This window comes from Rattus norvegicus, chromosome 9, assembly GCF_021556685.1.
Source record: "Rattus norvegicus strain SHRSP/BbbUtx chromosome 9, alternate assembly SHRSP_T2T, whole genome shotgun sequence".
Lineage (NCBI taxonomy): Eukaryota > Metazoa > Chordata > Mammalia > Rodentia > Muridae > Rattus > Rattus norvegicus.
The window spans coordinates 83762762-84051119 of NC_141542.1; the positions used below are offsets into that span (position 1 = coordinate 83762762).

Here is a 288358-nt window from a genome sequence, read left to right on the forward strand (position 1 = left end):
AGATAACTCTTTGCCCATTGCCTGGAGGGATTCAATAGTGTTTGAATAATTTCATTAAAACTTGTTTTATTCTACATTTTTATTTTAAGTAGTTTCTGTTGCTTTCTAAAATGAGTTGAACTCATTGATTGGTTTTCTTTTTTCTTTTCTTTTCTTTCTTTCTTTTGTGTGTGTGTGTGTGTGTGTGTGTGTGTGTGTGTGTGTGTGTGTGTGTGCTGTAATAGAACCCAGGGTCGACAGTAATATTCTACCACTGAGTTAAATCCCCAACCTCTCGAGCTCATTGGTATTCTATTCTGTGACACCCAATTTGTTGTTCATCTTAAACATTGGGTATTATAAGTTTCAACTTCAAAAGTTTGAACACACACACACACACACACACACACACACACACACACACGTATGTATATGGCATTGCTATGCCTCTACTTAGTTTCCTGAACTTAAATTGGTTATAACATCTTTAACTTCCTTATAGAGCAATTCTATTATCTGTGTCAGTTTTTGATTGATAGGATTTTCTGTTTCTCAGCATGCCTGATGTATTAGTTACCTTTAAGAACTTGTGAATAGCCAGGAAATAGAAACAATGTAAATGTTGTACAACTGATGAATGGATAATGCAAACATGGCACACAGACACTGTGGGACACTGTTAAGTAGAAAAGAAAATGGAAATTATGGAATTTGTAGGTAAATGGATGGAACTAGGAATGATCATATTGAGGGAAGTATTTCAGAACCAAAAAGACAAGCCTAGCATCTTCTTTCTTATTGGAGGCTCTTAACACCACATCTTCAGATGTGAATAACTATGGAAACCGGGAGAGTAAAATGGATCCATTGCAAGGATTTGGGGGGCAGCTGTTGGGAGCAATAGAGAGGGAATATCAGGGTATAAGTAATCTGATCAGGGAAATTGGAAAGGGGGTTCTTAGGCAGGGAGGGAGATACATATGGAAGATGTGGGAAGAGGGCAGAGGGGAATAGCAGGATGTAAGAGATCTGACAAGGAGACTGAAAATGTATGTTCCTTAGGCAGGGCAGAGAGGCTAAGGCAGAAGAAAGTCGGAGATGGTAAAGGGGAATAGCAGGAGGCAATTGCTCTGATTGGGGGAGTGAGAAGAGAGGGAGGCCCCTTAAAGAAAGGGAGGAAAGTAAATTCAGGAGGACGTAGGTAGGTAAATAATATAGATTGTTGAAAAGCTACAAGGAAACATAGTATTACCTATTTCCTTTCAAAAACTCACAATGTCAACAATTTAGTATATAAGTATATGTATAAAATTATAACATACATTTTACATTTCATTTACATTCGAAATATAACAAGTATATAATACATTATGTATAAAATATGCATAAATATAATATATAAATATAATTTTAATAAACTTTTCTCATCTGGTCTTTTGGTGATTCTTCCGAGAGTCAAAGACGTCCTAACAAAAGCTCCAATTCAGGACATGAGAAATTCTCTTTTGTGTGTTGGTCAGCACTGCCTAAGAGACTTCTGAAAACATAAAGCCTTTTGCTGTTGCCCTTATGTACCCCCTGAGAAGAGGAAGGCAAGTCCCTATTGCTGAAGTCATCACATACTTCAGAAACAAGGCCTTGAGCCTACTCAGTTGGAACTGACATGAATGCCTCCTCCCTGAGTAATAGGTTTCACGGTACCAGAAAGAGTGGCATATGAGCTTCTGAAGGAGGGAGGCAAACAATAATCCTACCCACCAGCTATGACACCTATGACCCACAACAACAGACAGCATCACATGACAACCCTATGTGTCAGTAGTGGCATGCATATCTTAGCAGTCACCACCTGCTCTATAACTGAACTTAAGACCAACTCAACAAGAAGAATACCATGGTACTGGAAATCTAGCTAACTAGTCAGTGGTAGTGAAGTCGTGGTTATTGGAGAGGAATCAACAACTGCTAATTTACTAACTGAGCATAATCCCTGACGGCATTCTATCAACATTTATCTTTATGCTGGCAGATAAGTGCAGCAGTCACTCCGCATCAAGTATACTTACCTTAGCAACAGAGGACGACCACTACAGAAAACCACAACCAGTCAAAATGCAGAGTTGTGGAGTGTAGCTCAGTTCCAAAAGATATAACTGCAAAATATCCCAGTGTCTGGGGCTCAGTAAATATTGTGGGAGAGGGGAAGGAAAGACCACAAGATCCAGAGGATGAGGAATTTGCTGTGAGATTATGCCTCCCAGTACCATCATAAGCTATACATAACGTTTCATCAGTATGAACAAGTGTCACATGAGAAAACTGCCAGACTGGATGGAGAAACGCCCACAAGGCCTCAGCCCTACACAACCAACTGTAAGCAGCTGGGTAAAGCTGGGAGTGGGAGAGGCTGTCATCCCCAGGGAGGAGTGTACCATTTGGTTGTCCAGTGCCAAATGGTCAGCCCTGAGACATGTATACAGGTAATGTTACATGGACTGAACAAATACCTGTGTTATTTAGGGACGTATATGGATATACAAATACTTATATGCATGCAATAAAGTTAATAAAAAAAAGAAGTCATGAATTTGAAAGAGAGCAGGGAGGGGGAAATAGAAGGCTTGAGAGAGAAGGAGAAGGGAGAAAATGCAATTAAGTTACAATCTCAAAAATAAACAAGAGTGTTGTAGAAAAAGCATTAATAGAAGCAACTTAGAGGAAGAAAAATTAAATTTGTCTTATTGTTTAAGAAAGTGAGGCAGTCCACCATGGCAGAAAGGCAAGGCAGCAGGAGTGTGAGGGGCTGGCCATATTGCTTCTGAAATCAAGAAGCAGAGACAGCGATGGATGCTGTGTTACTATTTACTCCATTTAGTTTTCAGGCTAATTACAACCTCAGGACATGGGGTTGTGTCCCCTACATTTGGAATGAGTCATCTCTTCTCCACTGAATATCCCAGAAACACCCTTACAGACACACCCAGAGGAGTCTCTCCTAGGTGATTTCTAATCCAGTGAATAATGAGAATCAACCATCACACCTGGTGATTTCTGACTGGATCCCAGACGTTTCCATTTAGTGCTGGAGCTTGTGTATGCACACAAATATACTTGGGTTTTGTTCTAGGACATTTCTAATTTACTTGATAAAAGCTTGGTATTTCTGCCTTTTATTCTGTGATTTTTTTTTGGTCAAATTATAACTGTGTTTAATCTAAGATGATTTCCTACTGTTGAGGCGAGATTCTCATGACTGTACTCATGACTGTATCCAACTCACGGTGTGTGAGCTGCTTAATCTGGCTATTCTTGTTGATCTTTTCAAGTTGTTCTCCTGACCTTGTATAACGTCCTTGTATACATGCGCTCATGACTTGAGGAAAACCTGTGTAGACCTCCCAATTACTCTTGGAGTGGCTCACTCTACTATGACATTCTGAAAATTCAAATGCCTTTGGTTTTTGTGCCTTCGGCTCCCCCAGCTGAGACTCAGAGAGTCCAGTGAACTGTGTCTTAGTTTCTTCTCTCTGAGACAGAGGTTGAAAGTCAAGACACTAAGATGAGATGAGCACAGGATTTCCTCTTTGTATCAGGTCTGTGATGTCAGATCCACCAACAAAAGAGCACAACCGGCAAATTCTCATCTTTGCACAACCATCACCACTGAGTTTCGGGTATCCCCATCAATCCCCAAAGACCATATGCTCCTATGCAGACAACCTCTGCTCTCACTTGCAACCTGGATAGGTTACAAATTCACAGTCTACATGGAATTGCCATTCTAAACTTAATAAAAATGTATACAAATATTTTGCTTGCATTTCTTTTTGTCTGTGCACCACTTGCATGCCTGATGAGTGGTAGGAAGCAAACCCAGGTCCTCTGGAAAAGTAACCAGTGCTCTTAACTGAATTAACTCTTTAGCCTCCATTCTAAACTGGACTGAACTGGAATCAGGTAATATGTAGGCCTTTTACATCTTGTTTCATTAAATCAGGATAGGTTTTGGCTCCCAGGTTTAACCATTTGTTCTTTTTATTATGACTATGAACTCATGGCCTTCTGTATTAATCTTCTATATTTTGTTTATCTATGTTCCTATTATAAACATTTGGCTTACTTCTATCTTGAATCTACTAATGTTTCTGTGATATACACATATAGATCTTTGTAAGAACATAATTTGTGAATTTCATTTTTCAAGTAAATGTCTAGGGGTAGAATTTTGAATCATGTGAGAAATTTATATTTATACTTTACGAAACTGGCAAACAGATTTTAAAGAATCTGCACTGTTTCCATCTCACTAGTAATGTATACTGTTTCCAATTTCTCTCCATCTTCATCAATGCTTCTTATTATCAATTTTTATTATAGTTCTTTTGTCAAAAATAATGATTTTTGTTTAAATTACACACACACACCAAACACTATGCACCTTACCACATACCATATACCCCTCCCCTTTTCCTCTGAGAAGGGGGGAGCCCTCCCTTGAGTATCACCCCAACCTGGGACATCAATTCACTGCAAGACTGGGAGCATCCTCTCTGCTGAGGCCAGACAAGGTGGCCCAGTAAGGTAATAGGCAGACCGGCAGGCAACAGAGTCAGGGATAGTGCCCTCTCCAGTTGTTGAAGGACTCACATGAAGCTACACATGTGCTACATATATGCTGGGGTGGTGGTGCTAGGTCCAGCCCATGCTTGCTCTTTGGTTGGTGGTTCAGTCTCTGGGAGCCCCCAAGGGTCCACGTTAGTCTGTCAGTCTTCTTGTGGAGTTCCTATCCTCTTCAGGTCCCTCAATTCTTCTCCCAACTCTTCCACAAGACTCCCTAAGCTCAGTCTAATGCTTGGCTGTGGGTCTCTTCATCTGGTTCATTGGCTGTTGGTGGAGCCTCTCAGAGGACAGTTATGCTAGGCCCCTGTCTGCAAGCACAACTGAGCATCACTAACAGTGCCAGGGATTTGCTGTTGCCCACGGGATGGGTAACAGGTAAAATACTGAGCCCTCTCCCTATCCTCATGGTTACAACTCCTACAATGGGCACTAGGAAGCTTCATGTTGCAGCTTTAATGTGCAATTCTATAGCGATTTCTAGTGTCAGGAATTCTCTTCTTTTATGATTTTTTAGTTTTCAGTCTATCTTCTTTTGTGCGAAAGCTATCAAACATTGTATATTTTAGGATACTTTAAATATTTTATTCTATTTTATTTGTATTTGTGGCAGTGGTGTCATTGTACCTGTGTGTGTGTGTGTGTGTGTGTGTGTGTGTGTGTGTGTGTGTGGTGTGTGTGTGTGTAGGCCAATTGTCGATGTTGGGTGTTTTCCTCCATTAACAGAAGCTCTCAGTCAAACTAGTTGAATCTGAGGAAACCTCAGCTATTCTCAAGTCCCCCACCCCCACCTGCTGTCCCAGTGCTGGAATTAGAGGTCTATGCTCCACAGTAGCTTGTATAGGGGTGTTGGGTCTCTGAGGTCAGAGCCTCATGTTTGCATAGCAAGCATTTCCCCACTGAGATCCTATTTTCCCTATTTTAAGTTGGGTTATTCGTCTTGCTATCTACTTCTAACAGCTCTTGATCTGGCCTGGATATAACTTCTTACCTATTATATAATATGTGAACATTTGCTTATAAGTCTCTGCTTTAGTTTTCACATTACTTTTTACCTTATAGTGTCTTTGGGTGGAGCATCTTAAAATTCCGATGGAATGTAATTCATTCTTTAAATCTTCTGGTTAATATTTTTGATGCTTTCCAGAACATTTTTTTCAACCTAATGATTCACAAGAAATACACTCAAAATAGTTAATAGAGTGCAATTATGTAAATAATGTTTTGATATTATTAGCGATGCTACTATTTAAAGAAAGCCAAGTGATTCTATTTTTGAACCCTGAGTAACAGAGTAGTTAAAAGAGTAGTAAAAAGAATCATCTTCTCACTTCAGGGACCTTGAATCCAGATGAGGAGTAAGAGGCTCTGAAATCATCGCCATTTATTGTGACTTTGCTTTTGCTAACCTGAGGGTGCTGTTGGCTCAGTGACCAAGGTACATTCATGTCTGTGTGGACAGAGCTGGACTGATGTAAAAATAAAATCCTCAGAGACCAGAGCAGACATTAGATGGTGCTTCTCGAATACAGAGACCTTATTATAATGCTTTATAATTAGAAAGAACATTCCATCAAGCTGGTTTATGAGTTCTCAACCAGCAAAAATAAAGAGCATTTTGAGTTAAAACTACTTAAAACACTTTGGTTTTGGTCTCTGGGCTTTTGTAGAGAACGTAAAGCAAGCACGGATCTGAGCAAACACTGCTGACTGAGAAAAGAACTGAAGCAGAAATGGAAGACCGGGGTTAAAGAGCAGGTCCAGGACTAACACGTGTGAGGGATTGAGCAACTTTTTTATTTAAATTTGAATTTTTCTTTCGTTAACTGTAAAATAAGCCTGGGCTCTTTCTAGATTTAAATATATATAAAGAAAACTCCAAAAAACATTTCATATTCTACACCAAGAATTTTAGGAACCAGTGTGCTGGATTCCATTCTCGTTAGAAGCCAGTAGAGAGGGAAGTTCTTTCAAGGCTAGCTGGTTGTCATGTCTACACAAGTGAGCGAGAATGCTCAGTTAGGCACACATAAAGTGTTTGTCAGGACTTGCTGTGGGTGTGTTTGAAGGTGGGGCAGTGAGGGGCATGAGAGATTGTTGTTTCTGATTAGCAATGTTGACACTGCTGTTTGCCAGAGCCAATGACCCCATTGTGCAAATCAAATGTGTATTTAGTGGAGGGTACCTCAGGTCAAGGGCCTGTTGTAACATGATTATGAAGCAAAAGAAGTCCATATTCTGTGATAATCATTACTTTTTATATATTTCTCGGAGTTTTGGCACACCATTTTAATGAGACAGCAGATGCAAAAGTGCTTACAACAGCTGCCCTAAGGTAGACATTTTATCATCCCTCACAACAGCCTTCCTGTGCCTTCTGCATGGCTGTTTAACACTTGTACGTCTCTAGAACCACTCCATTGGCATTCTGTTCAGTTAATGTTTTCCATTAGAGTCTGCTTCAGACTTTGATTCTTTTGTAACTTTTTTTTTTTACATAAAATTTACTGACTGCCTATTTTTCCTTGTTGGGATTTCACATGTCTATTGTAACCACACTGACTTTATTTGGAGACAAAGCAATAAGTTAACTAAAATTTATTTACTTATTCATTATGGTGTTAAGGGATCAACTTACTGTCTCACACAGACTAAGCAACTGTCCTATCACTGAGCTGACTCCTAGCCCTTCTAATGTTTGATGGTTATTATAAGCTGCGAGAAATTCTAAGGGTATGGTAAGGAACCACACAAACTTTCTGCCTCCACTGAACTTGTATTGTAAATGTTATCATGAAAAGTAGGGACTGTGAATGAGTAATGGATATGGCATCTCCAAATCTTATGCACCTTCATTTTCTAATTGCTATACCCTGATAATTTTGTGGGAAACTTGCTACTCTGTTTGACTGAGGTCTTGGTGGGACAGTCTTTGATCTTATTCCAATCTCATTCTCTTTGCCAATTTGTAGACACCTGACCAGGCTTGTCCAATCAGACTCTCAGGAAAACTGAATATAATTGGATTGGGTTCAACACAGAGATGGCTCTTTGGCAAAGGCCACTGACTCCTGCCATCTAGATCCTCGGGGACTCATCTGTCCTTACTTGTTCCAAAGGCCTCTTTCCTTGGCTGCTCCTTGAGGGCAAAACATTCACTATTTCTCACAGGTTATTTTAAGTGTAATTTTGTGTTGGTTAGAATCCAGTTATTCTGACACATTAAATTTGGCAAAGGAAAAAGCATAATAGCATTTCTCTAAATCAATTCTTAGCCTTTTCTCCACTGGGCTGGTAAGACATTAAATTGAACCTTTAGTGGGGATTCCCCTCTATGATTAGGTGGCTGAGAACCAGTAGCCAGTTTCTGAGGTGTCCGCTGTTGCAGCTTTTGTTTTACGCCAGGGATAAAATCGTTAGAGAGGCTGGTTATCAGGGAGCTAAGGTTCAGCTTTTACAGGTGCAACGTGCGAAGCTTACGGTATGTAGGTCTCTATCATGCCTTGGAGACTTTGTACCATCGGGCTGATTACTCTGAGGCAAAGCCTCCCTCAGACAGTTAACTTATCTGTTAAGCCTCTGTTATCGTCCATGAACTGAGGGCAAACTCATGTTCATTCTGTCTTGTTCACCCACCTGTCTCTAAGTTGCCCTGGATTGCTACATTCAACTCCGGGGAACAATGAACCCATTCTTTCATTTAGTGTGAATTTAGTGAGTGTTTGATCTCTTCCAAATTCTCTACGAGCCTCTAAAGTGACAAAGGGAAACTCCATTTAGTCATTGTCCCACGGTAGCACATTTTGGTTGGAGAAAGGGAAGATTAAGTAAGGTAGTGACTAAGTGATATGGCAGTGATGAACTCAGCAAGAACGATGTAAAAATAGACAACGTAAGAATAGAAAAGGAGCTCTGAGTCTACTTGGGATGTCATGTCAGGCATAGACTAGAGGAGGAGAGGATGGCTGGGTTGGACCTTAGGGAGGATGTGGAGATTTGCTTAAAATATGCAGGTGACTAGTAATGGCATGTCCCAGACTATAGAGAAAGAAAGAGAAAGGAAGGAATTGAGTGGGTTAGGGAGGAGAAAAAGGAGGAAGAAACAATGTCGGAGAAAAACAGGGTCAGAGAAGAGGCAAGAATAAGAACAAGAGAGAAGGAAGGAGAATGGAGGGGAAGAGGAAAGGAAGAAGGAAAAGAAGACATAGAAGGCTGGAGGGAGGAGGTTGGCCTGTATCAAGTAGCACACGATAGCTGACAAGACTTGGGTGTGAGTCCACTAAGAGACTTGTGTGAGACAGACATAGGAAGCAGGTAGATGGCAAAACCCAGTGGGTGAAGAAGAAACATCGCCATTTTCCTATCCTGTGTGAAAACGGAAGCTGTGCCTCTGTGAATTCAAGGAAGAGACTTATCCCTTTGGGTCCTGGGAGCCTCTCGTTTCCCTGGCCTCTGGGACTGTCCTGCGGCCATCTCTAGTTTCTCATCCTCCACTGCTACATATTTTTATTCGATGTCCTGACCCTCTGTACTTCTCTCCTGTCATCCCCTCAAGTACTTGATATTGTTCCCTTTATTTCTTCCCCCTCCTCTCTTCTTCCCAAGTCCCCACTCCCTCCACCTCCAGCAATCATCCTGTTCCCACCTCAATGTAGGACTGAAGCATCTGCTTGCTAACAGGAACGTGGTACGGCTGTTCCTTGGGAGATTCAACCAGCAACTGACCAATGCAGATGTGGAATCTTGGAGCCAACCATTAGACCGAAGCTCAGGGACCCCGGTGGGGAGAGCTGATAGAAGGAACCCGGAAGGGGATTAGAACCCCATAGGAAGAACAACATCGGCTGGCGGGACCAACCAGTGCTCCCAGGGACTAGACCACCAACCAAGGAGTGTACAGGGAGGGATTCATGGCTCCAGATACATATGTAGCAGAGGATGGCCTTGCCTGACATCAATGGGAAGAGAAGCCCTTGGTCCTGGGAAGGTTTGGTGCCCCAGCATAGGGGGATGCTGGAGCGGTATGGTGGGAGAGGGTGGGTGGGGGAACACCCTCATAGAGGTAAAGGGAAGGAGGGAAAGGGCAGATATGGGATTAGGGGTTGGGAGGAGTAACCGGAAAGTGGGATATCATGTAAACAAATGGAATGATTAATAAAAAATAAAATAAAATAAAGAGAAAAAGACTTACCTCTGTTTTTATCTACACAAAAGAGAAGGTGGCAGAAATCTTATCTTACTATCACTGAGAAGACTAAATGGACTTATGAATCAAAAGTACTTCGCACAGTACCTACCACACAGCAAAAATCAAGAGCTTTTACCTTTCCTCCTTCTCCCATGCCCTATACCCTGAAAAATCCATCACAATCCTCAGGAAACTGAAAGTTCCTTACAAAATGTACATGCATATGGGGTGTTCATGGAAGAGAGAAGTTATATAATGATAAAGATTCTTTGAAACTGGGAAGCGGAATTGTTCCCAAATCAGTACAAAAATTAGATGGTACCTAATTGCAAGCATGATATTAAAATAAGAATAAATATCAATAGTGCAAATTATTGTTATCTTGTCACATAGTTGATCAAGACTGTTGCTTATCTGTGATATTTCTATGTGGAGAAGACCAAGATATTGTTTTCAATTTTTATTGATTTTCAGTTAGATCAGGTTTGCACACCTGAACTTTTGCTTAAGCCCTGCCGTTCTTCAGTTACTTTCAGCCGCTTGTGTTCTCTGTTGCTTTCTGCCTTGTTCTTCCCTCAAGAAACTACTCCCAACACTTTGGAGTTTTCCCCAATGCATATCCCTCTCTGTGCACAAAACTCTATATAAACAAAAACACCTGGACTACTTTGCTGTTTATCTTCCTTAAAATAGAGCAACATATTCTTTATAACTTGTTTTCTTACATGAAGATGTATCAGGGACATCCAATCAGTTGTAGAACTCCAGTAAGATTGAACACACTGAAGAATAGCAAAGGCTTAAGTCTCACAGGCCGAGAGATTACCTAGTCAGCAGTGCCTATAGGTAAGTCTCTGAGCTTAACTACTCTGCTTCTAGTGGAGATTTCAGACATGGAGGTGTTGAGGTTCTACTAAACATTAGTCTTCAATGGTAAGAAAGGTTTGTAGCATGTCACTGAGGGCTACCTCTCATGTTTAGCTTTAGTAGAGTTTCCCCAGGGAAGTAAGCTCTGACATCCCTGCCTGCGGTAAGCGCCATTCTCACACACCATTGGAAAAACTTTCATTGTTTCAGGAACACCAAGTAACCTTCAGCAAGATTATCAGCCCTGAGCTAGTCTCTGCCCTCTTGTTATAGGCTGATTTAACATATTTTAGTCTTAATCCTATTTACTTCCATTAAGGCTCTTTTGACTCTAAGCAATGGTAATCAATAAAGAAAGAAATTTATTGGAAACACACCATAGTCTTTCAAAGAAGAAAAGGCCAAGTTAAACGGACAGGTAGGGGCAGCGCTACCTGAGACATGAATGGTGAGCCGGGAGCTTGTGAACTAGGCGGGGCTGAGGTGGCGCATTTCTAGGAATGGCTGTGGGTGAGGTAAGTCTCTGCCACTCTGTTTACTGCTGCTGATAAAGGCAATATGAAACACGATGTGGTTAGAGGTAGGACTTGAGGGAAAACTATTTTTTCATTAATTAATTTATTTATTCACTTACATCCTGATTGTAGCATCCTTTCTTCTGGTACCCATCCCCCCAAGTCCCATGCATCCTCCCCCCTTCTCCTCAGAGAAGGTGGACACCCCCCCTCAGGGTATCCCCCTACTAGGGCACATCAAGTCTCAACAGGACTAGACACATCCTCTCCCAATGAGGCCAGGCTACGTAAAACAGTTAGGGAATTGTGACTCACCGGCAGACAAAAGCTTTAGGAATAGCCCCCACTCCAGTTGTTGAGGGACACGCAGGACGCCCGAGCTGCGCGTCTGCTACATATATGCGGGAGGTGGGGGGGCTAAGTCAGCCCTTGTATGCTCTTTGGTCGGTGGTTCAGTCTCTGAGAGCCCCCAAGAGTCTAGGTTAGTTGATTCTGTTTTCCTGTGGAGTTCCTATGAAGAGAAACTATTTTTATGTAGTAAACTCCTCAGGGAAATTTGGTAGGATTCAATAGCTAATTGAGGAAGGCCAAGAAGTAGAAGAGTTGAATGAAAGAAATATTAATCGGAGCTTTGAGAGATTGGGAAAGTAGAGGTTCCCCAAGTACATCTGGACTATGATATATATATATATATATATATATATATATATATATATATATATATATATATATATATATGGATGTGAGATCATTTTGTGTTTGGCTTGTATGTATGTGGATTTACCATGATGGGGGCATGTGTACGCAAAACTTCTTAAGGAATGTCACAGTTTCTTGTTGCTGTGACCAAAATCCTCTGACAAAAGCAACTTAAGCGAAAATGAGTTTGTTCTCGCTCACAGTTCTGAGCAAGTGCAGTTTACCATGGCAGAGAAGACAGAGAATTAGGCAGGGAAGGCATGGTGGCAGGAACAGGAGGCTGTCTTGTCACATGTCACATACACTCAGGAAGCAGAGGGAGAAGACAGGAAGTGGGGCCAGGCTCAAAAAACAAAAAATTCTCAAGGCCTGGACCCAGTAATGTTCATCTTCCTCCATCCAGGCTCAACTTCCTAAAGGGTCCATAACTTTCCCAAACAGCTAGGGGCTGACTGTTCAAACACATGAACCTAGTGTGGGGAGCTGGGGGCGGGGGGCGTTCATCCTTAGGTCACAAGGGAGTTAGGTTTTAGAGGAATGCACTGCTAAGATGACATTAGGACATCCTAGAATATTAAGGTGGGATTGGGGCAGTCAATGGGATAGAATAACTGTAGTTAATGTAATTCTAACTCCTCAATTCTTTAAACATAGCAATCATGTCTTGACCATTTTTTCAGCCTTTTAAGATTTAGCGCTTAGTAGTTATAAAAATGGTCAATGTAGCATTAGGTTGAATTGAGCCTAGAGGAGAAAGAATGCTAAAAACAAACCCAGCTTTCCTCAGGAACTGATTCAAGCATTTGCCTTTGTTTAAGGCTCTGTCAGAACAAACCTGGTGTAGAAGCCTTTCCTTTCAATAATGAGAGAGTCTTCCTGCACTGTTTCCTTTTCCCAGGTAGATTTGTGCTCTTAGAAAAGTGTCTTTCCATTTGCTTCCCTTGGTGATAAAACTGACTGCTTTTTAGGTACTTAAACCTCAACATTATGATCTTGAGAGAACACACACACACACACACACACACACACACACACACACACACACACAGATGTTTTTTGTCTGAGTTTTCCTTTGACTGTAGACAAAAAAAAAAAAAAAAAAGAAAAACAAAACTCTCGACTGACAGCATTCCAGAATATTCTTGCTTACTCTCCACTGCTTAATCAATACTTAACCAGCAGCCGTGCGCTGACTGTCTTCTTCATATTTCAGGTAGGAACTAGGTTAGACATCCTGATAAGAAGAGGCAGCATTGTGGATAAAATATAGATTCTATTTGTTTTCATCTTAAATGCATTTATTTTTCTCCATTTTATTGCTCATTCATTTCTCTGTGTTGGCTCAGTTCTATTCTATTTCAGCCCGAGATATACACGTAATACTTAATGCTGTACCAGACACTTTCTGTCAAAAATATTTTCAGATCTTGTCATCGGCTAAGTCTTTTCTTCTTAGGCATCTACAGTTCGGTGAATTTAAATGACTTGTTATCTTCAACTTTAAGCATTTCACGGAAAGAGTAATATTGGAATATCTCGGTAAGGCTTACTACAGTATATTATAATTATTTTCATTGATAGGAAGGGTGTTTCCTGAAGGCAATTTAGTGACCTGCATCAGGGCATGAAAAGGCTTAGCTAAAAGTTGGGCAACAATGATGAAATTTATGAACAAAATGGGCTGTTGTGCTATTAAATGCGATCTGATTTTTACTATCTAGTGTTACTGCATTCTTCACATAGATGAGGGGTCATATTTGTGATAAGTTGCAACACTTGTTTCCCTAAAATTTCATTGATCTTTATTAATGTTAAAACTTCTATGTTCAAATACAAAATGAAGTTATTCACTCTTCTCCACAAAATCTAGGTGTGTATGTAGTAATAACAGATCTAGGACACTGTTGCCTATTTCATGGAAACTACATATATTATTTTGCTTAATATTTATTTATGGTTTTTTGAGACAAGGTTTCTTTGTGTAGGTCAGGCTGTTCTGGAACTCACTCTGTAGATCAGGCTGGCCCCAAGCTCAGAGATCTGCCTGCCTCTGCCTCCCGAGTGCTGGGACTACAAGGATACACCCCCACCCCCACCCAGCACCTTGCTTAATTTATAAAGGAGGGAAACAAATGACATGAACTTCAGTTAATTTTATCAAATACATGGTGGCATTGGAATTTAAATTGAAATTCCTCAACTCTGAATCTGCCATCTCCCTTTGAAAACCAGAATTGACTCTCATTTCTAAAGTAGTTGTGCTGGGTTTGCAGACAGAAGACAGGAAGATAGACATCATTGCTTTTGTCGCGCAATAAGTCGTTTTGTTTTGACCTGCTGTCAAGGGTGTTCCTTCAGGAGGTGGCAGGTTATGGTAGCTGCCTTCTGTTGAGTTTTCAGAATCTAAACTTCCCATAAAACAGTTATTCCATACCAAGGACCATTGCATGAGTTAACCTAAGATAGGGGCTGTGAGTGGTACAGTCAGCTGTTAATGCACGTTCTGAAAACATCCAGCAGGACCACAAATGTTAACAACAAGATGATTGAGTGATAATTGTTAAAGCACAGTGAGAAAGGCTGTGTTACTGACCATTGAGCTATTGGGACCATCTCAAAGAGATTTACAGTGGAAGACAAAGATAGGGCTCAACTTTAACACCACCATGAACAAGTAGGAATTTATAGGTGGGGAGCCCCGTGGGATACCGAGTCTAGAAAATCAATAGGGAAATCTCAGGAGTATGAGGAGTTTGTTGTATAGAGACCTAGAGGAATCTTCTAAGTAAAATCTTCTAAGGTAAGTCAGCATCACACAATGGCACCCAGGGTTGGGGGAGAATGGCCAAGATGATCAGACAGCAAGGGAGACTGAGGATGCAGGATTTTGGCTAAACTGACTTAGCCAGGCTCTTTTTAAAGCTGGATTTTGTAAGAAAGTGCACAGACAGGGCTAGTTTGCAGAAGCTTCACATAGGAATTCATGATGGGTCCCAAACACCATCTCTCTGTTGGTAGTCTAACCTCTATTTGGTTTCTAGCTCTGTTGAATACGAAGTTGACAGCTACCTCTTTTGGGATCAAAACTGGATTTGTTTGCTAAAAATTTAGAGTCCCAAGTCAGCGTTCGTGTCATATGCCTCTAATCTGAGAATGAGATAGGAGATCTCTAATTCAAGACCAGGCTGGGTTCTGCCATGAAATCCTGTCTCAAACAAACAACAGAAAAAAGGAGATTCCTGGGGAGTCGTTGCAGCTTAGAATAGTCAAGTCAGTGTGTGGTCCAATTTCTAACAAGCATTCCTTGTAGCTATTATGTAGAGTAAGTTTTTGAACTAGAGTTGCCATCGTTAATATCAGAAAAATATGAGGAAGTCTGGCATGTACGTTTAAAAACAAAACTGATAAAGTTGTCCCATAAATGCTTCTCATGTCAACCAAGTAACAAAACTATAAGGCCCAGAAACTCTCTGGAATGTGATTTCCATTTTCAGGTTTCTGATTCAGAAGGACAGATGACAAAAGGAATAAGTTATTTGCAGGTTGAAAGATCATGGCCTTGGGGCTGAAAGTCCTGGGGAATCAATTTTAGCCACAGTGGGAAAAGACAGAGTAGGGGAAAAGAAAAACCAAAACTACAAACTCTGCAAAACAGATAGTTCTCTGATCAGTTTATAAAGTTGAACGCCACTCTTCTGCCAGCCATCAGCGCCCACAGTTGCTATTTAGCATTGTGAAATGGTCTCTCAATTGTCAAGTGATTTCCTAGTTATTTTAGGATTCCTATTTCTTTGGTACTTATCATTCTGTGCCTACTTAAAGTGTGAACAATAAAACTAATCGATTGGGGACATTTTAATGAGGTGATCCAACCTAAAGCTTTGCTTTCATTACTTGTTCAAATTTGAGGAGGCTCTGCCTATAAGCGCTATTTCACATGGCCTACCCAGAGAGGAAAGATACAAAAAAGGGAATTTCTCGTAACAAAATTTTTTTTTTGGTAATGGTTGGGCATTGAATCTAGGACTTTGTATACCCCAAGCAAGTGTTTTCTTACCAGACTACACCCCCAGCACAGAAAACAGGTTGCTTGTGGGGTAGAAGTCTGTCCTACAACAGTCCTTGAACAGGTAAGTTTCTTATGTTGTTCATAATTCAGCAGCAAAAATAATTTGGGAACAATGTGGTAGCATGTTTGCAAAAGTGAAAGATCACCCAAACATTAGATTTATGCAGAATCAGATAGTTGAGACCTACTTTTCCCTTCCCTTGCATGGCATGTGGCTTTCTAAAGTTCCTATGAAAGGGACACACCGGGTTTAATCTTTTTCTTTTTAAACTGGAAAGTGTGCACCTCCTCGTCGAGTTCGAAGTTTTAAGTTCATAAGGTAGTGAAAAGACGGTTTCTTAGGTGCTTCACAAGGAACTCATCCCAAAGGCAGTGTGGTTCTCTGAACACTGTACATCCCACAAGCCTTTAGGTGTCTTACTTAGCTAAGCCTCACGTTGTATCGACATCTCTGTTTTGTTCCTTCCATGGAGAACCTCTTAGATTAAAGCTCCAGCATTTCACCAATAGTGTCTTGGTCACAAAGAACTGTAAGGCAATTTAGTGAGTGTTGAAATAATCTTAGTGAATGATAAAAGACAGCTTCAGACTTAAATGTGAGGTGACAATATCTGTATTATTGCCCAAGTTCAAGTGAAAAAGTTAGTTATTATTCTTATATTTTTGACTTGGGAGTCATTCAGAAGGCAAGATGTTACTTGAAAGTATTGTGGAGAATAAGGAGACATCTGGATAAAATTCTAAGTAAAACCCTTTACATGTAGTGTTTTTTGGTTCTGCGTTAGTTTCTGATTCTGAAATAATTATGAAGTATGGGTAGACTTTTCTGACTTCCTTCACTATTTCCTCTTAAAACTAAGGTGATGACTTGAAGGGATGCTTGAGCACAGCGATTGGTGGTTATGTTTGCCTTTTTAGGATTGAAGTTTGCTAGGTAAAATGTCAAATGCTTAAGATTCTATTTTTTCTTTCATTAATTTATTTATTCACTTTATAATTCAAGTGGTGGCATGCTAATAATTCTGATGCTTACCATGTTGTATTGTTCTATAGAATAAAACTGCTTGAGGCTGAATACAACTACGTAAAAGTTTGGTTTAGAAAATAACACTGCACTGGCTGGTTTTGTGTGCCAACTTGACACAAGCTGGAGTTATCACAGAGAAAGGAGCCTCCCTTGAGGAAATGCCTCCATGAGACCCAGCTGTAAGGCATTTTCTCAATTAGAGATCAAGGGTGGGAGGGCCCATTGTGGGTGGCCCTGGGTTGATGGTCTTCATTTCTATAAGAAAGCAAGTTGAGCAAGCCAGGGGAAGCAAGCCAGTAAGTAGCATCCCTACATGGCCTCTGCATGCTAGCGACAAGATGCCTAGCAGACAAGCCCCAATAATTCTCCTGTCTCTACTTTCCTAACTCTGGGATTACAAGTGTGTGTCGCAATTTCTGGCATTTTTACCTAGGTTTTGGAGGGGAGGGTGAAGTTCAGGTCTTCACACTTGCAAGACAAGTGAATTCCAGGCAGAACAATCCCTCTGTCCCCAGGACATATCTTTAAAGAACCCCTTTTCTGGTGGTGATTTATAAGTCTTTGGCCTAAGAACAGCCTTTGCTATCATTGAGCTAACATGCAGAACAGGGAAAGAGCGAGTGGCCAATTGAATTGAGAAAACCTGGAAGAGCAATGCAAAGAGAAGAAAGTCACTTACTGTTGTCAGGCTTCCTTGGAGAGCTACTAATCATGAAAGACAGAGACCTGACCTCTGGCTCTCACATCACTGCCATTTTCCTTACAGTATCTTGTATGGATGGGGTACCTCGAAGAACTCCGTAAGTCGTGGAAAAGTATTCAGTTTTCCAAATGCTGAGAGTTACAAAGGGATTTGAAAATGGAAAGAGTAAAAATAGTAATGCTAAAGAGAGGCTAAGGTGTCCATGGAATTTCCTGTGAGGTAGGCCGAGCCTTGTCACGCTGTACAGATGTCACTCACCCATCTTCACTGAGACCCTGATGTCAATAAGTTCTTACTTTAGTTATATAGACCAGGTATACTGAAGACCATTAGCCAAATTTCCTAGGTTCACATATTTAATAAGTGGGTGAACCAGAATACAGACTAGATAAGCTCTCTCTCATTGTGCCTAATGTGGTTTGTGTGTACATACATGACGATGTGCTCGCATAGGCATGTGGAGGCCAGATATTGATGCCAAGCATCTGTCTTGCTGCCTTCGTTAGGGTTACTATTGCTATGATAAAACACCATGACCAAAGCAACTTGGGGAGGAAAGTGTTTATTCAGTTTCCACTTCCACATTACTGTTCATAAAGGAAGGGAGTTAGGACTGGACCTCAGACCGGGCAGGAACCCAGAGGCAGGAACTAACACAGAGTTAGGCCATGGTGGGGTGCTGCTTACTGGCTTACTCACCCTGGCTTGCTCGACCTGGTTTCTCATAGAATCCAGGACCATGTGCTCAGGGGGTACCCAATACATATTGGACCAAGTCCTCTCACATCAATCACTAATTAAGAAAATACCCTACAGGTTTGCTTGCAGCCCGGTTGTATGAAGGCAAATTCCTCAATTGAGGCTCCCTCTTCTCCAGTTACCATGAAACTGACTAGCATGCTCAACTCTCCTCACTTTACCTTTTAGCGTTTCTCACTGATTCTGGAGCTTGCTGTCAGCTAGGCTATTTAGCCAGTAATCCTGAGGGATCCTTCTATATCTGCCTCCTGAACACTGAGATTATAGGCATGTGTCACCATGATCGACTTTTGTATGAAGATTCAAATTCAGAACCACCTCCAGTTCATGCGGCAAGTGCTTTTTTTTTTTTTTTTTTTTTTCTGACAGCCACCTCCCCAGATTGAGTTTCTTAACTATGGATCAATTAACATTTTGAACTTCCACATTCAGAGCTGTGGACTTGGTAGAACAGGTTTTATATCAACTCTCGATAAAATAAGTGCTGGTCTAAAAAAAAAATGACTTTTCTAGCTTGAAATGCGGGAGGTCGTGGGATGCTCTTTATGTGTTTACTTCTAGGAAGAAAGTTGAGGGGCTTTGGGACAGATAAGGGCTTGGTCAGGGATATCTGTGAAGTGATTATTAATAAACAGGGAAGCTATCTTCTTTCAGGAAGCAAACATTCATCCCTCTTATTCATCAAGCAGAGCTATTGAAGAACAGGTAAGTATCCCTTTTCTTTCTTTCTTTCTTTTTTTAACTTGCTCCCCCTGGTTTGATCAGATGGTGACTGTTCAATTCATTTTGTGTCCTCTGCTGTCCTTTCCAAGCAGCTCCTTGATCAGTCAAAGTGTAATTGGAGTGGGCGAGCCGTGCTGGATGTTGCTGCCACATGTTCTGATGAGTTAGCATGTCGATGTTGCCACATAGCCTCTTAAAGGGAGCATCATGATCTCCGGTGGGGAAATAAGCCATGCTTTTATTGCAAATAGACTGCTCGTGGAGGGGCTGCCTGCCGTCACACATGTTGCTTAGGCACGCATCCAGCCTGGGAGTGATTGATGGGCACTCGGCTCCCTCCAGGTGTACTTTCACTTGTGCTGGGAGAGGAACGAAGGGCACCTTTGGAAGGGGGAGAGCTGTAGTCATCATTGCACCTCTCCTCTGTTCAATGCATACTCGTTCTTGAAGGATACATGAGTGCCCACTCCTGTAGCCACCGTCTTAGACCATCACTCCATCCTGTAGGTTGAATTTATATATTTCTAGCACTATTTCACAAAGGCAATTAATTATGGACACTGGTATATGGCCCGACTACATTCTTTTATTCACCTACGATTATCTAAGGAGGATCAGATAGTAAGGCTGTAGTGGACGATGCTACCTGGGAATACTAGGAAGATGTCATACTGGCTTTTGAATCTACAGTTCTAACTCATTGGTATGTAAGAGAAACTATCATTAAACTTTGCTCATTTTCCTCTTTGCCTGGTGGGCTGGAAATAGTCACTCTTGCCAGTGTGACTTGATTTAGTTATTTTCAATTTGTCCAGGCACATGCTAAGGTCTCTTTTCTGTTCTTTGACAGTCTTTAGAGGAGACACATTATAGGTTCCAGGCCACACCACGAGAGTGCTGTTCTTTCTGTCTCCTCTGGCTCTTTTCTTTCTTTCTTTTTTTACTTTATCGAACCACAGGACATCCTTTGAGCTTTTTAGGCAGCATCTGGTGGTGTTTTGTGCATGATCTTGGCTAGGTCTCTGGGCTAGATGTCTATCACCTCATGCCTAAACTCTGGCTGTCTTTCGTGGACTCACCCTCTGAAGACCCTCTTGTTTTTTCTTAAGGGGACTCAGGAATATGTGGTTGCTTTTGGTGTAGAAAGTGAACTCTGGATCTCCAAGTAGCATCTCCTAGCTCAGGGGTTCAAGACGTTCTCAACACCATGATGGTGTTCTCCTTACACTGCTCTGAAGCCAAGCTGAGTCAGCAGTTTTCCTAGGAGTCTCAGTGCTTTCTGGGCTATAATGAGATAAAAAGGGGAAGGGAAAAATGCACGTACAGTGTACAGTAGTCAGTACCTGGCCACGTTAGCGTACTCCAATATACCTAACCTCTTTAACTCTCTTACACCCACTTTCTACTGGCTCTCAATGCAAAAACTTAGACAGTTTTAAGGGTTGGACTAAACTCGTTTTTCTTCTTGCTTCAAGTTTAATGCATAAAAATACCACACTAAGTCATCTGAGTTCTGGCCAATCGGAATTTATAAACCCATTCGTTCATAATGCGGGAGGGTCTTGCATTCTATACTTTTATCTTAGTTACTGGCTTTAAAGTGTCAGATGTTAATGTCAAGCTGTGACATGACAGTGTGACTCTCTGCTACATTTTCTCTCTCTAGGAAATAAGCATTGTTGCCATTTCATTCAATGGGTAGATTATGAAACAGGGCCCTAACTGGGTCTAAAGCACATTTGTAATGATTTCAAAAATAGCATTCAGCTATGAGGAATTTATTATTATTTTTTTACTGCATACACTTAATAAAAAGAGTTGAGTCTTTTCCCTTTCTCTCTCTCTCTGTCTCTCTGTCTCTCTCATTGTGTGGTGTGTGTGTGTGTGTGTGTGTGTGTGTGTGTTTGTGTGTGTGTGTACAGAGGAGATCTTGAATATCTTCTATAGCTTTCCATCTGACTCCTTTGAGACAGAGTTCCTCAGTGAATGTGGAGTCCATCATCTTTTGATTAAACGAGCAGCCAGTAAGTTCCAGTAATCCTTCTTTACCTGGGTGCCAAGCACTGGGGTTACAGAAATGCTCACAGCTTTTCCAAGACTTTTTTTTAAACATGGGAACTGGGGGCCCAAATTCAGTGTTTCATGCTTGAGTGGTAAGTGCTCTTGCCCACTGAACTCAAGGTCCATTTTTCATTTCTTAATGACATTGATACTTCTTCATTATTGGCTTAGCTCTGCTCTGCTATAGATCATCTAGGGTAGGCTGTTATGATCTCTACTTCATAGAGAAGTAGAGAAAGCTGATTCAGCTGAGGTTTTCTTACCTGCTGAAACTGCGTTGTCATCCCCATTGTAATTCTGTGTCCTTTATGAATGGAGTTAACTATTGAATTTATCCCCCAAAGGACAGGTTCCCACACAAGGGTTTTATAAGCAGAGTTTTTAAAACTGCATATACATTTCAGATTTGAAAAGAAAATTTATTTTTTAGTACTAAGAATCTATCTATCTATCTATCTATCTATCTATCTATCTATCTATCTATCTATCTAATTATCTATATTCTGGGTTAAATAGTGATTTGATATAAGTTCATTAAGTGAATTAGCAATCCCCTTAGAGTACTGGAAACCAAGCATGAATATCTTCTGCCATAATACTTTTGTAGCAAATAAATTAATTTACTGAGTAGATCTTATATCCATCAAGAGAGAAATGAGAGTAAAGGAGAAAGAAACAAAAACGGATTACGGGCTAGGGCCTTGACTGACTTTTGGATTGCTTTGTAAACTAAAGCCAAATAGCCCAAGGCAAATGAACACAGGAGGAGAGGCATTCACAAGACAAGCTCTCTGTTTCATCATTTAATGGAAAAATAATGGCGGTCAAAAAGTATGTGATAAATTTGAATTATATTGATGAACATGCTAGAAAATCCAGCATTCACTATTTTCGCTAATCATACCAGAAGCATTTTGATGAGAATTTCTTCAGCTTTTGACCTTTGAGATTCTGATAAGTTGCCAAGGGGTATTAGCTGTTATCTAAAGGGGATTTATCAGTTTTGGATTTTTATTTCCTCAAGTCGCCAAAAGGTTCAATTGTAGTACTTTGCTAAGGGGTTAATTTTCAAACCAATGAGTGGCAAGAAGGACTTGTGTTAAAAGGGGGGGGAAAGCAATTCTAACTGGTAAAAGTCTTTTCATGTGAATAATTTTTCTTTTACATTTTCTATGTATTCTGGAGGGATGGCAATTTCCTAGTTCAGTCCGGATGGACTGATAAGTAACAGTTGGATGTTCGGGCTGCTGAGGCTCTTGTAAAAGGAACTGTCATGCTCCACCAGTGCTGTCTGCTATACATCAGGGACAGAAATAACACCTGCCAAAGCAGCACCCGGAAGCCCGGAGTGTTGGCACAACAAAATTCTCTCTAGGTGGTACAGCATCAGTGTTCAATCGCTGCTCAACTGCAGTCTTAAAATATGGAACCCGATTTAAAGGTGTGGGCCAATGTCTCCAATTTGTGGCAAGTTGCCCCACTTCCCTAAATAGTGTGGCATTTTGTATGAAAATTGTTAGACAGTTGTGATTATTTTAGAGACAGAATTGATGTGATTGACCAGCTACTGTTTGCAGATGATGTACTTATGCCGACTCTGGCCTTGCATGGGGACTAAAGCAATTTACTCGTCAATCAAACAACTGCTGCTGCTTCTTCTGCACTGCTCTCCAGAACCACTCATCTTTTCTGGCTGAAAGAGTAACACCCCAGAACTCCCGGGAACTAAACCCACCCACCAAAGAGTGCACACGGAGGGACCCATGGCTCCAGCCACATATGTAACAGAGGACGGCATTGTCTGGCATCAATAGGAGGAGAAGCCCTTGGTTCTGTGAAGGCTCCTCTCCTCAGTGTAGAGGAATGCCAGGGTGTTGAGGTGGGAGTGGGTGAGTGGGAGGGGGAGCAGCCTCACAGAAGCAGGAGGAGGAGGGAATGGGGATTGGAGGGGGAAAGGGGATAGCATTCGAAATGTAAATACATAAAATAGCCAATTTAAAAATGAAAAAAAGAAAGAGAAGAGTAACACTCATATCTCTGTATCTATCTCTGTATCTATCTATCTCTGTATCTATCTTCTATCTATCATCTATCTATCTATCTATCTATCTATCTAATTCTATCATCTACATATCTTGTCTATCATCTATCTATCTACTATCTATCTATCATCTATCTATCTATCTATCTATCTATCTATCTATCTATCTATCTATCTATCTATCTATCTATCCATCATCTATCTGTATCATCTTGATATATAGACCAGGTGCAATATAAAAATGCAAATGTATTCATCGTCTACCTGATATATTTTCTGGTAACGAGCAATGTGTTCTTTTCCCACTTCATCTGAGCTGGTTTTCCCGATCTGAGAGATGGTGCTGTCATTCATCTTCTTTCGTCTATTATCCATTTGTTTTGTTTCTGACAGGACTTAAAACAGTAATAAAGATAATGTAATTATATAACAAAATTAGTTTCACAATTAATAAGGTGACATTTTTAGGTTTCTTTCTTGTCCTAATATATCATTCACATATTACAGGACATTATGAATTTTGTAAGAACTTACATTTAATTTTATAATAAAGGTTATCTTCTTTTTTCCATTTTACTTATAAGTTCACAATAATAATATCATTTATTCTGTTTTGTATACTAAAGATTGCATAATAGAACCCATATAGGATGAGGGTTAAATTGCTCTTTTTCAGAAATCAGAACTGCTGCTTTGAGACAGGGTCTCTGTGAAGTTCGGGTTAGCTCCAAACTCATGATTCTCTTGGTTTAGCTTCCCAACTGCTGGGATTACAGATGTTTGCCTCTGTTCTTCATGATAATTTAGGAAAATATAATTCTACTAATAGAAAACTTACCCAATTTACTGAAGTGAGTTATCTTTCTGCATTTAATTTAAGAGATCAACTTCCCACTCTTTTATCTTTCAATAGAAATTATCTTGTCTATAATAATTATTTCTGTTAGTGTTCTTTAGAATGTCATTGGTGCCTATTTAAATCCTATTCTATAATTAGAAAGTAGTTCTTTGACAACTACTGGGAAAGTTAGGGCAACAATGCTGCACTGTTTTTCAACATCATCTAACATACTTCTCCATGTTTACTTATGTTTCTGTAATATAACCATATTTCAAATGAAGTGCAAACTATCACTAATGTCACCATGCCATCATTTTTAGCATCATTAATTTTACCCAATATTAATAAAGTAAACAGTGCATAGCTATATTCTCAAAGTGAAATAATTACATTATCAGAGCTAAGGTAAAAAACAAAACCCCCTATGAAATGTTAATATTTCCAAGCACAGAGGAAAGCATCATGATGAACCTTATGAATCTCTTAAGATATTGTCCTAGTCATTTGCCGATAAAATTATGAAATGCTGGCATGTGTCTGCATGCATTACTTATGTTTTATGGGACGCATCGCTCCGTATAATTGATTTAAAAAAATCATTCATGTGCCTTAGAATTTGTTCAATTCAAGCCCCATCATAAATAAATAGGGAAATTTGAGAAGACAACTTAACCGACTCTCTGCTTCAGTTCTCTTAGATGTGTAACAGAAACAGCGATAGCGTCTATCTTGTATCAAGCATGATAACAGTTAATGCCTATGAAACCCTTGGAACAGAGCTGTTATGCAGTGATGCTGCGCCAGTGTTTAAATCCACTCTGATCTTGTGAGATGTGCAGCACATGGTCCTACTTTTTTTTTTTTTTTGAAATGGTTTCTCTGTGTAGCTCTGGCTGTCCCGGAACACACTCTGTAGAGCAGGCTGGCCTCACACTCAGCGTTCCACTTGCCTCCTGACTGCTGGGATTAAAGGCGTGTGCCACCGCTCTTGCCAACCTACTATTTTTTTTTTTTTTACCTAGAAATATCTCTATTGATTTCTTTGCAGCAAGGCTTAGAATTCCCTACAGTCGGCTCAAATGTGCAATTAAGTTGAAGGTTTTTAAATAATTAATCTGATCTATTTCATTGACTGGAAACACACCTTTCGTTTAACGTGCTAAATTCTCTTCTTAGGTGCAGGCTCTGCGGTCCGAGTACTCCATTTAGTGAACTGGCTCGCCATTCCAATTCAAGACGCTAGTTTAGCTCATGTGGTTGATTGAGTGTTAGAGAACCGAAAGGTGCTCGGGACCGGTGGTGTGCTCTGGACCATCCACGATGCTGGATACTGGCTCAGCAGTGTGAAGTTGTGTGTTTGGGCTGATCTGCCTCTCGGAGTCTTTTCGCCTGGACTCCAGGCCTCACACTTCCTCTGATTCTTTTAGAACCTCTAGGTTATGACACTAAAGTCTTGGATAATTCTGGGACCCTGTCTGTTTCTAGGCCTGAGGATGCCACCGGCATCAATATCCATTGTTACTTTGAAGAATCGCCCCTGTTTGGGGCTGGGTTCAGGAGTGTAAATAAAGAAACTGATCTGACACTCGTGTTTCCGTCTTCATTTCCCTTCACTACCCAGAAGCGGTGAATTTGGGCCATGGCTTCCATCGCTTCCTTTAAGCCACATCTCCTCCTACCTTTTACTGTAATGCCTTGCAATGGTGACAGGAAGAAAGCATCTAGCCTCATAGCAATATAAAAGAATTTTATGTCATCTGAATTTTCTAGGCTGTATCATGAGAAACTAACACTTGGGGAACAAAAGTCCTTTCTCCCTGGACATGTCAGATTATTTATAACTATTGCCTTCTTGGTAAAATACCATTAGTAAACTACAAGAGAAACACAAACGGTTTTACTCTTCTTTTCCAATGGAAACAATCCTAAACTGGTTCAGATAAATAAGCAAGCAAGGCCAGTCAGACGAATTCCAAAACAGAAAAGAACACTAATACATTAGCATGTTACTTGACTGGATTCATTGATGTCACAATGCATATATATCATTATTGTAAATACATATATAATATTTGCACATATTTTTGTCTCTTTAAGTTACATATTGAGGAGTGTAATCACTATAGGATATACATAATTGATATTTTACTACATAATGACAAATTACACTGGGACATACTTTATTACATCTTATTTTTTTTAATGTGTGTGTGTATGTGTGTGTGTGTGTGTGTGTGTGTGTGTGTGTGTGTGTGTGTGTGTGTGTGTGTAGTGGTGGTCAGAGAACAACTGTGGGCATCTTTACTCTCCTTCCATTTTGTGGATCCCGAGGATGAAATCGGAGTCTTCAGGTTTGGTGACAGGAATCTTGACTGGCTCAGCCAGCTCAGTCTAGACATCAGACTAGGCATGTCTAGTCATCTCTGCTAGACAACTTTAGAGTATTCCTTGCTCAAGTTAGACATTTCACATAACTTACTCTGTCAGACGTCTCTGGACAACCCTCCACAGCTGTGAGGGTTATTCCCATTCTCCACATGAACAAACAGAGGTCTGAAGAGTCAAAACAGCTTGCTAGAGAATAACTAGCATGGGAGCCTTTTCAAAGCAATCACAAGAATTACCTTAATTCTGGTTTATGCTGGAAACATGTTTTGGTTTGGACCCAATCCTTTATACTGTTGACCATTAATTGTTTTCCTCATGTCTTAATAATCTAGGATAAAAGTAGAAGATCCCATTGTAAATAATGGACGGCGATGCTCTGTTCCCTGTCAGCTCAGTTTAGAGGGCAGTTTAATGGTAGCTACTTAACGGTTAAGGGCGGATCATTGGCTGCGTGTCTTTTTTGGCACGCAGCCCTTAAGTACACAGCGAAGAGGCACAAAACTCAGTTGAGTTGAGCGTGAGATCGGTTTCAGCACTAAGGACTCTGCAGCCTCAGGCATTGCCCCCAGACTGGAATCATCAGGTGTACGCTCTGTCCAGAGGGACCCGGATGGTTCCAAGTCAGCCTCATGTACTACTACAGGCATCTTTATTGAGACTGACATAAGCCAATTCTTCAGGTCAGAAACAGAGGAAAACTCTTTGAGCTGAGTAGTGATATTTAAAATTCTCTCCTTTTGAGTCTGTTGCCAATCACGCTTCTCCAGGAGTAAAGTGGCAGCTAATGAAATGCATGTACTGTAGCCCGGAGTGTGTCCTATTTGCAGAGCTGGCTACAGCCCGAGGCACATCTCTGGCTGCTCTGTTCTATCTATAAGTTACAGCCGTGGCCTCGGCAAGCGGTACACCCTGTTCAGCAGCTGCAACTCGTTATCGGCTTTATCCAGAATAACAAACAGAACAAACACGTTTTGCAAGGGTTTCTCTCCTCTTATGGGGAGAAGGAGGGATGAAGCAATCAGTGACATGCTGATTGATCAGTTGTGCTGGCTGAGAGAAGTTCAAGGTCGCATGAGTGCTGTTAACCCTGTAAAATGAAAAAAAAAGCCCACCAAAGATTGCTCTTAGAACTTTATTTTAACTAATATTTCTGTGACATTCAGTTTTGCCAAAAGAGGAAGTTGCTGTGTTTATTATAATTTATGCATGTAGAGTACCTTGTAATAACTTGATGGTTATGTTTTATAAACAAAATTCATAGTATTTGGATAGTATTTGGCCAGTGCTGGTTGATCATAGAGAGGTGGATTGGTGTGAAACAAACTGTACAATGAAAAGAGATTGTCAGTGTAACAACTTAATTATGTCCCCCGAACTCCCACAGGCAGACACAGACTGTCTTTACCAGAAACAAAGCCACCTTTAAAACTCAAATATCTTAATTTTTCCATCCTTTCCCTTATTTCTTGAATTCATGTACTCACTGTACAGATCTTTCAGAATTTGTCTTCTTTGAGCTGTGTGTGTGTGTGTGTGTGTGTGTGTGTGTGTATGTGTGTGTGTGTGTATGTGTTTGTGTATGTAGTATGTGTTGTCTCTGTGCTTGTGTGTGTGCTGTGTATGTGGTATGTGTGTGTGTATGTGTGTGCATGTGTGTGTGTGTTTGTGTGGTGTGTGTGTGGTATGTGTGTGGTATGTGTGTGGTATGTGTGTGTATGTTGTATGTGTTGTCTCTGTGCTTGTGTGTGTGTGTGCTGTGTGTGTGGTATGTGTGTGTGGTATGTGTGCATGTGGTGTATGTGTGTGTAGTGTTTGCGTATGTGTATGTGTGTTTGTGTGTGTGCACAAACATGTAGAAGCCAAAGGTTGATGCTGAGTTTCTTCCTCTGTTGGATTCCATTTCATGCTTCGACACAGGGTCTCTCATCAGTTTTTGAGATCACCTCTTAGGCAAGACTAACAGTTCAGTAATCTCCAGGGAGCCTCCTGCTCCTTTCCAGTGCTGAGATTTCAGCCGAGCACCTCTGCCTTACTTGTGTGTGTGCTGTGCACGCACGTGCACCTGTGCACCCATGCATGTGTCAGGGTTTCTGTGTGGAGTCTTGGCTGTTCCAGAATTTGCTCTGCACACTAGTCTGTCCTTGAACTCAGAGATTCACCCACCTATAGAGTGCTGGGATTAACGGCATGTGCTGTCACTGACTGAGACATCTCCTCGCCTTTGAGCAATCTTTTCATTTGTCTTAGAATTTAGGTTCTACTCTTGTGGTTACTCTTTTCCAGATTCTCTCATATTTCACACACCATTTCTTCCCAAATTGCCAGGTAATGCTTGAAGTCTGGGGCAGCAATACGCCACCTGCTAGGCTGCACACATGCCTTTGGAAATAGCTGATGAAAGCCATGCTCACGGACATTCTGATGTCATATGAATTCACCATTGCCATCGAAGATGAAAATCTGATACTACTAAGGATTTTACTTTAAGGAGAACTCGCCCCTCGTTCCCTAAGGACTTTGCTTTTGTTATTGTTTGGTCACATCCTTCAAAGGGGTTTTCTTAAACCTTGTAACCTTCGATGGAAAACTATGCCCCTCACAGCATTAAAAGTGGAAGCTGTGAGCTGGCCATGCTCTACTCTCTACACTACTGAATTTATCAACTTGCAGGAAGGAAGGGTTGTCTAGTCCTTTTGCCTTCCAGTTATACTAGTGGAAATATGTCCGGTGGATCAGAAATGACTTACTTTCCATGTCCTTCATATCCCCCTTGGACACCCTTTGAGTTTATACTCCTTGGTTATATAATTTCTATCATAAAAACTTACAACTTCACTTTCAGAGTAAATATCCGGATATGTGCTTATTGTCTCCCATCTCAAAACACAGCCCCAAGCCCCAAACCCAAGGAGAGCAAACCAGCAATGACAAGGAATAACGCCAGCTCGACTCTATTCCCACCCAGTGTCTAATTTTTAACTGCCTTTTCCCCCAAGACATCTTTGAGTGTGTATGCATGGTTGTGTATGTCTGTATGCGTATGTACATGTGTCTATATGTGTGTACGTGTGTGTTGTATGTGTATGTGTGTGTTGTGTGTATATGGTGAGTAGTGTGTACATGTGTGTATATCTGTATATATGCATGTATATGTGTGTATATGTGCATATATGTGTGTATATATGTATATGTATGCATGTGCTGTGTGTGTATGTACATGTAGGTGTAATGTGTGTGATGCATGGTATGTGGTGTATATGTGGTGTTGTATATATGCATGTGTGTGTGGTATATGTGTTGTATGTATGGTGTGTGTATGTGTATATGTATGTACATATGTATGTATGTGTGTGGTGTGTGTATGTGTGTATATGTATATGTGTATGTATATCTGTGTATGTGAGTGGTATTTGTGGTTTGTGTAGTATGTGAGTATGCACATGTATGTGTATGTGGCAGTGGTGTGTGCATGTGTGTGTGGTGTGTATGCATATGTGTGTGTTTACTCTTTTATATGCTTGGATAAGACATCTACCTTCATCACGTAACCTGGTTTTGTGACAGTCACAAGGTAAGTCTGGCCTTAACATAGTCTACAGAGGATAGATCTTGAGCACAGGGAAGGGTTGCCAAATGGTAGAGGAGTTCAGCCTTTCTTGCCTTTGGGATGGGAGAAGAAAACACTTTTCTAGGAGCAGGTGTCATGGATGAGTATTTAGCAGCTAGTATTTGTGGTGGCTTATAGATGAGTTTATTGGTTCAGTAAAGAGATCTGTGCCGAGCACCCACGGGTCTACCGTAGTTACCTTCTTTCATGAATTCAGTTGACATCAGGCAACAAGCAAACTAGCAAAATGACTAGCAACAGGCAAACAGGCAAAATAGCAGCCATTGTTAACCCTTTCTATAATTTCACAATATAAACAGAATAATTTCACTTTCCAAGCTAAAATCCTTTGTATCTTCTTACTATACTGTGAATGGCATATCGACCTCTTAACTATATCCCAGCAATCCCTCTAGTACCTGGAATTGACCCTCTCAGAGATATCCTGATAGCATTGCCTGCTTGTTTGACATCTTCTGTCTCACCGAACAGTTCCTAGAAGGTGCCATCAATTTTGTTTGAACCCTTTGCACACGATTCTCCTTCTAGCTGGAATGACTCCCTTTCCACAATACCTACTTAATTAATATGTGCCACCCATTTCATATGCCACTAGCTACTCATAGAAGTTTTGTTCCCACTACTATACTCTTTCCCTTGCAGTGTTGATAATCACACATAAACTCTCTTAATACACCGAAATCCTCATGTGACACTGTTTTCTGTTCCTGTAACAAAATAGCAGAGGTCGTTTATAAAGAAAAGAAATTACTTCCCTAACGGTTCAGGATGTTCCAGAACACAGCATCAATGCTGGTTCTGCTGCAGATTTCTGAAATGCACTGGAGGCCTTTTCAGTCTCACTCGAGGTTATCTAAAGACTCCCCTCTATTCTGTGCTAATTTCTTTGGCACACAGGTCACTGAGATGACCACAGTTTCAGTCTCCAGAATATGCCCGCTTCCCCCCTTTCTCTAGACAGGCTGGGAAATTTTCAAATGTTTCTCCTCTGTTTTCTCTTGCTCCTGGAGCTCACTACTAGTCTAACTAAGCATGGTCAATAATAACAATGTTCATACTCAAGTGCTTTGCTGCTAATTCTGTTGGTAAAAGTCCTTTATTGCTTTTAAGTTTGGCTTTCTACCGAATCTTTGGGCATGGGTACAATGCAGTGAAGTTATTTTGGAGTGGGGCTAATAAGGCCAGCCTTTTCTTCAATTTCCTATAGGATCCTCCTTTTGATGAGCCTCCTCAGTTTCCAGGTCTCCATTTTTCTGGTCTTCCACCCAGAATCCCTATCTTGCTTTTTCTAGTCTTCTCTTCTAGATTTGTCTAACTACTGCCCACCATATAGCTCACAGCTGAGTCCAGACTTTTGAGGTATAGACACAGTAAAGACGTCACTGTTTGGTGCCTATTTTCTATATAACTTGGTTTTCTGTTACTATAATGAAATACCCAAGAGTGAATATTATAAAAGAACTTTATTTGGCTCATAGTTCTAGTGCTTGAAGGACATGGTACAGGCTTTGGTGATATTTCTACAGTGGTTGGCAGTATGGAGGGATCCAGAGTGGGAATAAATAATAAGACAGGAAACCAGAGATGAGGTGGGGCTGTGAGTGCCTCTCCTCAGTGTCACTCGTTAAAGGCCTCACTGCTTCCTAACGCTGCCCTTTCAAGGACAAGTGTCCAGCATGTGTACCTTTGGGGAATCACTTGAAACAGGTCTGGCCTTAGCATCCTAATCCACTTGTGTTTGTTAATACCCATGAGGTGGGAGGTGGGAAAGCAGGTCAGTGTTTCACCTTTGATTATAGTGAAGGCCACTCAACTTCCTGATTGAATAAATGAATGGATGAATGGAAGATGAGAATAACGAGAAGGACAAATGCAATAAGGGACCAAATATATTTGTCTTCACTGATTATTCCTTAACAAGTCTGTGAAGGAATTCTACACAGGTTGCTGCAGTTGAGATTTTGCTCAATTGGTCTTTCTCGGGATGGGTAAAGCACCGACCTAGCATGGGCAAGTTGCTATATTCAATTCTTAAAACTCAAAGAGTTGGTGTTCTTTGGTGTTTTCTCCTTAGATTACGGAATGTGATAGACATTATCGCCGCAGCTTATGTACAACTGCCATGCTCCTGTCATTGATTTGCTCAGCTTTTAGAAAAGCTAGACTCTACTCTGTGCTGACTAATTGACTTTGCTAAGAGTAGAATGAAACTACGAGAGAGTTAGCAGGAGAGCTAATCTAGTTTTTGATTAGTATAATATGTTTGCTTACTTACTATTAATCCAAAAAGCATCTATGGACTGACTTTATATTAGATCTGTGATACTGGTTGCTCCATCCTGAAATGTGCAACTGTAGCTGTTCCTCCTTTATATACACAGATCTGGTGAGATCACTGTTAGGCCACAGTTCTCAGTTTTCTGTCTGCCTGTCTGCCTGTCTATCTATCTATCTATCTATCTATCTATCTATCTATCTATCTATCTATCTATCTATCTATCTATCTATCTATCATCTGTCACCATAATCACCATTATCTATCTATCTATCTATCTATCTATCTATCTATCTATCTATCTATCTATCTATCTATCTATGTTAAATAACTCAAGTTAAATAGCTGCAAGGGAATGAATTCCTACAAAAGCTCAGGTTTAAGATATATGGTTGACTTGTGTAAGTACATGGTTATACTTTTAACACTCATTTTAAACATTTGCTCTTAAAAATCTCCTAACTTTACTGATCACCAAGATTAAAAGATATCAAAAGGAGATGAATACAAACCAGGATGCCTTGCTTCCTGTAAAAGGAACATTTATGTGACATTTTACTTAACTTTGTATCACTTATATTTGTAAATGTTACTTAAAACAGTTTTAGGACTATAAGTTATTTTCAACTATGTTTAATTAGAATTAAATAGTGTGAGAATGTAGATATTCCTTAAGGTGAAAATTTTTACCAGGTTTGAGATGAAGTTGCAAATTGTAGCATATTTCTGCAGGTTAAGTCACCCTGAAGCATACTTAATGTGCAAGGCAATCATTGTCACTTAATAGTGACATTCTGTGAGACATTTGTGACCACTTTTGCTAAGTGAAAATGCTAATTTTGGATTTTTAAAAAGTTGAAGTGTTTAGTACATTCCTTCCTATAGTAATTCTAAGTCAGGTGATCCAACAAGGCCTCTGATACTACTGGCACTGCTGCATGCTTTGTCTCCTGGACTTTGAAGCCATTTTCTTTTTCCAGAGGAGATAAAGAAAGGTGCCTTATCTTAGGTCTGGGAGAAACGGAGTCCAGTATCAAGGTAGCGGAGTAGTTATTTTCCTAGACACAGCACAGAGTTTGCAAGTCTGAAGAAAAGATTAAAAAAGGGCTGTCCTGACGTGGGCCTGGACATGGAAGTCTTGTTTCCAGCCGTCCTGAGTCTAAGCTTGGACGGTCAGAAATGTGCTTGCTTTGATTCTGATGAGGCCCACCTTTCCTTAGCTGCTCACGGTCAAGATTTGGAGAAGAAGCAACAGTGGTGAGCTGAGTAATTCATTGGATTTCGATGAGGAGTTCTTGAGAAAACTGATTACAGATCCTTATAACTTTAATATAATTTGGTATGAACTTTTACTTTTCTCTCTGTCAATTAGTAATTATGCTATGGTATATTTGTTGGGTGGGACAAGAGCTAAATATTTGTTGTTTTATGAGCATTTGGGGTTTTAATTTAAGATTTGTTGATTTATTAAAAAAATGTTTGACTCATGTTTCTACCCCTGACTATTAATCTAAGCCCATGCTGATGTACACTTGATCAAGGACTTTTCTTTTACATACTTTTAGAAAACATCTGTTTTTAAAAATTACTCATTTGATTTTCATTTTACAGTTTATCTTTTAGTACTGAATATGCTAAAAGTTTAGTTAATTTGCTCAGTAGTAATAACTCAACTTCCAGCCACAATTGTCTGCTTAAAAATATCTGATTCTTTTTGTTTTCGAGAACTTGTAGGATCTGAGGGACTTCCTAGGGTGTGGGTCAACTCCGTTGGGATATGACAGCTGATGCGGGGGACTTTGTATTTTATGAGGTGTACAGACATGTATGAACACACTTCATGGCCGTGTGGCTGCCTGAGAGGAATATTGATTTGGTTGTACTTGGGTTTTGAGGTCTTGAGCTTCTTAGGTTTAGAGTTCCCTTTGTCTTTCTTTATTGTTTAGTCTTGAGACTAGAAAAGATGTGACTTTTTCTGAGGATAAACTGTAAAGGCTCTCTGAGAGTGAGTTTGCAGAGAGAGAGAGAGAGAGAGAGAGAGAGAGAGAGAGAGAGTCATCTGTGCTTTTTTATTTTCAGACCCTTTAGCAGCACTCTTGGCATGTAAAAGACTTTTAGTCAACATTGAAGGAAAGAGAGATTATAAGAAGTAATGCTTGCTACTACTACCTATTTGTTGATGCTAAACAGAGGCAAGGAAAAGATTAATTTAGGATCATACAACCAAAATGTGGAAGAAATGAGACTAAAGCCTTGGGAAACTAAGGCATTGCATGGTTTAGATTGGCACTGTAGTTAGAAAGCATCGAGGAGATACATAACAGTTTTATTCAGAAGAGTAGCATTAGTGTAGGAAACAAGGTTGCAATGTGGTGGTTGATCCAAACAAGATGCTTATAAAGAATTTGTCTGGTCTCAGAGAAAAAGAACAGGATTCTGTAGGAATTCAAAGATTCTGTAGAATATAGGCAAGCAGAGAAAGTTCATGTCATTCAGCTTCAGATGTCGTCACAGGGCAAAGTGTTGCATTAATTTATGTTGGCTGATCGAGTCACAGTCTGCTCTATTTATTTTTCCTCTGCCAACTCCATTTTGTACAGAGAAGACTTCAGTAAACAAAAGGCGGACGGTTTTTGACACAGGGAGTGTCAAGCCACTTGAAGAATCAGTTATGTATCTTAGCTGTATTATTTTATAATCATGCACTTTTTTTTCTTGGGATTTTTTTTCTTCTTCTTTGCCCCTGCTCTGTCATGAACTAAGTATGGTTAGAGGAGAAAAATATCGCCTGGGGTTTTGAGTGCTTGAACAGTCTGGAGTCCAGCCAGCTGCTCTAGTGAGGCGAGTGAAAGAATTCACAGAACTGGACCTTCCCCTCCCCTAGTCTCTGCCAGAAATCTGTCTTAACGGTAATGCTCAAGAACCATTTTAAGAGTGTCACCGTCCCTGCCCACACCTAGAATATGATCTCAAAATTCTACTTACAAATTTAAGGGCTGAATAATAACCATGCAAATGAAGCAATACTGCTAAATTAATAGATTTTCTAGTTTTGTATTATAGAAGCATTTACTTCATTTAAACCTTATTTAGGGAAGTGCTTCCTCTTTACAACATAACTCTCATGGTAGTTATTCTGACACCAATGTGAAGGAGCTGCAAAGGCAGTTTGTACACATAGACAACTCAGAACATAATTTTGAAATATTAAAACTTCTTAACCATATATGCATTCTTAGTCCTCAGGTCATTATAATATTTTAATTTTTTTATTATCGAGATAAGTTGGATTGTATCTTCACAATCAATAAATACATTTTCTTTCCTTGTCTAGCAAAAAGGAAACTAAAATGAAAGGCTTTTTCCTCCCAACCTAATGGACACCAAATCTTTTGTGCTGTGTTCAAAGAGCAACCAAGGTGTTGTGATTCACTTGTGAGTAAAAATTACAGTGCCGAAAAGTGTCTGGGTGAAGGCATGGAGCTTTTGCGACAGTCAAGTGTTCCAGCCTTATCCTCTGGAGAGGGAAAGAATAAAATGATAACGTGCCAACAAAAGTCTTTATTGAAAGTGTTTTGTCTTTTATTTAAAGGTTTGCCTGGGGATCAATCTGTCTCTAGGTTGTACAGTTGTATGTGTTTGAGATTTGGAGATGAGTTGGACCCACTTCTTAGTTTCTATGATAGTGTTAACATTTTATATCCTAGCCTTTGCATTCCTAGGTTACGAGCCTACTCCCTTAGAGTCCTTTATTTCCCTTTGATTTAAAGGTAGATGGATTGCGATAAGTGTTGTTGAGTCAGTCAACTACGAATCAATTGAGTAGACAACGGTAGAAAACCAGACATGGGCAAGTGACTTTTTGAGTCAGAATATGTAATAATTTGAAGGATGCATTCACTATTTTAGGCATAATTATTATTCACATTTGAGAAACTCTTCTTTTTTTAAGCAACACATTAACCTACCATCTTGACAAACACAGTGCTTTGATTATGTTGATTATGTCATTTCTCTTTCTCTTTAAACATGTGTAATCATCCTTTTTGTCAGATTCCTAGAACACTACTTCAGTCTCAGCTTCTCACCTCAGTCAATTACATTTATTTATTTATTTATTTATTTATTTATTTATTTATTTATTTATTTAGTTTTTGAGGCAAGGCACAAGCTAGCCTTAAACTTCCTATGTGGCAGAGACTGGCCTTGAACTCCTGGCCTTCCCCTCTCCCAAGTGTTGAGATTTTACAGGCTTATCTCCAAATGCCCAGTTAGTCAGGTAACTTTTAAATACAACATTTTGATATCTTTTCACAGTTTTTCACTTAAAAAAATTGATTGCTTTGCTTTTGAATTTCCTGACGTTTCTAAGAACACCTTTTATTTTCTAACCCAGAATCAAATGATGCGAACATATATATTTTTTTTCTCCCTGAGCTGTGAATAATCTTAGTGAAGGCAAGAACAGGTGAAGGACGAATGACAGCAATGAACAACACAGAAAAGAAATCCCAGTTCTTCAATACTCAAAGCCATAGCAGGAATTTGAGATCCAAGGCGGTACTTTGACTAATAGTTAGCAGTCAGTAGAGTTCAAAGATCAGTAAGCTGCCCTCTTTTCTTCTCCTTTTGCTGTCCTTCCTCTCTATCTGTTCTTTTTCCTTTCATAGCATTGATTCTCTAAAAAAGTCTCTATAAACAACAGTAGCATCACCACCACCACCTCCACTACCACGACCACCTCCACAGCTACAACAGCAGCAGCAACAACTGGAACAACAGCAGCACTCATGCTTACTATAATGCCATTCTTAACCTACGACATTGGAGGGAGAAATAATTGTGCATTCCTTTCCTGGCGAGCTGCAATAGCATTTTAGGAAAGTAGAACTTAAAGTTGGTGAAAGCATTATTCCAGTTTCCGAGAACCTGAAACCCATCTTCCTAGATCAAATTCCCTTGGAAATAGGAGGCCACAGAGGGTGTCTGGTTTATTATATCAGATATCCTGTTAAAGGGACTGGACTAAGAATGTGCGTAGATGGCCTGTTTAATAAGTCCTCAACGTCATTCTAAAGTAAACGGCTCTCTCTTGCTTCACTAGGTCGGCACCTTCAAGCCCATTACACAACATACTTCGAAACTGTGACCATCACACATGTTGAATTTAAAAGGGTCCAGTAGTGTCCTGGCACATGACCCGGATCACCACCTCTCCTCACAGCGAAGGTTGCTCTTTCGAGTCTTGCAAAATCATCAGTGTTTGCTCTTGACAAGTTGAAAAAACAAGTTCATCAGAGCAGTTTGTTCTGTTCAGCACATTATAAGATGGGAGGGTTTTGGCAGTAATAATCGTTGTGCAAAGAAGGGCTGCTGATGAATTCGGTATTTAAAAAAAAAACGTTTTCGTAGAAATATTTTACTAGTTAGAATGGGCACGTATCCGATCATTTAGTCATCGTACCCGGTGAAATTTACATTGTAAGCATGTTTTTGGTCAAGTTTTAAGAAAATGCTTTGACTAGGATGAGCTAAATGGACGCAGTTGTTAGCATCTTTCTAATTGTTTTATCTTTCATGAAAGCACTCTTATTTAAAATGTGTCAATTATTTGGAACTCAGGTGTAGATCAACTCCTTTTTTTTCCTTTTAAAGAAAGACTAAACTAAATGCTTTTACTGAAGGCTATTCAGTACTGAATAGCTCATGAATATGAGATGACTATATATTTACTCAGATGCCAGATTTTCATATACATAAAACGAAAGAACCAGAAAATGATTTTAAAGGGTTATTTTCTAGCTATCTAAAACTATATAATTTATACTATTTTACTTATAAAATGTAGGTGAGACACTTAAATGTTGTCAGTGTTCTTGAAATAATTTTTAGCTATTTCCTGATGTACATTGATGGATAGATAAGCTTAGCATTTCTTAGTAAATACTTCCTGAATCGGTTATTCTTTTAGTTATTCTAGATCATATTTTCAAGCAAATATGAAAACTCAATGGCTTTGGAATGACAAGTTGCGAACAATAAGATATAAGGTAGAAAACTGTGAGAACATGATTTGCTATTGTGGTTAAATCTGGCCAAGTCTCAGTCCAATTTGCCTGATCTGAATTACGAAAACAAAAGATTGCCAGTGTGATTCTCCTACTATTTTAATATCTTTGTTATTTTTAAATTTATATATAATGGCAAAAGTAAAGTCACAATTTCTTCTGTCTTTCATTTTTGACACTAAGTTGTACTCTCCTCATTTCACATGATGGCATAAATGCTTCTGAGCTCTGAAATCTGTTCTTTGTCCTTCCACTCTCGGACGTGCTTTCTGTCAGGCTGGTTTTTGCCCAGCCCACTCTCTCCACCCCACTCTCCACCATCAGACCTGCTTTTTGCAAGTATGACTAATATGCAGGAAGAGGCTGGACATTGGCTAGGCGCTGAGTTCAGATCCTGACCTCCACTCTGTCAGTGTGGTGCTAGACAAGCTAGTTACAGTGCTAGGGCACACTATCAGCTACACAACGGGAGCTGCAGTTGACAACCAGGAATTGCTTCTAAGCTTAACGGAGAGGGCAAGCAGGCACCTCACAATGAGAATAAATGGCAACTTGCTTAACTTTATGCATGACTAGAACTACTAAAACAAGTTTATTTAAATATGTATTTATTCATATATATCTTTTAATATGAATATGTAATATGCTAAAATATTGTAATCATACACTAGTGTCTTAGCTTCTTATGTAATATTTTAAAATTTATTATTGAATAATTTCCATTTTCATCATTAAAGGTTATGCTTGCTTATTAACCCTACATGTCATGATTTTAAATTTTAGTGGTCACCAAAGTGGTACTTTTTACATCTTTATTCAATATTTAACTTTCCAAAAAGTGTTCAGTTTATTTTCTTAATTTCTATTCTAGATTCTGTGCTCTAAATATACTTTATGTAAGTATTGTCAGCTATGACTAACTTAGGACTTCTTGCTATTAGTATTAACACTACATCTGTCTTTTTTTTAAAAAAATTCTCTATAGCTTTTTTTTGGCAGACATTTTTCCTCCATCTTTTGGACTGACTTACATCTGACCCACTTGGATTTCATTCCACTGTGTTTCTGTTTGACCGTGTCTTCATTTTTCCAAGGTCACTTGAATTCTGAATCAGCTTTCTAAGGAACTCTCTATTTTCTTTTCATTTCACCTGCCCTCAACATACTTGGCTAATTCACTTGCAACTGCCCACTTCTATCCATTCTCTGCAAATTGTATGTGCACCAACGTCAGCCTGGAGTACATGCAAACCTCTTGTAGTAAGGTAGGTCGTGCCTGCTACTTTTTTTCAACTATCAACAATGTTTTTTTGTCTTTTTTTTTTTCCGGGAGCTGGGGACTGAACCCAGGGCCTTGCGCTTGCTAGGCAAGCGCTCTACCACTGAGCTAAATCCCCAACCCCTCAACAATGTTTAAACACAGCAATGAGCACAACAAAATATACTACTGTTGAATAAAAGTACATGTTATATATACTAGTGGGCTTGTTCTCTTTAAGGTGTTTTCAAACACTTGGGGGTTTATAAGTGATTGCTGTTTTATTATCATAGGTTATAAATCACATGTACCTTGGGGTCTTATTGAGTGAATCCAATTTTACAAGGTCTCTTCTCTCGGTTCATTTTTCAGCTTCTTTTACATCACTTCAACGTTTAAGTTATCAAATGTTAGATTGATAACCACATTAATCATAATTGTTACCTTACTTTCTAGGCCTCAGAACGGCAATGGGATTCTTAATGGGCATGTCTTACTTGATCGGGTTTCCAAAGACACTGGTTATCATTAGAAAAAACCTTCCTCAGACCACTTAATATCTGTCTGTTGCCATTATCAACATCTGACATGTTAGTAAGCAACGGAAGCGAGTTGAAATCTTTATATTTAAACTTGAAGGAACTTTCTGTCAGCGTACCCTCGCTTTTGAGCAAAGAAAATGAGTGCAATTAATGTGGGTATAATCTTTATCTTTTCCTTTCAAAGTACAGTCACCCTTGTCCACGTCCTTTCTGTGACAATGGCCCTGTTATATTCTTCGACTAGTAGAACCATATAATTGAACTTGGCTCCTTTCTACTTGTGTATTTTATTGTAACACATCCCTATGTAACACAAGAGTGGGGTTTTCTTCAGGGAGTTTTTGAGTTTCCTTTATTCTGAGTTTTTTGCCTTCCAGTCATGCTTTACTTGTAACTTAGATTTTTCTTTCTTTTTTTCCAGAGCTGAGGACTGAACCCAGGGCCTTGCACTTGCTAGCTTAGTTTTTTTCTAACAAGACTTTTGTAGTAATAGTACTTCCCCCCCTGATTCCTAGGTATCATTCTATCCTCTTGGGTTTATTGACATAATTTTGTTTGTTACTTCTTAAATAATTATCACAGACTAGGAATTCAGTACATATAAACTTAGTCATCCATCCATCCATCCATCCATCCATCCATCCATCCATCCATTCTTTCCATAATGCTTTTATTGCATACTTGCTATGTAATTGGGTCTTTGAAAGAGGCTCAATTTCTTAGCATTGTTTCATATTCATTCCTTGGCAAGTCAGAAGTTTGGTGGTTTCTGCACACTTGAAGAGGAATTGCTAATGCTATTATTTATTCTGAATCTGTGGCCTTTATTTTCTACAATGAGTTGTTCTCAACTTTTCACATTTGGTAGGAGGCCTCCTTAGTGTTGCTTTGTGTGAACTTGTTTCAAAAATGATTGCCATGAGTGGATTAATGGGAACAAAGGTGGTGCGAACAGTGTTTAGTCTCAGTGTTTAGTCGCAGTGGTAACCTACATGTTAAGTGAAACCAAACGCTATTTACTGCCCTGATGGAAAGTTAGGGAAGATACCAGGGAAGGTGGTGCCTGTGTTCATTGAAAGGGGTTGGTTGTCCCTTGATTAAGTTGTAATCAGTGGGTAAATGGACACATATTTTTGAAAAGAAACTTAACTATTGACCAAAATGGAAACATTAATATGTAACACAATAGCAATAGGAAGAAAGGAAAGTGGAATCGTTGCAGGTTTTTCAAGACATATAAAGGGTTTTGTAACAATGGTAAATCTTTTTGATATGCTTTTACTTCACAAAACCCTATACAAGTCCACTGAAGTTTTTAGAGCTATGAAATTTACATAGACATAGATATAGAAGTAAATATACAAAATGTTGACTGAGGTTATATTTGGGAGTGAAACAATTGTTTCAACTTTTTAAATATAAAAATGAGAATAAATTCACCATCATATGCAATATAATACTATTACAATAACAGATATTATAGTTGCAAATTTCTAAACTTAAATACTTTGGAAAGCTGAAAGCTATTACTTTTTTCAAAGGATGATTAGTAATTGTATTAGTCAATGATTATATATACACATATATATTACACATATACTCATATACTCATATACACATATATTTATTTGTGTGTGTGTCTCTGTGTATAAGTGAAGGTACGTGTATGCACAGTATATGAATAGAGGTCAGAAGATAATCTTATGTGTTGGTCTTCACCTTCTGCCTAGTTTGAAACATGCTCTCACCCTCTCACCCTATTTTTCACATTCCAAGCTACTGGGATCCATGAGCTTCCTAAGATTCTCGTGGCTCTGTCTTCCATCTTATCATTGGAGCAATGTGACTGTAGATGGAAGCTTCCTGTCTGGCTTTAGATAGGCCCTGGGGATCTGGACTCAAGTACCCACTCATGTGTGCACAGCAAACGCTAGCCATTGAACCATCTCCCCAGCAAGAGGGTGGGGGGTGGGGAGAGAGAGAGAGAGAGAAAGAGAGAGAGAGAGAATGGATTTTCATTTTAATTTATGGGAAAGAATAAAATGCTTTTTTAGCATTAAATTAAAAGGTACTAGAATGTTCCTAACTCTTCCAAATGTAGTGAGTGTCTTGATTTTATTTCTCTATGTGGGATTACATACAAGAAAATAAAGTGACAGCTATGGTAAGAACATGAGTAACAGAGGGAAAGTCTGCATTAAATAATTTTATTTCCCCAGACAAATGACTTATATAAACTTAGAGACCCACAATGGCCTGGCTTCTAGGCAGTACATTTTCTAAAACAATTCCCATCACTGGTGTCCATGATGCATTCCCCCTTAGCTGAATGTAGGCAGCTTATCTAAGGAAAGAATCATAGCAATGCAGAAAAATTCAAAATATCATGACGTGTACTATTCTTTTAAATTTTTGTTGCCTGGCTTTTGTGATCCCTACCCATCATGTCCTAGGCCCCACCCCTTTGCCCTGCCCAAATGTCAGTTTCCTCCTTTGTGTAGTGATGTCTGACAGTTTGGTTGTAGAGTCTGGTCTATCTGGGCCCTTAATTCCAAAGACCTTCACCATGTTATTCACTACCCATTATATATGGGCTTTCCAATCTCGAGGTCGATTATGGAATCCCAGTGTATGAATCTTCTATCTTGAGTTTAAAACTTTTAGCCATTTTTCCAAATAGCTTGACCCCAGAGAATGTTTCTACACTAATGCATCAAGACAGAGGAGATACACTCTGCTTTGATACTTATTTATTTATAGGCTCACATTCCCCCTTCCAGCATTGATAATATTAACATTATCATATCTTTGAGTCATCCCTTTCATTATGGAAATCCTAAGGAAGATGTCTCCACTGCTTACATTTCTGGCCATTGAGGCTATCTGGCAATGATGTTGTGGGGCTTTCTTCTCTTTATATGCCTTGGCTTAAATGAGATACCCTGCCAGCCAATGTGACCCTTTGGCTAAAGGATGAACTGAGTAATTTTATTTAGGTCAAAACACAAATGTCCAAATCTTGGATTATCTTAGGTGACACTTAAATCACTAAGTAACTAAGATTATTGTTTTTATTAAGTCATTTCTTATTGTTTTATTCACATTTACAGGCTTAAGAGACTTAGAGGTACATAATAACTTCCTTTGCTCTCTTGTGTTTTGATTAGTGTTACCAATAGCTTTAAAATCTGGAATGTAGAGTAATGTTGTAATAAAGCTGTAGTATACTGCTTCATTAGTAATCCTCTTCCCAAATAATTCAGATGTTTTCTGTTTATTTGTGAAGGAAAGTTCCAGTTTCTTTACTGGATGTGGTTTCCATCATCTTTTCCCAAGCAGAACGTGTCCAGGTTTGGGTTTTCTTGAAATCCAAATATCTTCTGAAGTAAACGAAGCATCATTTCCAACTCAGTAAAGCGTGTGACCTTTTGTATTATTAGAGAGGTACTGTCCTTCAAATAAGCAGTACACCTAAGGCTGTTTACCACGCCTGGGTCATGTTATTCAGCTACACAAGCAACTCTTTTGATGGCTAGCTTGCTTGCTGCAGCAGTAACATGATTTCCACAGGAGAAGGTGCCATTTGTTATGTTGCAACTTGTATGACATGTCCATTGGAACATCTCTGGACATCAGCTTGGGAGGAGGGGCTGAGGAGGGGAGGAGCTGTAGACGGGCTATTTAATGGCAGAATGAATGGGGAGTCAAAGATCGCTGTGCAGTCAGCCTTCAGCCCCAACTGCACTGTCTCCACACAGCTTTCCTTCCCACTGGTTACAAGCAAATTGGACAACAAAATCTCATGAGATATTTGTGATTTAATTTTAGTCACAAAACATCTTCAAAATGACGAGGATTTTGACAGCATGCAAAGTGGTGAAGACACTGAAGAGTGGCTTTGGTTTGGCCAATGTGACTTCGAAGCGACAGTGGGACTTCTCTAGACCTGGCATCAGGCTCCTTTCTGTGAAGGTAACACCCCTGTTTCTTATTTTTGATGATAATACATAGGGCACAGTTTAGCAGTGAAGCCAAGAGGGTGCTGACAGAGCAAATACAGCTTTGAATACAATTCCAAAGTGTTATTAAAAAGTGCTTTACCACAGAATCCATTGATAGAGCAAATGACTATTTTTAATCTTCTCTGAGTAAACCTAAAGTGATCTTTACCCAATATGAAGAATGACCCTAGTTCCTTTGAACAAATAAAATATAAGTATACTACTAGAAAAAAGAAACACTTTAAAAAATGTTATTATAGTTTAGTTTATGCCTTGATTTTATTGCTAATAATGTGAGTCAAAGGAAAGAAGCAGGTTCTAAGCACATAAGGTAATGCCCTCCCTCCACCCGACACAGTGTGTTAAGCATTTGTTATATAATGGCTTGACTGAAAAGGTTTCTTTTTAGACATATAAGATTATAAAAGTTTAGAAGGAAAACATCTATGAATTTTTAATATTGGAGGTCCCTGTACATAGAGAAATACAGCATTTCCATGATCTCTTAACCTTCTTATCAGAGGAAAAAAATTATGATCCTCAGTTTTGCAGAATCAGATTTTGAGGCACACAGCAGCTGAAAATCTGTCTGTCCAGGTTTATCTGTAGCTGAGAGGACAAGTGCACAGTGGAACAACTTCCCTCCTACCCCCACCTCTGGTTATGAAATTCATACAGGAATCTCTACCCTTTCTTGTCACTTTATCAAGATATTTCTTACTGGAGAAGTCTAAATTACATCATGGGAACTTGGTCAATGAAGCTCTTTTCTTTTTTCCATTTCTTTTCTGTTTTTATGGGTTATTTTATTTATTTACAGTTCAAATGTTATCCCCTTTCCCAGTTCCCCCTCCACAAACCCTCTAGCCCATCCCCCTTCCCCTGCTTCTATGAAAGTACTCCCTTCCCCCCACCCATCCTCCACTCCAACCTCACTTCCTTAGCATTCCCCTACATTGGGTCATTGAGTCACAGGACCAAGGGAAGCTCTTCTTTTCTGAATACAAAGCTTAAGAAATCATGGTAGCTTTAATATACTGTTTCTTTAGTGTAAAGAGCTATAAAAATGTAGAAAAAATTCCTCTTTAAATGTTGTGTAAAAATAGGTAGAGTAGCATTGGGAATTCTGTTTATAGTTTGTGTGCATAGTGGGCTGACAAGTGGGGCTCCTTAAGTTCTTTTGCTTATGTTGTTGCTTTGGTCAGGATTTGGATTCAGGTATGTGTGGGAACAACCGCTTTCTTTAGGTTCTTATAGTTTCCAGGGATAGGAGTTGGACAGAAAAAGAAATAAAATGAAAGAGAAGAGAGGGACATAAGAAGACAGGTGGGAGAGAAAAAGAGGAAGGGAGGGATGGAGAGAGGGAAAGGGGGTGGGCGAGGGAAGAGGGGTTGGGAGGAAGACAACTATACTTACATCGATGGGATGATATCAGTTTTATTCTGCCACCCTGAGAACTTCTTACGAAGCCTAAGAGAGCCATCTTGGATTCATTTTAATTACAAGATGGAAGTTAGAAAGGAGAACGGATATTCTTTTTTTTACTACCTTCTATTTATGTGCAAACAATTTGGACAATTTACTTTTTTTTTCTTTTTTTATTTATTAACTTGAGTATTTCTTATTTACATTTCGAATGTTATTCCCTTTCCCGGTTTCCAGGCCAACATCCTCCTAACCCCTCCCCCTCCCCTCCTATATGGTTGTTCCCCTCCCCATCCTCTCCCCATTACCGCCCTCCCCCCAACAATCAGAGAACTGATATTCTAAACTATCAACAAGAACACAGTACCTTGATATAGATGGAGAATGGTGGTTTGGCTTTAGTTAAGTGTTTTCAATGCCTTGAAGATAGTCACATGCTAAGAGAAGAAACTGTAATGACAACAGTATCATCTACAGTTTAAGTGCTTTGTCATATTTTTGTATTGGGTCATCTGGAACATTTTTTTTATGTTGTTGTTGTTCTTGTTCTCATAGAAGTGGGTAGCTAAGGACGAGCATGTCTCTGTTAAATGCTAAAACCAGAGCAATGAACTGACTAGTTAAACTAGTAGAGGCCACAATAATTAGAAGTCATCTCCCCAGACTCAGCAAGCACTCTACAGAGCAATTACCACACAACGACAAGAGCTAATTATGTGGACCGACCCTTGGGAAAGCAGTTCTTGCTCATGATGGTAGATCTGCTTCAAGGGTCTTCCATAGTTCATAGCTAAAGAATGACAAATTTTCAGGAGGAATAAGCCATCATTTCAAGGTGTACAAGCCATTACTCACACACAGTCATTACTGGCCAGAACTTTGGAGGAATGCCAGGCATGAAAAATGGAAGTTCTTAAGCTTCATGGTAGTGAATTAAAGTCCCACAGAGTTGAAGGGGGACCTGTGTCCTTATTCACTTATTTTGAAATAGTCCTTTATGCTTGCTTTTTTCCCTTGCCTTCTCTTTGAAAACTCAAATTTCTAAGAAATGCATATCCAAATTAATTCTTTTTGAGGTGGGCACAGTATTTTAAAGATAGTTAAAAGTCATTAGGGTGTATTTACATAATTGTCATTGAACAGCATAGGAGCAGCTTTGAAAGGTTAGTAACAGTACAGCTAGTTACAGATAGTAAGTGGGTTGTGAAAGACACTGAGATCCAAAAGCACTGCCCTGTAAGCCAGGTTGCACTTTCAATGTCAGAAGAGGTCACTTTTTTCTCCCTGGAATGAGAGAGGGAGGTGGGACCAACTGTGACACACCGTGTTTTTCTGCGACACTTCCTTGCATATTTGCTTGTGGCTAATATTTACAGAGTGTGTGTTGCCAGTGGATACAATTGCGTTTCACTCATGGGGAAGAAGAAAGAACTTCAAGGTGCTCCTTGTTGTAAAAGAAGTTGGTACCAAGGGTATAAATGATCAACAACCATAACATATGAAAGTTTTAGAGACCATAATCTTTTTTCTATTAGTATTGAAAATGCCCAGTGTGCATTATTATACTCAGCCAGTCGGAACAGTTCTGTTGAAGACACTGAGGCTGAGAAATAAAATAAAATATGGATTCTTGCCTCGGTTATACATTTCATATTATTCTGACCTTGGCAGCTCACATAGTCTCTGAACTTAGACTTTGCCATAAGTAGTGGGGAGAGAGAGAATGTATAATCACTATTCAATACTGAAGCTTAGAAGGCAATTTAAAATGAAAGATGAATACTTAAAAAACTGTGTTCCATTCACTTCAGAAGAAAGACTTCTAGAGGGTTAGATGGGGTTTTTATGGTTTTTCACAAACCACAGATTGTTTCAATGAGAAGAACCCTGATAAGAACTCTTAAACATTTACGGTGATACTTTTACTTTGCTTAAATACTTTAATTAAATAAGGTATCTTTTATATCAAATATGACTCAAGCACCAAAATGAATGATACTTGTGGTAAGGATTGAGATAGGAGTAATCTTATGACACATATTCAATGCCTCAGTTATTAGTCAAAAGCAGGTAGTATATCAAAATGTTCAATTTTATCCATCAACTTATCTAGTTATTCATTATTGGACAGATCAGCACATTGTGGAAGAATATAGAAGAGGAATGGGCAAAACTAGGTGGTATTGTATGCATAGTCTCTGACTTGAATAAGCTTCAAGGTTTATGAATTCTAAATTCACAAGTCTTCAAGACAGCAGGACTGAAGGACAGTTGTCCTTGTACTTATAAACTTGAAAAGCAAAGGTATTCAACTGAAAAGGTTGAGTTCCCTGTGATTAGAAAAAAAAAAAAACCTCTAACTTCTAATATTAATCTAGTCACACTTAATAGGAACCTGTGTTCAATTAAGCCAGGCAACATCCAAGTTTTCTCTCTGGCAATCTGCATGTGACAGAGTCCTCTGAAAAGTTGTATTTTGTAAGACTATTCTGATCCCAATAAGGCAGCGTCTCTAGCTTAATCTCAAGGAGCTACCTTTACTTCAGTAGGAACTGATGACTACAAAATCCTACAAGAAGAATCCTTTAGCTATCGCCTCAAGAATCATTCACGAAAAATAAAATATGTTAGCATATTGGAGTCTTTCTGTAGAATACTTGGGGGTAAGGATTAGGATGAGATAAGCTCGTCATACATATTCAAGGTTTGCTGCTTTATTAGATTTTTAGTACATGCATGTTAGGGGTGGATTTCATCCATGGTAGTGCAAATATTTCAATAAAAATTATGTTCAAGTCCCAAGTGGTTATTGTCTAATTGGTTCAGAGAAGAGATAAATGTATATGTTTTTGGTGCAGTTTTCCTGTAGTTGGGAGGGGGCTTCTCTTTTGCATTCTTGTGTATGTTATTCATACTCCGTCTCTTTCTGGAAGCCCAGATCTTTTAGCTTACAACTGACAGTGCCTTGAACATTTGCACATCTTTGCATAGCACTTTTGGAAAAGCTGGGAGAGAGGGTAGTGGGCGAGATTCCAGGGGGCAGAATTTCTGGAAGCAGGGGCTCTGTGTTCAAATCATGGTTCACTTTCCCTAAGGCTGAGCCCTACCTCCTTGCCTTATCATCGTTCTGACCTGGGTCTTAGGGTCTAGCCTGGTCTGGATTCATATTTCCTTGGCTTCTCCTCAAGGCCTCCTTTGCCCAATCCTTGAAAATGCTTTTTAATGGTTTAGAAGTGAAATGAGGTTCAGCTGCTGAGGAAATGGGGATCATTCCTTTGCCCGGTGTCTCCATTAGAGCATCTCGGTCTCTCTGACTTGTTAGGAATAAGAGCGGCAGTATGGCGTCCATGTCCCTTTTGCAATGAGAAGCTGGAGGTCTCTGTCAATCTCCAGATGGAGACCGACAGACCTTGACATCACCGGTATTTCCCAAAGTCTTTACAATGATTGGGCCCCAGAGAAGGCTACATGGGCCAGCGTCAAACGTTCTGTGACGTCATAGCATAGAAATCCCTGGCCTACACTTTCTTGTTTTCTTGAGTACAAAGTCAAAACATGAACATACTTTGGAGGTCACTCTCCTTTATTTAGTCTTTTAAACTTATTAAACACCATCTGAAAAGCTTTTAAATTTCTTAAGGTAGTTGTTGGGTAGTGAAACGTCATTAGTTAATAAATAGGTTTGATACATGGGAACAGAATTTGATGGTTTCACCAATGCCAGACCATACTAATTTATAAATATAACGTAAAAATTAGCTAATACCATTTGGTCACTCCCAAATACAGAACCATTTGTTCTATACCATATGCATAGTCAGAACTTGTTAAAAAAAACATATACTTAGGAAGACTTGTAATGGAATCTTCATGAATACCATACTTTATAAGAAATTTAATTAGAACAAAATTATTCATGAATCTGGCTCTTTGCTCATCTATGCCCAGGACGTGGGGCTGTTCAAAATTAACCTGCGATTTTTATCTCCTACACTAGCTTATGTTTAACCAAAACCAGGGGACTTTGGTGCTGTAAGGCTTAATCGATTGCTACAGTCACGATGTTCACACATCCCAAAATGTTAAGCATCCATAAATACAAAGAAATACACCAACTATTCTAAAGATAAACAAATTGTGCTGTAAGTAGAAATGTACGGACCCATATTTTGAAAGCATAGCTCCAAAAACAAAAAGATAAGATTTCACTTACTGTATGATTTACATAATAAATATCTGAAAAAAAATCTGTCCTGAGGCTTCCTATTTTCCATAGTTTAGTTCAGATATACGTTTTAAGAGGCTGAGTACCGAAGTGAACTAATAGCTATGAGACATCAGTTAGTCCAGAAATCAAATAAATTATATAGCTCGAGGCTGTGGTGAAAATGAAAACAGCACACCAAGCCTCTATTTTCTCTGATATGCATATAGTTCACTTAGATAAATGACTCTACCTCGGTATAACAGATTCCCGGAGTAAATCATTTTTATTCCTCCTACTGGCTTAAGGGGATTCTTACCTTTATAATGCTTTATATCCAAACCTCTGTGACTTGTGTTGCTCAGTCAGCTTAAAGAGTTACACACACACAGCATTTTATTTGCAAATACTAACACGTCTGGTTAAAAGTGTCATCACTCTGCCCATTTCACAGATGTGTAAATACCAAAATTAACAAGGCCATTCTTGTTTACATACGGAGACGTTTATCAGGAAATGTGGTTAGAACTTTAAGCAGACCTCCAATATCAGCTATTTTTTTCTTTTTTTATTATCTCTTTTATTCTGTAGCCTATAATACAATTATACAAATTTCTTCCTCCCTTTTCACACCCCAGATAGATATTTTAAAATTTCTTTTTTAATTTATTCTCTCAGATTATATCCCTACCGCATCTGCCCCTGACTCCTTTTCTTCCAGTCCCAGCCGCCCCCAATTCTTTCCTCCTCCTTTGTTTCCCTTCAGAAAAGGGCCGGCCTCCCCGGCACTGCAACCAAACATGGCACATCAAACTGGAGTAAAGACTAGGCACCTCCTCTCAGTTTAAGGTTGTGGAAACTTGTAGGAGGAAAAGGATCCCCAAAGCAGCCATAAGCAACAGGGATAGTCCCTGCTCCCATCGTTAGTGTCCTGCAGGAAGTCAGGGCTACACAAACTTAACATATATGCAGATGGCCTAAATCAGACCCATGCTGGCTCCCTGACTGTAGATTCAGTCTTTATGAGCCTCTATGAGCCAAATTTAGTCGATTCTGTGGGTTTTCTTGTGGTGTCCTTGACCCATCTGGCTCCTACAATTCTTCCATCCCCTCTTCCATAACATTCCATGAAAGTTTCACCTAATGTTTGGCTGTAGGCCTCTGCACCAGACTCTGCTGAATCTATTTTCTCGCTGAGATTTCCTTGTTTGTGCTAGAGCCCCCATCTACCTGAATTTTATCTCAATGGCACCCCTTGTGCTTTCCTCTCTTTTATTTTCTTGCACTTTTAGAAGAGGCTCAGATCAAAGAGTCAACAAGGATTCCTTCTAGGTATGGGTGACAGAAAGTATACAAATAGAGTATTTCAGCACAATGCTGTTGAGATATTTCCCTCCCCCCTTCAACGAAGTCATTGTTGTGTGGCTGTAACAAGAGGTGCTGCTTTTTAGTTTTTACCCTGTCCGGTGTGCTTCTGTATTCAAAAGTCCAAGTCTATTTCCAAATACAAGCAAAGACTCATTTCACTTGTTTCCTGTGTCTTGAAATAAAGGGTTAAAAACACCACAAACCCACAAAATACCTGATTCAAAGCAAAGGACCAATATCCTCAAAGTCAGTGGAATGACACTGGGATGTAGATCCTTAAACGGGCATCAATGGACGGTTATAAACAGCATCATAATGAATGCAAAGAAATGCCCAGCAGTGATAAACAAGAAACTGATTTGAAATTTTACAGGCTAATTATAAATTCTGTTTCAATTTTGAATACACTTTCTAGGACTAAACTCTCTCAGTTAGCTTAGTCTAACCCCAGGGACACTTTTGAAGAGCTTCTTGAGGGGAAATTTAGCTGTGTGACTTCCATTATTACTTGTCACATTGTTCTAATTCTGGAACGTTCTTTGAAGCATTGACTCTTTTAAATGTGATCTCAAATCGAGAAGTCTTAAAATGTAGAGAATTCTGGTCATTTGTAGCCCTCTGAAGCTATCCAGTCACCGCATGCAAAAATGAAAATAAACCTGTACATGTAGTTTCAATGTGAATTTAAATTTTCAAACCAAATTAAAATCCTTGAAGAGTGGTTTGGGCAATGATCTTTGTATATTCATACTTTAGAAAATGTCATTAAAAGATTAAAACACTTTACAATACAGTGGAACCACAATGCCGAGATCCATATAGGCAAGCCACAAAGAATGTCAAAAATTTATTGGATTTATAATGAAATATATAGGTAAATCACAAAATTATGTTTTCATAAAAATTACTTTTAATTGGTGAAGGAATTCCAAGTTTCATAATACTAGAAGACACATTATTGAACTTAGTTTAGAATGTTCATCCTAAAGGCAACGTAAGAATGGGCATCATATGGATATTGAAGTTTAATAGAGATTAATTACATAAAGCAGAGGATTAAAATGGTTTAAAGTTTTAAATATTTGTGTGGTAAAACATCTATAGCCTCACAGACATTCCTGTAATAGTTTGTTGTTAAAACTAGCATTTAATATTATTAGTCCATAGGGAATTTTGTATTTCTTCTTTATAAAGTCTTTAGATTTCTATCAAGTAACACTCGAATGCAGGTTTACTTTTGTGTATGTCTACCTATCTGCATTCATGTGGCCAGAGATCAACAACTAGTGTCTCTCTCTACTGCTTTCCACCGTGTTGTTTGAGACAAGTCTTTCACTCAGCCTGGAACCTCCTGCCTGGCCAGTGAGCCTCCAGGACTTATCTGTCTGCACACTCGTGTGATGGAGTTTCGGATGTATACTGTCATACTCTAGGCTTCTGAGGAGCTGAACTCCAGCCTTCATGCTTGCACAGCCTGTGTGTTACCTGCTGAGCCATCTCCCCAGAACCTTGAGTGCACCCTTACAGAACTTATTCACAACCTCATTGGCTCCCAGATTCATAGTATCTATAACGGTTAGACTAAACGAGGTTAAATTAGCTTAAATAAATTTTCCTTGAGATCCATATTGGCCAAAATTCTTGATCTTTTTTTCCAGGTTCTGTGCATACAATAATTTGGGTAGATGAATACAAATGTGGCCTTGAAAAGGGAGAGATAATATTAATTACAGATATAATTTGAACATTGGTTTAAGGTCAATCATGAAAATTTCCTCTCTTTGTGTGTGCATATAAACTTTGTTTCAACGCATGCTCAGTTACATGCTGTACTTCTGTTTAGTGATACAAATAAAATAGATACCTACGTTTCCTCTATTATTTCCTTTTCTTCTTTTTGTCTTATGTGATATGTTTTCTATATAGTCCATTCTGGAATTGAACTCGTTGTCACTCTGCACCTGTCTCTCAGAGTCTATGAGTTCATGTGTGCATCACCACATCCAGCTGCATGCCGATTGTGTCCAATTGTGTGTCTACTCTTAAATACAGGCCAGCTTGAGACTAATATTAGCCTGGATGGGTGATCTGGTTAAAATGCCTCTTGTCAGTTAGGTTTGTTTGGAAAGTCATTGGGATAATACCAGGGAGGCTGCTGTTGACTTAGAATTGCTTCCATGAATAAAAGTTTCCAGAAGTAGCATTGTTAAGAGATCTATTGGGAGACAAGTTTGACAAAATTGTAGTCAAGCCAATTGGAAGCTGTGATCTGTCAGTTTCCCTTGCTGAGCTTACTTCTTGGTTCTCAGTCTCCAGATGTAAAAATCTTTAGGAAGAAGATTGGGACACAAAGAAGAGTGGGACACAATCCCCTCACCTTGTTTCTCACAGTAGGGCAACAAGTCCTTACTGGAAGAAAGGCAGAGTGACAAAATATCTGACCTCCCTTGGTTTCTATGGTCCTAGCTTTCTTCAGAACTTGAAAATTCAGGGTGTGAAATCAGTGTGACTAATTGTCAACACCCGTTGCATTCTCAGATTATAGGATGAAGTCAATGACTGACCATTTTTCACTCTGACAAGTGACGATTCATAGGAATTTGAACTAAATTTTCTTATACTTAGATAAGACTTCATTATATAATTACTTCTTTTTTATTTATTTTTTTAATGTCTCTCTTTTTTTCCATCTCTATTAAATTGGGTATTTCTTATTTACATTTCAAATGTTATTCCCTTTCCCGGTTTCCGTTTCCAGGCCAACATCCCTATAGCCCCTACCCCTCCCCTTCTTTTTGGGTGTTGCCCTCCCCAACCTCCCACATTACTGCCCTCCTCCCAAGAAATCTGTTCACTGGGGGTCCAGCCTTGGCAGGACCAAGGGCTTCCCCTTCCACTGGTGCCCTTACTAGGCTATTCATTGCTACCTATGCAGTTGGAGCCCAGGGTCAGTCCATGTAGAGTCCTTGGGTAGTGGCTTAGTCCCTGGAAGCTCTGGTTGGTTGGCATTGTTGTTCATATGGGGTCTCAAGCCCCTTCAAGGCCTTCCAGTCCTTTCTAAGATTCCTTCAACGGGGGTCCCGTTCTCAGTTCAGTGGTTTAATGCTGGCATTCGCCTATGTATTTGCCATATTCTGGCTGTGTCTCTCAGGAGAAATCTACATCCACTTCTTGTCAGCCTGCATTTCTTTGCTTCATCCATCTTATCTAGTTTGGTGACTGTATATGTAAGGGCCACATGTGGGGCAGGTTCTGAATGTGTGTTCCTTCAGCCTCTTTTCTAAACTTTGCCTCCCTATTCCCTGCCAAGGGTATTCTTGTCCCCCTTTTAAAGAAGGAATGAAGCATCTGCAGTTTGATCATCCTTCTTGAGTTTCATGTGTTCTGTGCATCTAGGGTAATTAGAGCATTTGGGCTAATATCCACTTATCAATGGGTGCATACAATGTGTGTTTTTCTGTGATTGGGTTACCTCACTCAGGATGATATTTTTCAGTTCCATCCATTTGTCTATGAATTTCATAAAGTCGTTGTTTTTGATAGCTGAGTAATATTCCATTGTGTAGATGTACCACATTTTCTGTATCCGTTCCTCTGTTGAAGGGCATCTGGGTTCTTTCCAGTTTCTGGCTATTATAAATAATGCTGCTTTGAATAATGGAGCATGTGCCTTTGTTATATGTTGGGGCATCTTTTGGGTATATGCCCAAGAGAGGTATAGCTGGGTCCTTAGGTAGTTCAATGTCCAATTTTCTGAGGAACCACTAGACTGATTTCCAGAATGGTTGTACCAGTCTGCAATCCCACCAACAATGGAGGAGTGTTCCTCTTTCTCCACATCCTCGACAGCATCTGCTGTCACCTGAGTTTTTGATCTTAGCCATTCTGACTGGTGTGAGGGGGAATCTCAAGGTTGTTTTGATTTGCATTTCTCTTATGACTAAAGATGTTGAACATTTCTTTAGGTGCTTCTCAGCCATTCAACATTCCTCAGCTGTGAATTCTTTGTTTGACTCTGAGCCCCATTTTTAATAGGGTTATTTGTCTCCCTGCAGTCTAACTTCGTGAGTTCTTTGTATATTTTGGATATAAGCCCTCTATCAGTTGTAGGATTGGTAAAGATCTTTTCCCAATCTGTTGGTTGCCATTTTGTCCTAACAACAGTGTCCTTTGCCTTACAGAAGCTTTGCAGTTTTATGAGATCCCATTTATCGATTCTTGATCTTAGAGCATAAGGCATTGGTGTTTTGGTCAGGAAATTTTCTCCAGTGCTCATGTGTTCGAGATTCTTCCCCATTTTTTCTTCTACTAGTTTGAGTATATCTGGTTTGATGTGGAGGTCCTTGATCCACTTGGACTTTAGCTTTGTACAGGGTGATAAGAATGGATCGATCTGCATTCTTCTACATGTTGACCTCCAGTTGAACCAGCACCATTTGCTGAAAATGCTATCTTTTTTCCATTGGATGGTTTTGGCTCCTTTGTCAAAAATCAAGTGACCATGGGTGTGTGGGTTCATTTCTGGGTCTTCAATTCTATTCCACTGGTCTATCTGTCTGTTTCTGTACCAATACCATACAGTTTTTATCACTATTGCTCTGTAATACTGCTTGAGTTCAGGGATAGTGATTCCCCTGGAAGTCCTTTTATTGTTTTGGATAGTTTCAGCTATCCTGGGTTTTTTGTTATTCCAGATGAATTTGCAAATTGTTCTGTCTAACTTTATGAAGAGTTGGGTTGGAATTTTGATGGGGATTGCATTGAATCTGTAGATCACTTTTGGTAAAATGGCCAGTTTTACTACATTAATCCTGCCAATCCATGAGCATGGGAGATCTTTCCATCTTACTTCTAATCTCTTCTTTAAAACTCTAAAGCAGAAAGGAGAAGGATATAATAAGTAAGACAGACTTGGATAAGAAAAAACAAAAAACCTGACAACCACCAGGAAAGACTGTTGCTTCAATTACTCCTGTGACGATCTCTGTTTTCCGTAGGCTCTGTCAACTGAAGTGTAAAACAGAGATTTTAATGCCACCAACCTCATTGTTTTTCTCTGAGGAATAGATGAGGAAATCCACCAGCTATAGAAATGTCCCTTGCACATTCGTGTTAACCACCACTGTAGAGAGGCTGTCTCAGGAGCCATCAAGATGGAGTTCTGAGTGACACAAAATGCTCTCAGGCATAGTCATTCCAACAGGACTTCATGACTATTTGAATTTTTGTACCTTGACCTGAACAGAAGACACTTCTTTTTCTCTAGCCAATTTGTTTGTGCGACTGCACATAGCCTTTGGTTAAGACAGACAATTACATTCAGTAGGTTTATGTTCTTCTAGTTTCTCATTAAGTCTGTGTCAAAGGTAGGCATCTAATAACAGTGATAGTTCAGTTACCTTTAAAAGACAATCTTAGTAAATGGTGATCCTTCCCTTTCACAAGTGTTAAGAGGCATCTCGCTAAATGGAGTCACATTAGAGAAAATTTCAAGTATATGTTTCTTTCAGTAAATATTTTAAAAACTTAATTATGCCAATATTTATCAGTGGCAAGGATGTATCAGCATTCTCCATAAACCTTGACAACAATAAAGATAGAGCAACATATATTCAATTTTAAATGGAATGAGAAAAATGAACCAATTATTTGGTATTTAGAAATTTGGTATTGAAACACAACATTTCAAGTAGGAGACCTTTTTAGTGAATTAAGACAAAGAATCATTCTCTATAGTATCTTGTTCAACCTCATTAGCCTATTTCTTGTGTCCTGGCTACTGCCAACCCTCCCATTACATATGAATGTTTAATAATTAGATGCTGGCAAGCATTTCACATAAAAAGTAAATAAAAGAGTTTGGGTTATGTATACCAAATCTAATTTTATTCCTTTTTGCTAATGATGGAGGATTTGATTCCTAGGTGGCATAGGTAGTTATTAATATTTCCAGTGGACTCAAGTCACGGGAAAATATGAAAATAAGATTGAGAAGTCTTTTAGAACTTTCTGACAGCTTTACCTACACCACGGAATGGTGTGTAAAGCTGGTGCTGCTTGCAGCCAAGAGTTATCACCAGTCTCATTCGATTCTCCTCTCCCTTCCTTCCTTTAGTATTGGCCTAAGTAGCATGTGTGTCCTCATTCAGGTAAGGTAAAGATGGATAAGATGACCAGAATCCAGTGGGCATCAAAACCACTTCACAATCTCATCTGGTAGTGTTCAAACATTGTAACATGAAACTCCAGTTTCTATGCATCCCTAAGGTTGACTGACTGCAACTTTATGTGATCACAGCCAGCTCTTTCTGAAGGGTTACAGTGTTGGGTTAGGCTTGAGGTTTTCTGTTAAGGTCACTAGGAGGTAGAGAGCATACATTAAACAGTCATAACTTATAACACACACGCACACACACACACACACACACACACACACACACACACACACGTACATATGCATATCACCATCATCAACACACACTGAGAGAATGCTAGGAACCGGATCACAAGGCAATCAGCATTAATTCTGACTTGTCCAATCATTGAAGGCCTAGCCTGTACACTAGGAAAGAAAACCAGGATGTAAGTGGGACACAAGCAAGGTATTTACTCGTAAAGAGTAAGAACTGATGTATTGCATGTAGAAAATGTCCTAAGAAAAGGAACCTACATGCAAACTGATTAATATGAAGACTAGTGTCCTTCATTAAGAAAGCCCCAACTGTACTGCTGAGGATAGGAAGAAGCAGGGAGACATCGGCGGTAGCTTTTCTGATGGGACACAATAGCAAATGGAAAGTCTTTTCTCTTGGGTAGCAGCATGATTTTATGTAATGTAGAGTTAAATAAAGAAGCAAATGGGTGACTATTCATTTGCTTTTCATCATCATTATTAATTTTTGTATATTAGGGGCTAAGATGGAGCTGTTTCTAATTGGTGTACTATTTAGATAACTTTATTATTGAGCCTATAGGACCAGATGCTAATCAAAAGTGGCTCCTTCTGGAATGCTATGAGAAGATGATGAAGGCAGAGACTTGCAACTCTAAGAAGTTTAATATCTTTGAGTTTGAAATACTAGCAACAATAACCACTTCTGGAGAACTTATAGCATTAGATATTTATTTCCCTTTGAAAGACTTCAGTCAAAAATTGGACAAATTAAGAATGTGAAATGCTCAAAATGAAGACTATCATATGAAAAAATATAATATTTTCAGTAATAAAATAGATGATCTGGGGACACACGAGGGAGTAAAACAGATGTTACACTTTGCTCAAATGAAGCTTGCTTCCTAGCGGGATAAGATAAGATAGCAAAGGAGTTACTTCATGCATGGGCTTTTGGAAAGTGAGAGAAAGTATGACAAAAGTCCTGGCCAAGGTCCTGGAGGTTTGAGAGGAAAGCTGTAGTCTTAAAAACAGGGACCAGGGGAGACCTACAGGAAATGTCACATTCAAGCACAGCACTTGAAGGACTCTTCATATTTGGAACTTAAAATACAAAATTTGCTAAACATTCTTTGTTGAAGTTGGCTTTAATCTTAAGCATGGGGAGGAATACATGAATTCTTTTATGAAAAGAATCTGCCAAAGAAAAGGATGCCATTTTTTCATTATCTTATTTATTCATTTAATTCATTTACTTTATATCCCTATCATAGCTCTCCCTTCTTCCAATTCCACCCTTGCAAATCCCTGTCCCCATTTCTCCCTCCCCTTCTCTTCAGAGAAAGGGACACTTCCCTTGGGTACCACCCTGCCCTGGGACATCAAGTCACAGCAGGACTAGAAAAGAATGCTATTTTAGGCAACTTTATATTCCCAGGCATTTCAGTCACACTTTCACCTTACGTTTCTCAAGGTTTTCTTCGTTTTACAATTTAGGAAACTATCTAGTTCTTTTACTGCACGGATAGTCTAGGGACACTCAGTATGCTTCTCCAGAGGCACAAGTGCTTAGCATGTGGGAGAGGCTCAGTGATGTTTGCGACAAGACTGTTTTAATTGTCCTATCAGCATATACTTTTTTTATTAAGCACAAAGGGACCATATCATTAAAAAGGTCCTTGATTTCTCTTAACCTTTCATGACATTCTGCAAGTATACACGCTTCTTTTAATTAAGACTTTCTCCATATTTTCAGCTTTTAAGGGACTAACCTGCCCTGGCAGTGGGCATTTAAATTATAAGTTAATAATAGAAATCTAATTCCTAGGTTATCCTAGGTTTGACAGAATGGAGGCTCCAAAAATATCTTATGATGGTGAAAGGTGAATTCTTATGGAGTCTCTAGAAGGAAACAGCATTCGGGGGAGACTGTTATCCAGGAGAGAGGACTCTAAATAATAGCTCCTTGCTCAGAGTTCCTCATCAATTCATAGAGAAGTCAATTGGCACTCATCATTTTGGTCATCGGAGGCTAGTATAGTTAAGAGGAATATAAAGTGTACTACAGGCAATAAACAGAAGTCTTGTAACAATGTAATGAGTAGTGGGAACGAGAATTGGAAGATCTATAAAAACTGCCAAAAAGCACAAAAAAATATAATTAAGGGAGCAAAAGACATATTGAACACATTCTCTGGGACTATTTCAGACAGCAGTAAATGTCTCTTCAAATGTATCTCAGAAAAAGGAAAGCAGCGTAGGAAACTAGTTTCATGAAGAGAACAGAGAGAGAGAAAAAATTACCGAATGGAATTGTAGGAAAAGGTAATAAGAGATGAATTTGCTGATGTGAATTCTTACTTTTCTTTAAAATAGTGTCATCTAACCCAGAGATCAGACAATAATCAGAAAGCTCTAGTTGGGAGTAGGTCAGAGGAGGGAAGAGGAAAACGTAAACAAAGGTGACATTTTAGGCAGACAAGCTCAGGGTAAGTCTGATAAATTGGAATACAGATAATAGTTGGATTTGGAGTTCACAGCCAAGCTTGCCTAAGTACAATTATTTTAAGTTACATATTATTTAAGACCATACTCTCTTTCTTCCATTTTCTGGAGGCATGTCAGTTACACACGATTTCCTCACCATCAGAAAATAACATTTCTAGCAGAAAATTTTTTGTGACAGTAAATTTTCATTACTCGGACCAAAGGATTTCATCTAGTGAAACACGTCCCAGTTATCTGGGGAGTTTTGCCAATAAACACACCCCTGTTGAGACCCATCTCTGTGGAATGTCTTTTTCCACTCTTTGGAAATACAATGAACGTTAGCCCTCAAACTTCCTAAAATCATTAACCTCTGTCTTGAATTGTAATTACACAAAAGTAACTGAAAAATCAAAATGAATTATGGGCTAACGATAAGGTGTTATTAGATGTGACAAGCAGAGCTGATTTTTCTAGGCACCGAGTGAGGTTAGATGTGTACTACGCCAGTCCCTGACAGGAATCTCATCACCACTGATATCAGACGATGCCAATCACTGGGGTTATTTTTGTGATGGAAAAAATTTCAAACTTTTCTTAACATAGTGTCCAGAAAAACAAAGTATAACTAATCAAAGGGACCATTGAGCTTGTGACTCCCACTCCCCTCTACACACATTTCCATATACCAACATCTTTCCAATGAGTAGAAGAGAACTTCTTTTGTCTTTCTCAAGAAATGAATGTGAAATCCATGTGTTATATTTTTAATTTAAAACAAAATGAATAAATTACCCATTCTAAAGGATGTGATTCAAACAGGAAATACTAAAATAGTCCTATGTATAAGTATACTGTATATACACAATCATACATAATTGAGATTTAGGAATGTAGTGTTTGACGAAAGGCAATCAAAATATCATTTTACATGTAAGAACAATCATTCTAATGGCAAGAGATTTGAGTACCTTGGGTGTAAAGGAAGCATCGTACTTCTGCAGACATTATTATTGAAAAGTAACAATCTTCTGCATTTTTAACACTTGAAAAGCTGAGAGTGCTACCAAGCTAGAGGCATATAGAAACAAAGTTCATTAGACTCAATATTAAATGGTTTTAAATATGTGTGTGTGTGTGTGTGTGTGTTTGTTAGTGGGACAGCAAGATACAGAGAGATTAGACACTATGACCCCAGCCCTAAAATGGTTAAGAGTCAGAAAGTAGAGAATTGGTGCATTTCTCCCTCTTATGACCTCATTTAACCTCACAGTAGCCTTTCTCCAACAACTTCAGTGTGTGGCCAAACTGGTTTCATATATAATCGTATCAACTTCTCTGACTTATAATTATTTGAGGCAAATTTCAGATATAGTATGCTATGATTTAGTATCTCAGTATGCATTTATTAAAAAGATACAGAAACTTAACTGCATAACCTAATACTGTCGTTAATCCTAACAGATTATATCTAGTATAATCAAGTACCAATTTGTCATTCTGATTTCCTCAGTAGCTATGGAGTATTTTATGACCACATATTACAATGAGCTACAGTGTCCCCTACAGATTTTGCCCCCTGAGCTGTGGTTTAACACATTTTTTCTTCTCCCTTGACCTCTATGGAAATTGAGATGTAAATTGTTTCAAGAATAGAATTATAGTACTTACGAGGAACGGCTGATCTTTGCTTGCCTCTTAGATAGCTCTCTCTAATTGTTCCTTCTTTTAGCCAAGAATTTTATAGAAGCTAGTTCAAAGATTAAGACAACAAAGTAATCGAATTTGGGATGCCCATAGCCAAAACCCAAGAACCAGACATGGATATAATTAACTCTAATAAAAGGCAAAATACAATACTGCTTTTAGAATATTCCACACTGCTTGCTGCTGTATTAGTATTAACAGAGTGATACAACTCCAGCTTTCCCATGTCTGTACCACCGTATGGAGAGGGCAGCCCCGGGGACAACTCCATCAAATACCATAAGTCCGTGGAGCATAATTTAATAGGTAATCTTGAGGACTCCTTCTAGCTCTAAACCTCTGGGTGAACATGAGCGGTACAGTATAATTCCCGATGCCTTTGTGAGCTCACGAAGATCCCTTAAAGGTATACTGGAGCAACGCTAGGGAACGTTAAGAAGGGAAAGTTACCAACTGTAGCTTTGCAGCCACCTTGAACTATTTCTTGCCTGTAACCAACTCTACAAGTAGAGTTAGAATAGGCAACCCGTTGACATGCTTCCGTTACCCTTCGAAGCAAAGCAAGACAAAACACCTACCAGCGACAGTACCACCCACTTGCGGAAAAGTCACTGATAACACAGAACAACTCCACACCTGGGTGGGAAGGTTTCAGGAAATCTGCCGCGCGTTTATTTATGCTTGGGTATTTTTATTGTCAGATTTTTTTCGTTGTGTGTCTGGTGTTTCGTATTTTGCTCTTAAGACTCTTGTAACTGCTTCTCTAGGCACAGACAGCACACATTGTTCTGGAAGATGGAACTAAGATGAAGGGCTACTCCTTTGGCCATCCCTCCTCGGTTGCTGGCGAAGTGGTTTTTAATACTGGCTTAGGAGGGTGAGTATGCTCCTGCCCAAACACTTTATTATCCCTCTACGTGGAAGGATGCGTGGGTCACGGTAACAGGTTGAAATTAGCGCATCATTGAATTGTATATTGTAGTTATGTGGGGCTTTGTGCATAGCCTACTGTAGCCAGCCTGCACGGCAGGTGTAGATGCGTGCTTCCTGTTCCTGAAAAAGAAATACAATATGGAAGCTTAGGTGGCCCTCCGACAAAACAAAACCAATCCTAGGAAGACATCAGTATGGGAAGTGTTGATCTGATGAAGGTGAGACTTGAAGCTTGGGGAGGTGGAACATCACAATATAGGGCCATTCTGTCAGTGAAGTTAAGCCCCGTTTTTTGCACAGCAAGAGACACTTGAGCAGTTTGTATAATTTTGCCTTTGAACAAAAAATGAACTGGTAAGATAAAGGAGCTAAGTGGCACACATGTTTAATTTTCTTTTAAAAATTTGTCTTTATTATGTGTGTGTTTCTATGTCTGTGTGTGCGTGTATGTGTGTATGTGTGTGTTTGTGTGTTTGTGTGTGTGTTTGTGTGTGTGTGACCCATGGCAACCAGAGGCAATGGATCCTTCTGGAGTTGGAGTTACAGGCAATTCTGAGTTGCTTAACATGGCTGCTGGGAACGGAACTTAGATTCTTGACCAGAGCAGTAAGTGCTCCTAACCTCTGAGCTGTCATGCCTAGCATTTTTAAAAGTCATCAATTTTGACACAATTTAGTATCTAAGTTTTACTAATGGGTAACAATGAGTATGAGAATTCATAGATAGTTCAGGTGGCTGTCTCTTACCCAGACCACAAACATTTGTTCATCTGGGGACTAGGCTGGATTTCTGGTTTCGGGATGTAACTGCTGACAATACTGAGATATTGCTTAATCTTTTGGAGTTTCAGTTTTCCTATTTAAAAAGTGAGGGGGCTATATTACAAAATAATTGACAGCTGGAGACTTAAACCACGTGCGTCTTAGGAAAAATATGACTTGATTATCTTAAAAGGTTTCCTTTAGAGGGTCAGTCGACTGCCCTTCCACGAGATAGTTGATGAACACTTTGGGGAAATTCACATTAGCCTTGAAAGGAGAAAGGAACATTGGGTTAACTGATACTGAGTATATTGATAAATCAAGCCTGTCGTGTTATTAATGTGCATCTTCTCTATAATCCTCACCTCTCTGGGTAAAATGAAGAATATTAGGTCGTTTAAAAAATCAGCCCCAGTGGTGAGGACATTAAATTACAGTGTATAAAATCTGCTTGCACAGTTTTGCTTTGCCTGGCAATTACTTAAGCTTCTCGACAGCACTAATTACTAGCTGTGTTAATATACCTGCCAGCAAACAACTGTTTAATATAGATCAGAATGATGGAGGGCACTCGAGTTTTCTTCCTGGTGATGGATTACAGGTGATAAATCTTGTCACATCACAAAAGTCAAACAGGACCCTGATGGATTAATTTGCTTCCAACACTGCAGCGCTGCGGCACATGCTACATTTATGGACCCACTAGAGAGTACCATAAGCTCGTGTTTAAGGGAAAGGTCAGGTCCTTTAAAGAAACAAAGAAGTCTAGGAAGATAAAATTAGCTTAAAGCCTCTTTTGATGTGGAAAGGCATTTGAACTGGGTCAGTCCACAGACCTTATGTTTTGTTGAGATATGTAGATTTCAACCATTGTCTGCTCACTCAATAAGGTGGTTGATAATTAAAAATTTTTTCATCTTCAAGAAACACATCTATATTGTGTAGAAGCCTTGGTTAAAAATTATCAGTTGTTGACAGGTGAGAGGCATCTGAGAAATAAGCTGGGAGAGGCTGTGAGCGCCATATCCCCCTGGGGATGGTGGAGCTGGAAGACAAAGTGTTCTGTTGACGAAGCTAGCTCTGGTAGGACTTAGTTTGGATGGGGTTGAGGAATTTATGTTGACTGCTATCTGCGCTGGATTGGATTGGTTTCAAGGTTGTCGATTCCATCCTGCTCAGCACCTAAATTCACTTTCAGTCGTAATCCACAAGAAAGATTTGGTTGAACTCTGTCTGCAGGAAGACAAAATGTAAGAGGTCAGGAAAGAAGAAATCAGTTAGAATGTCTTCAAGTGCATGGAGTTAAGTGTTGCTAGTTCCTAGAATTTGTGGTAAAATGTTCCCCTCCTGGCATTATGTGCCCCCCCTCCCATCTCTCCAACTTTAAAATTCTGCATTCCCTTCCAGTTCTATTTTTAGGACTCTAAAATATCCTTTTTGAATTTTAATTTTTAAGTCAGTAATGCTTCAGGTGAGCAACATTTTTCCACTTTGTAATAGCTGGCAATGTTGTATGCTTCATTTTGTATGCTCAAGCTAAATAACTTAAAACCAATATCCTTGAGTTATTCTTTTATGCGCATTAACTACTATCACACATAACAGTTTAATTATTTACTAAGTTCTAATATGAATATGTACTCACACTTTTATTAGTTGGCTATTCTTCAGGGTCATAACGTATATTGAAAAGTTATTTTCACCTTTTTGATGGCTGGTATGTTTGTGAAACGTTCAGCCGTCGACAGGAAGTATAAGATCTTGACTCAATGTCTATAGAGTAGGCTAGAGAAGTTTTTATGATATTTGCAATTATCAAATTGGTAGCAGCATACAAAAATTAAAATATTATTTGAGAAAATTAAGTTCTTTTTAATGAAACAATAACAACTTAAAAATTACCTTCGTATCAGAATGAGCTTTACTGTTCATATTAGTTATATTATGGATACAATTTGGCATTCTCATGAAATTTCTTTAGGATTGCTAAAGTCCAGAGACAGATTTTAGGAGTTTAACCCTAACATATTTTTTATTGAAGGGTTCAATGGCTCAGCATATGTATATAGATAATAAGTTTGCACTTATAAATGTGCTTTCATGATAATACTCTGGCCTGTCTACCCAGGTACTCGGAAGCACTTACTGATCCTGCCTACAAGGGGCAGATCCTCACCATGGCCAACCCTATCATTGGGAATGGTGGGGCCCCTGATACAACGGCACGTGATGAACTGGGACTGAATAAGTACATGGAGTCTGATGGAATCAAGGTAGCACCCGCTATGATGCGCTAAGAGTCTCTCTCCGAAAATGTGTAATTGACTGATTTTTAAGGCTATAAGAAAGGCGAAGCTTCTCTCACAATACTATGTATTAAGTCCATGTTTTAAATCTTTTTCCCAAGTACCATATGTCAATCTTTAACTTGACAAGTTAAAGTTTTATTTATTAGGACAGTTTGGATTTTAATGCCTTGGCGGAAACTTATTTTAATACATAAAATATTGTTACAAGTTCAAATAATGAGGCAAGAGAAGATGAAGACTCATCTTTCGAGACAAGTTTGATAATCAACTGTGTGTTATTTATTGCCTTTTAAGTATTAGCAAAAGATAATTTATATGATGAATAGGAAGTTAACACATTTAGATTACATAGTCAAGGATATTCGGATAGGATCTTGAAATATGGAGCATATAAACGATTTAAAACGTACATGGCTACTTCACTCTCTTTATATTCTGTTTCAGAGGACATTGCGTCTCATGTTTAGTCCTCACAACTAAACTATTTATCACAATGTTTTCAGTCTTTTCTGTGTTGTATATTAAGAAAATTATTTTATCAATTATCTGCATCAAATAAGTAATCGTGAACAACATCATTGATAAATGGTTGAAAAGCACAGCGTGCCTAGAAGAGACAGTTTCTCCATTTGGGGATTTGCCTGCAAGGTAAACCCACTTTCCAAAAGTACCAGCAAGGAAACAATGGTGTACTTAAATACAAGTGTTGACGACCTTTTTTTATAACATGCTTCCAAAATTTGAATGTCTTATCAGTGCTAAAAAAACCAGTTTAGATATGCAAAATTAACCTTCAAGATGAGTCGCAAGAAGCACATACTGTTTGGTGAATCACCCTTCAAATGCCTGGCTGTCTTCCTAGGTGGCGGGTCTGCTGGTGCTGAATTACAGTCATGACTACAACCACTGGCTGGCCACCAAGAGTCTGGGTCAGTGGCTGCAGGAGGAGAAGGTGAGTTGTCAAATAGATCTATGGGTACCTGGGAGCTTACGGATTTCTGGATATCGCTGCTGTAGATAGGGGTTTTCTTCTCTTTTCTTTTTAAGCAACAGCACCAAAACGAACAACAAACCTGCATCCTATTCAAGTTTTCCAGAATTCATTTTCTGAATACATAGACCTAGATATTTTCAGTTCATCCACTAGGTGGCGCCCACACACGAATGGTAGCGTGTCTTATTTTGAAAAGGCAATAGCGAACATTTTAGAAATTTGCCTTCTCTTGGGCAATACCATTCACCTCCACTTTTTCATCGACAATTTAGCTCCATGTCTATGTCCTAGTAAAGGTCTGCTGTGAGCTCTGTGCGCGGGGCACATAATCATTCCATTCAATAGGGTTTATTTTATTTTGTCATCTTTAATTCTTTACAAGTATAATATAGATTCTCAAGTATTTTGTGCCTTAAATATTATGACAAATTATGTGGCTATCATTTTGTTTGAAGTAATGTGGGAAACAGGTTGAACCTTGCATCCTTTCCACAGTTTAAGTGTCAATTTCTTATCAGAGTATTCACCTTAAGTGTTAGGAATTCTTAATATTAACACACCTGCTGTGTTTAGTCTCATCTTTACTGTTGCTGTAGCTGCTTTTGTTTAACTGTGACTGATCCTGTAATGTAGAATACTATCAATTACAATACTGTCAAGTACCCAGAAAGGTCTGCTTTCCAATGAGTGTCTACCTATTGGCTTCCATGTTATCCCTTTGTGACAAAATAAAAATAAAAATGAAGATCTTGGTTATTGGTTCCTAGGTCCTAGTTTTCCTAAAACACAAAGGTAGGATGGCACTTCATTGTGGCCTGGGTCACCACTGAAGAACCTCAACCATTAAAACCAGTTATCTTTATTTGGCAGACAGCTAGTTTCTGTAATGGTTTTTTAGCACTTGATGTCCCTCTCTCCATCTCTCTGTGTCTATCTCACTCCCTGTCTTTGTTTCTGTCTTCTCCTTTATCTCTCTCCTTTTACTCCTTTCTCTGTCTCTGTTTTGCTCCTTTTTTGCTTCCCTCTTTTGCCTCTCCCACACTGATATATTCTCTCTCTCTCTCTCTCTCTCTCTCTCTCTCTCTCTCTCTCTCTCTCTGTCTCTCTGTCTCTCTCCCCCTGTTATTTAGTGTACCTTGTTTTCTTATATTAGAATTAATAATTTCAGTTTCAAACTGCCTCATGGCTTGTTAGAATGTGCTTTCGATATATATATATATATATATATATATATATATATATATATATATATATATACTGAGTCTGTCTTTATTCAACCCAGTAAAAAAAGAAAAGAAAACCAGTGGAGTATTGCCTCATTGATGAATAAGATGAACAAATATTAAAAAAACCCACAATACAGCACAAGCCTTCAGAAAAGATATGTGGAGTACCTACTGAGTGCCAGGAATATTTGGCTCAAAAAATTTGCATATTATTTCTTATTAGGTTCACCGATTGACTTTTTATAATGCAGATGAAATAAAATGTATGTTTTACATAAAACCATAAACATATTTCTCAAATATATATGCACGTGCACATATCTCATTATTTCAAAATGAATATTTGTATAGAATGTGACTTACTTAATATCTGAGGTTAAGCAGAAAAGCTGCTGTAAGGGATTAATACACGGAGTTCCTTGTTCTTTATTCCTAGGATGCTTTTCCCAGTAGGAGTTTTGTGCTTAAGTAGAGTAGCAATCTCCCTGCAACTGACAACACTGTCACCCTGGGTCAGGGCAGAGAAGGAATGGGGGAGTTATTTACTGTTCAAGAAGATAGATGAGGCTAAGCGTGCAACTTGAAAACAGTATGCTGGCTCTAATCTCCTCTCCTTTCACTGTCACTGCGACTTTTTTCTTACAGGTCCCTGCAATTTATGGAGTGGATACAAGAATGCTGACTAAAATAATTCGGGATAAGGTATGATCATCATCTTTAGCTGAATCCACGTCTCTTCTCATTTCCCTCTAGAGCATGAAGGACTCACTAGCACACGAGGAAAATCTGGTCAGCTCTCTCTGTTCAGTTCTACAACACAGTCCTTTACTTTTCTGACTGCATAGTTGATTATGATGTTTGTATCTGGGTGGGCCTGAGATCAACTTACCTGGCAGGAATGTATTGAGTGCCTACTATGTATTGATCTGACAACAAGGCAAGGTGTCAACTCTGAGAGAGGGGGGAGAGAGAGAGAGAGAGAGAGAGAGAGAGAGAGAGAGAGAGAGAGAGAGAGAGAGAGAGAGAGAGGTTAAGCTAGTGGAATAAATCGAAGAAGTATTTACAACGCATTTAACAGATGCACGCAAATCAGAAACTTCACAGCACTGGTGCGCTTGTTTACTTGGGTATCCTGGAAGAATTAGTGGTCTGTTTTATACCAGGAGTGTGGACTACCTCACCTACAGAGCATTTTCTAAGACTGTATTAATAAACAAAAAGAAGCTATGATCGCTGTCCTGTCTGATGGCTACAGCATCTGACCTCCCATCTGAGATTATCATCACCACCTGCCTCCTTCCTTGTGCTAATATCTGCTCCATGCATCTTCATAGGCCAGACCGGAAAGAAACACTTCCTCACCGGTGTTTAACAATTTCCCCAAGGGCAACTAAGTTTTCTCACCAGATTTTAATACATTAAAAAGGAAACAATGCCATTCTGTAGCCAAACTTACACAGATCCTTCCAGAAAACCAGTTGGGAATTCCTTGTTAGAATATGTTAGTCCTCTGCCCCTATATGTTTTGCACAAACTATTGTGAAGGTGCTTAAAATGTTTTAAAACATTTTTTTGTTTCTCCCCCCCAATACAGGGTAGTGGCTCCTCACATTGTACTCGTATTATAGTAACTACTGTAAGCTACCTAGATATGATTCAAAGACATAGATAGATAGAGATTTGACAGACATATGATACCATTTTATAGGAGGGATGTGAGAGCCAGGGGTTAGAGTATTCAAGGGGCTTCCTGGAACAAGTACCCCAAGGATATTAAAGGCAAGTGTATTGACACAGGGTGTGTGCATACAGAAAGGAGGGATGGTTTGCGACAGGAGAGCATGGCTGCATCAGTGGCTACAAGGCAGTTAGAGCTCATGCTGCCATAATTCTGCTTACATTATCTTGTCTGTGATTTTCCTGGGAAGAGACTTTAGTGAGAGATTGTGCATTGGAGGTGGATTCTTGTGTTTCCTTAGCCAAACAGAGTATGGGGATGATAAAGGATGATGTAGCCTCTGTGACCAGGAGTATAAGTGAAGTATGCAGGCTGGATAGAATGTAGCCAGGCACGATGACTTGTGAAAACTCTTTCCAAGTCTGCACCGTGCCTTCTCTGTCATGTGCTGGTCTCAGATGAACTCTGCTTTTGTCATACGGACTTCGGTTTTTAAATAAAAATCTGGATTAATAGTATAGGCACCTAGCGGCACGACCTGTTATATCTACTTATGGCTGATACTGGCTCGTGATAAAAATGTGTATTTTGGCTTTTGCTTCTGTTACTCATAGATCGAAAACTGAAATTGCATCTCACACAGCGCGTCTTAACAGAAAGGAGAAAAACAAGTTTCAAAATTTGGGATGAATAAATACAGGACCATGTAATTTGGATTTTAAACACAGGCAGAAACCAGCACATACTCCAGTGTGAAGCAAATGGTGGTTTTGTTTAATCAGGCTTTGGTTCAGCGCCCTGGTTTTAACAATAGCCTGAAACCCACCCTACTTCCATGGTGGGCTGGCATTTTCCATCCCCATTCACATAGTGACTTCTCCCAGGAATCAGTTTAAAAGGGAAATAAATCTTTTGTTTCCTTCAGTACAATAATACTCCTGATAACTAGGTATAGCATGCCATTTTTCAAGACAGTTCAAAGCAGACTTCCTGGCAAACACTACAGCTAATAAAAGAAGACAATGTTGCCACATTCTGTCTAGCAGGGCTTATTGTGAAAACAATACAGAGGGTTGAACACTCCCAATAGATCAGGCAGTTTGGGATACCTGCATATTAACATGTCTACCAGAGTGAAATACTTTCATTGTGATGTCTACAAATTTCTGACATATGAAATTTCATTTTCTTTACTCTTTTTGAGGCCCAAATTTACTATCAAGCTATATGGGTTCTTTTGCTTTCTTTGCAGTTTTTTTTAGATTTCACATATTCTTTTCAACAGATTGTTTTGTCTACTTCCTCTGTGCAATAGTTTTAGGTCCCATGAACTAAGGATATAGGTCTCTGGGTCTCTGACTAATCTACACCAGTTTGGAACCAGGTGACCTGAATTCTGATGCCATTTAAAGTTGCTCATCCAAGACAATGGCCTTTGCTCCAAAATATCTCCCTGTGGGACTGGGGAGATAGCTCAGTTGGTAAAATGCTTTCCTTGTATCTTTGAGGAACTGAGTTTGATTCCCAGAACCAATGTAAAGAATCCTGGATCCGGTTAAACACACTTGCAATCATAATGGCGGTGAAAGGAGGACAGGCAGATCCTATGGCTGAATAACCAGATAGCCTGGTTTAACCGGCAAGCTCCAGGGCAAGGAAAGACCTGTTTCCAAGGGAGATAGCACCTGAGGAATGACACCTTAAGGTGACAGCTAGCCTTCGTTTGTACATGAATGCATGCACGTACTGATGTGAACACGTATGTGCCTGCCTACCTCCTTCCTCCACTCACATGAAAAAGAACTAATTGTATTTCCTCAAGCGCTTCTTGGAATGGAGCTGCCAGCTTCTTTGCAGCTCCATTTGAGAAGACAAAAACTGGTGGTGATTATGAGTTGTTATAAAGATGTCCAAATGACAGAACAGCTGTACATCGTCTCAGAGGCTTTCTCCTGTCAACACAACATTCTTACGTTCCGTTTTATAAATATTTTCATTCAATAGGGTACCATGCTTGGGAAGATTGAGTTTGAGGGCCAGTCTGTGGACTTTGTGGATCCTAATAAGCAGAATTTGATTGCCGAGGTTTCAACCAAGGTGAGAAATTTCCTTCTTCCTTTATAGTTTTGTTTCATCCACTTTTATAATCAAATCTTTATCTTGGTAGAGGTCATGTTCCCCCAGCTCCAGTCTTAAAGGGGCAAAATGGCCCCACGGAAGCAAATGTTATCAAGTCTTTGCGTGCAGAGTCAGCAGCCTTCTCTTGTAGACGTTCTTGGAGAGCTCATACCACTGTTTAGAGACTTTCCCTTATAATTTTAGTGCCCCTCTTCTCTTTTACTTGTTTAAGGTTTAGAGCCCATCAAGTAGAAAATGCCCAGATCTGTTAGAGGTAGATGTGGCACTGAGCAGGACTCAGAGCTAAAATCTCCAAAGGGAGATAGAATTAGATAAAAGTGCTAGGGTCATTTGTGCAAGAAAAGTATCCCTCTACTTGAAGACTTACTGTATTATATTTGAACAAAATAATTAATGTCCACAACGATGTCTAAGCAACTCCAAAGTGGAGCACACTTAGGTTTTATGTGGCAGAAGAGAACTTGTTTCAGATTCATGCCTCTTGGTCTTGATTGAATGTCTTTTAAACAAAGGTATAAATGAATCCTATGTGCTACCCCTTCTGACCTCAGAGACCATGGGAGTCTGGTGAGAGAGGCAGACAAGCAAGCCAGCCAGCATGTACAGAATCCTGTGTTAAAGGCTATCCTTGGAGTGCTCACAGGTCAAGGCAAGGCCATGCACGGGGCAGTAGCAAAATGAGACAGGTGTATCATTGACGGCCTAGTGGAGGTGCTCAGGTTGCCAACAGACACAAAGAGCCAGCTCCTATAGATAAGAGAAACAGAAACAGAGCTGTTGTTTCTGTCAGAATAATGCCATGTGTTCAGAGGCAGAGACTTGGGGCAGCTAGGTATGTTTGATGAGTTACACATAATTTGATATGTAGAAGCAAAGGAGTCACTTATATGAATAATAAATTTGGTGGATGTCGAGTGGATACGTATGAGCTCTAGAGAGGTTCATCCATCAACATAGTATTGTCTGAAGCAGTACTGGGAAATATGGGAAATTCATCCGGCATGTTTGGAACAGATTTTCAAGTATCTTGAAAATAAAATCATGGTTCTTTTCCAAATGTCAGGGACACTGGCTTAGAGAAATTCATTATAAAGAATTCTGAAGTCAGTTGAAAGCACTATATGATCTGTTCATTATCAGCATCCTAGGGCCAATCCACACATCCAGGTACCTGTGATGTTTTGTATAGCATCTGCCATTTGTTATGGGAAAATCATATAATTGACCCTTCCTATATGTGCAGGCTCCAGATTTGTGCCTCTAACAAAATATGAATCAAAACTATTGAAAAAGTTGTGATATACTAAACGTGTACCTCTTTTTCTCCTTGCCATTTTCTTAACAATTTTCTGCAGTGCAATGACTATTTACATGAAATTTATGTCTTATTAGTTGCTGTGAGTAAGCAAGCCAGAGATCATTTAGAGTGTGCAAGTTCTGTGAGAATTTCACATGGTCTTAGAAAAGGGGCTTTCAGCATCTGTGGGTTTCGGTACTCAGAGTGTCTGATACTATTTGCAATGATAACGGCTAGATAAATGTAAAGTCTGTTTAAGTGGAGAATAATACAAATGAGCATTTAAATTAATAATTCTTCCTGTGTGTGTGTGTGATGATTGTATGTGGAGGCCAGAAGACAGCTATGTAGATTTTGTTCTCTCCTTTCACCTTTATATAGGGGTCCAGATATTGAACCCAGTTCTTTAGGGGTTTACAGCAAGGGCTGCATCATCTCACCATCTCTATATTTTAATCCATGTCAAACGAAGGGGAAAATCATAGTGACAACAGCTGGTTCTGTTAATGCCTTGTAATTGAATAATGTCATCACAGCTGTGATAAAATGTGCATTTGTGCCAGGAAGTTATATAAGTTTTGTGAGTTTTGTTTGATTATATGCCTTGGAAATGTTGATCCTTTAACTCATTATCATCTCAGTGCAATGTGATGTAGTCACAAGTAGATGGTAACATTGTTGTACTTTATAGCAGGAGCCCAAGGTTATGACTAAATAAGTACTTCTCCAAGTTGTCTGAGGAGAGGCTTTACCTTCAGCATAAATGGATCAGTTCAGCAATAATTCCCTAGATTCAGTGTTTTCTCCAGCAAAGCCACAGAAGGGGAAAAGTAAATGGCCAGCATCCTTTTTATAGCTTTTCCTCAAGCATACTATCAGGATTATGAATGCATGTTTTATATAGACTTTGTGGAGAGATAGACATTCCATTTAAAGTGAATGTTCTTTCAAATATCCAGGTTGCATCTTTCATTTAATACCGTTGGCAAGCCATGGAGTCATTCTAAATTCAGAGCATTCTAGCTAATTCTTGAAGCCAGGACCAGGGTGGCCACCAAATGCTCTAGGCTTCTTTCTCTCTCTTTTGTTCCCTTTTTCTTTTATGACTGGAGAATTGCTTCTTCTGTAGATGCCTATGAAAATCGATCTGCCTCCAAGCAGTACTTAAGATGTAGATAATGATTATGACATGCTCTGGGTTCTTTTCTTATGAAATCTACCATTTAAATGCAAACGACTTTATGGTAATCTAAAAGGACCAGTTGGTCTACACTAGCGGATGAGTTCTCATGACTCTTACTGATTTTGCCCATTCAGCCTCTCTGCATAAGCTTAATATACAGTGACTCAGGGCTACCCAATCTGATCTGCACTGCAATTCGGCGATCAAGTGGCGTTTAAGGCATGATGTATCTATTACCTCGTCTGCCTCCAACTGAATCGGGCAATAATACTACTTGAAACTTTCATTGCTAACGAGGCAAAACACGAGGATGGTGAAGCAGCCAACTTCTTAAAGATTTTTCTCATCACTGTAATGAACAGTTTATATAAAACGGCAAAGTACTTTTTCTTTTCTCATTAAAAGGATGCAGTCTGTGGTATTTGCTGTGCTTTTCTTACACAAATTGATTTTTAACTGCCAGTCACTCCCAAGCAGTTAACAATCAATCTGTTACCCATCTAAGTACCAAACACCCTCAGTGAATTTACTGTCCAGGCCTGGCACTTACTGCTGGAATCTCCTCTCAGTGTCTGCTTTCTTTAAATGGCAGGATGTCAAGGTGTTTGGCAAAGGAAACCCCACGAAAGTGGTAGCCGTGGACTGTGGGATAAAAAACAATGTCATCCGCCTGCTAGTTAAGGTAAGTGATCCTTTCCCTGGAGAAGCGGAAGTTTGTAGGGCTGATGATGTATTGTTTGATTCCCTTTGTTTAGGAGAGAGAAGGCTTGTTTGGGAATGTAGATCTCCTCTCTTCTTGCTGCCTTTGAGCCACAAGACAACACATATTGTTCAAATAAAGGGTACAGACAACACAACAAGAACAAAAAACAAAACAAAAAACCCCCAACAACAACAACAACAACAACACCTCCCAAGAACCAAAAACCCATGGAAAAAGGGAAGTTTCTTACCGTTTATTTGTTATGATTTTAATTTATCTATTTTTTTATCCTTTTAGTTAGCAAAGAATGGGGTTTTCCTAAGGCCTTTTGGTGCATGCTCAGTTTTTGCTGTCCCTTCCTCCCTGTTCTTTTCCACTTGTTCCTTCCTACTCTAGTACCCTCCTTCCTCCTTTATAACACATATGCTCTAATCTCTCCATATTCCTCCTGTAAAGCCTCCCATTTCCTCCTCATTGGCCTCTCTCTCTCTCTCTCTCTCTCTCTCTCTCTCTCTCTCTCTCTCATATTTTCCAACCTCTACTCATGTGAATTCCAGCACAAAACACATACATATGCATATATGTATATATACACATGTGTGCACACATAATCTACATCTATATCATCTACATCTGCACACACTTACACACACATACATACACACACACACACACAGGGAGGAGTTAAGAGTCACACATGATAGAGAGCATATGCTATTCTTTTTTTTTCCTTTTCTTTTCTTTTTTTTTCAGAGCTGGGGACCGAACCCAGGGCCTTGCACTTGCTAGGCAAGCGCTCTACCACTGAGCTAAATCCCCAACCCATATGCTATTCTTTTGAGCCTGGATTGACTGTTTTATTCTGAGACAGTCCACATTTACTTTCACTGAAGTTTGGAAATTGAAGAAAGCCAGGATTTGTCTGACAGTTCCTGTGTTAGACTACTTTTATTATGAACTATGTGAGGATTATGTCCTGATATTGTTTAAGACTTCTATAGAGCTTTATGTAAACTCTTAGAAAACAAAGTAAAATTGAACTTTAAAATCCTTAAGGAGAATTTAACAACATCATAGCAGCATTTTAATAAGTATCATTTTGCTAGAGTTTCTCCTTATAACTCTCCCACTTTTAGTTTCTCTCTTTCTCCCTCTCTCCGTCTCTCTCTGTCTGTTTTTGTTCCTCTCTCTCATACACACATGTATCCACTAAAAACATACATGCACATTCTTAACCATATTTGCATAACATCAAATCAATGTGGATACAGGAGGAATTCTTCAGTTCATCTTCTCATTGTCAGAGACTATCAGCAATACTTAAATTATGATTTTAAGTGATCAGTTTTATTAGCAAAACTGTTCATGAATCTTTTAGTGGTAGACACACAAAGGGCCCTTTCATAGTCTGCTCCTATTTTTGCTATTTTAATTCACACTGCTCAGTTTTTAGTTGCAAGAACTATATAGGTCTCATTAACCAAGGTCTGCTCTAGTTGGGTAGAGCCTGTTTGGTGCCCGGAGATACATAGGACTTTCCTTAGAACTCTCCACAGCTACTGACCATAGAACCAGTACTAAGTTCCCTTTCCCCAGGCTTGGGTCAATATTCAATGCTGGCTTCAGCTTATCATGGAGCTCACACTCTGGTTGTCTACTGAGGTAACTGTTGTATACTGTACTGGAGTGTCTTGTGATGTCATTTGTCAATCCCATTCATGTTGATTAGGAAAACCTCCCAAATAAACTTTCAAGTCCTCATCTCAGGGAATGAAGATTTGAACTCATTCAAAGAGTTCAGAGGGAGAATTTTCAAAGATACTAAATAATTAATTTTTTTGTACTGGAATTTTCTTTATTTTCCATCTACTCTCCATTTCTCTTTGTCTTTGATATTTTTATAGTAATAGTTTCAATTTTGGAAAGTTCTCTCCATGTGTGCCGATAGGATTCCCCTCCACTACCACAATTCCAGCTTCATTTTGTCTCCCTTGCTCCCTTCTGCTTTATCTCATCTTTTTATTTGATTTTGTTTTTGTTATTAATTCAGTCCAGTCCAATTAGTGCGTATTTGCATGTGAGTGCCTTTCTGTGCTTTGGAGCATGGCTACGTCCTGCTAGACCAAAGGAGAGCCACTCTTCCTCCCTCAATTCAGTTGCCCAATTCAGTTGCCAATTCAATACCCATTCAGTTGCCCAAAGCTTCTCTCACGGTGGTGGGGTCTCGGAGGCCCTCCCTCATCTGTACTGGAGTTTTAACTTGCTTGACCACGAACAAGCCAGTCTTACGTAGGTAATCACAGCTCCTGTGAGTTGATGTGTCCAGCAGCCGTGTGGTCTCTAGAAGTCAGCATTTCATAGCTTTCCTTCCATTCGCCGTCTCTTACATTCATTCCTGCCCCTCTTATGTAATTGTCATGAACCTCAGATGGTGAGAGGCTGACGTACATGGCCCATCTAGAGCTGAGCACAGAGGGTTGTTCATACTTGGTGTTTTGAGACCTTCTGAGTGTCTGTAGTAACCACTACCCCATGCTAAAAGAAGCTTCTCTGACCAAAGTTTGAGAGTCGCACAGATCTGTGGGAATAAACATACATATTTGAAATCATCATTGTTTAAGGAAACAATAACAGTTAAGTCCCTGCTAGGGATATGATTTCCTCAGGCACGAGATTTTGACCAGGTTTATAGTACCAGTCATGAAATCCCTCTTGTACAAGCAGTTGGTTATCTCCATAACCTTAATACCACTATTACAAAAGTGGATACATCTTGCCAACCAGTTAGCATCGAAGCATACAATGTTGAGTGCTGGGTAAGGCCACGGATGACTTTCTTCCCCAGCAGCTTGTGTAGCAAGTCTTGGCACTTAGTAATCCTGTCAGAAGGACAAGGGTTTTATTCAAGGTCACTTCCTCTCTCTCCTGCTTACTTTTATGAAAATCATTTTGATGTTTCTTCTCTCAGAATATAAACAGTAGACAAAGCCATAGGAAGGAAAGCTAACTTAAAATTTGTCAGACAAAAGAGGAGAAAGTGAAAGGGTCGGATGTGGTCACACATTTGCAGAGATGGGTCCTCTTTGCAGCTCTGTGCTGCACTACCGGGGTAGTAAACAGCCTTGCTGTCCTGTGATGGGGAGTTAAGCCATTGAAGCCGTGAACGGGAGTGTGCCGCTTGTTTTTATCACGATTCAAACTTCAATGCCGTCCCTCATCTGTTTCTTAGGTATACCTATGTCACATAAAGCACAACGGGCTACTCTCATAACGTTTTATTCAGACTCGATTAAACACTATTTTTATTTCTTTTAGGGGCTGGTTCACCAAAAGAAAACAGAGGGGAGTCACACATTAGCAAACCAATGTTTAGTTCCTCTTTTTTATATTTTTCCCCCCAGCGAGGAGCGGAAGTGCATTTGGTCCCCTGGAATCATGACTTCACCCAGATGGACTATGACGGACTTCTGATCGCTGGAGGACCTGGGAACCCAGCTCTGGCACAGCCACTAATTCAGAACGTGAAGAAGGTGCTGGGAGCCTGGGGTTGTGTGTAACTGTTGGGGTAGGGGTGGAGATGTGGGGGTGAAGGGCATCTACCCCGTACTCTAAAGAGGCTGTGTTTCACTTATTCAGGCATTTTTAGAACTTATATTAGGACATAGGAGGCAATTTTAGCTTAGGTATTTTGGAGAAAAACAATTGAGGAGTCTAATTAGAAGTTAGCTTGCCTTTGGGTAGAGTAACCTTGACATGGCTTCCTCCACTAAAAGTAGCTGACTGGAATCTAGGCTTCACCTATACTGTCCCTCATAATTGCAAGATGACAACCCAGGCCCCTTATCTCTATGCAGAACCTGTCAGACCTTCAGGTTTTTAAAATGTTAAATTATGTGTAGTATAATCAGAATGGCAGGAGCGTCTTACTGAGTTCTAATGCTACAGATCCAGACCCATCAACTGATGTCGGGTGGGGGATCCTTTAGCTTTTGATCTTTCAGAGACTGTTTTTACTCTCATCTTACTGGGTTGATGATCTTCCCTGATCTAGATTTTGGAGAGTGACCGCAAAGAGCCGTTGTTTGGAATCAGTACAGGAAACATAATAACAGGATTGGCTGCTGGCGCCAAATCCTACAAGATGTCCATGGCCAACAGGTAAGGCATTATGACTGTTTGCAGTCGGACTACCTCTGAAATACCACCGGTAACCAAACACAAAAGGCTTAGAGAATTTACATAACGTTTCTGCAGAGTAAAGGACAGCCACCGTATTACTTAGTTCACAGTTGCCTGACCACCTGATACCACTTTTATTACATTTCTGAGAGGCAGCCTTCTCTAACGATAACTTTGCTATAGTTTAAGGTTATTTTCCTCCTCACGACATGAATTGAAGTTATAGTATTCAATCTGGTGGTATTCCAAGGGAAATTGGTCCAATTTTAAGCTTAATTTAAGCACATTGATAACATTTTAAGGAGCTAGGAGGAGTCAAGATCTGAGGGAACACCAGATCCTCTGTTTTGCTTCTTTGCACCCCATCCCCACCCTGGGATGACTTTATTCAACACCAGATGTCCTCCCTCCCTCCCTCCTTCCCTCCCTCCCTCCCTCTCTCCACACAGTGTACCTCAGAAAGTCTGATCTGAGCAGTCATCTGTTGGTTAACTCTGACAGCTCTCCTTGGGCTTTAAAATCACTGCGGCTCCTTTAAAATAAGTTGTTTATTTGTCTTTCTGTTAAGCCAGCATGCAGTTCCTTTTGTTATGAGTACCTTTCTAAAACGGATTGTAGAAGTTTAATAGACCTGATACTTAAGACTCAACAAAGCTTCCTGAATTGATTTTTTTTTCTTTTTGGAGACTGAAATTATTGGGATTAACAATCTGTGACTCTTTTCACGAAGTGATTTTCACTAATGCAGTTGAAAGTTCTGAATATGGCTTTATGAGTAACATTAACATTCTCTTCACTCTTCCTTCCTCCTGCTCTTTCTCTGCATCTCTCTCCAGAGGACAGAACCAACCTGTTTTGAATATCACAAACAGACAGGCTTTCATAACTGCTCAGAATCATGGCTATGCTCTGGACAACACCCTCCCTGCTGGCTGGAAACCACTCTTTGTCAATGTCAATGACCAAACAAATGAGGTACACGCTCTCAACAATCCATTCAGGTGGAAGTAAGAAGTTATGGCTTTTCATAGTCTGTTTTATACTTCTTTCCCATGTCTATGTGGTGTGCATGTGCATGTGAACACACTCGTGTGTGTGCATGTGCATGTCTATTGTGTAGGTGTGTGCACCCATGTGTGCCCATGGGGAGCCCGGAGCAGGACACCCGGTTTCTTCCTGGATTGTTCTTCACTTAATTGTCGTATGACATGGCCACTCGTTGAACTGGACACTTTTGGCTTGGCTGGCTGGTCAATAAATAAGCTCTCAGGAAGCGTTCAGCTCCATTCCTTAACGCTGAGGTTATAGCACATGCACTGACCAGCTCCATTCCTTAACGCTGAGGTTATAAACGCATGCACTGACCAGCTCCATTCCTTAACGCTGAGGTTATAAACGCATGCACTGACCAGCTCCATTCCTTAACCCTGAGGTTATAGCGCATGCACTGACCAGCTCCATTCCTTAACCCTGAGGTTATAGCGCATGCACTGACCAGCTCCATTCCTTAACCCTGAGGTTATAAACGCATGCACTGACCAGCTCCATTCCTTAACGCTGAGGTTATAGCGCATGCACTGACCAGCTCCATTCCTTAACCCTGAGGTTATAGCGCATGCACTGACCAGCTCCATTCCTTAACCCTGAGGTTATAAACGCATGCACTGACCAGCTCCATTCCTTAACCCTGAGGTTATAGCGCATGCACTGACCAGCTCCATTCCTTAACGCTGAGGTTATAAACGCATGCACTGACCAGCTCCATTCCTTAACGCTGAGGTTATAAACGCATGCACTGACCAGCTCCATTCCTTAACCCTGAGGTTATAGCGCATGCACTGACCAGCTCCATTCCTTAACCCTGAGGTTATAGCACATGCACTGACCAGCTCCATTCCTTAACGCTGAGGTTATAAACGCATGCACTGACCAGCTCCATTCCTTAACCCTGAGGTTATAGCGCATGCACTGACCAGCTCCATTCCTTAACGCTGAGGTTATAAACGCATGCACTGGCATGCTTAGCTTCTCACACAGGTGATAGGAACTTGGCCTCAGATCCTTGCCTGTAGGTCAAGTGCTCTAAGCCATGGAACGATCTCCCCAGACAGCCTGTCACTTTAAAAAAGTAATTGCTCTCTTCCTTTCTAATTAGTCGACTTGTTAAGGGCCAGCACTTGCACCCTCCTTCAGAATCCACCTTCTCCATCCATCATAATTAGGGGTCAGTTGCTATACATCCGTCTGGACCCAGCCCTGTTCCACGTGTCCTTGAGTCTCACTTCGCACCGGAGAACCCTTTAAGAAGAACTTTGGGAAACTCATTTAAATGTCGGATGTGAGAATTTTGTTTTATTTTGACGAGATCCCAGAAGGGCCTCAAAGGTTATAGACCAAATTTGTTGGTTTTTATTATATTATGGAACCCACATACAGATGCCTCTTGGTTGGGCTGTTTTGTATTCTTACTTAAATAGACAGGCGAATCTTTAATGTTTCCAGTCATGTTACTTAATAGTACTGGGAATTTCCCAGAACTTTATTAAGCACTTACCTTGGTTTCCCATTTGAATTTTATTATCTCCTGAATAATACCTTGCCATACTTGACATTTGTTGTCATAGAAGGAATTTCTCCCTGTTTCTCATTCCTTTAGGGGATTATGCATGAGAGCAAACCCTTCTTCGCTGTGCAGTTCCACCCAGAGGTCAGCCCGGGGCCAACAGACACTGAGGTATGCCAGCCAGAAGATGTCTGTTGTATACTTGAAAAAAAAATTGGAGATGCTTGTGTGTGAAGACTCAAGAAACCAAAATAATTGGTTCATAATATTCTCAGGGAGTGTGTTTTGGTACCATGCATTTTGTATTAAATTCCCCCATGAATATCATGGAGTAAATTTTAATCTTTTCTTAACTTTAAAGTGGAAAAGCCCTTAAGAAGCTCGAAGCAATGCTATGATGCTATTTTTATGCATTGTCATTCTAATATATTTAGTTCTGAAATTTACAATTGTTGTGCTATGCAAATGAATTCCCTATTGCTCTTTCCATCTCATAACTGGAATGAAATTTTAATCCCCCATCTGTGAGTTTAAAAAAATCCCTATGGCAACTGGTTGTGTATCCACAGAGGGAGAATAAACAGAAGCAGGGGCAGGAAAAAGGGCAGCGTGCAGGAGAAAAGGCAGCCTGCTTGGTCACATGATTTACGTGACTTTAAAAATAAGAACCCAAAGGGATGCTTAGAGCAGTGTGTTTCTAACCTAGATATTTTTATTTTGTTTTGTTTTCTTTCTTTCTTTCTTTCTTTCTTTCTTTCTTTCTTTCTTTCTTTCTTTCTTTTTAAAAAAATATGAGCTCTTGGTTCAGTATTCAAGCACATCCGTCCAACCAAAGCTCACAATGCTTCCTATATAGAAAAGCCTAGAAGGTCTGGAGTGACTCCTCTCCTGCATCCAGGAGCAGTGCTGGCCGTCACTGTCAGCAGATACTCCCCAAAAATCACTCAGGAAAAATGTGAAGAAGAACAGAGTTTCCTTCTGAAATTCCTGTGTTTTCATCTTGGGGTGGCTTCTTAGATATTTGAATGCCTGTTTTTTGTCCCTCTATTATTTGGAAGTATCAGATCACAGTAATCAAACCCAGTATGGTTTTAACTACTCACGATGAACCTGGGGAGAAAAAACAAGCAGAAATGTGGTTGCTGTCTTCATGTAATTCAAGCTAAATATTTTGTTTTTATTTTAAAATTTAGATGTAAGACCATGTTAACCCCTCAGATTAGGAAAGTTATTTTATATAATTTGAGCACTATGATTAACTGGGGGTTTTTTTGTTTTTTTTTTTGTTTGTCTGTTTTTTTGTTTTTTGTTTGGTCCTGGCAAATAATTGCAAACTGAATACTTTTGTTGACATTTGTCGTGTCCAGTGAAGCGACAGAAGTAAACTCACTGGTAAAGTTTAAGAATAATCTTTCAGGGTCATATTTTAGAGCCAACGGAAGTTAGAAATATCAGTATTTCCAACTTTAAGGTGCATGCAGTATAGCTTCAAGTTTTGTTCAGCTAGAACTTGTTCACACGAATGGTTGGCAAACACTCGATACCCTTAGAAGGCAGTATGGGGCGTGTTTATTGACTGAAGAAAACATTCCCTTTACAGGACGTGAGGTGAACAGAACCCAGAGGGCCTCCAAAGATTTATTGTATGTGTGTGCTTTTTTTTTTTTAATGGTCTAATTGAACCCTCATCTATTGACACTTTTCTAGTCTTTCCTGAAGTTTTTATTTGGCCTAATTCGATAAGAGTAGGCATTAAGTTACTGGACCAAACCCAAAACCCAAACTAAAACCATCAAGAAACAAAACCTCTCAGCTATCAAAAACAACGAGTTTATGAAATTCGTAGGCAAATGGTTGAAACTGGAAAATATCATCCTGAGTGAGCTAACCCAATCACAGAAAGACATACATGGTATGCACTCATTGATAAGTGGCTATTAGCCCAAATGCTTGAATTACCCTAGATCCCTAGAACAAACGAAACTCAAGACGGATGATCAAAATGTGAATGCTTCACTCCTTCTTTAAATGAGGAAAAAGAATACCCTTGGCAGGGAAGGGAGAGGCAAAGATTAAAACAGAGACTGAAGGAACACCCATTCGGAGCCTGCCCCACATGTGGCCCATACATATGCAGCCACCCAATTAGACAAGATGGATGAAGCAAAGAAGTGCAGACCGAAAGGAGCCGGATGTAGATCGCTCCTGAGAGACACAGCCAGAATACAGCAAATACAGAGGCGAATGCCAGCAGCAAACCACTGAACTGAGAATAGGCCCCCCGGTGAAGGAATCAGAGAAAGAACTGGAAGAGCTTGAAGGTGCTCGAGACCCCAAAAGTACAACAATGTCAAGCAACCAGAGCTTCCAGGGACTAAGCCACTACCTAAAGACTATACATGGACTGACCCTGGACTCTGACATAATAGGTAGCAATGAATATCCTAGTAAGAGCACCAGTGGAAGAGGAAGCCCTGGGTCCTGCTAAGACTGAACCCCCAGTGAACTAGACTATGGGGGGAGGGCGGCAATGGGGGGAGGGTTGGGAGGGGAACACCCATAAGGAAGGGGAGGGGGGAGGGGGATGTTTGTCCGGAAACGGGAAAGGGAATAACACTTGAAATGTATATAAGAAATACTCAAGTTAATAATAAAAAAAAAAAGAAACAAAACCTCTAATATTCATGGAAGAACTTACAGTAAAACAAAGAAACAAACAAACCCCACAAAGATCTCCTGAAGTTCCCACTCAACCGAGTATCAGCTGACTTGTTAGAGACCTCTTATGTTCAGAAGTGTGTAACTAGTTCGTTTTGTTTTCCTTTTCTAGTACCTATTTGATTCCTTCTTCTCGCTGATAAAGAAGGGCAAAGGCACCACCATTACCTCAGTTCTGCCCAAGCCAGCATTGGTGGCATCTCGAGTCGAGGTTAGTAGATGTGGGCTTGGTTTGTGAGTCATATATTCTCTCATGTGATAACCTTTTAAAGAAAATGATGTAAATTATACTAACACCTATGAAAAATAAACACCAATATTATATTTTTCTATTATCTGTTCTTGGTAAGTCAATGGAATTTACATTAAAAATTTAAAAGATTCCTATTAATTCTTTGAACATTTCATAGTGTATTTTAATCATGAGACACATCTCCCTAACTTCTCCCAGATCCATCCTTCCTGTCTACTGGTTCAGCTTTGTGTCCTCAGTGTTTTTATGCCCACTAAATACCATTTGCTGTGCCCATATGTTCTTGTATGTGTGGCCGTTTACTCATTGTGGCCCCTATAAAGAAATTTAACTTTCCTCGCAGCAATTAAGTCCCAACAGCTCCTCAACTAAAGATGGGACTCCATGTCTACATTCTCCTTCCATTTTGCAGTTTTGTCTCTCTTCAGCTTGCATAGGTCTTGTGTATGCTGTCACCATCATGAGTTCCTATGTACAACTGCCCTATTGTATTTGTGAAACTGTTTCACTATAGCCACTCACAGCTCTGGCTTCTACAGTCTTTCTGCCCCTTTTGCACAACGATCTTCAAGCCTTGGGAGGATGAATATGTGTATATATACATATGTATATGTATATATATCTCAAGATACATATATATCTATATACATTCCAAGATACATATATATGGGATATATATATATATACATATATCATACAAGATACATATCATATATATGTATATATATATCCCATTTAGGGCTGAATATCCCCAGTTCTCTATTTTCTGCACAGAGCTTTTGTCTAAACAAATCACACAGTGCCTAGGGGAGATCCTACCATTATTATTCTGCTAAATGGACACAGTGCTAAACCTTTTCCAATGCCTTATTTTTATAGCCATAGATTAGTGCTTTCCTCAACCCTCATCAGGGAAACTTTGTCCTGCAACAGATGGTAATGAACATGCACAGAGACTCACACCTGGTCAAGTTGCAGAGAATAAGGAATTTTCACTTAAAATACTGTCTTCCAAAATTCCCTTCTTCTAGACTAATATCAACATGCTAAAGAATCATGTTACCTATATTTTACAATTTGGTGTTTTCCATTTCCCATCATAAATCATACTTCTTTTTAAGCCTGACATATACTTTAGAATCACTGCAGCTGATACAGTTGGTAGAATATTTTAGATGAATCGCTATTTAATATGGTAAATAAAATTTTATTATTTTACCTCTAAAGGCAAGTGGGTAAAGATTAATATGTAAAAAACCTAAATCATTATATATTTAAACTTTCATGTTAATATGATAAAGCTTTTATTCCTTGTTAATATTATAAATTTTATAAGAATGCATTGTTATTTACAAAACGTGCACAATACATATATGCAAATATATTTATACACATTTTGTGTAGAGTAGATGCATTTGGTATTTGCATATTCTTAAGCTAAATATCAGCTTCTTTCAAAAATTTTTTCTCTTAACAAAACTGTTCATGAGTGTTGGACAGGGCGTTGAAATTAGAGTATTTTAGTTGTTAATCTTTTTTCTTGCAAATCACTATATAAACTCAGATAACATAGTTTGGCTTGTTTCCTCTTGCAAATACCCTATTTCTAGTACTGAGCAGTGATAGTAATGTTTCTTTCTTATTGTTTACAGGTTTCCAAGGTCCTTATCCTAGGATCAGGAGGCCTGTCCATTGGTCAGGCAGGTGAATTTGATTACTCCGGATCTCAGGCTGTAAAAGCCATGAAGGTGAGAGAGCACGAACTTTCCTAGGATTAATATGCTCTCCTTAATGAGTCTAATTAGTATCTTGTAATTTAGATTTATGATACTTCTTCTCAAAGTTGCTATAATAATTTTCCTTAGCTATTGGTGGAACTCTGCAGTAAAAGTTGGGACAAAACAAAACCAAAACTTTTACTGTTTTAAATGTGCACATCCGCCAGATAAAGTGGTTGGGATTATGTACACTATTGTCTCTACATTGAAAACACGAACTTTTACTGTTTCTGGAATACATTGTTAAGTCTGCCCCTGTTGGATGTGAAGGAGGCAGTTTGGACCTTAGGCTACTTCCCCTCCTATTTTAGATACTTTGGGCATTTCTGTGGTGGATGTGGGATGCTCTAGCTGGGTGAGCAAGGGCAGTAATACATTTGTTCAAGCCTACAAAATTATCACTTGTCACCGAGATAATCCTATCCACTTATTGATGACTTGCAAACTGGATGATACGGCTATATTTTCAAGTAGAAAGGATTATTTGACACTTCTTGGGGAGGATAAATGGATTTTTCCATTTACCAAGGTCCCCACTGTCATCCTAACAAAGCCAGCCTTGAGAAACTATCTGGTGTGGTTAAAGCACTCTTCTGCAGAGGCAACTTGCTCTCTCATTAATTCTGTCTCCAACAAGCTCTACATCTTGGTGATAACCAGGCCATCCAGAGGTGGTGTAACCACTGGGTCTGCAACCCTGCCTCAGGCATTCACTAGAGACCTGGCAAGCACTGAGCAGGGCAGTGACATCAGATGGAGAACAGGGCAGCAAACATTGGTGAACAGCTGGCAGGTGGCTCTTAGTGATTCTAGCAAGAATACGACACATTATACTGCCCTGGAAATGCACACTCAGTGCTGATATATAGAGACAAGATATATAGAGAAAAACATCTAAGTTGCTTCTAATTCCATAGTGTGCTTACTCACTTTAAGTTTTGTTTCTGATTGTTTCACTCTTAAGATCAATCAAGTTTAGCAGATTTCTGGACAGTCTCTCTAGAAATGATTTCCAGTTTGACTTGCCACCTGCCCTACAGAAGGATTCATGGTGACCATCTTGTGGAACCCTCACCCTTCTTTCTTATAAGCATTATTTTAAAGTGTTTTCTTCCTTCATTTGGCAGTTTTAAAGTTTTTATTGACTTGTCCTATTGATCCCTGCAGCTGATCCAGGGAATAAAAGATTTGTCTCCCAACTAGTTTTCATTTGAGCGTAGTAACCACCACCTACCTTAGACCATAAATTCAGACACTTGATTCTTCTTTCAGGAAGAAAACGTCAAAACAGTCCTGATGAACCCGAACATTGCATCCGTGCAGACCAACGAGGTGGGATTGAAGCAGGCAGATGCAGTCTACTTTCTCCCTATCACCCCCCAGTTTGTCACAGAAGTTATCAAGGCTGAACGGCCCGATGGGTTAATTCTGGGCATGGGTGGCCAGACAGCTCTGAACTGTGGTGAGTCCTTCTCTGTTCAGGTATAGATTGTTCTATGAATCAGTGTGGAATACATGCTGTTTGTAGTCGTCTAACAGCTGTGTTCTGTGTGTCCATAAAGCCTTTATTCTAATGTATAAGGAAATAGCCAACAAAAGCCTACAGTACCATGTAGTAAAGTGTATCGTTTATGGCACAAAGTAGTAGGAAAAAGGAAAATATTCACTTTAAGACTCTAACGTGGCCAAATGGATTTAGTGGGTTTCATTCTTCACTTTAGGAAATTGCTATCATTGAAACTCCGAGAACTATTACGAATGAAAAATGAGAATTAATGTTCGTTTCATAGTCAGTGCTGTGGCATTTGTCTGTCACCTGACGATGTAGACTTGACTTTACAACTCTATTATTGACTGTGGTGATTCCTTGGATACAATTTTTTTCTTCCATTTTTTATTAAATTGGGTATTTCTTATTTACATTTCAAATGCTATTCTCCTTCCTCGTTTCCTGTCCATCAGCCCCCTAACCCTCCCCCTCCCCTTCTATATGGTTGTTCCCCTCCCCACCCTCCCCCTACTTCCCCCCCAAACAATCCCCTACACTGGGAGTCCAACGTTGGCAGGGCCAAGGACTTCCCCTTCCCCTGGTGCCCCAATAAGGCTATTCACTGCTACCTATGCAGTTGGAGCCCAGGGTCAGTCCATGTATAGTCTTTGGGTAATGGTTTAGTCCCTGGAAGCTCTGGTTGGTGGCATTGTTGTTCTTATGGTCACAAATCCCTTCAACTCCTTCAGACCTTTTTCTAATTCCTCCAATGGGGATCCCGTTCTTGGTCCAGTGGTTTGCTACTGGCATTCGCCTCTGTATTTGACAGGTTCTGGCTGTGTCTCTCAGGAGAGATCTATACTTGGATCCAATTTTAGGAGTTCTTTCAAAATTGCTTTTAGATACATTTATTTTATATATGTATTTTGCCTGCATTCATGTATATGTGCTACACTTGGACCTTGTTCTCTAGGAGGTCAAAAGGTGGCATCAGATAACTTTAGAAGTATAGTTTAGAAATATGTGGGTGCTGGGAACTGAATCGTGGTCTTCTGCAAGAGCAGCCAGTGCTCTTAACTGCTGAGCCATTTTTCTTCAGCCCCAGGATGTTTATTTATTCATCCAATTATCTACTTATTTATTTTGTAATTAATGTCATCAATGTTTGTTAAGAAGGCACAGAGTTTGAGATTAAGAAATCCCATTTTATTTAATTCTTCTGTAGGAGTGGAACTATTCAAGAGGGGTGTGCTCAAGGAATATGGTGTGAAGGTCTTGGGAACATCGGTCGAGTCCATTATGGCCACAGAAGACAGGCAGCTTTTCTCAGACAAGCTGAATGAGATCAACGAGAAGATTGCTCCTAGCTTTGCAGTGGAATCAGTAAGGCACTCTGTTCTTGGGAGACGGGCACACATTGCTAGTCTTGAACTGCATGGACAATGGTTATCATGCCTGATAATTATTATATATAAAATCTTCATATTTATATGTATTGTCCTCATAGGTATTTTAGTCCCACAGAAACACTGTGGATTAATAGCAGCACTCAGGGCTAAAACTTGAGAAATAGAGGTTGGTATTTTACTCAGCAAAGGAAAATATAAACCTGCAGGTGAACCTCTTTGCTTGAGGTTGAAGCACCCGTGATCTCTTGAAAATAACAACGGCACAGATTTGTGACAGCTGACTTATTTTTGCCTTCTGTTCTTTTCTGCAATAAGTCACACATGTTGAGTATAAGCCTTAATGCCCTGAAAATTGGATCTTTGGAATGAAATAAATATTTAAGAATGAAATGAACTTAGTCAATAAGACTCATCCTGGATGAGCATATTTTTGATATAGATCTGGGTTTCCTGTTTCTACACTTATTTTCCATTATACATTATGCCTATTTTTAGGATATTACCAAACATCAAAAAAATCAACTAGCTATACACCTCTTTTTGCCCTGATTTTATTTTGATTTTAGACACATATTTTTTTTTTTTTTTGGTTCTTTTTTTCGGAGCTGGGGACCGAACCCAGGGCCTTGCGCTTCCTAGGCAAGCGCTCTACCACTGAGCTAAATCCCCAACCCCTAGACACATATTTTTGAAGTAGAGAGTGGAAGCCGTAAACACAAGCTTCCCATTGTAGAAATAGGCAAAACTTTAGGAATGAGTCAAGTAATTCTGTCATCACTAAAACTGGGTGTATCTGTCTCAGAAAAGCATGCTACCAAGTACATGCAGACTACAAAGCTGTCAATCAAGAGCAACCCATGGGAGCTCTCCTGAATGCTTTGGGAAGCTCTTGCCGTACATTCATACTTTCATTGCCAAATATAATTATGTCCTTGCTTCCCTATGATAAGAAACCGGCATATGGGGAAGGTGTAATTACATTCCCATTGGTGGTGTAATAATATTCCATGACAGAAAAATATAGCCACCATATGTTGTATTCGGTAAGTTAAAAAAAATTCCAGGTTGGAGAGACTATTCTCAGAATAAATTTGAAAAATGAAATATCTTCTTTTATGTAGTATTCTTAGTGGTACACTGTTTTATTGCCATGTTAGCTTTGGGAATAGAAAACATCCTTTTTTTTTTCTCTTTAAATGATAGACTTTCAAACTAAAGCTAAAAATACCATTGTCTGCATATCTTTCTACAATAAGCGATGATCACTTCTGCTTTTGGTCATGGTGTAGCAGGGTTTAAAAAACAACTTAAAAATTCATCCGATAAAAGTAAAAAAATATTACAGACACATTTTACTTTACTTTATAGAGTGACATTCTTTTTTCAGACGAAGATGAGGGGAAAAATAAAACAATTCCCCTCTGTGCAAATCAACCAATTAACCTGAGTTTCTGGGATCTCATGGTGTGACTGTGACTGTGACTCTGTGTGCGGGCGCGCGCGCGCGCGCGAGTGTGTGTGTGTGTGTGTGTGTGTGTGAGAGAGAGAGAGAGAGAGAGAAAGAGAGAGAGAGAGAGAGAGAGAGAGAGAGAGAGAAGCAGAGAGAGAGGGAGAGAGGGAGAGAGGGAGAGAGGGAGAGAGGGAGAGAGGGAGAGAGGGAGAGAGGGAGAGAGGGAGAGAGGGAGAGAGGGAGAGAGGTGTAGAGGGGTTGGGTTTTCAGCTTCAGTATCCGTGTTTTGCTCACAGATGGAGGATGCCTTGAAGGCAGCAGACACCATTGGCTACCCTGTGATGATTCGGTCTGCGTATGCTCTGGGTGGGTTAGGCTCCGGCATCTGTCCCAACAAGGAGACCTTAATGGATCTTGGCACAAAGGTAAGTTTTTTTTCTGAGCAAAGCTCTATCCTCAAGTGGATATCGAGAAGGAAACAGCACAAATCTTCAACCCATAGGACTTTACGTAAACCAGAGGTCGCTCTACCTGCCTGTCCATTTTCATTTTGCTACCGACTTCGTGGAGGTACACCTCATCCACCGGTGTTCCACAATCCAATCCAGCAAATCACATTGCTAAAATATGTTTTACTAACTATGAGAAGAGCAGAATAAAAGTGCCTTGTTTTTCACGTTATTTTTGGGAAAATGGTATAAGCCTCCAAGTTTAATAATAGGAATGGATTTCGCCAACACACAAATAAAAATGCAAGCGATGGTTGGATTCTTATAGTTTGTTTTTCTATCAAAATCACCTTAATTCATCACTAAATACGAATGAGCGATTTAATGCAACTATCTTCACTAAGAAAAGATGTTCAACACAAAACAGAGATAAACACGCAACACCTTGCTCCCGAGTTGTTTGTCCATATTCTGCTTCTAGAGGACCATAGCTGGCAGTACTGAGATTCAGTGATGACTTTCAGTGAGAAAACAGCTGTAGTTAGGACAACCGAATGGCATGCGGATGGATTGAGACCACCATTGCACAGCCATTTGTAGGGGAGCTTAGTCTCACACAATTTATAGGTCTTCATTTTTTATTTTTGAATTAAAATAAAGTAAGGTTTTAAATTGTTGATATTGAAAAATTGAAAGCAGATAAATACAATTAAATAGACACAGGCACTTGTAAGTGACAGGTTTACAAGCCAACAACTTAGATTTAGTGTTTCTGAAGTTGCCCATATTATAAACACAAAAAGCAACGTATTTAATATGAAAGGTGCCTTTTCACATTCAGGACTTTGGAGTTATTTACTTAAAGCAAACTATGTTTATGTAGTTATAAAATATATTTAGTGTAGCATGCTACATGTTATGAATTCTTAAAATTAGCAATGTCCTTAGAGACAGCATATTCTTCTCTGTGTTAAATATATTTTCTCCATAAAAATAAAGCATTCTTAGAACCAGGTTTTTTTATTTAGAACATTTACAATATGAAGACAGTTTGGAGTGAAATATTTTTCAATTATTTCTACTCTGCCAAAATAATCAGTGGTTGTTGAATATTTTTCTTGTTGAGAATCTTTATTTTTTTTCTCCTTGAGATTAATTAATCATATCATTACCTCCTAATCTATCCCTTTATTCATTTGATGCTATAATTAGAGCCACTAGATGCTGTGTTAGGTCACTTAGGTACTTAAGTTAACTTTGAAGTAAAATTGGAAACTTGAAAGAATTTAAAAACAAGGCTAGGAGGTTAACAGAAATGAAGCCAGTTTTCCCTGTATCTAAATTTCTATCCTAATTTACTAAAATACAGAATTTATGCCCTTTGTCTCTGAGTCTTCTTCTTTCTGCAAACAACCCAAAGGACAAATGAAATCATTACTCACCTGTTAACAGCAGCTCTGGAATGTTCTAACAGTTTTGAGAACCTCATTACGGGCAGATGTGGGGACAAAGGAGTCACACTTTTAGTTGCCTGTGTTTAAGCCTAGAGTGACTGTGGTTGCAAAACACCCAGTGTTGAGATCCATTACGGAGAATTTAAATTGAGTTTTCACCGCATCATGCAGCCTGCTAATCATTTTAAATAAAAATGAAAATTCCTTTCATCTAACTGTCATCCAAAATCAAATCTGTTGTGAGATAAAGGGACATTTTTGTCTTCCGTTGTCAGTCACCACATGTCCTAAGGTCAGAGATCGCCTCTTTCATATATTGAGTTCAGAATTCTGCCATACTGTGGGTACGCAGTAAATATGAAATGGTAATTACACTAACTCATATCTGTCTAATCAGCCATGTATGATATACGACTCAGGGTACTTAAGCACTTAGGCAGTGATTAACCATAATAATAACTGCATATGATTCTTCTAATTCCCACGTTGCATTTGCCATCTTGGATGACTGTCTACAAGCATCATCATCTTCTTTCTCCTCCTCATCAGCACCAGTGAACTCGTATTGTGTATGCCACTGTACAAAGCACCCTCAGCTATTTTAGAGAAAGCCCAAATCTTTAGACTTATCTTTTTTTCACATTTATTTGTACTTATCACATTTTCTGGTTTCACAGAAGCCTAGCTCCTGAAATAATTTCATTTCCCTCTGCCTGATTGCTCAATTATTTTCTCTTTTTCCTAAATTAGTTTGATTTAATGTCATATCAGCACTTTGAATGGCAAGCCTCAATAACCCAAATCAAGAGCATTCACTGCAGGATGCTATTCCTGGTCCCACTGATTTTCAGACACCCCCCCATGCTTTCTGGAAGGTGGGGGAGAACAGAGATGAGGTTTAAGACTTTAGTGCTGACCAGGATGTAGGTCAGAGTACTTTCTTTAATGTCCCTGTTTAAACTGCAGCCTTTCCTTAAATCTTTGGTATCTCTGCCATCCATCTGCAGGCATTTGCTATGACCAACCAGATCCTGGTGGAGCGGTCAGTGACAGGTTGGAAAGAAATAGAATATGAAGTTGTCCGAGATGCGGATGATAACTGTGTCACAGTCTGTAACATGGAGAATGTTGACGCCATGGGTGTTCACACAGGTAGGCAAAGAATCTTCCAGAATTATAGGCATGCCTTTGGCTCCAGACTTGGATTACCATAGCACCCTGTATAAGGTACTTTACCAGTCCTAGCTGGTGGACTGATTATAACACTTAACATTTAGACATAGTATTTTATAGCACTGAAAATATTCTCACCTTTAGTTTGGAATTCCCAGGATTCCTCTACAGCATGATAGATATTGTGATCCTGATTTCAATGGAGGAAGATCAGATAAACCGTGAATTTGAGCCATGACAGTGTTGAGAAGTAAAGATGGGGCTCGCAAAACTTTAAAGCACACTGAAGTGTTAGTGATGGAGAAAATAGTCTCCCATGTACTGAAAAATAGGTTTTTAGCAAGTTAAATTATTTGGTTCTACAGGACAGAATGATGACTTACATTCCAGAAATGTTAAATTGATGATGGGAGAAATTTGGAGAAAGGAGTTGCGACCGTAGAAAGTCATACATGGAAATACGGAAATGAAAATGTTGATACAGATCCTTGGAAATCATTTAGTGTAGAAGAGATAATTGCAACTAGAGACACACATACCTTTTAAAGGATATAGGCATAGATAGAGGTAAGAAGAGAGTTAAAATTTGAATCATGGAAAACAATTCAATTTCTAGGGAAGGACAAAGAAAATCGGTCATAAAGCAAAGGAGATAGAGGGTTCTGAGGAAAATTAGGTGGAAAAAGTATCAACTAGGTCAATGCAAGAACGTATTTTACAAAAGATCTTTCTTTGTAGCAGTATTAGTTCCTATGTTAGGTCAAGAATAAAGATTTAATTTGGGTTCTTAGCTATTCACAAGAAAAAAATGAGATAATGCAATTCAGGGATGGAACAGACACAGAGAGCAGGATTGTGTGATAAGGAGGGATAAGGACCTTGACGAACTTCCACCATGTTTAGTGATAGAGAAATTGAGAGGTGTGTGTGTCTGACAATGTTGGACATAGGTTTCTTGAGGGAAGGAGAGCTGATCATGTCTCCAGGCAGAAGGTAGGGCCCTGGGATGAAAACTTCAAAGGCCTCACGTTGGAGAAGAATGAGATCAGGAAGGGAGAGAGGAGGGGGTTCAAGTCATCTAGCACAGAGGGAGGATGTTCTGTGGAAGGAAAACTTGAGAGACCATTTGAGAGGAAGAAAGAGATGCTGAAGGGCCTGATGCGAATCGAGTAAGCTGATAATTAAACTTTAACAGTTAGATAAATGTGGCTAAAAATTGGAGGGGGTGATTCTATAAGTAAATTATCAGAATCACGTGGACAATATAAGAGTTATGGAGAATACCTGATATTTCACTCATATGAATGTGAATATTGATTTTAATCCTTTCCTTAAATCATCAGTCTGCTTTATGCCTTGCATCTCTTTTAGTAGATTAAGTCAGTCAAGCTGGCTGTTGAAATATAACACTAAATAATGAGTGTTTGTGTTGACAGGTGATTCAGTTGTTGTGGCCCCGGCCCAGACCCTCTCCAATGCAGAGTTCCAGATGTTGAGACGCACTTCAATCAATGTTGTTCGCCACTTGGGCATTGTGGGTGAATGCAACATTCAGTTTGCTCTTCACCCCACTTCCATGGAATACTGTATCATTGAAGTGAATGCCAGGCTCTCCAGGAGTTCTGCCCTGGCCTCCAAGGCCACTGGGTAAGATCGTGATGGAGCATATGTTTTCAATCTCTTTGTAGGTAGAAATGGGGAACTGACTGCCTGTCAATACAGAAGACCATTCTGTTTTTATAAAATTTGCCCCCATTTCCTGTGTGTTAGTGTCAGAAGCTTTAGAGAAACCCCAAAGGCACGGTTATTAACGAGCTTGCTGCCAGCTTGAGACAAGTGGGATCATTAGGTAACTCTGTTTGCTGACTAATCATAAGCCAATCAAAATCTGGGTGGCCAAAACAGGCCATGAAAAATAAGCTTCTTAATTGCACTTAGCAGATGTTGTTAAAGGGTGAGCATTAATCTTTAATTTTGGTTTTCAACTGCCCACACAAGCGGCTGATAAGAAATACTTTATTTAACTTAACACTTCAGGATAGATCATTTTGATTTTGGAAATAGACATGATAAAACATACCCAATCACTAACCAATGATCTTTAACAAAGAGGAATTAACAATATAGGATATTTCCATGGGTAAATGTGAGAACTAAATAAGTAAATTCAATGTCCATTTAACAGCTGCTAGCAAGCATAATTGGAAAGAAAGTAAATAAAACCTCTTGTTTCTATTGATACTTTTAGCATCTGGTGTTTAAGTTGTATGGCATTTAAATTAGGAAAATATTTACTTTTTTAGTGTTTTTATGTAGCTATGAAGTAGTGCAAGGTTGTAGCGCTCTCTACAGAAGTCAGAAGACCTGATTCTTGCTTGGTTCATCCACAGACAGTGAATTTGGGCATGACACTTACCTCTTTCTTGGTCTGTAAAGACAGGCACTTTTTCCAAAGAACTCATATCCAATTCTATAGTTCTGTGAATTATCTTACCAAATAAAATTATCTGAAGTGACATTCCAGAGGGTGGCCACATTTATAGGGTGTTAAGTTTTATTTTTAACAAGATACCAAAGTTCAAATATTTGGAGACAGACTTGCAAAGCCCATATTTCCCGACCATGTATAACACACTGAACTCCAGCTGTCTCTTTAGATAGAAATTCGAATGCTTTTTCTCAGAGATTATTTTGCAGATTTTAATCTAAGTGGACATTAAACACAGGCAGTAGAGGAAAAATCTTATTTATCAAGAAACTTATTGATCTTGAATTGAAAGGATGAAGGCTGGAGATTGTAGCAATACAAGAGAGGGCTTAAGAGTGGGTTCTCCGCGGCTGCATGCTTTATGGTGAACCACACTACTTTGTAAGTGGCCAGGAAATGTTTATGTGGAGGACGTATCTGGCGTGTCTTACATTTTGAAGTAGACTGATGCCAGAGTTGTAGAGAAAGCCTCGTTCAAGTTTGGAGTTGTTTTCAGTGCTTACTGCTTGAACTTAAAAACAAACAAGCCAACCAATGAAGGGAGGCTAACGCTACCTCTGTGTTATTACAGCTACCCACTGGCGTTCATCGCAGCAAAGATCGCTCTAGGAATCCCACTTCCAGAAATCAAGAATGTTGTGTCTGGGAAGACCTCAGCCTGCTTCGAACCTAGCCTGGATTACATGGTGACCAAGATTCCTCGCTGGGACCTTGACCGTTTTCATGGAACATCCAGCCGAATTGGTAGCTCAATGAAAAGTGTAGGCGAGGTGAGTGTAGGAGTTAGTACTTCATTTACACGAGATTTGGTTTTAGTACTTTTGTCGCCTCCTTGATAGCATTGACAGTCAAAAGGCTGCCTGGATACTGTTTTCCTGGCTACTAGAAGTTTCATTTCCTCCTTAGTGTTTTAACAGTGTTATGTTATTTGTTACATGATATTTTTATGGATTCAAAGTTCCATATATATCAATCACATACATATCTCTATCTATCTACCTATCTATCAACTATATATAAGATATATACCTATATTTGACTAAAACAAATTTCATCTCATATATATATAAAAAGCATATGTATGTATCTGAGATAAGATTTGTTTTTAATCAAATATAGAAAATAAAGCAGTATAAAAGATAATATAAGTGCTGGGAATAGTTGGTAAAATGTTTGTTGCGTAAGCATGAAGACTTGATTGGGTCACCAGGACACTCATCATGTCAGGAGTGATGATGTGTGTCTGCAATCCCAGCACGAGGTGGGGATAGGGTTGGTAAGAAGGTGGGAGTGTGGCGACTGCTGATTGGCTGTCCCCTGGCCACCTAACTTAGCTAAATGGTAAGCTCCAGGTTCAATAAGAGAGCTTGCCTCAAAAAATAATATGGAGAAGCAGTTTAGGAAGCCATCCCCAAATCAAGCTTTGGTCTCTACAGCACGTGGATCAGTAAGTGCACGCCACACACCTATATGCTTACCCACGAATATACCACACAGGTACAAATGCCCAAATATTGTGTAATGTGCAAAGCCAGACAACCGCCTTGAAGTTAAATACTTGGTTTCAGTCCATGTGAATTGTGACTTCATTATTTTATACTTCCTATAACCGCATCTGTATAGGAGACAGGCTGATAACATGAGCTCCCACAAACCTTCAAGTACGACTCTTCCAATCTGAGAAAGCACAGTGGAATATTAATCTCCCTTTCGCTGAACTGAAAGGTCCTGATATTTTGTTTATCCCTGCTTCCCAGAAACTCCCTTTACTTCTAATTACATCTGGGACAGCGTAAAAGGTTAATCTGCTCGAAATTAGTGGTATTTGAATATGTATTGTTCACGTAGTTGACACACAATTTTATAATTTGTCATTAACGTGAACTTGAGCCTATCTGAGGTATTGGGAAAAGTTACTGAAGGCTGTATTGTAACCATTGATATTTTAAACTGGAGCCCAAAACTGCACAGTAATTTACTGTTCCGTGGAGAGATTCAAAGGCAATGTTCATTCACTAAAATAACTGGGTAGGCTGCAAGGCCAGATTAAATTTAGTTTTGGGTATTGACTGGTTCAGACTAAATTGTCCTTTTTTAAAAATATTAGACACAATTAGCTGTAAATATTGTACAAAGACATATAAAATTTGTCATGGTGAAATTTAACCTCTATCTAGATCCAAAATCACAACCTATGTGTATTTGTTATGATTCTTAGGGGTCTACTAATATTAATACTTAGTTAGAGAACTGACTGGCATCCTTCAAATAGTCTGTTTTCTCCTTATCTGTTCAGTATTCTAAAGGACATTGGCATACGTCTTTGAAAGGGCGGTCCCTGTGCTCTGGCCATTTGTTCCTCATTTTATTACTATTATGCTTCAGAACAGGTGCAGGCAATGTCTTCGTTACTCTCAGGAAATACAGCTACAGTCACTAGCTAGGAAAAACCAATCATATGTTAAAGACTTGTTGCGTTAGAAAGCACGGAGAAAGGGTAAGAGCGACTATGGAACAGAAGCTCGAGATCTGTGGATGTTCTCCGAGTCCTTTTGCAGTTGTCAAGTTTTGGGAAATATTGCACATCGAATTTTGTGGGAAAGCAAAACTACATGAGGCTGTTCTTTCGAGTGAAGCTCTTATGTTTGTATCCCAGGTCATGGCCATTGGTCGCACCTTTGAGGAAAGTTTCCAGAAGGCTCTGAGGATGTGCCATCCATCTGTGGATGGGTTCACTCCCCGTCTCCCAATGAATAAGGAATGGCCAGCAAACCTGGATCTGAGGAAGGAGCTGTCTGAACCCTCCAGCACCCGCATCTATGCCATTGCTAAGGTAATAAGGGATTAACTGGAGTGGCCTCAGAATTTACAGCCTAGTGTTTGTAAAGTGCCTCTGGCCTCTTCCTGGGAGCCATTACACGTACACACCTGCACTTCCTGTCCCTCTCACACATAGAAACATACCTCTTTCTTATCCCTATCTTACATGCAACATTTCTCTGAATTTCATCAGACATTCTTCTAATTGAGTAATAAGTATTTTTTTAAAATTTAACTTGAAGCTTGGACCCAAGGGCACAATGCACTTTTAAAAGATACCCACACAGCCAAAATGAACCACTTTTAGTATACACAGCCCCAGACTTTAAGATTTTATAGTTTTGATTTGTTCTTTCTTGTCACCCTGTATCAAATGCTCCCTGAAAATGGATGCAATTGTATTAGAGAAGTGATACACTGGTATCCTGTAGTACATCCTACCAAAGTCCGTAATGTAATGCCTTTTGCTCTTTTCTGTGTTTAAATATCAGGCAACCTAGACTGTGACAGTAGGCTTTCCCATGTAATTATCTTATTGGAGGGGTTACTTGTAGAACAAAAAGCCCCTCCTCTCAGGCCCACCCCCTTAGTTCCCTTTCATGCAAATGAAGTGCCATTTTAATCTCCCTTCATATTTACTGTGCTTAGAGTTTTGAAATTTCAGCTCATCTGATTTTATGAAAGGTGACTTGGGCAGCTGGAATCTGTCTGGTCAGATATCCCTAAATGGCTTTTTGACATTTAAGGAAGCACCGGCATTAATTCTCCAACAGTGTCAAACCACCCCGAGTTCACAAAGCTCCCTTGGCCATTGTCTGTGTGTGTGCATGTGGGATGTTTTAGTGAAAATAGGAATTGTATCTTTAAAGAGGAAATCTGACTTACATAGTGCCTTTGTAGCAACAGAAACGTGCATTTTATGATTTGAACTCACTGTAACTCTTACTAGCATTTAGTGACAGGCCTGCAGAGAGCTGACTAAGACCAAGAAATATTTCCTTCAGAGCATCTGATATGTACTCTCCTCATTCTTATGGGTTTCATTTCTAAAATAATTAAGTCCTATTGAAATTCTTGGAGAGACTATTATCTTTGATGAATATTTTCTAATCTTGAGTTTTAAGACTGATGTCAGGAGTGGTGGGGTTACAGCAACAAAGTGAGATTTTCCTAGAAGGCCATTTCACTGTGTATTCTGTCCTTCTCTTAGTCTTTTATTTAAGAAGAAATGGAGGATATTCATATGTGTGGGTGTGGATGTGTAAATATATAGACACATATATAGATATGATTTTCTCCCTCAGGGGAAGGGCAGTAAATGGATTTTTTCCTCAAGTCTAGCAATCTTGTTCCTGCCACTTGAAACAGATGAAAAAGGATAGCATTTCCTAGTTCCCAGCCAGGCTGTAAAACTCAGGCAAATCTCTCATTCTTTTCTAACAGACTCACAAAGGGTGGGGATGCAGGGCAAACGTGTGGAGGTTCATCCTGCCCAGAGCACGTTGTGTATAAGCAAGAAGTGCAGGCTCGGGGATAAATTATTGTCTGCCCGAGTGCTGGAACAGGGAACTGATTCCTGTTTGTTTGAGGTCATCATTACTGTTCATTTCCACAGCAACCAGCGACTCGGCAATTTTGACAAAGAATATAAGGACAGTGCAGGGCTGAAAGGGAAAAAGTATGGAGGGAGGGTTGGACTCCCTACCGGCGTTCATGATTCTCAGAGGAGGGCAAGGTACTCTGAGGTCTGGCTTTTGCAGAATTCTTATTTCAGGATGACTGGGTCACCACCTCTTTTGATTTGGGGGAGAATGCAGGCATTAGTTTTGATTTGGTGAGCATTTCACCAGCCTCAAATGCATTTGGGGTCATAATGGACTTCATTCCAGTGGGGGTAAGGTGGCATAGTTACAGTGTGGGAAGATGATGTCTCGGGACTGGCAGGCTCGCTTCACAATGGAAGCAGACCTGACTGTAGGTTTTTCTTCCTCTCAGGGAAGTGGCTACCACACTCTGGGTCCTTGTTCATTTTACATTACCGGATGTAATCTTTATTTAATCTGTAAAAAACATGAATCACTTACTTTCTATGTTCCTTCTATTGCTAATGCTTTGCAACTTTTAGTCTCTCAGGGATTAAGACCAATGTAGAACTTAGGGATAGGATTGTGATTTTGTGAAAAATTACATAAGAGTAATATAGATAAAGTTAAAAAAAAACAAACATGGCTTTGAGTGTTTTTATTAAGTGTTATTCTAGTCGTGTGACCTGTGTGCCATGCTATAGCTCAGAGCTTACGATCATGGACTCTCTTACAGTAGAGTAAGTAAAGGTTTAAGAAACCTCAACTTTATGAGTGGACTATAGCACCAGAGTTACTCGTTAGCTGCACTTCTCTTCTGAACTTAAAAATGTAAAATGTCATTCTAAAATAGTTTTGAAATAGATGTTATATGTCTATTATTTTTCCACTGGGAATATGCACATTTGTATAAATATAAATGATACCAGTGCACATGCTTTGAGTTGGGAGGGTTTGGTTTGGGGAGTTATGCAGCTTTGCCAGTGCACTCAGCTCAGTGAGTAGCTAGCACTTTGCTTTGGAGATCGTTAAAGTAAGCATAAGAAGATGATGGGGAGCTGCCGATAGAGCCTTTCTATTGCCATTCGATTCTTCTTATTACCAAGTATATAGTTTAGGAAATAGGAGCCTAGCCAAAAGAGGAGGAGGAGGCAGGACCTGCTAAGACTGTGGTGAGCACACATTTCTCTTGTAGTTTCTCTGTATGACATTTGGGGGTGCAGTTAACGGCATCCAGCGTTTATTTCAAGGACCATTAATGATTCAGTTTCGTATCTCAGGGGTAGTCTGGCCCCAGTCTCTCTAAATACCACGGAAAGGAATGGCTGTTATGTTTTCAGTTAAACAAGACGTTTAGAAAATGGTTGCCACAGAAGGTGTTTTTCTTCTTCTGGCAGGCCTTGGAAAACAACATGTCCCTTGACGAAATCGTGAAGCTCACATCCATTGACAAGTGGTTTTTGTATAAGATGCGTGACATTTTAAACATGGATAAGACACTGAAAGGGCTTAACAGGTAAGAGGATTGCTCTGAACCACTCTATAGATTTTCAGTGCAATGTTTCGGTTGTCCTTTCGTACAGCTGGCCAAGACGCTGCCTCACCGAGCTAAACGATGCTGACATTAGGAAAAGGGAGCAAATGCCAGGAGACAACTGTCAGCCTCTCACAGGGTTCAATGTTTTGAATCATTTTATACTTTCATTGGTGACGTCAAATATTGTGATTGTTTAAACCAAGTCTTTAGAGCTCAGAGTAACTAGAGTACATTTACAAATATTTATTGTTTTACATATTGTTAGAAAGAAAGACAACAAGTTATATTCCGATTTTATGTACACTTTCTTTTCCATTTTGGAGCCTAGTTCTGATTTTAATATTAACCTACAAATCACTATGTATTGATAGGGAATTTATTCTCCTTGTTTTTCTACTGATATTATCAACATGTGGACTTTTAGTTCGGCATATAAGTGAGCTATACTTGTGTGTCTGTTAATAACCTCCTGGCCTCTAACTAACTTACATTTTAATTTTTCATGGCCAATTACTTATAGGTTTTATTTTATGTTTAGAATATTCTGATAATGTCAGATATTTAAAGTCAATTCTTTTAAGTTTTGTTTGAAGACTGCCTATTGAGTTGTCTCTGGCTTAGACAGGTTTTATGTATTCATCTTTGAGAAGAGGATCATCTATTACCAAATTAGGATATAAGGTCTTCCTCAGCTTACATTGGAAAGAAATCTCAACTCTAAGCCTAGGGATATATTTAGAGAAAGAAAGATTTGGTAGTATATGTTCTTTTCAAATGGCTTAGGGGAATGCAGACAATTTAATTACATAAAATGTTGAGGACAATGGGAGAACAGGAAGGGGGTTGCTCCTGGGTTTTACCCATGTTAAATTCTTGATTTTGTACACAGGGATTTTGTCAAACAAGGATGAGACTGGCCACCATTGCCTGTAGCAATGCTTTTAAGAGCTTGTGTAAAATGAACAGTAGTCAGCAAATAAGGCAGAGGTGGAACATATACATTTGTCTAAGGGTTTTGCTGACTTAGGGTTTCTTTTCTTGGTTTATGACACCAGCAAAGCTTCCATGTTGAATTATATATAGTCTGTTCCACTGCTCAGTTTTAGGCAACAGATTTCAAAGCCTTATGAAAGCGCTCCAGTGAAACCACACGGGGGCGCTAGAAACTCGCAGTGCGCCAGACAGCCCTCGCGTGAAGAATAGCTGATGCGATTGTGATCGAAGTGTGCATTTGATATGCGGCCTAATTTGCGGGCACGGGTTTGGGGGTCAGCTTAATATTTTAATTGAATAGTTCTTGTTACAACTAGAAGTCAGGCTAAGATTACAACTAGGCAGACAAAAGTGTATTTTGATAGAAAAAAGGGAAAGGTCGTTGGAGAGTAGAAACGTCCCATGGCTGTAGGCGACTTAGAGTATTTCTACTAATTCTGTTGCATATGCTCGATGATAATTTGAAACTTTTAGTTTCCATTTTCTAATATAGGCGTATTTATAATTAAATAATATTCTTTCATTTGTTCATAACGATCTGTATAAAGCTACCTCAAAGCTTGTAATAATTTTAAAGGTTCAAAAGCGTCATCTAGCCCGTGTAAATAGTTTTGATGGGTATTACAACATGAAATCCAAACATCTGATGTGAGACTCAAATAGCACTAACCCTAAATTCTGTGTTAGTGTCTGGGAGATACTGTATATTCTGTTCGCTCTCTTAATGAGGTTCAGTGATTTAAGCACATAGCAGTGTGATGCTTGTTATAAATGTTATGTAAATAAGGAGACTGATTGGCCACTGAACCCAGCTCTCTTGACCCTTTTATGATGTATAAGGGTCTCAAAAGGATATCAAAGTTGACTGATTCTAAGTGCTCGAGACTCAAGTTTCCTGGCCCACTTTTAATTGTTCTTACCATTATCCCGGGCCACGAGATCTTTTATTTCCTCAGAAACTTCTAAATGTCCTGATTTAGTTATCAAATTATGCATAATTCCCAAAGTAATAGAAACCCCTTATCGTCAGTGGACATCAAGGGGTAGACTTTGTTGCAAGTTTGGATAAGGGTTGAAAAAACCGTGGTTCTTTTTACATTCACATTTGCTTATGGTTTACATTGCTCGAAATTCTTAACTGCTCCTGTGTTGGAAAATCTGACTTTGGATGTGGGCCCAGGAGGTAATTACTTATTTGATGTATGTTGAGAGGAGTCCAGATTTTTCCTGCCACTGCATATCTCTGATGCCCATGTGCTTAAATCCTTCTGCAACTTTTGCATAGAAAAATTACAGCAAGGAATCCCAGCCATCATCAGTGTGATCATTTGAGGTGATCTGGGCTGTGGTCATCGGATTGGTGTCTTAACACTGAGCGTGTCCCTTCCAGAACTCAGTTCTGATTAGCGTTTCACCACACCAACCCATGAGCACAGAAATGGTGACATAGATGATGCTTTGATGACAATGCCCATTTTTACTAATTTAGGGAACGGCAATTATCTAGGCACCTTCAGACAAACTTTCCCCCTTTCCATGCGTGTTCACTGACTTTCATGTTGTCTTTATTTTTAATGCTGATGAAGAACTCGCTAGGCAGTCCATCAAATTTACAAATTATGCACAGCCATTAAGCAACACAAGGTGACATCATTGATGTGCGTTATTTGTTTAGGCGCCGAGAAGTTTCTTGCTACTAAATGTGATGTGTTGTCACACAGGATGTGTGTGTGTGTGTGTGTGTGTGTGTGTGTGTGTGTGTGTGTATGTGCGTACGCATTGGAATTGGAATTTAAAGGTCTAGTACTTACCAAATTAGCTATTAACCGCACAACATCAGATCATTACACATTGATCGATTATCTGCAAGGAGTTTGAGAAGTAAAGACTGTTTGAAGTTCTAGAGGAATTAAATGTGCACACATACGCAGACACGCATATGCTCATAGTTTACAGGTGTGCTCGATACCATCCAGAAGAACTCAGACTGCATGTAATGAAGGTCTCCAGCAGTGTTACATTTACCATGGAGACACAGTAGCTTTATCTCCATATAGCCAGGGCCTATGGTAATCATTTTAATTGTATTAGCAGTGGCCAGACAAAAAGTAGACTCAAGTTCCTTTAGCTGGGATGGTATTGCTGTAATGAAGTGTAAACAGGCTCATCTGGGAGCAAGGACTACTTTAGGACCTTAAGTCCCAAACATTTTATTTATAGCATCAAATCGAATTGAACATTTTTCAACTGAAAGGCAACCATAATATTTAAAGAAATATGAACAGGTCAGAAAAATTATAAGCATCACCTCAGTATCTTCTGTCGGCTGCTCTGAAATTGCATGTTTTCAAACACCATTCTTCTTTTGGACTCATTCTCTGTGTGTAGTACTCCACTTCAGGGATGGTGCTACACTTGCATAATTTCGAGAAATTTACATAAAAACCTGGCCACAGCGAAGCTGCATGAAGCTTCGCAGTTTTCCTTCAAGTGAGTGTTTTAAAGGAGAAACAGCCTGTCTGTGTTTACGCTGGCAGATGGAAGGTTTCCCACCATTTATGGCAATTGTGATTTTCCTGGAGCAGCCTATTTTGCCCTCCGGCTTTCACCTTACACGATGTCACTTACATTAGTCATGTTGGAGGTAACCGTTTAAAGGAATTTGTTTCCCACTGTTTCAGATGCTCAAACGTAGTGTATATATCTAGTGAGATACAGTCTAGACTTTAGAAGCTAAGGTTTGGATTTCTTTCTCTGTGAAGGGTTGACGTAGATTTGCCATTGGTTTATGAAAATGCAGAAATTACTTTTATCCAATATTCCATGGGTTTCTGTGATTTTTTTATGCCACACCAATTCTGATAATATGAACATTCGATTCCTTTCTTCATCTCCCCTTACTGCGGTAATGATTGAACTGAAGAAGGGGAGACGATGGTTTGCAAGGGTCCGGTTTCCATCTGAACTTCCCTATGTTTGTGTGATAAACTATGCCCATTGGTGGGTATTGAAAAATCACAGGCAGGCGGATTGCTTAGGGAAACAATCTCAGGCAAGCCTAGTGAGTTCTGCTTGGGCATTCAAGTGGTAAATTGAGCTCAGTAAAGTCGGCCATTTCCCTGCAGCCACAAACTCCTGGCTGATGTAATAATGCAGGTGTCACCTTAGCTGGAAGAGCCCCTTTGAATGCCCTCTCCTACGCATGCTAGTTCCTATTGACTTTTTATTTAACTTGCTCACAAGGCATGGCAAAATCAGACAAGAACACTTTGTGCTTTCGTTTGCTTGAAGTTTCCAAGGGGGTGTGTCACCCAAGCGTTGTTAGAACTTACACGTAAGAGTGATACTGCCTATACTTTGGTTTCTGTTTTTAATTTGTAATTTCTGGCTCAAAGCATTAAATGTAGAAATAACTTGGGGACACTTTATGTGAATATAACATACTTACCTGTTAGGATTTGTTCATTTTGGAATGGCATATTTATGATGCTATTCCTTTGGATGTAGAAACAAGATGCAGGCGGTAGGGTAATTTAGTGTAATTCTGATTTTATTCCCAGGAAATGGCCTTATATTAGTTTACAGCAGTACCAACTTACTGTGTTTCTTAGTTTAGTCCTAATTGTAACACATGCTCCCTTCTTATTTACTAGGTTGATACACAAGGTGCTGAATATGTGATGTTTGAAGATCTAAACCTGACAGGAAATCCACTTTTCCAGTCAGGACATATTAGTATTCTGTGTCATTAGTCTTCACATTCCTAGCCATCTACAGAAAGGATTTCCTTTTTCTGTTTTTCTCTTGTTCCTTTGATTTTCTGAGACAGGATTGCAGGAGACTCTGCTTGCCTTGAACTCACTGGGCAGCCGAGTGGGGCCTTGAATTCTAGATGCTCCTGTCTCTATCTCCTAGGCGCTGGGATTGGAGGTGTGTGCCATCTTGCCTGGCTATGAAGTTCTTTGAGGGTATTAAAATTGAAGAATACTTAAACAAGAATATTTCTTCTTTAAAATAGAAGTATTGCTCTGGGAAATCTTATGTCTCAGAACTAATACAAAAGTGCATTATATTTTAACTTGATTTTATTTTTTATGTGACTAGGTAAGTTATTTTAAGTAATCTCATGGGTGTACTATGACTCTATTAATTGTAATAATCTGTTTAATTACACATGATACAAAAATTTACACAAAACATTTAATGTCCTGAGAAAACCTCATTTATTAGTTAAGTAAGAATGTCATAGTTTGACAGTAATTGTGCATTTTTCAAGTATAGGAGCATTCTTATGATTCTGCTATGAGCAAGATATTTTACTTAAAAGCCTGTCAGAATAGTACTCAAATAATTCATACTACATTACATATTTCTCAATATTAGTTTTATGTCTGAAAAATTAAAAGCCTTAAGTTGATCAAAAAGCACATATACTCAAAGTGTGTATGAATCTATTAGTCATCAATAATTACTGGCTTATTGATATTGTCAGTCTGTCTAATTGCAGCATGATAGAATAGGCATTTACTTGATGTCATCTTCCTTTATTAATAACCATGTTCATCTATTAGCAATTACTAATGAATATTTATTTGGTACCCATTGTTTACAAGGTCTTGTACTAGGTCCAGTATCATTTGTTAAGAATAATTTTTAGTTATTAACCAATCTTCAGTGTGCTTATAATCTATATAAATATACACATGGATCATATTCATTGATGGACAAGGTAAATAGGAAAAACGTTAATTCAGGGAAATTGAATGAAGACTAAAATGTATAGGACTAATACTCTTAGTTAATCTCATAGCTCAACATGAGTGGTCTGGGAAGACCTTCCTCCATATTTTACTCTGTAAATGAGGGCCCTGATTGCTTAATTCCCCAAAGTTTCACAAGCGGTTCATGCTGGCGTCAAGTCTGAGTCCAAGGCAAGTGTGCTTTGCTTTAAATATCCCATTGCTACGACAGCAGCAGCTTGAAACTTTCTTATGAAATCAATCAATGAGAGGACACTTTCAACAGTCTGGTGTGACATGGGGGGGTTGTGAGATAATAATGGAAGGCAGTTGGATGAGTCCAGCGCAGTCAATTCCAGGGAGAAAGGAGGGAAGTCATAGATAGGTCTGCTATGAGAAACGTGTAGTGGGAGAGTAGCTGAATTCTACTTAGGAAGTGAGAACTTACGATTGCTGTTACTTTTTTATGTTAAGTTTAATGTAAGTGAGAGTCTTAACTCTTCAGTGAAGACAGTGTAGGATTAAACTGGACGTCGGCCAACTATTCGGCCACCAGTTGGAATAGTTAAGGCTACACAGTGTCAGCGTTCTATAATTATTATATGGCATCACCTTCGAAAGGAAATGGGAAATTCCACTAGGGATAATAGTAAGTATGCAAATTTCTTAATATACAATTTAAGCTAAAATTTGCCGTTTGTGTGTGTACGTGTGTGTGCATGTGTGTGATGTTTGTGTGTGAGCAAAAGCACATGCTATGGGGTGTCTAGTTAGAGTAGTAGAGTAGAAAGCGTTTCCTCTTTCCATTGTGGATGCTGGGATTGAACTCAGGTTTTCATGCTTTTGTGGCAAGCCCCTTTGCCTGCTGAGCCATTCCATTTCCTTAATATACTTTTGCACTGGTTGTTTCATAGTAAGAACTTTCCTTGATTTGTAAGGGTGTAAAATAGAGTCAGCATTCTAAGGAAGAGCACAGATACTGGAATGATACAAATGATTTAGAATGATCTATTTCATATTTTCTTGGGACTCAGCATAACGTGAGAAATTAATAAAAATTTGCAGAGAAGACTGATGCTCTTATGTATTGCTGACAGGATCGTATAGGTAGGCAGTTGTCTCTCCAACTTGTCTCAGTTCTGGAAGCCATGTTAGGCTTCCTTTATTTTCAGATAGTGTTGGTCATTCTCAGATTTCTGACGGGGTTGAAGACTAATTATTGTCTCATAGTCCACCCAGGCTATTTAACATTGATAATACATATTTAATTAGATAGTTTTCAGATAGTATTTAAGCTAGCCAAGATATAACACATAGATTTTAAGCCTTTCTTAAGCTAAGTAACAGAATGTACTATTTCATTGACAAAAATGATAGACTGGGTGTTAGGTGTATTTTATACTTCATAGATTACAGAATGGTAATGGTTGTGCTCAGCTTACATCTGAGAGAAACATTCATTTTTTTTAATTAGACAGAAAGGGTGAAATGTAGATTGTTGTCTATATGCAGGGGAGGGCAGGCAAAGATAAGGCGAGGCCTGTGAATGGGCAATGAAAAAGTAAGACAGGCACAGAGTTTTGGAAAGAGGTGAGAAAGAGAAGAAAGGGAAGAAGAACCAAGAAGGAGGGCAGAGAATGTTGGCCCAGATCTGTGTGGCCATAAATGGATTATTACAGGAAAATTTATCTTATCTAGGTGGGCAGTTTATATTATTATCAATTGGTTGTGAGTTTATTGTGTGGACGTTTTGTGGAGTGAGAATTTACTGATATAAATCTGATTGATAAATTACAAGCTTATCGAGTTTTGATTTTAACGGGTTACTGGGAGTTGTGACTGTAACCACAGGGGATGGTTGCTGAGAATGTGAGCAGAATATACAAGAGAGCCTCAAGACTGGTGTGGCAACAACCCTGCTTGGGAACTAGATAGACGGTGAGATCGCTGCAGGGCTCAGAGAGTAGCCATCACAATGTGGGATGGAAATTGAGAACTTAATGAGTGGGGTGGAGACATTTTGCTGATTGAGATGAAAATACCCCGCAGATGCCATGTGGCCTGCCAGAGCCCGCAACAGCGTGGGCTGGTGAATTCATATTTTATTATTTACTACTACAATAATATAGCAATTAAGTACAGAAATATTATGAATTTAATGAAAGTCAAAATTTCTCAGTTGTAGCAAAGAAGGGAGAAGGAAATAAAACACATGATTCTTGGTTGCTTAAAAAAAAAAACTAACCAAATTACTAACTGTAAGCTGGACAATCTGAAAAATAAGCTGACTGTGGTGAGAGACGCCATAAATCAGCATTGTTAGGGTCCAATCTCTTTCTAATTATCTAGGAAGGCTCTAGATGAGCCGTTTACTAATAAAATAAGATTTATCTAATTGTTTTGTATCATTAAATAGAGATCACACACAAGGACCAGGATACTTTCAGGGTGAAGTTTTTATTACCACATTTTTGTGAATAGGCAACATCTGCAAAAATGTACATTTTTGGACATTTTGTTTTGTTTTGTTTTTCGAGACAAGGGTTTCCTCAGTGTAGCCCTGGCTGTTCTGGAACTCAAGATGTAGATCAGGCTAGCCTTGAACTCAGTGATCTGCTTCTCTCTACCTTCCAAATGCTGAGACGAAAGGCATGTGCTGCCCCACCTGGCCCCATTTTTGAAGTTTTGATGAGAAATTTTCATGAATATTTTTGATTGTGCTAACAAAACTGGTTTATTTGGTAAAGAAGGTCGAGGCAAAACCCAGAGATTTTTTTCAATGGAGACATCTGTATTTCTCTTGAGACCTTAAAGCACATCGGTCTTATGTATGATACAGCCCGGTCCTACATGTTGTAGATGGTGAAACTGAGTCACACCAGGGTGCTTGCAATCATTTTGTCATGTGAGTTAGGCAAAGTCAAGGACTGCAATTCAGTGCCCCTTCATCTCCAGTCAACAACTCCCTTTCAAAGCTTTATAGAGACACAGCTTTTAAACAGACAGTTGGAGATCAGGTCTCTTCAGCTGTCATGCTGTGAGATGCACATTTTCCTGCATGAATAGTTGACCTCACTTAGAGCAGAAGTATTGTAATGAACATGCCCTTTTCCAGAGCTCTTCTGGGGGAACATCCAGGCAGCCTGACAGGGAAGAAGCCCCAAAGGCCATCTTTAGAAGATGCAAACAGAATTTTTAAATGCACGAAGATCTCAGAGGATATCCTTTAAAACATTTGCTTTATTAATAGTAACTTCTAACATACTTACTAAGATGTATATATTTAAAACAGTGCACAAACCTCCTCTTGCACATTGAGGTATGGGCGGAGAATGAAAATCAAACTGGCAAAATTATAGAGAATGTTGCCCCCTAGGCTATCCTTACCTGGTAAGTAATACCCGCGATGCTACTACAGTACATAAAAGTCACAGAGATAGAGTGTACGGATGACCATACCTCATGTTGCTACCCCAAACGTCTGGGAGCATTCCCTTCAGAATTTCATTTTCCATTTTCAAAGACTGAAAACTAAAATGTTCACCACTGTCTCGAGGGCTGTATACAAGAATGCAATCTAGGATGGGAAGAGACAAAGCAGGCAGAGGCATGTGAACATATGGAGACAGGGTCTCTCTATAATGTGGCTGTGACAATTCCGGAAGTCATTGCGTAGACCAGGTTGGCCTTAAGCTCACAGAGATCTGCCTGCTTCTACCTCCCTAGAACTAAAGGCATGTACCACCACCCCTGGAAATAATTAGTACTTTGGTATTAATATTCAAATTAATTAAAATTATATTATTAAACCTCACAGAGTATGGGTAGCCTTAACAGATTGAAACTAATATCATAGTGTTTCTGAACAACCAGGGATTCTGAAATTTATTTAAAAATGAATGTGTGGCTGAGGATGGATACTAGTGATAATATGGTTATTAGCATGCCCAAGACATTCGATTCAGTTCCCGGCATCACAAAAATAAACAGAAAATTCTAAAAAGGGTGAGAGGTAATCATGTAGAATAAAGAAATAGACTATTTAAAATAGCTACAGTATCAATTTCCCATGAAGTTTTGAGGCTGAGAGTGTAGTTTCTGTCTTTCAAGCTAAAGTACCATTTCATGTGATGCTGTCCGTTGGGAACAGTACTTCAGATACTATGGAATCATGAAGGCCAGCTTGACTCAGGCCACATCAAATCACTTTCAAGGTGCTATGCTTTCTCATGGACACTGGTGTGGCTCATGTCTGCCCTGTGCCTGTGTATCGTGTGCAAATATGAAGGTCTGACATTCCTCCAAAGACCCCACTGCTACAGAGGAACGTGCCGTGATCCTGTCAGAAATGAAGAGAGGCAGCTTGTGGTCTCCCTTTTGTCCTTTGCTTTTCTGATCAGCACTCACGATTTCGCAGAGTATCTTCCGTAGTTCTCTTAAGGATGCAGGCATGGCCTCTTCCCCCAAAGGGAAAAGAGGAGATGAGAAATAATCTTCCCACCAGAGGTGATAGTATGATTGCAGCATAGAACTAATATTGGAAATGCCAAAAATTATTAGCAATGTTGTGCAAACCCGGGGGAGAAGTAGGCAAGGGTTAGCGGATGAGAACAAGCCACTCATTTCTCTGCTCTTATTAGACCTGGCGTCATTTACTGAGTATCAGGACTAGCGCACCCAGCTTTTGCCTTCTGTTTTTCCTAAGAGAAAGGACAATAATAAGATTGCAGGTCCATCTCATAATTGTAGGCTGGGTAAAGTGCTTATTTCCACATTAGAGTTCGTGCAATATGGAGGGAAATTTGTTTAGTATGTCTTGTGAGTTGCTGGATCAGAGAAAAAGCAGTCAAGTGGCCGAGAAGACCCCGTGAGTGTGAGTGCAAAGCTCCCCTGGTAATTGCGATGCTGCAGGCGCTCCTCCTGTCCCTTAATAGATTGCCCCAGCTCCTCGAGCCCAGGTGAAAATTTCCTCATTAAGGAGAACTTATTCCATTTCCTTTCATCATTTATTATTGAAGACCAAATGTGAGTGGAGGAAGTCTCTGAGATTACAGGGTAGAATTTTAAACAACAACAAGATCCACACTGGGAGTCTGAGGAAGAGAGAGGAGAGCTTGTATTGTTTATAACCCAGAGAACACACTTCCTGCTGGAGAAGCTGAACCATGATGTCTAGCCAGTAAAAGATTCCAGTGGAGTGTGTAAAACTCCCATGATTTAAGATGTTTTATCTCCTAAAATTTTAGTCGTTTATTCTGCGCTGCTAAATAGAGAGAAGCTGGGGGATTCTGAGAGTGAGTGCTGTGTCCCAGGCATGGGATGTGAAACTGTCATGTAGATTTTGCTATGACACCATGAAAGTCCAGTCTTTGAAGACTTTTCTTTTGAACTCTGAAAGGAAAAGCAGGCTGGGCAAATAAAAGTTGTATCTACAGCCTATTTTAGAAGAGGTAGCTCTGCAATATAGATTTAATTTACATGTGTTTTAAAAGTATGAAAATAAACCAGATTCCAGCACACACACAGACATCCAATAGTAGAAGGATCACTTATCGCACGTGTTTTAAAGCCTGTGCTTTAGTGTGCCGTGTTCCCTTCAACCGATCACTCTCCTAGCTGGGTAAAATGCTCCCTTGATTTATAATATAACATAAGTGGAGCACTCCCCACCGAGGATCCAAAATACAGTTTTGAATACAAATTCAGCGTTTATATTTCTTCTAGCAATTATTGTGCTTTGTGTATGTTCCAAATGAAGATTTTTAGTTTCCTTAGGAAAAATAAAATAGTTACTTTGCCTTTTCCTAAAATATAATTCTAACTAGTTTGTAAAGAAAGAGAGAGAGAAAAGGAAAAAGCAAAAGTAAAAACAAGTTCTTGTGATGGTGGCGGAAGTCCTGTTTAGAAAAATGTAGGTGTGGGCAGAAGAGGAGGTGCATCTGAGGCTGTTAAAGGAGGTCTTGGTCATTTAGGATGGTGGTTCTCAACCTTCCTAACGCTGTGACCCTTTAATAAAGTTCCTCACGTTGTGGTGACCACCAGCCATAAAATTATTTTTGTGGCTACTTCGTAACTGTAGTTTTGCTACTGTTATGAATTGTAATGGAAATATCTGTGTTTTCTGATGGTCTTAGGTGACCCCTGTGAGAGTCTCTTGACCCAAAAAGATTGCAGTCCACAGGTTGAGAACGACCTATTTAGATATGATTACCTGGACTCTGAGGGAGTTTAACCTTATCTGATTCACTGGCCCTAAGCTACTAAGTCATGTCTTTAAACCATTTCTTCTCCTTATTGTAATGGGGTACAAAATGAAGGTTTGTATCAGAACAGGCTGGAGTAAAGCCAGTTTTCTTCCAAGTATGATACATGTCAGCCAGGTTTGTTTTGCACAGAAGTGACAGCAGCGGGAGACAGAGATAGTCTGCTCCCTGCTTTGGGGGTTGGTCTACTGGCAATCGGGCAGCTTCCAGCTTGGGAAGGGATCTAACCTAACTTGGTTTTTGCAGTTGCCACGGTGGGTCAGAATCAGCCCCCATTTCTCACTGAAAAATTGCTTTATAATGCTTCCTGTCTGAAAGCAGACATGAACAGCAGAGAGGCCTCGGGTGGAATCTCAGAAAAATCTCTTGTGGACTTCACACAAAATCCCAGCTGTCCTCGTATTTGCTTTCATTTACAGCACGAACACTGATTTAATAATCAGTCTGGTTCAGTGAGTTCTAATTTTCAAGACCTGCCAGAAACATCATGTCTACTGTTGATCAAGTTGCTGGATAGTCCGTGTTAAAATCCATTTGTTTACACCTCTTCTAAGAATCCGCTTGTTGTCCCTACAATTTGCACTGTGCACCTAGCCTGACGCATTTGGTGCAAAATTCTCACCTGGTATGACACGCGGGGGTGCCTTTGAGAGTAGCTCTGGTATAGTACAGACAGACTAATGGCTGTTTGTCCATCTCTAACACACTAAGGCATTTTTGTAGGTAAACATTTTAAATTTTCTCTCCTGTTGCTCACTCCCGAAATGGGCACAGATTCACCAAGTGTGGAAACACAAACACACAACAGTGACCCGCTCTGCCGTCCCCGGTCAGGTTCCTGTGCACCACCTAGCTACAGACTCTCAGTGTATTTCCACATCTGTCATGGCTGCTCTAGGTTACTTTGCACGGTTGCCTTTACTTATAGAACAGCCACCAGCACCCTTCACCTTTATATAGCTGAGCTGTCTTTACATTTATTTTCTCAGCCCCCTGCTGCTGTAGCATTTCTTACATGCAATCACCTTCACTTTATCTCTTTTCTTGGATCACATGTTACATCCCTATGTGAGTTATTGTAGATCCCCACCATTCCTCTGTGTCAAATATTCTCTCACGTTTCCGTGGGCGTCGCCTTCCAGTAGAAATTTCTAGGAAGAATATTCTCTATACTGCACTGTCGGATAGAGTGGCTACTGGCTTTGCGTGGTTATCAAGAAAATTGAAAGGTGACTGACTATCGATGTAAAATTTGAGTTTCTTAAAAAAAAACCTTTATATTTAAACAGCCAGATGGCTAGTGGCTTGTATCGTGGACAGCATAGTTCTTGATGTGTAGTAAAGGGCTTGATATGTTTCAGTGTGTAACAATAGAAATATAAGTAATTCAATAATTTTCTCAGAAAATGCATTTGCTAGGATGAAATACACATCAAAACCTGCTTATGTTAAAACTCTAAATAGCAATTAAACAACAAATTCAAGTCATTGGGAGGAATGACAGAAGAGGCTTTAGGTCTAATAGGAAAACAAATTGCCTTGGGAAAGTCAAAGCAAAAATAATCTATAGCAAAACAGATACTAAAACCTAGGGAAATAGCACACACACACACACACACACACACACACACACACACACACACACACACACACAGACACATGGTGGGAAGGGGGAGAGAAAGAGGAGAGAGACACAGACAGAGACAGAGACAGAGAAATAGAGAAAGAGAGAGAATGCTCAATTACCTAGCAGTTAGAAAATCTTTGATCTTCCAAAATCTCTCTCTCTCTCTCTCTCTCTCTCTCTCTCTCTCACACACACACACACACACACACACACACACACACACCCACACACACCCACACACACACCCACACTTGCCTGTCACTCTCTTTTTAGAACTTAGGACATAAATTAATTGAAAGTTAAAGATTAAAACATGTAAAATACAAATGATTTAATTCAAGTTATATTCTTTTTTATTTGAAAGAAAATAATTTTATTTCTAATACAGTTATAATTGAGTTCTTCTTGTAGATAGTCTCTAGCATGTTCAGAGGGTGGCCTCCAAGATACAACAAAGCAAACTTATATGATACAAATCGTTTAGACATGGTTAATTTTTGATTTAACCCATTCACCCATGGAAGAGGATGAAATACGTATTGATAAATACCTACTTTCCTTGGAACAGTGTCTGGGCACTGAAGACACAGAAGGGAGATGTGGGTAAAAGCCTCAAAAGCTCCCATGTGTCTTGGGGACATAGAGCATATGTTTCATGTTAAAATGCACAGTACACCCAGGACATACACAAAATGTGCAAAACGTTCAGTGCCTATTTTAATACACTTCATTTGTGGCATGTATTGCAATCGTTTAATAGTAACAACGCTTTTTTTTATTGCACAAAGTTCTAAATGATGTATCTAAAATTTGTTTATATTGTTCCTTTGTCACTTGAAATAATTTACTTTGAAAAATACTTAAAATTTTTATTCTTTGACAATTTCAAATATGTACACGGTATATTTTAATGACTTTTATTATCTCCATGACCCTCTCTTATCCTCACCCCCTCCTGTTGACATACTTATTTCTTCACAAAGTTCCTTATGTTTAGTTCTAAAAAAATATTTACTTTGATTCTGTGTGTATGAGTATTTTAGCTGCCTGTATATATGGATATCAGGCATGTACCTACTTGGTGCCTGCAGGGAACAGAAGATGGCATTGGATGTCCTATAACAGGAGTTAGACACTGTTTTGAGTCTCCATTTGTGTGCTGGGACCGAACCCAGGTCCTCTGCAAGGGCAGCAAGAGTTCTTTTTTTTTTTTTTAAGATTTATTCATTTATTATATATAAGTACACTGTAGCTGTCTTCAGACACACCAGAAGAGGGCATCGGATTGCTTTACAGATGGTTGTGAGCCACCATGTGGTTGCTGGGAATTGAACTCAGGACCTCTGGAAGAGCAGTTGGGTGCTCTTAGCCGCTGAGCCGTCTCTCCAGCTCCATGCTGTCTTGCTTTCTTTGTTTCTTCCTTTGCTTCTTTGTTTGTTTGTTTGTTTGTTTGTTTCTTCTTTTCGTCCCACACTCTCTCTAAACTCCATGTGCCTTTAATTATGGCTGCTTGCCTGAATTTGAGTTGGGGTTATTTACTGAAACATGGGTAATTTACCAGTAGCTATTCTACTGAATCAAATGACTTATCCTCCTCCTCAACTATATACTATTCGAGTTTTGTGAAAACGTTTTATTTACTATGAGTTAGATCTTCTGATATCACAGCTGCATATTTCAGTTTTACTGTATTAAATACTAAACCATAGTAATTTAATTTTATTGTGTCATCTATTGCTGGAAGGAGCCCTCAGGTATTGGGCAATAGATGGTTTATAGTAGCATTTTATTTTTATGCACCTTGGTTCTTTACCAATAATTTTTCTATTGGTTTTGAAATTTAGGTTAAAGAGTGGCTTTAATCACTTTTGTGTCTTTTTTGTTACACTGAAAATTAGACTAATAATTTCATTTATTTAATAAATGCTTGTCTATGGACCAGATAATGTGCCAGGCTTTGGGGACAATCTGATAAACGAGCAAGCAGTTTGTGGAGAGAATGTGCAGTCTTGAGTTGGGAAACTCAGTTCAAATAGGTGCCCATTTCACACATATGAAGACCTAGAGTAAAAGTCCAGCATTGAAAAAGAAACCACAAATTTAGGAATCATTATGCCACTAGGCTAATAGAGCCCATGACAGTGACTAAATACACAGAGGGAGAGAATGCAGTCTGATTGGAACAGGTGTCAAAGGCAGAGCCTTGACAAAATTTGCTCCAGTTGCAGTGGACGTAAAACAGGGTGAGAAGGGTGAGTGGCCAGTGGGGCAACACCGGCTTTATACAGTCACTTCTGGCTGTATGATAGGAGCTCCCTAGTGATTACCATAGGAAAAATTCATTAGAACCATAGCTATAAGATTTTAAAGAGATGAGGGGGGAGAGACAAAGAGAAAGACAGAGACAGAGGAGGAGAGAAACAGAAAGAGAGAGCGAGAGAGCGAGAGAGCGAGAGAGCGAGAGAGAGAGAGAGGGAGAGAGAGAGAGAGAGGTGGGGGGAGGAAAGTTGAAAGGAAGGGAAGTTTACAGAGATGTTAGCATTGCCAATGCCAGAGGCCTCCCAATGGCTTGAAGAGTATATGTTTATGAATTTTTTAAAGACAAGAGACATGATTATGCTTGGAGATAGAATATAAGAGCATATTTAGTACATTTGAAATGGAACAGTTCACTGTTTCCTTTGGTGCTTGTGTTTGGTTTAAGCTTAAATCTTTCTTTTCCATTAAATCCCAGTGAGTCTGTTACAGAAGAAACTCTGAGACAGGCCAAAGAGATTGGGTTCTCAGACAAGCAGATTTCAAAATGTTTAGGACTGACCGAGGCTCAGACAAGAGAGCTGAGATTGAAGAAAAACATCCACCCTTGGGTTAAACAGGTAACGCAACATCTCTTTCTCTCAAGGGCTTCTGTTTTGACATGTAGGAATCATTAACAAAGGGTGCTTAGAAGACAACTCCTCGGCTAATCTCACGGACGCCCATGACATTGTTAGCTCATGACACTCAGCACAGGGGTGACTCGTGTATGAAGGGACAAGGAAGAAGGGGCAGTGGGCTGTAAAGAAAACATGATTTCTATGCTATACAGTAACCAAAATTATATCTGCCTTTGACCTATGTCTAAACATATATGTAAGGATAGAAATCTTGGTGTAATAATATATGGGTCAGCACAGGGCCCGAGCCTGTGGAAAAAAATCATTATCTCTTTGCGCACTAACTTTTTAAAAGGTCAATACTTTATTTTAAGTGCTCCATTATTATGCTTCATTCATATTCATCGTGGTGGGGCTGGACGTAATGATCTCATCTAGCATTCGTGACAATCACACATGAACATTCATAGGTATGCCATTTGGTTGGCTCTTTTTTTTTTCTTTTAATGGAAGGAGTGTTTTGGCTTAAAGTACCACCAGCTGCTTTTTGTCCTTTACAATCATTGACTTTTCGCTGTGGGTTTAAGGCGCACATGTAAGCCCTTAGGTCACAAGCTGGATTCTAAATATTTTCTGCTCAGCGATTATTACCTTTCTTTTTTCTTACCAGCTTTGCACCAGCTTGCCCTGTCAGCCCCACATTCTTGCTCACTAAGCTGAGCCAGTGACCCTCGAGAGTAGAATTGATTTACTTTTTCCAATTATGTCCAATGAGATCCGGATTCCCCACCACCTCTTTGGACTTCTGGTATCTGTGTTACCCATTAGTACTATCACTAACTTAAATCCTATACATTAATTGGTAAACCATAATCATCCTTCCATGTAGGGCATTTTGGCCTGACTTGGACTTCATACACAGCCGCTTTAGGTGCCTGGTTAAGTAAGTGGTCCTTGTGACTTATGAACATTTTATGTGGGTGTCACTACTGCAGGGTTCCAAGGAGGCACTTAGCAATGTCTAGTTATGTACTGCTCAAATGGCCACTAGATTATATTGCTATTTCTTTGGTTTTCAGAATTAGTACGTGCCTTGGATATACTTTTAGCTGTTCCTGGCTTTATATTTGACAGTACTGGACATTAAAGAAATGTGGGAATAGCACAAAACTCCTAGTCTTTAAAAACTGTAAAGAGTAACCATCATGTAACCATTTTCTTTTACAGATTGATACATTGGCTGCAGAATACCCATCAGTGACAAATTACCTGTATGTTACCTACAATGGCCAGGTAGGAACTACAAAGATCGTCACATGTAGATTGCTCTGGGTTCAGGGGTTGGCCTACCTTAGGGCAGGCTATCAGGGTATACTATCAGGGTGTAGTTTTCACCTCTGATTATCCACTGATATTGCTAATAGAAGTGGCATCCTGTGGGAAAGATGCTGTAAGGAATGCCTGCACTTATTCTTTAGGAATTCCCCTAACAACGGAATCAAGCAAGCAAGAGAATATGAGAATATGCTGTTTTCTCATGACTAAGTTGCAAATATTGAGCTAAGTCAACTTAAAAATAAAGAGTTTCTGTGAGACTCTAACACCATATATTTAGGGATTTCCTAAGACTGATAGGGGTGCATGTGAGAAAGACACACTTAGAGAAGGGGCAAGTAGTTTAATTAGATGGAATAATGGCATAATTACAATATTTTTCTTTTCCCTCTTAGGAGCATGACATCAAATTTGATGAACATGGAATAATGGTGCTGGGCTGTGGCCCATACCACATTGGTAATGTGATAATATGTTTATATAAGACTATAGTTTTCTAGTACCCTTTATAAATATTGATTCCATTTTTCTAAGAGCTCATCAAACAAATAAATGCTTTTATAATTTAGGAAACTGAGATCTAGAGAAATAATATTTAAACCCATGAAGTGATTTAGTGGCAAAAAGGCGGGATTCAAGCACAAATCTCAACTACAAATTTCACCTCCTTTCGTCTCATTATATTACATGATTTTCACTTTTGTTGATGAAGAAAACACAAAGGAGTCAGATCAAACTTTCTCCCCAGGCTGATCCAAAGGCATGGATCTAATTATAAGGGCACCACTTTTCAAAGCCTCACCTCCAAAGAGGTTAAGGATTGTGTTTCCAACACACTGATGTGGACTTCACCTGTTTGCATCACCTCTCTGTATTTGGTTTATGGCTGTACAACCTTTCATGGCCATCTAAGCCCTTCTCTTCAGAACGTTTCTATTTAACCTTTGATTTTATGTGACTCATTCATTACTGTCATGTTACATTGTGGTTCAGAATAGCAAAGTTGATGATCAAGTATATATGTACTTGACAATGAGGAGCACACTGCTACAAGTGGATAAACATATTTTGTTAGGACTTTTTAGAAGATAGTGTCCTAATGCAAAGCATTAGTATGTGTCTTTTGAGTCTATGGCATTCCAGCAGAGAGATATTTTGAGCTATTTAGGTGTTTATTATGCTTAGATTAGCTCATAGAAGGTCACTCACTCTTTAAAAACGTAAGACTCTTCAGTCAGTGAAAATATGTCAGAGCTGCAAGTTACATCAGGGACTGCTGGGTTAGCCCTCTAAGAGTGATTATGTGAGAGTTAAAGCAAGACCTCGAGTGTTCTAATTGCTGGCCTAGCTGTTTAGCACATTGAAGTCAGAGTGTCCACTCTGATTTCCTTCATTAAATAAAGTTTATCTTTTTATAGTCCCATTGACATTGAGGCTCTGAATTCTTCAAACATGAAGATATGTATTACTTAGCTTAAGTATAATTCAAGCCAACATATTATTATTATTGTCTAACCAGTCCTCACTTTTCTTAATACTCAGAGAATTTGTAAATAGGTTCAAAGTTTTATTTTTAAGAATTTAACTGAAAGCATTGAATTCCTTCACCAGCACTGGCTGGAGAAATATTTCTTCTCCTCTCACTCCTTTTCCTAATATCCTTGTCTCTGCAGGCAGCAGTGTGGAATTTGATTGGTGTGCTGTCTCCAGTATCCGCACACTGCGCCAACTTGGCAAGAAGACGGTGGTGGTGAATTGTAACCCGGAGACTGTGAGCACTGACTTTGATGAGTGTGACAAACTCTACTTTGAAGAGCTGTCTTTGGAGAGAATCCTAGATATCTACCACCAGGAGGTAAAAAGTGGGAAAAAACAATCAAAAAGAAGAGATTTATTCAGTGCACACCTTGTATGTAATTGTATTCATGTGTTCAGATTTATAGTGTAACTCTTCTTAGGATATATTTCCAGTCTTCTCCACTGTCTAATTTTGTACAGAAACTCCACAAAACAATTGCCCTGACTTTTTAATTCTCATATCTTGGCAGAGAATGGTCATTTCATGAAATATTCCCCATTTTGTTTGTATGCATTCCAACTAGAGTGAAAATTCAGTAACACATACCAGTCACATATTGACTAGCATAAAGGAGTCTCCATACATATCTTTTGAAATGATTTAAGAGGTCGTCTCTTCATGCATGATGTGGTTTAATGATGAACAGTTCTCAGAGGAGGTAGGTCAAGTTGTTTGCCAATGACCAGTTCATTCCTTACTCAATCAGATGAAACCATTATCATTAGTCTTCAGGTTGAGATTAGTCAATCTATTCCAAATGATTCTGGTTCCTGAGAGGCTTTCTCTTACAGTTAAAATTGACCTATCCTCACGACAATTTTATTGAATATATATTTTTCATGGATTAGGGATGTAAGGTTACTCTAAGTCTTAAAAACAGGTTATTTTTTATTATATTAATAACTGTTGGAAATTCCATGGTGATGTCTAATAGTTGATCCTTTGACATAATTTTTGTTAATTCCTCACCACAAAAATGGCTATATATATATATATATATATATATATATATATATATATATATATATATATATATGAGAGAAATACACTGATTCAGAGCCATGGGTTTGAATTCTAGTTTTGGCTGAAAAACTGTCTTGTGTGGGTTTCTTGAAATCTCTTTGATCCATCCTTTTGTTAAGGAATAATATAAGGATGCAGGTACTCTGAAGGTGAGGTAGAATTATGGATGGAGCTGAAGAAATGTGATGTGACTTCTTGCTTACAAAGAATAATAGATAAATTTAGATCTTCTGTATACTTACAAGTGTCTGCTGAAGTCTGACCTGTTGATCTCAACACAGTATAAAGGCATTTCATCATACCATTCGTATAATCCATGAGGTAGAATAGGATTTAGCACTGTCACTGAAAAGAGTTTTCCATGTGGCTCCTTTATATTCTCAGATAGATTGTTGACCATAAAAAGAAGTACATGCTACAACTATTTCTTTAGCACTTTGTAAATACCACATTTAGCAGGAAGGATATGTCTTGATTAGGGTTCTATTGCTGTGGTCAAACACTGTAACTAAAAAATGCATGGGGAGTAGAAGGTTTTACTCCACCTTACCCTTCAAGCCAACATTTATCACTGAGCGAAGTCAAAGCAGACCCTCAAGGCAGAAACCTGGCTACAGGCACTGATGCAGAGGCCATGGAGGAGTGCGGCTTACTAGTTTGCTTCTCAGGGCTTCCTCTGCTTGCTTTCTTATAGAACCCAGGACCACCCACCTGGAGGGGTGGCATCACTGTACGATGGACCCACCACAAAAATTATCAATCAAGGAAATACATAACAGGATTGCCTATGTGCTCATCTGGTGGGGAATTTTTTCAATTGAGGTTTCCTCTTTCAAAATGACTTTAGCCTTTGTCAGGTTGATAAAAAAAAATAGACATTTTACCTTCAATGCATTACTATTAAAACTGGGATCCATGATGTATCATGAAAAATTAAATAGCTTTTGAAAATATATTAAGAAGCATCATAGGCAATAGTGTCATGTAGTTTCTACACTATTTCCTTGTGTGATGATTTCAGGAATAGTTAGAAACATCTGTACTGCTTTTAGATGTTCTTATACATAACTTTAAATCAAACTCTAAATATAATTGAAGGATTTTAAAATGAATATATTGCCCCTTCACTGAAACTTATTGACACCTAAAATAAACAATACCATATCAGAATATACTATTATGTTGGAGAACATATAAACAACATTTCATCTATGTGTTATTTAGGTTAACCTATATGGTGTATCATGTAACATACACAACAATGTACATATATGTTTCCTCTCATGATATTGTCATCTTTCCTTACATCAGGCTCCATAATACTACTTTATTACATCTGATAATGGGTGTAACCCCAACGCAGGAGACTGCCATCATCCTCCCTTTAAGATGTTGAATCCCCTAGCATGTTACATAGTTTTTATTTTCTTTTATTTTTAGAAAATTGAAAACCTGTGTAACAATTTTCAGAAATACATTTAAGTCATTTTGAAAGACAATGACTCTTTCTGGAATGCATAATTACTTAGGGTAACAGCAAGTATGATAGGTTTCTTAGTCTAGTTACTGACTATGGTTAAACTTATAAAATAAAACATTTAAGAAGTGTCCTGCCCAGTGAGTGAAGCAGCCATCCACTGAAGACATTTTTGGATGTAGGTAAACTCTTCTTAAGGTAGAGTTGACATCTATTTCTCACTTAACTATACTTTTCTTCCTTCCTTCCTTCCTTCCTCCTACCTTCCTTCTTTCCTTCCTTCCTTCCTTCTTTCCTTCCTTTCTTTCTTTTTGCTAGAAACTATTCTAGAAAAGGAACATTCATTCTGCAGACTGACCAAGAGCATCGGTTAGTTACTTTCTCCTGAGCATGTGTCAAGGCTCTGTTGGAGGAGAGATCTGAATTTTGATAATGAAATTGATTGCTTGCTAACAACAGTGTGAGTGCCGAGGATCAAGGAAAGAAGATGCTGGTGTCCACCACTGACACAGCTTTGCTGCTGGTGTCTTGCCTAGGGTACAGCTTTGCTTACGACATCCCCTTTAAGGGGAAAACTGTTCTCAAAGTCATTTGAAATAAATGACTTGGGTGTGTTACATTGTTAGAAATCATAAAGCCCACCATGCTTCTTGTTAATGGATCTATTTGCATGGCACAGACTATTATTTGAAATCTTCATAGGCTACAATGGGTTTAAATTCATACATCTCTTTATTCTATACAAGATTAGTGTTTGAAAAGTTGCACAGATTAAAAACAGTAAGTTTAGTTTATATTTCAGCCCCATTTAAGACTCTTTCCTCAATACTTTTATATTTATTCATTTAATAACATATATGCTTTTTATGGTGGTCATGGTAGCGTGTACCTGTGCTCCCAGATATTTAGAGAAATGAAATAAAAAAAAAACAACTTGAGTTCATGATGTTAAGATCAGCTTGGTCAACATATAAAACTTGGTCTGAACACACACACACACACACACACACACACACACACACACACACACACACACACACACGTACACATCCCAGTTTCTATCTGAAAAAAACAAGACAATATCTTTAATGTCGCTGACTGTTTGAGTCTTCCTTGCAAAACTTTTGCACTTTCACAATGCATCCTTTTTCTGGACTGCACTTCCTAAAAATGTATTCTGCTTAAATTGTATTAGTTTTCACGCTACAGGTCTAGTTGGACAATGGTGCTTCTGTAACATAAAGAGTTAAATGAATGACTTACAAACATTAACTAGTAATGTACAGTGCTCATTAGGGAATAAAAGGCTTTAAATAGAAATCATTTTTAGCATTTGGTTTAGTTGTAATTAAATATAGCACCAAGGTTCTGCATAAAGTGTAATATGTTACCTAAAATGAAAAGTACCAAAATGTAAAGCATAACCTTTCTCACGGTGTAATTTTGTAAACTGGAGATAACACATGAAATTGCAGAAATCAAGGCTATCTTTAATTAGGCAAAAGCTGGTTCTATTAATAAAATAAGTTACATTTTCTTATGTTGCATTATGCCTCAACTGCAGCATTTAATCAGTGCTGACCAATGTGATTAAGGGTTAGAAGAAATTAAAACGTTCGCAAATAAATTTGAATCATTTTCCTTTATTTCATTGGGCTTTTAAGATAATTGCTGGTGTGATTGTAGCTTCGATAACGTTTAGAAATAGCCTCATGTTACCTTAACTTAGGGATATCAGGTTTTAAAGTCGGAAATGAAGTGGAAGGTAAAGTTAGAGCTAGAGACGGAGCTCAGGGTAATACGTTCGCTCCTCATGCTTCATGCTGTCAGCTCTGCTCTCAGTACCGTGGAGCCCGGAGGGCCTGTTGAGTTGCTTTGAGAATAAATAGTGTAGAAATATCTGTAGTGCAATCTTCTTTAGTGTATCATGTTTTAGAATATTACTGGTGAGTGATCATAATGAGGATGACTGGCCAGTGGGGAATGCCTGGATTCTCTTTCTGTGGATACACTTCCAATTCTTGTACTGAGAGCCAGGAACAACCCACATCAGTGGCTGTTCTCAACTCTCCTCACTGTGAGACCCTTTAATTCAGTTCCCTATGTTGTGGTGACGTTCAACCTAAAATCATTTTTGTTGCTACCTCATAATTGTAATTTTGCTACTGGCATGAATTTTAATGTAAATATTTGATGTGTAACCCCTGTGAAAGGGTCACTCAACCACCAAAGGGGGTTGAGCAACATTGATCTGATTGAGGTTAGTATCTTCTGTGAAATGGTTCTCTATCACCGTTAACCAGCAAACACGCTTTCACGCCGAGTTCCTTTTGCTCCATGAACTAACCATGCATAAGCGCCACATTTTCACTCCGTAGTTCTCCTGTGGACACGAGTCAACTTCCAGTGAGGGATGAGTATTTGGTTTGGAAAGGAAAGGTGTATTTTGCCTACTATCTTCCAGAAGTTTTACAAATAGTTTCCTTATCCTCTAAGGGCAACCCTGTTTGAAAACAGCTAGTCGAATTGGTCCAGCATTCAGATATTTTGTATATTACACAAGTGTAGCTTCACACTCTACAGGGTTGAATTCACGTGTCAGCTCTGAGGTAGCTGTAGAAAAGACCTGTGGCCTTCATTGGGCCACAGCTTCTTTAACTACACAACTGAGTTAGTAATAACTGCCTCCCTCAGGATTTTGAAAGGATCGAAGAGAATTTCAGAATGCACAGTTAAGGGCTAAGTAAAGAATAGTAGCTACTATGTTATTCTATATTGTTAATTATTAATTTGTTAATTTCTTAGAAAAAGAGAAATAAGCATAATAGAAAATTTAAAAATATTGGTATATTCATTCAAGCCATTTTGTTCAACTTCAAGCTCTAATTTAGTCAAAATGGGTCCTGTTTTTAATTTATTTGAAGTCTTTTATATGGAAGCTTTATGTATGTATATGCTTAATGGGAAATTTGGTTTTTAAGCCTCAAAATCTTAATGGTAATTATAATAAACTCAAAATAGTCAGAAACAAGGGTTATGATTGTAAAGAGAATAACTTTTTAAAAGACTTTGCAAAGATGTATGTTGAATGCATTTTTAGACGGTGAGAAAGATGGTTGGTTATTATATTCAATACCATTTACAATGCCTTTAAGAATTCACTTGCTGTATGTTTATTTAGGCAATATTGTAATTATTGTCACTGAAGAGATGTTAGAGTCATTCCTTATAAGAGTAATCCAAAAGCAATTTAAAATCACGATAAAATTATTTGGCATGGATCAATAACTTCAACAATTCCATCAATTTTCATTAATAGGTCATTAGGACAAATACCTATTGGCTGTCATATTTTTGATATTAATATCTTACTATTTATAAATGCAATGTATATAAGATATTGAGGCTCCATAATCTTATTTAATCCATGTATCAGCTGTGTGAATCAGAATGATGCTTCTGTACAATGTCATAGACAAATGATGGCACTTCAGGGTGAATGGTCAATAAATAGTATGAGATGATAGGGAAAGGGATTGCTAACTGTGTCTAGTTCCCCGTTATCCCACCTCAGCTCTTTCTCACTGGTCCAGCAAGAGCACTGGGAAGCCTTAATAACAAATACATACATACATACATACATACATACATACATACATACATATACATACACATACATATATTGCACATATATAAAGGAACATATATATATGCTTATAAGGAATAGATACATATATTTGTGTGTATATGCATATGTAAAGCAGGGGGGAAGGAAATAGGACATAAATGATTTGTAGAGTACAGGGAACTGATGCCAAGGTGACAGCCAAGGAAGACAGTTGATATTTAGGATGTCAGGGTAGGGGTAGATGGACTTGAACTTAGAGTTGGTCAGAGGCTAAGTAAATGAGGGTATAGAAGGAGAAGAGCAGTAGCCCGAGGTGTTTGGGTGCCGTAAAGAACTGGTTAGTGATGACACACATAGGTTGTAGATGATGAATAGTCTCACTGATAGCCAGTGAGCTTCTATGGGCTGTGAGGAGCAATGATGGGTAAGATAGGAAAGACTGAAATGGCAGGGGTGGCAGGGAAGTGAACTTTTTCTCTAGGCTCTGGGTACTTTGGGAGAACTCAGGTAAAAGGAACAACTTGGAAATAGGCACTCATTTTGAGAATGACAAGAGTGGAAGCCAATGTACACTTCATCCATTTTATTTTTTAAAGTCCATGTAAATGTTTTAAGTGGTATTCCCAAGCTGCTCTGTGGAGTTTTTACATGGATTTTATGCTGCAAAGTCAAAAGAAAATTTTTTATTGGTTATTTTATTGGTTTACATTTCAAATGTTGTCCCCTTCCTACTTTTCCCCCTGCGAGCTGCCTATCCTATCTCCCCTCCCCTTTGTCTCTATGAGGGTGCTCCCCCATCTACCCGCCCACTCCTATCTCACTGCCCTAGCATCCCTCTATGCTGGGGCATCCAGCCTCCACAGGACCAAGGGCCTCCCCTCTCACTGATGCCAGATAAGGCATCATATGTAGCTGGGGCCAAGGGTCCATCCATCTATACTCTTTGGTTGGTAGTTTAGTCCCTGGGGAAACCCGAGGGCTTAAAATCCAATACTCTTCTGCTTTGCTAAACAGTATGAAAACCTCACCATCACGATAAATATTTCAGTGAGGAAACGCTGTCAGTATTATTAGCCCAGCCATCCATTCCTGTTCAGGTTACTCGAGTGGCTGATATGTGGCTCGTTTCTTCCAGGCATGTAATGGCTGCATCATATCAGTCGGGGGCCAGATTCCAAACAACTTGGCGGTTCCGCTATACAAGAACGGTGTCAAGATCATGGGTACCAGTCCTCTGCAGATCGATAGGGCTGAGGATCGCTCCATCTTCTCGGCTGTCTTAGATGAGCTGAAGGTGGCCCAGGCTCCTTGGAAAGCTGTTAACACTTTGGTAAGGAGAGCAACACGTGTTTCATTTTACTGTTCTCTTTTGGAGCGTCCTAGCCTGAATGTTAACTACTAGGGAAGCTAACTAGAGGGCAGGTGGAATGCGCAACACGCTTAGTAGATTTACTGTAAAGTAGCTGTGTTTGATGATTGCACTTAAATGCCGATTATAAAGAGACAGCAGCATTCTCATTAAGATTCAGACAATGAAAAGAAGTTCAAACTATTTTTGAACTAGATTTGATATGTAGAATGAGAAACTAGGAGTTTTATGTATCTCGGTGTCCAATTTACATTTTAATGGAGTCTTTTGAGAGGAGGAATAAAAAGAGTTAGGTTATCCCTTGATCTAATGACACCAGTCTGCATTTTTATTGCATATTTTAAACTATTCACACCCTTTGTGTTGTTCTCTTTTTCCCCCTCTTAATTAGAACGAGGCGCTGGAATTTGCAAACTCTGTGGGCTATCCCTGCTTACTGAGACCTTCCTATGTTTTGAGGTAATATATTGTTTTCCGGAACAATGTTTCAAAAACTGGCAGAGACAGAAACACGTGTGGCATGCTAAGAACACAAGGCTTTGGTGGGCAGGAATTTGTTAATCCAGACACAATCTCTGGAGCAACACAGAAAGCTTGAGTAAAAATGTTCACTCTTCCAGCCTAATTTTACTTCCGGGAGTGGTAGCATCATCATCTAGAAGTATCACAGCTAAAGGCATTTCCTGACCAAACTAAAGAGGATGCTTTTATATAGACAACATTAAAACACAACGTGGGATATCTTTTGGCATTATCTTTTTTTTTCTTTTCTTTTTTTTTTTTTAGACAGAAACAACAGCTTCTTCTTTTTGACTCTTATCAATACCTTGTGACATTGTCTTTGTTTTGAATTTTGGGGCTTTTGAGATCAGATTTTGTAATTGATGAAATAGGATGGCGAGGAGCGTGGGCACCGGGGAGCTTTTATAGTAAACGTTGAAACTAAGTTCTATCATCAAAGGAGAAGTTGTGAATTATAGTCCCTTCAGATGTTACCACATGTAAGAAAGCACTTCACTGAACAAGGGATAATAGGGAAACACATTTGCTGTGCACAATTTGGAAGTGTGAATGGGATTTGAGATGGGATCCTTTAAGATAATGAAAAATTTCAAAAGAAGGGGAAGCACGCTCTTTCATTGAAATGACATTTTGTGTAAACCAGTCTGATAATGCCACTTTGAAGAATCAATGTAAATCAATTTAGGCAATGGGCATGTGTTTAAAGAAGGTTGGAAGAAAAAGTCTTTGAATATTGTGAGTTCTATTCCCATACCCTGAATCCTCAGGGTCATTGCTTCAGCCAGTGTCTCAAGCCAATAAAGCAATGGTGTTGTGCAGAACTTTATAGTAATTAGAAAACATAAATAAAATGTTACTTTTTAAAAGAGGAGGGAAGTAATTTTTTTTTCTTATTTGAGGGCTTCTCATTTCCAACATTCTCAATGCATCTCCAAAGTGTCAAATTTCAGAGCAAATCTACTTAAGAGCATTTTTTCCTTAGGAATTTGGAAGGAAGGATACAGTTGAATACATCTCAGTCACATATTGGCACGTCCTATTGACACAGGTTCCTGAAGAGTCGGTTCTATTGTTATAGAGACCCGGGGAAATGGTGACCTGTTTTGCATAGTGCCAGTGGGTTAAGATTAGCTATTGTTAATGAATACTGAAGAAACAGGGTGAGAGAAATTATGGTCTGGACTGAATCCTGTTAACCATTAAGATTTACCTAGAACCCAGAAAATGTTGATGTTGTGAAGCAGACAGCATAATCACAGGCTATAGCAATTGCTGGGAGCAGTAGGGATTTTGGGGGTCCCACCCTTAAGTTTTTAGACCTTTTGCTTTGATTTACTGACCTTGTGATTATATGGAATTAAAACACAGCTTAGACAAAAAGACACGTTTCTTCTGTATTGGAACTAGAGATTGCCTGACATTGTTCAATCAAACGTCATATATCTTACTTCTGAATTGATAAAAAAACACTCACCTGCTTTTCCCTTCACCCTTTCCAGTGGGTCTGCCATGAACGTGGTATTCTCTGAGGATGAGATGAAAAGGTTCCTTGAGGAGGCCACTCGAGTCTCTCAGGTAGTGTCCCATTTTTTTTTTTTTTTTGCAATGACTTGGAGCGATCTTGTTTTGTACCCTGTATCTTGTTTTCTATGCAGGTTTTGTTTTCACATGAAGTTGTTGGGGTGAAGGTCCCCTTTTTTCTGTGTACTAGTTTCTTACATGTGACAATGAAAACCTAAAAAGGGAAAAAAAAGATCTTTAAGTGATGACTGGATTCTTACTGATGGTTGAATAAGCACCATCAGATTAATTTGTTTGGATTCTCCTGGAGTGTGAATGGAGAAGCGCCCACGATGGATGCTTAATCACTATCTTGTCCTTTTCATGAGCTCCATGCTGGTCAAGATATCCCAGGGGCTCCCAGTCTCCAGGAAGAAGCAGCCATGTTTATCATTATCAGGTGAAAGCTTTCTTTGCTTTTCATCCTCGCACCTGGGGATTGGCCTTAATCTACCACACAACTTTATTAGTAAGTCGCCTTGTTCACCTATTGATTTCTTTTTCCATCCTGGCACGCTGCATTTGCGAGTTAATAAAAATGTTTATAATTTTGTGGTGACTGAAGACACCCTTCCTAACTGCCCCCAAGCTTTCACTTCCTCCTTTGGTGTTACCTTGGTGCGATCCATTTAAGATTTACCCAGCAGGGTTATTGATTTGCAGGCCTTACCCTGTGGAGGATGAAAGTAATGTTTTCCTTTAAAAGCTTTCAAAGGCTACTTGGGGTTTTTTTTTTTTTTTTTTAAGAACAATTCAGAGGAGAGTTTGATGTTAGGCAAGTGGAGTTTGAAGGGAGCTGAAGAATGGAGTCAGAGGCATTTCTGAGTGGGAAAACAAGCATGGAATGTTCTGAACACATGAACCCTGGCCCCTTTTCTCCATGACAGCTCTTCTTCAAGGATGCTTGGTCATGAAGATCGGGGAGAAGGAGAATGAGCGAGAAGAGAATGATAACTCTAAAGAAAGGAAATTAGTGGGGTTAGAACTCACATTGGTAGGAAAGTCAGTTACTGAAGGACATCTCCTGAATGAGTCAGTGAACTGACTTTCATATTATAATCTCTGCCAAGATCCTGTTGTGTTCCTGCTCTGCGAGGCCAGTCACTATACCCTACATTTGAGGGATGGGTTACGGTTATCTTTATTTCAGCCTCAGAGGACTTCCATCAGTAAAGACTTAATTTTACCTTTCTGTTAGGATGTCAGCTGACACAACACCACAGTTTTATAAGGAAGACGTCCTGACAGAATATCTTCTAGCTCAAGTCTCTCCATCATGCCATAGTAGAACCCATGATTCTCAACTTAACATACTTAGAGTAAAATTAGGGCTGCTAATTGTTCCTTTGCCTGCTCATTCATATATATTATGATATACTTCTGAAAAGATAATCTATATATCGATCTTACGTATATCGAGCTACATATATACGTATAAATATGTATATAATATCTGTGTGTATATACTCACATGTACTGTTCTCACATATTTTCTTTGCTTCTAACATCAAATCGTGGAATAATTATAATTACATACAGGCATTACAATAGAGAAAAAGTAGGCTGCTGAGGGAGACTGTAAAAAGCTTGATGTTCACTTCTTGAGGAGGGATTTGAAAGGTAAGTGCAAATCAAATCTATTTCTTTATTAACCTTAACGTGTGAGAAATGATTAATTCAGCGTTAATTAGGTGGAAGTCTGTTGGGTGAGTAGAAAGAAAGAGATAGCATATGAAAAAAGGCTGAAGGTGAGAAAGGCCTTAGAGTTTCTAGAAATTGAGGAAGCATTCATTCCATAGCTTGGACACAAAGTAGATCACTGAGTATAATAGATCACTGAGTATACTACCACAGTGTAGAAAAGGTGAATTACATAGCCAAACAAATTCATGGAAAAAGGTTAGTGGCTATTCTGGCAGGTCAGAGGGTTGATGACACTGAGCAGGTAGCAGGGATAGAAAGTAGGGACAGAGATCAGGCACGCTATAGAAGCAGAGAGTGTAGTAGAAGAAATGTGTTTTATGTTTGAATGGGGCAGCCTATGAGGAATCTAAACAGGGATAATACAAAGCAGAGGGCTGTGCTTAGAACCTAGGACCAGGAGAAGGATTGATGGCACTGTAGAGATGGCTTAGTGATTCAGAGTATGCTCTGCTCTTTAAGAAGACTTGAGTTTGGTTTCCAGCACCCATGCCGAAAACCTGCAGGAGGATCCATCACCTCTGGCCTCCACAGGCATGACCATTATATGCATATAGCCACAAACAGACCCACGTGCATACACACACGATTAAAATAAAGTAGATTTTAAAGGAAAGAGGATGGGTAGTCATAGAGACATGAATCCTGATTTTGAAATTAATAGCTTATCCTTTAAAGTAAAGCTCTGGAGAGAAGGCAATCACTGATGAGTCAGGACAGAAGACAGTAACAGCTAGATGGACACCCGGTGGATACCAGTATTCCAGGGCTCAGTGGAAAATACGGAATGATGAGGAGCCTTGTGAAAGAAGCATGAAAAGCGTATCTGTAAATTTAAATTCTATCTACGCTGTTCCAGGATCTATGTCAAATCTAACCCATGCCCGAGTTGCTGCATTTTGGCATAGTCGCCTGAAGGGCTTAGAGAAATCTTTCAGAGGGTAGCATTTGACCTAGGCTTTGAGGGAGAGCTGTAATATACAAGATTACCTAGAGGAAAAACGAGGAAGGTCACACAGGGAAAGCAGTTACAAAGGCAGGTAAATGTAACAAGTGGCCCAGATTGCAGGATCCCATAGCATAGGGCAGGAGGCTTACAGTGACTGGGAAGATCACCAGGCATCCCCTTCCTTTAGTGTAGAGGAAGCCCTGCCAGTCTGGGTATGCAGGGACACCCAACATTGTCCTAGGGCAATTGAGTACAGGAAGCAATTCAAGATCGATAAGAAGTCCAGAACACTGCCCAAAGATGCACATGTTAAGGGTAATAGAGAAATAGATTTGATTTCCAGTTGCCAGCTGCATACTCTAAAAGCAGGATAAGGCTTATCAACTTCAGACAAAGGATTTTTGTCCTCAAACAAAAGAAAACAACAACAAAATCTCCCTGTTGACCATCATTGCTCTCCTGTCAGCGTTTTCAGATTTATACACATTTCCTTCCCATTTCTGAGCATGGAGGCTGCGGCATTAGCAGAAACAAATGAGAATAGAGAATCAGACACAATAATCACCTAGAGGTACAAAATCCACAGAGGGATATCGGTGACTCTGATGGAGGGAAGGAAGTCGTATTCGTTTCATCCTTAGCCTTCTTCTCTTTCCTCAAACTGGATCAGAAGCCAATGTTCACCATTTCCGTACTCATTGTCTGTTTGTTTCCAGAGCTGCAGAAAAACACTTGCTCCTACTGTAAGCAGAACATGACCTTATTCTTACAAAACAGACTGGCTAATGAGAGCTCCTGTTGTACGCTGAGTCTTAGGTTTTCTGCAAGCACTTGCCTCGTTATTTACCCAAGCTACACAGCTATCTGAGATTACACACGGAATTTCAAGTTCTTGCTTCTGTTTCTCTTGTTGGCAGGAACACCCAGTGGTGCTGACCAAGTTTATTGAGGGGGCTCGGGAAGTGGAGATGGACGCTGTTGGCAAAGAAGGACGGGTATGTGTTAGTGCTTTCTCTTACTTCTCCTATCTTTGTTTGTTTGTTTGTTTATTTATTTATTTATTTATTTATTTATTTATTTATTTATTTATTTAACCTTTTTTATAATTTTTGTCTTTTTAATCCAAGGCAACCTGAAGTGGTCACAGATTAGAATTCACAGTTTCTAAAAATCATATCTGACCATAAAGGAGAAGCTGTTTAATCAAAACTACAGACACTATCACAAACACTTCCTATCCCACCCACCCCACTTCCCTAATAACAACCAACGAAACAAACAAACAAAAACAACACAAAACCCTGAAGGCCAGCCAGCTCTCAAAGTCTCTGAAGACTGAGTTGACTTCTCATGGGTATCGTATTCCTTGCCTTTCAGACTGTCAGCCTTTCTCTTTGATAACGTTCAGTATCAATTACCAGATTCCACTCTTCATTCCTGAATAGATCTTTCATTCTCGTTTTCTTTTGTCTGTGGCTTTCCTTTTATGTTTCAGCGAGTGTTATAAAAACACCCAAACACTTTGCTTTCTAAGATTTCTAATCGAGTCTCTGATTCTTCTTCTCTTATTTCCCACTCTCTCCTCTCCTTTTCATTGGATTAATAAGGGCAACCAAACAGAATTGTGTAGGCAGAAGAATAATGTAAAATTAGTTTACTATATCACATCTGAAATGGCTATAACACCAAGAGCCTCAGACTTCAAGGAGAACGAATACGGAAGCATGTTTCACTCAAATTTGCTGGTTGTTTTAATAAAGCAGAGGGCACGCTGTTTTATTTGCTTCAAGGAGAGAGTTGAAAATTGGCCTTCATCTTTTGTTTTGAAAATGCTTCAAAACACTACCAAATATGTCAAATCTATTTTTTTCTGAACAGATTAGCGGTTGCAGAGTAGAGTTTTCCTATTTTATTTTAAAATCATGATCGTTTCTCCTAACCTCGGAATCTCATAATAGTGATTTGAAGCGTTCAGAGTTAGTATTTCCAGTCTCCTGTCTTCAAGGACAGGAATTTTTGCTGAAACATCTTCAGAGGGCACTCATCTGATTCTTTTAAGTTGCTGACAAAGAGTACAACTCACTTTAAGATTACATATCGTTTTTGCCTTCATTTTTATTCATGTCTGACCCAGAAGATGCTAGGCAACTGTTCTACCCTGGAGAAATCTCATTCCCAATCTCTTGTTTTAGATTATACAGTAAATTCCCCTTACTTCCTACCTTTAATATTTGAAGCAGGGATAGAAAGTAGGAGGAATGCGGTTGTCCATCTATGGAAATAGAGAGTGAGAACTGTCCTGGAAAATCGGGCTTGTTCACATACTGTGCTTTCTACTGGAGCCTATGCTGGCTCATTGGCTTGGTTTTGGTCTGGGTTTCTGGAATGCGGACTTCTGTTTTTACTGACATACCCTTGCACATTGTTCCATAATCTGTCTTTTGGAATTGTTTCATGCTACTCTAACAATTTTTAAGTTCACCCCCAGAAATGGGCATACACACACACACACACACACACACACACACACGTGCATTCATGTATTCACACACCACTTACACTCATACATATAAACATGTGCTCTCACACATAGACTTACACACACACACACAAGCATGGATACACATGAACTCACTTCATATGCATTCTGTGTTTTATAAATTTTCTATGAAGACAAGCACCCTTGTTATTCCCCTTTTGAGAAACCAATGGCACACAGCCTTGTCTAGGTCCAGAGCTTGAAACTGACATCAGAAGTATGGAAGCTCAATGACACTATAATTTTAAGTCATTTATAAATTTGATGAATAAATAAATCTACATGCCTCCTATGAGTCTCATACAGCCATGGAATTATTCCTCCCATAACTAAGCCTCATAAATTTCTGAGCAACATATCTTATTAACATATGGACTAAAGTTACTGAGGTTATAGGCTTCAGAATCTGACAGACAAGAGTTTGAGTTTCTTTCAATAGCATGAACTTGACACACATCTGACTAGTCCGTCTACAAAAGGCCTTTGCTTCCTTCAAGCAGAACAAAGGTATTTTTCTACCTCTCAAACTTCACTTTAAAGATCTCTGGACCAAATCATCAATCTTTCTGCAACAGAGTTTCTGTGCTGTGTATTTTATGATGCCATTCTCTTCATTACATAGTCACCTCCTTCTCTTGTCTTCTTCTTCCCAGGTCTAAAAGATAAAGCTGTTTTCACTGTAATTTCTTGTCCTAACCTCTTATATGGCTTGACTTATTTTTCTATTGTTTGTATTCTTGGCAATTGTGGGAAGAAAATATAAGTCTTTTTGTCCTTCTCTGCTTCCTGTAGAGGCTATTTGTCACTGGCCATTGAGGTCTGGACAGTGGTTCAGCTTTATCCTGCTCTTAACAGGTCTGCTCAGTAATGGTGTCAGAACTGGCTAAATACCAAAGGGGAGTCGATGGAGTAGTGCCGGAAGTAGGTGTCTCACAACTTTTTAAAACTCTTCTTTTGACAGGTCATCTCCCATGCCATCTCTGAACATGTTGAAGATGCAGGTGTCCACTCAGGGGATGCCACACTGATGCTACCTACGCAGACCATCAGCCAAGGAGCCATTGAAAAGGTCATCATTTAGAAACGAGGGCAGCAAGAAAGCGTAAAGGAGAGAAATCGCCACCATAAGCAACAGAAGAATCCTTTAGTTTTAAAAAAGCACTGAGTATTGATGCCAGGCATACTCCAGGCTACATTTAATGAGGGACTTTCTTTCCCTTAACCAGCAGAGTGTTTTAGAGATGATCTCTTTCACTGTGGTTCGAGCCTGTTTGGTTGTGTGCTAGTTTAACCTTTAGTGGACATCCAGATCATCCAGGTGACTCACTCAAATACCTGCCTCCACCCTAAAGGTCTGATGCCATTAATCTGGAAACTTCTCTGAGTTTTCCTTTTCACCAACTCTCTTAGAGTTATAATTACCATTGGTCTAGGGACCAGATCTAGAGACTGAATACCACACGTAATTCTGGTATCTGAACTTATTCTGATATCTGACTATTAAGAGCAACGGAAAGCGGTGCTTTCGAAGGCTGGTGAGGCAGGCGTGCAGCGGCCCCTTGGGACGCTTTGGTACTTGAGCTCTCACTCTTTACTCTCAGCCCCACTTCAAGCCAGCACTTTGTGATATGACTCTTGACCACTCTTTGAGAGCAGTTCCTTTAAAAACACAGCAGTCTCAGCACCCAGTATGCATGGCAAGTTACATAGACCCCGTCGTACTAAGTCAGAGAACTTAAGGGAGTTGAGTTGACTCAGCCTTTATATAGAGCTTCTTCTCTTTGTTCTGCTGTAAGAATTTGTGCTGGTCTAACTGTGCTGGGTGCATTCTGAAGGCATTTTCTTTAGAATTTGAAGGTGATACAGTGCTTGGTAATAACAATCGCACAGGAGTTTTTAAAAGTCTTTCGATTTAAAATATGATTCAATCTTTCATGTCAGGGTGAATAAGCACAAACCCCAGATTTTCTCCAGTCTTTCTGAGTGAACATGCCGTAAACTGGGCTTCCTTCCAAACCCAGTTAATTTGCTGATCCACTCCTGTATCTTTCATGAGTGGACACTTCTTGCTTCCTGTCATCATTGCCAATCTTGGCATGGGAAGCTTCCATTTCTTGCTGGGTGTAGTATCCCCTACCTGGGACATATACATGTGCAAGGCATCCCTGCAGGCAAATGCTATTTCTTTCTGAATACAATATCCACCCTCATAGAGTTTAGGGTAACAGAAAAGCAACAGAGAAGAAATCTCCCTGGCTGCTTTGCAGAACCATGTATTTCGAGAGCCTACCCTTCTCAGTAGATAGGGCATTAGATTGATGGATAGTTTGAACTGCTGTTTTCGGTGTTGGAGGAAGTAGAAAGGAAAGACTTAATTTAGCTTTCTGTAGAAGAAAAGGGTATGTAATTGCAAGAGTTTGCTCTACAGAGGACAGATGCTCTTGTAAAATATTTGTTTCTTGACCCTTAATATTACCCACCATTGCTATTAATTATCATTATTAAAGAGGATATAGATCACTACAAAGAGACACAAAGGCTATCTAGACAGAATTCTGCATCTCTTTAAGTCTATACTATGTTCTTAAATACTATGTTATTGTCCTTTTCTATAGGTGAAGGATGCCACACGAAAGATTGCAAAGGCTTTTGCCATCTCTGGGCCATTCAATGTTCAGTTTCTTGTCAAAGGAAATGATGTCTTGGTAAGAAATATTAATGTTCTTAGAGGGCTTTACCATCTTGTTGGGTGATGTTGGTCAGGTTGGACAGTGCTCTGTGCTGCTGATCTCTGTGACCTGGCAGTGGTTTCTCTATGAGGGATGTTACATAGTGGATAATGTCTCTCCTGTTTAAAGGCTCTTGGTGGCACTAAGGTGTCACACTCACAGCTTTTCAAAGTACTTGATGTACTGAAAAATCACCATATCCCACCTATAATGAAGTACATATGGATGTGTGCATACCTTACAGTGAACAACACATGTATTTATAAATTCCTTCATTGAAGTTTGACTTGCTCCTTACCCAGAGGAAAAAGTTGTTTTATAAGCCATTTGAAAGACAAAATATAATTTAGACCAATTAGATAGTTTCCAATTATTTTATTTTATTCAAACAATTAGCAACCATTATCTGTTCATTATTTACCATGAAGTGAAGGGGTGATTACAGTGATGAATGAGGTATATTGTCCACCTTCAGATATTTTTAACTTAATGAGGATCAGAAGGAGAAGTGTACAAATAGCTTTAGTAGCTGCTGAGAGTGTAAATGTCTTTGGAGTTAAAAAGGAAGATCATATTTTAATATTATATATATATTCTCTATATATTGAGCACATATTTGCACATTTTGAAATATGGAGAAAATAATAAAAGGCTTCAAGAAATATTTAATATTGTGAATTTTAATTTATAGACTAACTCAAATTTTGGTAAGTTAAAGGTAGAGAGGATGTTACACATGGTTATAAGATCGTCTACAACACTGAATAACTAGCACTTTTGGGAGATACTCATTCATCAGTCTTTATGCTTAGAGAAAGTATATTTCTAAATGGGGACTGGAATGGAATCTTGGAAAATAGGACTTGAACCATTTAAGTGGTTTAAGACAAGAGAGATACATATTGAGACGAGAAGACACAAGTCTTTGACCAGCTAGGCTTTAATATGAAGCCACCAGGATTCCCATGGCAATGTTTCAGTTTCACATTATCCTACCCCTGCACTAAATAAAATCCATCAGAAATACACAGAGATTGAACCAGGAAATGGGACGGAAAAGAGCCACAGTTTAAAGATAATGACCGCAAGAAGGTAGCTAGTCAAAAAGTGTAAGCCGTGTAAATAAAGGGGATGGGGTTACAGGAGGGTTAGAAACTGAAGGAAAGCAAGGGACAAAATCAACATTAAGATGGTGGTTACTGGCTTTCATCATTTTCTTCCGTTTGAACTTATCTCCTTAGGTGATTGAGTGCAATCTGAGAGCCTCTCGATCCTTCCCCTTTGTCTCCAAGACTCTTGGGGTGGACTTCATTGATGTGGCCACCAAGGTGATGATCGGAGAGAGTGTTGATGAGAAGCATCTACCCACACTGGAACAACCCATCATCCCCTCTGACTATGTTGCCATTAAGGTAATATTTTGCAATGTGTGCCATTTTATATGCAGATATGAAATTTTATAAGCAGAAATGGCCTGTGGATTATTTGTACTTAGAGAAACATTGACAACCATCAAACTAGCATAACCTCAAAACCAGCTAGCCAGGTGGATTATATCCCATGTTTCTGCAGCTGATACATGTTGGTGCTGGTTTAGTTAGCAACTCAATATTCTAGGCAATATTGTTTAGGACAAGGATGAACTGTGAATAGACTCCAAGAATTCATGAGTCTATAAAAGTTATTACCCTGAGGGGTTGGTTAAATTCTTACCACCTTGGCTGCCATTTCTTAGTTTGTACTTTCTTCAGTGGTACAGATTTTCCCTTTTGGAAAATTGAAATGACAGTTTATAGTGGTGCTATGAAGGCGATAGATTTAAAATTATAGTTTGATAATACTTTAATCATAAAGCCACTATATTTCTCTAGCTGCCTCAGTATATATATTGTACTCATAATTATGAAAGCTTTGATGGACAGATATGAGCATTTATGATATAGACAAATACATTTGAATCTCTTAGATAAAACATACATAATGAAATTTATTGACATTGTGAAATATAGTTAATTTATGCGACATTGGCTATGATGTGTAATTTATGTGATATTGGATGTCTTTAAAGTCAGGGTTCTCAACCTGTGGGTTGTGATGTCTTTGGGGGGATCAAATAACCTTTCCACAGGGGTCTCATATTAGATATCCAGAAAATCATTGTGATTCATAGTTAGGGAAAAATTATAGTTATGAAGTAGCAATAAAGATAACTTTATGTTGGGGTCACCACAACATGAGGAACTGTACTAACGGGTCACAGCACTGGGAAGGTTGAGAACCACTGCTTTATAAAGATTCCATTCTTAGATGTACTGGTAGCTCCAGTCATGATTCTGCTTCTGCTGAGACACCAACTTCTGACTTTAGGTTAAGTTGTTTCTAGGAATCAAAAATAAAAAGTTAGTGAGTTAGGATTCTTTGGATTGTGTGGTGTGTGAAGATGAGATTGTATTTTTTTTCACTGCTAAGACACATAATACACATGAATTTTAAATTTAAGATCAGAAGGTATTAGTCAACAAAAATATTTTCTCACTATAGACACTAATATATTTTAAAATATTTTTATTAATAACAGGAAAATTTCTTATTTTTATAAATTATGTACATTTATAGGAATATGTCATAGTTTCAACTAAGGAAAATTTCAAAATCCACTGATTTTACCTCTTCCTTCATAGATTTCAGTGTATACAAACATTATTTTTTTCAAGGTCCTTATTTGATGTCAATTTTAGAAGACCTAGTGTGGCTGATGGGAAAGAGTCAACAGCAGAACAGAAAAGTGGGAAGATAGGAGCATATAATAACTTTATTAAGATCATCCAGTAAACTCATCCCAAGCTCTTTTCCCATGACTTAGAAAGTGGGGCTATCAATGGAAGGATCGTCTAGACCAGATAAACAGGCAAATGTTAAGAAGTAAGAACTCAGTCCTCAGGAGCCACACTGATAAAATAATTGAAAAGAAAGCACTTCAGTGTTCTTGCTTGAATGAAAAACGGAGAGAAAAAAAATGTTTCCGAGCAGAATGTTTTTCAAAGCTTTTAAGAGGCGTCAACAACACTTTAATATCTCACAGCTCACAGACAGCCATGTCTGGCAAGGTGGCTTGCTACAAGTTCAAATAAATAAGAAGAGGAATGTTCCAAGAGCCTATCAAGGAAAATATGTTTGAACTCTGTGTTTGGGAGACTCATGCCCAGTAGATGTTGTTTGAAATAGCTCCAATAAGAATATATGCAGGCCAGATTAGCAGTACTGGTCTAGACTAGTCACAGGGGATACGTTTACAGAAATCATTTGTGATTACTTCACCCAACTTTTGGGCAAGGAGTACAAACATCTTCTTGGAACAGAATTTTAAAGCTATTTTTCAAGTCAGATTTTCGGGCCAAAGTGAGTTTATTTTTTCTGCACCCTGGCCTGATGAATCCTGTGAGAGATGAGTCCTTTCATCCCTTTATCTCACGGTTTCCTTCCCTGTTGCGTCTGACAGGCTCCCATGTTTTCCTGGCCCCGACTGAGGGATGCTGATCCTATTCTGAGATGTGAGATGGCTTCTACTGGAGAGGTAAATAGTTAATGATCCATGAGTACTTTTGTTAAGATGACTTAGAAATCTATTCTATGATCTGAAATATGGCCATGTAAGGAAAGTCATCATTGGCAAGAGAAACATAAACTTCATAAGCTTTACCCTCTTCAGAGAACTCAAGGTATAGGAAGTTCGGATTAAAGAAAAGTCTTCTACCTTTTGTAACAAGTTGTGTGAACCTGGGAATTGAGAATACAAGTGTACTTAATTCATTATTTTATCAGGGTAAAGCAAGGATGCAATCCTGATATTACCCAGTATGAACAACAGTCATGTATTTCTCTAGACATATGAGTATATCCTGTGTCATTCTCTCTAAAGTTCTCACATACTTCTGTAATAACAGAGCCTCTGGCTTGCTATGATTGAAGCAGAGTGTCATGTCTTTATTAGAAATGTGTAGAATGTCATCATTATAAAGGCTGTAGATGTGAATTGTGGAAATTGTGAATATATGAAAAATCCCAGCCCACCTTAAAGATGACTGCCAGCTTCAACCTCTTGAGACTGGTCTAAAAAACTATAATGGGACTGGCCACTGGATGTCCCTCTTCTCTTGTGTTGGAATTGTGTCAAGTGAAGGTTTCTTTAAGAATGTGAAATGTGTTTTCTCATAGAGAGCTGTCAGATTCTAGAAAGTTCTCTACATGTCAGTGTCAGGACATTTTATGAATCACCTAGCCCTTGACAGATGTACTCGCTCCCACCTTCAGCTCTCATCTGTGCTCACTGGAGTGGCGCCACCAGACTATGAAGCATCATTCTCTCTCTTAGCATTAAGGAAAGAATCTAAATAGGGGAATATTTAATTGCAATGAATGCACGATATTTTATATGGTTGCTTGGTTACAAGCAGGAGCTTTGATGAGAAGCCAAGTGGGACCAGGAGATGGGCAGTGAGGGATGCGTGACTGTGATGATATAGTGGCTTTCTTAGAAAGTAGCTCTTGATCCTTTTCCCACATCTTCTAATTGAGCTGGAAAACAGGCCTAGCTGTGTACTGTGGGTATCACATTATTCCCAGATAAAGGATGCTGTTTCAGGTGCATTCTGATCCCATGATTCTGCTTTCAGTGGATGCAGAGCAAGAAAGGGAGAGGTCTCGTTCTCTTCTCCTGCTTCTCTAGGGTGACACGATTGTTTTCGGGGTTTATGTCCTCTCCGTTTATACAATGAGGAGAACAGGAACCACCTAGAAGCTGGTCCGACTTGTTGTCTCCTTTCTAAACCATAAAAAGATTTCTTCTTCTAATATTAAAGTCGTATTTCCAGGTGTCATCAAGTATGATGTTTTAAATTCTGTTTCATAACCGAACACGGAATAATAAATCTAGTTTAGAAATCTCAGCTATGCTTCAAAGACACTTTTATAGTATTTAAGTGGGTTGTTTCAGAGCTGCATAAGCACCCAGTTTCTTATCTAATCAAGGGGCATTTTATTTTATAGGGGTAAAGCGAGGATGCGATCCTGATATTTACAGGACTTTTTGACTTTGCTGGGTTACCAGCTTTGGGTACTTGCACTTCTGATCAGACTGCAGGGTTCCTTTCCGTGGAAGTGAGACTCATTAACTTCCACTGACATTGCTCGAGTTGATTGGCCAGTATATGACTGATTAAAATGTTCACTGTGGAGTGAAAAGCAGGCATATACTTGTGGTCAGCTGAAGGTTATACTCATGAGAACTTTCCGTGCCCCGTTAGAGTCATTTGCTTAAAGAGTGAATTCAGCCGTCAGCATTATTTACTATAATGGTGACTCTGAATGTGTGCCAGATGATATGTGCAGAATTGACTCCCATCATGTTAAAATACACCACTTGTCCTCTAGTTATGGCGGTCGTTTGACTTGTAATTACAGTGTACAGAAGTTACCCTAGGGAAATCTCTATAGACCCTACCAATTTGTGGGAGCTTGGCATTTTTTCCTTTCCCTTCTTTACGTGTGGCTTGATGCACTGCAGGATATTTTGGTTCCGTTTATGAGAGTGATAAAAGAGAATAAACTCTCGAGATTTTCATATACTTATAGCATTTCTTAGGCGGCTTTCTCCCGAGGTGTCAGGGGTGATTTTTACACCAGTGGGTCAGGAGTCTGTCATTGCCGTCATTCCTCATCCTGAGCTCATACACTGCTGCATGGTACACATGAAGTTTACAGTTATTTAAACACTAACTCACATTAATATTTGGAATTTTACCACATTACACACCAGAAAGCTGTGATTTGTATCCAAATAACTTGTAGTATAATCCAGTAATCCAGTGTGTTGTTCCACTGAGTGTTGTTGAGTTGGAAAGGGGTTGCTTAGTCATTCATTATGCTTAATTAAAAACGTAAGATACATCTGTCCTGGCCAGCCATTCAATCTTTGCATACAGGCTACCTGGTCTTTGGAAAATACTGATAAAATCTGGAGAAGGAGTTTATCAGTACATTGCTTTTCGTTTGTTTTTCTTTTTCTTTTTTTCTTTCTCCTTCTTTTGCAAGTGTATTAGATTGTTCTTCCCTTTCCTTATCTTATTTTATTTTTTTAACTTTAATCCTAAACAGGTGGCGTGTTTTGGTGAGGGCATTCATACAGCCTTCCTAAAGGCAATGCTGTCCACAGGGTTTAAGATACCTCAGAAGGGCATTCTGATTGGCATCCAGGTGAGTGGTGTGTGTCTGCTCTCATCCTCAGGTAGCACACTGATAGTGACTGGGATGTTAATTATGGCATAAAAGCAAGGGAGATTGGTTACATTTCTTGGAAAATTCTTATTTTTGCTCCTGTGGTATTCTCCTGCAACAGCAGCAAATACAAAATAAACTAAGGAACTGAAAGAAAAATGTCTCCAATGAAGGTACATGTATTTTGGAAGGGGCTACATTAGAAAAGCAATGGCCGCTTATTGCTTGATTAGGCCTTTTCTCTGTATTTTTCTCATTTTTATCAATTTATTTAGAAGGCTCTACAATGTACTTGGTCAAACTCATCCTTTGCCCTCTCTCCATCCAGGTCCACTCCTCCTTTCCTTCCTCCCCAACTTTGTGTTCTGTATCTTTTTAAACTTCCTAATTATAGTTTGTGCTATCCATATATTCTTGGATGTGGGGTCTTCAATGAAGGTGGCCAACCCAACAGGGGCTACATTCTTAAAGCAAATTAGTGTTCCCTATCCCAACAGTTACCAAGAAGTCCTTGGGTAGGTATGAACTTCAGGAAGAAGGGAAGCCTCCTTCATGCTGCAATTTTGTCTGGCTTGAGCTTATAAGTGTCTGTGCTCCTTTTTTATGTCTATAGGCCAAAGCAAGATAAGATGACTATATATGCATATTTTAACACAATAAAAAAAAAGCACTGTTGGTTTATTGCAAACCAGGTGTAAATATATCTCAGGGTAAAGTTTTGAATATAAAATGTCTGGAACTTTTTGAAGTAATTATTGCAACAGTATATACATGTTTTTTTATTTCCTAAAAAAAATAATTGTATATACTTCTCAAGTGGTCATTCATTATGACTTGAGATTAGCAATTCTTATACCCTTTAAAAACAATGACTGGTCATATATACCTCCCCTGCTGTGACTTTAATAAGCTCAAACCCTGCATGAGGTTCTCAAAAAAATCAATAAAAACATAATTAGTACAGAATCAGGTATTCTCAAGCCGGTGGGTGATTATTATAAATGCTGCCTCATTAGGGTGTCTTAATATTAGCAAATTGGACTCTGGAGGCTGTGCAGGTACTCACTTTAGAGAAGTTACTGGAGACTAAGTTGAGATTTTGCTTTATGAAGGTGGCAGAAGGACGATGATGAGGACTCAGAACAGAGGCTAACAAGATGACTTGTTACATGAGGCTTAATGGCAGTTTAGAGACAAATCACATCATAAGAGGGGCTCATTGTGTTATAAATGGGTACTAAGTATTATTAAGTCCCAACTAGGAGAATATTGGCCCAACTTCCAGTGATGGCTTAAAGTTTAATGTGAGACTTGGGGACATTCAGAGGAGACCATGCCCTTAGCCCTTATCTTCACAACTAATCAAAACACTGCTAACATTTTCAAATAGCAGTTTAAGGAGGCAGTGATGTATAAAATTGTGGCTTGTTTGGTTCCAGTGCTGCAGGGAAATGTGCCGCAAAATTAATTTGTTCCTATGAAATATTTGTGGGGTTTGGGCATCAGTGAACAGAATTTTGCTTTGTAGGAAAAGGAGGAACTTTATGGAGGGGAGAAGAATATTTTCTGAGCAACGAGATTTTATTAATTAAAATTCTGCCTTTGAATACATTCTTTTTAAAACAATCTTTCATCAGCTACCTGAGTTATTACAAAGAACATTCTGTTTGTGTCTGAATGGCAATCATTGGGGTTTTAAATATATTTTAGTACAAGGTTAAATGTAGTTTAAAAATGATTTAAAAATATATTTACTGAAATATCTACAACTGAGGAAATTGATCAGTACAACTGTAGCCTCTAGAAATAGAAAGAATATAATTTCCTACTTATTTGATGAGAGGCAAGGAACACCTACAATTCCCAACATTTAATGTTTATGCAGTCTCTGTAATTCACAGTAATTTTTAAAAAGTGCTTAGTCTGATCACTTACACTGAGAACATGACAGAATAGACTAGGCAGAGAGCCAACAGTTTTAGGACTTAGAGAAACTATCTCAGCTAGAAAAGGATCTACTCTACACTCGTATTTTCACCTAGACTTCACGGTTTGATCCAGTCACCTGGTTTTGTATTTCAAGATACACTTTGAGCAAGCATTTTAGCCTGTTATCACTGGATCAGAGGCATTCATCATAATTCTTTCAAATATATGGTCAGAATGGAAAATGAGTTAACATAAAATCAATATAGAAATGAAGACCAGGGCTAGAAAGTATGTCTGAAAGCACCTGTTTGGGGGATTTATTCAATTAAGTTATGAGGGAGGAGTTCACATCTGCATCTCAGTTTCTTAGGGTGGTCACCCACATTTTATGACGCTGCCACAGGCTTCAGAGAACACCGAGAGTCGTATCATTGGTGAGAAGTTCCTTTATCCTTCCTCCTCAAAGCAGTGGAGAGGCTGTTCAGCTTCCGTCCCATTTATAGTGAAGGTCTTTTCCCTTGTCACACCCCCTGAGTTAAGTACATGTTCTGGGCAGAAATAATTAATAATTAACTTAGACTCATTCAGTTGATACAAGTTCCAAGAGAAAACAGAAAACAGACAGCCTCTAAGTAGAGGGCAAAGTGACTCTGAGATGGAGAATGACTTCACTTACTGTCATAGGATGAAAACATTTAAAAATAAGCATCTATTACTAGCAGATTTTGAAATATGTACAGAGGTTTGTGTGTGTGTGTGTGTGTGTGTGTGTGTGTGTGTGTGTGTGTGTGTACTTGCAGGTATGTGGCATTTTGTTCAATCTATATTTCTCTTTCCCATTGTAATCTTTTGCTCACGCATTCTCTCTCTTGACCCTTCTTATGTCAGATTCCAGGATCAAATCATCCCGGAAGTTTGAAATATTTGTGCCATCAATCTTGTGTACCTAGGATTTAGGAGAAAGGAAGAGTTGGGATGCAGATTTTAACCAAGCATCTCTGTTTGCAGCTTGATTGCCCTGTGCACTCGGGCTTTAAAAGAAGTCTTCCACATTCCATTACTTTTGCAACCTAAGAATCATAACATGGGTTTAGGACTCAACAGAATCAGCCTTGATTTCTCTGCAGTTATTCCAGTCACCTTTCATCCTGTCACGATGTATTTTTAGTTGCTATGAGGAGGCAATCTGCCTTGTTTTGAGGGTTTCTAGAACACCCTTTAACAATGAGTGATTTACTCTAGAGGAGATGGAGCGCTCTCTCTGTGTTTCGCCCTCTGATTGGCCTATTCAGTGATGCTGGGGAAGTGGCAAGCACCGGCCCGAAGGCCTGACATCTGGGCTTCGGCACTGCTTCGAAACACAAAGCAAGCGTTTATTTGAAAAGACATTTCATGTCTCCAAGTGACATGAATAACCTTTTATCTTAAGAGGCATCATTAGGAACAACCACACAGTTGTCAATCCAGGAAACCCTGTAGCATCCACAGATATCACTTGGCGTTTACTTGGCTTTCCCTTTGGCGGTCGGAAGTTGGATTAGTGTGAAAAATGATCACTGAAGGAAATAGATATGTATTCCACACTCAAAAGAACCTTTTCCTTATAACTATTTCCAAGAACATAACCTACCTTGTGTTTTCACCTTTACCAAGGAGTGGATTCTTACGCAGATATTTTCAATCAGCTCTTAAATCTGAGGCTACTCAGATGCAAACTGACAGCGGTAATTTCTTTTTGTAGAGAGGCTGTTTTATGTGTCACAAGTGTTCAATACATGTTTGATAGAAGTTTATAATGTGACTATGAAAGCCAACACCCCACACCAGAAGGCAGAGTGGTTCCCTGGCCGGGAACTGCCAATACTGTCATGTTGGATATTTATCTTTCTCACTTGGGGGATGGCACCGAAACAGCTCCATAATGAGGTCCTGCCTGGTATCTGCAGGTCTTAGAGGACTTGCTGACTTATTTTAGTTTAAAGTGGCAGAGGAAAAAAAATGCATTATGGTATTTGTCTCTCAATGCTTTTCATTGTGACTTTGGTCAAGGTTAATGGATCTTGACCTCAAATTGAAAAATGAGTCAAGGATAACATCCACAGCCTCATTTGATTCCACTGCTAAACTAAGCATGCCTCAGGATGACCCACAGAGTTTGGAAACCGTGTATGACCAGGATACCCACGTGATGCAATCCAAATGGGTGGAGCCTAAAGTTCCCTAGTTTTAATAAATTCAGACAATGCTGATGCTATTGCTTTGGACATCTGGGAACCGCCTTACCTGTAGCAGTTCATTTTAGAGACCTAAAGAAAAATGGGTTGTCATTTCATTATTACCCTCGTGTCCTCAGTGGCCTTTTGCTAAACGAATGTTTAAGAGATTGCAAGTCATTAGTTAAGTGCGTGATGAACGCACTAATTACCCAGGTATTAACTGAGACCTCTCATTTAGTACAAGCCTGAGTCTATCCTGTGTCTATCGGAAAGTCCAAATGTTACCTATGAGGGAGATTTGGTAAAAGGAAGAGATCCATTTTGCATGTTTCATATCAAGAAACCTTAAACTAGGAGGCTAATGTAGATCATCTCGTTTATCCTTGTCTCCCAAGCAAGACCACAGGAGCGTGTGTCCTGATCTGTGTAGTATATATGTGAAAGACTGCTTCATACTGCATTCAACTGTCCTATTGTCAGTCAGTAGAAGTTATTCTGTTCTCTGTTTTCTCTGTTGTATTTTATAATTCTATTTTATTTTTATTTAGAACCGTGAACTGATGGTATCTAAATGCATTTATTCCAGAGTGGAAATATAAAGCTACTATTTGGGGGCACAGTGACAATTCGTGTTCTAGAAGGCTGTCATGAATAACCCCTGTGCCTGCCTTAGCTCAGGTCATTCCACTGCATTTATCTTTTCTATTTGCCAATAGTTTCTTCTCATAAAACTGCAGTTCTGGGATTGAGAGGGTCAGAATCTACAAAAAAAATTTATGTTTGAACATAGTCTTTGGAGTCATTCTTTAGAATTTAGATCTTTTCTCAGAGAACATTTGCATGCAAATATTAGGGGAATTTATGGGTAGAGCATCATCAAAATTGTACAAGGAATCAGATATGTTTTTAATTCTTAATTTTGGCACTAGAAATAAGATCTTATCCATGTTTTTTTTTTTTTTTTAAATTTCACTAATGTGATTTCCAAATTGACCAGAAGACATTTACAGGAACAGCCACAGTATAGCTTCAGTTAAACAAAACCTTTTAAAGTAAAATTTGCTAAATTATTTCACTGAAGGAAGAACAGATATGATCTAAGTATATAAAATTTTAAGCTGCTCAGAGACTAAGGAACTCATGATAATAAAAGCAAGGTCAGAATTTAATGTGTGAATAGGAGACTTATCTTTGTTTATGTCATCCTGAACATTGTCTGGTAAATCTAAACTCTTCAACGCTTGGGATTTTTAGAAGGGCAACATCTGGTGGCAATGGGCAGGACTCTAGGGAAATGGGGGTACTTCCTGGGGTCCTAGGAAGGGTACAACAGCAGACTGATAGAAACTTGGAAAAATGGGCTGGACCATTAGGAAAACCCATGTGGAAATGATTGCATATAGAGAGAAAGTTGATTTGGGCTATAATAAATGGAAGAAGAATCCAGGATTGAAAAGTAGGATACAGGGACAGGAATCTTATCTCCGAGAAGCTGGAAAAGAGCAACTATCTTAAGATGTTAGTATTAATCAATATTTCAGGAGAACTGCTATTATCCCAGAAAGAGCTGATCTTGAGTATTAGCACTCTGTAATGATTGCTAAGAGTTTTTCCTACTGGTCAGTGACAATGACCCAGTAACACAAGTACTATGGCCACTGTACTGAAGGGATGAGGAGACTCTCTCAAAGCAAAGCTAAACTAGGAAACACAAATGAGTGAATTGTGGAGCCTCAAGCAAGAGGATCTTTATCATCATCCGTTTAGAAGAAGTGAGGCCAGAGGTATCAAGTTTGCTGAGCATAGACTTCTACTGAATGGCAAAGCCAGGGTTTGAAAGGAACTTAACATTTTAGGGGCTCTTAGCACATGAACTTCCAGGTTGATGAATGAGGTATTAAAAGCAGTGTAAAAGTAGAACTCAGCAACGAGAGCAGGCTGTTTCAAAGAGCAAAACAACCAGGTGCTAGCAGGGCTGACTCGATGTTCAGATCTCAGCACAGCATCTCCTGGACCAGGCAAAAGAAAACAAAGCAAACAGACAAACAGTAACAACAGAACATGCGCAAAGACACTGTGTGGCTCTAGACAAAGATGGTGACGACTCAATGTGAATGAAAGGGTTTAAAGCTAGATAGGAGGCAGACAAGAAGACAACAGAAATGGAATCTCGCCTACATTGAAGAATAAATAACTCACACTAAGGGAAAAGCAACATATGAGTCTCATATTTATAATGGTGGGAGGGAGACCATGTTGAATATGTCTAACAAAGACCATATTTATCTAGACAGTGAGTTCTCTGAATTTCTTTTCCAGCAATCATTCCGTCCAAGATTCCTTGGTGTTGCTGAGCAGTTACACAATGAAGGTTTCAAGGTATACTCTCTTAGCTCTTTAAAAAACAAACAAACAAACAACAACGACAAAAAACACCAACCCCCCAAAAAACATAGCTTTCTTTCATCACTGAAAATTGTCCGTACAATAAAATATTGCACAAACGGGAAACCTGACTTCTTAATTTGGAAAGTTTGATTAACTTGATAATTTCAAAACTTCCACAGAGGATTATTGGTAGTTGATGATTGTTGGAGAAGGAGAATATCACTTTCTTCAGTGTTGTAGTTACTGGTAGGCTGTCCTGTCTAGTCTATTGTAAATAGCATCCTACTCACCTTGCAGTGAGAAACTCTAATTAAATTCAGTGAGTCACACATAGAAGAAAACATGAAAATAGGAGAGAACTCGTTGAGAAGAAGGGCTTTCATGAGAGAGAGGAGGAGCAGAGAAAGGAATAGGGTTAAAACCAACTACAATTGGTTATATAAACACATAAAACTATCAAACAATAAAAGTTAAATAAACTTTGCATAGACTAAACTAACTAGAAAGACTAGGTTTATCAAAATGACTACAAACTCAATAGCAGTTGTCAGCTCAAAATCTCGGTAGCTTTAGATGAAACATAATTTAGACACTAACACCAGTGTATTTCTGGATCTTTTCCTTTCCTTGATTCTGTGTGAGGTCATGGTTTCCAGCTGTTATAGTTACAGGCAAAGTGTCTTGGTAGCAAATTGCTCTGCACACAGCCTAATTCAGTAAAACAAGGTTATTCCCACAGCTCAGATTGGGCCTATGATTATGGATTTTGTGACCTCACATAAAATAATTTCGAAACAATGACTAATTTTTTTTACGAATGCAGTTTCAAAGGAGACTCTTAAATATTTCCTCACCAAAAATATTTACACTTATTTAGAGTATCTGTACTCCAAATTTTGAATTCAAATGGCTACTGTTAGCTTCATACTTCTTCCCATGATTCTTTCTGTTCTTTCTATTGTAAGTGATCTTCTGTCAACTTCTTTAACAAAGGCTCCTTCTTTATAGTAACTGCATTTTCTATTTTAAATGCAGCTTTTTGCCACAGAAGCCACATCAGACTGGCTCAACGCCAACAATGTTCCTGCCACCCCAGTGGCTTGGCCATCTCAGGAAGGACAGAATCCCAGCCTCTCTTCCATCAGAAAGTAAGAACCGAATAGCCTGTTTTCCGAGATGGGAAAACAAAAGTTAAACCTAAAAGCTGAAGGAAAAGCAGGAGGTTAATGGTGGGAGCTAGCACAGTATGAAGGTCTCATCTCACTTGCTCTCAAATCTTTTCAAAAGTGTGTGTAGTTAACAAATTTACAAATGAGCCCATTTATGGGAAACAGTTTCATTCTTATAAAAAGTATTATTACTGTATGTGTGCACCTGTGTTAGAAAGCACCCCTCAGGTCCTTCTGGTAAGATTGCTTGACAGATACAAGTAAAATTATGAAGTATTTCTTGCAATGCTTTCTGTATGTATACATAGACTGTATACAAATACATGTGACTGATCATCTACATTTCGCTGAGGTTGTGCATCAAAGGATCAATCAATATACTGAATGGAGAAAACTGGCGTAAGCATTTTGATGATGTTATTAACAAAATGGTTGTTCCTTAGGCCACATTATCACCTGATATTTGTAAGGCATACTGTGTGAGGCTTCAGAAACAATGGTGCATATGTTTTTATAAAGTTACATGGTGCAAGGGCACAATAGATCCTTCTATGTTACTCTTGGATGTTATCGTTTACCTAATAACTACTATATACCAAATTATATGCACTATGGCATTTATTAAAAGTCAAGAAACCATTTTGCAATTAATGAAAAAAGTGATAACATGTATAGACCTTAGAAGCCTTCCATTGATGCTATGAGCCCCTTGCTTAGACTTTTGTAAAATGAATTCAGTTCTGCTTCATGCTTTTGGCATTTGAGTGCTTCATCAGTCCAACAACAGAATGTGACACAGGTTAATTCACAACCAGATATTCTCATGTTTTCTTGGGTCAAGTAGTGGGAAGCAGGCAGAGGGATAGATGCAGTATTCTGCTTGGGCTTTCAATGCTGGAGGGATCACCTCTTTCTAGAAACAAAGTGATTGTCTATCAGATTGTCAATTCTTGCTATATTGGGCAGTGTTTTCAAGAGCAAACAAGTTTTGAATCCTGACAGATTTTCACCAGAGTTCCTTCAACAACAAGATATAAATTATAATTCCCTGGTGAGTGCAGCTTGACCATCTGTGTAGAGGTAGAAAAGAGCAGGCAGTGGTCAGCTCTGTATGACACTGGTTTAAATGGCACTGAGAGAGGGACAGGGAGAGGGAGAGGGAGAGGGAGAGGGAGAGGGAGAGGGAGAGGGAGAGGGAGAGGGAGAGAGAGAGAGAGAGACGGAGAGAGGGAGGGAAAGAGAGAGAGAAATTTGTGTTAGCAATCTTGAAGCTAACTATAAAACAGGTGTTGTCAACTGTAGGTTTTTATTTATTTTTTTCTTTTAGGTTGATAAGAGACGGAAGCATTGACCTAGTGATTAACCTCCCCAATAACAACACCAAATTTGTCCATGATAATTATGTGATTCGGAGGACAGCTGTGGACAGTGGAATTGCTCTGCTCACCAATTTCCAGGTGTGTTTCCTCTTTTAAATACAAGCCATATGTAGGTGTTACTTCTGGGTCTCCCTTCAGGAATGTTAACGACTCCTTAAATCAATCAGTCATTCTCTCTCTCTCTCTCTCTCTCTCTCTCTCTCTCTCTTTCTTTGTGTGTCCGTCTCTCTGTGTCCGTCTCTCTGTCTCTGTCTCTGTCTCTGTCTCTGTCTCTCTCTCTCTGTCTCTCTCTCTCTCTGTCTCTCTCTCTCTCTCTCTCTCTCTCTCTCTCTCTCTCTCTCTCTCCTTACAGCATTCAGAGCAGAGAGGGATTTTAATAGACTCTAAACAATGGTGTTAATATGGTAGATCATTGCCTCACTGAAAAAGTTAGAGATAATCGAAAGTCAGGAATAAGAGTAGTTCTTTTATCACCCATTCAATTATCCTGTGAGTACAAAGCTATAGTACAATATGGGATGAAGATTGGAGGTGCTGTCTCCCTGTCTCCAAGTGAAAGCAGCTGCAGGAAAGCAATAGCTTATTGATCAAAGGTGCAGCTATAATACACATGCTTTTCCACATCACACCACACGCAGAAGATTGCATGAAGCTTACTCAATTTTATTTGACTATGAGCTACCAGAGTTCTCACAGAAAGAACCACATATCTGAGTTTAACTAATGATCTGTGTACTGTAGGTTTTGCCTAAGTTAGTTTTTATCCTCACTGGGGGTAGGAGAAGTTGATCCGTGCCGAAGTCTGAGCTCTGAAAGAACCAGCATCACATCTTTCATTCCATACCCCTTTGAAAACTGGGAGCAGAACTTGTGACTTTTCACTCCTGATTCATCCTGCATTCACTTTCATCTCTTACAGGTTGCTAACATTCTTGACATTTTCTTTCAGGTGACCAAACTTTTTGCTGAGGCTGTGCAGAAAGCTCGTACTGTGGACTCCAAGAGTCTGTTCCACTACAGGCAGTACAGCGCTGGAAAGGCAGCATAGAGCAATATGCTGGTCTAGTGAATTCATCCTTCAGTCAGCAGGAGCCACACTGTACCAAAGGGACTGGTCCCAGCCTATCGCCAGAAATGGATGTTGTTGCCAAACCTTATTTTTGGTTTCCCTGTTCTTAGTAGTCTGTATCTTTAACCACTGAATTGTTGTCAGTCACTGTTTCAAAACCATCAGGTTCTTCCCAAGTCTCTTGTTCTTCACAAGGAATCCAACCATTCATACATTATCTTTTGTAGACCGACTTGTAACATTTCATGGTGCTGGTTAACAACAATTGAAGTAAAAATAGTTGCTGCCCTATCTCCTAAATTCTATACTCTAAACATACTCTCATTTTTAAAGTAGCTTCTGCCACACCCAGAGTCCACTAACTGGACAGATTACCATGAAATTTCATTAAAATAAAATGTGGATTTAATTTATGAATGGCATTATGATGTTTGTGTATTGGTATTTTTTGGGAAATGATTCTCATTTACATAGCCAACCTAGAAATAGCATTTCTTCTTCCCATAATATACAATGTGAGATTGGATTTCTTTGATAGATCCTTGCTTGAGGTTTTGGAGGATGTCAGCAGATGTCAGAGAACACAGAAGTGGTTATATTCTTGATATTCTTTTTGGATTTTAACATAAGCCAAGTGAAACATATAGACTCATGATATTTGCCTTTGGCTAAAATTTTGGAACACTTTAGAAGTTCCTGTTCCTTTTGTATGATGGATTCTGAGTCTCACTTGCATTCTGCATTCCACACATATTACGCATATGGCCTCCATCCCTTGACATGCTAGATGTTTTTCTTTCAAGGTAGCTTTTGTTGCTTTTAAGTGTTTTGTTTATTACTGTGCCTTAATTGTGAACTTTTAAATAAAATACTATTGAGTGAAAATGTAGTTGATTTGTTTTTATTTAACAAAATAAAATATAATAACCATCACTTTGAAGTTGGACAAAGTGAATCAGCAGAAACTAGATTGTTGGGGGGAGGGTGGCAATGGGGGGAGGATGGGGAGGGGAACACCCATAAAGAAGGGGAGGGGGGAGGGGGATGTTTGCCCGGAAACCGGGAAAGGGAATAACACTCGAAATGTATATAAGAAATACTCAAGTTAATAAAAAAAATTGTCAAAAAACAAAACAAAACAAAAAAAAAAAAAAAAAGAAAAAGAGCCCAAGAGAAAGCACAAGAATTAGAGACCCACTTGTTCACAAACTCAGAAGTCCAGTGAAAATACTAAACTAAAAGCCATAATATATGTAGAGGACCTGTTGCAGACCCGTGTCTGCTCCGTGATTGCTACTTTAGTCCCTGTGAGTTTGTGTGAACTTTGTTCAGTTAATTTAGAGAGTCTTATTATTCTCGCGTCCTCCATCCCCTCTGACTTTTACATTTTTTCTACCTCCTCTTCTGTGGAGATCCCTGAGCTTTCTGTGGGGAGGGGATTTGATGAAGACATCTCATTTAGAGCTGTGTATTCCAAGGCTTCCCTCTCTGCATAGAGTCTGGCTGTGGTTCTCTGTATTGGTTCTCATTTGCTGCAGGAGAAAGCATCCATCTCTGATGATGGATGTCTGAGAAAGGCACTGATCCAGAAGTAGAGCAGAATATCATTAGGAATCATCTTATTGTCTTTTTTAGACCAATAATATTTGGGTTTACCCTAGGACTCTGGGCTATGCAGTCTCTGGTTCTTGGTCCTTCACGCTGCATTGAGTATTGGTACCATTTCATGGAGTAGGCCTTAAGTCAAATCAGACAAGTTCCCTAGGTAGGGCAGAATTTTAGACCAAGGATTTTGTGGTTGTGTTGATGTCTATGTTTCTTTTTTGGGAGGGGAGTACCCTGCAGAGTGCTTTCCCTTATCAAAGACTCTAGAACATAGGAATTCAATGTAGGTACCAGCTCGACTTCTCTTTGTTCAATGAGTTATGTGGGTATTGTTCAGCAATGGAGGTTTGCTCTCAGTTTGTAGAGAGTAACCTATTGTCTTGACATCAGCCTGATTTGCTTGGAGATCTCCAAGGGACCTATTTGGCCAACCACTCAATTGGCTGTAACCCAGTCCTAGTACTGGAAGCTACATTTTGTGACAAGAGATGACTAGTTTGGGTTTGGTCATTACTTGGAGACTTCATTAGGATCATCTTCATACGTTTTAGTAAGTTTCCACACCACACCTCAACTCGCCCTTTATTCTAGTCTCTCCCCACCTTATCCTTCCATTCCATACCCCCTCCCCAAGTCCACCCTAAAATATATTCCATTTCCCTCTCCCAGGGAGATCCATGTGTCCCTGCCTTGTCCCTTCCTCTACAGCTAACCCTCTGGGTCTATAGGGTGTAACTTGGTTATCATTTACTTAATGGATAATATCCACATATAAGAGCACACATACCATATTTATCTTAATGGGTCTTTATAACCTCACTCAGAATGATTTTTTCTCTAGTTCAATACATTTGCCTGCAAATTTATTCCTTTTAAACAGACTAATGCGGTGTTGTGTGAATGAATGCACTACATTTTCTTTTCCATTTTTCTGTTGAGAGGTATCTAGTTTGTTTTAAATTCCTAGCTATTGTGAGTAGAGCAGCCATAAACATGGAAACAAGTGTTCTCATTATAGAGTGAAGCTTCCTTTGGATATATGCCCCAGAGTGGTATAGTTGGATTTTGAGGTAGTTGGACTTTCGTCTTTATGAGGAACTACTATATTGATTTCTATAGTGTCTGTACAAGTTTGCACTTCCACCAGCAATGCATCAGTTTTCCCCTTACTGTACATTCTCTGCAGCATGAAATATTGCTTGGTTTTAGAATTCTGGCTTGTAGAAGATGAAATCACAAAGTAGTTTTGATTTACATTTCCCTAATGGCTAAGGATGTTGAACATTTTCCTTAAATATTTCTCAGCCATTTGAATTTTCTCTACTGAGAACTCTGTTTAGATCTATATTCATTCTAAAAATTGGATTACTTTTTGATATCTAGTTTCTTGAGTTCTTTATGTATTTTGGATATTAGTCCTTTATTAGATGTGAATAAGCAATTTGAAAATACCTATAATCCCTAGTGAAATAGAAAATCATTGAAAATCTCCCAGCAAAACAAAGCCCAGGGCCAGATGTTTTCAGCAAAGAATTCTATGAGATTTTTCAAAGGAGTGTTAATGCCAACATTACTCAAAATATTACACAAAATAAACACACAAGGAACGTTGCCCAACTTATTTTATAGGCCACAGTTATCCTAATACCCAAACTAAATAAAAACTCAAATAAGAGAATTCCAGATCAATTTTCCTTATGAACATAGATGTAATAATACCCAATAAAGTATTTGCAAACTGAATCCAAGAATATATCAAAAAGAGCATCCTTTATGACCAAGGAGGATTCAAATCAGAGATGCAGTGATGATTCAATATATGAACGTAAATAAATCTAACTACCATATAAGCAAACTGAAAGAAAACCCACATGAACATATCATTAGATGCATAAGAAGCCTTTGTCAAAATTCAACAGTCCTTCATGACAAAATTCCTACAGAGATTAGGGATGGAAAGGGGCATCCTAAACATACCTAAACATAGTAAAATTAGCTCGCCAAAGGTAGTTGGATACTTATATTTATTAATAACCTTGACATACAAAAATCTATGATTTCCATGATAAAAAGGAGTTGGAGCCAGGATACCATTGCTTAGTTTTTGAAACAACTTCACACAGGCCACAAACATAGCTATGACAAAATAATCTCTCGTTGCGGCCATTACCCTTCGATGTCTTGCTCTAAGTATCAATATGACATTCATAGTATGGTTATGTAGTTATATGTATGTTTGATTTGAATCTTTGCAAATGTATGTCTATGAACTGTTACTAAATGCCGCCATGCAGATATAATGAGATCCTGCAGTGTTTGGTAGAGCACAGACTCCAATGCAAAGCATGTACTCTACCACATGATAGATACCTATGATCAACTTTAAAACTATGATAAACTTTAAAAATCTCTTGTATAACACAGAGAACAGTAACTGAATTCAGAGGCTTACCGACATCAATGAAGACAGTACCAATGGGTACAGTGATGTTTAAAGTTAGTCTTAGAATATAAAATAAAGCTTTGTGATGGCTCTGAGATGAAGATACCATGTCTAATTTGTATATTTTCTTTCATCCTAGAGTTGATTGATAATGTTTTGTACAGATCTACAGGAAAGTGTTGCAGATTCTCTATCTCTTGTCCCAGTAACTGTGGATGAGGTCATCATACTTTATTTTTCTATTATTTCATATTTATTTTTGTTTGACTGCAAATATTTAATATTCCAGAATATTTTGTGTAGAATGCTTACTATCATGGACCCACAAATCCTAATGCTTTCTTATTAATAAACAATTTGTTAGTAGTTTCAAAGCTGCAAGTCTAATATGAAGTTTATGGAGTCCCTACTATTTTTAAGGTAGTTTTAAATACTTCCCATGAGTTAACTCATTAATCCTCACAATATCCCTGTGAGTAATCCCTATAGATACTAGACATACAGAAGTCAAATGACATGCTTAAGACACTTAAACAATCCTATCAAGATAATGAATTATATATTCATATATAATCATTTGTAAAATACAATAAAATGAGAACATTAATAACAACCAAATTGTGAATAAGTTCTATATTAGGGGTGAACCAAACATGTCTTCTCCATGGTGCTGAAAATGATAACACATTATTTTGTCATCATCTGTTTTTAGATGTTTTATTTCTAAATAAAACTTAAATGCAAATAAATATTGCATTTATGATATTTAGTTGGAAGAGAGAAATGCAAGGAAATGGAGACTCTTGTGTTCAGATTTAGCAAGGATTTTCTTCTTGTACAGATTGATTCTTTCATATAAACAAGCTAACACATTTTTAGATCTCTCAGCTTGCTGTACATCACAAGTGCAGTCAACACAGTGACAACAGTCATATTGGCAAGCAGTAAACTGAAGTGCTATTTCCATATTAAGAATATAATAGCTTTTGAAAAGGATGGACTCTCTGTGTGGGGAGGAAGGGAGTACAGCCAGCTTGTGAGACGAGGAAGAATAACAAATGGTCCATTTATAGATTTGGAATTTTAAAGCTTTGGAAAGGGAAGAGGAATATTTTAAAAGTACTTTTGTGAAATTTTCCTGGTAGGCAGAATTCCTGATAGAAACTTTGCAAAACAGCTCCAACAGTCATTTGTCTCAACAGCTGCAGGTACTTGAACCTCAGCTTCTACAGTGTCCACAGCCTCTCAAACAATGAAAGTGGAAATTATCAGAGAAACAAACCATGTCTGAATGCAGTTAAGTGCTCTGTAATTACACACCAGCGTTACCATTTGGCTGCTGGTGCGGCCCCCTGCAGGCACACGTGCTGTACATGCTCTTGCACACCCAATCAAATCCACAAAGACCTTTCATTACAGATTGTTCGAGATACTCTTAACTTGAAAAAGACCAGCTCGACTTTATTTCTCTCTTCTTTTCTATTACTGCTTCTTCCCCCTTTGTTCTTATATATAAAATTTCTATATTCCAATATAAATATCACTTTTCTGTTCTGTCACACATGTGGCAATTGGTGAGTGTGAAGTTAATGTAGCAGGAGGGAGAATGCCTGTGCCCTTCTAAGTGGCTCCCCGGGTTTCATGAAAAAATTGGTAATAATTGTTTCTCAGTCTTCTCTCCTGCATAATGGAGGGTGCAAAGGCTTCAGAAAGAACTTAAGTACCTGCAGCTGTTGATATCAAGACAGCGATAGGAAAATAAAAACCCTCGGTGAGTCAAAATTAGTACCATTTGTGTTTGCCTTTTATTGCTTAAAGACCATATTTAGGTCTTCACAACTTTTCTTTTGTAAAGGATTTATATCCACACGGAAAATGATCAATCCTTCTCCAAAATAAAACAAATCAGTCTTTTCCAGCAATAGTAAGGGCCCATTTCTCTAGAAACTGCCAGCTTACCAAATTATTTCCTTTTAAAGTTTTGCTTAGAACAGACCCATAAACCACCAGGAGGAGCTTTTGCTCATCAAACAATGTACACATCCTTCTGGAAGAGCAGTCAAAGATGCTTATGCCTTCCAAAGACACTTCCCCATAGGATGTCATTAACTTGCAGGAATGGGAGAGAGAAGCCAAGTATAGATAAAGCTATTGAAGGGGAGGAATAACTTGAAATTTTTATTTGGATTCATTATTAAAGAATATATCCTATATCCTAATGTCTAGTACTCAGTAAGTGTTTTCCATTTTGACATTTAAAGACATACAGAAACCTATTCTCATTCTCATTTTCTTAAAGACTTTTGTGTGTGTGTGTGTGTGTGTGTGTGTGTGTGTGTGTGTGTGAGAGAGAGAGAGAGAGAGAGAGAGAGAGAGAGAGAGAGAGAGAGGAGTGCAGTTGCCCACAAAAGCCAGAAGAAGGTGTTGGAGTCACTGGAGTTGGAGTTACAGGTGACTGTGTGCTAGTTCATGTAGGTGCTGGGAGCTGACAGTGAGTTCTATGGAAGAGAATCAGGTGTTCTTAATCACTAATCTCTAGCCTGCCTGCTCCCAGAAATTCAACTAGCAAAATTTCCCCCACTTTGTATATAATACATTGAAAGCTGAAAGATAGCAAGACTGTCATGCTTTTAACAGGGTAATCCTAGTGAAGCATTTTCCATGTCTTTGCAAAATTTTAATAGAATATTGCAAAATAAATTTATATGAAATAATTTGAACTACAAGATTTACTAAACCTCTCTTCCACAGAATTTACATATGGATCCTTTTAAAAACTGCTCTCTAACTATGGCTATGTAGTGCCCTGTTGACACATTATTCTCTTGTTTGGTACACTTTCTTTTCTATTCTCAAATTAAAATATTGGAGAAGCTTCAAGGCAAAGGTATTTCTCTGGGTAAACATGAGTGTGTAGGAGTTAACAGAGAAGTAAAAGAAACGCCATGAGGTTTAAGTGTTTCATATAAAGTAAACTCAAATTTTATTTACTAGATCAGAATGAAATAAACAGCACTAACTTGAGTCTCTCAGCATCAGGAAAGCCTTCCAGAGCAAGCAATCACCTTGTGCTCAATCTTTTATTACCTGCCTCAGGCCCTCTGCAAAGTACTGTTAGTTTCAGAGGTCCCTCACTAATCCTAATGCCTAGATCTGTTGAAATCAGGCTTTGCTAGGGCCCCGGGGACTTAATGAAAACAGAATGCCCTCTCGAGAATGGTCCCTGGCTTACCATATTGTGTTTTGCTGTATCAAGCACTGGGAAGCTGATGTACATGAAATAGTCTCAGACATAGGTGAGAACTTAAATTCTTTGATTACTAATCTTGGCACTAGTGTTAACGTTAAAGGTTTAGTTTTAGTCAATGATAGTTTTCTTTGATGCAGTTAGGTTATTCTCACAGTGATTTTGGGTAATTTTAACAACCCCTTTCCTATAACAACCTATAGCCCAGAACACAATCCTGAAATTCTGGTAGTTGTTGAAGTCTATGAAATTCATGAACTATTTTATTGGCTTTAGCATTTGCAGAATTCACAGTTGTCACTCAAAAATGTTAATTCACAAAATTTTCATGATAAGAATATTTGTGTTAATGGAATATTACTCAGCTATCAAAAACAACGACTTTATGAAATTCGTAGGCAAATGGTTGGAACTGGAAAATATTCTGAGTGAGCTAACCCAATCACAGAAAGACATACATGGTATGCACTCATTGATAAGTGGCTATTAGCCCAAATGCTTGAATTACCCTAGATGCCTAGAACAAATGAAACTCAAGACAGATGATCAAAATGTGAATGCTTCACTCCTTCTTTAAAAGGGGAACAAGAATACCCTTGGCAGGGAAGAGAGAGGCAAAGATTAAAACAGAGACTGAAGGAACACCCATTCAGAGTCTGCCCCACATGCGGCCCATACATATACAGCCATCCAATTCGACAAGATGGATGAAGCAAAGAAGTGCAGACCGACAGGAACCAGATTTAGATCTCTCCTGAGAGACACAGCCAGAATACAGCAAATACAGAGGCGAATGCCAGCAGCAAACCACTGAACTGAGAATAGAACCCCCGTTGAAGGAATCAGAGAAAGAACTGGAAGAGCTTGAAGGGGCTCGAGACCCCATATGTACAACAATGCCAAGCAACCAGAGCTTCCAGGGACTAAGCCACTACCTAAAGACTATACATGGACTGACCCTGGACTCTGACCCCATAGGTAGCAATGAATATCCTAGTAAGAGCACCAGTGGAAGGGGAAGCCCTGGGTCCTGCTAAGACTGAACCCCCAGTGAACTAGACTGTTGGGGGGAGGGCGGCAATGGGGGGAGGGTTGGGAGGGGACACCCATAAAGAAGGGAAGGGGGGAGGGGGATGTTTGCCCGGAAACCGGGAAAGGGAATAACACTCGAAATGTATATAAGAAATACTCAAGTTAATAAAAAAAAGTATTTGGGCATCAAAATATGAAAAGAGTAGTTTCCTTACCTATTAGAGGCATGGATATATATATATATATATATATATATATATATATATATATATATATATATATATATGAATTCATTTACCTATATAACTGTAATCCTTAGGCGTCTCCTTTCTGGATGAAGGAAAACATAGGAATCAACGCCCATTGTCGAGTAAGCCTGAGATTTGTGAATGTCAATGTATTTTCTCCTAGTATTCCCTCTAGTTTAAGTTTTTAGACTTGACCTGTGCTTAGAGAGCAGAAAGTTATGTCATTAAAATACAGTTATGGTCTCCAAAAAAAAAAAAAAGAATATTTGTGTTGAGATGTGTTTGTGTTGCTGTGAAGTAATAAAAATGGGTGTCTTTTACCCTGTCCTAGGTTTTGCACCGCAGCGTCCCAAGATATGTGGTAGACATCATCATCTCAGTCAGCAAAGCCTCTCACCTGTTTTGCTCTCTCCCATATCACACTGCTGATGGCTTCTCTCTGAGCCTGACAACAATCTCTTTACCCATCTAGTTCCCAAGGCATGTTGCCCCCATGCCAGAAATATACATCCCAATTCTGTGGTGGCCTAGTGTCTCCAGCCACCACATAATCTCTTGAACTTAAATCACCATATGAAAGAACACACAACACAATAAACTCTGATCCAATCAATAGGATGTAATTGCCCACCTAGACATACAAAGCTGTGTAATATCCATCCCTTAAAAATATTCATAACAGCCTGTAAATGTGCAGGGAGAAATCTTAACATCTGCCTCCATGTTCTCTCGGCTGCTCCTCCTTCTCTGGTCCCAATCTTCTCCCCTCTCTAAAACTTTTCTCCTGTCCATCCTTCCTTCTCGTCCAGTGACAGGCCTCATTCTGTCTTGTACCTGCCTTCACCTGTATGACATCATCCTATGTGTTTGATCATTGAAATTAAATTTATATTTTGTCTTCTAGTTGCTAGATCTTGTCATCTCTTTTTGGATAGGAATATGAGCCATGCTTTCTTTTGTGCCTGGGCTCTCAACCTTATTTTTTATGCATTTCATAAGTTAGAACCATTCGTGTGCTCTTGCCAAGGATCAGTCTCAGCTTGGAGAGGGGTTCTGAGGAGGAAGGGGTGTCTGGGAGTGGGAAACAAATGACTGGAAGTCAAATCATGGGTTACAAACTGATGATCTATATTCGCTTCAAGGCAGCTTTCTAGATTGTTCTCTCTATGTTCTGCTTTCTCTTGGTATTCTAAAACTTCCTCTCTGGATAGCTCATCTCTTGCAGACAAAAACCCCAGTCTTTTATTTATCTCTCAATTCAGTCATTATGCCAAGTTCTCTTTTGATTATCCCATAAATCAGCATCCCATATCCCCAGCCTCTTGATTCTTAGAAAGAGACAGTAAGAATTTTTTTTTTTCATTTCAAATGACTTCAAAGGTCTGGTTCCCTTTGCTAAGTACAGACAATAAGCTAACTGGGTGGGACTCTGCCCTGAAATTACCATTCCTACTGCACTGAGACCTGGACCTAAACTCCCTCTGTCCCAGGCTGACCTTGAACTCAGGAGTCTGCTTCCCTTTGTAAGCAAAAACAAAAAAGTAGCTGGATGGGATCTTGCCCTGTGATCACCACCCCCTAAATCTCTTTATCTCCTTCCTTAGTATATTTCTGACAAGCTGGCTTATGGTGCAGCTCCCTCTGTTCTCTTAGATCTGTGAAGTTCCTTATACAATTCACATTGCATCCTTATATTTTGCATAGTTGAGAAATTATAGTTTTTTTGAACTCATGGTTTCAGAGATGGTTTCATGGTTTCCCACAGCCTTAAGAGCTGTTCTGAAGGTCTCAGGGTTTACCATTTTGCTGAGACATAGACACCCTCTTACCTCCTGGACACATGCTGTTTGTAATTATCATGGAGTTATTAACATTAACAGGGAGAGTAGTCCCTGAAGGAGGAACATGAAAATATGTACATTATTATACAAATAAGTTTTATGTTTACAGCAACCACCAACATTCTTGGAGGACCACATCCTGATGGCTCTGTTCCAGAGGTTGGAACCATGTCATGCAATCCCTACCATGGCCAGACCAGACTTGTCTAGCTCTTGTCAAAGAAAAGAAACATTGATATATCTGTTTCAAATCTTCAACCTATTATTAAAAATATGTGTGGATCAACATGGAATCTTAGATCCTAGTTACTGTCCCTGTAAATTAATGAATGCTATTGTCTGTCTCAATGCCAAGAGTATGCTGACAAATCACTGAAAACACATCCATACTGTCACTTCATCTTTCTTTATTATCATTTGCCCATAGCCATTTTCTATTTTTTAAGTTTTCTTAGACTTCCTATGACATATATTTCTATAACATTTTTGGGGGGTGGGATGGGGTGGTATAGGATTATCTTCTGACCTAAACTAACACCATCTTTAGGAATCTAGCTGAACCATTTTTGCCAAAGATCATCATAACTGGGCTTATTGGCTGCTGCTGTTTCCTCTGGCACGAAGGTGAAGGGAGGTCATAAACTTTTCTGAGTATCCAGCTCGCCACATCAGCCAGCTGTATGCAATTCTTCCATAATGTGGCCTTAGAATTTCTTGGAAAAAAAAAACAAAAAAACAAAAAACAAAACCTAGAGGATGTAGTTTGGAAAGTATCCGGGGGAAGAGTCAATGCACACAGCAATGGGAGTGTGTCTTAGTTACATTCTGTTACTGTGAAAAAACACCATGACCAAAGTGACTTGCAAAGGAAAGCATTGACTTTGTGCTTATGCTTTCAGATAGAGTCCATGGTGCCAGAGCAAAATAACAACTGAGAGCTCACATATTAATCTACTAACCCCCCCCAACATCGAGAGAGAGAGAGAGAGAGAGAGAGAGAGAGAGAGAGAGAGAGAGAGAGAGAGAGAAGTCCTGAGGTAAATGAGGCTGTTGACATGGTGATGGCCATGTCAAGGACGTAATAGCCTCAGACTCAGGAGAATGTCAAAACCTTTTTTTTTTTTTTTCCGGAGCTGGGGACCGAACCCAGGGCCTTGTGCTTCCTAGGCAAGCGCTCTACCACTGAGCTAAATCCCCAACCCCATGTCAAAACCTTTTATTCTGTTCTTTGTGCGTGCAAACTATAGATTTCTCCCCCATATATTTGCAGCCTGAAGATTGCTCTCCCACAAGATTACTTCTACCAAGATTAGCTAAAGCTGTCTCCTTGATCCAGCTATATACTATAAACCCTAGCACCTTGTTTATCTTTATGTAATAATCCTGCTCCCTTGTTCAGCTGTATCAAGTCATCCTTCCTTACTGTTCAACTCTTTATACTAAACCAACCAAGCTTCAAGAATGCTGCAGTTTCTTTAGAACAGAGACCTAAATCATCTAAATTTAGCATGTCTGTGTGTCATTCTGTCTGTCTGTCCTTTTTTTATTCCATCACTGCCCCATTCAGGTCCAAATCTCTGAGGACAAGAAGGGACTTACCAGAGAGCACTGGGCATGAAGACTCAGAGAAGAGAAAAGCATGCTATGTTTGATGAACTAAAGAGAGCCGAGAATAACTGGAGCATTGAGCTCAAAGAGTGCATGGAGAGACTAGGAAAATCGGGCTAACTCACAAGAGCCCTGTAAGCTATGCTGAGGATTTAACATTTGCCAAGGGCAATAAGAAGCTGTTGAAGTATTTAAGTTAGAAAGTATACTGGCTGGTTTTGTGTGTCAGCTTGACTCAAGTTAGAGTTATCAGAGAGGAAGGACCCTCAGTTGAGAAAATGACTCCATGAGATTCAGTTGTAAGGGATTTTCTCATTAGTGATAAATGAGGGAGGATCCATCCCATTATGGGTGCTGCCATCCCTGGGTTGGTGGTCCTGGGTTCAATAAGGAAGTAGGCATAGCAAGTCATGAGAAGTAAACCAGTAAGTAGCACCTCTCCATGGTTTCTACATCAGCTTCTGCCTCTAGATTCCTGCACTGATTGAGTTCCTGTCCTGATTTCTTTTGGTAATGAATAGCAACGTGCAAGTATAACCAGAATAAACACTTTCCTCCTTAACTTACTTTTGGTCATTGTGTTTTGTTGCAGCTATAGAAACCCTGACTAAGATAAGTTGGTACCAGTGTAGTAGGGTATTGCAGTGATATCCCTGATCATGGTTTTGGGAGAATCATGAAAGGACTTTGGAACTTTGGGCTAGAAAAGCTATTGAGTGTTAAGAAATCTGTGGGAAATTCTGTAGGAGCTTGGAAGATAATGTTGAGAGCAGTACAGAAGGTGGAGACCTGGCTTGTGAAATTTCAGAAAGAGAATTAAAGACTCCATCAGGGCTATTTTGATTTAGGGTTCGATGGTTCTGGTTATTTGGGTGTTAAGAATCAACTGTGATTAAGAAGACACCAGAACTACTAAAGAGAAACTTTTATATTATTGGGACAATTGATGCTAGTTAGCTGAAACTAAGAAATTAGTGGTGATTAGAAAGAGACCACCATTACTAAAGTGTAAGGGGAATGAATTCTTTCCTCCCAACTTCCTTTTTGATCATGGTGTTTCATTGAAACAATAGAAACCATAACTAAGGCAGAAGGCAATATAGTTATATTTGAACTTTTGGAACGCTTACTTTCATTATTAAAAAGAAAATGAATCTGAACCAGAGACAGAGAGATTAGATGGGGTTGGGATATTTGGAGATTTCTGGAAATACTATAGGATTGAGAAACAAATTTTACCATTATGTTTGGGAGGAAAAAATGCCCTAGTTTTTGGGTGAGAGTATGCTTGAGAGACCATATTAATTTTTTGATCCCTTAGGAATTAGAATTAGCTGAAAGTGATATGTTTTAGGTGTGTAACTAATTAACAGCTAGATGTAGATATTGTTTTCTTGGTTGTGAATCTAGGTACTGATGCTTAGCAGATGCGTGGTCTTCAGCAGGTTGCTTATATTTCCTATCCTTATATTTCCTATCTTAGCTTCTCTTATAACATGGGAACAATGGTCCCTACTTATAAGATTATTGTGATTGCAGACTGAGAAAATATGAGTGATGAACTTGAAATCACACTGAGTACAGAGAAACCTGTGATACATGGTAGCCATTATGATTGTTGTTATTACTCTGTAGAGTATCTAGACCAGTGGTTCTCAATATTCCTAATGCTTTGACCCTTTAATACTGTTACTCATATTGTGGTGACCTGAACTATGAACTACTGTTGCTACTTCATAACTTTAATTTTGCTACTATTATTAATCATAATGAAATATCTGATTTTCAGGAATTTTTTATTATTTATTTAATTATTTATTTATTCACTTTACATCTAGGTCACAGCACCTACCTCCTTTCAGACTCACCCTAACAAACCCCTGTATACCTGATTACCCTCGGATATCAAGTCAAAGCAGGACTAAACACATCCTCTCCCACTAGTAGTTTTAAATATGGTTATGGTAACATTTATTTGTGATTAACCATGTTCCTCCCTAAAAGTCACACAATGCTGTTATTTTAATATTTTAATGGTACTAGGAGACCTGAAGAAATATAATTTATAAATCGCAAGAATATATGCAATAGGAATATTTAGTGTTAAATAGTAAAGAGGAACACAGATCAAGAGTGAGAAATGATCAGTAACCAATTGAACAATCGTGTTTATAATGGCTTGGTTCTGATGGTTTGGGTAAAATCAGGATTTCTGATATGGAATCCAGTGTTCAACACACCCAAATGTGTTGAGACCCACAAGTTGAGAACTGCTGATCTAGATGAAGATGACTAGCTAGCATCTGTATAGAGTAGAAAGAGGTCAGTTATCTGTCAGTTATGCCTATGTTATATCAGAAGTAAATTACCTCCAAAAGGAGCTTAGTAGTACAACTCTGTAATTAGAGTACTAAGGAGGTAGGTGGAAAAGGATTGAAGTTCAAAGTCATCCTTAGTTACAAAGTAAGTTCAAAGCTAGAACTATAATGTTGCTCTCTCAAAAACAACGCAAAGTGAACAGCACCAACCAAAAAACAAATCCAACAAAATAAGACAAATCCTGTCTTAGGGTTTTACTAATGTGAACATACACCATGACCAACTCTTATAAGGACAACATTTAATTGGGGCTGGTTTACAGGTTCAGAACTTCTGTCCATTATCATCAAGACAGAAGTATGACAGCATCCATGCAGGCATGGTTTAGGAATTGCTGAGAGTTTTACATCTTGCTCCGAAAGCAAATAGAAGACTGGCTTCTAGAGAGCTGGGATGAGGGTCTTCAAGCCTATCCCCACAATGACATACTTTCTCCAGCAAGGCCACATCTACTCCAAAAGGCTACACCTCCTAATAGTGGTACTCCCTGGGCCAAGCATATTCATACCATCACAAACCCTAAAACGAAACAACCCCCTCCTCTAAAGATCCAAGATAGCTTCATTCACAGGTATAATTCCAAAGCCAAGGCAGGGTTTTGGCCAGAGTGCCTTCAGTTGAAGTCTCTAATAAATCAGGCTCTAGGACAAGACATAGAAATTGACTTCTTCCAGAGTGAGCATTTCAAGAGACCGTAGTGGAGGCAGTCTTCTTAGGATCTGTCCTAGAATTCTCAGGACATCTCTTCTTTGTATTCCATTGGCTAAACACTTCAAGTTCTAAGGGCAGTTCAGATTTAAGGATAAAGGAGTGGAGTTCTTCCTTTCAAGGTGAGGCTCAACCAAGAATTTACACACATCTTTAATTAATGCCTAACCCCAGTTAGATAACCTACAGACAATTTACATTGCTTCCTTGTAGAAGTTCTCCTTCAGTTATCACCCAAGTTATAATCATCATATTACAAATATCATCATCAGCAATCAAGAAGCATCTTCTTTTTTTCAGGACATACCCAGCTTCTCTATGGCACAAAGTCATGTTTTGCTATCAGAGGCTACATAATACTTTCAATTCAATCGGGGTCAAGGGCTATGATGATGGTAATTTTGACTGACTCAAAAGCAAAACAATTATTTCAGGAAAGATATCTGGATGAATCCTCAAAGATACAAGAAGGGAACTCTGACTACACTCCTGGATTGATGACCACTACCATGTCTCTAACATTTTGATATCCTATTTCTAAGAGGCAACTACACATTATGTATGTGCACATCTGATAATTTTCCACTAGTCATATTCTACAACAGTAAGAACATGAGATGTTTTAAAGAAATAGGACCCTCTGTTTAAGTACATATTTTTTTTAATTAAGTGGGAGATCTAATGGATAAAATGCAGGATCCTTGAGGTTGAAGTCTGTTGTTAAGAGTGACTTGCTAATGTTCATCAAGGTATATAAAATCCTTGAGATTCCCCAGATGTTAGCCAATGAAGAACAACAGCTCATTTATAGAAGTGTAGTTCAGGTAAGTAAGATAAGTCATGGAGACTCTTATAGACATGTACCTGCATGTGACAAAAACTTGATAAACATTGTTGAATACCCTTTTTAAAATTGCTGATTGCTAGGGAGAGCTTAGTCCTTTGTGAATGAAATGATCATTAGATCCATAACCCCCCTGTTAATACACATTGAAGGGATTGAACCACGATGGAATCACTATAGGATCTGATAAAATCAATATGAACTTTGAAAGACTTTGCCATGCTTGTGTTCTCAGACACAGTGATACCTAAACTCAATGGAGAAGGAGCTATCCAACTGTCCCATGATAAGAGAGGAAGTACTTATGACAGATAGATGGGCTAGATGTTCTTTGAATGCAGGTAATGCCAATTACATAAAAACCATCCAGAAATTGAGACCTTAAATTATTTTTCAAAACACAGGGGCTAAACTGAGGTCAGTAGAGCATTTTGTCTGCTACCGCAAAGCAATGCTGTATAAAACCCACTTAACTAAAGATAGAACGATTTTTTAAAAAAATTAACTGTTGGAAAAATAGCTTCAACAGATTTAACTCACTGGCCATGATCAAGGCAAGGCCTATTAACAATAATTGGCGAGTTCTTAGAAACTAAGAACCCATAATTAAATTTATTTGTCTTCTGAGTGATTTGGATTAATTATAATCCATAATAGGCACATAGGCACCCCCTCCCTGGCTTGGAGTTGTGGATGGCTGCTCCACAGAATCTAGGCATTTACTTCAAACCTTGAGCATTCTGTGTGCTGCCAAGGCAATGCTGCTACAAAGCCCATTTCCTCTTAGGATTTACTGAAAAGTGACAGGTGTTGATTTGCTGGTATCTTTCTCAACAGATCCGAATGAGCTAAACAAAATGACTTCTCTACCCATTTAGGCAGAAAAATAAATGGGGACACCAGCTAATGAGTGAGGGTAGAGTTAGCTGGCCTCAAAGCTTTCCAAGCTGTTGGCAGCTGGAATCAAAAGAGGAATCATGCAGACGGTCGCTCATGTTTATTGCCGAACATGAAATTAGAAAGATGCTTCATCTTCTCCACAGGTGCATGAGCATATAGTTATTAATTGCAGCAAAACATGCCTATTGACAACCCCAAGCCTACAGAATCCCACACTCAGCAAATGGCTTTCAAAGTTCATACAAAAAACACTTTAGAATCAATACAAAAGCATCACGCAGTTGATGAATCTGTACCCAGAAGAATTGTACATCCTAGAAGCATGGCACAAACTGTCTCTTGATATTTATGGACTTGAGTATCATTGATGCTTTCTTTGTTCTTGTAAGGAGGGGGCCCCCGTTATATAAAGAGTTTTGCAGCTTCTGACTGTGGACAGGTATAACTCCAGACTAGGGAGAGGATTGGATCAATTTTGTTTCTGTCCACAGCCTTTAACACCTGCTTTACTCTTTCACTGAGTCTTAAGTCATAAAAGGTCATGTGTTCATCCTGTGAATTTAATAAAGGTCTATTAGGCAGATTATTTTGTCAAATTTATTGTTGGACTAGTTAATTTCTAGTCTTAATATTTTGGAAAATGTATATAAACACAGATAGAGGGTTTACTTATTGGATTGATGCTATGAACTAATTATGTTATACTATAAGAGTGTTTCATTAAAATTTGATTTATAGTCAAAAGAATTTAAAAGTCACCTTGGTTTAAAGGGGAGAAACACTTGAAACAATTGTAAAGATGGGCTTCTAAGCTATGTTGTCCATTGTTAAATGAACATACATAGTTTATTTGGTTGTTGATTTTACTAACTTACTTTAGGTTTTGCAATAGTATTCATAGAGAACATAAAATAAGAACATTAAAATAAAATTATCAGATATGTAAATAAATATCACATGCGACCCAGGGGTAACTACAACACTTCAGATGTTCACCATATATTTCTGTCATTTGAAACTAAGTCTTTAACTTGAGCCTACGTTTCTTGGTAGCCAGGAACATAATTTAGTACAAGAGATGTATGATTCCAGATGAATCACATGAGTCTTAGTGATGCTCGTGTATAAATACTAGGGGAACTGGGGGTAGATACTAGAAAGTCCCAGATACAAGGGAAACAAGAGGTTCCCAGGACCCAACAGAGGTGGCATTAGCCAAAAATATCCAACAGAGGGGAGATAGAACCTGTAGAGACTATATTCAGTGGATAGGCATGGTCCCTGGTAGAGGGATGGGGCCACCCACCCATCTCAAAAATTTTAACCCAGAATTATTCCTGTCTAAAGGAAATGCAGGGACAAAGAATGGAACAGAGACTGAAGGAAAGGCCATCTAGAGACTGCACCATCTAGGGATCCATCCCATCTGTAGATACCAAATCCAGACACTATTGCTGATGCTAAGAAGCACTTGCAGGAGCCTGATATAGCTGTCCCCCATGGAGGCTCAATACCCCAGTGTAGGGGGATGCAAGGGTGGTGAGGTGGGAGTGGTGAGTGGGTGGGGGAGCACCCTCATAGAGGCAGGGGAGGGGGAAACCAGGAAGGGGGACAACATTTGAAATGTAAATAAAATAACTAATAAAAAAATCTTTAAAAATAAGAAACTAGGTCTTCAACTTGAGCCTTATTTTCTCGGTAGCCAGAAACATAAATAGAATTTAGTACAAGAGATGTATGATTTCAGATGAATCACAGAAGTCCTAGTCATGCTTGTGTATAAATACTGAAGATGAACATTTCCAATAAATCTTTTAAATGTGATAGGACAGAGTACAATAAATTTTGAAAGCATTTATATAATATTTAATATTATATAGACTCATGGTTGCTTGTCTTGAAATTCTGTTAACTTAGCTGCATTTACTTATGCATTCAAATAAGAGGTATTTAAAATGTTAGGAATTTGCCATGCACCTTGGAGATAAACTGATGAACAAGACGAATGATGTGTCAGAGATGACATAATGTTTAGAAATCATGTAATAAATCAATAACCATCTCAAAGAATGGAGTGTTATGGAGATGATACAAAGAGATTATTTTGTGGACAGTAAGTAACTGGGTAGATGGATGATATGTGAGCTGAGACGTAGCGCCTGAGATGAGATGAACAAGGATTTCTAGGCATGGAGAAGGACAATTTTACCAGGTCTCAGGGAAGAAAACAGTGTGAGAGTTGGAAAATAAACACTGGAGTCTGCTGCTATGTCTGGAGCACAGGATAGGAAATGAAGGATTGAGATGGTGGAAGTAGCTAGAGTTGTGCTGAGGAGATGGTCAGCTGTTAAAAGTGTGGACTATTATTGATAGGATCCCTGCTTGATTCCCAGATTATAACTACCTACAACGACAGCTCTGTGTCAAGCTGAACCCTCTGGTGTCTATGGGTACCTGTATTCCATGCATATCTCCCTAACACATTTTAAAAAAAAAGCAAAGCAGGCAGAAAAACCTACAGCAAGACATTTGGATATTATGGGAAATGAGAAATGAGTTATATTACTTAGAATAAGATTGTCTGAATTATTCTCTCTCTCTCTCTCTCTTTATTCTTATCTCATACATTACATCTCAACCACAGTTTCCACTCCCTACACTCCTCCTCCTTCCTCTACCTCATTCCTTCTTCCCCAGATCACCCTTCTTTTCCTTCATTAAAGAGCAGGCCTCGTAAGGATATCAACCGAATATGGTATAGCAAGATACAGTAAGACCAAGGCAACCTAGTAGGAGGAGAAGGATTATAAAAGAAGGCCAAAGAATCGGAGATACCTACTGCTCCCATTGTTAGCCTCACGAGAGCAGCAAGCTATGCAACCATAATATTTAAGCAGAGGACCTACCTAGACCTATGTAGGATTCATGTTTGCTGATTAGGTCTTTGTGAGCCCCTATGAGCTCTGCTTAGTTGATTATATTCTCGTGGTGTCCTTGACCCCTGGCTCCTACAATCTTTCCTCTCTCCTTTTCTGTGAAGCTCATTAATCTCCACCTAATGTTTAGCTGTGGGCCTCTGCATTCCTTCATCGCTGGAGGAAGTCTCTCTGAATAATGATTGGGGCTAAGTACTGATCTAAATATATAGCAGAATATTACAAGGAATCATTTCATTGACTTTTTCTTGTGAGTCATATTCACAAGAGTTCTATCCTAGGTCTTTTGGCTACCCAGCCAAGCAATGATAAAATATTGAACATTAATTATATAACTTAAAAATATTCTCTCTTTAAAAATATGTTAAAGTCAAGGCTGTTATTTGCCTCTCATCTGGGTATATCTGGGTAGAAGGGCTGTAGTGATGGCTCAGTGGTGAAGAGCACTGTTGCTCTTCCAAGGACCAGATTTGAAACGCAGCTCCAACATGGTGACTTACAGTCATCTGTAACTCCAACTCCTGGGGCCTTGATGCTCTCTTCTGGCTTTTATGGATATCAGGTAAGCACATGGTAATGCATGCACGCACGCACACACACACACACACACACACACACAGAGGCAAACATTCATACACATAAAAAAACACTAGGTAGACTATCTAACAGTCATGTGATACTAAAGTACATTTGTAGAGTCATGTCTTTGCCAACAAATTTATAAAAGGGCACTATAGCTTCCAAAATGATATGCCAAAGAGGTGAACTTTGCAGAAATTTATATTATATGATCTTCATTATTTTATCATAGAAAAAAGTGAAATCAGGAGTTCCTAATTATTATAGAAGCATGAAAATATTAGCACCTGCCCCTAGAGGAATTGTAGGTGTGACTGTTGTATCATATGTGTAGGTGGCAGAGAAGAGAGGCTATGTCTCTTCAATCACTGTTCTGACCTATGAACATCTGAATGATTAGTAGCCTAACACTCTGACATAGAAACATAAGGGTTCTTTGGAAATTCAGTTGTGTTGGATGGTGTTTTGCTGGAGCAAACACAGGAAGGAGTGTTTTCCTGAAGTGGACACAGGTGAAAGGCTAAGGCAGACTCCCGAAGTGGCATTTACCTGAAGCAGACACAAGAGATGTTCTGATAAAGCAAGCACATGAAAAGACATGTGATGAAGAATTCTTTGCTAATAACACACATGTATTGGTCTTTCTTACATTTCATAGTTGAGCTCATTTGTCAGTTCTCAACAGAAAGAAATGCACCAAAACAAACAAACAAACAAACAAACACCTTCTTGTGGTGTGCTTCAGCTTCTTGATGCTTCTGTGGACTCAGGCTGATGGGTAGAGTGATATCAGCTGAGACAGACTCACATGCTGAGACAAGACCCATGGAGAACAAGAGACGTTCAGTGGGATATAAATAGAACTCTACAGACAGTGACAGAGGTTGAGCTAGGCTTGCTTATAGAGCTGGCTGTGCAATGCTTGTTGGTCTCATATCTTTGCTGATCTTTGATTAGCTGAGAGAAGCACAGCTGAGAACTCCTGGCATCCCTCCTGGTTCCTCCGGCTGACTTGTGCTGAGACTGGGGCCTGGCTGTCTCTAGTAGGTAGTGCCATCACTGCTGATTTGTGTTTGCTATTCTGACTCTACTGAATTGGGCTTCTGATGTACTTGTGAAGTATTTTTGAGTGGATCCAGCTGCCACTGCAAACCTGTGAACTGAACTCCTGGGTTTCCAGACAACATAGATGGGAGTTGCTCCAAAGAACCCTTCTAAACAATTCTACTTCCCTTATATCCTTTCTTTTCTACTACTTCTGGTGGGTGGTGGGCTAAAGGAGTTAAAACGTTTAAGAATCGTCATTAAAATAGGTTTTGAAAAACTTAAAGTTACAACACTCCCTGAAAAATAAAGCAAGCCTGAAATGACCACCAGTCCAGGGCCACACAGGCCTGGGTGATGGTGGCAGACCATGCCCAAAATGAATCCCACCCAGTGCCATAATGCAAGAATTGGGTATAACACTCCTAAGACCACTCCTGAGACAACTCCAGATACTCAAGAAACCCTGGACACTACTAGTAGAAGCGAGTAAGTGGTAGAGAAATGGAAGAGAAAGAGACATAGAAGGATGTGGTCACAATGAAGAGAGATAGAACTGGAGATTCGAGTATAATGAGGAACAGCCTGATATGAGTAACTATTGATGTCACTGGGCACCATGGTGGGATCCTAGCTTGTGGTACCACCAAGGGGATCATGTCTGTCTGTCGATGGCCCTGCAGCAGGAGGGGGTCTATTAAAACCAAAGTCTAGGCAGATGTTCCTGGTCTAAGCTGCTGTCAAGGAACATGCTGGTGTCTGAGTGCTGTGAACAACTGGCCCTAATCCTCACCTGGACGTTGTAGGAGAGCTGGACCTGGGGACTTGAAAGTTGGAGAGTCTAACTCACCTATATTCCACTACAGAATTTGGTAAGGTAGGCAGTGATTGAGGGAGTTGTAGGTGAGTCAGTCTAAGCATATGAGTATGGGGAAGATGGCCCTGCCACTCACCCTTTGTGCAATGGCATGGGTGAGGGACAGATATGTCCTCTCCCTTTTAACATGCAGTAGGTGAGAAACCTGGACCTGGGATCAGGAGATCAGGAGAGCTGGCCCTGCCCCTCATCAGCTGCAGCGCTTGCCTGGCTCTGGATATGGAGGTTACAGAAGAGCTGATCCAAGGACATGAGCACAGGAGGGCCAGCCGGGCTTCTTGTCTGCTGTGCAGTGGTGCAGATGAAGCAGAGATGCTCCCTGGCCATCACTCATCCCTCACCACCTACGTCAGTGGGAGAACTGGCACTGTCCCTCGCTAGATGCAGCACTTGGAAAAGTAGGCCCTGTATCTTGCCTGGACAGCAGAGTACAACTGGCCCTGGTTGCAGGTGAGCCAGCCCTGAGGGCATGAGCACAGGGAGAGCTGGTAGGCTGACCAGAGCAGATTCCTTCCAGGCTTTGAATTGGCCCACCCCAACATCTATCCCTTTGATGAACTGTTGGAGTGCATGAAGGAGCTGATCTTACAGATCCAAGAGTACAGGATCTGTATGAACAGGGTAACATCAGAGTATTTGAGAGGAGTCCCAGTGATGTCCCTGTAGCAGCAGTAGAGACCTCATGGAAGAGCAACAAGTCATTGCAAAAAGCATTTGCAAGTAAAAAAGTGTGAACAAAAGGATATACTGTGGGACACACTGTGATACACTACAGCTTCCATAATGAGATTTTTTTTTCTCAGTTGTGGGGGATGTTGCAAGGGTAGAGGGCAGGTATGTGGGGATGAGTGGAATTGGGGTACATGATGTGAAATTCACAAAGAACCAATAAGTTTAAAAGAGAAAATACCAGCAAGGCAACCAGTACATCTCCAAGGTAAACCAGTTATGAATTTATACCTTTGGTAACTACATGAATTGGCCTATGATATATACAGTTGTTAACTATAAGCCAATTATGCTTTGGAGGACTGCCAAAATGGTTATTAAGACTTTACAGTGGGTGTTATGAAGCCATACTTTCTGACAGTAATTAGGTGACAGGGTCAGTTATCAACTGAGGGCACTCTTAGTTGATGACAATAAAACACAGGATCAGTATACCAGCCATGCCCTCAGATAATAAGACACAGGATCAGGATACCATCAGACAATTAAACACAACAACAGTATACCCAGACAACTTGTTGTTCTGTGGGCTTAGTGTAGGGAGAGGAGATTTACTTTTCTCACCTGTCAAGGAATCCAGTAGAAATCACATAGTTTTCTTGGGTCTTCTTGATGAAAAGTATTTTTGAGATTAAGAATTTGATAACTGATCTACTCTAAGGTTTTTTAACAAATAAAGGACTTAAGGTGTTTAGCCGTCTTATTAACAGGGTAAAAGTATTAGGTATATGTAATAATATAATATGTAATATTATAATCTAAGATGTTCCAGGTTAGGCTCTTGCACTTGTTTGGCAAACATCCAGCTATGTTTCTAAGAAACTATGATGTTATAATGCACCATGCCCCTGGTTTGGATTCAGGCCCTGGTCTCTATCTGGCAAGATGAGGCAAAACACCGAGCTACAGTGTTTTCTAGATTGATATTATTTGGAGAATGGATTGGAGGTTCCTCGGAGATGTTTCTTGGAATTATATTTTAGAGATGGGAAAAGAGACTTGGCTATAGAATTCTAGAACTTCCCCACGATGTGTGATGTGTTTCCCACATTTATCCCGTACACTTCTTAATTTCCTCACTTGTTCTGATAATCTGTTTTTGTATTTTTGAGATCTGTATTTCCATTTAGTTGAGCTTAGGCGCCAGTCAAGGCTCTGGTGGGAGACAGATGGTACACTGGAAAAGTTGTTTGAGGAGAACGGAAGTGGTGTCATCATACAGCAGGACAGAGTTAAGGGACTCAGAAAGGAGCAGTGAAGCACACAAGAAGTAGCAACAGTGGGGAGATTTTAAGCCACAGCCCTAAAGAGAGAAGAGAGGGACCACTGCTGCCCAAACCAGTGACAGCAGCCACTGGAGAGCTGAACTAAAGACGTGTGGTCATAGAAGAACTCAACCACTTCCCAAATTACAGCCCCCAGAGAGGAGCTTGAGTAAAAGGCACCATACCCGCCATCTTCCTCACACCTTTTTCCAGTCTGTTGCTGGCACCTATGTTGTTAATGCAATCTAATCACAAGTTTGCCTTGATGACTCATTTCTGCGCCTTTTCTGAGCCTCTTCAGAGTAAAAAAAGCAAGGTAGAGGAAAAAAGTAGATCAAGAATCTGCATGCTAAGCAATGAACAGTTTGAGCTGTTACATTACAGAGTAAATCAACAGGATTTAATCAAAGGTTGCTTCTTCTTCCTTCAGCTTTTATAATCTCCAACTTAATTCTTTTCTCTTTTGAGACAGTCTACTATGGAGCACCAAATGGGTTAGTACCCATAGGTCTCCCAGCTCCTGTGGTATGAACGCATTAGCATGCTTAGCATTTTCCAGTTAATTTTTAATACTATCTGGTGGTCTTGTCCCAAAAGTTTGCTTCTAAAAAAGCTTTGTTTTCAAAGTATATCTACATACCGGGAAGAACACAGACTTTAAGTATATAGCTTGATGAATCTTCACAAATGCGAACATGCTATAAAATTCTCCCCCAGATCAAGAAGCAAAATAATGGGCTCTACCTCCTCACAGGGGACTGTCATCTACCTCTGGCAAAGAGATGAGCTGTGATGATCTTAACTTTATTTCATAAGTATTCTTCTTCATATTTTCCCTTGAATGAATATGTCATTTCCCCTAATTATGCTTGTAAATCTCATCATATTGTCATGCAGAACTGTGTATTATTTCTGAATCATGACTATACTACCCTTTACTTAGTTATCATTCTAATAGACAGAAGATTGTGTCTACTTTTGACTTTTCTATTAAACCTGCTTTGGGGGTTGGGGATTTAGCTCAGTGGTAGAGTGCTTGCCTAGCAAGCGCAAGGCCCTGGGTTCGGTCCCCAGCTCCGGAAAAAAAAAAAAAGACAGGAAGAAACCTGCTTTGGTGTGTGTGTGTGTGTGTGTGTGTGTGTGTGTGTGTGTGTGTGTGTGTGTGTTACCCAGACTTTATTCATGCTAGCTAATCACTCTACAATCCAGCTGCACTCCCAGCCTCTTCTAGATAAGATCCCTGTAAATAATCCTTTTTTAAAATTTTCATTTACTTCTTTTTTATTTTCTTTATTTTTACTGGTTATTTTATTTACATTTTAAATGTAATCCCCCTTCCTTGTTTCCCCTCTACAAATCCTCTCACCTCTCATCCTTCCTCTCTCCCATTCCCTTTATGAGAGTGCTCTACCACCTGCCTACCCACACCCCTGCCTCAGTGCCCTAGCATTCCCTTCCCCTGGGTCACTCATTGAGCCTCCACAGGACTGAGGGCCTTCCCTCCCCAAAATGCCAGATAAGGCTATCCTCTGATACACATGCAGCTGGAGCCATGGCTCCCTCCGTATGGAGTATTTGGTTGGTGCTTTAGTCCCTGGGAGCTTTGGGGAGTGGTCTTTGTTGGTATTGTTGTTCTTCCTATGGGGTTGCAAACCCCCTCAGCTCCTTATACTTGGCCCTTGGTGAACATATGTGCTTCTTCATAAAGGACTTTGATCTTGAAGAATTACTGAGTCAGAGTGTGCATATGTGGTCAGGTTTACTATAGGCTGCCACATTTTCAAAGTTGTTTTTCAACAATGTTCATTCCCCTTGGCAGTGGGTGAACTTCATCTTCTTATACTCCCTTTGAACTTTGGCTTTTCGTTAGGGACTAACGATATGAATAATTTTGGTGTTATTTATTAGCCATTAGGACATTAACTATGAGCTGCTTGATCTACTCTTAATTCTATTTCAGGTAGTCCTCTGATTTCTTAGCAACAGCATCATATATTCTGGGTTTGAGCCTTTTGTGAAATATAGCTGACTGTGTCTGTGGGCATGGTAGGTATGTGTACTGCCAAGTTTGTTTATTCTGTGGTATTCCTTCCCAGAAATCTAATAGTGTATTTTGATAAATTCTAAATTTGAATGATGAAATTCAACCGTGCTTTCAAGTTTGGTTAACATAGTTTGTATACATTTCAGGAAGTTTTGCCCGCCTGCCCAAATGTCATGTTATGCTCACCTATGCTTTTCATTTACGAACGCAGTTTTCTCTTTCACGTTTCCAGTCTCAATCCACCTAGCATTTATTTTTATACATGGTGTGAAGCAAGCAGTAAGATTTATCGCCTTCCTGGCTCTGTTCATAGAAAAGGGCACCCTTTCCTCTCTGAAGTGCCTATTTTTAATTTATTAGAGTCACTTTAAATTTATAAATTAGTTTGTGGAGCTTTGGCATTCAAGAACAGTGTTGCCGTACCATTTACTCTAGTCTTCTTAGGGATTTTCAGTAAACATTAATGTTTCCCACAGAAAATACCTAATTTTCCTGGTTGGCATTTTCACAATCACCTGTGTAGAATAATATGTATTTTCCCATTATATAGTCTATACAGTTTATATGTGGGCATATTACCTTTTTAGACAGATTTTACTTAATTTTTCTTTACTATTTGGTATTTGCAGTTGTTGGGAATCTGTAGCATATCATATATTAGGTTATTTTTTTCTTCCCGTGTTCCACTGATATTTCTTTGAGCTAATTCTGGAAGAATTACTATCAACTCTAGTGATAACTGATGTGTTAATATTCATTCATTTTGTAGATGATTTTAGGATCTTTTCATTAACCACCACTATGATAAAACTTGTTGACTAGCTTCACTCGAGAGACAGAAGGTTTATAAAAATGTAAGTGAGATTATTCGGCCTTTTTCCTGATTTGGTCTGACTAATATTTATGCTATATTAATGCCTTAAAATTAAAATTGAGATCTATTGTAAAGTTATATAAGACAAGATTTTCTATTAAAGAAACATATTATATAATAATATATTAACAAATATTTCGCATGTAATATATTAGCATATTATATATACATATATTGATATGCATATAAGAAAGTTTGCAGGTCTACTTTTATTACATTTAGACATAGACACCTAATCTTCTCCCTGGTTTTTCACATTTACAAATGAACAACAATGAAACAAGCATATATTTTCTTCTTTTCTAATCATGACCTCCCGTTATGAGCCTGCCATGAGTTACAATGTTCTTCTTAGATTTTCCTATCGAAGACTTCCTATGAATCAAGTTATTTCCTTTCCTTGACTAAGTTCAAATAATATACTTCATTCTTTGCATATGAAATTTGAGGACATTAGTGTCCAATGCTTCCTTAATTTCCACCTCTAAACTCTATTTTGTCCCTGTCACTGTTTTCCCTAAGTCTCCTCATTCCATTTTTGTGTCATAACACTATCATCTCATTGTGGTTGCTGCTCCAGTTCGTGTCATTTTTGTGATTCCTTCCCAGTTCTTTCTAAGCCACATAGAATGATATTTCAACTCCCTCTGCTCTCCCAGTCTATTTTTCTGATTCCTTGCAGTTCTTTGAATGACTTGATTAATTCACTCAGTTACTTTGAATTCATGGCAATCATCTTGGCTAAGATTTTCATCTGCTTGCTGGCAATATTTTCTTCCAGTGATTATGGCTTTGTCCTATTATTTGTTTTTCTCATTTCTTTCTTCTTAAAGCATTAAAAATAAAATGATTCTGGGCTGCATTCTTTCCTAATCTAACTCATTCTTTTTTTTGTTTTTTTTTGTTTTTTTTAATTTATTTAATACTTAATAATAATTCTTTGGTTTCCGGGCAAAAATCCCCCTCCCCCCTCCCCTTCCTTATGGGTGTTCCCCTCCCAACCCTCCACCCATTGCTGCCCTCCCCCCAACAGTCTAGTTCACTAGGGGTTCAGTCTTAGCAGGACCCAGGGCTTCCCCTTCCACTGGTGCTCTTACTAGGATATTCATTGCTACCTATGAGGTCAGAGTCCAGGGTCAGTCCATGCATAGTCTTTAGGTAGTGGCTTAGTCCCTGGAAGCTCTGGTTGCTTGGCATTGTTGTACATATGGGGTCTCGAGCCCCTTCAAGCTCTTCCAGTTCTTTCTCTGATTCCTTCAACGTGGGTCCTATTCTCAGTTCAGTGGTTTGCTGCTGGCATTCGCCTCTGTATTTGCTGTATTCTGGCTGTGTCTCTCAGGAGAGATCTACATCCGGCTCCTGTCAGTCTGCACTTCTTTGCTTCATCCATCTTGTCTAATTGGGTGGCTGTATATGTATGGGCCACATGTGGGGCAGGCTCTGAATGGGAGTTCCTTCAGTCTCTGTTTTAATCTTTGCCTCTCTCTTCCCTGCCAAGGGTATTCTTGTTCCCCTTTTAGAGAAAAAGTGAAGCATTCACATTTTGATCATCCGTCTTGAGTTTCATTTGTTCTAGGCATCTTGGGTAATTCAAGCATTTGGGCTAATAGCCACTTATCAGTGATTGCATACCATGTATGTCTTTCTGTGTTTGGGTTAGCTCACTCAGGATGATATTTTCCAGTTCCAACCATTTGCCTACGAATTTCATAAAGCCGTTGTTTTTGATAGCTGAGTAATATTCCATTGTGTAGATGTACCACATTTTCTGTATCCATTCCTCTGTTGAAGGGCATCTGGGTTCTTTCCAGTTTCTGGCTATTATAAATAAGGCTGCGATGAACATAGTGGAGCACGTGTCTTTTTTATATGTTGGGGCATCTTTTGGGTATATGCCCAAGAGAGGTATAGCTGGATCCTCAGGCAGTTCAATGTCCAATTTTCTGAGGAAGCTCCAGACTGATTTCCAGAATGGTTGTACCAGTCTGCAATCCCACCAACAATGGAGGAGTGTTCCTCTTTCTCCGCATCCTCGCCAGCATCTGCTGTCACCTGAGTTTTTGATCTTAGCCATTCTCACTGGTGTGAGGTGAAATCTCAGGGTTGTTTTGATTTGCATTTCCCTTATGACTAAAGATGTTGAACATTTCTTTAGGTGTTTCTCAGCCATTCGGCATTCCTCAGCTGTGAATTCTTTGTTTAGCTCTGAACCCCATTTTTTAATAGGGTTATTTGTCTCCCTGCGGTCTAACTTCTTGAGTTCTTTGTATATTTTGGATATAAGGCCTCTATCTGTTGTAGGATTGGTAAAGATCTTTTCCCAATCTGTTGGTTGCCGATTTGTCCTAACCAAAGTGTCCTTTGCCTTACAGAAGCTTTGCAGTTTTATGAGATCCCATTTGTCGATTCTTGATCTTAGAGCATAAGCCATTGGTGTTTTGTTCAGGAAATTTTTTCCAGTGCCCATGTGTTCCAGATGCTTCCCTAGTTTTTCTTCTATTAGTTTGAGTGTGTCTGGTTTGATGTGGAGGTCCTTGATCCACTTGGACTTAAGCTTTGTACAGGGTGATAAGCATGGATCGATCTGCATTCTTCTACATGTTGCCCTCCAATTGAACCAGCACCATTTGCTGAAAATGCTATCTTTTTTCCATTGGATGGTTTTGGCTCCTTTGTCAAAAATCAAGTGACCATAGGTGTGTGGGTTCATTTCTGGGTCTTCAATTCTATTGCATTGGTCTATCTGTCTGTCTCTGTACCAATACCATGCAGTTTTTATCACTATTGCTCTGTAATACTGCTTGAGTTCAGGGATAGTGATTCCCCCTGAAGTCCTTTTATTGTTGAGGATAGCTTTAGCTATCCTGGGTTTTTTGTTATTCCAGATGAATTTGCAAATTGTTCTATCTAACTCTTTGAAGAATTGGATTGTTATTTTGATGGGGATTGCATTGAATCTGTAGATTGCTTTTGGTAAAATGGCCATTTTTACTATATTAATCCTGCTAATCCATGAGCATGGGAGATCTTTCCATCTTCTGAGGTTTTCAGTTTCTTTCTTCAGTGTCTTGAAGTTCTTATTGTACAGATCTTTTACTTGCTTGGTTAAAGTCACACCGAGGTACTTTATATTATTTGGGTCTATTATGAAGGGTGTCGTTTCCCTAATTTCTTTCTCGGCTTGTTTCTCTTTTGTGTAGAGGAAGGCTACTGATTTATTTGAGTTAATTTTATACCCAGCCACTTTGCTGAAGTTGTTTATCAGCTTTAGTAGTTCTCTGGTGGAACTTTTGGGATCACTTAAATAAACTATCATATCATCTGCAAATAGTGATATTTTGACTTCTTCTTTTCCGATCTGTATCCCCTTGACCTCCTTTTGTTGTCTGATTGCTCTGGCTAGAACTTCAAGAACTATATTGAATAAGTAGGGAGAGAGTGGGCAGCCTTGTCTAGTCCCTGATTTTAGTGGGATTGCTTCAAGTTTCTCTCCATTTAGTTTAATGTTAGCAACTGGTTTGCTGTATATGGCTTTTACTATGTTTAGGTATGGGCCTTGAATTCCTATTCTTTCCAGGACTTTTATCATGAAGGGGTGTTGAATTTTGTCAAATGCTTTCTCAGCATCTAATGAAATGATCATGTGGTTTTGTTCTTTCAGTTTGTTTATATAATGGATCATGTTGATGGTTTTCCGTATATTAAACCATCCCTGCATGCCTGGGATGAAGCCTACTTGATCATGGTGGATGATTGTTTTGATGTGCTCTTGGATTCGGTTTGCCAGAATTTTATTGAATATTTTTGCGTCGATATTCATAAGGGAAATTGGTCTGAAGTTCTCTTTCTTTGTTGGGTCTTTGTGTGGTTTAGGTATAAGAATAATTGTGGCTTCATAGAAGGAATTCGGGAGTGCTCCATCTGTTTCAATTTTTTGGAATATTTTGGATAATATTGGTATGAGGTCTTCTATGAAGGTTTGATAGAATTCTGCACTAAACCCGTCTGGACCTGGGCTCTTTTTGGTTGGGAGACCTTTAATGACTGGTTCTATTTCCTTAGGAGTTATGGGGTTGTTTAACTGGTTTATCTGTTCCTGATTTAACTTCGGTACCTGATATTTGTCTAGGAAATTGTCCATTTCCTGTAGATTTTCAAGTTTTGTTGAATATAGGCTTTTATAGTAAGATCTGATGATTTTTTGAATTTCCTCTGAATCTGTAGTTATGTCTTCCTTTTCATTTCTGATTTTGTTAATTTGGACACACTCTCTGGGTCCTCTCGTTAGTCTGGCTAAGGGTTTATCTATCTTGTTGATTTTCTCAAAGAACCAACTTTTGGTTCTGTTGATTCTTTCTATGGCCCTTTTTCTTTCTACTTGGTTGATTTTGCTCTGAGTTTGATTATTTCCTGCCTTCTACTCCTCCTGGGTGTATTTGCTTCTTTTTGCTCTAGTGCTTTTAGGTATGCTGTCAAGCTGCTGACATATGCTCTTTCCTGTTTCTTTCTGCAGGCACACAGCGCCATGAGTTTTCCTCTTAGCACAGCTTTCATTGTGTCCCATAAGTTTGGGTATGTTGTACCTTCATTTTCATTAAATTCTAAAAAGTTTTTAATTTCATTCTTTATTTCTTCCTTGACTAGGTTATCATTGAATAGAGCATTGTTCAATTTCCACGTATATGTGGGCATTCTTCCCTTATTGTTATTGAAGACCAGTTTTAGGCCGTGGTGGTCCGATAGCTCGCATGGGATTATTTCTATCTTTCTGTACCTGTTGAGGCCCGTTTTTTGACCAACTATATGGTCAATTTTGGAGAAAGTACCATGAGGAGCTGAGAAGAAGGTATATCCTTTTGCTTTAGGATAGAATGTTCTATAAATATCCGTTAAGTCCATTTGGCTCATGACTTCTCTTAGTCTGTCTACGTCTCTGTGTAATTTCTGGTTCCATGATCTGTCCATTGATGAGAGTGGGGTGTTGAAATCTCCCACTATTATTGTGTGAGGTGCAATGTGTGTTTTGAGCTTTAGTAAGGTTTCTTTTACGTATGTAGGTGCCCTTGTATTTGGGGCATAGATATTTAGGATTGAGAGTTCATCTTGGTGGATTTTTCCTTTGATGAATATGAAGTGTCCTTCCTTATCTTTTTTGATGACTTTTAATTGAAAATTGATTTTATTTGATATTAGAATGGCTACTCCAGCTTGCTTCTTCTGACCATTTGCTTGGAAAGTTGTTTTCCAGCCTTTCACTCTGAGGTAGTGTCTGTCTTTTTCTCTGAGGTGTGTTTCCTGTAGGCAGCAGAATGCAGGGTCCTCGTTGCGTATCCAGTTTGTTAATCTATGTCTTTTTATTGGGATGTTGAGGCCACTGATGTTGAGAGATATTAAGGAATAGTGATTATTGCTTCCTGTTATATTCATATTTGGATGTGAGGTTATGTTTGTGTGCTTTTCTTCTCTTTGTTTTGTTGCCAAGATGATTAGTTTCTTGCTTCTTCTAGGGTATAGCTTGCCTCCTTATGTTGGGCTTTACCCTTTATTATCCTTTGTAGTGCTGGATTTGTAGAAAGATATTGTGTAAATTTGGTTTTGTCATGGAATATCTTGGTTTCTCCATCTATGTTAATTTAGAGTTTTGCAGGATACAGTAACCTGGGCTGGCACTTGTGTTCTCTTAGGGTTTGTATGACATCTCTCCAGGATTTTCTGGCCTTCATAGTTTCTGGCGAAAAGTCTGGTGTGATTCTGATAGGTCTGCCTTTATATGTTACTTGACCTTTTTTCCCTTACTGCTTTTAATATTCTTTTTTTATTTTGTGCGTTTGGTGTTTTGACTATTATGTGACGGGAGGTGTTTCTTTTCTGGTCCAATCTATTTGGAGTTCTGTAGTCTTCTTGTATGCCTATGGGTATCTCTTTTTTTAGGTTAGGGAAGTTTTCTTCTATGATTTTGTTGAAGATATTTACTTGTCCTTTGAGCTGGGAGTCTTCACTCTCTTCTATACCTATTATCCTTAGGTTTGATCTTCTCATTGAGTCCTGGATTTCCTGTATGTTTTGGACCAGTAGCTTTTTCCGCTTTACATTATCTTTGACAGTTGAGTCAATGATTTCTAGGGAATCTTCTGCTCCCAATATTTTCTCTTCCATCTCTTGTATTCTGTTGGTGAGGCTTCTATCTACAGCTCCTTGTCTCTTCTTTTGATTTTCTATATCCAGGGTTGTTTCCATGTGTTCTTTCTTGATTGCTTCTATTTCCATTTTTAATTCCTTCAACTGTTTGATTGTGTTTTCCTGGAATTCTTTCAGGCATTTTTGCGATTCCTTTCTGTAGGCTTCTACTTGTTCTCTAAGGGAGTTCTTCACGTCTTTCTTGAAGTCCTCCAGCATCATGATCAAATATGATTTTGAAACTAGATCTTGCTTTTCTGGTGTGTTTGGATATTCCATGTTTATTTTGGTGGGAGAATTGGGCTCCGATGATGCCATGTAGTCTTGGTTTCTGTTGCTTGGGTTCCTGCGCTTGCCTCCCGCCATCAGATTATCTCTAGTGTTACTTTGTTCTGCTATTTCTGACAGTGGCTAGACTGTCCTATAAGCCTGTGTGTCAGGAGTGCTGTAGACCTGTTTTCCTGTTTTCTTTCAGCCAGTTATGGGGACAGAGTATTCTGCTTTCGGGCGTGTAGTTTTTCCTCTCTACAGGTCTTCAGTTGTTCCTGTGGGCCTGTGTTTTGAGTTCACCAGGCAGGTCACTTGTAGGGGAAAAGTTGGTCCTACCTGAGGTTCCGAGGCTCAAGTGTGCTTGTGGGGTACTGCCTAAGTCCTCTCCGCGGCGGCAACAACCGAGAAGGTCTGCGCCGCTCTTTCTCGGAGCCTCTGTGTACCAGGGTTCCAGATGGCGTTTGGTGTTTTCCTCTGGCGTCTGGATGTGCGCAGAGTGCAGTCTCTTCTGGTTTCCCAGGTGTGTCTGCCTCTCTGTAGTTTTCGCTCTCCCTCCCACGGGATTTGGGTGCAGAGAACTGTTTATCCGGTCTGTTTCCTTCAGGTTCCGGCTGTGTCTCAGGCACAGGGGTCCTGCCGCTCCTGGGCCCTCCCCTACGGGAACCCAGAGGCCTTATACAGTTTCCTCTTGGGCCAGGGATGTGGGCAGGGGTGGGCAGTGTTGGTGGTCTCCTCGGCTCTGAAGCCTCAGGAGTGCCCACCTGACCAGGCGGTGAGGTCTCTCTCCCACAGGGTTTGGGAGCAGAGAGCTCAATCTAACTTATTCTTGATTGAGGTGATGAATTGCATTTGTGTCAACACTTTTCACAATGTCTGCACGAGGCAGTAGCTGGACAATATTGTATCTGGTGAAGATTTATTTGTCTGTAAGTTATTTAGCTTTTATTTGCCTCCTGGATGTACATAAACCACTAGTTTTGCAGCAGTCAAAGAGGACTATAATTCATTCTGTTTTCTAAATTCACCTACACATTATTTGTATAACAATGTTGTGTCTCATTCTGTATAGTCAAATTTGTACTAAAACAAGTCCAGTCCCCAATTCACTTACTGTCTTTCTAACATTATAAACCATGCAAATCATTTGGAATCCCAGTGAAAATCAGGGACATCATATAAATAGAGTGACTGAAAATAATTAATATAGAGTATCCTTAAACAGGATGGTCATTTATAAGGTAAAGCATCAAGGGACGATGTTTACCATAAGATTAACAACAAACAGGGAGCCAGGATCTTTTAAGAAAATAAAGAAATGAGCCAGTGATCCAGAGAGTTATAAGTGCTGATATCACAATACTATCGTGGTCTTTTGGTAAAGAACTGTCAATCTATGTCTCAATCATATTTTCTCCTTTGCCAATATTTTTATTGGATATTTTATGTATTTGTATTTCAAATGTTATTCCCTTTTTCCCACACTCCCTTTTGCTTCCCCGCCCCCTCGTTTCAAGGAAGACGTTCCCACTCCTAACCACCCACTCTCACCTCAACAACCTGGCATTCCTGTACACTGGGAAAATAAGCCTTCACATGACCAAGGGCTTCTTCACCTATTGATGTGAGACAATGCCATCCTCTGCTACATATACTGCTGGAGCCAACGTTCCCTCCATGTACTCTTTGGTTGGCGGTTTAGTCCCCAGGAGCTTCGGGGGGTTTTGTTGGTTGATATTGTTGTTCTTTCTATGGGTTTGAAAACCCCTTCAGCTCCTTCAGTCTTTTCTCTAACTCCTTCATTGGGGTCCCTATGCTCAGTCCAAGGGTTAACTGCAAGCATCCTCATCTGTGTCTGTAAGGCTCTGGCAGAGTCTCTCAGGAGACATCCATATCAGGCTCCTATCAGCATGCACTTCTTGGCAATAGCAATAGTGACTGGGTTTGGTGGTTGCATATGGGATGGATCTCCATGTGGGACAGTTTCTGGTTGACCTTTCCTTCAGTCCCTGCTCCACAGTTTGTCCCTGTATTTCCTCCCATGAGTAGTTTGTTCTCCATTCTACCATGGACTGAAATATCCACGTTTTGGTCTTCCTTCTTCTTGGGCTTCATATGGTTTATGAGTTGTATCTTAGGTATTCCAAGCTTTTGGGCTAATATCTACTTATCAGTGAGAACATATCATGTGTGTTCTGTCATGACTTGGTTTTTGCACTAAAGATGATATTTTCTAGTTCTGTCAATTTGCCCAAGAATTTCATGACGTCATTGTTTTTAATAGATGAGTAGTACTCCATTGTGTAGATGTACCACATTGTCTGTCTTCATCCTTCTGTTGAAGCGCATCTGGGTTCTTTCCAGCTTCTGGCTATTATAAATAAGGCTGCTATGAACATAGTGGAGCATGTATCCTTGTTATATGTTGGAGCATCTTTGAGTGTCTGCCCAGAAGTGGTATTACTGGTACTACTATGTCTAATTTTCTGAGGAATTGCCAGATTGATTTCCAGAATGGTCGTACCAGCTTGTAATCCCACCAACAATGGAGGAGTGCTCCTCTTTCTCCACATCTTTGACAGAATCTTCTGTCACCTGAGATTTTTATCTTAGCTATTCTGACTGGTGCGAGGTGGAATCTCAGGGTGGTTTTGATTTGCCTTTCTCTGATGACTAAGGATCTTGAACAATTCTTTAGGTGCTTCTTGGCCATTCAATATTCCTCAGTTGAGAATTCTTTGTTTAGCTCTGTACCCCATTTTTTTGTTTTTACTATTGATCTCTCTTGGTTTATTCTTTATTGAATAGTTTATGTATTTATGTTTCAAATGTTATCCCCCTTTTAAAATAGGATTATTTCATTCTCTGGAGTCTACCTTCTTGAGTTTTTTTGTATGTATTAGATATTATCCCCCTAATGAATATAGGATTATAAAGACCTTTTCCCAGTCTGTTGGTTGCCATTTTGTCCAATTGACAGTGTCCTCTGCTTTACAAGAGCTTTGCAATTTTATGAGGTCCCATTGTTGATTCTTGATCTTAGAGCATAAGACATTGGTGTTCTGTTCAGGAAAATTTCCCCTGTGAGAATGTGTTCCAGGCTCTTCTCCACTTTCTCTTCTATTACTTTCAGTATATCCGGTTTTATGAGGAGGTGTTTGATGCACTTAAACTTGAGTTTTGTACAAGCAGATAAGAATGGGTCAATTTGCATTCTTCTGCAGGCTGACCACCAGTTGAACCAGCACCATTTGTTGAAAATGCTGTCTTTTTTCCATATGATGGTTTTAGCTCCTTTGTCAAAGATCAAGTGACCATAGGTGTGTGGGTTCATTTCTGGGTCTTCAATTCTATTCCATTGATCTACCTGCCTGTCTCTGTACCAATACCATGATGTTTTTATCACTATTGCTCTGTAATACAGCTTGAGCTCAGGGATGGTGATTCCCCTAGCAGCTCTTTTATTATTGAGAATAGTTTTCACTATTGTGGGTTTTTCTAAATGAGTTTACAAATTGCTCTCTCTAACTGTATGAAGAATTGACTTAGAATTTTGATGGGGATTGCATTGAATCTGTAGACTGCTTTTGGCATGATGGTCATTTTTACTATATTAGTCCTGTCAATCCATGAACATGGGAGATCTTTCCATATTCTGAGAACTACATCAATTTCTTTCTCCAGAGAACTTTCTTGTCATACTGATCTTTCATTTTCTTGGTTAGAGTAACACAATGGTATTTTATATTATTTGTGACTATTGTGAAGGGTGAAGTTTCCCTAATTACTTTCTCAGCCTGTTTATCTTTCAAGTAAAGAAAGGCTACTGATTTTTTTGAGTTACTTTTATATCCAGCCACTTTGCTGTAGTTGTTTATCAGTTTTAGAAGTTCTCTGGTGGAACTTTAGGGGCCACTTATTTATACTATCATATCATTTGCAAATAGTGATATTTTGACTTCTTCCTTCCAATTTTATCCCTTTGAACTCTTTTTGTTGTCTAATTGTTCTGGCTAGGACTTCAAGTACTATATTGAATACGGAGGGAGAGAGTGGGCAGCCTTGATTTTAGTGGGATTGCTTTAAATTTCTCTCCATTCAGTTTGATGTTGGCTACTGGTTTGCTGTATATTGTTTTGACTATGCTTAGGTATGGGCATTGGCTTCCTGTTCTTTCTAAGACTTTTATGATGAAGGGGTGTTAAATTTTGACTAATGCTTTCTCAGCATCTAATGAAATGATCATGTGTTTTTTTTCCTTTGAGTTTCTTTATATAGTGGATTATGTTGATGGATTTCCATATATTGAACCACTCCTGCACCACTGGGATGAAGCCTACTTGATCATGGTGAATGATCATTTTGCTATGTTCTTGGATTCGGTTTGCGAGAATTTTATTGAGTATTTTTGCGTCGATATTCATAAGGGAAATTGGTCTGAAGTTCTCTTTCTTTGTAGGTCTTTGTGTAGTTTAGGTTGAAGCATAATTGTGGCTTCAAAGAAAAATTTGGGCAGTGTTTCTTCTGTTCTATTTTGTGGAATAGTTTGAAGAGTATTGGTATTAAGTCTTCTTTGAAGGTCTGAAAGAATTCTTCACTAAATCTTTCTGGTCCTGAGGGTTTGTTTTTTTTTTTTTTTTTTTTTTTTTTTTTTTTTTTTGGCCTGGGAGATTTTTAATGACTGCTTTCCTGTCTTTAGGGGTTATGGAACTATTTAGATGATTTATATAATCCCAGTTTAACTTTGGTATCTGGTATCTATCTAGAAAATTATTTATTTTCTCCAGATTTTCCAGTTTTGTTGAGCACAGGCTTTTGTAGTAGGATCTGATAATTTTTTGAATTTCCACAGTTTCTGTTGCTATGTCTCTCTTTTCATTTTTGATTTTGGTAATTTGTCTACTGTTTCTGTGCCCTCTGGTTAGTATGGCTAAGGGTTTATCTACCTTGTTGATTTTCTCAAAGAACCAGCTCCTAGTTTTGTTGATTCTTTCTATAGTTCTTTTTGTTTCTATTTGTTTGATTTCAGCTCTGAGTTTGATTATTTTCTGCCATGTATTCCTCTTGGGTGTATTTCTTTCTTTATTCCTAGAGCTTTCAGGTGTGCTGTTAAGCTGTTAATGTATGCTCTCTCCAGTTTCTTTTTGGAGGCACTCAGACCTATGAGTTTTCCTCTTATCATTGTGTTGCATAAGTTTAGGTATGTTGTGCCTTTATTTTCATTAAATTTTCAAAAGTCTTTAATTTCTTTCTTTAGTTCTTCCTTGACCAAGCTATCACTGAGTAGAGCATATTCAGTTTCATGTGTACATTGGTCTTTTGTTGTTTTCGTTGTTATTGAAACCCAGCTTTAGTCCATGATGATCTGATAGTGTGCATGAGATTATTTCTGTCTTCTTGTATCTGTTGAGGCCTGTTTTGTGACTGAGTATATGGTCAGTTTTGGAGAAGGTACCATGAGGTCTGAGAAAAAGGTATATTCTTTTGTTTTAGGGTGAAATGTTCTATAGATATCTGTCAAGCTCATTTGGTTTATAACTTCTATTAGTTTAACTGTCTCGGTTTAGTTTCTGTTCCCAATGATCCGTCCATTGATTATAGTGGGGTGTTAAAGTCTCCTATTATTATTGTGTGTGGTGAAATATATGCTTTGGGCTTTAGTAAAGTTTCTCTTATGAATGTGGGTACCCTTCTCTTTGGAGCATAGATGTTCAGAATTGAGAGTTCATCTTGGAAGATTTTTCCTTTGATGAATATGACATGTCCATCCTTATCTTTTTTGATAACTTTTGGTTGAAAGTCAATTTTATTTGATATTAGAATGGCTACTCCAGCTTGTTTCTTGGGACCATTTGCTTGGAAAATTTTTTTCTAGTCTTTTTCTCTGAGGTAGTGTCTTTATCACTGAGGCACATTTCCTATATGCAGGAAAATGCTAGGTCCTATTTATATATCCAGTCTGTTATCTATGTCTTTTCATTGAGGGAATTGAGTCCATTGATGCGAAGAGATATTAAGGAATAGTGATTGCTGTCTCCTGTTATTCTTGTTGATAGAGGTAGAATTATGTTTGTGTGGCTATATTTTTTTGGGTTTGTTAAAAGAAGATTAATTTCTTGCTTTTTCTAGGGTATAGTTTCTCTCCTTGTTTTGGAGTTTTCCATCTATTATCCTTTGTCAGACTGAATTTTTGGAAAGATATTGTGTAAATTTGACTTTGTCATATAGTCTCTTGGTTTCTCCATCTATGTCAATTGAGAGTTTTGCTGGATATAGTAGCCTGGGCTGGCATTTTTGTTCTCTTAGGGTCTGTATAACATTTGCCTAGGGTCTTCTAGCTTTCATAGTACCCGTTGAGAAGTATGGTGTAATTATGACAGGTTTGCCTTTATATGTTTCTTGAACTCTTTCCCTGACTGCTTTTAAAATTCTTTCTTTCTTTTGTGCATTTGGTGTTTTGACTATTATGTGATGAGAGAAATTCCTATTCTGTTTCAATCTATTCGGAGTTCTGTAGGCTTCTTGTATTTTCATGGGCATCTCTTTCTTTAGGTTAGGGAAGTTTTCTTCTATAATTTTGTTGAAGATATTTACTGGTCCTTTAAGTTGGAACCCTTTGCTCCCTTCTATACCTATTATCCTTAGCTTTAATCTTCTCATTGTGTCCTCGATTTCCTGGATGTTTTGGATTAGGATCTCTTTCAATTTTCATTTTCTTAGACTATTGTGGCCATGTTTTCTCTGGTATCTTCTGTCCCTGAGATATTCTCTTCAATCTCTTCTATTCTATTGGTGATGCTTGCATCTATGTCTCCTGATCTCTTTCCTAGGTTTTTTATCTCCAGGGATGTCTCTCTTTGTGATTCCTTTATTGTTTCTATTTCAAATTTTAGATTCTAGATGATTTTGTTCAATTCCTTCACCTGTTTGGTTGTGTTTTCCTGTAACTCTTTAAGGGATTTTTGTGTTTCCTCTTAAAAGCTTCTACTTATTTACCTGTGTTCTGCATTTCTTTAAGAGAATTATTTATGTCTATCTTAAAGCCCTCTATCATTATCATGAGATGTGATTTTTAAATCCTAATCTTGTTTTTCCGTGTGCTGGCCTATCCAGTACTTGCTGTGGTGGGAGAACTGGGTTCTGAAGATGCCAAGTAGCCTTGGTTTCTGTTGCTTAGGTTCTTGCACTTGCCTTTTGCCATCTGGTTATCTCTGATGTTAGTTGGTCTTGGTGTCTCTGACTGGAGCTTGTCCCTCATGTGGGCTGGTGAGCCTGTGATCTTAGGAGTGAGAGCACCCCTGTGAGACCAGCTTTCTCTGTGCAGGCTTGGGTCTGGGCGGCTGTGGGATAATCTTAGCTCTGAGCACAGGTGGAGACTGGAAGGATGCTGTTTCAAGCTGCTTTGTGGGTCCTGTGCCCTGTGCATTCCTGGCAGGTCCCTCTTTGAATAGTGGAGGGAGTGAAAGTGGGGTCAAACCTGTGGGCTTAGGAGTGAGAGCAGTCCTGGGAGACCAGGTCTCTCTGCGCAGGTTTTGGGTCCAGAGGGCTGTGGGATGACCTTAGCTGTGGGCATAGATGGAGACTGGAGAGATCTCCCTTTCTTAGGAGATTACCTTTAGGCAAAGTCAGTTTGAGGCTGTAGGTAAGGAAAGGCACTTCGGTCATGTGCTCCATATTACTTAGTTGATCTCAGGCCCAAGCAGTTTGAAATAGGTTCAGAAAAGAAAAAACAGAAACTTGAGTAGTAGTTTTAGTTTTGAACTTTGTGGGTTGCCATCCTCTTCATTAGATTAGTAGGATGTGGGAGAGAAAACATGTAAAACTTTGGGATGAGTGTAGACAACTTTCTCTTCTTGGCATATTATTGTATTATTTCATATTTCTTGACTTTGGCACTATATCTTACATACTATTTTGTGTATATCTGAGAATGACAAGAAGGGGCTTATTTCCTATTGTACGAGACGACTGTTAGGAGGCTAAGGAGGATGGAATGCTCTATCTTATAAATGTGACTCAGCAGGAAAATGATTTAAAAAAATATTCCAGGAAATGAAGATGACTTATGAGAGGCTGCTGCAGTATTCTAGATGGCATATGATACTGGCTTAGATCTATGTAAGTATTGAAATGGTGAAAACTTATAGTAGCATGCCACAGTGAAGAGGGCCTGGATTGAGCACGAGGGGAGAACATGCTCAAATATGCAGACGGTGATATATATATATATATCTATATATATATATATATATATCTTGTGTGTGTGTGTGTGTGTGTGTGTGTGTGTGTTTGTGTGTGTGTATGTTGTGCATGTAGGCTTGAGGCCTCATGGGCTTCCCTCTGTCCACTTTGGCTATTGGTATCATCCTTGTTCACCTCACGTTTAGGGAATCATGTTGAAGAGAATTTATTGCTGTAGCTTCCGACACTCTCAGGAGATACAGTCTCACAGAAAGTTACAGTCTCTTCACCCATCTTCCTAAATGTTCCATGAGGCTTAGCTGTGAGAGTGTTTTGTAAATGTATCGTTTGGGACTGTGTAATATTTACAACTCTGTATGTTGTGCATTGTTTATTGGTGTAGTTTCCTGCAACCACTTCTATCTGTGGTAAAGAGAAGTTCTCTTAATGAGGGATGAGGACTACACTTATCTCTGGGAATAAAGACAAAGATTTAGAGTATATTAGGGATGATGCTCATTTACTAAAGTGGTGGTTGTAAATCTTCTTTAATATCTATTATGTAAATAGAACTCATACCATTTGGTAATGGAAAAATGCTGTGATTAAATTATAATCTCAAAAATAAAATAAAATATATCCATTTAGTGTGTGTGTGTGTGTGTGTGTGTGTGTGTGTGTGTGTGTGTATAGGTTTGCACATGGGTGGAATTCTGAGGACAACTTACAGTTGTCAGTTCTGTATATCCTGCAGCCAAAGTGTGTGGTGACTTCAGCAGGATCTTACTATGTAGTGACAGTGGGTAACCAATGGCAATGGCAGTAGCCTATATTGTTTTGGAGACCTCTGGACTGTCCCAAACAATAAACCATCTCATGCTTCATACTGTAGTGTTTCATTTCCCATGTCTTGAAGAAACAATACTCTCTACTCGTCCAGTCTAATTTTGCTTCAACTCCTTTTTAAAGTTATTTTTCAGACTCTTTTCTTACTATTTACATTGAAATGTTCAAGATATGCTAGCCTATTAAATATTGTATTTAATAATCTAATATTATACAATGTGGTTAATCTACTAATATGTGGTTAGAATCATGTCCATGTCAATGAGCTTTTGAATGCAAATGTCTATGACAAATTAGGTTTAGAAATTTCTGTTTTTTACTGGTATTCTGATAACATTTCTGTTTAATGAAGTGACTATCTTCATGTGCTCTTACATAATAAATGTTAATGGATACAAAAAAGAGTTAATGTTTCTATTTCTTCCTTTTTTCATCTTTCTTGTTTGCTTGGTTAACTAATAGAGTCTATATTCTACTTTTCAAAAATTCGTTTTAAATTATTTGTACAAGATGTTTAAGATATTCCTTACTTCTCAATCAATCAATGCTGAGAAGTGTCCCAAAGGTTAACATGCATTTAAAATAGTGCTCTCATGAGGTGCTGCAGTGGAAGTCATGCTGAAGTGTGTTGTTAGGAGAGTGGATTAAGAAAAGCTGCAAGACAGCTCTTTCTACGAGGTAAAAAAAAAAGTTAGTCCCTTTATTGAATTTTAAGTACTACTATACATAAAAACCTTTCACTGTGCAAATTCAAAGCTGAGATAAGAGAGTGAAAGCTAACCTGTCATTTTTCAGTCACTCTAGGTGACCCTTTCAGAATCACTGAGGAGCAAGGACCTGCAAATCTTTTTGTGTGCAAGAACCATGTTAGTAAAAGGAATGTGTGGGTAGCTTTTATTTAAGACTAAAATATTTTGACAAACCCAATCCTCAACTAGAAGCACTGTCACTAAATTTAGGTCTATACATTGAGATATAAAGTGGCACTAATCACATATTCCATCTATCAAAATCCTTGGCAGACTGGATTAGTGAGCTAAGAAGGCATAAAAGGAGAAGAAAAAAGTGTCTGCCAAGGGAAAACTAGATGGTTATAAACACAGATTTTATCTATAGATTCAAATGTTTTCACTAAACATTCCAAGAAAGGAGAATTTAGAATCTCAGTAAAAGGATTTTAAAACAAAGTTAAAATAAACATGAAAAAGACAAACCATGCAAATAAAGTAAAATGGGGGGATATCGACTGATTTTTTTCAACCAACTGTAATTTTATTGAATTCGAATGCAGCTCTAACTTGGAGACATTAGGAAACTTAACTTAGGATTTATTTTTCTGATTGATATTCAGCTGGAAAGGTAAGTCATACATTATTTAAATAAAGAATAATAAATCCATTTGAAAGGGATAGATCAAACTTATACGGATATGTATTATTCTCCCAGAACTTCAGACTCCAAAGGCAGTTGGAAGACCCCAGAGGTTGACAGTTCATTTTCCTACACGTATAGCTCTCCAGAAGGATGGCTTTTGTGTCTTATTGATTTTTCCACCAAAGTCTGATTCAATGCTTTCTGCTATGCATCTTCAATATCCTACTTATTTAGCAATTATCAAACATCGATCAGATACTAAGCATGAAATTTAATACCATAAATAAGAAATCTTACTTCTGTAAGAAAACAGAGTGTTGAGTAAAATGAGCTTAAGGGCTTTGGTATTTGAGATGGGGTATTTGAACTGAACCATGAAGTTATGCAAACTAGGTAGAAGAAAGTGTGAAAAAAGAACACTCTGGGAAATGGAATCAGACCCTACAAAGATGTGAGTTTGTCAAGAGTATAAGTTTCAGAAGCGCCACATATATCAAGTAAAGGATATGAGATGGAGTTGGGTAGAAGTGGATGAGGTTAAAGCAATATTCTTCAAAATTCTTTTGAGGGGGATTAGTTCTGGGAGAGAAAACTTTCCAGTTACAGCTAACTTTGAGTAAGCAACATAAATTACAGTTCTCTGCTAGAAATTTGGGAACCACTATAAGAAATATTATGTCAATTCACAGTTATCCTGAAATATATGATCCCAAAGAGTGTTCTGTTGGTAGATCACTGGCAGTACACAGAAGTTATATTTTTTGAAGAACACTGAGAACTATGGAGGTAGCCTGGGTGAAGAGGCTGATGGGACTTTTTAATAGAGTTAAAGTTGGGGATGATCACCACCAGAGTTTGTCTTAGATCTCTCCCTCACTGTTTGAATAAATGCCAGTGTTGGAGGTGCTAGTGGAAAGGAGTGAAATAGAGACAAGCATGAGGAGCTGTGTACATAGAAAGAAATGTAATGGGAATCCTTAATAAACAGATAAAGCTCCAGGGAAACAAAGAGAGCTTCCACTGAGTGGGCAGCCAAGGAGGAAATGTGTAGCAAAACGCTTGGAGCATCATTTGACTGAGGACAACGTTAGGAGCCACACTTAAAGAATATGAGACTGAGGGCAAAGCCTAGAGCATGAACTTGCTGACTGAAATGCAGGCCATTGGCAGGCATTTTCTATCTCCAGCTTGTGGTCTCATTAAGCTATGTTCTCTAAAACATTAGCGCAGCCATGGCACGAGAAGGCTCCTCTCTGGGGCATTGTTACCTATGCAATCATTTGATCCCTTCTTTACCTTCTTCATTCAAGGATTGTCTGCTGAAGGACATATCCAGATTCAAAAAGGTTTCCTCTGAGGCACTTTAGAGATTCAAGGCATCTTATCTGCTTCATCCAGCTGTTTGTTTTCTCAAGTTTCTTAGCACTCTATTACAGTCTATTCCTTAATCAATAGAATTCCATTACTCTTATGCTCACTTCAGGAATTAAAGGTGACAATTTTGCTCTCTCTTTGGCTAGTATCTGCAACTCATTTGCACTTTGATCATATTCTTTTGAACATCTAGCTAATGTCTGTTAGGGTAACTATTGGGGTAGTTGACCAGTTGTCCTGCTGTTTCTGATGGTTAGGATATGTTACTGTCTGTGGTAAAATTCAGAATGTTCTGTGCAACTGGGGTAGTTGCTAAAATTATGGTTCCTTGTTTATATTATTCGCTACATCTCTCAGCATGGTGCCTGCTACACTGTATCCTTTAAATATTTCAAATGAATACTAACTGTAAGTAATTTAAAACCTTGACTTAGCTTTTATGTATGCTGTATTTTCTTATTGTGATATAGTACTATACTCATTTTCTCTGTGAGAAACTTGCATCTCAAGAGGTTACCATTTGTCCAAGACCTTACATCTAGTGGAAGTCAGAATCATGATTTGAATCTGGATCTGTCTGATTTCAAACTTGTGTTAATTCCAGATTGTAACCCTTTTTCTATAACCTGGCATCATCCACCCGCTATGTTAGTGGGTTAGCACTGAGCCTGGGGATCTGTCAGAGATCGGCTCCAAGGGATTGGGAAATGGTAATAGAGTCTAGCACTCTGTGAAGTCTCAGTAATAACTACTACTCTCCTCTCTCCAGGGCCTTCCTCCCCAGGGAAGCTTGTTATCTACAAGACACATGAATTTGTTAGAAAGAGAAAATTCTTAACTATCAGCACGAGTTAGAAATCAGGTATTTGTAGTAACTTTTATCTCCAGGCACACATCATAAAATGTATTGCTTTAATAACTCTATACCTTCTTGTACTCCTTAAATAAGAGCTTTTACTGCTGGCATTAAGAGGCTATGAGGATCTATGGCGAGATTTCTTCTGTGTATTTTTGTAAAGGTATTTTCACAATGGAATCTGTGCCTTCCACATTTCCCATGACCATCTTATGAAAATAATCAATCTGTAACACCTACCATAGAGTAGACGAACTCCCCCATTCAGATCCTCTCAGTAGTTTAGATTTATAATGCAGCGCTGAATTCTTCTAATAGAATATTATCGTCAGATTAGTTCCTCATGTGGCAGCTATTTTTCTAGCACAATAAACAAATGTTGCTCATAATTGTAAATTGTATTGTGATTAATGAATGTGTCATCCTGGTTCAGTAGTAACACATTTGCTCTTTGTTTAATCAAATTTCAAAGGAGAGAGAAGAGGGAATTATGATGAGATAACTACCAGAGATGAAACTGGTATAGAGTTCTAGGTCAGCACCTCTCTTTCTGTACAGGAGCAGTCTTCCTGGCATGAATGGTTTGTGGAGTGAGGAATTACCGTGGGCTGAGATGTATATGAATGAGGCCACATATCCATTGTCAAGTACATAATCTGTTGTGAAGATATCTGCCCGATATTATGAAACAATGAAAAAATAGCCACCAACCAGAATCAAATACCCTGTCTACTATATTCTTAAACTTTTCCTCTAATTGCCACTCTCTTGCTTCCCTCATGTACAAAGCGGATGCTGCTTCTCAAGTTGTAATTGGTTCAGGAGGTTAAATTTTTTTAAATTGTGGTCATATTATAGTTGATACAATATTCACTAGTAAAAATGACAGCTTAATGTAGAAACCTATAATTGGTTATAAAAATGCATTAGGAAATATTTCTGTGAATAATTTAAGGCCTTTCTTTCACAATGCCACATCAAAACAAAGACGACCTTTGCTAGTAGAAATCAAACTGTGTTGAAATGTTTATTTTGGGAAGAAGTGAAACCTTCTTATTTTTATCTCTACATATAATGATGGCATTAAAGAGTCAATGTGAATATCTAGTGTGTCAGAATGTTGGGACCGAAATAAAAATCATTGCTTAACAGACTTGACTCAATGATCAACAAACTTACTATACCTGTCCTGTTTCCTTTAAAAGTATCTTTGCAAAATTTAGATTCCATTTACCCAAGTAATAAACACTTTCAGAGATGAAAAAATTATTTCTCTTCATATTCACCAGATAGGCTGGTACATTAACATATTTTTTGGAATTTTACATATCTACTTATTTACATTGCTCTTAAGTTTGAAATATTCATGTAAGGAACATATGAAGATTTCTAATGAGATATGAAAAATAAATTAATGTGACAAATCTCAAAATTGAGAGATTAATGTATTATTCTTCATGTTTGATAGAAGGAATAATAGCCCACTAATTACCAAAATTTAATGATCCATCCTTACCATCAATTATGTGTTATTGTTGCCACCAGTTAGGAGAGAGTTCAGTACATGCGTCAGATGTGCATGGTTAAACACACGCATGTTCGAAGCATCTCCCAAAGCAACAGCATTTTGTAATATTTAAATTCTTGTTTCAATTGTTCTCATAATATTATGAAAACCTAGGGAATACTTGTCATTCTGAATATTTAATATTGTTTTCTGGTATCTACCTTTTATGCAAAACATGAACAGATACATATTAATTAAACTGTATCTGGTTTCATCTAAGGAGAAATAGCAGCTGGTAGGGAGGAGCTTTGAAAGAAAGAAAAGAGAGTGCTTCTATTCATGAAAGCAGACTCTTAGTACCCTTGGCCAAGTGTGGAATGTAAGTACAATGGTATACAAGCTTCTGGTGTCTGCTAGAGATGTGGTAGGATATACAGTGTGGAGTTCATGTGGACCACAGTGGCAAAGTAAATGCTAGTTTTAGTAACTTGAATACTTGGAAAGAGAGAAGAGAAATGGGGCATCTAGACCTTCTAAGACAGAAGACTAAATCTCAGGGGAGTGTTTTGAAAATCACTAACTGATATGTGATTCAGACTATTCTAAAAACCAAACATCTTAGTTTGCAATGGTGTAAAGTTCCCAGAAATGTGAGTTGGGACTACCTTACTGGGGCACATGTCGATGGGCATTGGGTAAGGTCACAGACTAGATCTTTGAACTGGTACATTTTCTGTATCTTACAAGATGACATCCTCTGCCATATTATGCAACAAGTCATCTGTCTTCAGAAGCCCAGAAGACATTAGAACCATGTTATGGATTTCTCAGTCCACAAACTTGTAGACATTTGTTTACAAACCACTTAGTTCTAAGTGGTTATCTAGAGCATCAAAAAAGGGACTAAGTTGTTGGTCCCTCGATATTTTATTTAATTCATAATAAAATGGATTTTTAAGGCTTTCTCTTTTATAGAATATATCTCTTATGTTAATGTTACTCATATGCATTTGGTTCAATAAAAGTATGATTCAATAACAAAAGATTTATTTTACTCTGTCTTAGATACAAAAAGTTGAAGTCAGTCTTCTTAAAAGGCTTGGACATCGTGCAGTGATTGGAAGTTACTGGTCCACCATGTCTGCCTAGGAAATGAACCGAGTTTTAATGATTGGACATCTCTCACTAATTCCAGGGTATCAAAGCAAGGTGGATCAAGAAAAGACTCACTAAGGATAAATCAAGCACACCATTGATTTGGAGACAGAAAGAAAATTGTGGGTTTTCTTCGCCGCCTCTCAGAATCATTTGATGCAGACCCCATATTACCAAAGGACACTTAACCTCTGACTTTCTTGGGAAGGTACTTCAAGCAACATATACTTTACTTTTGGAAACTAACAAATACTGTAAAGGAATGAAATAACTGAAAATTCTCCAGTTTCCTATACACAGCTTAAGGACTGCCCTAAACTTCTTCAGGCAAACATGAATTTTCAGAAAAATCTTAGTGTAAGTATACTAGTTCAGTTAGCAAAGGAACCACGTTGCAGATTGACAAAAATAGTTTTATGTAGACATCTCACTAAGTATACAATGATTGTATAATTCAGTCATGTTGGTGGTTTCAAGAGCTCACCACTCATCAGCATGTTAAAGGAGCATGTTTGTAATTCTTCTTTAATCCCCCTGAAGGAGGAACCTCTCTGTGTCCTAACTCCCACTTTGTCCCTCTTTTCAGTTTTCTTTATTTGGTTACTTCTTACCTTTACTCCGTCTTAAATTTTAGGACTGGCACCCTGTAGATATCCTCTATTGTGGAGACATAATATGGCCCTGCAGAAATAATAACTTCTTTTGGTACCACCAGGTTTTGTTCAATCAGATCCAAGATATGGACTAATAGTGCCACAGTTTAACAAGGCTGCCTGACCCTCTGTACTTAATGACCCTTGTTTTTTACCTTCCTCTGAAGAATACCACAACTGTTGTCCTGTTGTGGCACAGTTTAAGTTGGGTTTGTCTCCAACATTATCAGTACTTATTAATAAAGCCTTACTATTTTTGTCATTTTGGACAGAATATGTGAACTTTTTGACTAGTTTCTTTAGTATAATGTTTTAAGATTCATATTTGAGCACCTATATATACATATATATATATGTCATTATTTAATTTGGCAAGTAATATTTTATTCTAAGAACATATGCCTTTATATTAATTTGTCACTTGATGGCCATTTGGGCATCTATTTTTGATTATTATTAATAATATTATGAATTTTAAAGTTTTATGTTTATTTCTTGAAACAAGATGACTTTTAAGACAGGTTGTCTCATACTCTTCAAGTAAACCAGGGCGGCCTTGAACTGTTGATGTTCCTGGCTATGTCTACTGGAGTGTTGCAAGGACAGGTATTTACCACTCCTTGAATTTCAGTTCTTTTCACCACCCACATTACTTTGTCTTTTCTGACCTCTGCTGAAATCAGCATCAACTTGAGAGAGGGTCCTGGGTCCTGAGGAAGGGGTGTATGGGTGCCAAGTCAGTGATGGATGCAAGTTGACAACTTTGTATTCTACTAGAGATAGCTCTCTCTCGAGATAACTCTCTTCTAGGCCAAAGTCTCGTCTTTTACTTTGCATAAGCTGCTTGCTTAGGCATTACATATAAAGTCAATCATTTCCCCCAATTTCCCTTTTGATTATCCCATGAGTCAGTTTATGACCTTAGCCACTTGACTCTATAACCACATAGTCAAAGCTGCTGAGTTCTGCAGCTTGCTAGAGCTAGAACATGGCCCCCTTATCACCAGCTTTCTGTTTCCAACTCCTTCACTGCTTAACTAAACTTGGCTGTATTGGAACTTGCTTTGTAGACAGACCTTGAACTCAGAGCTCTGCATGGCTCTGTCTCCTGAATGCTAGGATTAAAGGCATGTACAATCACTGATATTCAAAAGAGTTGCCTACATAAGCATGGGTGAAAGACTGTCTACTAGGATCTGGGTAATTCCTCACTGGCTACACAAAGAAAGTGACATTTCTTCCCCTGGTATAATTCAATGCCAATAGTCATGGAAGATAGGGCTTCATGAATTCTTTTTTCTTGCATGATAAAATATTGGCAGGCCCAATCATATTCAGGCATTACATAGGCAACCACACCTGCCATGAGTTCACACATGCAGAAATATATCTCTAGAAGACATATCTTTCAGCATTCTTCCTCAAATTCTGCATCTTCTATTGTTTCTGCCACTCTCCTCTACCATGCTATCATATGCTTGGAGAAAGTAAGTAGGTAGTGGTGATACTCTTTTGTGGGAGAATTTTTTCATTTGGTGGAAATATACATAGAATAGGAGGATTGGTAACTCACATAACGCTTAATCCATGGAGGAGGAGCTAGTGTTTTTCAATGTGACTGTATGCACCATTTGATATTCTTACCAGCTATGATGACTCCACTTCCTCCAGATTCGATCAATCATCTCACATACATGCTGTGCTTGTTAGCATTCACTGTTGGGCTATTCTCACTAAGGCTTATTTCTATTTCCATTATTTCCATTATTAATGTTGCTTGAAAGGGTGCAGCCTATCATAGTACAGTCACCTTGTTATGATGATGATTTTTATCAAGGTTCTTGTGGACTGACTTTTTTTTTTTTTACCATCTCTATTAGACTGACTGTCTTTGGTAATATCAGCCCAGCTCTTAGGCCCCCACTAAGTACTCTCCAATCCATCTATTGTTTCCAAATATCCTGGAGCATAAATTGCTTCCCAGTCTTGTCTGGTTAAATGTCAGTCTCTTTGAAGAGGTGCTCTTTGAAGCTAGTTTTTGAGATTTATCTTCGGCTTGGAAAGGATCTTCTTAGCTTTCTCATCCTTAACTCTGTCAAATTCTGCCTAATCTGTAGTTTAGTTGTTGACTTGATGGAGCTACCGGCGTGCTCTCAATCACCAGCAAGATCTTTCCATCATTACTGCAAAGCTGGGGGACATACTTGGTGAGAACTCATGTCCCTTCTCTGCACATGGTGTGCTGTGGGGAAGTTTCCGCATTTCGTTTATCAGTTTAGCCATAAAACCTCTCTCTTGCTCATAAGTAACATGAGACAAGGGCATGGGACATCCATTTTGTTTTGTTGATCCTGGAGTAGGGCCTTTACCTTTTGAGAGAGGGCTTGTAGAACAAAGGAGTCTTAAAGTGCTCAGCCACTGTCCTTGTGGAATAGTTTCTGGTACAAAGAGCTCCAGAAGGAGAGGTAGGTCCTGGTCTTGCTTGCTCTACCACCTGTAGTTCATACCTGAGATCTGAGTGTCTGTGCAATGGGACAGAGTCCTCTTCTTGCCTAGAACTCAGCCTTGGTCACAGTGATCCGAGAGAAACTCGAATAATTCAAAACAACAGACTTTCTTCTTTCTTGCCCAGATGTCTTAAATATTTCTGCATGTACTGGATGAGTAGGAATGGTCAGTGATTTTAAATGTTTCAGGCTTCTCTTCAATTATTTTTGGCAGCCACGCTCATTTCCTGGGTTTCATGATACTGTTGACAATTTGAGTGAAGCCATTCTGAAGTGTCTCTTTTGAGAAGAAAGTGCAATCTTTCCACATGTCAGTTTGTTTAGGACAAGAAAGAAAAAGCTAAGAACTCTAAAAGAACAAGGTCAGAACACCCATGAAGATGAATCAATTTTTGTGTCATACTTTTTGCAACAGAAACCCAGTGTCAGTAGACTGTTACTGAAGTATTTAAAGAGAAGAAAAATAATAAAATCAGCTATTTATCTTGGTCTGTATGTATCCTGAGAGTCCCAGGTTAGCTCAGTTCATTCAGAGACCCAATTGGGCAGGTCTCATATGGGGTAATACAGGTGTTTAGGAATAAGAATTTGTGTTCTTGTCCAAACCTTGAAGGAGGGAGTTTCTTCTACACCCTACATGGTTGTTAGAGAATCATCTCTGTGCCTCTGTGGAACTGAGGCCCTCTCTCACTTACTGCTGGCTGGTATCTGCTCTCATCAGTGGTGCTTTCCAGAGTTCCTTGCTGCACAGGCTTCTCTGTCAACCCACTCACACTATGGCTGCTCACCTTAAGGCTGGCAGGAGCTTTCTCTCTCACGTTTCTTTTTCTTTTCTTTTTCTTTTGGTCAGAAGCAGTTATCATGTAACATAATGATCCAAGTGTCATCTCCTTTGCTATCTAAAGTGAAGGGTATGGCATCTCATCATCTCAGCCATGATCCAACACACCCAAATCATCTACTTACATTGAGGTGTGTGGTTGACTCAATGTCAGGAAATGGTTTTCATTCAGTTTCAGAGCAGCTAGTGGTGGTTGCCAGCACAGCAATCCATTGAGGCAGAAGAGCCCGCTGGCTGTTTTCTTCCAGGCTTCCCTGATGCTGAATCTCTTCTCCCAGGACCGTGCCTCAATCTTGCTGTATTTGCTCTGTAGTCTCTGATAGGAATCATAACATCAAATTACAACATACATTATTTATCTTCCATTTCTACTTTACATTCTGGTGGCTTCTTCCTCCAAGGCGCTTGGTACAACATTAGAAAAAACTTTTAGTTCTATATTCAAACTTCAAAACAGTAGAAGGGGAACTTCCGGAGGAGAAAGGTGGAAAGGAGCAGGCTGAGTGAACCAAGGAGAGATGTTAGGAGACAGATGCCGGGCTGCAGGAAAGGAGGAGCCTAGGAACAAGAGGGCTTAGGGGAAATACTCATACCTTGATACAATTCAGTAGCAAATCAAAAGAGGAGTATTATCAGTGTGGCTGCTTACCCAGATCCCTACTTTTAAATCTCCAGCTAATTAGTTAATGGAAAGCTAAAAAATGAGCTTTTTTAAACTTGCAAGGACCGTTTTAGGCAGAGACGCTACCAAGATTAACACGCAGGGCTTCACACTGCTGTCCACAGTGACTCTAACAAAAAATTATTGAGGCAGCTCATGACTTATCAACCTGACACCAAAAGGGGATTACTCTTTAATGTCTTTTCTAAAAGATGTTTCTTTCTTTCTATCTACAAGGCCCTACCTTTCTGTGTGTTGTGAATATCTGTTGGCACCGAAGCTGCCGCCGCCTTTGATTTCCAGTAGCTGATGGATGATCATCTTTCTAAGCAGGCAGAAGTTACCAATAAAATTGACTCTAATGGGTGCTTGGGGTGTTGTTATTATACAGCTGTAGACAATAAGCCAAGAGAGGAGCAGCTGATGTACATCTTGAGATCAAGATAAGAGGTGGTGCTAAGGGCTACAGTTTAGTAGAAATTATATTTATAGTACTTATTGGATGTGTGGTGCATTAGTTGAGCTGGCAAGAGCTGGCAGGAGGGTAGAATTAAGGAAGCCATGGATCTAAAGCTTACAGCAATGTTAAGAGTATTTAAGCCTTATGACCACAGCCAGGCTGTACCAGTCACTGACACAGGGATGCCTTATAAAGAGAAAAACCTGCTAATACAGAGATCTGCTTATCTTTTGGTTGAATTTTTCCCTTGGCCTTTAGAGTGAATTTCCAGGGCAGGCAAAATGACTCAGCAGGTAAAGCTCTTTTCGCCAAGCCTGACAACTGAGTTTGATTCTCAGAACTCACAGAGAGGAAGGAGAAACCTTACTCCCACAAGTTGTCCTCTGAGTTCCCCACACAAGAACCGGCATGATCCTCTTTCCATCTCCAAATAATAACGTGGAAAAAAAGTAAACACATAGAGTGAATGTCCAGAGCCTCTTCTGACCCACCAAGATGTAAATATTTCTCCTTTGCCCACATTTGCAGTTCATGGAGGACTTACTGGATACATCCTACTTTGTAGTGTTTTAAACATAAGGTTCCCTTCACTGCTAATACTTTCCCTTTCTCTTGACTTTAATCATGGTTCTTGTCAGGTTACATGCACTTTCCACATTGTCCCAATATAGCTGGTCTTTCTTTGATAGGCTCCACTCCACCCTTTTAAATTATTCTGATTATGGTTCATGGTATTTGTATTTGTTACCATGTTCCATCCCCCCAACCCAGTTTTCTAGGATAGAAGCTTTATGAGAGAATGTCCTTGTGCTTGCAACCCCAAGTTTTTTGCTGAATATGCACTAGGCTTCTTTGTTACTTCTTGGGCCATGCGATGAAGATGAGAATTTTAGAGCATAAAATAACTGTCACCATTTAAGTATTGAGTGTGGAGTGTGACCACAAGGAGTGTCCTTAACCTCACTGGGACTTCATGGTATGATATATTCATGGCCAGGTTCCTGAGACTTAAATAAAGAGTCATGCACCAGAATACGGAGACTTGCTATAGATAGAGGTCATGGTCAAGGAAGCTGCGATAGCTTGGACAAAGTCTATTCCTAATATGATTTCATTATGGTCCTAAGGTTGTCTCTCTCAGTGACAGATAATCCACCTATTTTAAGTATTAAGAAATAAGCCTAACTTGATCAGCTAGAACTAACTTGATTTATTTGTGCAAGTTTTGCTTATGTCTGTGTGCTTATTCTTTCTGGATTATTAGCCATCTTGTAGTATACTTGGGGTTGAAGATCATGATAATATGGAGACTTCCCTCTATAGTCATGGACTGGTGTTTCTTTCAGATAGTTAGAACTTTATTAAATCTAGGTCTGAGCTTTTACCCTTGCTATGTCTTTGAGCTATGGAAAATTTCTTTATCTTTATATTTATTCATTTCTTCCTCTTTTATCACTTTGTGGCTGCATGCTAGAAGTCTAATAACAGACAAAAATAGAAGATAAAAATAAAAAAACGATACAAAAGTGTTTATTGAAGATCTTAGGGCCTGTAGAGATGATTCAGTCAGCAAGGTGCTTGCTAGACTACCATGAGTACTTTGATTGGGAGTGCCTTTGTAAAAGCTAAGTGTGTACTTGCAACCCCAGCGGGACAGGAGTTGTAGTGGTCACTATCCAGCCAGTCTGGGTAGAATAGCAAGCTCTGGTTCAGTAAAGGACTCTTCTTAGCAGCCCTCTGAGCAGCTTTACCCAGCAGCTGGGACAGATGCAGATACCCACAGACAATCACTGAACAAAGGCTGGGGACCCCTGTGGAAGAGTTAGAGGAAGGATGGAAGGCCTTTAAGGAGATGGCAACCCTCAGAAAGATCAACAGTGTCAACTAACCTGAACCCCTGGCTCCCAAAAACGGAGCCAGCACCCAAAGAATACATCCTGACTGGTCTGAGGTCCCAGACATGTATGTAGCAGAGGGCTGGCACATCTGGGCTCAGTGGGAGAGGATGTGCCTAATCCTGCAGAAACTTGATGCACCAGGCTCTGGGGATAGGGGGTACATAACCTCTCAGAGGAGAAGGGGAGTGGGGAAGCAGGGAGGAACTCTGTGAGGGGGACCATGGGTCAACATTTGGGGTGCAAATAAATAACAAATAAACAATTAAAATGAAAAGAAAAAAATAATGCAAAGAAATAATTGTGGAAGACATCCAGACATCAACCATATATGCTCCTGTCCATGTGAGCATGCAAGCATCTATGAAGGCCATCATTTGGATTTCACTGAGACACCACATTTTTTTGCTTAGTTTCTTTATTGAGATGATATTCCTAATAATAAAAAGACAAATTTTATTAGCTAGGCATTGTGCTGACATTTACTATATATTAATTCTTGTAGCAGTGTTTTTAGAAAAGTTTCTTGATACTGTCATTTTTGTAACAAGGTACAGCGAGGTTGTACAATGACTTGATATGTAGCTGGCTTTTACACTCTTTACTACCATAAATGCTCAGGGAGAGAAGAGATATGCACTCATCAGTTTTAGGGTGAACAATATTCACTTTGAAATCAGTATTGTTAAAATGTCACTTCCCCTGGAACTACTATAAGAGTTTCTGTTTTAGTAGCCTATGTTGGCACTTAAAAAAATGTTTGTACATTTAACCCTTGAGTTTAAGACAGTTGTTCAGGCCACATTGAAAAACATGAATTTGTATTTCCTTAAATTCCATGTCCTCTTACTTTTAAGGCAAAATGTAAACTGATAGTCCAAAGAGATTTTCTAGATGTAAAAGTAGTTTCTATAGAGAGACTCACTTTCATTTTGATGCCATCAAACTACTATTAACTAGATCATAATTCAAAATATGGAATTCCAGAATGCCCAGTACTCTGGACTTGTACTTCTGTAGGCATTCTGCCCCATCCCATCCCAATTCCAAAACCCAGTATTCTTATTGCTACAGGATTGTGACTTTTAGGTTCCAGCCACGAATTTGAACTTCTGTCATGCACTGGACTCATTCCAAGTAGCTCTTTTCATGTCTTCTGGGTTGTGGGCAAGAAAGAACTTGTAGTGAAAGTCTGATAGTATGTATCTGGTTGATCCAATTGAAAGAAATGCAAGGCCTTCTCTAATAGAAGCCTGCTGTGCAAACATTTCCAATTTGTCCCTGTAATACTTTCTGAGAAAATAAGCTGAGTCTAAAAGGCTCGCTTGAAGTTGGTGGTGTGTTATGCCAGTGCACATACACCACCTCCTTTCTCAGCCTCTTTTTCCCCCTTTGTATTTCTTACTAAAAAATGACACCTCATGAGCTAGGCTGCATTCTAGCATCACTTTCCACTTTCCTTTGCAGTTGCAGTTGGTGAAGCCAAGATAGAATCCTCAGGGGACCAATCAAACAGGATAATCAGCCTGCCCAGACTGACCCAATTAAGTTTAATTAGTTGTTTTTTTCTAAATCTTTAAATTTCCTACCCAGGTGGATTTTATGGCTTTTATTAAACAATGGAGAAGAGCTGAATCTTTGGAATTAGTTGGCCTCTCAGGTGCTCTCTGTCGGTAATAAAACTACAGGAACTCTTCAAGTCTCCATAAGGAAGCCAAATGATACTGAAAAAACATTTGGCTCTGCCTCTCTTGGGCTCTCTCCTTTTAGCAGAAGGCATTCTTGCTTTGTTTTAAGGAGAATCAATATCATCCGCTATTCTCTGTCAAGACTGTCTGACAGGACTCAATTGCACAACATGGCAGAGTGACTCTCACCACTCAACTGATGCCATTTCAGTGTTTTCTATCTGCTGGAATTTAGAAGGACAAGTTCAAATACAAGCTCCGAAGAGGGTTTCACAGAAGTCATAAAGAATCTAGAATGGAAACAAAATTAGATGAATTCAAGAGAGATATAAGTCCTAGCTGGAAAATACCTAGAAGAATCGTCTTGGTCTATTTTCCTCTTGATAATAGCACAGTGCTACAGGCTAGGTAAAATATCCTCTTAAGAAAGTTTTATTTTTCCTCATGGTTCTGTTTTAAGTTTGAAGGTTATCCTTCAGTGCTGGCCTTCCCTGTCACACAGTACTGAGTTTGTACAGATATCAAGAAACAGTTAGCAAATTTATGTGGTCCATCTCTCTCCATGTAAAGTTCCCCATGCTGAGTCCTGGGATTCCACACTGATGACTTTAATCTTCTGCTTCACAAAGTTTCTGTGTCTAAATATCACAGCCCTGTTGATCTTTAAGCTCTTAACATTTCAAATTTGGATGAGACTCCAAGATGAGATTTAGTAGAGACAAATACATTCAAAGTGAAGTAGTCATCTTTAATAATGCAGCAAGTAAGGACTCTTAGAATGGCTGTGCTGAGTCTATTTAATATTGAGCTGTTTTGCATATCATTTTATAGACATATTTATTAGATGCCAAGGCACTTGAAACATTCTTGATTTGTGCAATTCTAACAATACCATGAAGTAATTACTATCTCCCAAATGATGGGCATCTAGTCCCCTATCAAAGGATCCAATGATTCTCTTCTTTGTTCCCCTTTCAGCCCACTTCTTTTGCTTTTCCTCTTTCTCCTCTTTAGTTTCTCCCTTGCCAAATTCTTTCCATTTCTCATCTTTCTCTCTCTTCCCTCTCTTCTTTTCTTTCTCTCTTTCCTCTGCTCCCTCCTTTTTCCCCATCTTTACCTCTTGTTTCTGTACTCTCTTACCTACTCTCTCAGGCTCCTTTTCTATATATTACCAGTGGTGATTGTGAAAGCAATGCTCATGCCTGAGCCCTTGATTTGAGAGACCTTGGTTGGACCTCAAAGATGTGTATGTCTGACAATGGTCTTTGATAATAAGGGCTTATGCTGCATCAAGGGCTATACTTAAAGAGTCAGTTGCTTAAGTGACGTGATATTCAGGTTCTTGCTTCCAAAATTAAATCAGTAAGACTTTAGATAGCGCTTAGAATTTGTTTAGAAAATTGCCTGTATTGTCCCACATAATTTTGATCATCATTCCACATGATGGAAATAGGTTTTACAAATTCTCAAAAATGAATATTTGATAGCTTTTCTGATTCAATACTCTGATATTAATGCTATCAATCAGAATTACTTTCAGAACAAGAAGAACTGAAGCTCCCAAATTGGGTAATCTCTGAGCCATGTGTGTTACAGGCATGGTGAGTTATGGATGCAACAAGATGACTAGAAAAGCCCAAAGGACTATAATCTTTTCACCTGATTTAAACAACTTCTAATTTTATGTCCAAGACAATTGCCTTTGGAGTCTGTTCTTTGCTTCTGATATCTCTTGCACTATTAAGCTATTTCCCCCGATACATATTAAATATGATTTAGTTGCCTCATCTCTGGGAAGAGATACAAAGAATTAAAGGAATACTTTGCCATTGTCTGGGAAATAAGTAGTTGTCAGGTGTCAAGGTATAATAACTGACAGACTCAGGGCTAAGGCTAGGGGCACATGAAACACTTTTCATTCTTACATTTGACAATAACACTCTCGGCAACATTAGAGAGCTCCTATGAACAAGAATCATGCTCTGTCTTGCCCACGAGACCTGGCCGTTTCCCATCTCATTGGCAGCCCCTTCATTCCAGTCTCCATTGATGTATTGTCTCCCCCAGTCTCTTGGTGTTGAAACACTTCACAATGCTATATACTCATAGCTTTCCCCATTTACATTCAGTCTAGATCATATTAGACAGATGTATCTTGAAATTGCAACTCTATCCATATTTATATAAGCAGGTGGTGCATTCCTATTAACTTAATACCTACCTCCAACTGCAACATAATGTTTATTTTAATGTCTTATTGTCCTCTCTTCCTTAATATGTTCTTACACAATCTTTGTGGTCTTCTAGAAACTGTTTTTCTTCAATCCTTTCCCATACCAGTAAATTCTATCTCTGTAACCCAGTTGTGGTAAAAATGATGGGTCTAGCTCCCATTTAGTGACTTTGTGAGTGCAATCATCAAAAAAATTTCTCATCATACCCACCTTTCTACAAGTTACATTGTTTCTTCACTAAACTCGAAAATAGGTTCCTAACAGATTTTTTCCTATCATCCTTAAGACTTCTGGTCTTTGTGCACAGAACACATTTAAAGCATGGTTTTATCATGCTAGGTTTTGCTTAGAATCTTCCATTCTTATCTCTGCTTCACATGCTAGGCACAGTCATACTTACTACAATGACCAGAACAAATCTCTTTTATTGCTTTCCTGATTCTACCTTGTTTCCAACGTAACCACCATATACCATGCTGCTGTTTGCTTTTCTATTCCCTAGAGCAGAGCCCTCTGCTTTGATATCCTGTCTAATTTCTTTAACCCTAGCTAAGCCTTAACTTTGAAATGGCCACTCCAAACATCATGATTCTCTTATTTCTTCTGTCTTTTCTGGCATACTTGGCTGGGAAATATCTTTTTAGTTTCTAAACTGTCCTATGCCTGACTATATCACTTCAGTTAACACAACACTGAACAATTGTCTTCTCTTTCTGTGTCCTCTACAAGGCTGTCAGATTCCTTTGAAGCTGATTTAGTAAATCTATGGATAGAGTTAGTATCAGAAGCTTATATGATGTTAGACATCTTTCTGTCTCTTTGCTGCAATTGTGTTGGTGTATTCAAAAGGCCTATGTGTAAAAGGCTTGTTTGCCCCTGCCTGTAGCTCTGTTGTAAGATGGTAGGACCTTTGGGAGGTAGGACTTAATGGGAGGTTCGTATCACTGGGGAATGTATCCTTGAAGGGGACTGTGGAGTTGGGTTCTTTGTTCTTTCTCTTCAATTCTGATCATGCCACACACCCACCATAGTACGGTGTTCTTCAGCAGACTTAAGTCAGTGAAGTCAATTGGTCATGGACCTACAACTCTAAAGCCATGAAATGGACACATCATTCTTCTTTTTAAGGACATTTACCCCAGATGTTTGTCATGGTAATTGAAAGCTGGTTCATACGTTCTTCTACAAACTTTTCTATTTCTTCTTTTCTTCTGTACCATTTCCCATTTTTCTCATACTGTAGGGGGTGACACAGATGTAGAGAGACTAAAACAAATCCTACCGTCCAACCAGCAATATGATATATAGGAGCTATGTGCATTTCCCTATGTAAAGGACAATGACTGATATAACTGAGTTTGGGCTTATTCTGGGTTTCCCTCCTACCTCACTGGGGAAGAAGCTATAGTGGGTCGGGTGTGCTGGCATCAGTGGTTGCATCTGAAGTTATTAAGTTTGGAATTAGATGTCTTAACATAGCAGTGACTCTAAATGTCACAGGAAGCCAGGAGAACTGTGGCTTCACAAAACTCTCAGGAGATCAATTTTAGTCTCTCTTGTTATTGTGACATATGAAGGCCTCAATTTAGAGTCTAACGTTGGTTCTCGAGCTCTGATCTTAATGTCCACATGTATAGCAGCGACAAAGTACCATGGGCAGGAAGGTGAAGAACCTCCACTCAAGTTTTGCCAATCTGATCCTCAGGGATGTCTCATGAGACTTTATCTCAGCATTCCGTATTCCCGCACATGAGGCTTGTGAAAAGCTAAGAAACAGCTTTAACTCTGGTTGCCTGGTTGCTACGTTATTATGGCAGGAGGGTGAAACAAATACTTTGGAAGGATGAGCAGTGTCTGCTGTAGGAGTGTACCTGAAAGCTCATTCTACCATCTCTTGGGAAAAGGGACACTAATATGGATATGAATGTCCAAAGGAAGCTAGAACAGCCCCCACAATGATTAATATTATGTTATTCTTTTTTCAGGTCTCTGAGTACATTTTTATTTCTTTATTATAATGTCTGTGGACTGAGCCGAAGTGAAGAAAATTAAGAGCGCTTGCTTGTCTTGCAGAGGACCCTCTTGCAGAGGGTTCAATTCTTGGTATCTAAGTTGTAGCTCTGCATCTCCTGTTTCAGGAGATTCCCACAGTCTCTTCAGACTCTGTGGGTACCAGACCTACAAGGGGTATATAAACATGCAATAGTTACACACACACACACACACACACACACACACACACACACACACACATCCATGACCATTTATCTAATCCACATTGATCTATATAAGAAAGCTCAGAAAATGAAGGTCATGCCCGCTCTGATAGAAATTTACAGTAAGACAGCCCTGTAAGATCCCTTCACTTCTTGATCCAATAGTAGACTTTTCAAAGTAGATTCATCTATTTTAAGCTCTCAGATTACCTTTACCTCTAGTGTAATCATTAGGTCATCTACAAGGGAAAGCCACCATGGGAATCTTTTATTAATCTGATGAGTGGTTACTTACTGGGTCTATTTATGTCCACAAAGAGAAAAGAAATGAACTGCTGTTTCTTGAGAGACAGACACACAGACACACAGACAGACACAAAGAGAGAGAGGAGGGAGAAGGAGAGGGAGAGGGAGAGGGAGAGGGAGAGGGAGAGGGAGAGGGAGAGGGAGAGGGAGAGGGAGAGGGAGAGGGAGAGGGAGAGATGTGGTAAATTAACAATGACCTTGTTTAGGACCCAAGTCGGACTTCTTACTGTAGGAAGAGATATGTATGGCTTTTACAATGAGCTGAAACCTATTCGGCAGAGCTCCAGTGTTCGGTGGCACATTGCTTGTGCTCTCTGTGTATGTGATACAGTCCAACCATTGCATGGGATGTTCTGGCCCTTCTAATCAAGGCACTAAACTAGGCTCATAACATTTTCTCCCTGCAATTTCAGTGTTTTAATAAATAAAGATAGAACATGTTCACAGCTCATGGTTTTGACAAGTCTATGCCCTCTAGACCACAAACAGCTCTGATACCTACAAGTGACTGCATTTTTATAGCCTTTACTTGGATATGGGGAGCCTTCTAATATGTGTTCAGTGCTTACTCATTTTTCTTAATGTAGACAAAGTTGGCTTTACAGGTTTCTCTAAAGTTATGATCCCCTTTGCTGAAGTACACAGCTGTACTTGACTTCTCTTCCACACTTCTGGAGGCAGAAACTTTGTGCTAAATTTGTAAATCTAGACCCACAAGAAACTGCTATATTTTAACCTCTTCTTTAACTTTTCCTAGCACTAACTAAAATATCCTCTCCCTACTAAAGAGGAGAAGAATGTACCACCCCACATTCTTTATAGCAATTTGTAAGAGATACTTGGTCTCTTGTTAATCTATGTATAATTTTAAGCTATATTTTTAAGGATAATGTTCAAGCTTAGTTCTTTTACATTAGATGAAAAGAATCATACCTGTCAGCATCAGAGATATGAGGCAAATTGTTTAATGAGTTTGTGTTTCTTCAGGCTCTAATGATTCAGCAATGAAAATGTAAATTGGCCTGAAATTAATAGATTTAGTACATGGGTGCCTTTGTAATTTTTCTCATTCAGATAGATTATATAATTCCAACATTGCTTTTCTAGTCAATTGCTTGGGATACACCTCAACCGCAATCCACAAATACTGAAAAAAAAAAAAAAAACAAAACAAAAAAAAAGAAATAATTGTGGGGGATGCGATATGTTATAAAGAGGTTTGGGTTGGGGATTATCTGAATTGAAATCCATTCACCAACAGACCATTTCTATGTGAAAAATGTAAGGAAAGTATGTAGACAGTGTTTAAGAGAAGTAGGGAACTGTATTTACCTTCACAGAAAAGTTTAGTCTCATTAGTAAGAACTAAATGTCCCTGGGCATTGACCATACTCCCACCCCACTTAAAATGAGGACCTATTCAAGTGTTTCTAGATATCTTGGCTCTCCTCTCTTTTTCTCTCTTCTCCCATCTCCTTTACTCTGTCTAACCTCACCTCCCCTTTGCTCCCCTATTATTTCTATCCCATAATTCTGTAGTTTCTGTTGCTATTGTCTGCTGTCTCTTTAGTTTTAAACATTGACTGCTACTTTTTGGCCTTGAAATCTATTCATTTTATCCTTACATTACATTGTCAACATCAGACATGTTCTCTGTGGAACCAGATGTCACTGGGCACTGGCTTGTCATATTCTCTCAAAGGGAAAGAGGGTGCCTATACCCCAAGTCATTAAGTATATTCCTAAGTTCTGCTACAATTAGGTTCATTATATCTAAATGAGCTACCTGACTTAAAACCATAGTCTGTTGGTTCATGGTGCATTCTGATATCAAGGAGGTGGGATAACATTTTATACTATAGCACAGACGAATGAACCTTTACAAGTCTACTTCAGCTATCTCTATCCAGATGTTACATAAAACCATTCATATTAACCTGTTCATGGTTTAGCTGCCTTTGAGCATTCTTATAATAAGAACTCTGAGAATGAGTCAACTATTAAAGTGAAATCTCCATTTCTGTTATTTGTCTTTGCTAGTTTCCTTTAGACATCTCTCTTTGTGATCCCTTCGGATACTGAGACACATCAATCAATGACAGTTAATGAGGGAACCCCTGAAACTAGAATTTTCCAAGGTCCTTCTCGATATCCAGATAAATATGATAAGCCAGATACGAATTATATCCACCAAATGAATTCTTTCACTAGTAACACATGTTACAAAGTAAATTACCTTAGGTAATAAGGCAGCCTAGTGACAGGCATCTTAAAAATTTATAGATTTGAAGAGGAGTTTATGTTGTCACTGGCACTGGCTTGTCATATTCTCTCAAAGGGAAAGAGGGGTACCCATACTTCAAGTCATTAAGTATATTCCTAAGTTCTGCTGCAATTAGGTTCATTATGTCAGTTTGCCCTTGAATTAATGACTTCAAGACAAAGTACTGAATTGCCTGTCTGGACCTTCAGCAGTATCTGTTGACACCATTGCTTTCTAGCTGTGATGGGTTGAGATGGATTCTAAAACTATAAAACCCGTTGCATGTAGGTTGCATTAAGGCTACATTATGACTACAGTGAAGTATGCCAATTCTAATCATATCATAGAAGGCCAATACATAGTATCTTTAAAAAAAGCTAAGATAAAAGGGAACTTCAAGTTTCTACTGGACATGATAAAATGCAGGAAGTTGAGAATCATACAACATTAATAAGGCAAATTAATCAACACAGATAATATTGCCCACAGTGGCAAGAGGTTAAGGATGATCAGCTGTGGGAAAGCTGACTAATGATTCCTGGTGTCACTTCCCTGTTGTTTGAAATAGAATATTACAGTTAATAGTTGATTCGTTGACACCTGCCTAGAGGTTATACTTTATAACTTTCACTGGCAATTTGTTATGTACTCCAGCAGGAAGCAAAATGTTTTGGTGAGAAGTGACAGATAAAGAGATATAAGTAGAAATCAGGTGTGCAACTCTTTACATCTTTTAAAAAATAGAAAAGTATCTTATTTTCTACTCTATTTAACATTCCCACCAGCTGTGAAATTATGGCAACAAAATCCACTACCCTGGATCCATATTAAATACCAAGTATGGTAGATGGCAGAGCCACCTACTGTACTTGGCCTGATTTCATTTAACTTGTTTCTGTGTGAGTGAAATAAACCTACATTGAACTGATTTGTACGTTTGGCTCCTGTTGCTTCAGTTCTTGGCTGGTATACTAATCAAAAATGTAATGCAAGGGTCCAAAAGTCTGAAGGAAGACCTCAGACTCCAATAGTATGCAAAGATAAAGGGCGTTTATTCTGCAGAAACTACCCACATTTGAAGATCGACTGGTCTTCAAAATGGCAACCCTACATAAAAGCTGGGGATTAAGAATTTGTGGAAGAGGGGCTGGGGATTTAGCTCAGTGGTAGAGCGCTTACCTAGGAAGCGCAAGGCCCTGGGTTCGGTCCCCAGCTCCGAAAAAAAGAACCAAAAAAAAAAAGACTTTGCGGAAGATAAAGGAAGATGCTGGGAGTAGCTGGGTTTGAATCATGTTATTGCTATTTAAGTTCTCTCCTGAGGTGAGTGCTCTCCAGAATCCTACTACTTCATGCTTTTCTTCAGGTCTGATAGGAAGTGTCTTCCTTGAATCAACTCTTGCTTTTTAATATTTTCTTAATTTCAGAGTAGTTTTAAGGTCATAGAAAAATGAAAAATCAAGACAATTCACCAAAACATAAAGACAATTCTTGGCCAATATCTTCCATGCAGTTCTCTCAGTTGCTAACATCAGGCATGCTTATTTAGAACGAGGAGGCAACGTTCATGCATTTCAGCTAGTTTACACTTTGTTCATACACATTGGATTTTGTTTCTTGTCACATTTCTGTCTTAGAAATATTAAACACTCAGTCACCAGGTCTCTTTAGGCTCCACCTGGCCAAGACAGTTGTCATGTTATCCTTTCGACTTGCTTCTTATTATTTGCCAGTTTTGAGTACTGACACATATTTTATAGACTATCCAATATTGTGAGTTGGGGTATTTTCTTAGGGTTAGACTGATATTAAAGTCTTTGAAAGGAAATTCAGAGGTGAAGCATCATTTTTCCATATGACATGGCAGGGGTGCCTGCAAACAAGTTAAGCTTATAAAACCAAGGCAAAGAAACCTCATGTAAGCTCTGTGAACTGCATGATACATATAATTCCCATGAAACAGAGATGAAGATCCTAATGCCGCCAAACACATTGGTGTATGACGTGTGGGAGGGACGTGTTTTTACTATTGGAGCGGAAGATTACAGGTAACCGAGGGAAGTGGTGTGTGCTCATGGGATTGAAGACAATCCCATGACTTGTGTTTAGCTCTGTGTGTGTGTGTGTGTGTGTGTGTGTGTGTGTGTGTGTGTGTGTGTGTGTTGGGGGGGGCAGGTCTTGCTATTGCAGAAGAGATTAGGAGTTGGTGAGGGCGGCGTTAGCCAGGGGCAGGAATTGGGGGGAATCTTGCATCATAACTGCCTGGCAGCCATAGTGCTTCTTTATTTATGCAGAACTCAGTAGACAAGGATAGACTCATGTTGTTCTAAAACATAGATCATATTGTTTTTGTCCCTGACATGTGCTTTAACTTCCTCTTGGTCAATAAGTTTCAGGGAACCCCTGAAACTAGAATTTTCCAACGTCCTTCTCGATATCCAGATAAATATGATAAGCCAGATACGAATTATATCCACCAAATGAATTCTTTCACTAGTAACACATGTTACAAAGTAAATTACCTTAGGTAATAAGGCAGCCTAGTGACAGACATCTTAAAAATTTATAGATTTGAAGAGGAGTTTATGTTGTCACTGGCACTGGCTTGTCATATTCTCTCAAAGGGAAAGAGGGGTGCCCATACTTCAAGTCATTAAGTATATTCCTAAGTTCTGCTGCAATTAGGTTCATTATATCAGTTTGCCCTTGAATTAATGACTTTAAGACAAAGTACTGAATCGCCTCTCTGGACCTTCAGCAGTATCTGTTGACACCATTGCTTTCTATGAATAAACTTATTCATCATTGATAATCAGTGATAGAACAGGGTTATATTCTACAATTATTTTCCTCATCAATCCTATAACCCAATATTTAAGAATTTTGTGGTTTCAAGGGCACTAGACAGACTAGACAGAAAAAAGTCTCCAACTAGCCTGGGCAGATATTCATGTCCCAATAGTGCATTATTAATTCTTAATGGTCAGAGTATACAGTAAGAAGAAGCTTTCAATATGATCTGCTCCCAACTTCTCTAACCTACTAAATCTTGTTTACCTTTTAAGTTTACATTGTTCTGATTATCTTGTTCCTGATCATGTACAGAGGCAGATGATCCAAGAGTATCTTGGAGTCAGAGCCTTAGAAGGGGACCTCTGGCATGTTTATTTTGAGTCACAACCTTAGGAAGATCTATAGCCAGATAAGGATATATCCCTAAAAGCAGGAGCAGTAATATGCTAAGGACTTTTCTGGGGAAGCTTAGAAGCTGTACTCCTGGGAGAAGGCATAAATAATTCATAAGAAAATTCCTATCAACCCAATATCCCTAGTTGTACTAATACTAAAAGCCTCCTAATCATGCGACATGTGGAGATCATGGCGAAAAGTGGAAGATTGCATGACAGCAATTGCATCATTTGGCTCAGATTTGCTGGATCTTTATCAAGCATCTATGCTGGCTTTATGACCACCACTGTTCCCGTTAGATAGGACTGTGCCAAGAGAGGTTATGCATACACTTTCTCTGTAAGCTTAAAAGGCTATAAAGCAATGTTACCCCATCAACATTGAGCATATCTGATACCAGATCTTGATTTCTAGGCATTACTTGATAAACAGGAAGTAAAGTTTCCTAAACAAATGGCTGATTCCAAATGGCATAAAATGCAGGTGGCAAGCCTGAAACGTGATGTCAGACTAAGAAAATAGTAGTCAAAGAAACTACTATTAGTTAGCTCCGGCAGTGATAACTAATGCCACAGAATATGTATTATATTATTAATATTAGTAATAACATCATTTTTCAATTTTATAGTGACATAGAATTATTAATAGTAAAACAACATAATTGTATCCTTTATTGCACCTAAATGGAGTCCTCTAAACCTCAAAAATAAGAATCTCTGTTTTACACATGAAAATAAAACAGACTCTATTCTGACCAGTTTTATCTAGCCACTGTTACTGGTTCTCATAACTTCTATGAGGATTGAAGCCTGCTGTCTCGTTCTTCTAGTAAGGAGTGTGAGGACCCCATCCATCAAACTGCACCCTTGCTCTTACATCACAGGGCAGTAAAAAATACCTCCAAAAGCTTTGATTGGAAATTTGATGAGCGAATAGTTGGGGCTCACACATACTGTTGAAGAGTTTTTAAAAGCTCCATTCCTCTGCACACGGTACCCCATTAAATCTGAGGCATTGTTCTGAAAAGACTTTAGCCTCCAACATACTCTTTCTGTATCCTTCTCTTCACATGACGACGGCTGTTTTCTGTGCAGCGTGTGATCTGTTCCTCCAGTGCAATGAACTAGGATAGAGAGAAATCAATCTCAAAATACCTTAGTCTCTGACAAGATCAGGAAGCACACGAGCACAGAACTTTCAGGATCATCCACTGGGACTGTAGACAGCGCCTCAGGAAGTCTGAAGAAGTTTCACACCTCCGATATCTGCAATCTCTGTACTTTGTTACTTTGTGATCTTCCCTGGGAAAATCCTCCACGAAATCATAACAAATGACTTTTTGGCAACTACACTACTCGCTTCTCCGATGATTTACTCTACTTTCCATCTGTTTGTGCTGATTCATTAATCATTTGAGATTGGCACTCCTTAGAACAAGATGTCACCTCTTTTCTTTCCTGAAACCCAAAGAAGTCTTTGCCTTCTTTTGTAGTTGGTGTCAAAGTCAGTGGTGAGTGATTTATTTTAGTTCAAGAAAAGATAAGTCCCTTTTTTTTTTGGATTAGAGCAGGATAAAGAAGTGCTTCTTAGCTTGCTCTGTTACAATGGTGGCAGCAGGCATGTTCTTACTGAACTTGAAGCCTTACAATGGAACATGTTCCCCAGGAATCATCTTTATCAGACATAAAACTACTGGGTTTAAAAATATACTTCCTCTTATTCTTTAAGCGATAGGTTGCTGGATTCATCTCATGGCTATAAGGCATCTGTTAGGCAGAACGGTCAAGCTTAACACTTACTAGCTGTCCTCAGCTCTAATACTGTGTGTTTATTCTGGGGCCTTGTAGGTAATAATAACAACCCCCCATAATTAGAGCAACAAGACTGACTTGTAATGCTTGAAACTGCAGTGTCCTTTCAGATTTAGAAAACGATACATTTTCAAACATTTTATTTCCTTTCATTGATTATCTTCGTTAGAGCGAGGTTGACCAAGTCAACTAAATAGGTCCAGCCAGTGTTATGGTTTGTACTTTTGAACTGAAATGCTTCACCCTTTAAAAACGTCTGTTGGGTGAGTTGATTTAATTTCTGAGCATCTAGATACATGCCAAATATGAAAAATAAATTGGCTGAGAAAAATAACAATTGATTATAAATAGTGTTTTTAGAGCTTAGTATATGATTTTTTCTTATGATTCATGTGATTTCAGTACATGCAACATTGTTATGCTGAAGTGCTATTGTAGTTATTAAGAATAATTGTCAGCATAATTATACCAACTTTCACGTAGACATACAAAGTACTGAATAATTTCACCAACAATTTAAAATACAAGTAAAATTAAATAGTGAAATCCTGAGAAATTGCAACTATAACTAAACATGTGTGTTTACATATTTGTTCTGTTTTCTCTCTCAGGGGAGTATTTGGTCTAAAACTCAGGTTGGTCAGTCTTGTTGGCAAGCAAATTTACCCTCTGAGCTACCATGTGAGCTCCTCAAAAATAATTTTTTGTTTCTGTAAAAATATGTGCAACCTGTGTTCCATATTCATCTGTGTTAAGACCAAAGGATAGCATACCATTAAATTAGCACATTTTTATTTGTTCTTGGAGAATTTCATCCATGTATGCAATGTATTTTGATCATATTCCTGCCTGTTTTCCCCACTCTGACTCCCTAGACTGTTTACATTCCCAACACATCCCCTTCCAAAATTCATGTCCTATTATTCTCTTTATACTGACTCCTCCTAGTGCTGCCCATGGGAAAATGAGTTGGGGGTACCCACTGGACCATGAGTTACCTATCAGTGGCTCTACCCCAAAGATAACAGATTCTCTCTTCCCAGTAGTCATAAAGTTAAATAACTCTTCAGTTAGACATAGAGATTTTGACCCATTTAATCTTGTTGAGGTAACTAGAGTTGTGAGTTCATGAGTTTTTAATCTCTATGATCCATACTTATGCTACATAGAGATTTGTTTGCTGTTGCTTTTAAATTTTATTGCATAACAGCCTGCATTGACTTGGAAATCTCTGAGGCCTCTCTGGTTAATAACTTGTTGGAAGTTATGTTGTGTATGACCCTGAGATTTTTGTTAACAAGCCTATGTCATTCAGTAAGTTTTCTCAGTGCAAACACATGTTAAAAGTTAACTTTTTAAAAGTTACTTAATTTAATTAATCAATGATTAATGTAGTTACACCCTCTAGAGTGTGTGTGTGTGTGTGTGTGTGTGTGTGTGTGTGTGTATGAGAGAGAGAGAGAGAGAGAGAGAGAGAGAGAGAGAGAGAGATACATTTCTACATGGTATTTTAAAACATGACTCTATGACCAATGTTTTGATGTATGCAGGCCATGTTGATTCTCGTCTTAATTTTGATATGTTGTTTTTTCCTTAATGTTGAGTTTTCTGTCAGTATGATTATATTTCATTTCAGTCATGCCCTATTTATCTTTATAAACTTGTCACAGCTTAAAGACTGGGAGAACATTAGTGAGAAGTTGCCTACACCAGGCTGGCCATAAACACATGTATGAGGCATTGTCCTGGTTCTTAAGTGATGCAGAGGAACCTAGGCCAGTGTGGATGGCACCATTGTCTGGGCAGGTGGTCTAAAGAGCTGGCGTGTCCTAAGCCTTTCTTTCTGCCTGCCATCCAGCTGTACTCTGGCTGTGAAATGAATTCCTTGGTCAGAAGTCATGCTCTGCAGAATAGTAAACAGGTCTATATTCAAGGTCCTGTGTCCAGGGTTTACCTTGACTTCCCAGAATCATGAATTATGACCTGGAATTGTAAACCAAATAAACCCTTACCTACCCTAAGTTTTATCACAGCAGCTAAAAGAAACTAGTACTCCTTGCCCCTATTTCTCTCTCTCTCTCTCTCTCTCTCTCTCTCTCTCTCTCTCTCTCTCTCTCTCTCTCTCTCCAGGTTTTCTACATTGTAGAAGAATCTGAAAATAACTATTTACAGTGGAAAGAAACTTCTTTTTTTGGTTGTTGTTGTTGAGAATGCATGGCAAGATTTGGGTGTCATCAGCCACTACTACCTTGCCTAGCTGGAAGACTTTTGCCTATGTATTTTACTGGAGTTTGTTAAGGGAGCATTGTCGTTTTAATTTCCATATGATGTATTATTGGTTGTCACTATTTTAAGAATAGGGATGGGAGTTTATGGATGGCTAACTGGAAAAGGGGATAACATTTGAAATGTAAATAAAAAATCCAATAAAAAATGAAAAAGAATAGGTATGTGCAGGGTATCTGTCAAGTATTAAGCTGTGTTGCTCTTAGCTCTGGAAGTGTGAAAAGACTGTGACAGTATTCTGAGACCTGTAGTCCAGAGCCTACTCCGCTTCTTAAACTGTTCATTTTAAGTAACCCTATGTGGTCATGTAATTGAATGTGGGAAGTGTGTGTGAATACTTTGATAATAGGAAGAGGTTTCTGAAGCGGAAAAACCAAATCACTTAAAAATTGAACCCAAAATCTTTCTGACATTGCTTGCCCTGCTTTATCATGACACTTCACTGCAGCCTTAGTTCTGAGTACAGTCTGCTTGCTCTGCATTCTGTATACTCTCCTGCAGCCCAGTCAACACTGCCTGAAACTGCTTGGCTCGTACTCGAGACCTGAATATTATGAAGTGCACTATTACTGTATGTATAAAGTTACCCCTCCTTTTGAAGCATCCTGGTCTTACTTCAGAAAACAAAATATTTCAGTACTTTGCTTAGCACTCCATCATTCCTTGACATGGAAATGTCAAATGAGAATAGCTTTGGGTAGGCCTCTGTAAGAATGTTTGATTTTAAAATTGGTATTTGAGTTCTACTTGAGCTTCTTTAAAAATAAATGAATGAGTGAGTTTTGGCTTGAGATTAGGCTACAATTTTCAACGATTGCTGAAAGGGCCCTAAATATATTCCTGCTATTTGGTATCGTGCATTTACACCAAAGTGTGCTCTCAGCATCAACAATATTAACTCTAAAAATGTCAAGGATGCTGTGTGTCCTGCGACATCAAATATTTAATTAAAACTTAATTCTTTATACAAACTGAACAAGCAACCCATGTCATGACTAGGTAAATTTGCTTTAATTAATTGTAAAAATTCCTGTAAGTGAAGTAAATCACTTATGTTTTATGTTTTATTATTATTAAATGTTTTCTTTGATATCTGTTTTATATTCCTATATACCTGGGATCATGAAACATTTCTTGGATGTAAACATATCATCAGCAGAAAAGTTTTAAGAAGCCATGTTCTAGGGAACTGACAGTCAGTAAATTATTGGCACAGAATTGCTCCTGTCTTATGACCTCTCACATTATAATCTCACTCATTTTCTTTAGGATAGATTTTTGTTCAGCAAATAATAAGTCTAAAGCTATTCTATATAAGTAAACATAAAAATAAAATTTTCCTATAAAATCGTTGGGTGGCCATTGTAGCCAGAAGTAAGTTATAAACTACAAACATGCAGGGGAAAGGATGGCTTGCTTTGTGCCTCTAAATCTCTAGGTTTTCATATTTAACTACATTTAAATGTTACTTCAAACCTGCAGTAAGAAGGGTTACATGGTGTAGTCATCTTCTATTGTCAAGGGATAGCAACATAAAAATAAGACCAAACCATTACCTCCTAAGTACCTACTGGTTTGAAGACAAATGTGATACAGTAGTTATTTACAAATAAGGAAACACAGGTGATAAATGGTATAGTAATACTCTATTACAGGCACACACACACACACACACACACACACACATAACTGCAATAAAGTGAGCCTATGACTTTGAAAGAAAGGATGACTATATGTGAGGGTTTGGAGGAGAAAAATGAGAGAGAGAGAGAGAGAGAGAGAGAGAGAGAGAGAGAGAGAGAGAGAGAGAGGTATCACAATTGGGAAGGTATTAATTTATTGGAGTTGGTTTAGGAACAGTTGATAGTCATGCCAGCCTCCCCATATGATAAAATATTTATTTCCAGAGGGAAACAACACATATTAAGGTCATCCACAGGCAGGGTATGTGAATGTATAATAAAGCTGTTTTCCCAAACTAAGCCTCTAACTGTTACTTCAGAAGCAGCCCAAACTTCTGATTGGTTAAATGTCATAATTTTTATACTTAAGAAACACTTAAATCATGTTTTCATTATCTTTCCAGAAGGGAGGTGGGAGCATGGAAGCCTAGAAGATATAACTTATGAGCATGTCAAACCAAGATTTATCTGTAGATAAAAAATAGCTTGTTTGGTTGCAAGAATTTTAACTGTTGAGTTGTTATGGTTCTTAGTTTAATTAGTTGCTTATTGCTTATTTAAAGCAGATTGATTGTGTGGATTTTAAATAGTTTGTGACCATGACAATATTGCTTATGTGGGTTTTTTTTTCTGATATTTTTCTTTGTAAAATATGTTCTGCCTGTCAGAACACTACACATTCGCCTCATTAAAATAAACACACCCTGATCTCGCTCTTGGGTAAGGTAATGTTGCAATTATTTTGTCTAGTTTTACAACAGGAATTGGATTTAATTTCTACATTAGTTTTTCTCAAGCTAAATCATACTTCTTGATTTTATATCTGACTATCTGAGGTGTATAGCACTCAGTTTTCTGTACTTTAATAAAGCTGTGTAGAATAAACTTAAAAACTTATTTGTGTGTGTCATTTAATCTTGAAATTACAGGCCAGTGACCACAGGCTTAAAGAGGTAAATTTCCTTTTATACCTTTGAGTATTAGAAAGCTGATTATTGACATGTAAAAGAAACATGATAGTTGAATTTCTGAGTTCCCTTAAAAATTTCAATATGTGGCATTGGCTGACCCATACAGAAAATTTCACTTAGCTTACATAGAGATTCTGACTCAACCTCATTAGCTATATCCCAAAGGGAGCCTGTGTGTGTGTGTGTGTGTGTGTGTTTATGTGTGTGTGTGTGTGTGTGTGTGTGTGTGTGTGTATGTGTAGCCTAGAGGACATACTTGTCATCAAGAGTCTGGCACATTGTTTTATGTGGCAGTGTGATGCTTATGTCCATCTCTCCAAAACAGGAACTATAAATATGTGCCACTTTGCCTTGTTTTGGTCATTTTCTGGGCATTGAACTTCAGTTCTTACACTTGTATGGCAAGTATTTTTATCATCCAAATGAACTGCCTGGCCTTTGGCCTCATTCTTTAACATCTCTCCCATCTCCGTTTCTTAGTCGTTCTCCAAAACTATCTTGTCACTAGAGATATTTGCACTTCAATAAAAGTATGTTCAGTCTACAGTTAAAATGCTACAGTCACTACAATATATTTTTCTATAAAATGTAAGCATAAATACTGATTACTATGAGTTATTATGTACACTATTTGGATGAGATATAATTTTAAGAAGTCATCTGGATGTTTTAGTGACACCCTAGAAGTGGTATGTGTTTCTGTCTTAGTATCACTAAAGCAGGTACAGGTGGGTGTTCTGAACAAAAGAAATTTGCTAGTTCTAGTTCTGGAGTCAGGTGCAAGATCTTCCTGGTTTGCAGTGAGCCTTAGAGAGCACAAGCTCAGCAGTCAGGAATCCCATTCATCAGGATGGAGCATTCTGCATTCCCTAGCACCTATTTCTGGGCCTAGAATATCATATAAATATATGTAATATTTGTATTGTCTGAGAATTTTGTATAACATGTTTTGATCATATTTATCTCACAACTCCTTACTACCTTCTCCATTCAATTCCTTCCCTTTTTTTCTTTTTTTAAAAATCATGTTAAGTTTGCGTTGCCCACGTAGTCTTGGGATTAGAGCCTACCCTTTTGTCTCATCAGTCTATGGGGAGTTACATTATTATAGGAAGCTGACCCTCCTTCTCCCATTAGCTATCAACTCCAATAGTTTCTAACTAGTAATGGGATCATGTATCCATTTTTCCATCATATCTCCTCTATGCTGTGGTTTAGCTGGAATTTTTTGAGGCAGAGTCTTGGTCTGTAGCTAGAATCATAATGTAGCTTTGTTTGGTCTGCAACTCATAATTCCCTGATGTTTGTCTTCTGAATTCTGGGACTGCAGGTATATGATAATATTTAGCCAACATATGAATTTTAAAGAAACATCTATAAAAATTTTCTTCAAACCATGACGTGGAAAATACTACAATTGTAATGAAGAATCGAGATATAGCTCTATTTTAAAGAAAATTATAGGTGGCCCTTTGTACATGAGAAAGTACATAGTTATACTAATATTTAATAATACTTTAGATGAATAATATAGAGAAATAAGCATTCAGAAGGAGTAGAGAACTATCATTTAAATTAAGCCATGTACTGTCTAAGAATCCTGGTATATTATAGTTTGCCTCTGTACCTTATAAACTAACAATTACTTGTTGGCCAGTGCATAATTACTGTTTTTGTCAGAAAATATAGATTATATATTCATTGAAGTGTCACTTGACAATGATCCTAATCTTACTAGGATGCTAATGTTGCTTGATTCCTTTGTAAGTCTCTGTTATTCCAGCAGCATTTTATGATATATTTGATGATGTAATGGTCAAGAAAATGGGCTGCCTCTACTCAACTTCACCATCAAATGGACCAAGCATATCTTCTGGGTTTTCCCCAAGAAATTTAGAGGGACCCCAAGGAAAAATCTATGGCCTTAAGCTTGTGAATGAGAACAAGTTATTTTTATATTCTTTTACATTAAGCTTCATGCTAGACAAACTTCAATCTAATAGCTTGGAGAAAGAACTTTTCTAAAAGAATAGTTTGGATGAGATGGCACATCTCATCCTTTTATTTTTAAAACTGTGGTTTTCTTCTTTTAATTTACCCTTCATTTATATTACACTGATAATTTCTAACTTAATATAGTTAAAGGTTGGTACACCAAGTATAAGTTAAAAATATTGAGAGTCAAAAAAAGCATTGGTACACTTAATCCAACCAGTGTTGTTTAATCTGTGTTATGGTATTTGGAAAGCATATATTTGTCTATCAATAGAAAATCATCTAATACAAAACCTATTTTATAACCCAGTGTTGACCATCTTTAGCACAGATGGGCCTTTTGTAGACGACATCATAAAAATGCTGGCAAGTTGCATTTCCTGCCAGTTGTTTACCCTTGTGTTTAGGTGAACAACTGGGCACTGGCTCCCTGCCATTGTTCAGCATTATTAGAGATTACAACACGGCACACAGATTTCTCTTCCAAGGAAAAAAATCATGTTCAAAATTCGAAGTGTGTTTCTTTCTGACTACGTTCACATCTTTGTAAAGCCAGGAAGTTGTTAAGTCTAGTTATTATAAATCAGGAGCCATCAGCATTAATTAGCAGAAAAATGTACAGTACCCAGGTGTGTATGTGTTTGTGTGCAGTGTGTTTATATGCACCGTGTATATGTAAAAGCTGGCAGGATCTCCAGGGTATCAGATTGCCTGGAACTGGAGTTAAAATGGCTGTTGAGCTACCTGATGTAGGAACTGGGTACTGAGCCCGTGTTCTCTGCAATTCCAGTGAACTGCTGAGCCATCTGTCCCACACAACAGGCTCTCATCTTACAATACTGCAACACAGTATTATTATATCAGATGCTATTAGCAAAACTCCACTCTGGTTAGAAGGCGGCTCCCTTCTCTCTGTTTCCCTTCTGCTTTCAACTGACCACTCCATCAAGTCAATTTTATTAGAAACTTTACTATTACCACTTGTTAGGACACTAGAATTGACATTCTTCTCATAATTATTGGAGTATAATTAAAGTAAAAATATATGTAGAAATAAATTTTAAATTCTATGGCATACTCTCTCAAAATATAGAGCAGATATTATATAGGTTATGCCATCTGCTAGAAGTTAGCAGATTAAGCAATCAGGAGTCTGGAATTATTTCCAGTTTAAACTCATAGGATTATATAACTGTATAATGTATAGACTTCGAAATTACTTTAATTTACTGACTCTCAATTTCCTTTTTAAACAATGAAGGTAGACTATTTCCTCAAGGCAGCCACAGTTCTAGAAAACTGATTGGGGCACTTTTTTTTTATGCTACAGTACTACTCAGTACTATTCTTAGAAAGAGAATAATCTTTGGGGTGCTGTGTTTTTATCATTGAACATTTCGGTCATTTGATTCAAAACTGCCACTCTGAGAGACGAAGTAAGAGTTCAGTTGACTACCTAGTTTACTTCTAGAATTGCTTCAACCAACTAGACTATTCTGAGTACCACAGTCTTCTTCCCTTTGGTGATTAAATGCTTTTTTTCCCATCTGACACTAAATGTGTAGTGATTCTCCATTGTAGTTAGGTTTCCAATTAAGGGGCAGTAGGTCTCACTGTATTATGCCCCTAGCAAGCTAATTTTTCACCATCTTATTGGTTTAGCATTTGAAGATGTCTGTCATTTGAAAACTACTGGGTAGATGAATAGGTCTTAAATCTAGACCAATCTTTCAACCCCATAAGCCTTTGGATTTCTCTCTCTCTCTCTCTCTCTCTCTCTCTCATATATATATATATATATATATATATATATATATATATATATATATATATATGAGTAGCGTCCATAGGGTCCATGCTATACATACACTTTTTTGGGACTGTTGAAATTGGAGTGTTGAAGGTAAGGGTTAGAGGTAGTGCTGATAGACTGTGTAGACTGTGGAGAGAATGAAGGTAAAGAATGTCTAAGCCTCTTAGTTGGAGACGAGAGCAACTTCTAACAAAGAATCCTCAACTGAAACTAAGAGCACAGGGCAGAGATTTTCTAGAATGAGGCACGTGTTTCCACTCTAATTTTCAGTGTTCCATAACCAGAAGTTACCAGGTGCAGGTGGGCATCCAATTTGTGCTGGCATTTGATAATTTGCAGATGAGATTCTCAGATTAGTTTTAACTAATCACTGCTCTATTGTTCTGTGAAATAAAAGAGCCTCTCAGGGCAGACATAAACTTTTAGGTAATACATGTGCTACATAAGCTGTGAATTTGAATTTCTGAACTCATCACTATCCTTCTCCATTTTATAGTATAATTAAGAGTGACAAGCCAATCCATTTATATTAATTATTTTGTCAAAACTGTTTTAATGTATCAAATACATGGTCACCTAGAATTTTACTTCTTATAAGTATTTAATTAAGTATAGCCAGGGGCAATACTTCACATATATCTGTGACCACATGACACTATGACCTGTCAGTAGTCAATTATCAGAAATGAAGTCATTAGTAACATAAAAAATTAATTAGAGTCAAGAACCAACTTCATAAGTCTCAGGACTGATTTAGAAATCACATCCTTGAGATGCTTTATGTCTAAGAACCACTCTCAGTACCAAACTCTGTGTTAGTTAGGTTTCTCAGGAAAAACACAAAGGGTGTGTGTGTGTGTGTGTGTGTGTGTGTGTGTGTGTGTGTGTGCATTTCTCCAATTGTAGCGATATGTATGTATATTATGTATCCAAATTTAAATTCCAATATATATTTTATCTGTATATCCAATTTTATATACATTCTATTGGTGTATATATGTATGCATAACACATAACAAATTGTATATACTAATAAGCACATCTCAAGTCTGAGTGTCATGGCAGTCTGAGCCAAAGTGAACTCTCCTCATTGGTGAACTTCAATATTTTCTCTTATGACTTTCAATGGATGATGATCACCCACAATACGAATGATAATCTGCTTTTAAAACATCTACTGATTTAAATGTTAATCATGCCTAAAACATTCCCTGGCAGAAACACATATTGATATATGGCAAAATAGTTGGGTGCCACAGCCTAGCCAATTTGACACATGAATTGTCAAAACACCAGTGGTTTCTTTAAAGGGTTGGCCGTTGGGAGTTTGACCATGAGAACATATAGGCAACACAAATTGGACTTGGTATTTTTTTCTTATTTCTTTTTCTTTTGTTTTGAGGGAGGTCACAGGAGTTGGAGGTAGACCTGGGAGGACTGGGAAGTGAATGTAATCAGGGTGTATTATGTATGAAATTTCCAAGTAATCAATAAAATATGTTAATTAAAAATGACACTAAGTATAAGGTAAAATATTCTAGCATCACTAATATATAAGAACATCCAAATTTGATGTTATATAGAAGTATGCGATATTTACTAAAGGTTTGGTATTAGCAAAGCTACCTGGATGCATGTTGCTGAAAATACTTTTGCTACATCCAAAAGTCATGTCTTGAAAACTGACATAACTCTGATGTCAAGTATGTTCGAACTAGCTCTTCTGTATGTATCACCCATTTGCCACATCCTTTTCATGGTATAATGAATATTTTTCATTATAGAAGACTAGAACACAAGAATATACCTGAGTAGAAGAATGTCTATCTTTACTTATTTAGCTGTCTAGTACAAGGGGACACCTCATTAGTAGCTGTTTAATAAGAGTGATTATAAACTTTATGGGAGGAAGTATTTTGCAAAATGCTAATATTTACAAAATATTAATTATATCCTAGTTACTTCATAAACTAAAGACCAAACCAATACCAATCATGCAGGACAGTTAGATTACTGAGATACACAAGTGGGTTGGATGAGTCAGCCTGTGTTGTGTAACTGTCTTTTGAGGGGCTTCATTCCCTGTTCTAAAGGGCAGCTTTGATGGACAGGATTGTACAACGTAATGAGAATCCAAAATAGTAATCTCAAATCCTTTTCTTTAGAAAACTGATGGAGTCTTGAGAAGTAGAGAAGGAATCAGATTGTTTTTGAAGCTTGAAGACGGTTGATGAATCAGAGCGACTGCATGGATCTCACTCTAATTTCAAACCAGTTGTACTCTAATGTTTGGAGAAGCAAGAGTTATAAGTTTGCTGAAGGTGGGCAGTCAATATGTGAGCAGATATATTGCATAGTAGCAGAGAAGAGTAGGCAAGCATGAGACAGCATCCTAGTTCCTATGACATGAACCTGCTCACGTTTATGCCACCAGAGGACCATGTAATGCTCCTGCTTTTTGTTTAATTGTTGTATTCACTCAATGGACTGAACTTTAGTTACTGCTCTAGCTCCTGAAATGATGTATGTGGATTTCAGTTATGTTTTAGTGAAAGGCACAAGTTCTGGGAGCATAAGAGCATGGCATAGTTTCTTTGCTGTTACAGTAGAGTTCTGTGCTTAGGAGACTAAAGAAATTTTCAGAATAAATAGTAAAATATCAGCTTATTCACTTGCTGTAATTGTAATGATTTCCTCATACTGATTATATCATGTATGAATTTCTTGAGTAAATGTGCTCTCGGAAATCCTAGCAAAATCCATAACCACCTTCTCATAATAAAAAAATAAAGTATACGTACACATGCACGCATATACAAACAATATTTTTAGCCTGATGACACAGATTTTCCAACTCCAGAAACTCTTATGATGAACCCGAATACCTCAGGTTAGAAATATTAGAAACAATTATTACATTCTACTAATGTATTAACAACATACTAGTAATTCACCACAAGAGCTTTCTATTTAGTTGTATTATTACCGAGATTCAATTTGTAGGTTAAAAGGCTTCCAATCTTCAAACAAAAAGATGTTTCAAAATATTTTTATGGTAATCCTAAACTTTAAATATACATGATGTTGTACTTGATAGGATGTGATGGAATCCTATGCACGGACCAGATTTAAATCGCTTGTTTTTTCCTGGCTATGAAACAACTTCACCATATGTCTAGCCCAGAGAATGTTGCTATATCAACCTTTCATATGGGAAAAAACCATCCACTTATAGAGCAGAGGTTTTAAATTTAATATTAAATAATTAAAAACCGTCCTCACACAGACATCTCAAATTAAGATTGTTTACATGCTCTTTAATTAGATGCAATTAAGAAGCACTTTTGAAGCATTTATGCCCAGAGGGAGCCTTTGCTAAGTTGATGGAATGACTCTTAACATACCGGAAGCTGCCTTGCTGTTTGTGCATGACTTTCCCTTTGGAAGATGTGATAGGGACGCTGCGGGTTTTGTCACAGGAGGAAACAGATGTTGGAAGTTTTCTTCAGAGAAGAAAATAAGCACAAAGTTCTGATTGACAGTCCTGGACAGCAAGGTAGCACTGTTTTAAAACTTCCCACTCCTCACAGCAGCCACAAGGATTCCTAGGACAAATAATGTTGCCCCTTTGATTAAAGCCCATCAAGCTACCTTTCCTCTCTGGGAGTAAACCCTGATGCAGTCTCAGTATGTTTCTTCAGAATCACTCCCGCTTCTCACTCACTCTTGTCTGTTGCTCTTATTCCTCTTCACCCCTCAAATCTTTTCTTTCTGTTTCTTGGTCTGACTTCTTTGCCCAGAATAGGCATTTAATGCTTACAGCTTCTATATGGTCAATGGTTTGCTCATCTGACCCCTCTGTAGTGGTTCTCTTTCTCTGTAGTCATTTTAAAACTCCCAGTCCCCTTTCATTACTTCATTTGTCTACCTTTCATATTTTGGCATTTGGTATTGATTATTATTTGATGTTTGTATATTTATTCAGTATGTCATTGTCTGATAGGATGTTAATTCAAAACTAGCATGGGTCATTCCTGGGTTTCCTTGTTTGTACTATTCCTAGACCTAGAAGAGGATAGATCTGAGGGGGCTGCTCAGCAGAGACTTGCTGAATGTACAGTCATTGAATGAATAAATGGGGCTTAGTGCAATCTATATTGATTAAATAATCGTATATTTTCCTGGGTTAAAATTTATTTTTAAATGTTTCTTTTTTTAAATCTATTAAGATTTGGTTTGTTTATGGCCTTAATGTAAGACAAACATACTTTTAGCATGAGCATTGGAAAATCTTAACAAGCTGATTCAGTTGTATAATTCTTTTTTTAAAAAATAGTTTTCGATTTCATATTTCCTTTATTTACATTTCAAATGTTATCCCCTTTCCCGGTTTCCTCTTGGAAACTGCTTATCCCATCCTTCCTCCCCCTGCTTCTATGAGGGTGCTCCCACACCCACTCGGTCCTGCTTCCCTGCTGTGACATTCTCCTGCACTAGGGTATCCAGCCTTCACAGGACCAAGGCCTCTCCTCCCATTGATGCAGAGCAAGGTCATCCTCTGCTACTCATGCAGATGGAGACCTGGGTCGCTTCATGTGTATTCTTTGGTTGGTGGTCTAGTTTCTGGGAGCTCTGGTTGTTTGATATTGTTCTTCCTATGGGTTTGCAAACCCTTTCAGCTCCTTCAGTCCTTTCTCTAACTCCTCCATTGAGGTCCCTGTGCACAGTCCGTTAAAGGGCTGCAAGCATCTGCCTTTGTACTTGTCAGGCTCTGGCAGAGCCTCTCAGAAGACAGCTATATCAGGCTCCTGTCAGCATGCACTTCTTGGCATCCGCAATAGTGTCTGGGTTTGGTGACTGTGGCATGGATGCTGAGGTGTAGCAGCCTCTGGATGGCCTTCAATTTCTGCTCCACATTTTGTCTCCATAGTTCCTCCTGCGAGAATTTTGTTCCCCCTTCCAAGAAGGACTGAAGTATCCACACTTTGATCTTCCTTCTTCTTGAGTTTTATAAGGTCTATAAATTTTATCTTGGGTATTCTGAGCATTGGGGCTAATATCCACTTATCAGTGAGTACATTATCATGGGTTATCATTATCATTTATGATTGGGTTACCTCACTCAGGATGATATTTTCTAGTCCAATCCATTTGCCTAAGAATTTCATGAAATAATTGTTTTTGATAGCTGAGTAATATTCCATTGTGTAGATGTACCACATTTTCTGTATCCATTCCTCTGTTGAAGGGCATCTGGGTTCTTTCCAGCTTCTGGCTATTATAAATAAGGCTGCTATGAACATAGTGGAGCACGTGTCTTTGTTATATGTTGGAGCATCTTTTGGGTATATGCCCAGGAGTGGTATAGCTGGGTCCTCAGGTAGTGCAATGTCCAATTTTCTGAAGAACCTCCAGACTGATTTCCAGAGTGGTTGTACCAGTCTGCAATCCCACCAACAATGGAGGAGTGTTCTCTTTCTCCACTTCCTTGTCAGCATCTGCTGTCACCTGAGTTTTTTTTTTATCTTAGCCATTCTGACTGGTGTGAGGTGGAATCTCAGGGCTGTTTCATTGTCCTGATGACTAAAGGTATTGAACATTTCTGCTTCACGGCCATTCGGCATTCCTCACTTGAGATTTCTTTGTTTAGTTCTATATGCCATTTTTTAAAAATAGGGTTATTTGATTCTCTGGAGTCGAACTTCTTGAGTTCTTTGTATATATTGGATATTAGTTCTCTATTGGATGTAGGATTGATAAAGATCTTTTCCCAGTCTGTTGGTTGCCATTGTATCCTTTGACTTACAGAAGCTTTACAGTTTTATGAGGTCCCATTTGTCTACTGTTGATCTTATAGCATAAGCCATTGTTTTCAGTTCAGGAAATTTCCCCCTGTGCCCATGTGTTTGAGACTCTTCTCCACTTTCTATTCTATTAGTTTCACTGTATCTGGTTTTATGTGGAGGTCCTAGATCCACTTGGACTTAAGCTTTGTATGGGGTGATAAGAATGGATCGATCTGCGTTCTTCTACATGCTGACCTCCAATTGAACCAGCACCATTTGTTGAAAATGCTATCTTTTTTTCCCCATTGGATGATTTTAGCTCCTTTGTCAAAGATCAAGAGACCATAAGTAGGTGGGTTCATTTCTTTCTTTCTTTTTTTTGAGGATATGTATTTTATTGAATACATTTATAAAATTTTCAAAGAATAATTTTTGACAATTAAAATATTTTTCTTTCTCATTTTTTGTTAGCTCTTTAATTTTTCCATTTTATTAAATTGGGTATTTCTTATTTACATTTCAAATGTTTTTTCCTTTCCCAGTTTCCTGTCCATCAGCCCCCTAGCCCTTCCCCCCTCCCCTTCGATGTGGGTGTTCCCTTCCCCATCCACCCATCCCCAACAATCCTCTACACTGGAGGTCCAACCTTGGCAGGACCAAGGGCTTCCCCTTCCACTGGTGCTCTTACTAGGCTATTCACTGCTACATATGCAGTTGGAGCCCCGGGTCAGTCCATGAACAGTCTTTGGGTAGTAGTATAGTTCCTGGAAGCTCTGGTTGGTTGGCATTGTTGTTGTTATGGCGTTGCAAGCCCCTTCAGCTCTTTCAGTTCTTTCTCTAATTCCTCCAATGAGGGTCCCATTCTCAGTTCAGTGGTTTGCTGCTAGCACTCACCTCTGTATTTGACATGTTCTGGCTGTGTCTCTCAGGAGAGATCTGTATCCGGTTCCTGTCAGTATGTACTTCTTAGCTTCATCCATCTTATCTTTTTTCTATGTCTTCAATCCTATTCCATTGATCTATCTGTCTGTCTCTGTGACAATACCAGTTTTTAACACTATTGCTCTGTACTACAGCTTGAGTTCAGGGATGGTGTTTCTCCGGAAGTTATTTTATTGTTGAGAATAGTTTTTGTTATCCTGGGTTTAAGTGAGAACTCTATAAACTTTGGAAACACTCATTGTAAATCTGAAAATAAGGTCATTTATTATGTTCTGTTGTTTATTACAGTGTGGATACACTTTATGGAGTGACTTCTGAGGCAGAGGTTAGAAATCACAGTGAAAATATTGCTTTCTCTATGGTTTAAAGACAATCTTGGCAAAGAAAACAGACCTTTTTCAGTCAGTGATTTTTTTTTTTTTTAATTTCTATACTTAACCATAGTCTTGAAATCTCAAACTGGATGCAGATTAACTAAGTATGAAACTAAACTTAGGCCTGATTTGATGTGCTCTGGTTTCTGGTCATGGGTGTTTTAATCAAGGAAGAAGGTTTGGTCTTATGTTTAAGAATTGTTCGGTATTGGAAAAGTGCAAGAGGAAAAAGATGGGGAGGCTTTCAGAAACAGACCTTGAAAATTACATTCGTCAGACTCTCTTATTCATAGGATACAATTCATGGTGGAGTAAATTCAAAGCAAAGAGAGCGGTCACTTTGAAGTACAACTTATTGTGTATGAAACATACTGTAGGAGTCCAAAATATCAGGTATGTATTCTTGCCTTGTGTTCAGAAAGGTCCTCTTGCTTATAATTTCCTAGTTGTACCAATCAACTTTACAACTTCATCCCCAGTAAGAATTTCAGAAACAAACTTTTGTCCTCTTAGAAGCATGAAACAGGGGGTTGGGGATTTAGCTCAGTGGTAGAGCGCTTGCCTAGCAAGCACAAGGCCCTGGGTTCGGTCCCCAGCTCCGAAAAAAAAAAAAAAAAAAAAAAAGAAGCATGAAACAAACCAGCCATGACTCATGACTCCTTTGATACCCGGTTATCTTTCTTCCAACCAGTGAGACTGTCCGATTGCGCCATCCTGCCTTGTTATAAAGTGAATAGGGAGAACACAGGGTTTGCTTAACAGGGGAGGTTAGTATATAACATTACTATAATCCCAGGTTCTCAGACTAAATCAGATGACCTTGTGGAATTTATTATAAAACTCAGTGAGAAGAGAGATTTGCTTAGTTTGATTTGGCCTTTGTGATTTATTTAATTTCTCTGTTCATTCTCTGTTCACTCTTGGGATTTGTGAAGCTGCATCACGGTCATAAGCTGTGGGTGATTACTCATACAAATGAGTTTATAGATCCTTCAAGGACAAGTTTTATATTTGTTTTCTATGAGCAAATATTATCAAAATGACTGGCATATAATAGAATCCAGATCAGTGGCCAAACTGGTGAGACGTTAAATTAAATTCTCTTTCCATTTTGTAAACTACAAACAACAGATGATTAGACCATATAAATAAAATGAATGTACTAATTTGTTAAAATTTCACCATTTGTAATGAACAATACATATACGTAGTCCCAATTTCTCAATGAATGGGATGGAAATAATTCTTGTAGAGGTGTGCAATATTTAAACTGTTTGGAAAGCAGTCGTATGTTTTATCTCAAAGCTTGGCTTGTGGATTTAGATGTCCTCTCAGACTTACACTATGGTTTCTGTTATTGGAGGTAATTGTTGCTCATTTTTAAGTAAATAAATCTTCATAAGTATTTTGAGTCCTTATAGCGTTGCATATTTAAGTAGCACATGTGCAGTAAAACACCCATCCTTGATTTGTTAATTTAGCTTGAAGCTTGGACTTGAAGCCTTCTGTCTAGGCTGTTAGTATGTATATAGTGTAGAACCTGCAGTAGGAAGTTCCCACGACTTCCTTATGTAAGTCTATGATATATGTTTTGAGTAGGGGATGCCTCATAGAGAGTCATGTGTTGAATCTCAGGTCCCTAGCTGTTGGTGGCAGAGACTTTGAGGCTTAACTGGAGGAAGTTGATGTTTGGCTTTTGAAGGTCACAGCAGTTCCACAGACTTTGTTCTTCTCTGTGCTTCTTGTCCACCACGAGGTGAAAGGTACTTCTTTAACACACTTCCCCACTTGCACTCTTTTTTGACTCAGTGTATGGGGCAAAACAACTGTAGAACAATCCTTCTGAAATCATGAGCCAAAATAATTACTTCCTCCATTTAAGTTGTTTTGCTAAGTATTTGACCATGGGTAAACAAGATAACAAACATTCTTCATCTTTATCATTTCTGTGGTGCTGGCTTTGTTTCCGAAGAACCTAACACCCATGCCTCATAGAGAGTTTTCAGAACTCTTAGGGGCCTATATTTTCAGTTACTCATTTATACTATATATGCTAACCCACTGCTAATAATTTTGGTTAATATAATAATATCTCAAGAGAGAAATAACTTTTAATAGAACTTACAAAGGAAAAGAAAAAGTCACCATTATCAAAGTCATGGACAAAATTGATTCCAGAAGGTAGGCTTAGACTTTTTAAAAACCTACTTTTAATAAGTGTTTGCAAATGCTTCAACCCTCACTTCTAGCCAAGGTAGGGAGAAAAGACAGTGAATGGGACAAGGTGATGTGGACCTATTTAGAAGTAGTTCTTTGCTGCAATTCTAAGCTTTGTTGTCAGGATACCAGCAATGTAGTTTGGTAGAATCAGGTTTCCCAACACCAATCAGCAGAGGTGGCACCATCCATTACCAAATAGCATGAGTCCGCAAGGGCAACCAGGTCCAGATAGGACACCAGGAGAAGTTCTCTGCCATGCCTCTTTCAACAAAGTGAAGAGACCAACGAAATTTTGCAAAGCTAGCTGTGGAAGAATGCCATCACTGTCCCTTGAGTCCTATTTATTCTGTCTCTTCCCTTAGCAAAAAAAAAAAAAAAAAAACCACGAGTCCGTATCAGCAAAACACCATGTGAGTCTGAATCACCTGACATATCCAGAATCTTCCACTTCACCAGAATATATAAAATGACACGATAGTTATGAACATTTAGTCATTATTTTGTTAGTGTGAAATGTGGTATTTAGTTTAAGAAGAGGATGAGAATTTAATATTTGAGTGATCATTCCTCATAATTTATTTTATAGATAAACATTTTATTATTTCAAACACATATATATTAAGAACACTAAAACTCATGCTTTTATAAAATTAATTTATTGCCAACATTTTTAAGACTCTTTACCTGTAAATTCATAAGTAGGACTTACTGGTAGCTTAGATAAAACTGAGACTTCCAGAAGGCCGAACGCCTGTAAGGGGTGGTTCTGCCATCATAACTGGTTCTAGGACATACTTTATGGGCTGTAATTACATGTACAGTTTTGAAGGGATAAAGGATACGAACTGGACTTCAGAGGGACCCTTCTTCCTGGAGGGAGCCTCAAACAGTGCTTTCAGAATAGTACTGTAAATAGTTTGTAAGTGACCTTATTTGTTCCAAACCAAGCTCTAATTTAATGCGACCACAATGATAGAATTAACTGTCATCTAATTGTATGAGTAGTATATGTAAACACAGGAAATTTATTTCTGCCTCCCTTCGAACATGGCTCCACTGTAAAGTCAGAAAGAACACTCTGGAGATGTTTCCTCAGATACTAATTTGTTGGTTATGCACTCTAACATTGCCCGCATGCACAACAGGAGCACGCTCCCAGCAATGCTGCTATTCAGTCATGAGATCTTTTTCACAATCTCTATGAGTTGGTACCACTGTCAAATTGTCAGCTAATAATTCTAGGGATTTGATCCATGACACAGAATGTAAAGAATACAATAGGCACAAGAGTAACTCGCAACACTTCCTAGGCATTTTCTGTTTTCTTCACCATTTTCAAACAACATTTTTTTTTAATATTAGGTTGTCATAAGACAGTATGAACAGACCATCATGAGGTTAAAACAACTTGATTCCCCACTGTGATTACTGAAGGCTTATGGAAGTAGGCAGAGGCTCTTAAGGGCAGGTGTTTCGGAGGGAAGTGATTTTGGAAAGATGGGAATCATTTGCCAGGTGATTCTAACAAGTAACTGTCAAAGGTGCAAGACTGTGGTGACATTCAACATACAGTGACAAAATAATTGTGGTGTCATTTATGACGAATAGGGAAAATCACTCTCAAAATTTGGAATAAATATCCCCTTGAGGTTCTATCTGATCATAAGAAAAGGAAGCATGATAAATAATTATTATTTATTTGTCTTACCTTATCAGTGTCTTCTAATCAGTAAGTGAAAAGGTGGCGTGAGACATTGCTCTGTGTTGGTTAGTTATCCCTCTGGGATCTGGGGTCACCTGGGAGTCTTTGGGCATGCCTATAAGGTATCTTGTAGGTTTAATCATGTGGGAAGACTGCACACAAGGTGGTGCCTTCCCCTAACTGGGATCCCAGATCATATTGATGGAGACAGGGGACTGAAAAGCAAAATGGCGTTTACCCTTCTCTGCTGGGTGTGGTTGGATACGAGACAGTGCTTCAAGCCCCTGTGGCCTTGTCTTTCCTGTCATAATGGACCATACTTTGAACGCAACTGTAAAAGATAGGGAGCTCATGCTTCATTCCCGGAAGACAAGGATAAGGAACACGGATTGGATGGAGTCTCCTCAGTAGACAGGAATAAGTATGGAGAAAGGTTTTTGTTTTTTGTGTTTTGTTTGTTTTTTCTCTGGTAGACATATGGATGCTTTTGCCTTATTACTCTCAGAAAGAAATACATAGAATAGCATGTTTAGAGCAGTGAATTCAAGATTTTGGCAGAAATTTACCAATTTTTTTATTTTTTTAAAGTAAATGGCCTCTGCTTGATACTAAAGGATTGATGTAAATAAAATTATAGCTTATTAATACTGCTCAGTGGAATTTTTGGAACTATCAAAGTATTTTTTTTAAATGTGCACTTTAAGCATATTTAAAAGCCATCGCATCTGCAATTGTTTCTGACTGCAATGAGAGGAGCTGCCAGCTGGGTCCTCTCTCAGAGACTCAGCTGCCTTTTCTTCTCTCCAACTGTAGAACCAAAGATAGGGATTACTTTTATAAATATGTAATTATGTTTTTTTCAGGCTCTGATTAATAATTCATCTTCAACTCCTATAGCATTATGTTTGGAATGTTAAACAACCAAGTGAGTCAAATTTTGATATTTAGGAAGATTAAGGGGAATATTGTGAATAGATTTTAGTTTCCATGGCTACCTCAGAATGTTAGTTGAGTACAATGTGAGACAGATTGGTTTTTCTTCCAGAGGCCATGTGGCCTTATGTTGCACTCAGAAAGGTTATGGCTACCTGTGGCTCTGATAGTCGTATGGACTGCACAGTGGGCCTGTGAGTAAGTGAAGCAGTGTTGGTTGTTAGCAGAAGGTAGATCAGGGTACAAGGAGTTTCTGCTTCTGCTTCTTTTAACGTAAAACCTAAAGTCTACTGTAAAGAGTTCAGTAGCCTAACAAAAGTAAAAGTTAGACTGCAGTGGATCAAACCTTAGTTCAGTCTTAGTTCTGTCCTATATTGACTTCCTGTCTATTGGCATAACACAACCTTATTATTAAAATGTACCAAAGTTAAATGGAATGATGTATATAAATATTTGATATGGTGCTAAACATATATCAAGAATAAGCACATTGAACTTTACCAAGTAGCAGTAGTTCTCTAAAAGGGACACAATGAAATCAAATAAAAATGCATGTGTGTGAGTGCGTGGTGTGTGTGTGTGTGTGTGTGTGTGTGTGTATGTGTGTGATGAATGTATATGCTGTTAAAGAAAAAAATGTGACTCTTATAAAATGTTAAGTAAAGTTTAATCCAAATAATGCAATAGGAGAGAGGCATTGGACTCAGCCCTGAACACAGGAAAGCCATGTAAACTGAAGAGTATTAGGGCTGGTCCACAGGAAATCTGCAAGAAGAGATGGCAGTTCTAGGCATTCTTGAAATAGTTGGTCTATCAATTATCCTTCTGTTGCTGGATAAAACACTATGACTAAAAGCAGTGTATAAAAGAGACAGTATATTTTGGCTTTTGGCTACAATGGTGTGTGGGGGGGATTGAGGAAGGGGGTAGGAGCATGGCAGCAGGCTGCATGAACAGAAATCGTGGAGATCACATTTTACTGCAAACATGAGACAGGGAGAATGAATGAGAAATCGGGTGAAGGCCATACACCCTCAAAGCCTACTCTCAGTGAGACACTTCCTTCAGAAAGGCTGCAAGTCCTAGAGATGCTATGACATCCCTCAGACACCACAACCAACGAGTGCTTGGGAGCTCACAGACTGAACTTATTGGGGATGTTAAGCACATTCTTCACCCAAACTCCTGAAGTTGGCAAATACGAGTCTTGATAAAGGTGGGTCCAGAATTTGACTATTGAGAGTAGAATATTGATCTGTTAAGGGTGGGGAATATTTTCTAAATTCAATTGCAGAATTCTTTGTGAATTGAATGGAAGATCCAAGTAGGATGGGGGCTGTATTAGTGTGTTTATTGCTAAAATAAAATGCTGAAGCTCCATGGTCTTCTGATGAAGAATTGCATTTAGCATACATTCTGCAGCTTTGAGGGCCTAGCACTGGCACAGCTCCTGTCTGTGAAGGCCTCATGGCAGACTCATGTTAGGGTAAGTGCAGGTATGAGAAGGAGCAACCACGAGGGGAGAAGCCCAAACATGGAGCCTGTCTTTTGTCATCACTTCCTCATTGACAACTAAGAGTCTCCTGAAACCTGCTTTTGTCCCTCCCTAGAGCAGCACCCCAATAACTGAATTAAATCCTCTGAGTTCCACCTCATGTCTCATATTGTATTCTGAGGAAAAACATTTTCAACACATGAGCTGTGAGAGACAAACTAAAAAATACAAACCATGGAAGGGACCAATATCAAGTCCTAGTTGACAGGAAACCATACAGATGCCCCTACTAAAGTGGGTCAAAGAGAAAATCTTTGTCACTTTGTCACTGTGTGTGTGTGTGTGTGTGTGTGTGTGTGTATGTGCATGCTTGACTGTGTCTCACGCACACATGCATACATATGTGTGTGTACAGTGTGGGTGTTTGTGTGTGTAATTGTAATTAGTAGAAGCACTAAAGCACTGTTAGCTGTTCAATTTGTGAAGTTCGGTGCAAATAAGAACAAGTGATCTTATTTAAATCCTGACAAATATTTGGAGGATGGCAAAAGAGCATTAGACTGGTAAGTTAAGTGTATGGCCTGTGTGACCGCCCAGCTGTTTTCCCATGAAGCTGCTCAAAGCAAGCAGCATTAAGAAGCATGAAGCTCGAAGGGGCTCGAGACCCCATATGTACAACAATGCCAAGCAACCAGAGCTTCCAGGGACTAAGCCACTACCTAAAGACTATACATGGACTGACCCTGGACTCTGACTTCATAGGTAGCAATGAATATCCTAGTAAGAGCACCAGTGGAAGGGGAAGCCCTGGGTCCTCCTAAGACTGAACCCCCAGTGAACTAGATTGTTGGGGGGAGGGCTGCAAGTGGGGGAGGATGGGGAGGGGAACACCCATAAAGAAGGGGAGGGGGGAGGGGGATGTTTGCCCGGAAACCGGGAAAGGGAATAACACTCGAAATGTATATAAGAAATACTCAAGTTAATAAAAAAAAAGATAATAAATTGAAAAAAAAGAAGCATGAAGCTCAACATTACATAAAGAGCCAACGCACTATACATTATTGTAGTGAGGCTATAACAATAAGGAGTACTACAGAGTTGCTAATAGCTGGGGTTATCAGAAGAAAACAATGAAAGAAACACACTCAGGAAGATCTGTTATACACACAAAAGCCTCAAAGAGGCTCCTGGCCATTTTATGTGAACACAGTCTTTTAAAATGCATTGACCTATATTAGGGGCTAGTTTTCATCCAGAATCTTTCTGTCGAGACCTGGCATATTTTCAGAGTATAGCAAAGCTAGGTAGACCTCTTATATTATTCTCTTGTTCTTTCTGATGCTCTTGTAGCCTTTTCTTGTATGCTAAACAGAGTGCTGCATTCTTGCCCGGGTTAACACGGGTCAAGACATTCAAACACTACCAGCTGATGTAACAGATAAACCCTTCAGTGCTGAATACAGCAAAATTTTTAAGGTGATCATAAACTTCACTTAGATCGACCCTAGGAAAAATGTCATTTATCAGCTTCTTTTTAAAAGATTTATTTACTTATGTTATGTGCGTGTCTGTGCCTGCATGCACACATGTGTACTACACACATGCAGGTACCTGCAGAAACAGAAGAGGGCATCAGATCCCTTGCAACTGAACTTAGAGGAGGAGGTGAGTGGCTTGATGTTACTGGGAACCAAATCGATGCTTTCTGCAAGAGAAGCTGTTCCCTTAACTGCTGAGGCACATGCTTAGCTCATTATCAGCTTCTGACTAAACTGGTCAAACCAATATCCAAGAAAATCCTCTAAGAACTTGGTCTTTTATCTGTTATAATTAAACTTTTAAATTAAAATTAGGGAGATTGCTCAGTAAGTCAAGTGTTTGGTGTCTGAACTCAAGTGTCTAAGGTAGGATCGACAGCACCCAAATGTGAGGTAAGGATTCAGTGACTCCAATGTGATAGCCCCAGTGCTAGGGAAGTGGAGACAGGCGGATCCTTAGATTTCACTGCCAAGTTGGCCAGTCTAATCTCTATGCTCCAGACTCACTGTGAAGGGGAAGGTAAAACTTAAGTGTTTCTTTTTATGACTATTTATAGAAACAGGCCATCACTAAAGAGCAGATCAAAGTCCTAAAAAAACGAGTCTATTGAAAGCACTATCTGTCGTATTATATAAGCACTATTTGTGGAAATGTCAAAAACAAACAAACAAACAAACAAACAAGAAGGCCAGGCTCCTTTAGGGTCTGTGGGTTCCGGGACCAGTGGGGTGAGTTGGGTGTTTGATAAGCTGGAGATATACACTGTTGAGGTTATAATATGAGGCAGCATTATGAAGAGGAGATAAGGGAGTATCCTCCAGCAAGAGCCAGGTTTCCATTAAGGCAACCAACCTCAGGCAATTTAGGGGCATGTCTGTGGACATAAGAAATTCATTTGCAAAAAAACAATGAAAAAAAGAAATTCATTTTCTAGAGAAGCCAGAATTTCAGACGCCTCCATGTTGACACCTAGTCTATTTTAGCCTACCCTACCTGGTCCACTGGCTTGTCAGGACTTGAGTCTACAAATGCTCTCCTTATTGTCCCCTAACACATGACACAGAGGCTCTTACAGAGGCTCTTGTGTTTCACTGTGGTTTCATCTGGAGTGTGTACGACCTAAGGATAAGACAAAGCTATTGTAAAGAGAGCTCTGTGAACCATGTTGAGTACAAAGCCATGACAAAAGCAAGGCTTGTATCAGATTTACAGTAACAGCCTCCCTCCCATTCCCCCACTACCCCACTCAACCACTTTGGTAAAAGATAGGGGAGGTTCTAGCCTGCATGCTCTTGAATTCCTCTAAATACATCTGCATGTATCTGCTGCTGTAGCATGTCCCTCCTCCCCTTAATTCCTTCTGATGCCATGAGTTTGTGGAATTTGTGAAAGGAAATGGAAACATCTACGTCTCCTCTCTTATTCTGATGGTTCTTTTCTTTTCTTTGCCTTTTTCCTTTCAAGAGGCAACACCTCTTCCTTCTGCTTTCTCTATAGAAATGTCTCTTTCATTTCCTATTCTTCCTTCTCAGTCTTCCAGGTGATAAGCCTCTTATTCAAAGTATTAAGAATGACCCAGAGATAAAAATGTATCCTGAATATTATAAGAATGTCATGCTGCTGTGTTCTTCTCCAGAATCCAACATCACATACAAAGCAGGCTTGCTTCATAAGATTCTATGGCCTTTGCATTTATCCTTCTTCCCTTTGCTTTCTATCATTTAAGAACAAGTATTTTAGTACTCTGATAAGTTTCTGCATTGTTTAATTTTGTTTTTTGTTTTTTATTTTTTAAGTGAATGAGCTAAACAACATATATAAGAATATGGGAAGACAACAGATGTGCTATGCTCTTTCTGCTTGCTGCTTGAGCCAATTTATTTGTTTGTTCATTTCGAGGAGTATGTGGATAATTTTTACTCCATGATGCATAAACTCTGCCAGATTTCAGTAAGTGCAGACGTCAATCAAGACAATCTTTTGATTGTCCATTTTGGCTTTTTATTTGATGAGCTGGGTGATGTTTATTATTTTTTTTTACTACCAAGTATTCATAAATGGTATTTTATAAGATTCCATATTCCGTATTAATTTATAGTTGGTATAGAAATTACAGGCTTTATAAAAATGGATAGGAGGAGGTATGGGATGTGTTACAGTCAGAGGGTGGACCAGGAGGGGAATCAAATCTGGAGTGTAAAACACAATAATGATAATAATAAATGGATACAGAGAATAAGTATTTTCACTCTTATTTTCCCTTTTAGAGGCTCGTTGTGTAATTCTCCTTTCCTTTTTTTTAAAAATAAAATATATACTTACAGCAAGCATTCTGTGCTGGCTTATTAACTGTACCTCATGGATCCTGTCCCCTATTCTGTTCTGAGCTGAAGAGACTGGTCCTGGTCCACTTTTTCTGTTGCTTACCCTTTGGGAGGAATGTGAGCAGAGATGAGGGCACTCGCTCTTCCCAGGCTAGGCCAGATGCCTTCAGTGTTCCTCTCTGAGATGCATACTGAGGATTTACTGTCTCTGGTTCTTTTTAAATTTATTTACCAGCATGTCAGAAAAAGACCAAAATTCTAAAGGTCAATAGACTGATATGATTTATGAAACTACACTAGTACCTAAAACACTTGTGAATTGGAGAAAGAACTCTGAACAGGGCACAGTGCCCTGTGGAAACCTCCCAGCACTGTTCTCAGACCAGCAGTGCAAAGATATGTGGTGGTTCCAAGAAACAAGAAATGCTGACAAGACTGGGGTTTCTAACAGTCACAATCTTGCTGTAGAATAGCATCTTGCTACTTGCCGTGGGGTGTTCTTTAATGGCGTTAACAGGTAACACTCTCATTCCCTCTGGGATTATGATAATAGATCATACTAGGAACTCATACTCAAGGAGATTAAATACTATGGACAAATGAATAGGCAGCTGCTTCCCCTGTGAGGAGTCCAAGGACGCTGTTTTAGAAAGTGTTAATCCTCAAGGAAACTCCTAGGTAAGAATTCCCTCAGAGTGGGAGAGCTCCTATAATCTAGAGCAATTTTAGGCTCCAGGCTAAATTCCAGGAGCTACTTTTGACAGGCACTCTGGGCCTCCTTGATGGCGCTCACCTGATGACAGTTTTATATGTTGTCAGTGACCACTGTGACTGCATGAGTCTGCAGAAGGGTAATACAGATTAATTGCTCTTTGGAGGGAGGTTACTTGGGGTTTGAAGAGAGGAGGTAGTTTATGAAGAAGAGTTAAGTTGACAGAGACAGAAAGCCAAGCAGATACCTATGGTGGGGGTGGTACACTTAACAGTGTGAAGACTCCCCAAACAACAAGGAGGGCTTCCTTCCTCTCACCCTCTCTCTCTCTACCCTCCCTCCGTCCCTCCGTCCCTCCCTCCCTCCCTCTTTCCTCCTTCCCTTCCTTCCTTTCTTCTTTCCTTCTTTCCTTCTTTCCTTCTTTCCTTCTTTCCTTCTTTCCTTCTTTCCTTCCTTCCTTCCTTCCTTCCTTTCTTTCTTTCTTTCTTTCTTTCTTTCTCTCTGCCTGTATTAGATTATATTGGGGTTCTCTCCCTGGTAATATCAGGGGAAAATGTGCTGGTTAGGTTTTTTAAATCATCTTGACACAAACTAGAAATATACGGAAGGGTGAATTTCAACTGAAGAATTGTTCCTATCAGACAGTCCGTGAGCATGTCAGTGGGATATTTTTTAATCAATGATTTATGTGAGAGGGACTGGCTCATGGAGGACAATACCATCTCTGGGCAAGAGATCCTCCTATGTTGTATTTTCAAAAAGCAAACTGAGCAAGCCAATAAGCAGCACTTCTCCATGACATCTGCTTCAGTTTCTACATCTAGGTTCCTGTCTCAAGCTCTTGCCCTGACTTCTTTTTCTTCATGACAGACTGCAAGTTGTAAGATGAAATAAGGCAAAGCCCCCACTGTCCCAAGTTGCTTTTGGTCACTGTGTTTATTACAGCAACGTGAAACAAACGAATACAGTTGTTTACCTTCACTGATGTCTCTGATGTAACAGATGAAAGATGGGAAATTCTAGGGACAATTTCTTTGTGCACCCTTTGTCCCCAGTCTGTGTTAACACATGAGTACAACGACCTCAAAAGTTTCTGTCTCTGCAGAACAAATATTGCCCAGTAGTGTGCAAAATGAACTTAGCACATGATCTTATAGAAAATATCTACATGGCCATGTGTTACAGCTCAGACTGAGCAGTAGCCAGGGTGCGAGTGTGCAAGGCCACACTCCTTCCTTGCCAGATTCCTGAATCAGTTTCCTTGTTGTGTCAATGGAAGATAAGGTAATTTTTCTAAATCTTAAGCTTTAGATTACAAAACCACAGGGAAAAGGCCACTTTCACTTTTTCTTCTTGTTCTCTGCTTCTCTGATTGGTAATACAAGCTCTAGCAAGTTGAATTTGTGTATTCATTTTTCATTCTCAATTATGTGGTTCAAAGCTTTGCTAGTATTTAGGAAAATGAGCTGTAGTTTTTGGACAGCAGTCCCCTCAAGACACCAAGTCACCAATGAAGATGAAATCTAGATCAAAACCGGGGCTGTGTTTTCCAAAGTCTAAACTTGTTCCTCAACATATAAGATGAGAAAATGCCTAAACATCAAGCAAAATAGCAACTGGGTCCGGTATTTTAAAATCCTGCTTTAACAAAAATGAGAATTTGCTACTCATTTCATCTCTATGAAAATGTTCATATTCACTAAAAGTTTAAAACTTGTATACTGTCTGGTATGAGTGGAAAGTTGCTTTTGACCTAGCCATGCTTTAAATAAATTCCATTCTTTCAATTCCATCAGCTTCTTGAGTTTCTAGAATGGGTTTTAAGATCATGAATTTGTTATTTTTCGAAAAAAGAGTTCATACATTAAAAATGGAAAGTCCTGGAGGGAGTTAAAGGCAGTGATATAATTAAGAACTTGCTTTAAAACATAAGGCAGATAAGTGAAGAAACTCTGAGCTAATCCTTAAGTCCCCCTCAATACAAGACTCCATGACTGCACACTGCTGAATAATGTAGGGATAAAGTTACATGCTGTTCAGGGAGTACGTGTGAAGACCATGCAGAGGCAGCTGTCACTGTGTGACAAACTTTTTTTTTTTTTACATTTAAAGAGGGTTAAGGTTTGTGAGGACAGAGAAATCATATCTATAATACAAGTTTAAGCTTCTCTGAGTACTGAGCTCAGCCTCTGACTTCATGAACTTTTAATTATATTTTCTTTATATTCATCATTTTTGCTTGAAGGGCAGTATGTCTGGTAATCAATAGCCATGGAGAAATCTCATACTTTGCATCAATGTTCAAATGAGTTGTTATAATGTGAATGCTATGAAAGGTCATATGTTATCTATTGCAGCAACTTCATTTTAGACCTCTTGGTTATATTTATACATATATATTATACACACACATATATAATTAAAACTGTTTACTGACATGTAAATTTTTATAATTGTGATAAAGATAATCTCTTCAATCATTTTTCTAAAAAGCAAATTTGTATTGTGAATATACTTAGTTTTCTTTAATTTTTTAACAGTAATAACTTGCCCTTGAATTGAAAGGTTGAATATATATATATATATATATATATATATATATATATATATATATGTGTGTGTGTGTGTGTGTGTGTGTGTGTGTGTGTGTGTGTGTGTGTGAAATGAAACATAAACACATAAGAACTAGTCTAAAAAATTGCAATTTCTTTTGCAAAGAAGAGTTTCACTGATGACGGTGTGTACTATACTTACCTATGGGTATGAGGACAAATATTTAACTTGCAACTGGGAATTATACTGTGTTGAGGTATGGTCTGTTGTTATGTATTGTAATGATAAATTCTGTAGCTTAATGTCTAGGCCTACTGGTGAATTCTCACATCTACCAGCTTTTGCTGTGCAAATTTTGTTCCTTAATTTAAAACTATTGGTTGAATGCAAATGGCTACAGCCAATTAGTGGTGGTGATAGGTAGGTGGGGTTTTTAGTTACCTGGTTGAGCTTGAGAAAAAGAGAAAGAGCGAATGAGGAGACAGGAGGAGCCATGAGAGGAGATATACCATGAGCACATGGCTAGGAAAAACAGCAAGTATTTGGGGTACATCACTGGGGAGGTATCCAGGCCAACAGTTAGAAAAGTAGATTAGGGATTACCCCCACAGTAATTGTCAAAGCCAAATAAAATAACCATAGGCTGTGTTTTCATTTCTTTGTAAGCTAGTTGTGATTGAATGTAAATTGATTGTTCTACTATAGTGCTGTAGTAAAGTGATAATTGCAGGTTTCTGTCCGATATCCATGACTTCTTTAGCCATGGGTAGTCTAGGCTTCCAGTATCAGGCATGATTTCCCTTTGTTGAGTGGGTCTTGAATCCAATTAAAAAGCTGTTGGATAACACCAAGGTACTTATGCCACCACTGCACCATGAGAGGTTGGTTGTTTGTGTTTATAGGAGTCTTTTACAGAAAACCACAACTAATTAAAATGCAGAACTGTAGAACCCAGTCCCAATGAATTCACCAGCTATCCATCCTTTATACCCAAGGTCTCAGGAATCATTTGGAAGGCAGGGCAAAGAGCTTGTAAAATCAGGACATTTTCTATGAATTTGTGTCTCCTAGCAATGTTTGAATCTATAGTCATAAAGTCGTACCAACACTTCCAAACATAAGCCTAAACATGAGCCTAAAAGGACTATAAAGATAGACATTCTAATGGGGAAAGACAAGGAGGCCTCAACCCTACCCATGAACTACAGACAACTAAGGAATTCTGAGAGCAGGAGAAACAGTCTTTCCGGGAAGAACACACTAAGCAATCATCCAGTGGTCATTCCTGGAAAAATATGAACAAGTAACATTTTACAGATTGAACAGCTTAGGATTGGGTTTTGAATATACATATATGTATGTAATAACAATTAACTTTTTAAAAGACCCTAAGTTTGAAAGAGATCAAAGAGGGATTATTAGGGAGGGTTTAAAGGAAGAAAAGGAAGATGGAAATGATATAATTATACTGTTATCATATTATATTGATATTATTATATCAATTATATACTATAATATCAAAAATTTTTTTTTGTTTCTTTTTTTTTCGGAGCTGGGGACCGAACCCAGGGCCTTGCGCTTCCTAGGTAAGCGCTCTACCACTGAGCTAAATCCCCAGCCCCTCGATATCAAAATTTTTAAAAGAGAATTGCAGATTTTACTCACTATCAGCTCATCTCAGTCATACCCTCATGTTCCAGGCCTAGTACTGAATCCTCTGTGAGATTTTCACTTTTCCACCAGTGTCAGTTACTTTCTTGGTTGTTTCTCACACCCTCACCTCTTTTTCTCCTGGTACCATGGGCTTTGTTCCCCTAGAGACACTGAATATTCCATGTCTGTTCTGTTTGCTATTCATGTTCATGTAATGTCATGCCATGTCAGCAGTAGACTGAGCGTTCATAACCAGCAGGAGCATTTCCTGAAAACTGCTTCACTGAGGCTATATAAACCATGACCTGAAAATTGTTGGTGAGTTAAATAAATTGTTGTAAAGTGCTTGGACACAGTGAACTGCACTACACACACCTAAGATCGCCCACCCTCCTTTTATTTTATCACTCCTGTTTTTTATAAATCGCTTTTTTCTTTTTGAGGCCAAATGCCTTTTTAATGGCTGTTTTAATTGCAAATCACAAGCTGATTTATTCCATATAGTGACAAGATAGTGAGCGTCCTGTAGGTACCAAAGAGAAAAGATTTATTTTACTCACAGTTTCAAAGGGTTTAGTATATACTTTATTGGTTTTAGGTATTTGGGTAGTAGACTATCATAGCAGTGGAAGATTGTAGAGGAAGAGCTTCTCAGGACACAGGAGAGAGGAGAGAGAGGAGAGAGAGAGGAGAGAGAGAGAGAGAGAGAGAGAGAGAGAGAGAGAGAGAGAGAGAGAGAGAGAAACTGATTATGATTGGTCTCAGTGAGTAGATAACTTCACCATCAATGACCTACTTCCTCCACCTTATATAGCATTAGCACCTCTCACAATAGCATCACCAAGTAGGACCAAGTCTACAATTTGTGAGGCATTGTATGAACATGTTACTTTGATAAGAGCTAGGAAGACTCAATCAGAACTGAAGGATATCGTGTTAAAACTGAGATTATTTTAGAACTATATTATTAGGTAGCACAAAGACTACCAGACTATATTAAAGGACAAAATGATTATGAAAAAGTAGCATCAGCTTATATGAATTGCTTTTTACCACTAAAGAAGAGAAATAAGCCTATAACAATAACAGCAATCATAGGTAATTTATAATGTATTTTTCTCCTCAAGACATCATTTTTATTCATATAGCATAACAGAGTCTCTGTATGCATGCACAAGTACATATGCATAATTATATCTACTTTGTATTTTGCATATGAATGAATGTATACGTATATAAAGTAAATTATATGCTATAAGACATTCTGTAACTATATATGTATACATGTAGAAAGAGTGAGAGCAGGAGGGAGAGAAAGGAATGAACAAAATAGTATATTCAACATAACACGTTTGTTAGAAAAGGAATTTCTGGTGAATTTGCTATTTTATTATGGAAAGAATCATAACAAAACTAACATGTTTATATTAAAATATATTTCATTATAATAGCTTAAGGTTTGCTTACACATTTCCTTTTTATTGAAAATAGATTCTTTTCTCACATAATTTATCTTGATTATGGCTTCCCCTCTCTTTACTCCTCCTAGTTCCTTCCTACCTCCCCTCCGATTTGAATCCACTCCCTTTCTGTCTCTCACTAGAAAACAAGTTTCAAAGAGACAATAACAAAAGATGCCAAAATAAAATAAATAAGATAAAGCAAAAACTATCACGTTGAAGTCGGGCAAGACACACCAACAGATAAAAGTCTAAGCGAAGTCACAAAAGCCAGAGACACTCATTCACCCACTCAGGAGTCCCATAAAAACACTAAATGAAGAGGCTATAATATATATATGTGTATATATATGCTAATATTTATGCTCTGTGCTTGCTGTTTCAGTCTCTGTGGTTTCTAGTGAACTTTGCTCAGAGAGACCTGTTCTCTGGGTGTCCTCCATTCCTTCCACCCCCTTCCTGTCTCCTCTTCTATGGGTTTCTGTGATCTCTGAGGGAAGGGATTAGATGGAGATATCCCATTAAGGTTTTTATGTCCAAGGTTTATTTTTCTCTGTGAAATGTCTGGCTTTGGGTATTTTTCCCATCTGCTGCAGGATGAACCTTCTCTGATGATAGTTGAACAGGCACTGATCTATAAGTATGGAGGAATATGATTAGGCGTTATTTATTATAATGTTTCCTTGTTATCACCAATATTAGATAGCTTGAGTCCCTGGGCTATTTAGTCTCTGGTCCTTGGTTATTCCAAACACTGTCAGGTACGGGTTCCATCTCATAGAGTGAGCCTTATTTCAAGTCTGTTATTGGTTGGTTTCCCCACACGTGTTTTGCCACCATTGCCCTGTATATCTTTCACATAGGGTAGCACTGGAGATCACAGGGTGGCTGGCTTGGTGTTTATGGTTCACTTTTGCTTTTGACTTCTTCATGTTCGATGAGTGATATACATGTTATCTTTGGCAAGTAGGCCTTGCTGTCTGTTTGCAGAGAGCAACCCATTGTCTTGGCAACAGCCTGAGTTATTTGGGGATTCCTATGAGTCTTCTTGTTCAACAATTCAATAAAGTGTAACTCAATCCTGGTACTGGAAACTTCATTTGGTGATAAGAGATGGCAGGGTATGACACTGTCTCTCCCTTTATTTGGTGATTTCATTTAGATCACTTTCATATATTTTATATATATCTTAGGAAGCATCTACTGTATTAGGTTTCCATACTACCTTCCAATGACCTTTAATTTTGGTTGTCTTTCCCTTTATTCCCTCTATTAACCCTCTCTCCTTATTCCCTCTTCACTTGATTCTCTAGTTTCAGTTCCCTCATTCCATCTATCCATATTATTTATTCTAGTTTGCTTTCCCAATGAGATTTATCTGCACTCTCTAGTCCCTTACTCTATGCATACCCTAAATAGTTTGTTCTATGGATTGTTGTTTGTTTAACTTTGACTTAACAGCTAATATCCACATATAAGCTAATATTTATCTTTCTATGTCTGAAATATCTCACTCTGGTTGATTGTTTTCTAGTTCCATCTATTTGCTTGAAAATTCCATGTCATAATTTTTAAATGTCTGAGTAATAGTCCATTGTTAAGTGTATAATATTTCTTTATACATTCTTCTGTTGAGGGACATCTAGGTTATTTCCAATTTCTGGCTATTATGAATAGAGCAGCAGTGAATATGTTTGAGCAAATGCCTTTGTTTTAGAATAAAGCATCCTTCGGATATATGCCCAAGATGGTGTATATTGATCTTAAGGTAGATTAATTCCCATCCTCCTGAGAAATCACCACACTAATTTTCATACTGGCTATATATGAGTTTGTACTCCAAATATCAATGAATGAGCTTTCCTTTAACTCAACATTTTTGCCAGCATGGTCTGTCATTTGTTTTATTAATCTTAGTCAAGATGACAAGTTAAAGATGAAATCTCAATTTAGTTTTGATTTGCATTGTCCTGATGGCTAAGGATGTTGAACAAAGTATTTGTCAGTCATTTGAGTGTCCTCGTTTGAGAATTCTCTGCTTAGATCTGTACCCAGTATTTCATTTGGATTATTTGTTTTCTGGGTACCTAGTTTCTTTAGATATTTTAGACATTAACTCTATTTGAAGTATAGTTGGTAAAACTACATATTTTCCCCACTTTGTAAGCTGCTTCCTTGTCCAAATGATTGTCCTTTGCTGTATAGAAGCTTCTCAGTTTTATGAGGTCCCAATTATTAATTGTTGATCTTAGTGCTTAATATAATAGTGGTCTGTTCAAAAGGTCCTTTCCTGTGCCAATAAGTTCAAGCCTATTCCTCATCTTTTCTTACTGAGGTTCAGTGTATAATGAGGTCTTTGATTCATTTGGGGTTGGATTTTGACCAAGTGATGAGTCTGTTTAGATTCTTCTACATGCAGACATCCAATTTGACCAGCACCATTTGTTGAAGAAGCTGTCTTGTTTCCAGCTTCTGTGTTTTTGTGTTTCTGACTTCTTTATCAAAAATCAGGTGTTCATGGTTGTGCTGATTTATGGCTCTGTCTTTAATTTTGTTCTATTGATCAACATGTCTGTTTTTGTGCCAGCATCATGGTGTTTTTATTACTGTATCTTTGTAGTACAGCTTGATACTAGAAATAGTCATACTCCCAGCAGTTCTTTTGCTATTCAGGGTTGTTTTAGCTACCGTAGTGAGAATTTTGGTTTCTCAAAAAAAGAAAAAAACAAAACAAAACAAACAAACAAAAAAACCCAAAACAGTTATGCTATGTAAATGTGTTTTTGTTTTAATCCCAGGTGTGGGATGTGGGGATTCTTCAGATTGTCCACAGCAGCTAACTATGATATGTCTCGTGCTCTGACAGGGGCTTGATTCTGACCGCTGAAGATCGTTTACATTTGGAATTCTGAGGATTCTTGAGAGGGTGTAAAAATGCCAGAGCCTAGAGAGGCTGAGGTACCTGCTGCTTCCCCTGCTACTGCAGGTTCCCACTGCGGCTTTTGATGGTGGCTTACTGCTTTTGATGTTTTCTGGATTGATGGTTGCTGTCCTTCCTGTTGCTGTTTGCTGGATTTCTGGTTGTTGGTTTGTGATATTCTGTGAAGAAGATTGGACTCACTCTAAGGAACTCGATGCTACTAATCAGCAGGACTTAGTCTAAAGAGGTCTATACCCTGCCCCCCTCCAAACTTCTTTTCTTGTCTACCTAGTGTTGTAGGATTGGAAGGGATCAGGTAGAGAAATGGTAGGTATAAGAATCCAGTAAAGTAGCCAAATGTATAGTTACAAACTCTACAAACTACTCCTGGGTTTCTTGTTTGTTTGTTTTGTGTGTGCATGTGTATGTGTGGGCGTGTGTGTGTGTGTGTGTGTGTGTGTGTGTGTGTGTGTGTATTTGTATATGAAGCCAATCTGATCAATATCTGTGAATGTCTTGGAATTTTGGTGGGAATTTCATTGAATCTGTAGGTTGCTTTTGGTAGAATGGCTATTTTTAATATGTTAATCTTACATGAGCATAGGAGATCTTTCGATCTTCTGATAACTTCTTCAATTTCTTTTCTCAAAGACTTGAATTTTTTATTATACAATTCTTTCATTTGCCTGGTTAGAGTTACCCCCAAGAAATTTTATATTACGTGATACTACTGTAAAAGGTGTTGTTTCTTTGTCTTTTCGTCATTTGTATATAGAAAGGCTACTGTTTGTTTTTGTTTTTGTTGTTTTTGTTTTTGTTTTTGAGCTACTTTGTATCCAGCTACTTTGTTGAAAGCTCTAGGACCTGGTAGAATTTTTGGGTCACTACTTAAATAAAGATACATTGACTTCTTCTTTCCCCAATATGTATCTCCTTGATCTCCTTGAGTTGTTTTATTGTACTACATAAGACTTCAAGTACTCCTCATCTAGGGTGCAGACAACCTTGTTTTGCTCCTGATTAAGTAGACTTGTTTTGACTTTCTATTTAAGCTGATATTGGCTATGGTCTTGCTATAAGCTGCCTTTATTATAGAAGGTTCCTTGTATTCCTAATTGCTAATCTCTCCAGGACCTTTACCATGAAGGAGTGTAGATTATGTCAAATGCTGAAAAGGTAATTCTTTAAAACAATAGACAAAAAAATCAGTGAAGTGAGAAGAGAATCAAAAGTATCTTTTACAAGCCATGGGAAGGTTTTAAAGGGCAAAAGTCATGTTGGAGTCTAATAGGGATACCCTCTTATACCTAAGTGTCTAGTAAAACAGCAAACAAAAAATAAATAAGAATATTAAAATAACCAATTTACCAATGTACTTTGCTCATGGACACATGAGCTACAAATGCGCCTGCTAAGTAATGGCACCTCAGAAGGAGGGCGACTTGTTGACTTGCTAAGAGCCAGTTTTGTCTAGTGACAGTGAGTCCTGTAGGCAAGACTTCGATGGCAGAAAGCAGAGAACCTCTGCAGGCAGCCTCACAACCCAGGAAGAGCTTGGTTTTCTTTTCATGTTTATGATATCTCATCTTTTTCGGGGGTAGACTCAAGACAAAGGATAGTTGAAGTCCCACAATCTTATCACAGGCATCATCTTCAGAGGAAGCTGCCAAGAAATTGAGAAAAGGGGGTTGGGGATTTAGCTCAGTGGTAGAGCACTTGCCTAGCAAGCACAAGGCCCTGGGTTTGGTCCCCAGCTCCAAAAAAAAAAAAAAAAAAAAAAAAGAAAAGAAAAATAAAAGAAATTGAGAAAAAATGATTTCCATCAAACATGTAGGATTTGCATTAGAAAAAACTATATATTTTCAGGAAACACACACACACAGTGTATAGCTGGTAACACTAAACATATTTCTTGTGGAATTAGGTGCCACAAAGTTTATATTAAATATAGGAGAAGGAATAAGTCTAATATGAACTGCTTGTCATTCCCAAAGAAAAGGAAAAAAGAACAATGACAATTATAATGTTTTTAGTAACATATTTTCTCTCTCAATCCACAAAGAACATTTTCAGATCTGAAACTAAGGGAAGCCAAAATTATATAATGCAAGATTGAGGATCCTTGAGAGATGGAGTAATTGAAATAGATGGGGCTGGAAGAAATTGGGAGGGAAGAAGGTCATAGATACTTTCTGATCAGGTTCTTGTTCTCTCTAAAGTAGATTTGAGATTTCACACAACAAAACCTTTTGCCGGCTCAGTAGCTTTTGGCAAATCCCAGCTTGTTTTTTCCTCTATGAAATGCATATTCTACAAGGAAGATGGCTTTTAGACGTAATAATGCATTGACCTTTTGCTCTTTTGCACCTTTCCTATGAATATATTTTCACGAAGAAAGCTCTTAACTTCTTGAAAGTAGTTTGTGAGTGATGTACTCATATGTTCCATAGGGCTTCTTCACTCTGCAATATTATTAAGGGGAATAACATTTGTGTATGTGTGTGTGTGTGTGTGTGTGTGTGTGTGTGTGTGTGTGTGTGTGTGTTTGTACAGCATGCATGGACATCTGAAGCAAGGGTCTCCTGTTGATACTGTTCTGCGTGATCTTCTGCATTTGCTGGGCTTCCACTTTTTCTCTCAGTCTAACCAGTAAGCTGTTACAGCAGTGTTGGTGTGTCATAAATCTGCTTAGCACAGAGCGGAATCTGTTTAGCATCACGGCTTTGTTTACTCACTGTTGTTTGAGCACTTGGAAGCAAGGTATCAACGAGCTAAGACATAGTTGCTTCTTGCTTAAAATTAAAAATGAAAAAAAAAATCTTGCCTTTATCCTTCCTTGGTCAGGTCAGATGTTTCTTTTGATAGCTGAAACTTCTACAAACCTATTTTGGAATCTCTCTGAAAGTGCACACGTGAGCTGAAAAGGAATGCCATGAATGGAAGGGCAGAGTTTTGTAGTCAGATACACGTGTGGTCTCGTCTGAATAGACTGAAAGCACTTTAAATAGCAGACCCAACGATTTCTTCCATTTGCGGTGGGAAACACATACAGGTAAGCCTGTTTCCATTGTATGTCAACTCTATTATTTCTCACAAAAGCCATGTCTATTAGGTTTTTTTTCTTTTTGAATAAGCTCTGGTATTTTACGAAGAAATATATCCTTTGGCTTGGGTCATAAAAGACTTTTGTTGGTGTGTAGTGAAAGATACATTTACCAAGGTGTTTTATTACTCCACATTTGGAATTAATATGTCCCTGCTTTATACTTCCTTAGCACATTGTAAGTGCCTCGATTATAGCACTTATTGCCATCTGCCTACATGCAGGGTTGCTAATGTATGTTTTTAGATTATGAGCCCCTGAAGGGCAAGGACCATACCTTCCTCATTTTATATCTTCCCCAAGGCTTTGCGCAGTGACTTGCATTTAGTATGTGCTAAATAAATGTTTAGTAAAGTGACTGGGTCGGTTGCATATACTTAGAGATAGATCGCTATTCTTTGAAAAGCATGTTTTATTTTTAATCTTGGCTGATAGTTAAGTTTGGAAAATTGAAACAAGCTGAAATATTATGGTATAATTTCATAGTGTGAATGCTCCCTTAGAGAGACTTCTTTGCTGTTGCAATTTAATTCATATTGACATGTTACTTATGTGTGCTGTTGCATTAAGAGTTTGAAGACAAGTAGCACTGAAATCAAAATTTTTTCACCTCCTTCCTTCATACCATCTCCACATGATTTGCCAAACTCTTATGATCCACAGTTCCACTTATTTTAAACTGGGAACTGTAAACTCTTTTCAGAGAGTTCCAGTAAAGCTCAAATGGGATATGTATACAGAGAAGTTAGCATATTCTGGGAGCTAAAGAAGAACATTCATCTATTGCCTTTTCTCCTCCTTTTCTTCCTTTCAGCTAGCATTTGTTGGTGAGTTCTGCACTTGTGTCTATTGAATGCTAATGTCAACACCTGCCCTGGTTACTGGGACAGGGAAGTGAGCCCAACGCTTCCTTTGCAAATGAACTTGGAACACTAAACCAAAGATCATAATGACCTGTTGTGCCATGATGGTAGATATATTTTGGATAATAAACTGTGGGAAGGATGGACATTTACTTTGTCCTAGAGTGTCATATGGAATGACATGACACATATGAGTGATCTTACTTTGGCAGAGGGAAGTGGGCGGGACATTCTCCATAGAGGAAACAATGGGGATCAAACAAAAACATAACAGAGCAGCATGATTTGCGCAACGTGCTACTGGACTATAAAGATAAAGAGGGTAGCAGAAGAGTCTGTGTCTTGGGAAGGTATTTCTGTTGTTTTAAGAAGGGAAACAACTCATGTGTTGAGAGTACAGGTTAGACAACAATTCATATTTTTCCTTCCAGGATTTATTAGTTCCTCCCTCTCCCCAGCAGGGATCACTGAGGTAATTCCAGAAAAATCTTGGGGTTTCAGTAACCCAATCTGAACACCACTGCTACAAATGATAAGCTGTAGACTGGGAGGGGGTGAGGTTCAAGCAGGGTAGAGAATGAGACGGGATTAGAAACAGCAGTGTTTTTGGCTGGGAGTTTGAGTCCATGACTCTGAAATGTCTGTTCTTAATAGCAGGGATCCCATGGAGGCTGCTGTGGTGAGTTTTTGAGTTCAATATCTTTGAAGATGAAGCTGGATTCTGTTACAGAGATATAAATTCCAGACAGTTTGTCTGTCTGGACTAGTTTTCTTTTGGTTAACACTTACTGCAGTATTTTCTGTAAAGCAAGCAGCTTGGTTGCAAGACTTATAATCTGTATGGAAAAAGAAGATTTTTCATAAAATTAATCAGCAGTCTTAGTTTCTTCCCATATAACTGATAAAAGGAGACTTAATTTGTTAGCCTTTCATCATTATATTAAAATACTGGTAATAGACTGGGTTACTTGGAAAGAAAAGAAAGATGTATTTGCTCACACTTTGGTGGGTTAAAAGTCCCAGGGGTACAGTTCAGGTTCAGTGATGGAAAATTATTGATAACAGCATCAACAAGACATGCTATAGTAGCACAAATGTTGTGGGATTAGCAAACCACTCTCTGCTTGGATTTAAGGTCCACTCTACAAGATGGAACTAATGCTGTAAGTACTCAGGTGGCCAAGATCATGAGAATGGATAGAAGATGGCTCTGTGGGAAAACCAAATACCATTGTTCCTCTAAAGAAAAGCAGCAATGGAATGACTGCCAATGCATTCTGCTATAGCCATAAATATCTGTCTCTCTTAACCATAACCAGAGAGGCTTCTACCTGCATTTGGTGGAAACTACTCAGAGCCTTACAGTTGGACAGAGAGAAAAGATACCAGGGCACTCAGTCTGACATAAGACATCTTCTGATGTCCACCTCAGGGCTTAATGACCTAGGAAGGAGAGAAGGCAGGAAGATTATAAGACTACAAGTTGATACATGACTGTAAGGAAATAGTATTTTACAGACACACGACTAAGGCATATATGAACCCCCAGGGATTGGCAGCACAGGCTTAAGCCACATTGGGTCCCAAGGCTGAGAGGGGCAAATGAACATGAGCTGTCACCGCTAATCAGGAAGTTATCTGTGACTGGTAAGTACATGCCTAAAAAGGAAAAATTAGTCTTCTCCAACAGAGTCTGAATTACCACAATTCAAAGTAGGTTGCGTGCCCCATGTTAGATGGCCAACACAAAATGGATTCCATGGTATTTTTGTAGACTTTTTTGTCTCATATTGCGTTGTTTGGACATTTTTTTTATCTTATTGGTCTTTTGCTTGTATACTTTGATTTCTAATTTTGTAGGAGGTTTTTGGATGTGTGTTTCTTGTTTGCATTTATTTTCTTTGAAAGAGAGAACATGGGGCTGGAGAGATGGCTCAGCCGTTAAAGGCTAGTCTCACAACCCAAAAAAGAGAGAACATGGAATGATGTGGAGTTGTATGGATAGGGAAGTAGAGGATGTAGGAGAAATTGTGTGGACGGACATGCAAGCTCTGAATATTCTGTAGGAAAATATTTTTCAATAAAATAATATTAATAAACATCTACACTTCCAAAAATAAAAGAGAAAGTTGTCATTAATAGAAGTCTTATACACGTAGAATATGAAAAGTAAAAATGGTACTTTGGAAAAAGCCAACATGCTATCTGTTTTTAGTCTATTTTTTATTGTGGTATAAAAGCAAGAACAGAATGGCAAAGGCTTTATTGTATTTAGTAGGTGATCGCAGTTCTATAAGCATCATGATTTCAAACCATTGAGACAGAGCACTTTCAGTCGATTCTTTACTAAGCATTACAATTAAAGTTATGTGTATCTGAATATTATAAACACGGTAACAAAAAGGAATCCAAAGGTTCCACATGTGTGTCTTACAAAATATGAATTATTATAGCTACAGATCAAACGTTCATTTCTGTGTTGACAATATTCTGCCCACAGACAGTTGTACAACCTCTAAGGTCTCAAGTTAGAAGAAAAGTGGATCCTGCTGATGTGTACATAAGCACAGGAGCAAACCAGGCTCTAGGAAGGAAGTGAGTCACGATTACACTGAGAGTGCACTCAGGGTGATCTATACCTGTGACTCATTGATTGAAAGACTTGTCATCTATATTTTGATGTACAGTTCCAAATGTAAAATTTATCTTAAGGCCAAGCTCTAGATAAGCCAATCCTATTTCAGCTAATCATTTGCTATTTGTTTATTTAATATAAGACTTAGAATGATTTTTTTCCTTGAAATAGGCAAACTCTTGTCTTGGGTTGTGACTTGCTTAGAATACAGCTGAATTGGTATTTTCCTGGCTTGAATATGACTAGGTATTACAGCGACTGATTTTTGGCTCCCGTAATTCTATTGGAAACTAATCCAGAAACCTAGAGATGGAGAAAAATCACAGAAAATTTACCTCTTTTATTGAAATTACATTCTTTTCTCATACAATATATCCTGATTACAGTTTCTTCTCCATCTACTCCTCCCCTTCCCCCTTTACCTCCTCCCTTCCCATCTGGATCCACTCCCTGCCTGTCTCTCATTAGGAAAGAACAGGCTTTGAAGATGTAGCAACAAAATATAACAAAATGAAATATATCGAAATAAAACAAAACCTATTACATGTAGACAACCCAAATGAACAGAAAGAAGATTCAAGGGAAGGCACAAGGATCAGAAATTCACTTGCTCACACACTTGGAGCCCCCAACAAATTCTAAACTGCATATAATAACATATATGCAGAGGACCTGGTGTAGACAGTGCTGTTATAGCTTGAGTTCATATGTGAGTTACAATATGTTGATTTAGACAGACTTGTTTTCCTTTGTCCTCCATCCCCTCTGGTTCTTATACACATTTTCACCACCTCTTTTATAGAGTTGCCTGAGCTCTGAAGGGGGGAATTTGATGAAGACTTTCCACTTAGAGCTGTATGTTCCAAGGTCACTTTCTGTCTCTGAATAATATCTGGCTGTGGGTTTCTGTGTTTTTACCCATATGCTGTGGGAGGAAGCTTTTCTGATAGTGACTGAATAAAACCTCATAGGACCTATGAGTGTAGCAGAATATTATCAGGAATCATTTTATCCCTACTTCTTTTATTTTAAAGACTACTAGAAGTTGTTTTAAAGACTACTACTAGTAATAGTACTAGTACTGGGTTTCTGGGTTATCTAGTCTCTGCTTTTTGGTCATCCAAGCAGTATCATGTATGGATTTCATGGAGCGGGCATTACAATGTTGGCTGGTAGCTCCCTAAAGAAACTTCTATTAGCCTAGCTCTTTCTCAGTGCTCTACATAGGATTTCTGTGTGTGTGTGTGTGTGTGTGTGTGTGTGTGTGTGTGTGTGTGTGTGTGTTTGTGGTGGGTGGGGGTGGGGTAGGTGCACATGCGTGTTTGCCTGGCTTCTGAGAATCCAAATTTAGGTTGTCATGCTTGAACAGCATACAATTTACTCCCAGAGCCATCTCCTCAACCTCTAAACGGGAATTTTCAACCTTATTCAACCCATTATATAAACAAGCTTGCCCTATAGAAATGAGCTCTCCTTTACCTGAATCTCAAATATAATGTTTATGTTTGGCCAGATGTTAGTTAATTGAAACTAATTACATTTCCCAAGTAATCCTAGCATCTGGAACCAGCCATGCTGAAAAGCTGAACTGAAGCATGGTGTTGTCTCTGCCTCTCCTCAGCTGCCCGTGCAAAAGAAAGATTAAAGCATGTTTACATCAAAAAATCCACTTCTGTTCACTCGTTCTCTTTTATTCATTTCTTGGTATATAGATAGAAGAATCTTGCCTGGCCATTGGTTCTGTTAAGTAGGGTGGCCATTTTAAGGCTCAAGGAAAACCTTCTGAAAACATATAAATAAAGAGCCTATGCTAATTCTTTTTGCTCTAACAAATATTTTCGCTGTTGTTCCTCTTGTGTGTTGTTGGAATCTGTGATTTTTTTTAAGCTAGGCTATAATTTTAAATTATAACCACCACAGTTGGTATTATGGAAAGCTAATAGTAATTTTTTATGTATGGATTTTAATTTTAATTAAAATCTAATTCCATCACTTCTCCATTCCCTTTGCTCTCTCTGACCTATGTCCCCTCATTCAAGCTCATCATCTGAGACTTTATCCATTATCAGACTGATGTTCTCTTTTTCCTCAACATTGTAGTTTAATAGGTTTGCATAAATGCACAAATATATACATACATTCTACCAAGCGTGATTTTTTATGTTGCTTATATGCATATGATTTTAGGGTTAACCACTTTGAAGACAGAACATCTCCGCGGTTCTGTCTAATCACACAGATTAGAGCATTCATTTAGCCAATGATCTTTAAAGAAAATTACTGGGTACCTGTGGACATGAGTTTCAGGGGGTACAGTCTTCTGGGTCTTATTTATTTCTCTCAGCATTACTTTTATACTGTTACAGAGGAATATGATGACATTTAAAAATGTTTACCAAAATGCACTATTCAAAGCTTAGATATTATTTCTATTATTGGTAAGGGAAGCATGGTTTTGTGAAGAGTATGTATTATGTACAGATATGATTGTTCATGCACACACAGGACTGTACACACACACATAGGTAAAGCAATTTTCACTGTGTTAAGGGGAACCTTGGTGCAGTTCTTGGTAATGGGAAATGAGAAAGGTCTGTGATTATAAATGGAGAAGGCCAGGTTGGATTTTGAGTTCTGTTACAAAGACAAATAATTTGACTAATGCATATCTAGCCCAATCTAGTTACTTTTGGGTTACCAGAAACTACAGAGAATTTATGTTTTTTTTAAAACCTAGCATATGAGAGCTGCTTCTATTATTTCATCAAAATTTTATTTTAAAATTGGCCTTAAAATGCTCTATGGAACTTCCCTGGGCCAATCTAGGGTCAGGAAGGGGGTGATTGGTAAATGTTGAGTATTTCCCATTGGCTTGCAGTTCTTATGTGGTGGCAAACTTTAAAACTACTGTTCTATTTAATGAGTCATTCACTTAAAACAGAGCAAAACAAACAAGCACAGAGAAAAGCAAAACCAAAATAGAGTACATGGGGACTGTGAAGCCTACTTTTATTTTAAATTCATGCATCCATTTGTCAAATATGAATTAAACTTCTCTTGTGTTGGAGATGCTTTTGCTAAACATCCATGTCACTCAAAGTATCTGTTTATTCAGGGAAGTCCCATGCTAGCCCCCATTTATGAATGCCTTTGCCAAATGTTCTGATTGTGTTTGCAGCTTTGTCCAAATCAACATTCATTTTTTTTATAGTAAAAATTTCCATAAACCCTATTTTTTAGATTTATGTAAAAATTATATATAATGTAAGTCATATGTTTACTTAGTTCTTATAAACTCCATAGTATATACTTAATACCATATAAAATAAAAGTGAAGCAATTCATAACATGTTAATATTTTTTAAAATTCCGAGACCCGGTGAGAGAGAGACCCAACCGCCTGGTCAGGTGGGCACTCCTGAGGCTGCAGAGCGGAAGAGACCAACAACACTGCTCACCCCTGCCCACATCCCTGGCTCAAGAGGAAACTGTATAAGGCCTCTGGGCTCCCGTGGGGGAGGGCCCAGGAGCAGCAGGACACCTGCCTGAGACACCACCGGAACCGGAAAGAAACAGACCGGATAAAAAGTTCTCTGCACCCAAATCCCGTGGGAGGGAGAGCTAAACCTTCAGAGAGGCAGACAAGCCTGGGAAACCAGAAGAGACTGCTCCCTGCACACACATCTCGGACACCAGAGGAAAAAGCCAAAGACCATCTGGAACCCTGGTGCACTGAAGCTCAGGTCTTACTGGTTGCTGCCGCTGCAGAGAGCCCCTGGGCAGCACCCCACGAGCGAACCTGAGCCTCGGGACCACAGGTAAGACCAAATTTTCTGCTACAAGAAAGCTGCCTGGTGAACTCAAGACACAGGCTCACAGGAACAGCTGAAGACCTGTAGAGAGGAAAAACTACACGCCCGAAAGCAGAACACTCTGTCCCCATAACTGACTGAAAGAGAGGAAAACAGGTCTACAGCACTCCTGACACACAGGCTTATAGGACAGTCTAGCCACTGTCAGAAATAGCAGAACAAAGTAACACTAGAGATAATCTGACGGCGAGAGGCAAGCGCAGGAACCCAAGCAACAGAAACCAAGACTACATGCCATCATCGGAGCCCAATTCTCCCACCAAAACAAACATGGAATATTCAAAAACACCAGAAAAGCAAGATCTAGTTTCAAAATCATATTTGATCATGATGCTGGAGGACTTCAAGAAAGACATGAACACACTTAGGGAAACACAGGAAAACATTAATAAACAAGTAGAAGCCTACAGAGAGGAATCGCAAAAATGCCTGAAAGAATTCCAGGAAAACACAATCAAACAGTTGAAGGAATTAAAAATGGAAATAGAAGCAATCAAGAAAGAACACATGGAAACAACCCTGGATATAGAAAATCAAAAGAAGAGACAAGGAGCTGTAGATACAAGCTTCACCAACAGAATACAAGAGATGGAAGAGAGAATCTCAGGAGCAGAAGATTCCATAGAAATCATTGACTCAACTGTCAAAGATAATGTAAAGCGGAAAAAGCTACTGGTCCAAAACATACAGGAAATCCAGGACTCAATGAGAAGATCAAACCTAAGGATAATAGGTATAGAAGAGAGTGAAGACTCCCAGCTCAAAGGACCAGTAAATATCTTCAACAAAATCATAGAAGAAAACTTCCCTAACCTAAAAAAAGAGATACCCATAGACATACAAGAAGCCTACAGAACTCCAAATAGATTGGACCAGAAAAGAAACACCTCCCGTCACATAATTGTCAAAACACCAAACGCACAAAATAAAGAAAGAATATTAAAAGCAGTAAGGGAAAAAGGTCAAGTAACATATAAAGGGAGACCTATAAGAATCACACCAGACTTCTCGCCAGAAACTATGAAGGCCAGAAGATCCTGGACTGATGTCATACAGACCCTAAGAGAACACAAATGCCAGCCCAGGTTACTGTATCCAGCAAAACTCTCAATTAACATTGATGGAGAAACCAAGATATTCCATGACAAAACCAAATTTACACAATATCTTTCTACAAATCCAGCACTACAAAGGATAATAAATGGTAAAGCCCAACATAAGGAGGCAAGCTATACCCTAGAAGAAGCAAGAAACTAATCGTCTTGGCAACAAAACAAAGAGAATGAAAGCACACAAACATAACCTCAATCCAAATATGAATATAAAGGGAAACAATAATCACTATTCCTTAATATCTCTCAACATCAATGGCCTCAACTCCCCAATAAAAAGACATAGATTAACAAACTGGATATGCAACGAGGACCCTGCATTCTGCTGCCTACAGGAAACACACCTCAGAGACAAAGACAGACACTACCTCAGAGTGAAAGGCTGGAAAACAACTTTCCAAGCAAATGGTCAGAAGAAGCAAGCTGGAGTAGCCATTCTAATATCAAATAAAATCAATTTCCAACTAAAAGTCATCAAAAAAGATAAGGAAGGACACTTCATATTCATCAAAGGAAAAATCCACCAAGATGAACTCTCAATCCTAAATATCTATGCCCCAAATACAAGGGCACCTACATACGTAAAAGAAACCTTACTAAAGCTCAAAACACACATTGCACCTCACACAATAATAGTGGGAGATTTCAACACCCCACTCTCATCAATGGACAGATCATGGAAACAGAAATTAAACAGTGATGTCGACAGACTAAGAGAAGTCATGAGCCAAATGGACTTAACAGATATTTATAGAACATTCTATCCTAAAGCAAAAGGATATACCTTCTTCTCAGCTCCTCATGGTACTTTCTCCAAAATTGACTATATAATTGGTCAAAAAACGGGCCTCAACAGGTACAGAAAGATAGAAATAATCCCATGCGTGCTATCGGACCACCACGGCCTAAAACTGGTCTTCAATAACAATAAGGGAAGAATGCCCACATATACGTGGAAATTGAACAAAGCTCTACTCAATGATAACCTGGTCAAGGAAGAAATAAAGAAAGAAATTAAAAACTTTTTAGAATTTAATGAAAATGAAGATACAACATACCCAAACTTATGGGACACAATGAAAGCTGTGCTAAGAGGAAGACTCATAGCGCTGAGTGCCTGCAGAAAGAAACAGGAAAGAGCATATGTCAGCAGCTTGACAGCACACCTAAAAGCTCTAGAACAAAAAGAAGCAAATACACCCAGGAGGAGTAGAAGACAGGAAATAATCAAACTCAGAGCTGAAACCAACCAAGTAGAAACAAAAAGGACCATAGAAAGAATCAACAGAACCAAAAGTTGGTTCTTTGAGAAAATCAACAAGATAGATAAACCCTTAGCCAGACTAACGAGAGGACACAGAGAGTGCGTCCAAATTAACAAAATCAGAAATGAAAAGGGAGACATAACTACAGATTCAGAGGAAATTCAAAAATCATCAGATCTTACTATAAACACCTATATTCAACAAAATTTGAAAATCTTCAGGAAATGGACAATTTCCTAGACAGATACCTGGTATCGAAGTTAAATCAGGAACAGATAAACCAGTTAAACAACCCCATAACTCCTAAGGATATAGAGGCAGTCATTAAAGGTCTCCCAACCAAAAAGAGCCCAGGTCCAGACGGGTTTAGTGCAGAATTCTATCAAACCTTCATAGAAGACCTCATACCAATATTATCCAAACTATTCCACAAAATTGAAACAGATGGAGCCCTACCGAATTCCTTCTACGAAGCCACATTTACTCTTATACCTAAACCACACAAAGACACAACAAAGAAAGAGAACTTCAGACCAATTTCCCTTATGAATATCGACGCAAAAATACTCAATAAAATTCTGGCAAACCGAATTCAAGAGCACATCAAAACAATCATCCACCATGATCAAGTAGGCTTCATCCCAGGCATGCAGGGATGGTTTAATATACGGAAAACCATCAACGTGATCCATTATATAAACAAACTGAAAGAACAGAACCACATGATCATTTCATTAGATGCTGATAAAGCATTTGACAAAATTCAACACCCCTTCATGATAAAAGTCCTGGAAAGAATAGGAATTCAAGGCCCATACCTAAACATAGTAAAAGCCATATACAGCAAACCAGTTGCTAACATTAAACTAAATGGAGAGAAACTTGAAGCAATCCCACTAAAATCAGGGACTAGACAAGGCTGCCCACTCTCTCCCTACTTATTCAATATAGTTCTTGAAGTTCTAGCCAGAGCAATCAGACCACAAAAGGAGATCAAAGGGATACAGATCGGAAAAGAAGAGGTCAAAATATCACTATTTGCAGATGACATGATAGTATATTTAAGTGATCCCAAAAGTTCCACCAGAGAACTACTAAAGCTGATAAACAACTTCAGCAAAGTGGCTGGGTATAAAATTAACTCAAATAAATCAGTTGACTTCCTCTATACAAAAGAGAAACAAGCCGAGAAAGAAATTAGGGAAACGACACCCTTCATAATAGACCCAAATAATATAAAGTACCTCGGTGTGACTTTAACCAAGCAAGTAAAAGATCTGTACAATAAGAACTTCAAGACACTGAGGAAAGAAATTGAAGAAGACCTCAGAAGATGGAAAGATCTCCCATGCTCATGGATTGGCAGGATTAATATAGTAAAAATGGCCATTTTACCAAAAGCAATCTACAGATTCAATGCAATCCCCATCAAAATACCAATCCAATTCTTCAAAGAGTTAGACAGAACAATTTGCAAATTCATCTGGAATAACAAAAAACCCAGGATAGCTAAAGCTATCCTCAACAATAAAAGGACTTCAGGGGGAATCACTATCCCTGAACTCAAGCAGTATTACAGAGCAATAGTGATAAAAACTGCATGGTATTGGTACAGGGACAGACAGATAGTCCAATGGAATAGAATTGAAGACCCAGAAATGAACCCACACACCTATGGTCACTTGATTTTTGACAAAGGAGCCAAAACCATCCAATGGAAAAAAGATAGCATTTTCAGCAAATGGTGCTGGTTCAACTGGAGGGCAACATGTAGAAGAATGCAGATCGATCCATGCTTATCACCCTGTACAAAGCTTAAGTCCAAGTGGATCAAGGACCTCCACATCAAACCAGACACACTCAAACTAATAGAAGAAAAACTAGGGAAACATCTGGAACACATGGGCACTGGAAAAAATTTCCTGAACAAAACACCAATGGCTTATGCTCTAAGATCAAGAATCGACAAATGGGATCTCATAAAACTGCAAAGCTTCTGTAAGGCAAAGGATACTGTGGTTAGGACAAAACGGCAACCAACAGATTGGGAAAAGATCTTTACCAATCCTACAACAGATAGAGGCCTTATATCCAAAATATACAAAGAACTCAAGAAGTTAGACCGCAGGGAAACAAATAACCCTATTAAAATTGGGGTTCAGAGCTAAACAAAGAATTCACAGCTGAGGAATGCCGAATGGCTGAGAAACACCTAAAGAAATGTTCAACATCTTTAGTCATAAGGGAAATGCAAATCAAAACAACCCTGAGATTTCACCTCACACCAGTGCGATTGGCTAAGATCAAAAACTCAGGTGACAGCAGATGCTGGCGAGGATGTGGAGAAAGAGGAACACTCCTCCATTGTTGGTGGGATTGCAGACTGGTAAAACCATTCTGGAAATCAGTCTGGAGGTTCCTCAGAAAATTGGACATTGAACTGCCTGAGGATCCAGCTATACCTCTCTTGGGCATATACCCAAAAGATGCCTCAACATATAAAAGAGACACGTGCTCCACTATGTTCATCGCAGCCTTATTTATAATAGCCAGAAAATGTAAAGAACCCAGATGCCCTTCAACAGAGGAATGGATATAGAAAATGTGGTACATCTACACAATGGAATATTACTCAGCTATCAAAAACAACGAGTTTATGAAATTCGTAGGCAAATGGTTGGAACTGGAAAATATCATCCTGAGTGAGCTAACCCAATCACAGAAAGACATACATGGTATGCACTCATTGATAAGTGGCTATTAGCCAAATGCTTGAATTACCCTAGATCCCTAGAACAAACGAAACTCAAGACGGATGATCAAAATGTGAATGCTTCACTCCTTCTTTAAATGAGGAAAAAGAATACCCTTGGCAGGGAAGGGAGAGGCAAAGATTAAAACAGAGACTTAAGGAACACCCATTTAGAGCCTGCCCCACATGTGGCCCATACATATACAGCCACCCAATTAGACAAGATGGATGAAGCAAAGAATTGCAGACCGACAGGAGCCGGATGTAGATCTCTCCTGAGAGACACAGCCAGAATACAGCAAATACAGAGGCGAATGCCAGCAGCAAACCACTGAACTGAGAATAGGTCCCCTATTGAAGGAATCAGAGAAAGAACTGGAAGAGCTTGAAGGGGCTCGAGACCCCAAAAGTACAACAATGCCAAGCAACCAGAGCTTCCAGGGACTAAGCCACTACCTAAAGACTATGCATGGACTGACCCTGGACTCTGACCCCATAGGTAGCAATGAATATCCTAGTAAGAGCACCAGTGGAAGGGGAAGCCCTGGGTCTTGCTAAGACTGAACCCCCAGTGAACTAGTCTATGGGGGGAGGGCGGCAATGGGGGGAGGGTTGGGAGGGGAACACCCATAAGGAAGGGGAGGGGGGAGGGGGATGTTTGCCCGGAAACCGGGAAAGGGAATAACACTCGAAATGTATATAAGAAATACTCAAGTTAATAAAAAAAAAGGTATTAAATGCAGGATTGAATGTATAATTTTGAGTAATTGTCTTCAAAAGTATGTTATTTGTAAATGTTAAGTTTACTTAAATTCTTAGATGCTCCTGTGTCAATAGATGTGAGCTTAAGTTAGTTTATATTAGAGAATGTTTAATTTCATGATTGGTGTTTTTGAAATGTTAGTTTTCTCATTTTATCAATAAATATTCAATGAAAAAAATATTTTTTAAAATTCCAATAAAGAAAATGGTGGCCAAGCAAATAGAGATAATCACAATGTATGCCTGTTCTTATGACAGTTAAGACTTTCTAGACAAGCCATAAATAACTGAATTTTTCATATCCTAATTGCTCTATCTATACCAGAAGGCTTATACTAATGTCCATGTTAATTATTAACAGACTTAGTCAAAAAGTCATATAAACAAGAATTAACTGAGACAATAGTCCAACTCTTCCAGTTACAATTTCAGATTTTACCATTACTTCTTGGTCTTGTCAATTTTTATTCTTTCTTTGAGAACCTTATTTTATTTGGAGAAAATAACTAAGTAAATTAAGTAATATCTTTGCATTGTTATACAGCATCTAAATGTTTAAGAACCATCATAAATGAATAATGAAATATACACTTGCACATACTTGTGAAGAACAGGCCTGAAAACTCAGCATTGGTTGACATTAATTTTAATTTTAATTACTAAACGTAAGATACACACAACACACACACACACACACACACACACACACACACACACACACACACACACACACTCCGCCACAACCACCACCTTGAACAGAGTGTATACCCTGTCAGCCTACTTCCCTTTCCCCTGATGTTGAGGACTATTCTTAAATGGACTGATCTTATACAATTTGATCATATGACTATCTGCTAGTTCTGCTTTTGTAATCAAACCTGCTTACCTTGCTAAAAAGGACAATTATAATAACTGCAAGACATATATGTTAAAATAAGACTCTGCTTACATCTAAGCAAAATACATGTCATTTGTGGGTTTTGCCTTTATTATAACCCCTGAGCTGACACAGCCTTGTCTTGGGACCTCTTTCAGGTCCAGTCCTGGTAGAGGAGGATGCCAGGACCTAAATAAGAAGACTCATCTTACTGCAATTTATTTGTGGTCATGATGAAACTCTGAGCAACCTCAGACCCATAATAACCTTAGAAAGTTTTTTCTTAAATTTGATAAATTGTAGCAAGTGTTCTTGAAGTAAATATTGTGTGTGAGCACAAACCCTATAAATGTCACAAGCGTATACTCAGAATAAATCAGATACAGTCTATTTGTAACAGAACTGGCACATTGTTTTTTGACTGCAGGGCCATGGTATTGTGAGGTGATGAGCCTTGGGGAATTTATAAACAAATTTTCATCCTTTACACAGTATCACATTCAGTGTATATTAAAACAAGTACTTTATGTTTATGTGACAGGGCTCAAATAGTAAGCGGTGTTATCACCCATTCAGTGTCGTATCCAGCAGAGCTTTATAAACCACTGCAGAGCACAGAGTAGATTTTTAGTAGCCCTGACTGTTGTGTACATTGGAAATTATCTAAAATCTTTCCCAATAAAGTCAAGTGTTTCACCATTATTGCAATAATTACAACAAAAAATTCCCACAAATTTCCAAACCAGTCACAAAAAGGGATACGGTTCTCACTGAGAATTGTTGCTTTCTGCATTGAGATCTCCCTCTGCTTCTGGCAGCATGTAGATCAATAGCACAAGTAGAATGCCTTTTGGCCCTTGGCTACTGTGGGGCTTGCCAATGGAGTTTTTAGAAAGTCTGCTTCTGGTTGTTCTTCCTGCCAACTCCTTATGGCTTTCCCGTAGCCATTTCTCTACCCTCTCTGGAGAATGTATTGGATCACATCCCTGGTGAGCTGTCCAGCATCTTCACTATAAAAATGTTGCTCTGTAGAGAACAACTTTTCTGAGAATTCTGTCTATATTATTTTTGATTGCCTAAGGAAACCAATCCACAGAACATCATATAATGTCACATTTCTGACTCCCCAGGGCTTCCTAGGCTAAGTCCCGAGGCAGGGAGGGAGTGCATTAATATTCCTTTAGCTCTAGGTGAGTTTCATTTTTTTCTATATTTGTAGAGGAGGCCCCTTGTGCTATTCTGAAAGACCTGAAATTTGGATCTGTGGAACAGAGCATTAATCTATGTTTTCTTTTAAAAAGTTTTCTCCAGCAAAGGCAAACTTCAGTTCTACAGAGACTGAATGTTGTATCATTCTGTGGAGTCCTTTAGAAAAAGTAGCATAATTGTATCAAAATAAGGTTAAACTTTCAATGGAAGCAAAATCACAACAAAGTATGCGTTTTGAAAACAGGTCAAAAAGTAAAAGAAAAAAACGAACAAAACCCCAAAAGATTTGAAAAGGGAGCATTAAGTCTTTATTGACAAAATGCCTGAGACACATCTGTGATGTGTTTTTACATATTTCTTGCCTACACTGATCTTTGGCAATCATCACACTCTATGGAGAAGATGTGTGATTAAGTCTCATTTTCTAGGGTTGACCAAAAGAGTAACGCTTGATATTTACAATGGAGAAAATTTATTTTTTTCTTTGCAAATCAATATTGGTCTTTAAGTTGCATTTAATGTGCACAGTAACCAAATAATCTTAAAAATCATTAATGCTCCAGATTACCATAGACAGACAAACTTCACTAGACTTGAACTAACTTATCACTGGTTTGATCTACCTTTGGACATCTCTAAAGGTGGCAGCATAACCAAAGGGAGATACTGTGAAATTGTAGGTGAAATAGGTGAATATAGCAGCTTTATTGATCATACAGAAAAGACAACTAAGTCAGAGCAATAGCAAGATTCCTCCTAGGGTCTTAAAATTGACCCAGCAAGTGAGAGGCTGTAAGGATTTAGTTTTTTTAATTTCAGATTGAATGCACCTCCCTTAAAGGACATGGGTACATGTGAAAACCCAGTCCCTTTGGCAAATAAGATATCCCAGGGTTTCCAGACTATGCAACGTAACTCGTATTACAACCCTAGGCAACATCTAAATACTGATATTCTCCTGACTGAGAACAGCTGACCTAGAGAGTCTCAGATAGACACCTCCTGAAAGGTGTACCAACTGGATGTCAAGCATGATTGGTGAGAAGTTGAAGAACCTCCCCCCAAGCTCTAAGCACTGATTTCAGGGACATGCAGAGCAGAGTATAGCGAAGGTTCAGAGAGCATCTGCTTGGTCTGGGGCTAGGGCAAGCATCCCTGCAGAATTACAATTATCTTCTTGCTTAGAAAGATTGTCTACCTATGCCATTTTGTACTTTTCTACCCTGCTCAGAATTTTTTGGTTTCTTATTAGATGCATGTTTGTTTCACTGGAGGGCTTGTTTCCACGGGAATATATCTTGTTCTGTTGTTTTGTGGTTAAATCTATGAGGCAGCAACAGAAGGTGGCAAGTCTGATAGTATTTATCTGTTTGTCTTTAACTTTGCAGGCACACAGCTCCATGGGGTTCATTTGAACTTAATAAATGAGATAGAAAGCAAATTTCTAAGGACAAGAAAATAGGGACATCTCTACTGGTGTTGTGTATCTGAGGCAAGTCCGACGGCAAATAGCAGCTTCTCCCTCTGAATAAAAACAAAAGGTATGGTTCACAGAAGTTCTAATGTGACTCTAATAATTCTTCTGTCTTGCCTTGACATCTTCCTGTTCCAGAACCTGGGGGTAGAGCCTTTCAATGTGTCACAAAGGATAACTAAGCAAGAATTCCAAACATGACTAAATGACTTCACTGGATACTGTATAGTGTTCTTTTCAAAAACAGCTTTTGAACAGGGAATACATTCTTAGAAAATGAAGTATCTAGTTTAATTTCAAGGAGTGAAAATAGGCAAAGAATCTCATAGCAACAGCATCAGTGTTGTATCTAAGTGATATAGATGGGACATTGACAAATGAAGGAATATTACTTAGTGGTCATTGTATGCAAGGCACTGTTAATGGATGAATGTAACATGTAATTAAATACAACAAGTAAATGTCCTGGTCTTTGTGGAGTACACAGTCTAATGGTTGAAAAGACAGAAAAAGCCAATATTACCATCGACTCATACAGAATTTTAGAAATTTTAACAAAAATAATTCACAAGGAGAATGAAATGAAGATATGATCCACTTCTGTTCAATTAGCCTTCACTTTAATTCAAGCTTGGAGTTGTAATGTATGCTTGAAAGGAAGGAGGTTCCACAAAAGCATCCTTGGAACAAGGTTGTCATGGGAACATTGCAAATTATTCAGTTGTATGACTGGCAAAGACATGGTGAATACATGGAGTTAAAACTCCTTTTTTTATGACCTAAGTTAACCCATACTTCCCTGATTGAGCTAATTCTTCTAGACCAAAGCAAGTTCATTGACTTATTAATTTGCTTATGTAATTTATTCATTTGGTTAATCAGTCAAAGGCTGACAGGCAAACTAGGCTTGATGTCCAGTGCTTATAATCCTAGTACTTGGAAGACAGAGGCAGGAAGTTTAGGGGTCCATGCCTAGCCTTGGCTGCATAGTTAGTTCAAGGCCAGCCTGGGTTCCAAGAAACCCTATCTGGACAACTAAACAAACAAACAAACAAACAAAAACATTGACAACAGAAAATCCAGATAGACAAATAAAAAACACATACTAAAAATTGAAAAACAGTATTTACAATATAACAGTATTCTAGATGATAGTACAACAAGGCTTTTAAAACTAAACTTCCTTCTGGTTCTAGAGAACTTACAGTAACAATTGTAATAGGTAGATCATTACTGAAGCATTCTGCCTTAACTTGGGTGTGAATAAAATACCAATCACCATAGATGCTATTAGCCAGATAAACCTTCTCAATATAAATGATTCTCTCCTGACTGATTTGTTTAGATTGAACCATGTACTGCTTAGGGAGTAGAGTAAGACATGGAGGACATATTCAGGTATTAGAAGGTAGAGACCATTTAAGTCCCTGCAAGAGGAATTCTTAAGAGATTCTCAAGAGGTCAGCATAAGGCACTCATTTTTAAAAAAAATATCCTTATGGTTAGAAGGAAAGAGAAGACGTGAAAAAATGGATAAACATGGAAATAGCTTACTGAAAGTCTCATAAAATTTGTGTGCACCAATGAGAAAATGTAGTGTTTAGAATTAGCTGTCATTTGAGTGGAGTCCAAGGAGAGCTATTTCCTGGTACTAATTACAGAATTATATTACTATGGTCTCTTGCAGCACAATTCTGCATACAGGTAAATTAAATTTCAGTACACCCAGAATAAGCATCAGGAACCTCAAAGCTCTTCCCTGAATTAAATTTGATAGCTGAGTCTTCTCCTTTTATTTATGCATTTTGACCTTTGCCAAGTAGCCATTTTTCTATTTGGAAGAGTGTCTGAGTATTTCCAGTGAGAGGGCCCCATCTGAAGATCAGCATCTTTAAAACTGTCTTTTCCATCTCACGGCCCCTTCAATGTCTGGAGTCAGTCAGTGGTAGAACAAGAAAATGGCAAATAGAGACACTGTCAAGAAATGTTTTAAATTAGACAGTGTGTTCTTTCATTTTATACCTTTATGCTATGTTTATTTATCCAATTAACAATGTGTCCTTTGCATTTGACTTTGAGTATCCTCCATGATACTACAGGAACTTTCATGGGTCATGGTTTTGGGCTGAGTATCAGCTCTGTGGCTTCTGATGAAAGATTCTAGGACAATAGCTATAGCTTTTTCAAAAATGATGACAAGAACATGATCTCTGGCAATCTTTACATCCCCTTTATTTGTTTAGTAGTCCATGGAGACTGCTTAGGTAGAAATCGCCATTTATTTTCTGCTCCAGCCCTTGGAGTTCTGAGACTTTAGAGCTGCAAAAGGGTCAGTTATCTCAGACCCGGGGTGAAAAAGACAGCTGTAACCTGACTGCTACAGAAACATGGCTACACTGCTGTTATGACTTGACAGATAGAAAACCTGGGGTATTCTCAGATATAAATATATCTGTGAATCATTTTCTGATCCTTATGCCAAGAGTGTAAGTAAGGTAAGTTATAGTTCATCGCAGGAGCAGAGAGAAAAATGGATCCAGAAAAATAGCTATTTTACACTACTTATAAAAGACACAGATCATCCCAAAGACCCCTACTTACACTGTGCACACTACAAGGATTGATAAACCAGTGGGCCTCTGAGAAAATGCATTGGTAGCACAGATTTCAGCACCAGCCCACAGGGAAGTTTTTCAATGTTCAAAATACTTCCTAACACAATAGGCTAAGCTCCTGACTCCATGTAAACCAGACTCATGGTAGCCTCTGCCCTTAAGAGCCATGTCTCCTTGAATTGGAGAGACTTTGTTTAGCTACTCCACTATTCAGAATCTTCTCTGTCTTGCTGGTGATGAAATTGCTCCGCTGAACTAAAAGGCAAAGTAACAATAATTAGAAACAAAATGTCTTTGTTCCCTCTCCTCGTGAGCAGCTGCCTGCTCCTTACAAACACCATATTGGTGAGGGCAGCTTCTTTATTGAGCCAGCTGACAAAGACATTCTGCATATTTATAACAGCTGAGAAGTACATGCCCCGAAGAGTGAACTTCATTCTTAGACTGCCAGGTAGCTTTCTGCCAATGACAGTGATTCGTCCCTTGTGATTCTTTCTCCTCCTCACTGACTTCATAAAGCCAGACTTGACAGCCTAATTTTATGCCATTAATAACACTAAGAAGCAACGTGATTTCAGAATGTCTACTAGACTTGTCCATTTTAAGCTATTTTTAACAAACAGATTTTTCCCTATCCCTTTATCTTATGGCATACCAAGATGTAATTTTGATTTTACGCTTCTTACTTAAATAAGCTTTCATACTCAAACTAGAAGTCAGTGAAAGTATCCCTGATTCCACTTGACATTTGATAACATGTGAATTTGGGTTGTGTTATGGGAAAATTCTTGTGTGACTCGGTGACTAAAGAGCAGTTTATTGTATATTTATTCAACAACCTTACTTATTTGTTTTTAATTTATTTTTAAAACGTCATATATGTGGAGTGTATTTATGTTATTTTCCATGCTCTGTTCCCTCCAGTCCCTCCTCTGTGCTTCCAACTCCCCAGATCCAAGGCATATTATTGTTTAATTATTATTGTTGCATACACAGATATATATTTATATGTATAAAATGACTAATATGGTGCCTCACATGTGCATTTGCTTTCAGGGCTGACAACTTGGTATTAGGTAACTAATGAGAGGACTCATCCCTCGGGAAGACCGTGTCTCCCTCTCTCAGTCTAACCCTTCGTTAGAGTTAGATACCTGTATGATTTTTTCCAACCCTATTGGCAGGTCAATTGATGCTATTGTTCAGATCTTGTTTATTATGTTATATTATTGAGACTTCCTGAATACAGCTTCTCTGGTCATTATCTATCTATCTATCTATCTATCTATCTATCTATCTATCTATCTACAATCTCACAGCAGATGTCTTGATCTTCCGACTCTTATAATCATCACACCCTCTCTTCTATAATGTTACCTGAGACTTGTGTGTAGGGATTATGGTTTGGTTTTATCAATTGGTGTTGGGGATCCAAGGCTCAGTTCTTTGTGGCTTTCCATCATGGCCCCCGTCTGCTGCAATAAGAAGCTTCTTTTGTGTGAGTGGAGAGCTACACTTACCTGTGGGTATAAGAACAACTATTTAGGCTATAGTTAAATTTTATATTGCTTCAGGAAAGTAGCAGTAGTAGGTTCTCCTTTAGGTTCCAAGATCTCACTAGCCATGAGTAGTTTTCTGGACACTTCGTACCAGGCATGATCTATTCCTGCTGAATGAGCCTTGACTCTAATTAGACAGCTGTGGGTACAGCCAGGAAAGGAGTGTCACTATTACCTCTAGTTGCACTGTTACTATGTTGGTCATTACTGTGGTTCATAGGCATCATGCTGGGCTGGAGTATTGGTTACTTTTCTCCGTTTGTAGTTTACATAGGACTGGCACTATAAATGCTAATCTTCAGGGAGCCAGCTTTGAGGCCAGAGCCACTGTGATCCCTCCAGGACCTGGCTCTGCAGTATGTGGTATCTTCAGGAATAGGAACTTACATTAGATTTCTGGAAGGCTGGAGGGCAATGACAATAGTATGTACCATTTAAGGAGCTCCTTAAATGCCTTTGACCAGGACCACAAACCAGGACCCATACCTGGTATGGAATTTTGTTTCATAGTCTATGGCTCTTGGGGTAAGCATTAACACCTCAAGTTACATACCTCTATTTTATATATACATACATGGTTTGCACACACACACACACACACACACGTATGTGTACATGTGCACAATTTTAGGTAAACAAAATAGTATGATTCCCTATGGGTTTTCAAACGTCCTTAGTATCATTTATCCCCCCTTCTCCTTCCCTCCTGTGTTTCCCTCTCTACCCTTCCCCATTTCAAGTCCCACCTCATTGTCCACTTTTTCATTTCCTCTTTCATAGCACCTGTAGTCTACGATTCTCCTCTCTAGAGCCTCCTTGTACCATGGTCTGTTTTTATTTTCTATTTCCTGTGGTCACTCTAGGTTATAGACTCACTCCTGAAGACTTCCAGTTAGAATCCACAAATAAGAAAGAACACACAACATTTGTTTTTCTGCATCTGGGTTACCTTACCCAGTATAACAGCTGAGAAGTACATGCCATTTACTTGTAAATTTCATGATTTTGTGTATTTATGTACCATATAAATCACAACTCTAATAGACATAGAGGCTATGGGAATAAATTTATGAAACTTCCTTTGAGTTTCAGCATAATTCACAGTTTTAAGTAAGGGACCGGAAGCTTTCTATTTGTTTTTTTTAACTATACATGTTTTGTTTCTATAGCTGTTAATCTAATTTCCATTTGACAGATGGGAAAACTGAGGCAAATTGACATTTTTTTATGGCTCGGAACTATCCTCACTGTTAATTCGTGACAGGTAAAGTCAGTTGTCGACTGATGCTCATGCCTGGTACCTTTATCACCACACATTTCCTGTTCTAGTTTCATAGCCAGGCATACATTGCATTTATATCCTCTCTGTGACACGTTCACACATAATTCAATCGCATCATTCCAATCAGAGCCCTCCTCGAGTATTTTGCTCTCTGTAGGTGATGTTTACACTCAGAAGAAGCAAGACAGCACAGAGGGAGAGTAAATCATTTGATGTACTTTTTTATCTCAAGCTAATAAAGTGTTCCTCTGTACCAGAGCTATGCCCAGGGGCCACAGGTCATCCTTTCATCATTACTAGCTCTCAGCTATATTTTGCTTTTATGTGTTGTGGGATTCCCCCAGGCATGCTTTCAGGGGTTTGTTTCCATTACAGGACATGATCTTTGCAAACTTTGCCACTCAGAGGCTCAGCTTCCATGAATAGTAAATAACTTCATTTTGTCATCCGGATTGTCTTCAGAATTGTGGTTTGCTGTCCACACATCTCTCTCCAAAGGCAAATATTTCCTTTGATCCATTTAACCACAGCTGTCAATGCTAATAGGAAAACTTTTATCGTTAGCGTTACACTTCTTCCTTTGTTTTTTCTTTCCCTAAAACCGGACTGGTTCACCTGGAGATGTGCATTTGCACTGAGAGAGTTCTCAGCAGGCTTACAATTCAGAATTCAGTGGGTAGCCTTAGAGTGCTGGAGCATTAATGGCACCTTTTAAACGGTTATTCTCCAGAGTATCCTAGAAATGGGATTGCCTTCTCTTCCTTGGAATTTTCACCAAAGAAATAAAACATGCTCCCAGAGAAGGAGGGTTCCTTGCACAGCAGGGCATGATCTTAAGAAGCAGCCTTCTTGCCCTGCATTATGAATGCACCAGGTTCCAGAATGAGTCATCCAGTTACAAAGCTCAAGGAGATTTTTCACTCTGCAGTCCCTGGCATACAGGGAATTTGTTTCTGATTTTTCAAGTTTCAGCCATACCTCCTAGAAAAATCTGTCCTAACTCTCAGCTCCTTCTGCAAATGACAAACATCTTTTACCCTGAGACTCCCTCTAGTTATGGTGGTTAAAGCATACGGAGAGACAGGGGTTATTAAAATCATGCTTTGTATTTTTTAGTAACTGGAAAACCTCCAAATATTTTTGTCTTTTCTGAAAATAGAGTCGTTTGATACAATATACCCTGATTAAAGTGTCTCCTCCAACTCTTCCCAGTTCCTCCCTTCCTACCTTTCCCTCTGGGTCCACACGTTTTCTGTCAATAGTTAGAAAACCAAACAGGCATCTTTAAAAGGGGATATGGCAACTATAGTTCTTCACATTTACTTCTCTATGATAAAATAGGGACATTACAATACCAAGGATTCCAATGGTAATACAGAACAAGGCCTCTGATTTTATGATGTGTTTACAACACAAAAATGCTACGCAGAATATTTCATATGCATTATAGCATACATCAAAACATGAGGCTTCTAATAGCCATTTGTCACATGAAGAATTTAAGACATTAGTAAATTTAATAATATGCCCAAGGTCATAACATTCAATCTGATTGGAAAAATCTACTATCTCATCTCTATGTATGGTAGAGTGTGAAGGATTTGCTGCTTCCTGTTTGATTTTTATAAATACATCCTCTGTGGTTCAATTTCTCCAGTCAGAATGGTGTTTAAGCTACACTCACAGACCTGTTTTTTTCCCCCTTCTTTAATACAGCATTATAGCAGGTGATTTTGATAGTGGAGAATAGTATCATATGAATAATGATGTAAGACCTCAGGCAAATCACTTAAACCCCCCCTGAACTTCAGTTTCCTCATTTGTAGGATGATGAAATAATAATGCTTGCCTCATAGGACTATTCAACAACCAAATACAGTAATGCAATCAAAGTGCTCTCAATGAATAATGCTGGCCTCGTTCCCTTCTTTACACCACTTTGCTGTGGGCACTGGTATAAGGAAAAGTGGTAAGACCAGGAGCAGATTTGATACTATACAAATTTTTATTTACTAAATTATTAATTTCTCATCCTTGAAAGGATTTGAAGTAGACTCATCAGTCTACTGATCACCAAACGGTGATATCGCTCTCTGCCTTTCTTCTTTTTCTATAATTTCCCCCTTCAGTTAGGCATGCGCCTCACTCAGCTCATTCATACATTCTGAGAGGCATTTGCTCATTTATGACATATTGATTAAGTCTTCTGCTTGCCAGGCATCATTCTG

The 288358-nt window shown here is 38.8% G+C and overlaps 1 protein-coding gene and 1 non-coding gene across 2 annotated transcripts; both read left to right on the top strand.

The window, feature by feature from the left end:
* Nucleotides 1-33402: 33402 nt before the first annotated feature.
* On the top strand, nucleotides 33403-155708 carry Cps1 (carbamoyl-phosphate synthase 1). The gene is given in 39 exon segments (NM_017072.2): nucleotides 33403-33719; nucleotides 44077-44220; nucleotides 62599-62708; nucleotides 65654-65798; nucleotides 66697-66786; nucleotides 68700-68756; nucleotides 71737-71829; nucleotides 74944-75033; nucleotides 78456-78584; nucleotides 79106-79212; nucleotides 80070-80208; nucleotides 81890-81967; nucleotides 84627-84725; nucleotides 86420-86515; nucleotides 87818-88007; nucleotides 89260-89417; nucleotides 91190-91318; nucleotides 93804-93948; nucleotides 95406-95616; nucleotides 97029-97227; nucleotides 99114-99290; nucleotides 102258-102376; nucleotides 118754-118895; nucleotides 120123-120188; nucleotides 120626-120689; nucleotides 121904-122085; nucleotides 129073-129267; nucleotides 129698-129765; nucleotides 131328-131403; nucleotides 134956-135033; nucleotides 137539-137646; nucleotides 139193-139282; nucleotides 140548-140718; nucleotides 142806-142880; nucleotides 145460-145558; nucleotides 152044-152103; nucleotides 153148-153260; nucleotides 154609-154738; nucleotides 155610-155708. Coding segments are annotated over 38 exon segments (4503 nt in total). The 5' UTR covers nucleotides 33403-33719; nucleotides 44077-44094.
* Nucleotides 155709-176385: 20677 nt separating this feature from the next.
* LOC120094918 (small nucleolar RNA SNORA17) lies at nucleotides 176386-176511 on the top strand. The gene has a single exon (XR_015630045.1). It is a non-coding gene; the product is annotated as a small nucleolar RNA SNORA17 (small nucleolar RNA).
* Nucleotides 176512-288358: the final 111847 nt, after the last annotated feature.